Below are 283,938 nucleotides of genomic sequence, written 5' to 3'. Positions count from 1 at the left end.
CGTAATGGTGCTGGATGAGGGAAGTATTTGTGGGGTCAGGAGGGGTTTACAGGATGGATGTAGCTGTGTGTGTGTGCGAGGTGTACGAGGCAGAGCTGCGAATGTGCGAGGTGTATGGAGTGGAGCCGTGTTTGTACAAGGTGTATGGAGCGGAGCTTCGAATGTGCGAAGTGTACAGAGCGGAGCCGTGAATGTGCGAGGTGTACGGAGCGGAGCCGTGTGTGTATGAGGTGTACAGAGCAGAGTCGCGCGCGGTGTATGGAGCGGAGCCGTGCATGCGAGAGGTGTACGGAGCGGAGCCGCATGCGCGAGGTTTACGAGTTGTACGGAGCAGAGCCCTGTGTGTACAGAGCTGAGCTGTGCGTGTGCGAGGTGTACGGAGCGGAGCCGCGTGTGTGTACGAGGTATACAGAGTGGAGCTGCATGTGTGTACGGAGCGAAGCTGCTTGTGTGTATGAGGTGTACGGAATGGAGCCCTGTGTGTACAGAGCTGAGCTGCACGTGTGCTAGGTGTACGGAGCGTGGCTGCACGTGTACGAGGTGTATGGAGCGGAGCCGCGTGTGTGTACGAGGTGTAAGGAGTGGAGCCGCGCGTGTACGAGGTGTACGGAGCAGAGCCGCATGTGTGTACGGAGCAAAGCCGCATGTGTGTACGAGGTGTACAGAATGGAGCACTGTGTATACAGAGCAGAGCTGCACGTGTGCGAGGTGTATGGAGCGGAGCCGCATGTGTGTACGGAGCGGAGCCGCATGTGTGTACGGAGAGAAGCCGCGTGTGTGTACGAGGTGTACGGAATGGAGCCCTGTGTGTACAGAGCTGAACTGCATGTGTGCAAGGTGTATGGAGCGTTGCTGCGCGTGTGCGAGGTGGACGGAGCGGAGCTACGTGTGTGTACGAGGTGTACGGAGCAGAGCCGCGTGTGTACGAGGTGTACGGAGCGGAGCCACATTTGTACGGAGCGGAGCCGCGTGTGTGTACGAGGGGTACGGAGCGAAGCCGCGTGTGTGTACGGAGCGGAGCCGCATGTGTACGAGGTGTACGGAACAGAGCCCTGTGTGTACAAAGTGTACAAAGCTGAGCCATGTGTTTACGGAGCGGAGCCGTGTGTGTACGAGGTGTATGGAGCAAAGCTGCATGTGTACAAGGTTTACAGAGCAGAGCCATGTGTGTAGAAATGTGTACAGAGCATGGCCGCGTGTGTATAAGGTGTACGGAGCAGAGCCGCATGTGTACGAGGTTTACGGATTGGAGCCATGTGTGTACTGAGTGGAGACGTGTGTGTGCGAGGTGTACGGAGCGAAACCGTGTGTACGAGGCATACAAAGCGGAACAGTGTGTGAATGAGGTGTGCGGAGCCATGCGTGTACAAGGTGTATGATGGGAAGTATTCATACCTCCCAACCGTCCCAGATTTTGAGTGTCTGCCCCACTGCCCCGACCGGGAGTTTACTTCTCCCGAGGAGCCCCGAGGAGCACTAGAAAACTCACATGTGAAATTCCATCGGAAGTGACGTGCTGGAAGCTGACCAGAGGAGATTGTTATGGAACCAAGGAGGCACTTCAGGGAATGCTTCAGATCATCACCATATCCTCCTCCGACAGCGCGGACAGCGGGATTGCCTTGGACTCGGGGATGTCTGCCATGTGAGTGGATCATAATATGTCCTGCACCAGGAGGCTCAGGTGGGCACTACAATGTGAGCCGGGCTGGTATAGTATCTTTATAGAATCTTTCTTTCCCCTCTTTCCTTGTCTTTCTTTCTTTCTTTCCTTCTGTTTTTTCTTTCCTCTCTTTGTTTCTCTCTCCCTTTCTGTTCTTTCTTTCCCATTTCTTTCTTTTTTTCTCTCTTTGTTCTTTCTTTCACCTCTTTCTTTCTCTTTGTTCCTTCTTTCCCCTCTTTCTTTCTCTCTCCCTCGCTGTTTTCTTTCTTTCCCCTTTCTTTCTTTCTTTCTTTCTTTCTTTCTTTCTTTCTCTCTCTATCTCTGTTCTTTCTTTCCCTTTCTTTCTTTCTCTCTGCTCTTTCTTTCCCCTCTTTCTTTCTCTCTCCCTCTCTGTTCTTCTTTCTTTCTTCTCTTTCTTTTTTCTCTCTGTTCTTTTTTTCTGTCCCCTCTTTCTTGCTCTCTGTTCTTTTTTCCTTTCTCTCTGTTTCTTCTTTCTCTGTTCTTTCTTTCTCTCTCCTTTTTTTCTCTCTCTTTTTCTTTTTTCTCTCTCTCTGTTGTTTCTTTCTTTTCCTCAGTACCAGTCAATGTGCCCACAGTACCAGCCACTGTGCCCATAATGCCAGCCACTGTGCCCTCAGTACCAGTCAGTGTGATCAGCAGTGCTAAATGGGTGTGGTTGGGGTATGGACATGGGTGTGGCTAGTTGTGAAATGGGTGTGGTCGGGCGGCCGGTAACCAATCTTCATAGTGGCTGTCATCTGTTTCCATCAACTTTGTTATATGTGGGCAGTGGGCACCTCTAGTAAGGTGGGCACGAGATGGCGGGTCTTGTCGCCTCTGCCTCACACATAAGTTACTATGAGGTGTACTTTATTCCTGCCACATTTCTTTCTTGGCCTATTGAGAGAAATGTTTTGACCAGTTGAAAGTTATACAACCTGAGGATTGTGCATGTGTATGCTGCCCGCATGTAGTAATATGTGTCTGTATATATATATATATATATATATATATATATATATATATATTCTTACTCCGATCCCTATATAAACCCTGCCCCTCCGACCGCCATCCACTTTCCCATGCTCCTGTTCCAATCCTGGGGTCTTTTTTGTCCCCCCTTGGTCCTCCACATGCTGAACATCTGGGACATGACTAACATTGCGCATTGTGCGCTTGTTTGTCGCCAGATGCAGCGTCGTGTCCAGTGTGTGAGGAGACGGCGACTTGTCTGTGGCGTTAACCTCTCTGCTGCCATGTTGGGCACAGCCTGGGACGAGGAGTGTCTCTTCCTGTGTATCTGGCCACAGTTTGCACATTGGAGGCTGCTTCTTCTATCTGGGGAAGTTCATGAAGCAGAAGCCTCTGTGTGACTCATGTGAAGTAACTTGTCTGACAGGTCATGGGTCCAGGTCAGCAGGTGATTGCAGACTATTAGTTGGTTTCGATGTTAGGTACAGGTGAGTCAGGACTAGATGTTGGGTGGAAGCCTTCCATTATTTGTAAGGCCTCGTGCACACGCTGAGTATTTGGTGAGTTTTTACCTCAGTATTTATAAGGCCTCGTGCACACGCTGAGTATTTGGTGAGTTTTTACTTCAGTATTTATAAGGCCTTGTGCACATGCTGAGTATTTGGTGACGTTTTACCTCAGTATTTATAAGGCCTCGTGCACATGCTGAGTATTTGGTGAGTTTTTACCTCAGTGTTTATAAGGCCTCGTGCACACGCTGAGTATTTGTTGAGTTTTCACTCAGCTCCTGTAAGGCATATTGTTCCAGTTCAGGCCAGGCATACAGTTTCGAGGCCCAATAGTCAAAGGGGAATGACCTGTGAGGGAGAACATTAATATGGGAGGAAAAGTAGTTTGTAACCATAGTTGACAAATGCTGCCTCCTGTCACTTTTAATCGATGCTGTATTAGCAGTCGTGTGAGCGGTACTTGAGAAATCACTCCACAACATGGTCATTAAACCCCTGTCTCCAACGCCTCTTCTGCTGTGTGTGCACCACGAACACCTCTTCCATTGTGCCCTCTACGGCTCGTGGGAGAACCAGCACCACTGCTGTGTGCTGGGAAAGCCTCAAACAAACTGTTTACCAGAGTTGCTTATTTGTTTGCCAATATTATCTCTAGGTTCTCCTGTGGCATGATGTTGTGTAATTTGCCTTTGTAGCGTGGATCGAGGATGCTGGCCAGCCAGTAGTCGTCATCTCTCATCATTTTGGCAATGCGGGGGACCCTTTTTAGGATCCGCAAGGCATAATTGCACATGTGGGCCAATGTTCCAGGTGTCAATGATGCACTGCCCGTGGTGGGTGGAGGAGCAGTTTCTGGCAAATCCATAACCCTACAGTCACGCACAAACACTGTCCCTGACCTTCGAACACCAACATTTACTCTTGCCCCCTGAGAAACATCCTCCTGCCCAAAATAATCATCCCCCTCATCCTCATCCTCTTCTTCCTCCACCTCATCCAGGACAGTTCCCTGACCAGACAATGGCTGACTGTCATCAAGGCTTCCCTCCTCCTCCGCTGCAGACGCCTGATCCTTAATGTGTGTCAAACTTTGCATGAGCAGACGCATAAGTGGGATGCTCATGCTTATGATGGCGTCGTCTACGCTTACCAGCCATGTGCATTCCTCAAAACACTGAAGGACTTTACAGAGGTCTTTCAGCTTTGACCACTGCACACCCGACAATTCCATGTCTTCCCTCAAACTGCCTGCCCGTGTATCCTCCACAAATGCATTACAGCCTACCTCTGTTCGCACAGCCTCTCAACCATGTGCAGGGTGGAGTTCCGCCTTGTTGCAACGTCTATGATTAGGTGGTGCTTGGGGAGGTGGAGCAATCGCTGCAGCATCTGCGTACGACTGGAGAGTACGGCCGAGCGACGGATGTGCGAGCACAGTCTTCACACCTTATGGAGCAGGGATGTTAACTCCGGATAATTATTAAGGAAGCACTGCACCACCAGGTTCAAAGTTTGAGCCAGGCAAGGTATGTGTGTGAGTTTTGCACGGGCTATGGCTGCCACAAAATTACGGCCGTTATCACGGACTACCTTGCCTGCCTCAAGATGTAGACTGCCCAGCCATGACTCTGTTTGTCGCTGCAAGTAGTCGGCCAGTACCTCCACGGTGTGTCTGCTGTCGCCCAAAGACATCATCTTTAACACAGCCTGCTGAGCTTACCACTAGCTGTTCGATAATGGGACACATCGTGTGCAACACTGCCAGCTGCGGATGTAGTGCTCGTGCGACTGCGCTCTGTGGACGAGCTTTCGCTGATAGATGAGGAGGAGGAGCGAAAACCTACAGCCAACTGTTTCCTATACCATGGGCTAGGCAGCACTGTTCCACCACCGCTGTCCCCAGTGGAGCTTGCATCCACCACATTAACCCAGTGCGCAGTGATTGACACGTAACAGCCCTGGCCATGCCTACTGGTCCATGCATCCGTTGTGAGGTGCACCTTTCCACTCACTGACTGTTTTAGTGCATGGACAATGCGGTCTTTCACATGCCGGTGGAGGGCAGGGATGGCTTTTCGAGAAAAGAAGTGGTGACTGGGTAGGTCATAGCATGGGACAGCGTAGACCATGAGGTCGCGGGAAGCTTCGCTTTCAACCAAACGGTAGGGCATCATCTCTAATGAGATTAGTTTGGCAATGTAGGCATTCAAACAGATGATACGCGGATGAGAGGATGAGTACTTTCTTGTTCTACTCAGAGTGTCTGGTAGGGTGAGCTGGACTGGAGAGCTGCATATCGGGGAAGTAGCGGTGGACCGGATAGAGTGAGAGGGGGTTGGTGATGGTATTGGTGGTGATGGCCTAGATTCAGTGTTGTGTTGCAAAACCATTGTGATTCCGAGTGCTTTTGCCTTGCGGCGACACCTCCACATTTAGTGCTGGTGGTGTGCTTAATGGTGGCGGTGGTCTTACAGTGGGGGTAGCGATGGAGCGTTGTTGACTACCTTCAGTCGGAGCAGGTGCATATGTGCTACCTGAGATTTTGTAGTCCGTCGACGCTTGCAAGTGCATGTTGGTTAAATGTCTAAGCATGCAACTGGTATTCAAATTTCTGAGTTGTTTACCTCAGCTAAAGGTCCTTCCATACTTCTTACAGGTAACCTTTGCTTCATCAGTAGGATTTTGGACAAAGAAGTGCCACACTGCACTCTTCCTACTATGATAAACATTTTCTGGCCTTGCACCCTGTGCTAAGTTGACCGTCTGGTCAAGCTGTCCTGCAACTCTTTTAGTTTTTGATCCACGTTTTAGGACAGCTACGGGCCTGCTAGATAACCGCTGCTGCCATGTCAATGCCTGCTGCGGATCCTTCTCCTTATCTGAACTATTGTCAGCGCCACCCTCCTCCCCCAATGGATGCCAATCCGGGTCCAGAACTGGGTCATCCTTCACCTCCTCTTCAAAGTCATCTGCACCTTCCTCTTTACCTTCCTCTGTGTCACCGTGTAAGGTGGTATAGTAAGCGGGAAGGGGCACCTGGGTTTCATCAGGGTCAGATTCTGGCTCAATAGACTGCGAGGGCAATGTACCAGCAGAATCATCTAGCAGTGGCTGTGCATCAGTGCACTCCATGTAAGATTCATCTTGGACTGGGGAATTCAGGATTTGACTGGATAACCCAGGCATGGTATGTGAAAAGAGCTCCATAGAGTAATCTGAAGTGTGGGCTGCCGCATCCGTAACTTTTGGTGGGGGCGAAGGACACAAGGAAAGGGTTTTTTTATGACCAGAACCCTACACTGACGACTCCGTGCTTGCAGTTTTCGACCGTTCAGAAGAGGAGGCAATAGAGCTGGTGGCTGTTTCAGCAATGTACGCCAAAACCTGTTCCTGATGCTCTGGCTTTTAAAGCAGTTTTCCGTCTCCAAGAATAGGCAACCTTACAGGCCTTCTTGGCTTCTATTTGTCCGTGATACCAGCCGGAATACACGGTAGTGTGTGAGGAGCGTACACCGCTGTACAGTGTGTATGTAAAATTGTCAAGCTCCGTATATTTGTATACGGACTGACACACGCTGTCTCTGTCTAGTTTTGACTGTAATGAAACAGCAGATATACGAAACTGTTTGAAAAATGGACATGACTCTAAGGTGTAGGTCTGGAAAAGCGGACAAACGCCTCGTTTTTTTTTGCCAGAGTCACACACAGGTAGCTTCTATTTGTCCGTGCTAGAAGGCGGTACACGGTAGTGTGTGAGGAGCGTACACCGCTGTACAGTGTGTGTTTGTAAAATTGTCAAGCTCCGTGTATTTGTATACGGACTGACACACGCTGTCTCTGTCTAATTTTGACTGTAATCAAACAGCAGATATACTAAACTGTTTGAAAAACGGACACGACTCTAAGGTGTGCGTCTGGAAAAACGGACAAACTCCTCGGCTTTTTCTTCCAGAGTCACACCCAGATAGCTTCTATTTGTCCGTGATACCAGCAAAATACACGGTAGTGTGTGAGGAGCGTACACCGCTAGACGATGTGTGAAAAAATGAACACTCAGTAACTCACCAGGACAAAATAATAAAATTTGGAGTGCTTTGAAAAAAGCAGTTTGAACAGCAGTGTGCACACAGCAATGCAGCTAGCAGGTAGCCTTAAAAGGCAGCCTAATCACCACCAGCGCTGCTGCACACAACAAAAATCCTCCCCTTTCACTGCACACTAACTGTACAGTGAAAAGCGCTATCAGCAGAAGCAGTTTTTCTTTCTTCTTCCCTGCCTAACGCTCTCCCTGTTTAGAATCAGCAGCAGCACCTCTCCATATTGTAAGATCAGCAGAAGTAAGATAGTGGTCGGCGTTCACAGCCTTTTATACCCCCTGTGACGCCACACAAAGCCAGCCAATCACTTCCATGCCCTTCTCTAAGATGGTGCTGGCCGCTGCCTATGTCATCGCGTTGCCCACAGTGTGCCTCCTCCATCATTGGCTGAAAAAAGGCGCTGGAAGCATCATTTGAAACGCGACTTTGGCGCTCAGGTCGCCGACATTATGGCCGACCTCACGCTATGGTCGGGTTTCCTTTCATGAAACCCGACTTTGGCGAAAGTCGGCGATTTTTGAAATTGACAGACCGGTTTCGCTCACCTCTACTAGAAACCCTAATGGAAAATACATTGTGAGTGTAAGCAATACTTAAATCTCTACTGTTCTTCATAGTGGTCACACTGATTTTTATATACTGTTGTTCCAATCATTGATTTACTCATGGGCGTAAGGGGGGCAATCAGACAGCCGTGTAAATCGGACAAAAATCGGAATGCAATTAACCGATTGGCCGATGGCTTTCCCAACCCGAGCATAGAAATAAATGAATCGGTCATGCTTGGGTCAGGAGAGCCGCCGACCAGTCCATGTACTGCATTCCGATCTTGGTCCAATTTGTAAGGCCGTCTGATTGCCTGAAGAGCGGTCTACCTGCATAAACAGACTGTTAAACAACCACCGATAAGCAGAGAAGACACTTAGCAGTCATTTACTGAAACAGATCAGACGTTTTTGGGGAGGAACCAGGGTTGTAGCTACAAGGATTGCAGAGGTAGCAGTCATACCTAATCCAGGCCATTTAACACTTAGTTTGGTGGGGCGTGGGGGTTGGACTTAAGATTTTAACATATGAATGTCATCTGGAGAAAAAAAACAGAGCAAGGGGGAAAGAACTGAGAATACAGGAAAGTAACAAAAGATACAATGAGCATATACAAGATGGTAGACATTACCACAAATGCTATTAGATGTGTACACCTATTCAGATTTTGATAGATTTCTAGTATTCGCCTGGTTTTTAAGCTCCGTCATTGACCTTGTTTTCAGAAGAAATTTCCTGCTCTGTGCTAACCAGCTTATTAAGGTTACCCTATCAACCTTGCACCAAATTCATTACAATTTGCCCTTGTATAATAGCTAAACACCTAAAAATGCAATATTCAGAGCTGAACAAATTGTTCCAGGTATCAGTTAGAAATATCCAGTCTCAAAAGTATACACTAAAAACTCATAACATTACATTGACGGCGATCATTGATGTGCATGGTGACTGAAGACTGGTTCGGTCCTATGGAACAAAAAATACTGTAGTATCAATTATGGAAAAGACTATGGAAGAAAAGTATCAGATGGTTGCTGGGTATAGGACTGTGTAGCCACAGACCAAGCAGAGTGCTCATGATGACCCCTGTCCACTGCCATCATGTGTCTGCATTGGGAGAGTGAGCATCACTTCTAGTCCATGGTGGCTCCAGGACGCATTATTGGAAGAATGCAGTGTGATGTTCTGGACGATGCTCTCCCGGTAAACAATGAGGCCTGGCATTGTGTGGACGTTGCACTTATCACCTACATATACATTACTCAGACCAAGTACAGTCACCTTGATACTGCAATGTTCTTCCCTAATGTCAATGGCCTCTTCTAGCAAGATAATGGGAACATGACAAAGTTCAAGGTGGTGATTTGGCCTCCAAAATCTCCTAGATCTCAATCTGTGCATCTGTGTGCTGGAAAAATAAGTCAGATCCTTCCAGGTCGGGTCTGCCCCAACAGTCTAGAAATTCCAGGAAAGACACCCGGGGTTGCCCCAACAGTCTAGAAATTCCAGGAAAATAGGGCATGGAAAAAAAATTGATGAGTCAGTGATTTATTGTTAAGCTGGAGGAAGTAGCGTATATTATTTTGATTGCAATTTTCATCATTTTACCTTTACCTGTAATTGCTGCTAATATGTCCATATCAGAACTTTAAAAGGCAAACCTGCAATAGTTATCATCTCAATGATTCAATATAAATTTTAATGCGTCTATAAAGTAACGATGGCTGTGTTAAATAAAAAAAAAAACCCTCATCACGCTCGCAACCTTTCTGCAAGCCTCATCTTGCAGTTTACAGGACTTAAAAGTGTGGTTCCCTTTCAGACAATGTTGATCTCTGCGCCAAAAAGCACTTTACTCACTGTCCCCGGGCCCAGCGTGGAGTCTCTGGTGCCAGGTATTGACCATGATGTCACATTGACAATGCATCAGCCAATCAGTGAGCTCAGCGGTTCTGAGAGGGCATTCCGCCTGCACGAGCAGGGCTGCAGAGCTCAATGATTGGTTACCACGCTGTTGACGTGACGTCAGCAATACTTGGACACTAGGAGACTTGGCAATGAACCTGGGAACAGTGAGTAAAAATTTAATCCAGAGTGTAAGATTATCTGAAAAGGGGGAACCACTATACAAAATATGCTTCCATCATTTGGTGGCAGATACCACAGGAAACCTTCAGATGTGGATTCCATGCTTTGACAGGCTAGAATATATTGGCGGTTAGGCACACACCTTTCCGATGCCGAAGGGCTACTTCTGGAAGACGATCTTTACATTTTCCCATTACGATTATGTCCCCATTACGGTAAAGAGAATCACCAGCTGTGGTTTATAGTATGAAAAATAGTGAGCTTTATTATAAATATTGCTATAATTTACAGAAGGGGGCTATATTATGCCATACATGCATCTAAGTCCTGCAGAGATTACATTAGGGTGGGTTTTTAATAAAGAAAAGTTCATATAAGCAATATCTTAAGATAATATTCTGTAATGCTGTAGATAAGCCCCCGATGTTACCTGAAAGATAAGAAAAACGAGTTAAATTATACTCACCCGGGGGTCCGGTCCGATGGGTGTCGCGGTCCGGTGCCTCCCATCTTATAGCAATGATGTCCTCCTTCTTACTTCTGCAGCGGCTCCTGCGCAGGCGTACTATATCTGCCCTGTTGAGGGCAGAGCAGAGTACTGCAGTGTGCAGGCGCCGGGAAAGGTCAGAGAAGTCCGGCGCCTGCGCACTGCAGTACTTTACTCTGCCCTCAACAGGGCAGATAAAGTATGCCTGCGCAGGAGCCGCTGCAGAAGTAAGAAGGAGGACGTCATCGCTAGAAGATGGGACCGGACCGGACTGCGACACCCATCGGACTGGACCCCCTGGGGGAGTATAATCTAACTCTTTTTTCTTATCTTTCAGGTTACATCGGGGACTTATCTACAGCATTACAGAATGCTGTAGATAAGCCCCTGATGGCGGTGGCCGCATCTCATAGGCCAAAAATGAGGTGACAGATTCTCTTTAATTTGTTTCCTAATTAAGTAATTTTTTTTAATGTCTTTTTACTTGGGAGGGATGAGGGTCCACCAGACTTTTAAAGAGCTACTGATCTGCAGGGGAACTCATTTCTAAGCTCTGACATCCAATGTCATCTGACACTTGTCCATAATGATCGGGTCATGTGTTGTGATAACGGGCTGCAGCCAGAAATGAATGTTGGATGCAAAATCTACAGTGAATCAGGTCACAGATATGAATGTTGAAGCAGGAAATCCCAGCTGTTAATAAGTATCAAGGAAGAGTTAAGTCTTTTTGCAGAACTTCCTCATATTGCACTGAACAGGAAGGTGGAAACATTGAATCTACTATTGCTTTAAACCCACATAACCTGTAATAGTAACGTGGGAAATTCCCGATCTAACAGTCCCATCCCACAGCTGTCATGTGACACAAGCAGTGAAACTGCACAATAGGTTCAGCTGTAGAAAAGTAACTAAGAAACTGGACTTCATTAAGCCAAGTGCTGCAAAATAAGTACAACTCGTCCTGCAAAAAACAAGCCCTCATGTGGCTATATTGAATGAAAAATTAAAAGTTATAAGTTCTGAAGGGGTTAAGCGCTGCAATATGTGAGCTCAGCTAAGCACACCATTTTACTGTGTTCAATAGACTGTTTTGACCCAGGGTTAAACCCCACACACATTACCTCTGCCCCCCAAAACTGTAATAAATCAAACTCAGAAACCAAATGATGGGTGAAGGTCGGTCACAGCTTTATTGAATGCTTTGTTAAACAACCATTTTAGAGGCACATAACTTCCCTTAAAACGCGCTCGCCGCCAAATGCCCTGCTCTGTATCCGCAGGCAAGTCAGCAAGCAAGCCGTAACTTCATGCCATTCCTTCTTTCACCGCTGTGACTTGTAAACTACAATAAACAGAACAAAATGAACATTAGTAATACACATAACAGGGAGGGAGGGTGGGACAAGCACTTCCAGGATGTGATCGCAGGAGGAAAGAGGCGGCTTCGGACCCATTGATATATAACCACAGGAAGGGGCTGTACTAACCCCTTCCTGATCCCATTGGTCCCATAATCTTAACCCCCACCCCACCAAGATGTAGGGTGGGCAACTCCATTCACTATGAGGGAAGGGGAGGGGAGGGGAAGAGAGGCCAAACAGTCAGTGGCACTCTCCTTACTCAGTACAGTGCCCGCCAGACTGTTGCGACCCAGGGTTAAACCCCACACACATTACCTCTGGCCCCCCATAACTGTAATAAATCAAACTCAGAAACCAAATGATGGGTGAAGGTCGGTCACAGCTTTATTGAATGCTTTGTTAAACAACCATTTTAGAGGCACATAACCTCTTAAAACGCGCTCGCCGCCAAATGCCCTGCTCTGTATCCGCAGGCAAGTCAGCCAGCAAGCCGTAACTTCGTGCCATTCCTTCTTTCACCGCCACGGAGGATCCTGTTTTTAAACAGGACTCCGACCCCCACCCATCAATAACAAAGCCTACTCCACACCATCTTGCAAACCGGATAAGAAGATATCGAGCCCAATATCGTTCAAATGCACCCCATCAGGCCTTAACAGGGCACAATAATCCCCTTCCAATTGTCTGTGTCGAACGACCACACCAAACCTGTCACGCACAAACGTAGAGATGCGGGCATTGATCGACCTCCTTGTGCGTTCAACTGCCATACCATCACGAGCCCCTTGCCACACCGCCCTTGGGACAATCTCAGACCAAACCAGAACGAGTTCCTGGAAAAAACTATGGAAGCTTTCCATATCAGCCCGCATCATAGTTAACAACTCCGCCACCTTGTACGAGCACAGATCGTTTCCCCCCGCATGCAGGACCAAAATAACCGGCCCCCGCGCTCCTCTTGCAACTGAAATAACCTCAGGTAACACTTGCGGCCATTGCAAGCCCCTAACACCTCTCCACATGAAATCCACATCCCGAAATCCAAGGTGACGTCCACCTGGGCGACACTCAGCCCGTTGCGCAGCCCAGAAAATATAAGAATGTCCCAGCAACCAGACAGTCGGTCTGACGGAACCTGCAGGAAAAAGAAAACGTTAATATAACAAATCCGGACGAATATAACGGGCAAAGCATGCTGATCGCCACCTCCTAATCCTTTGAACTTCCGCATCCGGAAGAACCTCCCTAGCCGCTTCCGTAGCGGCCCCAATGCGAAATGAATGAGTGCCATACTCACCAGCTGGAACTCCTAACCCCTTCAAACATTTATTAAACACAGCCTGAAATTGGTACCTGGTTAAAGGTGAAAAATCAAAATGCGTGAAGAAAAAACTACCTCCTTGTCTCATAGCCCCATATTCCTTAAGCAAAGCGACCGGACACATCGAGGATTTTGCAGCATGTAGCAAAACCCAGAAACCCAGACCCAACGGATCAGTCTTTGATTTACGGATTCTCACGCGAACCGTCCCTTCCGAAAAAACCTCGTCCTCGAACCGCAAACCGCACCCCAAATCGAGCTTCGAACGCGGAACCAATTCCCCAACCCTTAGGGCCCCAAAAAAAGCTAAATCAAAAGCAGTTATAGCTATGAGTCGGCTGAGAAGAGCTAGAGACACCGGGCGCCGACACTCATTACTAGGTTGAACCCTCCTCCAACCCTTCATAGCCTGCCTAACAATGAAAGATTTCGTAAAATCAGACCATCCTAATAGCTGAAAATGAAAAGCAACCCCCGACAAGCTCTGCTGCGCTGACGTACCCAATAAACCCTTATTAGTCAGCTGACACAAGTACTCAACCGTAACTTTCAATCTGGAATTCTCACACCTCTGAACCAGCCTGTGGCCCGCCAACTGGCACCATTCCATCCATGCCTTACCATACGCTCGTCACTTCGATTGGGACACAGAGGAACGAACAAGGGACATCAACGGTTCCCGACAACATCCCACAGGACCGACGGGCAACTGAAATCCTCCGGAAGGGCATTGGGGCCATGAACCGTGAAAACCTGAAAGGCAGAGAAATCAGAAAGGTTAGAAGAAAAACCATAATGCACCTGTACAAGTTGAACCCGAAGCCAAATGTTGAACTTCAAACACAGTAGAGCCAGTCTACGCAGAAGGCCCAAAACTGGCGAAGCCTTGGACGACATGTGATTGATACAGCGAGACACCCCTGGGTTAACAGCCCTAAACTGAATTTCCTGATTGCACAGTAACTCACCCTACAACTCAATCAAGACGACGATTGGAAAAATCTCACATAGGGTCCTGTCATGACAAAGGCCCGTCTTAAACCAAAACTCCGGCCAATCCTCCCGGCACCGCCGATTCCCAAAACCTGCCATGAAACCCCCCAACTCTGTCCCCTGCTGCAAACACACGGGTATTACATACCTGGTAATGTGTTTTTCCAGGGGACATGACGGCACCACGAGAGAGGGGATCCGCCCTACGAGGACAGGAAACCTTCAAGATAAAAGGGGGCGGCTCCTCTCTCCGCATCAGTTGTTTTACAGAGCACAAGAGGAACTCCACCAGTTAGTGCACACATAAATAATACCTATTTTACACTGCTAAATTTCCCACACCAAGGGAGTGTATAATACTAACAAAAAACACCCAACTAATGACGTGATCAAATAGGGCGGGAATATAAGGGTGCCGTCATGTCCCCTGGAAAAACACATTACCAGGTATGTAATACCCGTGTTTTCCCATGGTACATGACGGCACCACGAGAGAGTTACAGAGATTTGTATTCTCTTTTAGGGGGGGATCACTGCCTGCAACACTCTTCTCCCAAATGTGAGATCAGAGGTAGCAGATAGGTCTAATCTGTAATGTCTGAAAAAGGTAGATGGGGAGGACCAAGTGGCCGCCTTACATATTTGGTCGATGGAGGCGTCCGCTCTCTCCGCCCAGGATGTTGCCATGGCTCTCGTGGAGTGGGCTTTTAGGCCCTCTGGAACAGCCCTGCCTGCACTACTATATGCTAGTATGATGGCCTCTCTCACCCATCTAGCTATAGTTTGCTTAGAGGCTTTAAGGCCTTTCCTTGCCCCCTGGTATGAGATAAACAAGGCCCTCTGTTTCCTCCATGGTTTTGTCACCTCTAAATACTGTAGGATACATCTCCTAACGTCTAGACAATGTAACCTCTCTTCCTTTTTGTTACCAGGGTTAGGACAGAAGGATGGCAAGATTATTTCCTGAGCTCTGTGGAATTTCGACACTACCTTAGGGAGGTATGCTGGATCTAATCTTAACACGACTCTATCGTCCATAACCTGAGTGTATGGCGGGTCTGCTGATAGTGCGTGTAAGTCCCCAACCCTACGTGCCGATGTGAGTGCCACTAATAAGGCTGTTTTTAAGGTTGACACTTTGTCTGATATTGCGTCTATTGGTTCAAATGGACTTTCCGTTAGGGATGATAGGACTAAATTTAGATCCCAGGGAGGAGGTTTAAGCGATGGGACAGAGTCAGCTCTAGTACAGGCCCGGATAAATCTGGCGACCCATCTATCACTTGCCAGGTCATAGTTGAATAATGCTGCCAGGGCTGAAACGTGTACTTTCAGGGTGCTGACCGCTAAGCCCAAGTCTAAGCCCCTTTGCAGAAACTCTAGCACTGCCCTTACCGGTACTTCCCCTTCCTGTATTGGGCCTGAGGTGGATAAGAACTTCCTCCATATCCTCCCATATATTTTTGTAGTCACTGGTTTTCTGCTGCTGGTTAAGGTGGAAATCAATCTCGCTGAAAACCCTTTCTTTTCTAATAGTGACCTTTCAAATTCCAGGCTGTCAAATGCAGCCTGGAATTCAGAGGATGATTGAAGGGACCCTGTGTTAGGAGGTCGTGATCATCTGGGAGCACCCATGGGTCTGTCACTGACATTACTCTCAGCCAATAGAACCACGGCCTTTTTGGCCAAAAGGGAGCTATCATAATTACTCTGGCTTGGTCCTCCCTGATCTTTTTCAGGACTAATGGAATGAGGCATATCGGAGGGAATGCGTACAGGAGACCTGATGTCCATTTTATTCTGAAGGCGTCTACCGCCAGTGGCATGTCTGCTGGTCTTAGGGAGCAGAATTTTTGAACTTTTCTGTTGGTTTTTGAGGCGAAGAGATCTATTATGGGTTTTCCCCACCTTTGCACAATTTGCTGAAAAATGGACTCTTTTAGGCACCATTCTCCTTGCTTTAAGTGGTCCTGCTCAGAAAGTCCGCCCTCAGGTTGTCCGCGCCTCGGATATGCAGGGCCGATAATGAAAGGAACTGATGTTCCGCCAGAGTCAGGATTCTTTTTGCTATTTCCATCAATGACCGAGAACGAGTGCCCCCTTGATGGTTCACGTATGCAACCGCTGTACGATTGTCTGATAGGACTTTCACATGATGTCCTCTCAGGTGTGTCAGTAATCCTTCCAGCGCTCTTTCGATGGCTAGCAGTTCCCACTCGTTTGAGGATAGATCTTTTTCCCCCTGAGCCCAAGTATCTTGGAGCCATAGGGTGTCTAGATGGGCTCCCCAGCCCCAGGGACTGGCATCTGTCGTGACTACTCTGGAGGCTGCATATGTCCAGGGTACTCCCCTCGGAGCGGCCTCTATCTGTAACCACCATTTTAGCGACTGGAGTACAGGATCCGGGATGGTGAGCTTCTGTTCTAACTGCCCCTGAAGCGTCAGATCGCTTTGTAACACACACCACTGAAGTTCCCTTGCGTGAAATTGTGCCCATTTTATCGCTGGTATGCAGGAGGTTAGGGACCCCAGCACTGACATGGCTTTTCTCAGAGTCACTGTTGGCTTTCCTAATGTTGTTCTGATTAGGTTTTTGATTTTCTCTTCTTTTTCCTTTGGGAGGCGACACTCCTGTATTACCGAGTCTATTGTTAGGCCCAAAAAATTCTGGACCATCGTTGGCTCCAACCTGGATTTTTTGAAGTTCAGTTGCCAACCCAGAGTCTGAAGAGTCTCTATCACTGTTTTGACTTGTTCCTGACAGTGAGCGAAATCTTTCCCCACTATCAAGAAGTCGTCCAGATATGGTATTACTAGAGCATCTTTTTCTCTGAGATGTGCCGTGACCTCCGCAATTAACTTCGTAAAGACCCGGGGGGCTGTTGCTACCCCAAAGGGCAGAGCCTTGTATTGAAAATGATGCCACTGAGAGTTTATCTGGACTGCCACCCTGAGATATTTGCGGTCTTGCTGCCGAATCGGGACATGATAGTAAGCGTCCTTGAGATCCAGGACCGCCAAGTAACACCGAGGGAAGAGGAGTTTTACTGTAGATCTTATTGTCTCCATCTTGAATGATGGGACTACTAGATATTTGTTGAGGCCTTTCACGTTTACAATCGTCCTCCAGGAATCGTCTGGTTTCTTTATCAGAAACAGGGGGGAGTAAAAGCCTTTCTTCTTTTCTTTTTCTGGAACTTCTTCCAGTACGAGTTTTTGTACAAGCGATAATACCTCCTCTTCCAAACTCTTTTGTCTTTCCTGAGATGATTGTACAGGAGTTTGAATGAATTTTTGTGGTGGCCAATGGTGGAATTTTAACTCCAGACCTGACCCTACTATCTGTCGGATCCAGGTGCTGGATGAGATCCTTTCCCAGGCTGGGAGGAAGTGAGAGAGCCTTCCCCCCACCTGAGAAGGACCGTCACTGGGTGGGTTTTTTGGCTTCTCTCGGGGGCTTACTGAAATAGAAGCCTCTCCCTCCTCTGTATCGTCTGTCGGAATTGCTCCTGTCACGATCTTTAAATTGTTGTCTCCTGAACTTTCGGCCCCTCTGAAAGGAGCGCCGAAAGGCCTGAAATGGTTGTTTCGGAAAATTCTTTTTGGTATCACTCGCTTTCTCCAGCACTTCATCCAATGCCGGGCCGAACAAGAAATTTCCTTCACATGGTAGAGAGCAAAGTTTCATTTTCGCCTGGGTGTCCCCCGGCCAGCATTTGAGCCATACCGCCCGCCGTCCTACATTGGTTAAGGCTGCTGATTTTGAGGCTAGTCTGGCCGAATCTGCTGATGCCTCTGCGAGAAAGTTCGCCGCTGCCCTAATAGCCGGCAATGATTCCAGAATCGTCTCTCTGGGAACCCCTTGTTCCAATTGATCCTCCAAGTTGTCTGTCCATATCTTTAAGGACCTAGCCACACAAGTGGCTGCGATGGCGGGTCTTAGTGTGCCAGCCGAGGTTTCCCAGGCTGCCTTAAGGCAACTATCCGCCTTTCGGTCCAGTGGCTCTTTTAGAAACCCCAAGTCTTCAAAGGGTAGGGAGGATTTTCTGGCGACCTTTGATATCGCCACATCAATTTTGGGGGCCCTATCCCAGGATGAGGATGCCTCTTCCTCAAATGGGTATCTCCTCTTCAGGGAATTTGTATTCTGGGACTTCCTTTCTGGTTTTTCCCACTCGCGATTTATGAGTGCTTTCAGTTGCTCATTAACAGGGAAGGTTCTACGTTTTCTCTTTTGCAGTCCACTAAACATGAGATCTTGGGCTGTCTTTTGTCCGCTCTTCTACTAGCCCCATGGTAGATCTAACTGCTTTAATGAGTTCATCCGTAGCTTCTACTGGAAACGTATCTTCCCCGTCCGAGCTACTTCCTGAATACTGCGACTTATTTGAGTCGTCCTCTGACCCTGTAGAGTCCTGTTGAGAGACCCCTGAGGGGCTTAATCTCCTAGCTTTTCTTTCCGTATCTACCGTTTGTAATGCTCTTACTGACTTGGAAACTTCTGTCTGAATTATGGCCCTCAAACTATCCGAAAATGAGGGTGTCTCCTCCGCTATGGTCTTGTTAATGCACTCCTGGCATAATTTTTTGTTCCAGGCTGTTTCTACGGGACTTTTACATAAAGCACATTCTTTATTTTTTTACTTTCCTCTATATTTCTTAGGGACCTCCTATACTCCACCCCGTCCATATATATAAGAGGAGGAGGAGGAGAGGAAAAAGAGAGGCAAAAAAGAGAAAGAGAACAGACATTAGATTACTGGACTTTCTCGAGGTTCACTCACCACTCGGACGCTTCATAGAACGGGTACCGGATCTGGAGGTTGGCTGGTCCTCTCACTGTCTCCCAACGAGACTACGGACCCCTCTTTTTTGCGGTGACGATCCGCCCGTGCGCTGCCCGAGTGGCTCACACTACTGCTGCGGCGTGCTTTTGCTTTTTCGTCTGAGCACGACCGCCTCTCCTTCGCTTCCTGGCGCGGTTGTATATGCTCTGGCGAAGGGCTCTCCATTATGCTGCATATGGCTGCAAGCAGTCACCCCACTCAGAATTGGTGCTGTGATGCCCGCTCGCCTTTCCTGGCGATTTAAATAGTACCTCCTTTTTTTTTTTTTTTCTGGACCAGCTGGTCTCGCACCTGTGTGCGGACGCGCGCGCCCCCGTGCGCGCCCGTGCCCCCCCCCGGGACCGCGCACTCTTCCTGTCTCTCCCAGGCCCCGCGGTGCTGTGCGCCCCCTCCACTTCCGGGTCGCACGCAACCGCTTCCGGTTCGGCGGCCATCATGCGCGCTCCGAGTGCGCGCTGCCCCCGGTGCGGCCAGACCACCTGCTGTGCGGGCCGGGTGAGCGCTTGGGCCCCCTATTTCAGGGCCCCCAGACACCCCTTACCCCCGATGGACCTGGACCACGGATCAGCCACACCTGCCGCACTCCGCTGATGTCATCCATGGTGGGCCTGGACTCCCATGCTGCAGAGCACCTTCTGACTGCAGGTACGCTGCGGGGTCCGGTGTCTGGCCTTCGACAGGGAGGGTCACTGTCCGTGGCCTCCGAGGAGCTCTTCTGCCCGGGCACCGATGTGTCTCCTGGGCTGCATGGCCACTATATGTCGACAGGGAGGGAGCACGGAAAGTGGCCTCCGTGGACTTCTATGGGGCAAGTTTTGGTCATCTTGGAGGGTACACGAACTATGGTCTCCGAGGCATCATTACTTCACCCGGGCAACTGCCTCACGGGCTGTGGCCATGCACTCGCTCAGGGGGGACATAGGAATATATGGCCCCCGAGGTGACTACCGGTACCTGGTGACGGGTGTAGCAGACCAGTGCCTGCCACTAATCACCCGACCCAGGCCCAGGCATCCTCTTCGGAATCTTCAAAGAGGCTTTCATCTTGAGGGTTCCCCGTCGAGGACAGGAAACCAACTGATGCGGAGAGAAGAGCCACCCCCTTTTATCTTGAAGGTTTCCTGTCCTCGTAGGGCGGATCCCCTCTCTCGTGGTGCCGTCATGTACCATGGGAAAAAATTCAATTCCTGAGGCGTCCGGCACGGTAACATGAAACAAGTGTGACCGTTAAATGTTTGCAAAAAGGAAAGCCACACCTCCAAATCCGCCTTCATGGCCCTTGTGACCCGCACCCTGTGGTGCGGGCTAGAGGCTCCTTTCGTAGCCAGCGACAGACGTCACGAGAACACCCTGCCTACCGGCATGATTCTACTCGCAAAAACCAACAAACCTAGCAATGATTGTATCTGCAAAAGGGTGACCTTCCGAACTGACATGAAACCCTCAATCAGTGAAACCAATTTTTGAATCTTTTCGACGGGTAAGTGATAAGCCATTGCTACCGTATCAATTAAAATGCCAAGGAACAACAGAATTTTAACCGGGCCAATGGTCTTCTCCGGAGACAGAGGAACATCAAATTTCTGCGCGACTGACGTGAACGTGGAAAGCAACCTGTTACACACATCCGAGTCATTTGGGCCTACAAAAAGGAAATCATCCAGATAGTGAGTAACGGACCTGTCTCCTTCTTCCCATCTCACCACCCACTCCAGAAAAGAACTAAAAAGTTCAAAATAATAGCACGAAATAGAACACCCCATGGGAAGACACATGTCAAAATAAAACTCTCCTTCAACTTGACAACCCAACAAATGAAAACAATCCGGATGCACCGGCAACAGACGAAAAGCCGAATCGATATCCGACTTTGCTAACCATGCTCCTTCCCCGGCGCTCCTAATCAAAGCCACAGCCCTGTCGAAAGATGCATACTATACTGACGCATCATCGGGAGAAATTCTATCGTTCACGGAAAAACCCTTTGGGTGCGACAAATGGTGAATTAAACGAAAGGAACCCGGATCTTTCTTTGGGACCACTCCCAGAGGCGATACTCTAAAATCCTGAAAAGGCGGGGACAAAAACGGACCGGCCATCCTACCCAGTGCTACCTCCTTCTGCACTTTTGACAATAGAACATCCAGATATTCTCACGCAGACTTCAATTTTGACGAAAAACCGGGGGACCTATGCAATTTAAACGGAATGAAAAAGCCTTCCGAGAACCCAAAATGCAGCTGACCTGCAGCCTCCTTGTTAGGATACCGGTCTAACCACGGCTCCATCGTGACTACGTTCACCAGTGTCCTTCCTCTCGTTTTGCTGCGGCTTGACTGGCAAGTTTCCCGCAGGGCGGGAACACCTAGCCGCCGGGTGGGAACCTCCACATGAGGAACACTCATGCCTGAATTTGCAGAGACCGTAAAATCGACAGTGTCCCTCATTAAACAACCAACAGGTACCGGGTCTCCACACGACCACTGAACTGGGACCTGTTGAACCCTGTCCAGCGGCCACTGATGGAAAGGGGTGTTGTTTCTGCGTCATCATAAGGCGCAACCAGACCTCAGTCGCCTTTACCCCCCCAACCAATTTCCGGGTGGAGAGCTAACAGTCTCCTAAATTCCTCATCATAACTCCACCACGCTGACCCACCGTGAGCCTTGTATGAGTTGTAAACCATGTCCTGATAGATGAACAACTCTGAGCAACGACCCGGGTGCTTCTGAGCCATAATACAACCCAATACCGCAAAAGCTTGCAACCAATTATTCATAGTTTTCGCAACCTTCTGGCGCACTCTCTCCAAAAACCTCTCCACCGGCCTCCTTTCCTTGTCTACAGTGTGTTGCTCCACTGCAATCAACGACCAAATATCTACATAATCATTGCTTCAAATCTTCTTTTTAGTATCGTCATCTATGTGCGAACCCAGAGCACTGACCCCACAGAACATGGTATCTTTGTACACCCCGGCAAGTGGGGAATCAACCTTATTGCACTCCTTTCCCGTACTAGCTGTGGAGGGCAATTGCCTGATCAACGCTCTCAACTCAGATATCACAGCTGCATTTTCCACACTTGGAGAACCCAACAGGGAAAACTCACCCAGATTCACCATTGGAGGAGGGACTCCCATAGATGGAGGAACTCTGGCTCCTGGATAACCCGCCTGGATGCTGATGCGATGACTTGTAGCCTCGGGAGGTGCGCTCATCGCAACCAGGCTGGAAGTCCTTGACAGAACCCTCGACTCCCGACGCGCGGGAGGAGGATTGAGGGCAAGTTCGGGACTCTCAGACGTGCTTGACACCTCAGACGCTGAAGATGGAGAGCCACGTCTTGGGGACCGGGTGCGGTGGCGACCCCGAGAGGACGCACTGCGGCCTCAGTACCTTGATCTCTTTTGCCTCCGTGAGGCATGCCACCCGTAATGACGCGACTGCGGGGATGAGGAATAAAGGGAAGAGGAGGAGGCTCTCTGGCGTCTACGCCTGTCCCGCCTCCCCCTCAGAGGGTACGTGCCCACAGCCCCCGCCAAGAGAGCCTCCCCGCTACCACCGGCAACGGCAGGAGCCGAAGCCATACTCTGATCCAAATCTCCCTGTATGCTTCCAACATGTGGGGCAGGGCCGGGCACGGTAGTGCTTGGCAGAACCATACCCGTGGGGGGTGATTGTGGCTGTGTGACCCCTGAGACTGCTGCCTGCCCTCCATGGCCAAAATCTGCTCCCCCCTTGGCACAGAGGGCTGACCACTACCTTGCTCCTCTGCAGAAGCAGAAGACGATGCACTGTGCCTCCCTCCCATCCTAAACCCCTGTGCACTGACAGAATTCACCCCCCTTTGTGGCAAACCCAACCCACTCCCCACTACCGCCGCTATTGTGGGCACCTGCTCCCAACCCCTGGTCAGCGTCAGGCAATGCAGCGGCTCTGCAGCGGTCCGGCGCGCTCTGCTGCCACGTGTAGACGCCGCCGCCTGCTCCGGGACACAGGGCCGGAAGTTGAGGGGCGGGGACTTCCGCCTCGCCACACGCCGCCGAGACACAGCAGCCGACACCGGCGAGGCATCTCTCAGCTGCAATGGAGGGCGGGCGCACCGCGTGGACCGCCTACCTCCCTGCAGCCCCGCCGCCTGCTCTGAAGGAACCACCGCAGCTGCGGCCAGACCAGCCCGCGGGGAAGCGGTGACTGGGCCAGGCACCCCTACAGAGTCAGGGGCCTGAGAAGTTGCCAGGTGAGCACCGATCCCCGCCAATGCGCTGTGCAGCCATGACTCCCCCCTCCTGCTGAACTTGCAAACGCAGAGCCTCGATAAGAGGATCTGCCATAATACTACCAGACAGTGCTTGTCACACAAGCACTTCCAGCATGTGATCGCAGGAGGAAAGAGGGAGGGCGGCTTCGGACCCATTGATATATACCCACAGGAAGGGCTGTACTAACCCCTTCCTGATCTCATTGGTCCCATAATCTTAACCCCCGCCCCACCAAAACGTAGGGTGGGCAACTCCATTCACTATGAGGGAAGGGGAGGGGAAGAGAGGCACAACAGTCAGTGGCACTCTCCTTACTCAGTACAGTGTCCGCCATCAAACAGCAGAATTGTGAATGCTGCTCTGAACTATAATGCATACAATGAACCAGTAAAAGATGTAGAAAAAAAGTTATGCAAAGTGTTGCACACATAAATCTTTAAAAAACTACCAAATGTTAAGAAAACTTGCAAAAGCAGCAGCCAATCAAATCATATGAAAAACTTATCAGAAAAGACTCAAAATAATGAATATCTGCATGTCTATGTTAATATGACCTTCTGTTCTTATGTCCAGGCTTTTCAGAGTTTTTCAAATGCTGAAAGTTTCTAAAAACATCAGCCAGATAAAAGAAGTGACATGTCCATTCTTCTGGTGTTTTTTTTAAATCATTTATGAATAGGGGCATAACGCCTGCGGTCACAGAGGTCGCGAACAGGGCTCGTGCGGGTGGGGGTCCGCTGACGCCAACACAATCTTCAACTGGTTGTGCGTCCTTGGACACACATTCAGCTGAAGTGTATTGCAGTGCAGGGGACCCACCGGGCCGGTGCGTGACAATGCACACTGCTGGCAAATCAGAGGTTAAACGTCAGTGTGCACATGACTGGGGGCACATGACAGTGACGTCATTAGTTCCAGTTGCTTGTACGCTGAAGGCAGCTGCCGGCTTCAGAAGAGGACGCTGTGCAGCGGGGGAGCAGAGAGAAGGTGAGTATAATTGTTTATTTCTCTATCGCTTCATTGGGGGACATAGGAAACCATGGGTGTATGCTATGCTGCCACTAGGAGGCTGACACTATGCAGAAAAAAGTTAGCTCCTCCTCCGTAGTATACACTCCACCGACCAGCTCCAAGATATTCAGTTTAGATTAGTGTCAGTAGGAGGTGGACATGGGTCTTTCACTAGACCCATATCTACCTCAGTGTACGTCGTTCCTTTTCAGGTACCCGGAGGGATACAGCGTGAACAGTCACTGCTGTACTCCCACGAAGAGACTATGAGTACGGCATGTACTGCCACCCCGTATCCTCATACATCTACTCGGACACACCCCAGCCCCTAACACAGAAGTGTGTTCAGGTGAGCAGAGCATTGGTCCTGCCTCCGTCCCCCTACCTACTCACCCACCCATCAACCAGAGTCTGTCGGTTGGAGGAGACCCGGAACGCAGCATATTCGGATATCCTATCTATGGGGAGGTACTTTTCTCTCTCTCCCCCCAGGTGCCAGCGAAGGAGTACAGAAAGAAGAGAAACCAAGATGATAAGATCGAAGGGAAAAAAAGCAAAAAAAATTTTCTTTAATAAAGGGCTTTAGGGGTCTATCACCTTTAATTCACGTATACCTTTGCAACATTTTTAGGGCCCTCCACTCCGATCCCCATGCTCCGGCGGTTACCAGCTGTACTCTAGGTCCCGGCTTCACTTGGGCCTAGTTGTGGCGTTGGCTCCGCCCTCTTTCCTTCCCTGCACTTCGGGTGGGCTTCTCTCCTGCCCTTCGATAGAGGCTTCCGGAGTGTGGCTAGCCCCGCCCCCCTCAGCGGCTCTCTGCCTGGAGCCGGCACCATGTTTCTCCTCCTGGGCCCGGCGCTTGGCTCCGCCCCCCTCCAGCCTCAAAGCGGGCTCTTTCAGCGTGTATCCCCGCAGTGCACGCTTTTACCCTCTCGGTCACTATTATTGTCCTTGCGGTTGCCATTTTTCCGACTTGTGCATCCGGATGGTGGCCCTCTCCAGTGGCGTAACTACAAGGTTATGGGCCTCGGTGCAAACTTTCAAGTGGGGGTCCCCCAATGCCAAAATATACGCACATCTCCGCTCTGCACACTGTTATGATGAGTCACCGAAGGAGGAAAAAAACAAAATACCAGCTAAGTCCAGAAAAACCAGAGAGGTTGGCAGCTATCGGATTGAAGACCCCTGAACCTATCCACAACAACTAGCAGTAGCCGTTGGGGGTTCCTACGGTGCCCTAGACCCCTCGATCACAGCCGGAGAACTATATAGCCTAAAGACAGAAAGGGGAAAAAACTAAACTGCCCCAGAGCAGACCCAAAGCAATAGGCAGCCCCCAACATATAATGACGGTGAAGCAAGATGAAAGCACTAACACAGATAGAAAGATAGGTTGAGCAAATGATGGGGCCCAAGCTAACTACATAGGACAGGATAGGAAAGCTGCTGTCTGCCATCCGCAAAACCCCTATCAAAATGAGCCAACCGACTGATAGGAAAAACAGGCCCTGAAGTCGCTAGGCTTCAAAAGACTTTATCAGCACTCAGGTATATTCTGAAGACAGAGCAAAATATCAACAGATCAGAGACAAAAATGGAGTTCAGCTCACCCCCGGCCGGGGATGGCAGAACTCCCAAAAAACAAGGCAAAACAAAAACAAAACTGAAGAGTACAAAGAAGAGCAGAAAACTTAGCTTTGAGAAGCAGGAAACAGACTGGTCTCCAAGAATCCAGCAGGAAAATCACCAGCCAGGAAGAAGGGCGTCGGCAGCCTTATATCCAGTCCTCAATTCCAGCCACCCAGTCATCATCTAGCTGCCCATGTGTTTGGTAATCAGCCTCACTACCTTACTTCACCAGAGGAGAGAGTTCATCAGACCTCAATGGTGAAGGGAAAAATGAACTCACAACAGTACCTCCCCCTTGAGGAGGGGTCACCGAACCCTCATCCATGCCACCAGGGTGATCCGGGTGAGCCCGATGAAAGGCACGCTCCAATCTTTCGGCATGAATATCAGAGGCAGAGACCCAGGAATTATCCTCCTGACCATAACCCTTCCACTTAACCAAATACTGGAGTCTCCGTCTAGCCAGACGGGAATCCAGTATCTTCTCTACCATGTTACCATGTTACCTTCAACCAATATAGGGTCAGGAGGTGCCACCACAGGAACTACTGGTTCAACAAACCTCTTCAACAAGGACTTATGAAACACATTATGAATTTTAAATGTGACAGGAAGAGCCAACCGAAAAGAGACCGGATTAATAATCTCCAAAATCTTGTAAGGTCCAATAAATCTAGGCTTAAACTTAGGAGAAGCCACCTTCATAGCGATATTTTTTGATGACAACCAAACCATATCACCCACCTTAAACTGGGGACCAACAGTCCTATGCCGGTTGGAAAACCGCTGGGCCTTTTCCTGGGAGAAACTACTTATCCACTACTTGGTCCCAGATCTGGTGCATTCTCTCCACCACAGTGTCAACACCTGGGCAGGCAGAAGGCTCCACCTGCCCTGAAGAAAATAGAGGGTGAAACCCAAAGTTACAAAAAAAAGGTGACATCAAAGTGGCAGAACTAGCTCTATTATTTAAAGCAAATTCGGCCAAGGGCAAAAATGAAACCCAATCATCCTGATCGGCAGAAATAAAACATCTCAAATACGACTCCAAAGTCTGGTTTGTTCTCTCCGTCTGCCCATTGGTCTGAGGGTGAAACGCAGAGGAGAAGGACAACTGAATTCCCAGCTTGGAACAGAAAGTCCTCCAAAATCTAGACACAAACTGAACTCCTCTGTCAGATACAATGTTCTCAGGAATCCCGTGCAAGCGAACCACCTGTTGCAAAAACAAGGGCACCAACTCAGAGGAAGATGGCAACTTAGGGAGTGGTACAAGATGGACCATCTTAGAGAATCTATCACAAATCACCCAAATAACAGTCATTCTCTGAGAGACAGGCATATCAGAGATAAAATCCATTGAAATATGGGTCCATGGCCTCCTGGGCACCGGCAAAGGCATCAACAAGCCACTAGAGCGAGAACAAGATTTAGACCGGGAGCAAGTCCCACAGGACTGCACAAAATTCCTGACATCATGAGACAAGGCGGGCCACCAAAATGACCGACTCACCAGATCTCTAGTACCAAAAATACCTGGATGACCAGCCAATGCAGAGCAATGAACTTCAGACATCACTCTCTTCCTCCACTGGTCAGGAACATACAACTTTCCACTGGGACAACGCTCAGGTTTGTCCTCCTGAAACTCTTCCAGAGCACGTCTCAAATCGGGCGAGATGGCAGAAAGAACTACCCCCTCGCCTAAGATGGTAGCAGGCTTAGTCACAACAGGAGAATCAGCAAGGAAACTCCTAGAGAGGCCATCTGCCTTGACATTCTTAGTGCCCGGAAGAAAAGAGACCACAAAATCAAAACGTGTGAAAAACAAGGCCCACCTAGCCTGTCTAGGATTCAAGCGCTTGGCCGACTCCAGGTAAATCAAATTCTTGTGGTCAGTAAGGACCACGACTTGGTGTTTGGCTCCCTCCAACCAATGTATCCACTCCTCAAATGCCCATTTCATGGCCAACAGTTCCCGATTCCCCACATCATAGTTACGTTCGGATGGAGAGAACTTTCGGGAAAAGAAAGCACAAAGATTCATTTTAGATGTCACAGGATCTTTTTGGGACAACACCGCTCCTGCACCAATCTCAGAAGCGTCCACCTCCACCTGAAACGGGAATGAGACATCAGGTTGCCGCAAAACCGGAGCAGAAGTGAATCTTCGCTTCAGCTCCTGAAAGGAAGAAACAGCCTCCGGAGACTAATTCAGCACATCAGCACCCTTCCTAGTCAAATTCGTCAATGGCTTGGCAATACCAGAAAAATTAGCTATAAATTTCCGATAAAAATTAGCAAAACCCAAAAACTTCTGGAGGGCCTTCAAAGAAGTGGGCTGAACCCAATCATAAATGGCCTGTACCTTGGCCGGGTCCATTTCAATAGTTGACGGAGACAAAATAAATCCCAAAAATGAAATCCTCTGTGCCCCAAAAAGGCATTTAGATCCCTTGACATACAGGGAATTCTCCCTCAAAATCTGGAACACAGTCCGAACATGTTCCACATGAGAGTCCCAATTCTTGGAGAAGATCAAAATATCATCCAGATAGATAATCAAAAATTTATCCACAAAGTCTCGGAATATATCGTTCATGAAGCACTGGAAGACAGAAGGGGCATTAGTGAGCCCAAAAGGCATCACCAGGTACTCAAAATGTCCCTCCGGAGTATTAAACGCCGTCTTCCATTCATCCCCATGCTTAATGCGAATAAGATTATACGCCCCCCTGAGGTCAAGCTCGGTAAACCAGCAAGCACCTTTAACTCTGGAGAATAGATCAGAAATCAGGGGTAACGGATACTGATATTTAACAGTAATTTTGTTGAGGGCACGATAGTCAATACAAGGCCTTAATGAACCATCCTTCTTGGCCACGAAAAAAAACCCAGCACCTAAGGGTGAAGAGGATGGTCTAATATGACCCTTCTCCAATGCCTCCTTAATATAGGATCGCATAGCCTCGTGCTCGGGTACAGATAAATTGAAAAGCCGACCCTTGGGGAATTTACACCCCGGGTTCAGCTCAATTGCACAGTCATAACTCCTATGAGGAGGCAAAGACGCAGACTCATTCTCACTAAATACATCATAAAAGTCAGCCAAATAGTCAGGAACATCATGCGACTGGGGAGAGGTGAAGAAAACAGGAGCATCACTAAGGGCACACCGACAACCCCAACTCACCACAGACAAAGATTTCCAATCCAGAACTGGATTATGGATTTGCAACCAGGGAAACCCCAGAACAATGGTATCATGCAAATTATGCAACACCAAAAATCTGCAATTTTCTTGATGGTCTGGGGCGACCCGCATTACCACCTGGGTCCAAAACTGAGGTTTATTCTTCGCCAAAGGAGTAGCATCAATACCCCTCAAAGGGATAGGCGTCCGCAGAGGTGTCATAGGAAATCCACAACGTTTAGCAAAATCCAAGTCCATCAGGTTCAGAGCTGCTCCTGAATCCACAAAAGCCTTGGCGGAAAATGTGGACAGGGAGCAGATCAGAGTAATTGCCAGAAGAAACTTAGGTTGAACACCACCCACAGAAAACGTGTGTGCACAACGTTTCTCTCGTTTAGGGCAGACAGAAATAATATGCGAGGCATCTCCACAAAAAAAACACAGCTTATTACGCCTTCTGAACTCCTGACGTTGCGCCCTAGACAAAACTCTATCACATTGCATAGGTTCAGACATTTGTTCAACAGGTGGCAACATCTCTCGTTTAGTTTTGCGCTCACGTAAACGCCGATCCACCTGAACGGCTAATGACATAGAATCGTCAAGACCAGAGGGAACAGGAAATACCACCATAGTATCTTTTACAGTTTCTGACAAACCCTTCCGAAAGAGGGCTGCCAAGGCACCATCATTCCAGGTAGTAAGGACCGCCCACTTTCGGAATTTTTGACAGTACAACTCTGCCGAATCCCGACCCTGGCTTAATGCCAACAGGGTCTTTTCAGCCTGATCAATAGCATTAGGTTCATCATACAACAACCCCAAGGCTTGAAAAAATGCATTCACATTAGTCAGACTAGGATCATCTGGTTTCAAAGAAAACGCCCAATCCTGGGGATCGCCGCGCAGCAAAGAGATGATAATTTTAACCTCCTGCGCAGAGTTCCCCGACGAGTTAGGCTTCAAGGCAAAAAATAATTTTACAATTATTCTTGAAATTCAAGAATTTAGACCGATCCCCCAAAAATACATCAGGAGTAGGAATCTTTGGTTCAGCAGCATGTGAATGAGCAAGATAGGCGGAAATTCCCCGCACTTCAACAGCGAGCTGCTCCACACAAACAGACAATTGCTTCATCTCCATTGAGAGAAAAATTCCCCCTACGGCCTCAGAGATATAGAGGAAAAAATATGCACACAAAAAAAAAAAAATTCTGACTTTTTTTTTTTTTTACAATTCTCTCCTGCTATTGAGTACCCTAGGATCTGCGGTATGGCTGGTGATTCTGTTATGATGAGTCACCGAAGGAGGAAAAAACAAAATACCAGCTAAGTCCAGAAAAACCAGAGAGGTTGGCAGCTATCGGATTGTAGACCCCTGAACCTATCCACAACAACCTACAGTAGCCGTGGGGGGTTCCTACGGTGCCCTAGACCCCTCGATCACAGCCGGAGAACTATATAGCCTAACAACAGAAAGGGGAAAAACTAAACTGCCCCAGAGCAGACCCCAAAGCAATAGGCAGCCCCCAACATATAATGATGGTGAAGCAAGATGAAAGCACTAACACAGATAGAAAGATAGGTTGAGCAAATGATGGGGCCCAAGCTAACTACATAGGACAGGAAAGCTGCTGTCTGCCATCCGCAAAACCCCTATCAAAATGAGCCAACCGACTGATAGGAAAAACAGGCCCTGAAGTCACTAGGCTTCAAAAGACTATATCAGCAATCAGGTATATTCTGAAGACAGAGCAAAATATCAACAGATCAGAGACAAAAATGGAGTTCAGCTCACCCCTGGCCGGGGATGGCAGAACTCCCAAAAAACAAGTCAAAACAAAACAAAACTGAAGAGTACAAAGAAGAGCAGAACACTTAGCTTTGAGAAGCAGGAAACAGACTGGTCTCCAAGAATCCAGCAGGAAAATCACCAGCCAGGAAGAAGGGCGTCGGCAGCCTTATATCCAGTCCTCAATTCCAGCCACCCAGTCATCATCTAGCTGCCCATGTGTTTGGTAATCAGCCTCACTACCTTCCTTCACCAGAGGAGAGTTCATCAGACCTCAATGGTGAAGGGAAAAATGAACTCACAACAGCACACCTCGTACACGCGCAGCGCGGCTCTGCTCCAAACACCTCATACACGCGCGACCTCATATATACACACGGCTCTGCTCACCTTGTACACATACGGCTGTGCTTCATACACTTTGTACACATGCGACTCCGCTTCGTGCACACACGGCTGCGCTCCATACACACATGGCTCCGTTCCGTACACCTTGTACACACATGGCTCTGCTACATGCACCCTGTAAAACTCTCCTGACCCCACAAAGAAACTTACCCTCATCCAGCACCATGACGACCAGCACAGCAGTGTCCTGCATACACGGAGGCTCTTGATCATGTGACCCCTGACTCCTCCCCTCCTGTGACCTTATCACAGGTTCTGTGCGCACAGCCATCGTGTTGGGCTAATCAAAGCACGGAGCTGCACAGCCAATGAGTGGCTGCAGCTCCGCGATCGGGCCCCTGAGCACTTCGGGTCCCATCGCAGCTGCAGCCGCGGTAGTCCCCCTGGCCCTCTCCCTGTGGGCCCTACACCTTCAGCGCTAGTGGCCATACAGCCTGACAGCAGAGCCTCTCCCTGCACCTAGACCCAGAAAGCAGCACCTGATCCAGGTAACAGGCGGGGTGTGAAATATAAGCCAGGCACAGCAAACAGTTCAGATGGGCTACACTATCTGCAGGCTCAGTGATTGCTGAGTCTCCATCATTCCTTGAGGCTGGTGTATTAAATGCTCTAGAGCAGTGCAGTCACGGGGTAATAAGTGATCTAGAGCAGAGCAGTGACTGGTGTAATAAGTGCTCTAGAGTCATACAGTCACTGGTGTATTAAATGCTCTAGAACAGTGAAATCACTGGTGTAATAAGTGCTCTAGTGCCGAGAAGTCAACAGCAAAGGGTATTGCAGTACTCCCCATGCTCTGCACCCTCCACAGTGAGAGGGCCTTTATAAGTCCTTCTGTACACCGTTTGCTCTGTTGCAGTCCCCTCTCAGAGATTTCCGTTACTTCACACTGCTGTTGTGATTTCTGCTATTACACATCTGTACCTTGATTTTGGCGGAGCATGGCACGGCCATTACTCTACACATAAAGATGCTAGTGCCCTGGCATATCATATGCTTTTATGCTCACAGGCACTCTCCCTGCAGCCCCTCTCTTGATGCTAGCATTAGTCTGCAAGCAGAGAACAGAGCTGCTTCTACCCCTTCATGACTGCAGTGTTGGGGGACCAACTTCCAGCTGTGTAAAAGACTGCATTCTCCATCATGTCTGCAGTGGCTCAGTGGACAAAGAAGCTGACCACAAATCGCAGGCCCAAGGGTTTTAACCCAGGTGCACAACAGAGAGTAGAGTTTAGTCTACCTCTGATTCCAAGCCTACTGTTCTACCATCAGGAGAGATGACAGGTTAGGACAGACTTCGTGGTGCAGCTTACTACACGTGAGCCTGTTATTCTGCCTAATGCTGTCAGGTATCCAGACCTAGACCGCAACACAGAATTGGCTCTCTCCCATACTCTTCTCCAGGGTTCTCTCCACGCTAATGCATAGCTCACAACTCCCAATTCCCGCGGGACAGTCCCGTTTTTGACACCCCCCCTCCCGCCCGGGACGCTATTTTTCCCGCATTGCACTGAGCCGCCACGACCCCCCCATCCACAGACGCCATCCTCGCCGTCCCAGATAGACCCACCGCAGCCTGCAATGATGTGGCTGGGCTGTGTTCTGTGCGCACAGGACCTGTGAGAGGGGAGGAGTCAGGGGTCACATGATCAGGGGCCTCCATGTCTGTCTGCACTCTGCAGGACTCTGCTGTGCTGATTGTCATGGTGCTGGATGAGGTAGTTTCTGTGTGGGGTCAGGAGGGGTTCAGTGTGGATGTAGCAGAGCCGCGCGTGGTGTGCGAGGTGCACAGAGCCGAGCAGCGCGTGGTGTACGTGGTGTGCAGAGCCGCGCGTGGTGTACGAGGTGTACAGAGAGGAGCCGCGCGTGGTGTACGGAGCGGAGCCGCGCGTGGTGAACCAGGTGTACAGAGCGGAGCTGTGCATGGTGTACGAGGTGCACAGAGCAGAGCCACACGAGATGTACGGAGCGGAGCCGTGTGTAGTGTATGAGGTGTACAGAGCCACGTGTGTATGAGGGGTGTACGGAGTGTAGCCGCGTGTGTATGGGGCGTACGAAGCGGAGCCGCGCGTGTACGAGGTGTACGGAGCGGAGCCGCGCGTGTATGGGGTATGCAGAGCCGTGTGTGTATAGAGTGGAGCATATGTGTACTGGATGTACGGAGCGGAGGAAAGTGTGTACGAGGCATACAAAGTGGGCTTTTCTCTCGGACACAGGAGTACACGGCGTTAAAACTCGCACATGACGTTCCACCGGAATTGATGTGCTGGAAGCTGACCGGAAATTAGGTAAATTTCATGAGGTGATTGTAACGGAACCAGGAATGCTTCAGATCCATCACCATGTCCTCCTCTGACAGCGCGGACAGCAGGATCGCCTTGGAATCAGGGATGCCAGCCATGTGAGTGGATCATGATATGTCCTGCACCGGGAGGCTCAGGTGGGCATTACAATGGGAGCCGGGCTGCTATAGTATCTTTATAGAATCTTTCTTTATTTCTCTCTGTTCTCTCTCTAATCTGTTTTTTCCTTTCTCTCTGTTTTCTTTCCCCTCTTTATTTCTATCTCTCTGTTCTTTCTTCCCCTCTTTCCCTGTTCTTTCTTTCCCCTTTTTTCTCTTTCTGTTCTTTCTTTCCCCTCTATTTCTTTTTCTCTCTTCTTTCCCCTCTTTCTTTCTCTCTCTGTTCTTTCTTCTTTCCCTCTCTGTTCTTTCTCTCGCTCTCCTTTCTTTCTCTATTTTCTTTTCCTTTCTTTTCCTTAGTACCAGTCAGTGTGCCCACAGTACCAGCCACTGTGCCCATAATGCCAGCCACTATGCCCCCAGTACCAGTCAGTGTGATCAGCAGTGCTAAATGGGTGTGGTTGGCCATGGGTGTGACTAGTCATTAAATGGGTATGGTCGGGAAGTGACCTGAATGCGCTGCAGCCTTTGTCTTTCTTTCCCTTCTTCAGAAGTTGGGAGGTATGTCTTATGGGGCAGCGTTAACCCTTGTGCAGCAGCATATGGGGGTATTTATGGAGAATCTTACAGGGCATTAACCCTTGTGCAGCAGCATATTATGGGGGGTATTTACAGAGCATATTATGGGGCAGCATTAATCCTTGTGCAGCAGCATATGGGGGGTATTTATGGAGCATCTTATGGGGGGGATTTATGGAGCATCTTCTTGAGCCAGCATTAACCCTTGTGCAGCAGCATATGGGGGGTTTATCTATGGAGCATCTTCTTGGACCACCATTAACCCTAGGCTTATACGCGAGTCAATAAGTTTTCCCAGTTTTTTGTGGCAAAATTAGGGGGTCGGCTTATACACGAGTATATACGGTATTTAGTTTACTAACTTTTATACAGCAATAATTCCCAAACTCTTTAGGATATGTTCCCACAGTCAGAAAATGCTACGGTAAAGTAGACCCCTTAAGGAACTTATTTAGATGTGTAGTGAGCACTTTGAACCCCCAAGTGCTTGACAGAAGGTAAATGTGGAGCCACAAAAATACAAAATCTTATTTTTTTCACAAAAATGATCTTTTCACCCCCAATTTTTTATTTTCCCAAGTGTAATATGAGAAATTGGACCCTAACAGTTGTTGTGCAATTTGTCCCGAGTAGGCCGATACCCCCATATGTGGGGGTAAACCACTGTTTGGGTGCATGGCAGAGCTCGGAAGAGAGGGATCACCGTTTGACTTTTTCAACGCAGAATTGGCTGGAATTGAGATCAGACGCCATGTTGCGTTTGGAGAGCCCCTGATGTGCCTAAACAGTGAAAACCACTAATTTTAATTCCAACCCTAACCCCAACACAGTCAGCAGCGTGCTGGTGTAGGTAGGAGGAAAAAGTTTAACCAACAGGGATGGGGGGTGACCCACTTCTGGCTGCAGACAGACACGAGACTGAGACAGAGTTTGTATTCAACAGGTCCATTTTATTGGCCGCCCTTTTGACGACCACCGCAGCTCATCACAGCAGTTTACATTTCTTTGTGTACAGGCCCGGGTACCTTCACTTCCTTTGTTATAATCGTGGCATCCTCTGTTGCTGTTTTCACTGTTGCTGTCCTAGGCCCATCCACCACAGCGCTTCACCAATCTGCGTACACCGTCCGTCCAATACCCACATACCGTCTTCGTCTGCGGCTACGTCCTCTGGGTCACCCCCCGTGACCGCCTCAACTGTCAGTCCTCTCTGGAGCCTTTCTACTGTCTATCTCTGCAGCAGAACCTCCTCTCAAGTGTGCTCCCCTCACTGACTGGACTTTCCAGAACCTTCCCTCAGCCTTTTATACTCCCAGTCCTGGTAGCTCCGCCCACTATCACCTGACCGTTTCTCTGACCAATGGCAGTTATTCAGTCCCACTCTTACACTCTCCACTGCCCTCTAATGGTCAAACTATAATGCGGCACCCTTTCTCTTTATCTCAGCGCTTTCACACCTACATTGCGCTACCCCTCTGCCTCTCACTACAGGCAGATCTGTCCGTCAGTCGAACTTCCCTACACTGGTACTGTGCAGCACAGTCTGTGCTGACTAAAAGGATAGGAGAACAGCTGAGCTGCAGGTGGAGACAGTCAACAGCATGCTGGTACTGTGCAGCACAGTCTGTGCTGACTAAAAGGATAGGACAATGGCTGAGCTGCAGGTGGAGACAGTCAACATGCCGGTACTGGTCAGCACAGTCTGTGCTAACTAAAAGGATAGAACTATGGGCTGAGCTGCAGGTGGAGACAGTCAACAATGTGCCTACTAATCATGGATGCTGGAGATTTGTCCCACTGGGCCCTAGCTCACCCCATCATCAGCCGGGCCCCCTGGCTCCCTGTCATGTCGGACACTGTTCACACCAGGGTGTCCGGCAGACAGCGGTAATACCCTGTTGGGTATTCTGTTCCAGTCGGGATAGGGTTAACCAGGTTGTCATGCTGGCTGAGGGCTGGGCCACGCCCTTGGTCTTTAAATAGTTCGTCCTGACTATGGGTGTCGCCGACTATAGCTTTAGCCTAGTGCTAGCAATACCGGTCAGCTGTGGTGGTGTTGGAGCGTCTGATATCTGGTGCAGTATATCCCTCAGTGGTTCTTTCTCCAATCTGTTATATATATATTTGGTTGCCCTTGCACATTATTGTATTCCCTTGTGTATTAACTGTGTGGTGTTTCTTTTACCCCTGTCCATACGTATTTGTGGGGTCTGGTGTCTGGTCCCCTCACTGGGTGGAGGGTGGTGGGTTCAGCTTAGGGCTGGACAGGAGACAGGGACAGGGTGGAGGCTCAGGCAGGCACACCTTCAGTGTAAACCCTGGGTAGAGGGACAGACAGGGTTCCCCTAGTCTGAGGGACATCGCAGGGGTCCCGGGGTTTTTGCCTAAAGTAACCTAGGCATACCATGACATAGTCGGCCCAAATAATAAAGTGAGAGGAAAAAAAAAAAAGAAAAAGGTATAGATAGGGAATATAGGGGCAACTTACTATGGATCCTATACTTTCCCTAACCAAGCAGCTGGAGGCTCTATCCATACAGGTCACTGAACTCAGGGGGGCGGTCCAGCAACAAGGCCTGTCAGCTCCTGCAGTACCTGCTGAGGCTGCAGCCAGGGCAGCTGAGCCCAAGTTTCCCCTTCCTGAACGATTTGCTGGTGATCGTGGTAAGTTCACGGTGTTTCGTGAATCATGCAAATTGTATTTCCGTATGCGTCCACATTCCTCAGGTAATGAGACTCAACGCGTGGGCTTGGTGATTTCTTTGCTGAGTGGTGACCCACAGGCCTGGGCCTTTTCACTCCCTTCAGACTCACCGGCATTTGAATCTGTAGATTTTTTTTTCTCTGCTCTGGGTTTGATCTATGACGATCCGGATAGATTAAACTTAGAGTCTAAGATACGCTCACTGCTACAGGGTGATCGATCAGCTGAGGATTACTGCACGGAATTCCGGCGCTGGGCGGTGGACACGCAGTGGAATGACCCTGCGCTTAGAAGTCAATTTTTGCATGGGGTTTCTGGAAGGGTTAAACAGACTCTCCTAATGTACGAGACTCCCGCCTCTCTGGAGGCTGCGATGGCACTTGTAGTACGCATAGACCGACGTCTCCGTCAGGGGCGCTGGTTTCGTTGCCTCCGGGAGGTGGGGGAGTGGTCGGTGAGGTTGCCGCGGGTGAATCCGTGGAACCCATGCAGATCGCTGGTATAGCACAGTCACCGAGTAACAAGCCTAAATGTCCTTGGCACAGAAGGCATGGGCTCTGTTTTTTTTGTGGCAAAGGAGGACATTTTATTAACGCTTGCCCCCTGGTACCTAAGAAGGGCGCGCCGGCAGAAAACTGATAGGCTCAGAGGGTTTGGAGGAGTCTAGTCTGAGCCTTTGTGTATCCTCCGTCATGGTTTCCCAGTGTATGCTCCCTGCTAGGGTGGTACTTGGGGGGCAAATGCTCTCTATTACAGTATTTATTGATAGTGGCTCAGCTGCCAATCTCATTGATGAGAGGTTCGCGCATACAGTGGGATTTCCGGTGGAGAAATTGCCGAACCCCATCCGGGTGGTTACCATCAATGCTTCCCCGTTGTCTCAAGGGGAGATCACAGAGTGTGTGTTGGATATACAACTCCACATCGGAGTATTACACTCAGAGCGGGTAACTTGTAAGGTGCTTAGTAACTTACCGGCTCAGATGGTTCTGGGCTTTCCATGGTTGTCAATGCATAATCCTGTTATTGATTGGAAGACCCAGGACATAATTCAGTGGAGCAGGGAGTGTCAGGAGAGGTGCCTGGCTACATGTATTTCCACTTTGACCCCCAGTATCCCGGAGCCGTTGCTGGATTATGCGGATGTATTTTCTGAGGGTTGTTCGGAACTACCACCGCATCGCCCCTATGACTGTGCTATTAGGTTGAAACCAGGGGCCAAGTTACCTAAAGCTAGAATGTTTAATATCTCAGGTCCCGAGGGGCTAGCTCTCAAGGAATACATTGCGGATAGCCTGAGCAAGGGTCATATTAGACCTTCCTCTTCTCCTCTGGCTGCTGGCTTCTTCTTTGTTAAAAAGAAGGATGGCGGTTTACGCCCGTGTCTGGATTTCAGAGAACTCAACCAGATTACGGTCCGTGATCCTTACCCTATGCCACTTATACCCGATTTATTCAACCAAGTGGTTGGTGCCAGGTGGTTCTCCAAACTGGACCTCAGGGGGGCGTACAATCTTATAAGAGTCCGTCAGGGGGATGAGTGGAAGACAGCGTTCAATACCCCTGAGGGTCACTTTGAGAGTTTGGTAATGCAGTTTGGGTTGACTATGGCACTGGCGGTCTTTCAACACTTCATTAATGATGTCTTCTCTCAGTTGTTGGGGAGGTTCGTTATAATTTATCTTGACGACATCCTCATTTTCTCTCGCGACCATGATACACATATAGAGCATGTTAGACAGGTTCTGCAGTTGCTCAGAGAGAACAGGCTCTATGTCAAGCTTGAAAAATGTGTGTTTTTCGTACAGGAGCTACCGTTCTTGGGTTATATAATCTCCGCCTCAGGTTTTAAGATGGACACCGCAAAGGTGCAGGCGGTACTACATTGGGATCGGCCTGATAATCTTAAGGCGCTTCAGCGATTTCTTGGCTTCTCCAATTACTATAGGAAATTTATTAAGAACTTCTCTATGATTGCCAAACCACTGACTGACATGACTAAGAAGGGTACCGACTTTTCTGACTGGTCTGAGCCTGCGGTACAGGCGTTTGAATTCCTCAAGAATAGTTTTGCCTCAGCGCCCATTCTGGTGCAGCCCGATGTCTCCTTACCATTTGTCGTGGAGGTGGATGCGTCGGAGGTTGGAGTGGGGGCTGTACTGTCTCAGGGCCCTTCTTGGGCCAAGTTGCATCCGTGTGTCTTCTTCTCCAAGAAGCTGTCGCCTGCGGAGCGTAATTATGATATTGGCAACAGGGAACTATTGGCCATCAAATTGGCATTTGAGGAGTGGCAACACTTCTTGGAGGGGGCTGTTCATCAGATTACTGTGATAACCGACCATAAGAATTTGCTTTATTTAGAATCTGCTAAGCGCCTGTCCTCCAGACAGGCTCGCTGGGCATTATTCTTCACCCGGTTCAACTTCATTGTTACCTATCGACCTGGGTCGAAGAATGTTAAGGCAGACGCTTTATCCAGGTGTTTTCCTGGTGGAGAGTTATGTGAAGAGCCGGTGCCTATTCTCCAAAAGGGTGTGGTGGTATCTGCCATCACGACAGAGATTGAGGCAGAGATTGCGGAGGCTCAGGAGGTGGTACCGCCGGGGTTGCCTGCTAATAAATCTTTTGTGCCGCTACATCTACGCTCTAGAGTGTTGGGCGAACATCACGACACGGTACTGGCAGGTCATCCAGGGGTTAAGAGCACTCTGGAACTGGTATCGCGTCGTTTTTGGTGGCCTAAAATCCGGCAGGATGTGGCCTCATATGTGGCTGCCTGTACCATGTGCGCACGGGCCAAGACTCCTCGTTCCCGTCCCGCTGGTAGCTTGCAGCCTCTCGGGGTGCCCAGTAAGCCATGGACTGAGATTTCCATGGATTTTATTACAGACTTGCCCGCCTCGGCAGGGAACTCGGTCATTTTGGTAATTGTTGATAGGTTCTCCAAAATGTCACATTTCGTTGCTTTACCGTCTTTGCCCAATGCTAAGACTCTTGCTCAGATATTTATTCGCGAGGTGGTCAGACTTCATGGTGTCCCATCTGACATTGTGTCTGATCGAGGTACGCAGTTTGTGGCAAAGTTTTGGAGAGCTTTTTGTTCTCGCCTTGGAATCAAATTATCTCATTCATCGGCTTTCCACCCTCAGTCGAATGGACAGACTGAGCGGATGAACCAAAACCTGGAGCAATACTTGCGCTGCTTTATTTCCGACAATCAGGAAGAGTGGTCAGCGTTTCTTCCTCTGGCAGAATTCGCAATAAACAACCATTGCCAGGAATCGTCTGGGGAATCTCCTTTTTTTGTGTGTATGGTCAACATCCTCAATTTTGCACCTTGCGTCAGGGGTGCTCAGTTGGCGTCCCTGAGGAGGACCAGTTGGGAGCTCAATTGTCGTCTGTTTGGAGGAGAGTCAAGCAGCGCTTGTTGAAGGTGGGTTCCAGGTACAAACGGGTGGCTGACTGCAGACGTGTGCCAGGTCCGGACCTGTGTGTGGGTGATTGGGTGTGGTTATCTACTAGGAACATTAAGCTCAAGATACCGTCACTTAAGTTGGGTCCCAGGTTCATTGGCCCATTTAGAATCTCCGCAGTGATCAACCCCGTGGCATTTCGTTTGGAGTTGCCGGCTGTGTATAAGATTCATAATGTATTTCACAAAGCATTGCTAAAGAAGGTCGTGGGTTTGGTGGATGGTTCCCCCGGGCCACCACCTCCCGTCTTGGTGGATGGCGCGTTGGAATTTGAGGTGTCCAAAGTGGTGGACTCTAGGGTTGTGCGTCGCACTCTACAGTACCTGGTCCACTGGCGTGGCTATGGTCCTGAGGAGAGGACATGGGTGCCGGCCTCTGACATTCATGCTGATCGACTGGTTACTATGTTCCATCGTCGCCATCCGGACAAGCCAGGTCCTCGACATGGTGAGGTTCCGGAGGTCCCTCGTAGAAGGCGGGGTACTGTCATGTCGGACACTGTTCACACCAGGGTGTCCGGCAGACAGCGGTAATACCCTGTTGGGTATTCTGTTCCAGTCGGGATAGGGTTAACCAGGTTGTCATGCTGGCTGAGGGCTGGGCCACGCCCTTGGTCTTTAAATAGTTCGTCCTGACTATGGGCGTCGCCGACTATAGCTTTAGCCTAGTGCTAGCAATACCGGTCAGCTGTGGTGGTGTTGGAGCGTCTGATATCTGGTGCAGTATATCCCTCAGTGGTTCTTTCTCCAATCTGTTATATATATATTTGGTTGCCCTTGCACATTATTGTATTCCCTTGTGTATTAACTGTGTGGTGTTTCTTTTACCCCTGTCCATACGTATTTGTGGGGTCTGGTGTCTGGTCCCCTCACTGGGTGGAGGGTGGTGGGTTCAGCTTAGGGCTGGACAGGAGACAGGGACAGGGTGGAGGCTCAGGCAGGCACACCTTCAGTGTAAACCCTGGGTAGAGGGACAGACAGGGTTCCCCTAGTCTGAGGGACATCGCAGGGGTCCCGGGGTTTTTGCCTAAAGTAACCTAGGCATACCATGACACTCCCCCATCATCTGCTCCCTGGCTCACCCCATCATCAGCTGGGCCCCCTGGCTCCCCCATCATCAGCTGGGCCCCCTGGCTCAATCATAATCAGCCCCTTGGCTCAACCCATCAGCAGCCCCCTGGCTCACCCCATTAGCGGCCCCTGGCCCACCCCATCAGCCCCTGGCCCCCCCATCAGCCCCTGGTTCCCCCATCATTAGCCCCCTGGCTCATCCCATCAGCAGCCCCCTCGCTCCCCCATTATTAGCCCCCTGGCTCAGCCCATCAGCAGACCCCTGGCCCCCCCCATCATCAGCCCCTGGCCCCCCCATCATCAGCCCCTGGCCCCCTGGCTACCCCATCATCAGCCCCTGGCTCACCCCATCATCAGCCCCTGGCCCTGGCTCATACTCACCCCATCATCAGTGCGGCTGCCACGCAGAGAGAGCAAGAGACATACAAGACAAAGACAGACTACTTACCTTACCCTGCTCGCTCACCGCTGCCTCGTGACTCTGCCTGCCGTCTGCGTCTCGCCACCGTCCACCGCCCCCAGTGCCACATGGCGCTCACACACCGCTCTGCTCCAGAATGAGGAAGTGGAGCAGAGCAGCGTGTGACGTCACATGAGGGGGTGGCGCTGGTGCTGGACCATGGTGCATGGGAGGGGACCTGCAGGCACTGGAAAAGCAGAAGCGCCTGTGGCCTGAGCGCGGACTGGGCTGCCAGTGTGCTCGGGCGCCGGCTGGGCCCCCCTAATCCCCAGGCCCCATACACTTGTAAGGGCTGTCATGCCCAGATGGCGACGTTGACTGGTGGCGCCTGGGAGTCGGCTTCTGCGCGGGCCACATAGCACATCGTAGGAGCAGAGAAAGGTAAGAAGAATCATTTGAGCAGCAGAACGGACATTACTGGAAGGAAACCAGGATGGAAGACATTATCATGGGAATGAGCTCAGGATGGCGGACATTACACCAGGAAGGGGCCCATGATGGGGGACATTATATCAGGGAGGGGCCCAGGATGGAGGACATCATTACAGGAAGGAGCTCAGGATGTGGATATTATTACAAAAGAGGGCCTTGATTACAGGATCAGCACCAGAGAATTCTGACTACATGCTGCGTGCGCAGTGAGGATTTACAAGTCTACAGTGACAGAGTGACTGCAAACATTTATGATAAACATAGACAACCTATTTAAGCTACAAAGCGTTAGTTTCTGCATTGGTAGCTCATCAGTCGAGAGATTAGTGGTGGTGACAACTGACAGACGGGTCAAGCCAGAAGCAGGGGCATAACGATTGAAGTCGCTCAGGATGTGACTACGACCGGGCCTATTCCTGAACAGGGGACCCTTGACGCCTGCCACTTTTCAACTGAATGTGCGTCCTCCAGCCAAACAGAAGTGTATTGTGGTGAAGAGATCCACCATCTCCCTGGGCCACAATAGTTCAGTGACCGTCAGTCTATAATAGGCCGTCAGCTGTCGTCAGCGTGCGAGTCACAGGCATCCCATGACATCACTTCCATGTACCGGCTATGGAGGAGGAAGAGAATAATGCACACTATAGGAGCACAGAAAAAGAAGAAAAGTTTACTTTTTATGTTTAAACGTGTTTGAGGAGAGTGCCAGGTGGGGAATCAATATTACATTATTATGGTGGCCATTATTAAAAAAGGCCCAGGACAGGGGACATTATTACAGGATGGTGGCCAGAAATGGGGACATTATTGCTAAATAGGGTCCATTATTAAAGGTTCTAGGCCAGGATGACAGACATTATACAATAAAGGACCCAGGACGAGGTCATTATTATAATATGGGTCCAGTACAAGGGTCAATTTTATATGATGGGTGACACAACAGAAAGGGGGCCATTATTACAGTATGGGGAACATTACTAGAGAATGGGGGCTTTACAGCATAGGTGCCAGAATGAGGAACATTATTATTACAGGATAGGTGCCAATATGGGGGACATTATTATTGAATGGGGGTCATTACTACAGAATAGGGGCAATGACACATGATATTATTACAGGGGCCCATCGATCTGACCAAAGTTGTGGTGGGGTCCCCGTTTACATTTTGCATCATGGCCCACAGGACTCATTACGCCACTGGCCAAAAGTATAGTGTGACAGTAAGCATAGACAGAACTACACAGAAACCAAGCAAAGGGCAGTCCGCGAATGTCCAGAGGAGCAAGGGCCTGAGTAGTTATACATGTCTGTATCTGGGAGAAGAGGGGATTTTTGTGAATGGTGAACAGAGCAATGACAAGTGCAGGGGTTGTCATGAGTCCTGTTGTACATCATACGTCATCTCACTATGAAGCCAACTGAGAGACATTTTCTGTTTGAGCCATGCAACAATACCAAGGTAATAGCGCCCACATTAAAATTGAAAATAAAGTTCAAGATTTTCAAGAGGTGTCAGTGTTATGTCAAGTGTCTTGTCGGAATGCCAGTTTACACTGTAGCCACAAGGGGGTACTAGAGTTCTGGTTTGCCCTTCTGTAGTCTGATGACTCATTGAAGACGTGCCCTATGCAACAGAAATTTGCTTTCATGGTTGCCATTATCCAGATACACACCAAAAATGTGCCAGCTGTTTTCATTTTTTTTTTTCAACAAATACTCAACATTACAGATTGAAGATTACATCAATATTCAGCACAATGGTGGGTCAGTTTCTCAATATTGCAGAAATGGAAACAAGCAGGCAAAATTTCATGTAACTACATCCACAAGTGACCTGACTTTTAGAACGCACCTTTCCCTGTGGAGTGGCTACCATGGGCCCTATGTTGTATGTTTAATAAAGAGTACACATGAGAATAAGAAACTTTGAATTATATCTTATCAGAGAAATCTGTTTCTTCCTGCTCCTTGATTAAACTTTCAATTTAAATTCATGGGTAAAACCTATTCAGTCAAGACAGATTTTCACATTTCAGTGATAGGAGACATCAGTTGGTGCCATTAAAATGCTATGTACAGGGGAGGGAAGTTCTTTTGAATAGCTTAGTTACTCACCGATAACGGTGTTTCTCGGAACCCATGACAGCACCACAGAGAGAGGGGATCCGCCCATCAAGGACAGGAACCTACAGGTAAAAAGGCGGCACCTCTCCTCCGCCCCCAGTTGGTTACAGAGCATCAGAGGGTCTCCAGGTTAGTTAACAACAAAAGTATATACATAACATTATAATATTGCATATTATCAAGAAGCATCGTTATTGAACGAAAACACTCTACACACAATAAACCGTGCTCACCGCACACGTGAAGGGGGGAATAAGCAGGTGCTGTCATGGGTTCCGAGAAACACCGTTATCGGTGAGTAACTAAGCTATTCTCTTTCACCCATGACAGCACCACGGAGAGACTTTCAGAGATTGGTACCTTAGGGAGGGACCACCGCCTGAAGGACCCTTCTCCCGAAGGTCAGATCAGACGTAGAGGCTAGATCTAAACGATAGTGTCTGAAAAAGGTAGAAGGTGTTGACCAGGTGGCCGCCTTACAGATCTGTTCTATCGATACATCTGATCTTTCTGCCCATGAGGTTGCCATTGCCCCTGTAGAGTGAGCTTTTAAACCCTCCGGGATGGTATTCCCACTGGATGAATATGCCAGGGCAATCGCATCCCTTATCCACCTTGCTAGGGTACTCTTGGATGCATTGAGTCCCTTCCGAGGTCCCTGGAAACACAACTGGGGGCGGAGGAGAGGTGCCACCTTTTTATCTGTAGGTTCCTGTCCTTGATGGGCAGATCCCCTCTCTCCGTGGTGCTGTCATGGGTGAGAGAGAAATGATGATCACAGTTTTAGGGCTCACACTCATCAACATTAAAAAAAAAGTTGGTCCAATGTTGTTCCTGAAAAGTAGGAAGAGTGTCATGCAAGTACAATGCGATTTTTCTCATCCAGCATCCATATTACACACGTATGCAATCCATATGCAATGCGTTTTTAACCTTAGCTTTTACATACAGGAATGCTATGTCATTTCAAGCTAGTTTAGTAACTAATGAAAAAAATCATAGCTACAGATATACAGTAGATAGATGTGATTGAGATATATAATCAGTGCAGTGCAGCTTACTGTACATGTATTTAGCTCATAATTACGTAAAAGAAAAATATGACATAAGGTTCCCCTAATTTTTAATAACCAGCTGAAGGAAAAGCAACAGTTGGGGACAGATGTTTATAGCCTGGGAAGGGGGTAATAAACATTGAGCCTCCCAGGCTATTAATATAATCTCACAGCTGTCTACTTAGCCTTTACTGGTTATTAAAATGGGGAACCCCCCCAAAAAATGATGTAGGATCCCCCTATAATTAATAACCAGCAAAAGCTAGGCAGATAGCTGCAGGTTGATATTAATAGACTAGGAAAGTGGCATGAATATTGGCCTTCTCCCACACGAAGTACATCAGCCCTCAGCCGCCCCATAAGATGTGCCAATTCTGGCACTTAGCCTTGCTCTTCCCACTTGCCTTGGTGCGTGTGATGCTAGTCACTTCTCACGGCCAAGCCGTGAGTCAGAGTGGTCAAGGAGTCCAAGGTCAGAAGCCAGGAGGGTACATCATAAACAGAAGGAAGAGACAAACTCAAGGCACAGGAAAGCACAAACCTCAGAAGATGAATGTATGTCTGGCGGTATTCTGGGAAACTCAGCTCAGTTAAGAAGCATGGCCATTAAGTGGAATAATGAACACATGGGACAGTCAACACCCCATAGTCATAGATTGGCTAGCTGAGCTGTCAAACACACCAACAGCTCAGCACGACCCTGAATCAGACTGGATGACCATGCTGTCAATCACAGTACTAACAGCTTCAGCACGCCCCTGTACCAGATTGGATGGCCGAGCTGTCAGTAACTGCATCCCAGACACCCTGAGGAGTGGAACTTTTGACAGTGCGGTGGCAAGTGGGATGATAAGGTTTGAGTTGATGTTAGCTGTTTTGTTGCCACTGACATCAAGCCCAGGCATTAGTAATGGAGTGGCGTCTAGAAGACACTCCCATTACTAACCCCATAGTCATATTGTAAAAAAGACACACCCAAAATAAAGTCCTTTAATTGAAAGTCACAGACTCCTTTACTTGAAATAAACACTTACAAACCCTATTTTACCCATTACGTTAAAATAAAAAAATAATAAACTACCATATTCCTCATCTGTCTGCCAATAATCCCTATGAGGCTATCCCACGCATTATAATCCCAAACCTCGTGATGTGACTGCTCAGCAAGCCAGCCAGAACACACAGACAGGAGAGTGATTACGCTGCTGCAGTGTCTAGCGCTGATGTGAGAATGGTCACCGGAGTTCATAGTTGATGAACCCCGGTCACCTCACTGAAGTCACTGCTCGCTACGTGAGAAAGTCTGTATCTTGCTTTCAGTTAAAGGACTTTATTATGGCTGTGTATTTTTTTCAATATTTTTTACAATATGACTATGGGGTTAGTAATAGGGGTGTCGTATAGCCTCCAACAGCTTTTTTGTCAGCTGTTAGATGCAGTCATCAAGTGCAGGGAAAGATCCAGACTCAGCGCCAGAGCCAGCAGAAAAGTCAGTTACATGGCCAATTACGTAAATATATGCCATTAGTTAGGAAGAGGTTAATATTACCTAATGTGAGACAGACCTTTAATTGCTTAGAGGTTACTTATACTTTGCTCTCTCAGTGATTTTTCTTTGTTGACCACTACTGGGGAGGGTGATAAAGGTCTTGAATGTTCTCTATTTGTACACAATCTGTCTGCCTGCGGTTTGGTAAAGTCCAAAGTTTTTAGAGTTGGCTAGGTAAACTTTTCCATTGATCTTGCCATGATACACTTCCACAAACATGCGTTCTAAAGATCAGACTTTGATAAATAAAACACGTAGTCCACTCACACCAGATTGTCATCCGATTGATTGAAAACAACCAACTCCAGTTTCACCTTCAATTTATCTGCATCCTAGGGGTTCATATATTTTTGCCATTCATATTATATATATACATATACACACACACTGTGCCTTGCGAAAGTATTCAGCCCCCTGGAACATTTCAACCTTTTCCAACATATCATGCTTCAAACATAAAGATACCAAATGTGAAATTTTGGTGAAGAATGAACAATAAGTGGGACAGTATTCGGCTGTTCACAAACGATCCCCATCAAACCTCACTGAGCTAGATCTGTTTGCCAAGGAAGAATGGGCAAGAATTTCAATCTCTTGATGTACAAAACTGATAGAGACATACCCAAAGAGACTTGCAGCTGTAATCGCAGCAAAAGGTGGCGCAACAAAGTAATAAGTTAAAGGGGCCGAATAATATTGCACGCCCCACTATTCAGTTTTTGAATTTCCACAAAAATTTAAACTAACCAATACATTTCGTTCAACTTCACAATTGTGTCCCACTTGTTGTTGATTCTTCACCAAAAATTTACATTTGGTATCTTTATGTTTGAAGCATATGTGGGAAAAGGTTGAAAAGTTCCAGGGTGCCGAATACTTTCGCAAGGCACTGTATATATCACGAGGATATTTATCCAAGTCTCATATTTATGACTCATTTTAATTACTTGGTCCTCTATCTACATTTAGTATCATGGGGATAACTGCAACAGAGGGCCAGAAGATCACAGCATCTGGTTACCCAAACTTCTGCACTGGTTAGAACTGCTTCACCATCATACTAAACAGTGCAGAATATCTTTACTCTGGCATTGTTAGGATTAATCAGTTCAGTTGATCTCTTGGAGCTCTCCATCATGAATTACCTCAGCTGTTGTGTTGGACACTCCCCTCTGGTATATATGCTTGCCACTGGCATTTGGTAGTTGCCAAGGATAGTTCATTTGTTTGATCTTAGAGTTGAGCGACTTTGGTCAGATCGGGTTTCATGAAACAAAATTTGAGTCGGATGAAACTGGTCCGACTAGGGCAAAAAAAGTCGAAGTTTCGTCTGAAACCCGACCCCAATGCAAGTCAATAGGGACTAAAAGTCGGCATTGAGTGGATGAATGTCATCCGCTCAATGCCGACTTTTAGTCCCCATTGACTTGCATTGGGGTCGGGTTTCGGACGAAACTTCGACTTTTTTTTTGCCCTAGTCGGACCAGTTTCATCCGACTCAAATTTTGTTTCATGAAACCCAATCCGACCAAAGTCGCTCAACTCTATTTGATTTGGAATTGGAGGATTTGTTTGGTGTTTGAAGTTGACATTTGGAAAGTTGTTCGGGCGATTTCTAAGTGGATTTTGTTTGTAGGTTCAACCTCATCATCCTCTCCTATTTGGTTTTGCCTACCTTACTCTCCCCTGTATTCCCCTCTGTTGGGTGAGTGTATTGTGTATGACTGCAGTTTTTATTTATCTCCGTCTTCCCTTGTCTGTCTGGTTAGTGTAATCCTATATACTTCGACCTCACACCATCCTTAGTGGGGGAGGAAACAGATAAGGGTAAGTTAGGAGTACAGCAAGGCACTTGACACCAGCATCTCCACCTTCCACGGGACAGTCTAGGGCACCCCCTGATGTGAGTGCATGAAAATAATACAGGTTGCTTAGGCTAGTTTCACATTAGCGTTTTTTTGCGCAGCGCATCGTGCGCATAAAAAACGCAAAGAAAAACGCAAAACAAATGTGCGTTTTTTTTTCTTCATGCGCACGCTGATGCGTCAAAATAACGCAGTGTTACTTGCGTTTTACATGCGTTTTTGCATGCGGTTGCGTTTTTTATGCGCATGCGTTTTTAGGTGTGACATTTCACAATAGCAAAATCTTTGACCACCAATGGGTCACCAGTGGGCGTGTTTCATTGGAATGTTTTATAGACCCTGTACTGCTGAATTCATCAGATTTTGCTGCTGTTTCCGGTGTCAAGATGGACTTGCGTCTGGATAATTTCCGCTTCAAGCTGGATCTTGACATTGCGCTGTCTCAGGCGTATGTCTTTTGTTGCCAGCAAGAAAGGGAGAGGGAGAGACAGCAGAGACGGCAGCGGCGTAGGTTTTGGAGGCATCCAATCATCGAACTCCGGCCAAGCCGTGGAGCATATCACACGCTGTACAGCGAGCTACAGGAAAACCCGGAGAAATTTGCTGACTATACACGGATGTCCCAGGAAAGCTTCCTTGACTTGCTGGGTATGGTTGAAGGAAACATCCGGAGAAGGGACACTCAGCTCCGGCGTGCCATTCCTCCCGAAGAAAGGCTCCTTGTCACCTTACGGTATGTATGTTGTTATGTTTGCATAATTTTTTTGGCTTTTTATTTTTTTTTTGGTCCAAAAAATTAGGTTTTTTTTGGCTATTGATTTTTAACATTATTTTTGTGAAATTGCTTTTTTGCATAATGGTTTTTCTTCTGGCATGTACTAATCCCAAGCCTTTATAAAATGTTTTTTTGCTATGTTGTATTAAAAAAACATGCAAAATAGTTAGGCCATGTACTTTTTTATTTTCAGTGTTTTTAGTAATACCCAAGACAGAAATATAATTATTTTTTCTTTTTATGTTTGGCAGGTTCCTGGCAACTGGAGAGAGTCTTTCATCCCTGCATTTCCAGTACCGGCTGGGAATCTCAACTTTATCTGGGATTGTTGCCGACACCTGCAGGGCTCTGTGGGATGTTCTGTGTCCGGAGTTTCTGCCATTGCCCACTGCCGAAAAGTGGCTTCAAATATCGGAGAAATTCTGGGCAGTCTGCAATTTCCCGAACTGCCTAGGAGCGGTGGACGGGAAGCACATCCGCATCACAAAACCCGCAAGAAGTGGCTCCGAGTACTACAACTACAAGAAGTACTTTTCCACAGTCCTAATGGCCATTGCGGATGCAGACTGCCGGTTTGTGGCGGTGGACATAGGGGCATTCGGACGGGGCAACGATTCACAGACTTTTAAGAACTCTGATATGGGCTGGAGGTTGTACGGCAACCATTTCAATTTTCCACTGGCACGGCCTCTTCCCCAAACCCAAACTCCACCACTGCCATTTGTAGTGGTTGGGGATGAGGCATTTCAGATGTGCCCAAACCTGCTGAAGCCGTACTCCAGCCGTGACTTGGACCACCGCAAGAAAATTTTCAACTACAGGCTTACGAGGGCTCGCAGGACTTTAGAGTGCGCCTTTGGCATTCTAGTGTCCAGATGGCGAATTCTCAGCACCGCCATCAATCTCAAAATGGAAACAGTTGATGAGGTCGTGAAGGCATGCGTGGTTCTCCACAATTTTGTTATGGCAAAGGAGCGGCCGAACTTTGACATGGATGAGCCTGCTGCCAACCCTTTGCCAGATTTTACTCAGCACCCTCTTCGGTCCTCAGTCGAAGTTGCCCAAATGAGGGACCAATTTGCGGACTACTTTTTATCCGATGTTGGTCGTGTAGCATGGCAGGATCAAATGGTTTAATAGTTTTGTTGTTTGTTAAAAATAAAATACATGGTTTTTTATACCTGTACCCAGTGTACTGTGTCTTAATAAACTCCACTACTCATCTGCCCAGGTTAAATTGAAGAAAGGGAAACCACCATAAAAAATATATATATATATATATATATATATATATATATATATATATATATATATATATATATATATATATATATAAATTTTTTTTTTTTTTTGGTGGTTTCCCTTTCTTTACTTTCTACCGGATGGTCAGCCATCCAACCCTGAAAGGGATACTATATTTCATTTTTGTTTTATATATATATATATATATATATATATATATATATATATATATATATATATATATATATATAAAAAAAAAAAAAGAAATATAGTATCCCTTTCAGAGTTGGATGGCTGACCATCCGGTATAAAGTAAAGAAAAACAAACCATAGTGTAGGGCGCAGTGTGTGCAGGCGGCGAAAGACACAATAACCAAACATTATTTTGAAAAAAAAAATATAACATTTATTTAAATTATTTTTTAGTTGCTGGAAACTGGGGGGTGTGGAGGGATGAGGAACGGCTTTGGGTGGAGTAAGGGGTTCTAGGGGAAGGAGGAACCAAAGAAGTGGGGGAAGGGAGCTGAGGCAAGGAAAGTTGTGAAGTGGGAGGTGAGGGAGGAGGGAGGGTAAGAGTCCTCCTCTTTGTTTTTTTAGGACGGTGGCCCGTCGTCTTCCTGCTGTCCTCGCTTGAGCCTGAGGACTGGCTAGACCCCGGGGACCGCCTTGAGCCTCTGGACCGCCTTGAGCCTCTGGACTGCCTTGAGCCTCTGGAACGCCTGGAGGCTGGGGACTGGCTGGAGCTGGGGGACCGCCTGGCACTTGTTGACCGCCTGCCAGGATCTTGTTCCAGCTGTGGCATGCTGGAGGTGGTGGATGTCCTGGCAGAGGCCGTAAATATTGAATGCGGGTCCCCCAGCTGATGCTGCTCCGAGGTGGTGGTGGTGGTGGTGGTGGCGGTCCATGCAGGCGTGGTGGCTGTGGCGGTCCATACCGGGGTGGTCCTCCCGCTGGTGGTGGTGGTTGCGGCGCTCAAGGCAGGGGTGGTGACGACGGGCCATCCAGTGGTGGTGGCGGCAGCAGTGGTGGGCCAGGCAGGAGCAGCGCTTGGCATGGTGTTGGCGGGTAAGTGTCCAGCTGCACTCGGACTTGGGGCGGTATATTGGTGTCCGGCGAGGCTTGGAAGTGTGGTGGCTGTGCAGTGATATGCAGCAGAAGTAGGTAATGCTGTAAAACGAGTCAGTGGTGGCACCGGTGGAAATGCCACCACTGACTGCTGCATAATCCTACTCTGCTGCATAGCCTGCATAAAAGCATTGTTGCAGGCCTGCATGACAGTCAACTGGAGGTCAGGGGTAAGGTGTTCCGCCGTGTCCCGAGCTATTTGGGTATAAAAATGATGCGCTGGTCTGGCGAGGTCGACTTCCAGGCGCTCAAGGCGACCCTCGATAGACTTGTAGCGTTGGTCCAAAAGGAGGAAACCACTCTCAAGTCTATCGGAGAGTGCCTTGAGGCTACTCTGAAAGACCGAGCTCAATTCAACGAACTCGGGCATGAGAGGCCTGTCCAAGGTCCTCTGCCGCTGCTGGCGGGAAGTGCCCGCAAAACCAGTGGCAGAGACCTGGGACAGGGGAACACCTGAGCGACCAGCTTCCTGGTCTCCAGATGACTGTGGTGCAGACCTGCAAGGTGCTTCCTCGCTGATGGATGGCTGGGAGGGGTCCGGGGCAGCTTGATGAAGGACCGCTTCGGGACCAGGTTGCAGGGTGCTGCTCCAGGTGCTGTGAAAAGAAAAGAAAGAAATTACTACCATAAATTAACAATCGCCAACTCCTGTGGAATAGAAAAGCACAGAATAAAACACAATACAACTAGAAAATACTTACGTTCGGGAGGCAAGGACCGGTCTTAAAAATGCCAAGGCACGATGGTATCGGTACTTCGTGCCGGTCCTTGCCGCAGCACCACTGCGAACCTTATTCTCCTGACGGATATCCCTGTTGAAGCGGTCCTTCATCGAGCGCCAACGGGTTCTGACTTTGTTCACTGTGATGGAAAAAAAAAAAAAAAAGAAAAAAAGTAAGACTATGCACTGGAGGCTGTGATCATCCAACTGTGTGTGATGATAGAAACTCCATGGAGTTAATAGCATCACACACAGTTGGGTGATCCCGGCCAAGATCACTGCTGCATCACACTGCATTTAAATACTTACGAAAATCCTTGCGGACCCGGGGAGAGGCGTTGTCCCAGCCATCCATCAGCGATGCGGCCACCTCGTTCCAGAGCTGCCGGATCACCACGTTGTCCGAGTGCAGTTGGTGACGGGTGTCCCACAACGGGACTCGCTCCTGGACTAGACGGATGAGCTCGTCGTTGTCCAGGGCGAGGTCCTCCTCCCGCTGTGGAGCCTAGAAAAGAAAGACAAACATTAATCTTTGAAAGATTTAAAAAAAAAAAATATCGATAACTAGCTGAAGAGCCCGGCGCTGCCCGGGCATAGTAACTACTGTGGTTAGTTATATAAATTTAAAATTATCCTCCATCCCATAGTCCCGTGCCCATATTCCATCATACATATCCTCCATCCCATAGTCCTGTGCCCATATACCATCATACATATCCTCCATCCCATGCCCATATACCCATCATATATATCCTCCATCCCATAGTCCCGTGCCCATATTCCATCATACATATCCTCCATCCCATAGTCCTGTGCCCATATACCCATCATACATATTCGCCATCTCATATGCCTGTGCCCATATACACATGATACATGTTCGCCATCCCATAGTCCCGTGCCCATATACCATCATACATATCCTCCATCCCATGCCCATATACCCATCATATATATCCTCCATCCCATAGTCCCGTGCCCATATTCCATCATACATATCCTCCATCCCATAGTCCTGTGCCCATATACCCATCATACATATTCGCCATCTCATATGCCTGTGCCCATATACACATGATACATGTTCGCCATCCCATAGTCCCGTGCCCATATACCATCATACATATCCTCTATCCCATGCCCATATACCCATCATATATATCCTCCATCCCATAGTCCCGTGCCCATATACCCAAACAAACATACACACACACACAAACACACACACACACACACACACATACACACTTTGAGCCCTAGATATTGATAAACAATCCATGAAAAAATTATTTGTTTTAAATGGAAATAAATGGAAAAAAAACAACAAACATCGAAAAAAACAACCATGAAAATTTAAAAAAAAAACAACTAAAAAATACCAAAAAAAAAAAAAAAAAAAAAAAAAACCAGACTAGAAAATAAGTAAAAAAAAAAAAAAAAACAGTCCGTCTGTACTTACATCACGTCTACCCGCCCGCACTTGGCCTTGCTGCTCCTGCCGTTCCTCCGGTGGTGGTGGCGTGTTGGAGGATGAGCTCTGAAAATTAAACCAAAAAAATTAATCACATGTGTTTATTTTTTCAAATCCATACGGAAGCATAGTACTCACTTCTGCTGCAATAAAAAAAAAAAGAGACATAAGTACATAGAAATGTATTGAAATTTCAGCCAGACATTAGGTTTTTCATACTTACATTGGTGCAGCTTGTGCTGTGTGTCCACTAGTGAGCAATCCTTAAAGTATTGTGGAATCCCAGTGCCCACACCATTTTATCACCTTGGTTCAATTTTTTTTTTTTACTGTCTAGACCAAATTTCAGTCATGTTTATGTAAAAAACGCATGCGCATAAAAACGCAAGACCATGCGCAAGTATTGCGCTCCCATAGGCTCCAATGTGGTGTTTTTGCGCATTCCGTGCGCATTCCGTGCGCATGCGTTGTTTTAACGAGACAGGGCGGAACCAAAAATGCAACATGTTGCGTCTGACGCGCCTGGCGCAAAAGACAAAAAAACGCATGCGCACGAAAGCGCAAATATGCGCAAGACCATGCGCACATCATGTAAAATATAGGTGCGCAGTGCGCATGCGCACTGGTGCGCCCGATGCGCTGCGCACAAAAGCGCTAATGTGAAACCAGCCTTAGTTAACATAATTTTGATGAAAAAAAGTATAAAAACAAAAAAAGTCATCATATCACATCACAGCGACCCTATTTGAGATGGTCCTAAATTCTAGTATTAAAACTTTACCATATGTCAAATTACGTAAATGTGAAATAGCCTGCTCAGCCTGGAGGTTAGGACCATCCCGAATAAGGTCACTGTGACATGGTGGAATGGCTTTTACGCTTTTTGATCAAAATTATGTTAACCAAGTACCCTGTATTATTTTCATCACTATTGTTATTTACTTACTTAATGCAGTATATTTGTTCACTTTGATTTTTTTAGGTTTTGTCTGTTTAGTGGCCAATGTGATAATGCACCTACACATTACATACAGTGCTGTGCCAATTAATTGGGACAAAGCATTTTTTTAAGTAAAATCGTAACTTGGTTACCAGTCACTGATTCAAACCAGTTTAACTGCTTTGAACGGGCACTCACACCTGTTCAAAGCAGTTAAAACTAGTTTGAATCACCGACTGGTAACCAACTTATGATTTTACTTAAAAAAAAAAAAAAAATGCTTTGTCCCAGTTAATTTGCATAGCACTGTACATACCACCTTATATTCAAGTCAATTTCTCTAGGTTTTTGTTTGCAGTCACTAAGCTCAGTGATTGGCTGTAGCAATGATGCGCGCTGAGGTCATGACACCGCAGCGGCTAAAACACAGACCAGAGCAGCGACGGAGAGCGGACTCTAGACCCAGTGAGTAGAGTTGAGCGGCTTTGGTCGGATCGGGTTTCATGAAACAAAATTTGTTTCAGATGAAACTGGTCTGACTAGGGCAAAAAAAAGTCTGAGTTTCGTCCGAAACCCGACCCCAATGCAAGTCAATGGGAAATAAAAGTCGGCATTGAGTGGATGAATGTCTCGAAGTCTGCCATATAGCAATTTGCATACGGGGGTGCTACGTTAGAGCCCATCGCGGTACCACGGATCTGTAGGTAAAAGGTGTCCTGAAATAAAAAGTGATTAGTGGTAAGGACAAGTGTTAGTAATTCAATACAAAGATTAATTTGGTCAGGATCCATGTTGGAATTAGTGAGTAAACGATGGACTGAGTTAATGCCTTCAACATGTGGAATCGATGTGTAAAAGGTCTTTCACATCTAGTGATACCAGAATTGCATCTGACGGGATGGTACCCAAATCCCTTAGAACGTTGAGAAAAGATCCTGTGTCCAATATAAAGGATTTGGATTCACGAATTAATGAGGTCAGAATTTTTTCGAGGAAGATGGCAATGGAGGAACGGATAGAATCACTTGAGGCGACTATCGGTCTACCAGGAGGATGTTGTAAGTTTTTGTGAATTTTTGGTAGAGTATAGAAGACAGGTATCACTGGGTTAACGTTGTTTAGAAAGTCACATGTCTTAGTGTCGAGGACCTCTAAGGTAGAAAATTTGCTAAGTATCTCAGAAATCCTAGTTCTTATGGAGCTTGTGGGGTCTTTGATAAGTGGCTGGTAGATGGTGTTATCATTAAGTTGGCGTAATATCTCGGAGACGTAATCAGACTTATTCATTACTACAATAGCGCCACCTTTATCAGCTGGCTTGATAATTAAATTCTTATCATCCTGTAGGGATTGCAGAGCTTGGCGTTCAGTAGTGGATAAGTTAGGTAACATAGTAACATAGTTATTAAGGTTGAAGGGAGACTTTAAGTCCATCTAGTTCAACCCATATCCTATCCTAACTTGCCCTAACATGTTGATCCAGAGGAAGGCAAAAAAAACCCATGTGGCAACAGTAAGCTTCACATTGGGGAAAAAAAATTCCTTCCCGACTCCACATACGGCAATCAGACTAGCTCCCTGGATCAACGCAATATTAAGGAGACTAGTGTATATACCCTGTAATATTATACTTTTCAAGAAAGGCATCCAGTCCCTTCTTAAATTTTAGTAGTGAATCACTCATTACAACATCATATGGCAGAGAGTTCCATAGTCTCACTGCTCTTACAGTAAAGAATCCGCGTCTGTGAGTATGCTTAAACCTTCTTTCCTCCAGACGTAGAGGATGCCCCCTTGTCCCCGTCACAGGTCTAAGAGTAAAAAGATCATTAGAAAGGTCTTTGTATTGTCCCCACATATATTTATACATTGTAATAAGATCACCCCTAAGCCTTCGATTCTCCAAACTAAATAACCCCAAGTGTAATAACCTGTCTTGGTATTGCAGACCCCCTAGTTCCCTAATAACCTTGGTCGCTCTTCTCTGCACCCGCTCCAGTTCAGCTATGTCTTTCTTATACACCGGAGACCAGAACTGTACACAGTATTCTAAGTGTGGTCGCACTAGTGACTTATATAGAGGTAAAATTATGTTCTCCTCATGAGCATCTATGCCTCTTTTAATGCATCCCATTATTTTATTTGCCTTTGCAGCAGCTGCTTGACTCTGGCCACTAAATGTGAGTTTGTCGTCCACCCATACACCCAGGTCTTTTTCAGTGACTGTGTTGCCCAGTGTTTTACAATTAAGCACATAATTATACAACTTGTTCGTTCTACCCAAGTGTATGACCTTACATTTATCCCCATTAAAGCTCATTTGCCATTTATCAGCCCAAGCTTCTAGTTTACATAAATCCTCCTGTAATATAAAATTGTCCTCCTCTGTATTAATTACCCTGCAGAGTTTAGTGTCATCTGCAAATATTGAAATTCTACTCTCTATGCCCCCTACAAGGTCATTAATAAATATGTTAAAAAGAAGCGGGCCCAAAACTGACCCCTGTGGTACCCCACTGCTAACCGTGACCCAGTCCGAGTGTGCTCCATTAATAACCACCCTTTGTTTCCTATCCCTGAGCCAGCTCTTAACCCACCTACACATATTTTCCCCTATCCCCATTGTTCTCATTTTATGTATCAACCTTTTGTGTGGCACCGTATCAAAAGCTTTTGAAAAGTCCATGTACACCACGTCCACTGCATTCCCTTGGCCCAGTCCGGAACTTACCTCTTCATAAAAGCTTATCAGATTAGTATGACAGGAACGGTCCCTTGTAAACCCATGTTGATATTGGGTCATGAGGTTATTCTTCAGATACTCCAGTATAGTATCTCTTAGAAAACCCTCCAGGATTTTACCCACAGTTGAGGTTAAACTTACTGGCCTATAATTTCCAAGTTCAGTTTTTGTCCCCTTTTTGAATATTGGCACCACATTTGCTATACGCCAGTCCTGTGGTACAGACCCTGTTATTATGGAATCTTTAAAGATTAAAAATAGTGGTCTATGACTGTGCTTAATTCCTGCAGTACTCGGGGGTGTATCCCATCTGGGCCCGGGGATTTGTCAATTTTAGTGATTTGTAGATGCCGCCGTACTTCCTGCTGGGTTAAGCAGGTGACATTTAATGGAGGATTTTTATCCCTGATCATGTTATCCGTCATGGGATTTTCTTGTGTAAATACTGTTGAAAAAGTGTCATTTAGCATATTGGCTTTTTCCTCATCCTCATCCACCCAGACTATTTTTAAGGGGACCAACATTATCATTTTTCAGCTTCTTACTATTTATGTAGTTAAAGAATATTTTGGGATTATTTTTACTTTCTCTGGCAAGGAGTCTCTCTGTCTCAATCTTTGCTGTCTTGATTTGCTTTTTACAGAATTTTTAATCTTCTGTATTTATTTAATGCCTCATCACTACCTACTTGCTTTAATTCTCTAAATGCTTTATTTTTATCTCTTATTGCGCCCCTAACAGCTCTATTTAGCCATAGTGGTTTCCTCCTATTTCTCGCATGTTTATTCCCATACGGTATATATTGTGCACAGGTCCTATTCAGGATGCTAATAAACGTCTCCCATTTTCTTTGTGTATTTTTATGTCTCAGGATATCGTCCCAGTTAATTGCACCAAGATCATCTCTCATCCGTTGGAAATTTGCCTTCCTGAAGTTTAGTGTCCTTGTAACCCCTCTACTACACATCTTATTAAAGGATACATGAAAACTTATTAATTTGTGATCACTATTACCCAAGTGACCCTCAACCCTTACATTTGATATGCGGTCTGGCCTGTTGGTTAATATTAGGTCTAGCAGTGCCCCCCCTCTTGTTGGGTCCTGAACCAGTTGTGAAAGGTAATTGTCTCTCATCGTTGTCAGAAACCTATTACCTTTGCTGGAACTGCAGGTTTCGGTTCCCCAATGTATTTCAGGGTAGTTGAAGTCCCCCATAATAATGACTTCTCCTTGAGTCGCTACTTCATCTATTTGCTTTATGAGGATATTCTCTGTAGCTTCCATTATTTTTGGAGATTTATAACAAACCCCTATCAGTAATTTATTATTTTTCCCCCCTCCCCTTATCTCTACCCACAGGGACTCTACATTTTCATTAGATTCATATATATTATCACGAAGGATGGGTTTTAAGGATGATTTTACATATAAACACACGCCTCCCCCTCGCTTATTTGTACGGTCATTTCTGAACAGACTATAGCCCTGTAAATTAACCGCCCAGTCATGGCTCTCATCCAGCCATGTCTCAGATATCCCCACCATGTCATAATTATGTTCCAACAACATTAACTCCAATTCCTCCATTTTGTTGGCGAGACTTCTGGCATTAGTATACATGCACTTTATGTATCTCTCTGTACCTCTATTCTTTCTTAAATTATTAACTGTTCTAACCCCACCCCCCATGCCACCTTCACCCCCAATGTCATTATTTGTGCCCAGGTCTCTATCTGCACTGTCTTCCCCTCCTATAAAAGGAATACCCTCCACCCCGTCCCTAGTTTAAACACTCCTCCAACCTTCTAGCCATTTTCTCCCCCAGCACAGCTGCACCCTCCCCATTGAGGTGCAGCCCGTCCCTAGCGTAGAACCTGTAGCCAACTGAGAAGTCGGCCCAGTTCTGCAGGAACCCAAACCCCTCCTTCCTACACCAATTCCTGAGCCACTTATTAACCTCCCTAATCTCCCGTTGCCTCTCTGGCGTGGCACGTGGTACAGGAAGTATTTCCGAAAATACCACCTTGGAGGTCCTTGCTTTAAGCTTACAGCCTAATTCCCTGAAATCATCTTTAAGGACCTTCCACCTACCTCTAAATTTGTCATTTGTGCCAATGGGCACCATGACCGCTGGATCCTCTCCAGCCCCTCCCAGTAATCTGTCAACCCGATCAGCGATGTGTCGGACTCGAGCACCAGGTAGGCAGCACACCGTTCGACGATCCCTGTCTTTGTGACAGATTGCCCTATCTGTTCCCCTAATAATTGAGTCTCCCACTACCAGAACCTGTCTGGCCTGCCCTGCTCTCCTATTTCCCCCCTTACTGGAGCAGACACTCCTCCGGCTTTCAGAGGACATGCCTTGCTGCAGCAGTGCTACTCCTGCACTAACACTCCCCTCATCTGCCAACTTAGCAAACTTATTGGGGTGTGTCAGATCAGGACTAGCCTCCCTGGTGCTCTTCCCTCTACCCCGCCTTCTAACTGTCACCCAGCTAGCTGCTTTATTGTCCTGCAGCTCCAACCTAGCATCCCCCCCCTCATCTATCCCATTGAGCGTCTGCTCAGTGAGCAGAAGACTCCTTTCCATATTGTCTATGGATCTCAGTGTTGCCAGCTGCACATTTAGATCCAGTATCTGGGCTTCCAAATGCACAACGTGCTCACATCTCGCACAGCAGAATGCACCCTCGACCGGCTGTTCAAGGATTTCATACATGCGGCATGATGTGCACTGGATGGCATTGGCAATAGTGGAGCACATCCTAATGGGGATTGCACCAGACAATAAGATAAGCAAAAATAAATAAAAAAAAAAAAAAAAAAAAAAAAAAAGTATTAATATAACAACAATTCAGTAAGACCTCCCTTGGAAACTCCCTGAATCTAAAGTCACTGAATTTCAAGTCACACACTTACCACAGTTCGCACTTACGCTCAGGTCACACTCAGCTCGTTCACACTCGCTCAGGAAGATTTAAGAGTTTTTTTTATTTTTTTTTTCCCCTTTTACCAGCACACCACCTTGCTGCTCAATGCACTTCCAAAGGTAGGTAGTATAGTTTGCCTTTATCAATGTTGGTGCTTAGTGACTGAAAAGAGTCCTGTACGAACTCTATGAATGTTTCAACAGCGTGTGACGCTTGAGGCGGCCGAAAGTGGCTTTTGGTGCGTAGGCCTAGGCTCTGAGATGACAATAATTTATGCTGTTCGTTATTCGGTGGGTTCGACGGTACTGGAGAGGGGATCTTAGAGAAGTGTACTTTTAGGGTACCGTTACACCTAGCGATGCACCAGTGATCCCGACTAGCGATATGACGCGGTCAGGATCGCTGGTGCATCGCTAGGTGGTCGCTAGTGAGTTGCCACACAGGCAGATCTCACCAGCGACATCGCTGGGGACGGGGGTCGCTACTTACCTGTCAGACGCGGCGATTCTGCGTCCTCCCGCCCGGCTCCACGCGTCGCTCGTCGGCGCCACAGGAAGCGCCGCAGGAAGTGACCGACGAGGAATGGTCCAGGAGCTTCTCGCGCAATCAGCCATAACCAGCGGGGGAGCCGATCGGAGGTAAGTATCACATGCAGCGATATCGCTAGCAATATCGCTGCAACATCACAAAATCGGTGACTTTACAGCGATATTGCTAGCGATATCGCAGTGTGTAACGGGGGCTTTAATCTTAAAGAGCGAAAAAAACGTAAATCCATTTCGAGATCAAATGTGCGACATCTATAAGTAGGACAAAAAGAAAGTCCTTTTTGAAGTACATGGTATTCAGAGATACCCAGTGCTCTAGAGGAAATGTTGATCACCAATGGGTAGGTACCTGTGATCTCGTCACTCTCGTTGGGTCTCGATTTTTTTGTGGTTCGCCCCTTCCCCCGTCTGGTCTTCTTCGAGGAAAGCGGTGTCTCTGTCCTAAAAAATTCGTTGAACTGGATGGGAAAGGTCATTGGTCCTGATCGGACCCTGAAGTAGAATAATCTGTAGAGGTACGTGTGGTCTGACGACTGGTAGCGCGGCAGGAGAAGGAGTCTTGCCATCTATACTCTATTGGATTGATAGTCCTCAGCATCCCTGGTAAATTTGATGCGTTTTCTGTTCTCCGTTTCCTTACGATGTTGATCCACGTGGGTCTTGATCTGGGCCAAAAAAAACTTAGCCTTAACCTCCTATATATTCAGACCTAGCTAGGGGGAGCATTTATGCAGGGGTGGCATTTATGCACATGTAATCTAAGTACATGTATCAAAGTACTTCTGGCAGTTATAACATGGCAGTTAGACAGGGCAGGAGACAGGTAAGACATTTATATACATCTACACCCTGTACATTTGGAGTACAACAAATATATACCATATGCATTTGTGTAATTTTTATCCTGGCCGCTGCATTCACACACATCCACCGCCCTGGCATTAACTCTCTACACTCCATCCACATTGGCCCCTCGCTTCTTTCCTCTCCTATGTATAGCACTCATGCTCTTTTCACATTGTTAAATTGCACAGATCCAGCCAGTCCCACCATTCAACACCAGAGACGCTCTCACAAATCACTTAACCATCTGCTCACTCTTTCTATCCTCCTCCTAGTTGCAGGAGACATTGCTCCCAACCCTGGTCCCCCATGTTATAGAAAGTCAAACCCCCCCACTGCTACACTCAGAAACCCCTCTAATCTTATTAATATTCCCTGCATGCCATCTGTCTCTCTTAATTGTGCACTTTGGAATTCTCGCTCAGTGTGTAACAAACTCTCCTTCATTCATGACTTCTTCCTTTCTAATTCTCTTAACCTCCTGGCTCTTACTGAAACCTGGATCCAGCAGTCAGATACTACCGCTGCTGCTGCTCTTTCATACGGGGGGCTACACTTCTCTCATACCCCAAGATCAGACAATAGAGCTGGTGGAGGCGTTGGTCTGCTCCTATCACCAAAATGTACCTTTCAGGTTATCCCTCAAGTACCCTCACTTGTCTTCCCTTCTTTTGAGGTCCATGCCGTCAGACTCTACACCCCCTTCTCCATGCGAGTGGCGGTGGTGTATCGTCCTCCCGGCCCCTCCCATCAGTTCCTGGATCATTTTGCCACTTGGCTTCCACATTTTCTCTCCTGTGACATCCCTACCCTCATCATGGGAGATTTCAACATCCCCATTGCTCTTCCCCTCTCCCCATCTGCTACTCACCTTTTATCTCTAACCTCCTCATTTGGCCTTTCGCAGCTTACTAATTCTCCAACGCATGAAGACGGAAACTCCCTCGACTTGGTCTTCTCTCGGCTTTGTGCAGTGGATGATTTTGCAAACTCCCCTCTCCCGCTCTCTGACCACAATCTTCTTTCATTCTCTATAAAGAACTGCCAGGCTGCTCAGGTCACCCCCACTGTCCAGACTTATAGAAACATACAGGCCATGAACACCGAGAAACTTCTGAAGAACTTGCAGTCTTCATTGGCCCCTATCTCCTCCCTCTCATGTCCTGATTCTGCATTGAAGCATTACAATGAAACACTTCAAAGTGCCCTGGATGAATTTGCACCCCCTATAAATAGAACACCACAACGCAGACGGCGACAACCCTGGCACACGGTGCAAACACGTTTCCTGCAGCGGTGCTCCAGGTGCGCCGAACGTCTGTGGAGAAAATCCAATCTACACGAAGATTTCATCCATTTTAAATTTATGCTTAGAACATACAACACTGCCCTTCACCTCTCCAAACAAACCTATTTCAACACCCTCATCATCTCACTGTCCAATAACCCGAAACGTCTCTTTGACACTTTTCATTCTCTACTCAATCCAAGAGTACAGGCCCCAACCACGGAGCTCCGAGCTGACGATCTGGCCAATTACTTCAAAGAAAAAAATTGACCAGATCCGACAGGAAACAGCTAAATCAAATGGTCATTACTCCATGCTAATTCTCTTGGATCTCTCTGCAGCATTCGACACTGTGGATCATCAGCTCCTCCTCACTATGCTCCATTCCATTGGCCTCAAGGACACCGTTCTCTCCTGGTTCTCCTCCTATCTCTCCGACCGCTCCTGTACTGTTTCTTTTGCCGGTTCCTCCTCCTCTCACCTTCCCCTTACTGTTGGGGTTCCTCAAGGATCGGTTCTAGGCCCCCTCCTCTTCTCCTTGTACACTGCCCCTATTGGTCAAACAATCAGTAGATTTGGTTTCCAGTACCATCTCTATGCTGATGACACCCAATTATACGCTTCTTCTCCTGACATCACGCCAGCCTTTCTAGAAAACACTGGCGATTGTCTAAACGCTGTGTCTAATATCATGTCCTCACTATATCTGAAACTGAACCTGTCAAAGACTGAACTCCTTGTGTTTCCTCCCGCTACTAATGTACCTACACCCGACATTGCCATTTCCGTGTGTGGTTCCACTATTACTCCCCAGCAACATGCCCGCTGTCTGGGGGTCATACTTGATTCCGAGCTTTCCTTTGCCCCCCACATTCGATCACTGGCTCGCTCTTGTCATCTGCACCTCAAAAACATTTCTAGAATTCGACCTTTTCTTACTTTTGACTCTGCAAAAACTCTTACTGTTTCTCTTATTCATTCTCGTCTCGACTATTGTAACTCTCTTCTAATCGGTCTCCCTCTTACCAAACTCTCCCCTCTCCAATCTGTCTTGAATGCTGCAGCCAGGATCATATTCCTCACCAATCGTTACACCGATGCCTCTACCTTGTGCCAGTTATTACACTGGCTACCCATCCACTCCAGAATTCAGTATAAACTTATTACCCTCACCCACAAAGCCCTCCATGGCTCAGCACCACCCTATATCTCCTTCCTTGTTTCAGTATACCACCCTACCCGCGCCCTCCGTTCTGCTGATGACCTGAGGTTAGTATCCTCAATAGTCAGAACCTCCCACTCCCGTCTCCAAGACTTTACACGTGCCGCGCCAATTCTTTGGAATGCACTTCCCAGGTCAATACGATTAGTCCCCAATCCCCACAATTTTAAGCGTGTCCTGAAAACGCATTTATTCAGACTGGCCTATCGCCTCAACACATTAACCTAACCTATCCCTGTGTGGCAGAGCCAAAAGTTTTACCATAACCAGGTTCCCAGCATCATGTTCCCACATGCTTTATGCATCCATTAGCCCTCTGTGTCTGTACTGTTACACACTTAACATTATGGCTGGTCCATACAATCAGGGCAACTGTTACCACCCACCTTTCGTGTCTACCTCTTTCCTCATAGACTGTAAGCTTGCGAGCAGGGCCCTCACTCCTCTTGGTATTTGTTATAATCTACTGTATGTGATTATTGTTATGCTGTAATGTCTATTGTCTGTACAAATCCCCTCTGAAATGTAAAGTGCTGCGGAATATGTCGGCGCTATAAAAATAAAATTTATTATTATTATTATTATTACTACTCAGTTCATCTGGGGTACCGAGGGTAGATCGTTGTGATTCAATACTCTTGATCTTCTCTGTGCTAGTTTCAGTGGCCTTCTGTAGGTGTTCTATGGTGAGGGTCATTAAATCAAATTAACATTTATTAAGAATTTGTTCATATCTAGTGCAATATTCCGGGGTGTCACGGAAGAGTGTTGAATGGAGTGAGACTCGAAGGCCCCGTGGAATTCTTTGTACCCGAAGGTACTCAGAGAAAGTGGCGCAGTGCAACTCGAGATTGGTGTGGTGACGAAGTTCTCGCTCAAGGTCTCTGCCCCGTGTTTCGCGGGGTGGTACCTTTAGGAATTCACTGGAGAATTTTGATTGAGCCAAAATATTTGAGGTCTCATGTATGTTGTAGGAGAAAGTAGAGGAGGAGGAGGTCATGACCAGACAGTGTGCAGACACGTAAGGGAGATACGGCTAGGAAAAAACACCGTGTGCACAACTGTGGTGGTGCCGAGGTAGGTTCCCAAACCATATATAGTATAATGAAAACCTGGCACTCAACTTAAATGCTTAAATGGAACAGGTTAGTTGTAGTACCAAACAAAACGTTTCGGTCAGTGCAGACCTTCATCAGTTACTACAAGGTGAAGAAAAAAAAAATAGAACAAAATAAAACAAATGAACAAACAAAGTGTAACCATAAATAAAGTATATACAAAAATAAATTAATAAGTAGATTCTGGTCATAATAATATAAATGGAACATCCAACACCACACAGATATCCCCTTTGTCTCATTTTATTGCCCTCACACTGCAGTGATAAGCATTCTTCAGAGAGGTGAAGCACATGGCCATTCTCTTCCTCTGATGTCACAACCTAGCTCTCGCCCATTGGCCCAACCTCCGTGCCTGTCAAGGGCTCTGTCCCGCCTCTTCTTCTCTTATCTCAGCACAACGCTGTCCTCTCTGACAAGTTGTGGAACACAGTGTCCAGGAGGACCAGGCTTGCGCTTTCCCTGCCAGGCAGATAAGGTAAAACTTCATTTACTACTACACTATGACATTTTTACTACTGGCAGCACTTAACACTTTACCGCCAGCTAACGGCAGTCTATATTATATTTGCTCTACAGACTTAACTGCGCCCCAGCAGCACACTGACATTTGGTATGTATCAGGCTGCAGTGTTACCTTATTTACTACTGAATATAGATTCATTTAACACTATCACACATCTTCCTTAACCCTCCGTCAGGAACAATATTCGCACTAACTCGTAATGGAACAATGTGCCTGTCAAGCGCAGGCTAGAAAAATGCCTAGAATATCTAATTTTCTCAATTTCAGTGATCTAAAAGTGATCAGAGACCTTCATGGGGATGTAATAAAAGAGACTACACATTATCAGGTGCAAAACAAACCCATTTACTCAACATAAAAGTAATAACTTTGATATACACAAATTTCAAAACTCCCACCAAATAGCCCCCAATGATATCAAGTAACGGTTATTAAAAAGAGAAAATTTTGGCACAAAAACATTTTCTAGGCACCTAGAATAATATTACACACAGAATTAATCTGAATTAGATCCTGAAGGTTCCCCAGAAAAAACACATTTGCAAAGCAAAGAGCAAGAATTGCAATACATTTTTGCATGTGTCAGGCAGATTGCATGATGACATTTGAGACATTCAGAATTAGAAAGCCTTCTGTTCCCGCTTTCCATGGTGCAGGTGGTGCATCTCCTTCTTTTGGGAGGTGGTACAGGTGTTGGATTTTCAGTATCAATATCTTGGCAGAATCTTTTGAGCCTAGCTTGAAGGCCAGAGGGGATATCGATGGTTTTCATACTTCTCCTGCGTAGCTCTCCAAGAATTAGTTCATGGGCCAATTTTTTCAGGTACAATCGTCTACCGAGTGGTTCAAGCTGGTTTTCAAGGTAAATGATTTGTGAATTTATACCACCCAAATTTAGCATAGCGAAAAATATGCCCATTGGCCAGCGCTTGGTGTTTCTGCTGACGCTGAAAGTTGAGCACATCTGATCAGCTGTATCAACACCCCCTTTGGTTTCATGATAAAATGTAATAATCTCTGGTTTTTGTTGTGCTTCAGATTTAGGATCGATGGCATCATCATTATGAAGCGTTGAGAGAAGAAGTACATTTTTTTTTCGCGTGGTACATAGGAAACCAAAACCTTTCCATCATGGAATGCAAACATACTGCTGTACTGTTTTCTCCCTGTCACAGTAACAAGCTGTGGCGGCAATTCTTTTTTATTTTTTCTTACAGTTCTGACATATGAAAGCTTCTGCGTTTTTAGATAATCAATAAGATCACAATTTGAAAACCAATTATCAGCAGTTATATTGCGACCTGATCCAAATAAGGGCTCATACCATTCTTTTCACAACATCAGTGGGTTTGTTGCTGACACAGTAAGGACCATCTGGCTGTTTTCCAGCATAAATTTCATGGTTGTATGTGTAGGTCTTACTGGCATCAACAAGGGCATACATTTTTATTCCGTATTTGCTAGGTTTTGATGGTATGTATTGACGAAATGCGCATCTGCCACGAAAACCAGGGAGCATTTCGTCAATTGTGACATTTGCCCCAGTTAGTTTATCTTACAGTTTTCCACAAATTTTTGGAATACATCGCGAATTGGAGCAAGCCGGTCATATGTTTTACGTTCAGTTCGGGTAGTTCTGTCATCAAACCGAAGGCAACAAATTAGAATCTTGAATCTTTTTAGAGACATAACAAGGCTAAATTTTTCAATTCCATCACTTTCTATTCCCTAAAGTTCCTCCAAACTTTGCCGATTTGCCCTATAAGCTCCTGCAAGGTAGGGCTGTGGAGTCGGAGTCGTGGAGTCGGTGCTCATTTTGGTGGAGTCGGAGTCGGAGTTGGTGTCGGTATAAAATGGACCGACTCAGACTCCTAAAATATATAATAAATTGGGTACAGTAGTTCAATGCAGGATGTGCTGAATATTTTTTCATAGGAGTTTGGGAAAGTTATGAAATGTCCTATAAATGGCTGTTATATTCCTGATCTAAGGCTACATTCACACACAGCATTTTTCCTGTGTTTTTTGAGGATACGTTTTTCAGCTGCAAAAGCTGATCATCTTTTTAAAAAAAACTGCATCACCTGAAAGGTTTTTGAGCTCATAGATAATGTTTTCAATAGCAAAAGCAGATTAGAAATCTGCTCTATCTATCCATTTATCCATATCTGTCTATCCATATCGTATCTGTACCAAAAAGAATGAAAACCGGGTAGTACACCAATATATATTCTGTTCTATCTAAATATCTTGATTATTGGATCATAAAAATGATTAAATGTCTGAGGTTCACATTGTACTACAATAAATTTTTCACTTAAATATAAGCAATATGTGTGGGAGTCGGAGTCGGAGTCGGTGTAAGGGAAATTGAGGAGTCGGAGTCGCAGGTTTGGCTTACCGACTCCACAGCCCTGCTGCAAGGTATAATAATCCAAAAAATGCACGCAGTTCGATTTCATCCGTGGGCTTCAGGATTCTGTCACAGATGAACTTGTGCTTTATATTGTCTATATATTGATTAGTGTATATGACAACAGAGTCCAGAATGTCATCTGTGAAAAAAGTATTCCAGCATTCAGCTGCATTTTTTGCATTACGTGCTGTTCCCATAACTGCAGGAAGGTGAGTGATAATGTTATGAGGTTCCATACGTTTTTTTATGGGTGGATTCTTGTTCCATTTGGTTTTTTTTTATCTTTTCCCATATAATAAGATTCTATATCTTCTTCCTCCTCATCACTGTCACCATATTGCTCTGTTTCAGAATTTAGTTCAGACTTCCACCTCATCATAAGAATCAATCTCACTTTCTTCAAAATCCTCATTCATTGTGGGGTCTGCATCATCATCATCATCTAACAGCATGTTTCACACTTCCTCAACATGATGGGGTTTTGAAAGATCATACATTTTCTTCTCCATTTCAGAAGATAATCTGAAGCAAGAGAGAATATGCATTAGGGAACAATGTGCTTGAGAAGCACACTTTCATTTGTAAGAAAATCTGCCTTATTTATATGAAATATCCACAAACCTTTCTCTATCCATTCATAAAACAAGCTAAATAAACAATAGTAATGACTAAAAACATTACATACCAACCTTATAAAGTGTGATGTGTTCGGGACCAATGAGCCTGAGATGCCAGCACAGCTATATCTTCCTTCCTGAAGCTCTGCAGACCAACTGTGGTATCAGGTTTCACACAGCAGCTAGAGCCAGGAGACTATCTAGAGGGAGGGGGTTTCCTGAAAATCTTGTGAGAAGGGAGAAATGAAAGTAGAAGAGCTGCGCCCGTCAGATCCATTGTTCCTGACGGAGGGTTAAGGCTTTACAGGGACATACAAAAAGCACCCTCCAGTCTAAGTACAGACAATCTTTGAGCACGGTATGTTCTAATCTTCAGCTATTCCTTCAAATCTGACCACTGAATATATTTTTGGTCCCTGAGTTGGATATTCCATTTATATTATGACCAGAATCTATTTATTAATGTATTTTTGTATATACTTTATTTATGGTTACACTTTGTTTGTTCATTTGTTTTATTTTGTTCTATTTTTTTTCTTCACCTTGTAGTAACTGATGAAGGTCTGCACTGATCGAAACGTTTTGTTTGGTACTACAAATAAACTGTTCCATTTAAGCATTTAAGTTGAGTGCCAGGTTTTCATTATACTATCTCTTGTGGGAGTGACCCTCCCAGTAATATAGGCTGGATGTAAGGCCTGTTTCTATCTTGGGCACTGCTGTCTTTACTTGCAGTCATGTATTAGCACATTTCCAATTCTGTACCTTACTCTCCATGTGCTTTCCACATTGTCTACAGTCAGTTTTTCTGTTTTCCTGGAGATAACTCCCATCTAAACTGGAGATCTGTACACAACCACCTACACCTCCCTTCTGCTGTTTTTAACAGTGAAAGAAGGGAGATGGGTACAATGAGCCATCAGGACCAGATCTGATTTACAGTGGTTCTGTAGCAGCATAGCAGCAGACAATTTTTAACGAAAACTATATACAAAGTTGCTTACCATTACATTTAGGAAATAAACAAGAAAAATTCTGTGCAAAGTTCTACATCACCTTTAAAGGACTGGTCCATCTGCACAGAGATGGTGTCTGTAATAACAGTTCAGCCACATTCACTTGAATTGAGCTGAATTGCAATATAAGGCAGTGCCTATAGACAGAAGCCACAGTTTCTGTAAGAAAAGAAAAATCATTTAAAGGCTTCCTTATGGCTGATATCTGCTCATTAGCTTGTATGTCCAATAGTGATCATCTCCATGTCTATTTGCCAATGGAAAGACAAACAGAATCTAAAGATGTTACTGAACATACAGTCATGGCTAAAAGTGTTGGCACCCTTGAATTTTTTCCAGAAAATGAAGTATTTCTCCCAGAAAATTATTGCAATTACCCATGTTTTCTTATACACATTTATTCCCTTTGTGGGTATTGAAAAACAAAAAAAAAAAAAAATAATGGAGAAAAAAAAAGAAAATACAAACTAGATAAAATTTCACATACAATGCCAAAAATGTGCCGGACAAAATTGTTGGCATCCGCAACTTAATATTTGGTTGCACATCCTTTGGAATAAATAACTGCAATCGCTTCTTATAACCATCAGCAAACTTCTTATATCTCTCAACAGCAATTTTGGACCACTCTTCTTTTGTAAACTACTCCAGGTCTCTCATATTTGAAGAGTGACTTCTCCCAACAACAAATTTAAGATTTCTCCACAGGTGTTCAAAGGGATTTAGATCCAGACTCATTACTGGCCACTCTACAGCTCTTTGTTTTCTTTAATTTCTAGGTGCTTCTTGAAGTATGGATGCAAACTTAGCTTTCTGACTCTGATCACTACTTTGCGACCCAAGTATCTTTGATAATCTTCAGATTTCATGATGCCCTGTACACAGTTAATGCATCCAATGGCAGAGGCAGCAGAACCACAAGAATTTTTGAACTTCCACCATATTTGACTGCATGTACATTCTTCTATTCTTTGTAGAATGATATGCTTTTCCACAAAGCTCTATCCTGGTCTCATCTGTCCACGAGATGCTTTCCCAGAGGGATTTTAACTTACTTTTACATTTTTGCAAACTGCAGTCTAGCTTTTTTAGGTCTCTGCTTCAGCAGCGAAGTCCTCCTGGGTCTCCTAACATAGCATTTTATTTCATACAAATGTCGAAGGATAATTTGGGCCGACACTGATGCACCCTGAGCCTACAGGACAGCTTGTATTTCTTTGAGACTTGGGGCTGCTTATCCACCACCCAGACTATCCTGGGTGGCAACCTTTTATCAATTTTTTTCCCTGCTGTCCACTTCCAGGGAGATTATGTTGCTCACCGTGGTCAAAAGGAACATCAACATCTCTGTAGATGGACTTTAACCTTGAGATTTTGGTTTTCAAGTCCTCTGACAGTTTTCTTTTCCTCTTTCTGTTCTCTATCTAGCATTAGTGTGGCACACACAGGCACACAATGCAAAGATTCAGTCAACTTATCCTGCTTTAATATGGTTTCAGGTGTGATTTTCATATTGCCCACACCTGTTATTTGCCACAGGTGAGTTTGAATGAGCATTACCATACATTCTTGAAACAAAGTTGTTTACCCACATTTTTGTAAAGGTGCCAACAATTCTGTTTGGCCCATTTTGGATGTTTTGTGTAAAATAATGCCAAATTTGGCTTTTTTTCTCTGTTTTTTTGTATTGTTCCAAAGTTGTTGTTTTACATGCATTTTAATCACATATTTGATAGCGCTGTTCTTGTTTCTTTCTAGTATGTCATGCTTTAAAATAAAGCGGCTTTGCTATTTTATACTTCCTGGTATTTGGGTTGAACAAAAATTGTTGGTATAGTCACATGTGCATTAAATGCTCTTTAGTACATTTCCACAGCATAAACACACTAAAAAGGCATATATGAATTTTTAACTCTGGATTATTCGCATGTTATGCAATTCTACGTGGAAAATCTGCACAGTATATTTCAATGTACCGGCAATAGAATGCATATTTCATATACACTGCAGGTAAGTTTACACAGCGTAAAAAAGATGTACATTGGGCATGAGATTTCTATAAATCTCATCCACATTGCTAGAACTTAAAACGATGCATTTTTCGGACAGCGTGAGATCTTAAACCTTACAAAACAGTTTAAAAATGCTTCTAAAGGAAATGAAAAACTCTTCCAAAAACTCCCAAGAAGGAGCGTTTGCAGAAGCTGTTTCCACTAAACTCATTTTAGACCACCTCCTAAAAAAAAACTCAGTGTGCACCTATATCCTTTTAGTCTGCACATTTGCCAGGCCAATAATCCATATAACTGGTTGACACAAAGTATTACAAATCAACTCAATGAGGCTTCATTATTACAAAAAAAAATCCCAAAAAGGAGTTGTCCTTGTGCATTACTAGAATCCATCATAATGGGGTACCATGTGAAGGAGAACCCAACACACCTGCTATTTAAAAACACAATTTATTGAGGAGTCCCACATTAATTTCTCCTCCCTCCTTCTGGGATTTTGGAGAATACAAAGCACAAAAAATGAACATACATTATTCCAGTTGTGAAAATGCTGCTTATTTTTTTTTGTTTTCTCTAAAACATGTAGTTCAAAGGACAAAGAGACCACTTTTAATGACATTTTATACACGTGGTGTTACATATGTGATGTGTACTTTCGTCTAGACAGCATGAATATAACTGACACGGCTCCCAGAGAAACACTGTCCATAAACATATATTCTAGTATCAGTGGTCAAAGTGCCATAACGGAAAAACAAAACAAAAAAAAAACAAAAAAAAAAAAACAGTTGTACAGTGCCGGCTTATTGCAAGTGAGCACTGAATCAGGTCCGTGCTCAGTTCTCCTAAATGCACACACACACATACATATGCTGGTCTGATCTCCTTTACTGGCGGCACCATGGTAGAGCGTCATTTTGGCAACACCACCAGCTGCAACAAGAACAAGTGAGACTGCATTACACAGGAGAAGGATTTGCAACCCGTAAGTAATAAAAAGGAGATATTTTCTCTCTGGAAGAAGATAGGGATAGCACACACTCCGTCTTGCTACAATGAAAGGTCCATTCTAGGACTTCAAAAGTTCACCAGGATCCTCACCACACTTCATCTTCTTGGTAATGTAAAGACTTAAATGAGATACAAAAAGGCTACTGAATATGCCACAGGCATAAAAATTATCCCCCGGGATAAAACATTAATAAGTCCATGACGACACTTCACACAGATGAACTGCATGTTCTTGTATTGCTGCAAAATGCTCTGCTTCTTATGCCAATCGCAGACCTTGCCCCCGCTCTTTGGGCGCTACCCAGCAGGAATCGCATGCTTTGTACCATGCATGAAGGTAGATTAAATACTGTCAAGTTTCAGGTCAGCTGAAGCTCGCGCAGTCATTGCACGTTGAGAAGAAAGGCCTTGCTGCTCCAGTTGGCCCCAATTTTTCTTTGTAACAGGTTTTACTTATTGATGGATCCATTATTTGCTATACATTATTATTACCAGATCCTTACGATCTATGAAGACTATAAAAAATTATTAAGTACTAAAGCTGAAGATCAGCTACCCTTCTGTAGCTAGACCTTTGACAAGTTTCCGACGCAATTATTTTTTTTTTTTACTTTGGTCTTCAAAAAAACTCATTAACCAAGGATTTCCAAATGTTACATGATCTGGGCCTGTTGGCGCAGCAGTCATGGGATAGCTAACTGGAAGAAGTGATCATAGGGTATGTGCTCATAGATGGAAAAACCCACTGTGTATGACATGGTGGATGAGACTATGCAAAACCTTAGCCACTGGCTATACAGAGGATCCACAGCCTAAATTCATTACAGCTTCTGATTTAACCCTTTACAATGCAATGGGAGACATATCTAACTAATCCACAATGAAACATGTAATAAATCCACAATGGTTGTAGCCCTGGGAAAACATACCCTTATATAGTGTTTTATTAATCAATAAATACGGATTATCACGTTATTAGGGATAAATACTGAGCAGGTTATTGCCCATAGTTAATCAAAGGGACTTCATCTATTTTTTTTGTAAAATTACCATATACGAGATGGTACTAGTGTTGCACCACTCCATTGCTTTTTCCCAAGTCTTTAGTTTTCACTTGCCAGTTAGATAGCCTGGCACTATAGATTACTTGGCTGCATGATTATGTCAGCACTTTGGTTTTACATTATACAGACAGGTAGCTGGATTGGGTGTTCCTTACAGGAGGTCCATCGGCACAAATTGACTGTTCAAACGAAGCACATGCAACTGGTGCACCCTGTGTGTAGCCAAATGGTTGAGTGTACCTGTCAGGTTTCTATCTATCGATCTCCACCCTTTTCGGGCTCTGGTAAAGCCACAGATAACAATAAAGTAAGAGGAGGCAGAGATAAAACAACTAGTTGGGAAGGTACATTGAGCCATTTGACAACGCCAACGGTATTGTGAGTTCCTGTGCTGGGTTTGGTCATTTTGTGCTGACAAATTCCAAGTAATGAAACCTAGGGCACCAATTACTCAAATTCATATTAAGATCTCTCAATTTTAGATTACAATGGAATGTAAAAATGAAAAAAAAAAAAAAATTCTATAATTCTCCAAAAAAAAGGGAACACAAAATAACCAACCACCCATTCTACCATTATTCCTCTAATGGACACTTCTCTCTCCAAGTGCAAAGAAGACTAAGAATCAATATGAATAATCAGTGACATACTCCATATGCCATCCTTTCTTTACCAATGGTGCAGATTTATTATAACTGGGGTAAAGAACCACTTTCTAACCTACGGTACACAAAAAATAAAAGACTATTTACGATATATTTGGAAAAAAAAAAATCATAGATTCATTAATAACTTAATCAGAATTGCCATGGGAATGTCTTTTAAAATTGAAGCATTTCCCCTATACCAATGAATAATAAATTTGTATATTATGTACCCTCCAGAAGCACCTGTAACCCCTTCTTTTCTTACTGTGCCAATTTTGCTCTTCTCATGCAGGTACATGAAGAGCTTTTTGCTGCAAGCTTCCTAGATATGTGCCATGATGTATGCAACTTACACAATACTGCTAGTTACTAAGGGAATACATTAATCTCAAAGCATTCCATTGTTAAGACGGGATTTAGTGTTCAGTTTTAGTAACTCGTGAAATGCTTGTTTAGACATACAGTAGCCCTTTGTGAAAAAAGGAAGAACAACCAACCCGATCGACGTTGACAGAAGTGGATATTTCATTGAGACAGCTTAGAGTTCCCAGTAAATGAGCCACTAATTGTCAAGACTGGAACATATTGATCCCACATGAGACCAATGGAAATCAACAGACAAACAAAAGAAATTCCTGTTCCCGTTTGGTCCTGGACCCATTCATAGATTTCCTTTTTCAGCCTTTAGTTTAGGGATCTTACTTCCATCAGCTTGCACATTTTTCTCAAGAGAAGTCCCTATGTACACATTGTAGATTTCTAGAAGAATTCACAGTGGTGGCCCCAAGTCACCGGAATCACACCGGACAGGACTTGTCAGGGGGCTGTTGACCAGATGTTGATCCCACACCACCAGGGGCAGGGGGATTTGATTTGGGGAACAAAGCTGGTTTGGGACGTGTAGCAGGAGGCCTTGATGGGGGTAGACGTACGGATTTAGCTGTACGGAACGAACAAGGGATGTCACTGGCGGAACTAGAACTTCGCTGAAAACCTGGCTCTTGGTCCCTCAGGGCCTGGGCATGAAGAGGGCTAGAAGGCTCAGAATTAGGAGCAGCCACAGGTGAAGTCTTTAGGGGCTCTAGGGTGTCCAGCACCACATCCGGGGCATGTTTTGCACTGCTTTGGCGCTCAAGCTCCCGTAGCTCATTGAGCGCAGAGTTCATTGTTGCTTCAATGTCCTGAGAATAAAAAAAAAAAAAAAAAAAAGATTAAAATAATGAAATTAAACACATTCACATATGTTTATAGGAATATTAGATTTTACTTTTTATTTTGAGATTTTTTTTTAATTATTAAAAAAAAACTCAAAAACATTGAATTGATAAATTATTAGTACTTATTTTGTGAACCACAATGGTTCTAATCAACAAGCAGAACCACATGAGAATCTGTGGTAGAAGTCAGAGTTTCTTTAAATCGCACATCCACAATCTCTCAGATTAGGGAGACCTATCACCAAGTCTGTCGGTGCTCTTTTTATTTTGGGAAAAAAATGGGAAACCACAGACTGGTGATTTTACGAAATAACACTTAGCAAAAATGACAACACTCCATAAAGTTAGAATAAACCACCTGACTGTCTAGTAGAAATGGGGTCTGGTCTTCCAGGGTTATGTGATCTCAACCTGAAGAGCATCCTCCACAGCAAGTGATCACAACGTCTGGCAGTTTTAACTGAACAAGGGCTACCACATCATTCACCGAAGTGGTTACCGAACAGTAACATCATTAGTGATGTTTCCGATCGGTAACTGCTAATTAAAAGATGTGGCAGAGATGGTTTAGTGCAAAGAAACCTCGTGATACCACGTAATCTAATGCTTTGACAGTATCAAAGGGCTTCAGAGAGTTGTTGTATCACTCTCTACATGCCGGGATTTCACAACCCGTAGGGTCAAACCTGACTTTTGCTAAAAATTCAGGTCCCAGTGCCCTGCATATATGGAGTGTTCTGGGCAATTATTGCTAAGTGTTATTTATTAAAATCATCTGTCTGCACCCACCGTTTCTTATTATGAAAAGGGCAGCCATAGACCAGCGATAGGTACTCTCTAACCGTGTAGATTGAGCAGTCATTAGGGACATCCTCTAAGCAGTCAGACAGAAGAGTTGATATCACCTCTGTTGAGCCATCATTCACTCCCCCATAGTACGATCATAGGGTGCCAATGTGTTGTCATGGCAACCTGGGACTTAAAGGGTTTTTTCCACTAACAAATGACATTATATTTAATAGATCTTTAATGAAAAAGTAAGTTCTACGATTGGATGTGTTAAAAAATGTTCCTGTGCTGAGATAATCTTGCAAATGTGCCCCTGTTCTGTATAATGGCTGTGTTTGACAGTGCAGGAACATGGTCTGATCGTACTACAGCTCCTGGGCCGGGGAGGACGAATAAAAGAGTATACAGACACTACAGAACGGGATTGGAAATGCTGATTACCATGAGGTTACACATGTTTGAAACAAGCTGCAAATGCTTTACCTCATATAAAGGATCAGCTGTGATGCCTGGCGGTCCTGTCTGTATACTGTTTTGTTTCCACCCCTGCCCAGGAGCTGGGTCACATTTATAAGATTATGTCAGCACAGGAACATTTTTTTTTTAATACATCCAATTGTGGAACTAATTTTTATGCCAAGATCTCATAATTAAAATGTATTTGGTTAGTGGGAAAACTCCTTAAATGAAGGCCTTCTTGCAGAGTTACCAGCTTGACTTTTTATTTTTTCTGGAGAGCTTATACAAAAATCACGGACATACAATATTTTCAATGCACATTTTACAAAACCACAATATATTATTATGAGTAATACATGTCTACAGTCCATAATTCTTCTAAGAGGACATTAGCTGCATTCAGTGAAAAATGTGAAATGGTGATAGTTAGTCAAAAATCCTTACATAAAGACCCTCACATTTTTTTTTTTATGGACAGGTCAAAAAATTGCCCCATTATTTTTAAGGACTGTCCAGGAATTTCTGGAAGGTTGTCAAACCTGCCCCCTTGTCTTCCATGTAAGCACTGTTGTGCCGTAATTGTACTGGACCCCAGAATGAAGTCAACATGTCATTTTTACCACACAGTAAATGTTGCGACACAAAAAACAAACAAAAAAAAACAATGGTGAAGTTGCGGTTTTTCTCCATTCCAGCCTAGAATTTTTTATCCATACATATATGTATGCACATATTTATATACACAGACACATTCATATTTTTTAATTATATATTGCACATACATATGTATGTATTTTCTATTGTATGTATGTATGCATGTGTTTTCTGTTGTATGTATGCATTTTCTGTTGTATGTATTTTCTATTGTATATATGGAAAAAAATGCATAGCTCTTAGAAGATGCGTTAAAATTGAGATCACATTCCATTACAAATCCTAATATTTTAATAAGAATTTCCTACATTATGGGTCGAGCTCCGGCATAAAAAAAAAAAAAATGAATGGATGAAAAAAATTAATTAATCTGTGTGCAAGTGATAAAACTATGGACTAAGACTATTTATCGTAATTTAGTCAAGCACAAAATGGGTTTTAAGAACTGGTTAGGTCACCGTATGTTGTGCAACCAGCCTGCATTCTTCATTCTGGATTACCATTACTGGGAACAAAGAGTGGAGATGGAACAATGATAGTAACCTGAGCAATAACTTCAGGGTCCAGCGGGCGGTGATTATTGAAGCTTTTAGACCTGCCGGCGGCCATTGCTTTGCGTATTTGAGGACTGTCCATCCTGTTCTTAAGAGATGAGTGTCGGCTGATGCTGCTGACTGTGCCGTGTCCACTGATAGAGCAGCGGTCTGGAGCTTCTCTGGAGAACGTCTGGCTCATGACAGGCTGAGATGTTGGCCGGACATTCACTCCCGGCGATGCTGGTTCTGAAGTGTCAGAGCTGGAGACACTGTCACTCTGTCTAAACGGTCTCCGGATACTGCCAGATTCTGGCCTTTTTCGCTGCCTGAAAAGAAGGAACATTTTTTTTTTAGTAAAACCCATAACAGAACACTGTCTATAACCCATGTAGAACCTGCTCCAATGTCACTGTTCTGATACGGAGCCACATTATGTGATATATTCCGGAAATATATTAGCAGCAGCAATCCCAAATATACCATTCCATTGGCACCGCACCCTTTACAAGTGGTGGCGATCACAACACTGTAGGGCATGATCAGAAAAAGGGAACAGATTACGATAGCCTATTTAGTAAAGGGGAATGTGACATGAAAAAACTGACTTTTTGTTTAAATTAGGTTTCATTAAATGTTTTTTTTTCAATGTAATTTTTTCATTGGTCACTAAGCCTAATAGTAGACTCATACTTCTTGTTCTGCACACAAGACTTTTCAGCAGTCTCATTATCATCACAAGCAAGATGACAATGAAAGGTCACATCCTTATATTCAGGCAACAAAATGTTCACCACTCCCTTTACAAGTAGGAATCCAATATTAGACCTGATGCTCAGTGTGCAGAGTATAGAAGCCCCCCATTTGACTTTTGAACACTACATAGGTAGACTTACTGCACCCAACAACTTACTTGCCTCTTCCCCAATTACTAATTACTCCTCTTTTCTATTTTTGGAAATCGATTTTGGTGATCCTGCTATAGATGTATACTTCTTTTCCCCATGTTACATTTCCTTTTACTCTGTAACCATTTCACCTACCAATTTCCTACAGTTTCACTGATGTTCTTGTCTCCATAAGTGCCCCAGTAGTTTGATCGACAGCTGCCTCTGCACACATGCACTGCAGAACCGGCCGTCCCGGGATGTGCTTACAGCCGTGGTTCACAGCGTTTTGTACGGTGACTAATTGTTCCGACCATGCCTGTTTGACCGAAAGATGGCATCTCCCTGGAGGCATAAAATTCATATTCTCCCAGGAGCCGGGCTTTCAGAACGGCGGCCGGGCACCTTTCCAATGCTATTAACCTGCACATTTACTCTGTATGTGCAGGCAAAGTGCATTTACCAACTTGACATGTTGCCTTTAATATGTGTTTTAGACACTTTTTGCTTCTTTGTTGACGTTTCTGTAAAGTGCACCTTGTTTGAGATATGTCAATTTTAGCACTAGGTAACCTAAACAATAGGTGGTGTAAAATTAGACAAAAGGATCTAAAGATGCGCTGTTACACAATTTTAGCCAATGTGATATATTTGATGCATTTTAAAACAGTCTAGTCTAAATTTAAACTAAATATTAGACAGGGTTTGTAAATCTCCAAGTTGTCATCTCTACTAAACTACACGGAAGTGCACAAATAACAGAACCATACAGTGCTCAAATAATTACAGGGCAATACAATGCCCACATAATATCGTCACACAGTGCCCTAATACTGTCACCATACACTGCCTACATAGCAGTGCTAAATACTGTTCAGGCAACATGGCTCAGGCTCTGGGAGGTACAGTAGGTAGACTGGAAGGTCCTGAGGAAGGTGGTGGAGGCCATTGGGGAGTTTACCCCCTTCAACCACCTCCCATGAAAGATTCATTTACAAAATAAAATGTACTGTAAACTGCGCCAATGTTCTGCTCAATCAGATTTTCCCCAGGTCCATATTATTCTTAGACGATCCTCATTTGTAAATGGAGCCGTGGAGATCTTTCTATATACCAATGTGTCTCCAGATTAGTAGGTCGCTGTAAAGTGTGCCTTTCTCGGTGTGTGTAGAAATGCGATTCTAGCCAATAAACATTTATTATTTTATGACCAGCTGTATGTAAGAAATATGGATTCCTCACGCAAGTTACAAATGTGAAGCATTTCAAACATCTAAAACAAATCAAAGTGTCTGGGTATGGTGGCTGAAAAGAATTTTCTGCATATTTGGAAAGTTTGCTGGAATGCAATGAATACGTACATTACAAAGATACAGATATCACCCGAAATTAAAGATATTATGTGATAGCTGGGACTACCTCAATGTCTTCTACAGCCAGCGATTGGCCACAGAGGTCACATATTCATGATGACATATCATCACTAAAAGCCAAAATACGCAGACCACCGGGGACCCGTGAAACCATCACACTTTACCAGTAGGAGATCATAGTCCCATAGTAGTTACATAGTTAACACGGTTAACAAAAAGAAAACGGCCATCAAGTGATGGGAAAGGATAAATGGCAGGGGCACATGCACACCAACAATGCATGATCGGATCTGCCCCAGAACAGCTAACCTTTCCCTGCTAATCCCAATTGTCGATTCATTGGCCTAAATATTCAGAAAATAACTTTAGATCGGAGATTATTACTCAAGTTTTTCATTTTATACAGTCTAAACATTGGTGGGGGGGGGGGGGGGGGGAATCTGGACAACTCCTTTAAAAATCAAAATATGATTGCATAAAGCTTCCATGTTCCCTCTAGTAATCAGACATCAATGCGAAATCATAAGCAAAGACCATAACAGTAAGATCCCAGAATAAAAAGACATTTCTCCAGCTATATACCATTTACTACTATTATAATGACATCAATGGTTCAAGGATATTAATGCTCTTATTATCAGCCCTTACTTGTTTATATTCGCCAGGTAAATGTCAGCCACGTGGCTCCCTGTGGGGCAACTGAGACTTGCTCTAGCTGTGACCTTTTCCTCCACCAATGGCTCCGAACTCTGCTCTGGGTCTGATCGGGGACTGGATCTCTCACTAGGGGGGTCATCACTGTGGAGAGTAATTACAGAGGTGTTTTTAAATGGCAGCATTAATTAGCAATAAATATGTAGTTCTTAGGAAACATGCAGCACAGGACAGCTCAATACATTTCATGTCAGTGAATGAGTTCATATCGATATAATATAATATTTTTGGGGATTATAATCTAAATTGAATGGTTTTAATGTGTGTGTGTGTGTGTGTGTGTGTGTGTGTGTGTGTGTGTGTGTGTGTGTGTGTGTATACATACACACACACACATACTTATCGGTAATTCGGCTTCTAGGAACCTTCCACGACAGCTACATCGGAGGATGTCTCCCCGCCCTAATAGGGGACAGGAACAGGAATAGGTTAAATACCCCTCCCTTTCCTGCAACCACCAGTGTTTTCCTGGACGCCAGTATGAATAGTTACCACCAAAGTGCAGGAATCATCCAATAAGAATATCAGATAGGGAGAGAAATTAGTGCTGTCGTGTAAGGTTTCTAGAAACCGAATTACCGGTAAGTCTAATTCTATTTTCTTTAGTCACCTTCCACGACAGCTACATCGGAGTAATACCAACAGCTAATTTCTCTAGGGGGGGAATCTCGGCCTGCAGCACTCCACTGCCAAATGTTAAATCCCCATTGAAATTTAGCCTGTAACGCCTGGTGAACGTGTGGATGGACGACCAGGGGCAGTTCTGCATATCCGCTCTGACGAAGCATTCCCCTTTTTTGCTCATGATGTTGCTATCGCATGGGTAGAATGTGCCCTCAGTGAGGCGGGTGGAGCCAGCTTCTGTGATGCGCAAGTCAGGCAGATTGTGTGATCCAATTCGCGATCGGGTTCTTTGACGCCTTCTTGCCTTATTTCGTCCTGAGAACTGGATGAACAAACTCTGGTGAATCCGCTAGGCTTCACTCTATTGTCGGTAGACAGGACCACTCTGCAAATGTCAAGAGTGTGGAAGGTCTCTTCCTTAGGGTTGGAAGAGCTTGGGCCGAATGAGGACAGTACAATGTCCTGATCCCTATGAAATTTTGAGTAGAAAGGCGTGATCTAATCTCAAGATAATCTGTAATGATTGCAAGGTAAGCTTCTTGAATTGACAGGGCCTGCAATTTTCCTATACATCTAGCCGCAGTAATTGCGACTAAGTGGACGGTTATAGGGTTAGGTTTCCATGGTCAAGGAATCTCAGGTTTGAGCATGGTGTTGAGATCCCAAGGAGGCCCCTGACTGCGGAGTATAGGACGAATCCCGGCTGCCGAGGCCATAAACCGTAGGATCCAGCAATGGCTGGCCAGGTGAAGATTAAAAAAAAAAAAAAGGTGCTAAGAGCTGATATTTATACCATTAGTGTGCTGGGGATAAGGCTCTGTTCCAGACCTTCTGTAAACGTCTAGGGTCTGTGCTGCACTGAGATGGAAGGGATCAGTGGTGCCTGGAGAGCCTTTCCCAGACCTTGGCATAGATGGCCTTGGTTATTGGTTTTTGGCATTCCTGAAGGGTTTGGATTACCCTATCCGACAGCCATTTGGCTCTTAGGAATTCGGCCTCAATAACCATGCTGCCAGGTTCTCTTTGCCTACATCCGGGTGTAGCAGAGGACCTTGGTGAAGGAGGTCGCCCTTTTTGGGGCAGAAGCCAGGACCTTCCTGGGCCATGGCAGGTAGGGCACTGTACCACTTCTTCCAGGCCACAGCGGGGCGATTAGTATTTTGGGAACTCTGTCCGTCTGGATTTCCTGAGATGTTTTCTTTTTTTTTTTTTCCCGCATCGGTATGGGTGGGCAGGTATATGAGAGGTTGGAATCCCACCATTGGGTGAAGGGCACCTATTCCTTGTACTCCGTCCATGTGATTGAGGGAGACGAATACCCCTGTCTTCGCATTTTACCTGTTGACGACTAGGTCCACCTCCGCCCCATCTTGAGGCTAGGGACACGAATACCGTCTGGTCCAGGCGCCACTCCTCCGGATGAATGTCTTCTCGACTGAGGAAATCTGCCTGGGTGTTGTCTGATCCTTTCAGACGCCCTGACCAGGAGAAGATCCTTGCTGCTATTGCCTTCAGGCCGGCGTACTTCGTACCCCCTTGGCTGGAGATAGGCCACTGTGGTCATGTCGTCCGAGTAGATGCAGATGTGGCAATTTTGGATTAGCGATGATGACGTCTTTTAGCGCTTTCCCTACCGCCTTCAGTTCTCTCAGATTTGAGGAACTGGTGCTGATGCTCGGCAGCCATCGCCTCTGAAAATAGAATCTCTCTACTACTGCGCCCCAGCCTCGTTGGCTGGCATCTGAGCGGAGTGTTTTCAGGGGAAGCTGAATCCGGCTGACTCCCTTCTGAAGATTTCGGTAGTTCAACCACCACCTCAGGGCCGGTTTAACCAACCAGGGAGGGGGAATCCTTCAGGACAATGGAATTTGTAGCCACATAGGCCAGGCGGATCCTGGAATGTAAAAGCATGTGGCTTTGTGGGCCTGAGTCCAAGAAACCGCCTGGGTGCATGTGGTCCGAGATCCTAGAGCATACATTCACTCTGAGGGTCAGTCGCTAGTCCTGAACTAGGTCGACCTGACAAACCATAGATATGAAGGATGTATTTCCCCTTGAGTCCGAGAGAACTCCCAGAAGCTTCCTTCTCGTGGAGGGATAGACCAGGTTCGGTATCCAACCCAGGGATCTTAATATCCCGAGGTCTTTCCTACGTCCATCTTCTGACATGAGATAGATTGTATAGAGAAGAGGAAGTTGTCCAGATATGGGATAAGGCCTATCCCCTGGCGCCGGATGAAAATCACTGCTTCCGCCATGATCTTCGAGAGATACGTGGTCGGATGGATTGGCACATGGTAATATGCACCCTTCAGCTCTACCGTTGCCATTACCTAGCTCTGTCCGATGAGCGGGACTGCCCCTGATTGACTCCATTTTGAATTGCCTGTACCGGACCGATTCGTTTAATGGCTTCAGGTTTATGATGATTCGGTTCTCTGATGGCTTCCTCAGCAGGAAGGGACGTGCGTAATGGCCGAATCCTTCTCCCGCTTTGGCGCCCACGCGTTCTACCGGAGCAGATCTTTGGTAAGGAGCCCTGAAGGTGTGTAGGCTGTAGGGAGGTTACCCATAAGCATTACGGGGAAGGACTCTCGAACCCAATTTTTAGTCCATCTCATATGGTACGATGGACCCACTGATTTGTGAAGATGGACTGCCAGCGGGTGAAAAAGAGCGAGAGACTACCTCCAACTGGGCGTCATTGCTTATCTGGGGTCTGTTGATGTTAGGGACAAGGATGTTCCTGCCCTTGCCCCCCTATACTCCTCCTGAGTATGTTAACAGGACCAGGGATTCCCAGGCAGTCTCTCATACCGGTACTGGCCCAGCCTCAAGCTGCTTAGTGGCTGTGATCTGATGAGGGCATGCAAATTCAGCTTAGATTAGCTGTTGACAGAGGTTTGGTCACGGGAGGGACGAAAAATCTGTCTCCTAGGATTTCTATGTTTCGGAAGAGAGCCTTTTGTCTGAAGCTGTGTCCAGGATGTTATCCAGGACAGGCTTGAACCCATAGTGGCCCTGGAAGGGGATGGCGCACCATTTGGAGATAAGTCGCCTCCCTTAGGATTTTAACCAGGGCACTTCTCTATAGGAGTTAGAAAGGACAGCCGCTTTTGCGGCTACCTGGACCTGGTGAGAGCAGTCACGCTCAGCCTAGAAGAGTCGGAGCATTAAAGAATTACCCGAGACCTGTTCCTGGTCCCCGCCTGGTCTCAAGTTGTTTAGCGACCGCCAGCGGAAGCATCGGCTAGGAACCTTGTTGCTTTCCTCAGTAGGGGTAGGGCGTCGGGTATCTTTCCCCCTAAGGTGTCCTGAGTCTGTGCGTAATCACAGAGACAGGGCATGTGAAAGCCATATTAGCTTCTATCAGATTTGTAGAGGTGTCCCAGGACTTCCTTGATAAGCTCTCAAATATATATATATTTTTCCTCGATCCATTGGATCTTTGAGCTGGGAGGAGCCCTCAAAGGGACAGGCTTTTTATACAGTCATATGTTAAAGTTTGGGCACCCCTATTAATGTTAACCTTTTTTCTTTATAACAATTTTGGATTTTGCAACAGCTATTTCAGTTTCATATATCTAATAACTGATGGACTCAGTTATATTTCTGGATTCAAATGAGGTTTATTGTACTAACAGAAAATGTGCAATCTGCATTTTAACAAAATTTGACAGGTGCAAAAGTATGGGCACCCTTATCATTTTCTTGATTTGAACACTCCTAACTACTTTTTACTGACTTCCTGAAGCACTAAATTGGTTTTGTAACCTCATTGAGCTTTGAACTTCATAGCCAGGTGTATCAAATCATGAGAAAAGGTATTTAAGGTGGCCACTTGCAAGTAGTTCTCCTATTTGATTCTCCTATGAAGAGTGGCATCATGGGCTCCTCAAAACAACTCTCAAATGATCTGAAAACAAAGATTATTCAACATAGCTTTTCAGGGGAAGGATACAAAAAGTTGTCTCAGAGATTTAACCTGTCAGTTTCCACTGTGAGGAACACAGGTACAGTTCTTGTTAAGCCCAGAAGTGGCAGGCCAAGAAAAATATCAGAAAGGCAGAGAAGAAGAATGGTGAGAACAGTCAAGGACAATCCACAGACCACCTCCAAAGACCTGCAGCATCATCTTGTTGCAGATGGTGTCACTGTGAATCGGTCAACAATACAGCGCACTTTGCACAAGGAGAAGCTGCATGGGAGAGTGATGCGAAAGAAGCCGTTTCTGCAAGCACACCAAAAACAGAGTCGCCTGAGGTATGCAAAAGCACATTTGGACAAGCCAGTTACATTTTGGAAGAAGGTCCTGTGGACTGATGAAACAAAGATTGAGTTGTTTGGTCATACAAAAAGGCGTTATGCATGGAGGCTAAAAAACACAGCATTCCAAGAAAAACACTTGCTACCCACAGTAAAATTTGGTGGAGGTTCCATCATGCTTTGGGGCTGTGTGGCCAATGCCGGCACCGGGAATCTTGTTAAAGTTGAGGGTCGCATGGATTCAACTCAGTATCAGCAGATTCTTGACAATAATGTGCAAGAATCAGTGACGAAGTTGAAGTTACGCAGGGGATGGATATTTCAGCAAGACAATGATCCAAAACACCGCTCCAAATCTACTCAGGCATTCATGCAGAGGAACAATTACAATGTTCTGGAATGGCCATCCCAGTCCCCAGACCTGAATATCATTGAACATCTGTGGGATGATTTGAAGCGGGCTGTCCATGCTCGGCGACCATCAAACTTAACTGAACTGGAATTGTTTTGTAAACAGGAATGGTCACAAATACCTTCATCCAGGATCCAGGAACTCATTAATAGCTACAGGAAGTGACTAGAGGCTGTTATTTTTGCAAAAGGAGGATCTACGAAATATTAGTCACTTTTATGTTGAGGTGCCCATACTTTTGCACCGGTCAAATTTTGTTAAAATGCAGATTGCACATTTTCTGTTAGTACAATAAACCTCATTTGAATCCAGAAATATAACTGAGTCCATCAGTTATTAGATATATGAAACTGAAATAGCTGTTGCAAAAAACAAAATTGTTATAAAGAAAAAAGGTTAACATTAATAGGGGTGCCCAAACTTTAACATATGACTGTATATGGAGGCATCCTTTTATGGAGGATCAGATTCTGTACATTCCTGTGCACAGGACACCTTCCTCGTCCTGTACCATGTATTTAACTTCTTCCTCCTCCACCCCTATGGTGCTCTTAACCAGACTGATTAGCTCACCCACATTCTCGGAACCAAGTGATATTTCTTGTTCCCTGGTTTTAGGGGTGGACGTGGAAGAGGAACCCTCAATCTCCCGAGCGTCCTCTGAATCCGAGGACTGAATTTCGTCTGAGTCTGATTCTATTAGAGCTTTCTTCCTCCTCCTAGAGGGAGGCGGTCTGGGAGAAGGGAGCCATGGAGGAGTGAACCTCCTGTATTATGAGGGATTTGATGCTATCCGGGAGAGGCGCGAAGGACCTCTCCGTACAGGACGGGCAGAGCTTTCCCCGTATGTCGAGGCAGTCTGGCAGCACACACTTTACACTTGTGGCTGGTTCTCATAGGGTCAGAGACCTTTTATCCCCATATTAGAGTTAATGAGAGATATGCTACGCCATTTTAGTAAATAATGCTGGATAGTCAGAGCCGACGCCTGCTACTTACAGTAGGAGGGGGTACGCTGGGCTCTACCGACACAGAGAGAGAGGGCTTGTCACCGTCCATGCCGTCTACAGTCAGTGTCAGACAGGTGTCTTACCTGGTGATCTCCTCACCCGGACCTTGAAAGATCGAGGGTCCAGCGTTGTTTGTGCACTTCCTCCTCCCTTTGGCCCAATGGGGGGAACCACATGAGGACGCCCCAGAATGTGACCGCCGGTCCCAGGAGCAACGCGCCCCCGGCGCGCGCTCCACCGTGGAACGCATAGGGACAGACCGGAAGTGACGCGTGCCCCTAAGCGACGCGCACCCCAGTGGAAAGCCCAGTAACGCACGAAGTGGAAGAACGCCACCCCCGGCTAGCGTGAGCCCCCGGGAACTGGCAGCACGGAGGAGGAGGAAGCCGGGGAGCTATCTGGAGGACCCCGGCGCGCACATCACCGCCTCGCTTTACCCCGTAGGAGGCGCAGGAGAGGCGGGAGAGACCCAAGTCCCACCATGCAGGCGGAGACGGGAGCAGCCACCGGAGGAGAGCAAGGCCCCCGACCTCGGCTGCCCGGCATCTGACAGGTATCCCAGCTGATACTGGGAGTGGGGTGCTCCCGATTGCCGGCCACGGCAGCACCATCGTAGACCTCTTCATGCCCCATAGGGGACAGGAAAACACTGGTGGTTGCAGGAAGGGGAGGGGTATTTAACCTCTTCCAGTTCCTGTCCCCTATTAGGGCGGGGAAGACATCCTCCAATGTAGCTGTCGTGGAAGGCGACTAGAGATATATATATATATATATATATATATATATATATATATATATATATATACACATACATATACACACACACACATACATACATACACATCTATATAACATACTGTATATCTATCTATCCATCTATACACACATACATACACACATATTATACAGACACACACACACGTACATGGAAATCACACACATCAATATAGACAGGAGCACATACCTTCCACTTGCTGGTATCCGCCTGCTGTATGCAATGCTGTTTGGATGTGATCCTGTATGAAGGACAAGACACGCTAAATTATTTATAATAATGAATAATTAGGGTGTAAAAGGCACGCACGTCTAAGCAAGGCTGGCAAACACCGTATCAGACTGGGCATTGCCAGATCTGATTATTAACGGACATTATTATATCTGGTAAAGTAAGAAACAAAATTAAATAAAAATGTAACATGGCTTTCTCACAGATTCAGATGTGGCTGATTACTTCTTGGTGTAGGATAAATTATGCTACCAACTTTTACTACTCTGAGAAAACAGGTTTGATTTTAGTTTTAACCTCCACACCCTTTCCATTGCCAATTCCTCCCAAACCAGTTTCTTCACAGATGCCGCACTTCTGAAGAAGGGAGTTTTGCAGAGGTTATCAGCACCCAGAGATATTTGGGAAGAAAACAACCAACCAAGACTGGGTCCCCTGTCTAGAAGGGTCCCAAAGGAGTCAGATGAGCTCTCTAGGTTATGTGTGCCCATGTACTTACCATCTTCTGTGCTGTGCATCTCCGATGTCATATCCAAACCGGAGTCTTCAGTGGAGATAGGTTCACTGTGCGAACTCTCACTAAAGATAAAAAGCAGGCACATGCCATTACTAGAAGGACCTGACGATTGCGCCCCTCTATTCCTGAGATATGGCCTTGTCTACCCTCATGTAAATTTAGGCCCCTAGTCATCAAGATTAGATTCTTTTTAGCCAACTAGGAGTTATCATCGAGAAGACTAATACAGAACAGTTGAAGACCACACCCCCTTGGCTAGAGATAAAAATAGATTTATATGCAGAGAATAAAAGGCCATATCTCAGGAATGGAGAGTCACATGAGCAATAGAAAACATTCAGAAAACAGCAGCATTTATAACATGTAAAAAGAAGATATTTATGGGAAGTGATGGGTCCTTATTTCACCCCTTCCAGATATCGCAATTTTCCATTTTTTTACACTTTCAAATTTTCCTCCCCTTCGTCAAAGAGGTAGAACTTTTTTTATTGATCCGTTGTCATAGACATATAAAGTCTTGTTTTTTTTAAGGAACAAGGTGTCGTTTTGAATTACACAGTTCATTTTAACATGCAACAGACTGGAAAATGGGAAAAAATAAAAAAAATAAATGCAATTCAGAAAGTGTGTTTTTGGGGTTCCATTTGTACAGCAATCATTGTGTTGAAAACAAATGACCTGGCAATAGGATTCTCCATGTTAGTACAATTACTGCAATACACACTTGTGGAATAGCATTTCTGGGAAATTTGTATAGGAAAAAAAATAAAACAATGTGTGCCATCATTGACCCACAATGTTTTTATTTTTCGTCGATGGAGCTCAGAGAGCTTGTCTTTTGCGTGACACACTGACATTGAGGCTTTCATATATTTTTACCGCATTTGTTTGCGAAATTGTGGTGACTGAAAAATCATAATACTGAAGTTTCATTTTTTTTCCTCGTTATGGGGTCTACCATATTGTTCAATTAATTTTATATTTTGATAGACTGTACTTTTACGGACACAGCGTTACCACATGTATTTTTTTTTTTTTTTTATTAATGGGAGAAAGGGAATAGGGTTCAAATTCTTACTTTTTAAATTTTTTTCATATTTCAAAAACTTTTTTTTTGTTATTAATATTATTTTACTTTTTAGCCCCATCAGTGGACTTGAATGTGTGATTGTTTATACTACATACTGCAATTTTACAGTATTGCAGTATATAGTGAAATCTTGGTTCTACTATGAAACCCAGCTTGTGACTGAACTTCAAATGAGGACTCAAGTCACAGATATGGGGGCATTCAGTAGGCCCCCCGACTGCCATGGTAATACATTGGTTCTCAGCAATTGCGTTGTGCGGGGGGAGCTAGATCAAGAGCTCCCTACCGATCAATGGCAACTCGACAATGACAACCTTACACCGTACAGGAAATAATAGTCTAAAAACTATAAAAATGACAATTTTGATATCGTACCAGTCTTCACCACTGCCGGCCATATAAACTGGTCCATCCAGCTCACGTTGGCCAGGGAAGATACTCTCATGATGCATGATGATGGTCTTGATAAATTCATTGACATGCGACTGGCAAGAAACTTGGTCCACATTGTCAGGTACACATACCAGTGTAGGACCGAAGCAGATGGCAAGATTATAGGGGTCCATCATGTTATCATCACTGAACTGAGAAAGACTGGGTGCAAAAGACAAAACAGAAGAAACAGATCAATGAATGAAAATAGGACAATAATAAACCACAAGTATATGGTGAAACACTGGTTAGTGTAATGTTAGGTCTTGTCTGAGGAGGACAATCCCATTCCCTAGCCCGCATTAATGCATATGGACAAACCCCTATTGGTCAGAGAATAAAGCCAGTGCAAATCGTGGACTTCCTTGTTGGCGTCATTGCAAAGCAGCCAGCCAGCTTACACGACATAAAAATACCAGATATGTCGCAGGAAACTCAACTAAATTACTACAATTCTATTCACCCTGCCCAGATTAAAAGCCAGGGTATACATTGGAAGGAGTGAAATATTTTATCTTCCCTTGTCTCATTCTGTTTACATTGTAGAGGGATGTGAATTGCCTATAGCCGGCTGTCTTTGCTACTAGAGGTAGAGGAGGTCATACAGTTACACAAACAACGAAACAATGTGAAGAACGTTAACATCCCAAGTTTTTCTTATCATCATTTTTCCAGGAGCCCTCTTTTAGAGTTGCGAAAATTTTAATTTAGCCATTTCTTAGAGACATGCAGTTTCTAAGGAATTTGGATGAGAACCATTAATGTCAAAATTGAAATTATTTCTTTTTTATAGGTACCGATATTATAAAAGAATTGTAAAGTCTGTGAAAAATTAGGAAACTTTGTAATTTACTTTCTACTTAAATCCTGAGCGTTCACATTTGGTGATGTGACCTTTAGCTCAGCAGTTCTCGCTAAAGTCAGTCCAAAGCACAGAGGTTTCCTATTTGTGTTTTGAATGGAATGTAGTGGGAATCAGGTATGAGCTCTGCGGAGTGCGCTGAATGGTGATGTTATGTAGGTGTGGTCATCTCAACCTGTGAGTGACTGGGGATGTGCACGCAGGGCAAGGCCAAGTTCACACGACTGTATAAAAACTCAGATGATTTTGCTCTCACTTTCCATCCGTGTGCAGTCTGTATGTAATCAGCTCTTAACAGCAGTAGTTATTAATAATTTACAAGACCATTTACTGTGTCTTATGTTAAAGAATTGCAATATATCTGTATAAAATGTACGCTATATGTCTGGCATCCACTTTTTTGTGCCCAGAGTCCTTGTGTTGTCCATTTTTTAAGGATAGCGCTTGAACTAAAAATACGGTTGCGTGAGTGAGACTTTAGGGTGAGGCGAGAACATAGATGCAGTGCAGGCTCTACACAGAATAAGTAATCTTATCAAATAATGACTTTGGTCAAAGAGGATGATGAGAGCGACCCAGAGTACTAGATTAAATTAGAATAAATTACCACTTTATATGACTCATTGCTTCTCTACCATACACTGAGCTGCTGTTGTGCTAGTAGCACATGTATCATTATTAACAGCAAAAGAGTGTCAGGATAGAACATGCTAGGTGAAGTCAGAGGAACGTTAGGAACTATTTATTCATCTTCAGATTGTATAGCCAGATTTTTTTTGCACCCGGATAATTCCTTTAAAAATCCATTAAAGGACTGTCACCCAGCTACCCTGGATTCCAGAATACAAATGTGATACATATAGCTTGTTAGGAAGGGCGTATCAGTACTGATATGGATAGACTTGCCATTAAAGGAATTGTTCAAACCCCCCAACACCTTCTTTTATTTTTAAGACAACACTAGTGATCTATTTAATTAGTATTACAGGAGTTTGGGCGACTTCTTGAATGACAATCATCATAAGAGGTGTAATGTAATTTGGGTATCTACTTCAATATTGGTGGTGTGTATTCTGATTCTACCATAAAAGCTCGTATATATGCTAAATAGTTGTTGACCTAACAATCGAGAGCCATCACTCCAGATTTCCCATATACAAGGCTAGCAGTGGTTTATCTTTACACAGATCAACAGGATGGAGTGTTGAAATTCAACAAGCTGGTTCCCTGTCTCCTTGGTCCTCAGCCAAGAAAGTGACGGGAGGCTCATAGATAGATGGATAGATAAAGATCTTTACAAAGCAGTAAATTTAGGCAAACGATAGAAATCTCAGTGTAAAACCATGTCCTTTTTCTATAAATAGGAAACGCCACTTTTCCCACACTTCCATGACATCATTAGCCAACGTACCGTGGTTAATATACGCGCTGGTCATGAAACACTTACTGATTGAGGAAGGCAAAAAGGTATCTCATAAGGACAAGCGTGGGAGAATGGAGGCAGAGTAGAACTTTGCGTATGTGAGAGGCTCGCTCCTGCATGTTGTCCAGAGCTGCAAAGCATAAACCCATCATTAAGTCACTGTATTTTCTATGGGATTATGAACAATGATTACTGAAAAGGTTAACTGCACCCAGAAACAGATAGGTTGTCACATGGGAGAAACATGGTGATGCATCTCCACATCAAGGGACTTCCTCTATTATAAAGCAAGATGACGATACGCTCCCACTTCAATAAGCTTCCTGGCTCAGAGAGTCATCACTTGGCATGCTTTCTTCCCAGCGTCCCTCCCCCATCCGCAAATACATCATTCCTATTAGGTCATTTTAGTTCTCGAGGGAAATGACCTGTAGAACCCATTAATAGAAAAATGTATATTAACTCTTTTACTATATTTCATTGTTTCCTTTTCTTAATAGCCAAGTGGATTAAAAAATAAAAAAGCTGTGTGCGTTTACAAGCATCTTCCAGCCTGAAGTGAAAAACATTTTATCCACTATATAATAAAAAGTTCCACAAACTTTATTAAAAAAAAAATAAAAATAGTACAATACATATATTTTAGGCAGGTGTGGAAAAAATGCTGCAGAGTAAGAATATTTAAAAAAAAAATAAAAATAAAAAAAGTGTTAATAGTTTTATAAATTTGCAAAATGCAAAAGGAATGAACAAAAGAGAAATGTACATCAAGTTAATATTTGATGTGACCACTCTTTCCCTTCAAATCAACATCATAGCACCAATTCTCCTATCACACTTGTAACAGTTTTTGAAAGAACTCGGCAGGAAGCCTTTTCCAAACATCTTGGGAGAACTAACCATAGATCTGGATATAGGCTTGCGCAAATCCTTCTGTCCCTTCATGTAATCCCAGACAGACTTGATGATGTTGAGAGGTCAGGGCTCTGTGGGGGCCACATCATCACTTCCAGGATTCCCTTTTCTGGCTTATGGTGAAGACAGTTCTTAATAACATGATCTGCAAGTTTGGGGTTGCTGTCCTGCTGCAGAATAAATGAGGAACCAATCAGATGCCTCCGTGATGAATTGCATGATGGATAAGTATCTGTATTTCACAGCATTAAAAACAGGAAATGGGCAACATTTAGGACCACAGACACAGTGATCCACCAAGGAAACTTTGTGCAGCAGAGGAAAGACGCATCATGCCTACTTCATTTGAAATTGGAAGATGGTGTCCAGCAGTGCCATCAGTTCAGGCCTGGCTGCAACCAGTGAGACCCAGCTACACCCATTTATTGTTCAAGAAAGTCTGGCCAGAAGCGGTCTTCATGGAAAAAAGGCTAAGTCACTCAACTATGCACAAAAACATAGGAACTAGCGTGCAGAAAAAAATTCAGCAGGTGCTCTGGACTGACGATTCAAAATGTGTGTTAGTAGAAGGAGATTCTTTTGTCGAAGGGTTGGAGAGTGGTACAACAGGTAAACGTGAAGCATGGAGGAGAGGTACCTGGCAATTTTGAGGCTGAATTTCATCAAATGAAGTAGGGGATTTGGTCAGTATTAATGATGTCCACAATACTAAGAAATACAGGCAGATAGTTATCCATCACCCAATACCATCAGAGAGGTGTTTGATTGCCTCCAAATTTATTCTGCTGCAAGACAGCACCCAAACATACATCAAATGTCATTAAGAACGATCTGCAATGTAAAAAAAGAACAAGGAGTCCTGGAAGTGATGATATGATCCCCACAGAACCCTGATATCAAGAACATTGAGTCTGTGTAGGATTACATGAAGAGACATTACATGAATGATTTGCCAGAGTCTACATCAACAGAAGACCTGAGGTTAGTTCTCCAAGATGTTTGAAACAAGCTTCCTGCCGAGCTCCTTCAAAAACTGTGTGCAAGTGTATCAAACAGAACTGATGTTTTGATGCTGCTTTGAAGGCAAGGTGGTCACATTAAGGTGAATCTGTCAGTAGGATCAATCCTCCTAAGGCCGTTTATATGGGCATGTAGGTCATAGAAAGTTGATTAAAATGATACCTTGATATCTCCGATCTGATGTGTTATACCAGAGTAATCCACACTTTTCTTAGGGCTTATTCACATGTCATTATTTGATCAGAATTTGTATGCCAAACAGGTGTGGAATTTACAGACAAAACTTATAATTGAAGCATTTACACCTGTTCTAGATTTTGGAGACACTTCTGGTTTTGACATACATATACTGATTGTCCAGACACAGAGCTGCATGTGAATTAGTCACCAGAGCTTATTTTAAATGAAAGGTGGCGTTACCAGTGTGAAACATGTAATGACTGACAGCTTGCTCTCATGACCTACATGTCTCACGCAATATAAGATATATAAGAAAAAATAGCGAACAAAAAGTCCAATACAAAAATTTACAAAAATAATTTTATTGAAAAAGATCGAAGGTACAGGACACAGTAAGATCAGAGTCAGTAATGACCATAAAAAGTACATGGGCAAAAAATAGGGCACACCAAAGGTCTATGGACACCGGGATATATAATTATAACAATACATTACAAATTTTCAAAGTCCTACATATATCCTATAGAACAGCCAGTCATGGTATGTACATAAGGTGTATAGGTATCGCTACCCCTAATAGACCCCACCATTACACACAATATGTGCAAAATATATTACAAAAAGCACAAAATAAATTGCTGCATAATATTACCTCTCTGACTGGTCAGTAATAGGGGTCTGCCCGGGTATACCCTCCCCAACGCACGTTTCGGCCGAAACCCAGACCCCTATTACTGACCAGTCAGAGAGGTAATATTATGCAGCAATTCATTTTGTGCTTTTTGTAATATATTTTGCACATATTGTGTGTAGTGGTGGGGTCTATTATTAAGGGTAGCGATACCTATACACCTTATGTATATACCATGACTGGCTGTTCTATAGGATATATGTAGGACTTTGAAAATTTGTAATGTATTGTTATAATTATATATCCCGGTGTCCATACACCTTTGGTGTACCCTATTTTTTGCCCATGTACTTTTTATGGTCATTACTGACTCTAATCTTACTGTGTCCTGTGCCTTCGATCTTTTTCAATAAAATTACTTTTGTATTTTTGTTCGCTATTTTTTCTTATATTTAAGTATTGCGATAGTCCTATTATGTCCACTTACACACCCATTTTTTTAGTACTATGTAGTTACATATTTATTATACTGGTATAAATGGGGTTTTCTTCTATGAAACTATTATGCTGTATGTCTCACGCAAGTAATGTCCTCTTTAATTTAAAATAAGCTCTGGAGGATTCTCATGCAGATCTGTTTCCGGCTCATAGATCTTAACAAAAACATGAATTTCTCTGGAATAAAACAAGGGACTGCAGATATCAAGGTATCATTTTATTCAACTTTCTATGATCTACATGCCCACATAGATGGCTTAGGAGGGGTAATCCTACAGACACTTTCTCTTTAAATAGCTATTTGGTTTAGTATTCTCTTTTGTTAATTCATTTTGTATTTTGTTAATTGATAAAAATAAACCAATCAACACTTCTATTTTTGAAAGTATTCCAATTTTTCCAATGCTCAGGAAGTGCTTTTATACACCTGGATCACTTAAAATTGCTGTTTAATTCAGATGCAAACAAGGTTTAAATCAGGTAGCAACATGTTGCATTAGTAAAAGTGTGGCTGACAATCTTTCAGAAAACAGCATGACCATATAAACAGTTTAGAGAGTGGATCGTTTTGATAAATTAACTTTAATGCCATACACAGTAGATAAAAGTACACTGATGGCGGAACAACTCAAATATGAACAAACCATATGGTGATCGAGCATTCCACCGGTAATGGGGCATTTCATATGTTCAAACTGGCCACACGTGTGCAAGTGATACCAGCGGAATAGGTTGAACATACACTTTGTGTGACCTCAGTCTTAGGGTCCCGTTTCACATAGCGACGCACCAGCAATCCCGACAACGATGCAACCTGGTAAGTATCGCTGGTGTGTTGTCACACAGCAGCTATTCTGAACGATTCCTGCCTGCATCCCTGAGTTCTGCGTCGCCAACGAGGTCGCTCGTCGGCGTCAAACACAGCGATGCATGCTGGCCAGCGGGACGCTGACGATGAAAAAATGGCCCAAGACATTTTAGCACGATCAGCGATATCCAGCGGAGGGGGCCGGTTGCTGCTATGTGTCACATGTAACGATCTCGCTATGTGAGATGGGGCCTTTACATCCTGAGTTGAGATAACTACTTTATTAGAAAAATTAGAGAAATTCAATGAAACAAACAAGATATGTGGGTCCTTACAAACACAGCTTAAGAGGTCATGGAAGATTTCTTTAGGAAAAAGAGGTGTTGACAGTCCACGAAAGTAAAGTTTGAGAACCCCGGCCACAGAGTCCAGATCATGGTCATTTTGATCTTCTTCTAGAGGATCCTCTCCTGTCATAAAATATTAAGAGATTAGAGGAACGGCAGGTAGGTTCCTCATACAGCAAACATGTACAATATGACCTACTGCAATTTGAGTAAGTTCTGCCCCTTCAGTTGGGCAGATTAATAATTTTAGAATCAAACTCTGCTTCTCTGTTACCTAGACAAAACATAAAGGAAAGGAATGCAACAACTGAAAATATCAACACTCATGTCCTGCAGCTACAAAAGGGTTCAGAGTAAATTACTAGGAAAACTCAAACCAACAAGATTATCTATTGCTTTTTTAATTTTGTTTTGTTTGCCTAATCTAGTTAAAAAGGATTTTCTGCTACAGTTCACTTCCGCATCAGGAAGTGAGCGGCGCTGATCGCCTTCACTTCCGCGTCAGGAAGTGAGCGGCGCTGATCGCCTTCACTTCCGCGTCAGGAAGTGAGCGGCGCTGATCGCCTTCACTTCCGCGTCAGGAAGTGAGCGGCGCTGATCCCCTTTACTTCCGCGTCAGGAAGTGAGCGGCGCTGATCCCCTTCACTTCCGCGTCAGGAAGTGAGCGGCGCTGATCACCTTCACTTCCGCGTCAGGAAGTGAGCGGCGCTGATCACCTTCACTTCCGCGTCAGGAAGTGAGCGGCGCTGATCACCTTCACTTCCGCGTCAGGAAGTGAGCGGCGCTGATCACCTTCACTTCCGCGTCAGGAAGTGAGCGGCGCTGATCACCTTCACTTCCGCGTCAGGAAGTGAGCGGCGCTGATCACCTTCACTTCCGCGTCAGGAAGTGAGCGGCGCTGATCACCTTCACTTCCGCATCAGGAAGTGAGCGGCGCTGATCACCTTCACTTCCGCATCAGGAAGTGAGCAGCGCTGATCACCTTCACTTCCGCATCAGGAAGTGAGCAGCGCTGATCACCTTCACTTCCGCATCAGGAAGTGAGCAGCGCTGATCACCTTCACTTCCGCATCAGGAAGTGAGCAGCGCTTATCACCTTCACTTCCGCATCAGGAAGTGAGCAGCGCTGATCACCTTCACTTCCGCATCAGGAAGTGAGCAGCGCTGATCACCTTCACTTCCGCATCAGGAAGTGAGCAGCGCTGATAACGTTCACTTCCGCATCAGGAAGTGAGCAGCGCTGATCACGTTCACTTCCGCATCAGGAAGTGAGCAGCGCTGATCACGTTCACTTCCACATCAGGTGATGAGCGGCACGGAGGACGTTCACTTCCGAATCAGGAGGTGTGCAGCGCTGATCACCTTCACTTCCGCATCAGGAGGTGAGTGGCACGGATCACATACACTTCCGCATCAGGAGAACAATTCATAACTTATTCTGAAATAAAATTTAGATGCAGAGAATCAATATTGTGACCCAAAAAATGTGTGCATTTTTTTTCTCCTACAAATACTCCTTGCTTGCTTACACAAACTCTGCTGCCACAGCCCACAAGTTTTAATTTACTTAAACTACCGTATTTAATACAATACAAAATGAAAAACGTTAATTTGAATAGTTCATTTGTCTGGAATGTGTGACAGATTAACAAAAATTGAGCAATTTAAGGAATTTGGGTGCTGTATAGTTTTGCAACATCATTTCACAATACACATTACTCAATTTAAAATATAGATGTGACTCCGGTAAAACTGTCATTTTTTTTTTCCTATATACGGTGTTGATCAATTTATTAATGTTGTTATCACAACTGGCGCCCTATTTTATGTTCCTTTACAACGACATGTCTGCAGCCTCCCGCATAAAAAGATTAGGTACTTAATTACTGCATGCATTTATACAGTGAACTCAGTAGTTCAAGTGTATTTTTTGGGCGGCTGCAGTCAGTTTGTGAACCAGTAAAAATTTTCCAAATTTCTACATAAATTTGACCAAAAATTAAATCAGATTTTTTACACAATTTATATAAGCAGATAAAAAGAACAAAATAAAAAATCAAGTCAAATATTATATCATGTCTGTGAGCAATAAAAGTATGTGATCCTTTGCTTTAAGTACCTGGCGTGATCACCTTTTGTAGAGATAACTGAATATCTCCAGTAATTGTTGATTAGTCCTGCACATTGGCTTGGAGGATTTTAGCCCATTCTTAAAAAACAGCTTGATCTCTGTTATGTTAGTTGGTTCTCTCCAATGAACAGGTTCTTCCACAACATTTATATAGGATTAAGGTCGGGACTTTGACTCAACATTCCAAAAGTTTAACTTTATTCTTATTTAACCTTTTCATAGAACGACTTGTGTTCTTTGGGTCACAGTCTTGCTGCATGACTCATGTTCTTATGAGATTCAACTCATGCACAGATGTCCTGACATTTTCCTTTTAGAATTTGCTGATAAAATTCACATTTCATTTTTCCATCAATTATTGAAAGCCGTCTTCCTAGCTGGCCCAGATCATGACACTAACATCACAGTATTTCACAGATGGTATGAAATTTTATACTGTAATTCAAAGTTTTTCTTTTCTTCAGCAAGAAAGCTTCTCATTTTAACAAAAAAAAACTCTCTATATTGGTCTCATACTGGTCTTGATGAGGGGGCATGCTGGAGTCAGATGATCCCGATTCATGAAGAGGTACGTGCTTCTTCATGAATCTGGACCGCCAGCCAACGAGCATGCATCTGGATATGCGCTACACCAGAAATCTTGCTTCAGTTGGGTACTGGAGTGAGATATCTGATGTTGGTAATGTCACAGCTCGTCATGAATTAAGACGGGCAGTGGTGTTATGTCCCCATCGCGATCTTGTCTCAGCTCCCCCTATTTCGTAGAAGCTGGAAGTATGTGGCATGAAGAAGCCAAAAGTCCCAAAATTTTAGTCAAGTCTGAGTTGCTCCGATTTTTGGAACTTTTCAATTCTTTTGTGTCAGAATTCTGGGGTGAAAGCTTTGATGAATTGTGCTCATAATTACCTGACTTGTCCAGGTGATCTTTAGTAAACTGCAGATGGGCAACAATGTTCTTTTTGAGAGCAGTGGCTTTCTCCTTGCAATCCTGTCATGCACACACTATTGTTTGGTGTCCTCCTGATGGTGAACTTATGAACATTAGCTAATATGAGAGAGGGCTTTATTTGCTTAGAGGTTACTTTGGGTTCCTCAGTAATATTTATTGTACAGATTTATATACAATCTGTCAGACTGTAGATTGATGGAGTCAAGAAGCTGAGAGAATTATTTCTTCTTTTCTGGTACATCACCACTATGTGTATTTACAATACGGCTTCAGGAGGTGTGTTTCTTCAAACTGCAGTCAGACACAGGTAGGTCGGGCTGCAGTTTAGATTACTTAACAAGGCCATATCTTGGAAAATCCCTTAACCGCTTCCCGACCGCCAACGGTAGATAAACGTCGGCGCTTGTTGGGCTTTGTGCAACGCCGACGTTTATCTACTGTCGGCGGTTTTGTGCCCCCCGGGACCCCCACATACCTTATAATGCACGGATCCCGGCGCACAATGCTTGCTGCGACCCCCGACCTCATCGAGACCTGATTGGTTCAGGTCCTGATGACGTCAGTGTCACAGCAGCCAATGAGAGAGCTCGCTGCTTGTTTCCCGGCGATCTGACTCATTGTAACGCGACTTCTCCTTTGATCTCGCACTGACAGATGATCAGAGGAGAAGCAGCGTTATTGTGTGACTAGATCGCTGCCTGGCACAGCTGTGCCAGGCACCGATTTTGTCACACAGTAACGCTGCTTCTCCTCTGATCATCTGTCAGTGCGAGATCAGAGGAGAAGTGGCGTTACTATGTGCCAGGCAGCAATCTTGTCACATAGTAACGCTGCTTCTCGTCTGATCGCCTGTCAGTGCGAGATCAGAGGAGAAGTGGCGTTGCTATGAGTCAGATCGCCGGAAAGCGATCTTGTCACAACAACAAAAAAAAAAAAAGTAAAGAAAAAAAAAAGCAGGTACGCAGGGCTAGGGTTAGGGTTGGGATTAGGGTTAGGGGTGTGTTGAGGTTAGGGTTATGGTTGGGATTAGGGTTATGGGTGTGTTAGTGCTAGGTTTGTGGTTAGGGTTGGGATTAGGGGTGTGTTGGGGTTAGGGTTGGAATTAGAATTGGGGGTTTCCACTGTTTAGGCAAATCAGGGGCTCTGCAAACGCAATATGACGCCAGCAGACCATTCCATCAATGTCTGCATTCCAGAACGTCACTACTTCCCTTCCGAGCCCCACCGTGTGCCCAAACAGTAATTTTCTCCGACATATGGGGTACCAGCGTACTCAGGACAAATTGGACAACAACTAAGCTTCACTTTTTCTTGTTACCCTAGTGAAAATAAAAAATTGGGGGCTAAAAGATCATTTTTTATGGAAAAAATATGATTTTTTTATTTTCACAGCCCTACATTACAAACTTTAGTGAAACACTTGGAGGTTCAAAGTGCTCACCACACATCTAGATAAGCTCCTTGGGGGTGTCTAGTTTCCAAAATGGGGTCACTTGTGGGGGGTTTCTACTGTTCAGGCACATTAGGGGCTCTGCAAACGCAACATGACGCTCGCGGACCATTCCATCAAAGTCTGCATTCCAGAAAGTCACTACTTCCCTTCCGAGCCCCACCGTGTGCCCAAACAGTGCCCCCCCCCCCACATATGGGGTACCAGCATACTCAGGACAATCTGGACAACATTTGGGGTCCAATTTCTCTTGTTACCCTAGTGAACATAAAAAACTGGGGGTTAAAAGATCATTTTTGTGGAAACAAAATGATTTTTTATTTTCATGGCTCTATGTTATAAACTTCTGTGAAGCACTTGGGGGTTCAAAGTGCTCACCACACATCTAGATTAGACCCCTTAAGGAATTTATCTAGATGTGTGGTGAGCACTTTGAACCCCCAAGTGCTTCACAGAAGTTTATAACATAGAGCTGTGAAAATAAAAAAAATCATATTTTTTCCACAAAAATGATCTTTTAGCCCCCAATTTTTTATTTTCACAAGGGTAACAGGAAAAAGTGAACCCCAAGAGTTGCTGTCCAATTAGTCCTGAGTATGCTGGTACACCATATGTGGGAGAAAACTACTGTTTGGGCACACAGTGGGGATCGGAAGGGAAGTAGTGACATTCTGGAATGCAGACTTTGATGGAATGGTCTGATGGCGTCATGTTGCGTTTGCAGAGCCCCTGATGTGCTTAAACAGTGGAAACCCCCAATTCTAATACCAACCCTAACCCCAACACACCCCTAACCATAACCCTAACCACAAACCTAACACCAACACACCCATAACCCTAGTCCCAACCATAACCCTAACAACCACCCTAACCTCAACACACCCCTAACCCTAATCCCAACCATAACCCTAACCTGCTTTTTTTTTTTTTTTTTACTTTTTTTTTTTGAGACAAGATCATCGCTTCCCGGCGATCTGACTCATAGCAACGCCACTTCTCCTCTGATCTCGCACTGACAGGAGATCAGAGGAGAAACAGCATTACTATGTGACAAGATCGCTGCCTGGCACATAGTAACGCCACTTCTCCTTTGATCTCGCACTGACAGATGATCAGAGGAGAAGCAGCGTTACTGTGTGACAAGATCGCTGCCTGGTGCCAGGCAGCGATCTAGTCACACAGTAACGCTGCTTCTCCTCTGATCATCTGTCAGTGCGAGATCAAAGGAGAAGTCGCGTTACAATGAGTCAGATCGCTGGGAAACAAGCAGCGAGCTCTCTCATTGGCTGCTGTGACGCTGACGTCATCAGGACCTGAACCAATCAGGTCTCGATGAGGTCGGGGGTCGCAGCAAGCATTGTGCGCCGGGATCCGTGCATTATAAGGTATGTGGGGGTCCCGGGGGGCACAAAACCGCCGACAGTAGATAAACGTCGGCGTTGCACAAAGCACAGCTGTGCCAGGCAGCGATCTTGTCACACAGTAACGCTGCTTCTCCTCTGATCATCTGTCAGTGCGAGATCAGAGGAGAAGTGGCGTTGCTATGAGTCAGATCGCTGGGAAGCGATCTTGTCACAACAACAAAAAAAAGGTAAAGAAAAAAAAGCAGGTACGCAGGTTAGGGCTAGGGTTATGGTTGGGATTAGGGTTAGGGGTGTGTTGAGGTTAGGGTTGTAGTTAGGGTTATGGTTGGGATTAGGATTATGGGTGTGTTGGTGTTAGGTTTGTGGTTAGGGTTATGGTTGGGATTAGGGTTAGGGGTGTGTTGAGGTTAGGGTTGGAATTAGAATTGGGAGTTTCCACTGTTTAGGCAAATCAGGGGCTCTGCAAATGCAACATGACGCCCGCAGACCATTCCATCAAAGTCTGCATTCCAGAACGTCACTACTTCTCTTCCGAGCCCCACCGTGTGCCCAAACAGAAGTTTTCTCCCACATATGGGGTACCAGCATACTCAGGACAAATTGGACAACAACTCTTAGGGTCCACTTTTTCCTGTTACCCTTGTGAAAATAAAAAATTGGGGGCTAAAAGATCATTTTTGTGGAAAAAATATGATTTTTTTATTTTCACAGCTCTACACTATAAACTGTAGTGAAACACTTGGGGATTCAAAGTGCTCACCACACATCTAGATAAGTTTCTTGGGGGGGGGTCTAGTTTCCAAAATGGGGTCACTTGTGGGGGGGTTTCTACTGTTTAGGCACATTAGGGGCTCTGCAAACGCAACATGACACTCGCAGACCATTCCATCAAAGTCTGCATTCCAGAAAGTCACTACTTCCCTTCCGAGACCCACCGTGTGCCCACATATGGGGTACCAGCGTACTCAGGACAATCTGGACAACAACTTTTGGGGTCCAATTTCTCTTGTTACCCTTGTGAAAATAAAAAATTGGGGGTTAAAAGATCATTTTTGTGGAAAAAAAAATGATTTTTTATTTTCATGGCTCTATGTTATAAAATTCTGTGAAGCACTTGGGGGTTCAAAGTGCTCACCACACATCTAGATAAGTTCCTTACGGGGTCTAGTTTCCAAAATGGGGTCACTTGTGGGTAGTTTCCACTGTTTAGGTACATCAGGGCCTCTCCAAATGCGACATGGCGTCCAATCTCAATTCCAGCCAATTCTGCATTGAAAAAGTCAAACGGTGCTCCTTCCTTTCTGAGCTCTGCCGTGCGCCCAAACAGTGGTTTAGCCCCACATACAGGGCATCGGCGTATTCGGGAGAAATTGCACAAAAAATTTTGTGGTTCATTTTCTCTTTTTTCACTTGTGAAAATAAAAAAAATGGTTCTGAAGTAAAATGTTTGTGAAAAAAGAAATGTTTATTTTTTCCTTCCACATTCCATTCTTTCATGTGAAGCACCTGAAGGTTTAATAAACTTCTTGAATGTGGTTTTGAGTACATTGAGGGGTGCAGTTTTTATAATGGTGTCACTTTTGTGCATTTTCTGTCATATTGACCCCACAAACTCACTTCAAATGTGAGGTGGTTCCTAAAAAAAATGGTTTTGTAAATTTTGTTGTAAAAATGAGAAATCGCTGGTCAACTTTTTACCCTTATAACTTCCTAACAAAAACAATTATGTTTCCAAAATTGCGCTGATGTAAAGTAGAAATGTTGGTAATGTTATGTATTAACTATTTTGTGCGATATGACTCTTTGATTTAAGGGCATAAAAATTAAAAGTTTGAAAATTGCTAAATTTTCTAAATTTTCGCCAAATTTCTATATTTTTAACAAATAAGCGCAAGTCATATCTAAGAAATTTTACCACTATCGTGAAGTACAATATGTCACAAGAAAAAAAATGTCAGAATCGGCAGGATCCATTGAAGTGTTCTAGAGTTATGACCTCAAAGTAACACTGGTCAGAATTGAAAAAATTGGCCCGGTCACGAAGGCAAAAACAGGCTCTGGCGCGAAAGGCCAATTCTTGACTGGTCAAAAAGGGGTGAAATTAAACAGGTCAACAACTTACACCTGATTGTTACCCCACTGATTGAAAATACCAGACTCCAATTTCACTTTCAAATTATCGGCTAATCTTAAAATTTTCACATTCTTTTAACATTCACAGACATGTGATATTGGATCATTTTCCTCATTAAAAAAATATCAGTCTAATATTTTATACTCTTTTGATTGATTTGGTTCTTTATCTACTTTTAAGACTTGTGTGAAAATCTGATATACTTTTAGGTGAAATTTATGTCGAAATATTGAAAATACTAAAGGGTTCACAAACTTTCAAGCACAGCTGTAGAACATTTGAAGCACCGTACTAGAAAAAAAAAAAAGACATCCGACTGCTATAAAGATATGTTAAGAAATTAAGGCACAAAGGTTGTTCACCTTAAAAAAAAAGTTATGATAAAAGATGGCAATTTACATAAAACAAAATTTAGATTTAGGTGGAACATATTTCAAGAAAAAGGCACAAACCTCTCTCAAACGCATTCTTAATATCATTTACTTCCACCTGGGAACCAGACACTCGAAATATCCCCTCATGTTGAAGACCTGTGGAATGTATAGAAGAGTCAAAGTGATATATGAGCAAGAGAATGCTGTAATAAAAGATCTGTAGACTTCTGACAAAAATTCATACCATGCCGACTGAGGAATCTTATACAGCTTTCAACCACTAGGGGAATGGGTTGTTTGGCGTCCTAAAACCAAAGTGGAAAAAAAAAAATTGTGATGAATTATAAAAACCTAAAACATACAAAAAAACCCAAAACAAATAAAAGATATGGGAGCTATGGCGGGCCCTTCATGGAGAATTTTACCATACGTGTAATTGCCAAGTACACAGATACTACAGCAATCATACTCCTTCCAACACAAATTGGATTTACTAGAGCTTATTGCCACATAATCATGTGTTAGAAGTTCTGTCCTATTAAAACAAGATTACGAGCTGATCTGGTTACAGGTATAAAGCTCAGGGATTAGTCTTAAATGAGAAATGCCAGATATCTACACCCTAGTATAAAGTTCTTGTAACTTTAATTCTGCTCACATTTGAGATCCAAATCATCCTTACAACTATGTGGCAAATGTTTAAAACACATCTCGCTGTTCAGCACTGATTCTGACTATTAAAAGGGATGTCGTTTTTCAGGAAAATAGGCCCAAAATTGTGTAATACAAAAAACACTTCAGCGGGTACTCCCCCGTCCCTGGGTCCAGGACCAGCTCCCTGCCACAGTCCCGGTGGTTTGACATCATGTCAACAGTGCATGTCACAGAGCCACAGAGATTAGTGCCCGATCACTGAGGTTGACGGCACAAAATGCTGAGCTCAGTGACTGGCTAGTGCATGACGTCACCGCTAAAGTCAAAACAACGGGACCGGAGCAGCGACGGCGAGCAGGCGTTAGACCTAGTGAGGGTGAGTAACTACTGAGTTTGTGATACTATATATTTTACTCAGTTAGGGGCCCACCGTCTTCACTGTGGACAATCCCTCTAAAGCTACCATAAAAGTTAAAATGCTGCCAGCCAAACAATCGTTCAGTATAGCTCGAGTCCCCCCAACACAAGAACCCTTAGCTTAAAGTTCCTGTGCTTTATGAAAGAGACACTGCCAGACTTCTCTCCAGTGAGAAAAAAAAATTGGCCATGGAAATCTAATACACAGCATCCTTCTCTTTATTAACATCATTTGTCAGAGGAGGACGAGTCAGACAACTGGGAGGACTCGAACAGAGACTGTTGGTTGATCATACCAAAAAATGGTCGGTTTAGCTGACATTAGTCTAATGGGAGTGAGGGCTATTAGGTTGGGCTCACATTTAAAAGGTAGCAGTGCAGCAAATAGCTGAAACTCTCTCTTTAGAAATGAAGGGGGGGGGAAACAAAACAAAAACATGAAACCACTAAAAATCCCAGACAATGAACCATAACACTATAGGCAGGCTTTGTAAAAATGGGAAAAAATCTATGGTTCCCAACTCCAACACAAACGATGCAACATTAAGGCTATGTGCCCACGTAGCGTTTTTTTAAACGCTCAGGAAATGGGTTCTCCTTCCCAGAAAACGTGCGTTTTTTCCCACGCATTTTGCCACGATTTTTGCGCTTTATTTTGGCAAAAACGCGCGGTTTTGATGCGTTTTTTTCCGCGCGTCTATTGGACTATAGGAAATAGCCAAAAACGTGAACCTAAGCGGAAATTAATGAACATGCTACTTTTTTTTTTACCGCTAAGCGTTTCCTTAGCGGTAAAAAACGCATCCATTGGCACAAAAAGGCCAAAATGCATTTAAATGAATGGGATGCTTCTTTTAAGTGTTTTTGATGCAGTTTGACCCCGAAAACCGCATCAAAAACGCTTAAAAAAACGCTACGTGGGTACACAGCCTAACACACATATTTACTTTTTTGTAATAACTCCTTTAATGGATGGGAGGCCATAGATCCATACCATACGTGACCTCACCTGCTTCCGTAGAGTAGACATTCTTCGACCACTGAAAGACAAATAACATGTTCTAAGATATTAGGCAATTTAATATGGCCATCTATACTAAGAAATTCCATTTACATATATAAGCACTGACCTGGCGAGGGAGCAGTCTGTACGTTGACCTGACAAAACAAAATAATGTAAAAAACCTATATTTACTACAGAACTTTACAAAGCGCATCATTATTCATTATGTCTCATTGAAAGAACTATGCAAAGGGATGGATTTTGAGTCAGATCTGGGTAATGATGTCATAAATAACCCAAGACAACCATTTTTCAAATATTTAGGATCTCATCAAGTGCGCAAGACCCTAAAATATTTAGCCATGCTGCTTCCCAGCTTGTGTCTAAATTGGGCCTCTAAAGAGGTAAAATTATTAACCCTTAATAGGCCCCTCATCCAACTGTGTAACCACAAGTCGCATTAACAAGGTCCTAAAAAACTGGAAATTGTCAAGTATTGTAAGCTACAGGACACAAAGTCAGAAGTATAGGTAGAGGCAGAGAAGATAAACTAGTTCATTGGAAATTCCAGACACCAATTTCGAGGTGGACTCTGACAAACCTTTTATTAATCACGGACTAGGTGACACCCAGAGATTGTCACTATAGATTACCATTGACCTTGTCAATGTGACTGATGGGTGGGGAGGTGGACCTAATTCCCAGATGAACATAAGAAATTGCTTCTGCCACACTCACACTCTCCCAGGGTCTTCTGTAGCATGTCATGCTTGGCTTTCAGTTTTGTAATCAAATTTCGTCCCTCCAGGAATTCCTTCATCTTCTACAGAGAACAAAGAAGCAATAATTCATCAGCAACTTCCAATCAGATCCTCAGTGCAGCCCACAGCTATTACACTTGTCCCAGAAATTTCTAATTAATTTTCAAAGCTTTGATATACTCACATGGACTGCTCTTAAGGCAACACATTCGTTTTTTTTTATTTGGGGGGGGGTAAATAGTAGGTGAGAAAATGAGGAGATAACGGCAGAAGTCCTTTAAAGAAAGTATGGCAGACTCTTTAAATAGACTCCCTGCTGGAGGGGAAGGGCAGAGACTAATTTGATAAGGGAATAGGAAAAAACACTTTCACCTTCAAAATGAAAAGTGTTCTCACTTATCCAGCACTAAAATGAATCTGACAAAGGCCTGGCGGCTAAGACATCTATAAGATAGCCAATTAATGCCTTTTTTACCCTGATAACATATATTAAAGTTCAGATTTAGAGTAAGTACCAACATTTACCACCACACCAGGAAACATTCCTGTCCTCTACATTAAACTATTTCACCATTGATGATGTACAGTGGGTATGGAAAGTATTCAACCCCTTTAAATTTTTTCACTCTTTGTTGTTTCATTGCAGCCATTTGGTAAAATCAAAAAGGTTCTTTTTTTCTCATTAATGTACACTCTGCACCCCATCTTGACTGAAAAAAAAACAGAAATGTAGAAATTTTTGTACTAAATGTACTAAAAAAGAAAAACTGAAATATCACATGGTCATAAGAATTCAGACCCTTTGCTCAGACACTCATATTTAGGTCACATGCTGTGCATTTCCTTGTGATCCTCCTTGATATGGTTCTACTCCTTCATTGGAGTCCAGCTGTTTAAGTTAAACTGACAGGACTTAATTTGTGAAGGCACACACCCGTCTATATAAGACCTCAAAGCAAATGTCAGACCAAATGAGAATCATGAGGTCAAAGGAATCGGCCAAGGAGCTCAGAGACAGAATTGTGGCAAGGCACAGATCTGGCCAAGGTTACTAAAGAATTTCTGCTGTACTCAAGGTTCCAAAGAGCACAGTGGCCTCCATATTCTTTAAATGGAATAAGTTTGGGACCACCAGAAGTCTTCCTAGACCTGGCAGTGCAGTCAAACTGAGCAATTGTGGGAGAAGAGCCTTGGTGAGAGAGGTAAAGAAGAACCCCAAGATCACTGTGGCTGAGCTCCACAGATGCAGTAAGGGAGATGAGAGAAAGTTCCACAAAGTCATCTATCACTGCAGCCCTCCACCAGTCGGGCCTTTATGGCAGAATGGCCCGACGGAAACCTCTCCTCAGTGCCAGACATATTAAAGCCCACATAGAGTTTGCTAAAAAACACATGAAGGACTCCCAGACTATGAGAAATAAGATTCTCTTGGTCTGATGAGACGAAGATAGAACTTTTTTGGTGATAATTCTAAGCGGTATGTGTAAAGAAAACCAGGCACTGCTCATCACCTGCCTAATGCAATCCCAACAGTGAAACATGGTGGTGGCAGCATCATGTTATGGGGGGTGTTTTTCAGCTGCAGGGACAGGACGATTGGTTGCAATTGAAGGAAACATGAATGCGGCCAAGTACAGAGATGTCCTGGTTAAAAACCTCTTCCAGAGTGCTCTGGACCTCAGACTTGGCCGAAGGTTCACCTTCCAACAAGACAATGACTCTAAGCACACAGCTAAAATAACAAAGAAGTGGCTTCAGAACAACTCTGTGACCATTCTTGACTGGCTCAGTGAGAGGCCTGATCTAGACCCAATTGAGCATCTCTGGAGAGACCTGAAAATAGCTGTTCACCATCCAACCTGACGGAACTGGAGAGGATCTGCAAGGAAGAATGGCAGATGATCCCCGAATCAAGGTGTGAAAAACTTGATGCATCATTCCCAAGAAGACTCATGGCTGTACTAGCTCAAAAGGGTGCTTCTACTCAATACTGAGCAAAGGGTCTGAATACTTATGACCATGTGATATTTCAGTTTTTCTTTTTTTAACAAATTTGACAAAAAAAAAACAGAAATGTAGAAATTTTTGCAGTCAAGATGGCTTGCAGAGTGTACATTAATGAGAAAAAAAAAAGAACTTTTTTGAATTTACCAAATGAATGCAACAAAACAGAGTGAAAAATGTAAAGGGGTCAGAATACTTTCTTGTACCCACTGTACGCAATACAGCTTGACTTTAAAATACTAAAAAAAACATATCTTTTTAGTAATCATTAACTCCTAAACCTTAGCTTTCAAATTGACCTTCACAATGAAATTGAATGAATAGGAGAAAATGTTTGCTTCCTGGTTCTGTATCTGTGTAGGAGTGAGAGCTGCAAATGAGAGTAGGAAGAAGCATTATAACCTGTTATGGTCATCGCTTCCACTGTACATTCTTTTAATGACTCTATAGATGAGATACATGACCCTTTCCTCATGCTTTCACCCTCCTTTACCTCAATCAGAAAGGGTTGAGAATACGCGTACTTACACATCTAATCACACCTTGTTGTCTTTGTGACTGAAATGTTGTCTGACATGTGAAATGTTTACTGGTATCATAATGCTGACTACTTCTGCATTTGTTTCAATAGTACATTGAGAGATGCAGAAGAGAATGTAGTCAGCACGCAACTTCAACTAAGTAAATCACATAGCTGCTGTCCCGTGATCGCTCACTCACACTAATACAGGGGAATCGTGACAGTGCGCACATTACACACTGTCACAATTCAGCAATCTGCAGTCACATAGTAATTGCAAACATTTCTATAGAGACACGACTACCCCTTTAATACGTCATAGTATGTTTACATAAATAATATCGCCACTATTTATATTAATATAGCTCCACCATTTAGCGACAAACAGGCATTTTTGTTTACAAAGAACTATTTCTTTGACAAAAAATTGTGTGTGCCCATGAGTGTAAAGAGCTATGAAGAACAATACAGTGTGGATAGTAAAGATATACAGTGCCTTGCCAAAGTATTCGGCCCCCTGGAAATTTTCAATCTTTTCCCACATATCATGCTTCAAACAAAGATACCAAATGTAAATTTTTGGTGAAGAATCAACAACAAGTGGGACACAATTGTAAAGTTGAACGAAATTTATGGGTTATTTTTAATTTTTGTGGAAAGTCAAAAATTAAAATGTGGGGCATGCAATATTATTCAGCCCCTTTACTTTCAGTGCAGCAAACTCACTCCAGAAGTTCATTGTGGATCTCTGAATGATCCAATGTTGTCTTAAATGACCAATGATGTTAAATATAATCCACCTGTGTGTAATCAAGTCTCCGTATAAATGCACCTGCTCTGTGATAGTCTCAGGGTTCTGTTTGAAGCACAGAGAGCATCATGAAGACCAAGGAACACAACAGGCAGGTCCGTGATACTGTTGTGGAGAAGCTTAAAGCCGGATTTGGATACAAAATTATTTCCAAAACTTTAAACATCCCAAGGAGCACTGTGCAAGCGATCTTATTGAAATGGAAGGAGTATCATACCACTGCAAATCTACCAAGACCCGGCCGTCTCTCTAAACTTTCATCTCAAACAAGAAGACTGATCAGAGATGTAGCCATGAGGCCCATGATCACTCTGGATGAACTGCAGAGATCTACAGCTGAGGTGGGACAGTCTGTGCATAGGACAACAATCAGTCGTACACTGCACAAATCTGGTCTTTATGGAAGAGTGGCAAGAAGAAAGCCATTTCTCAAAGATATTCATAAAAGTGTCGTTTAAAGTTTGCAACAAGCCACCTTGGAGACACACCAAACATGTGGAAGAAGGTGCTCTGGTCAGTTGAAACCAAAATCGAACTTTTTGGCAACAATGCCAAACGATATGTTTGGCGTTAAGGCAACACAGCTCATCACCCTGAACACACTGTCAAACATGGTGGTGGCAGCATCATGGTTTGGGCCTGCTTTTCTTCAGCAGAGACAGGGAAGATGGTTAAAATTGATGGGAAAATGGATGCAGCCAAATACAGGACCATTCTTCAAGAAAACCTGTTGGAGTCTGCAAAAGACCTGAGACTGGGATGGAGATTTGTCTTCCAACAAGACAATGATCCCAAACAAAGTAAAATCTACAATGGAATGGTTCACAAATAAACGTATCCAGGTGTTAGAATGGCCAAGTCAAAGTCCAGACCTGAATCCAAACGAGAATCTGTGAAACGAGCAGAAAACTGCTGTTCACAAACGATCTCCATCAAACTTCACTGAGCTCGAGCTGTTTGCCAAGCAAGAATGGGCAAGAATTTCAGTCTCTCGATGTAGAAAACTGATAGAGACATACCCCAAGCGACTTGCAGCTGTAATCGCAGCAAAAGGTGCCACAACAAAGTATTAAGTTAAAGGGGCCGAATAATATTGCAAGCCCCACTTTTCAGTTTTTGAATGTCCACAAAAATTTAAAAATAACCAATATATATATATATATATATATATATATATATATATATATATATATATATATATATATATATATATATATATATATATATATATATATTGTGGTGTAGTGACCACCGTGTCCTCTAGGGGGCGCTGTCTGGGTGACCCAGGAGAGAGAATGAGTGGCAGGATGCTGAATGATCGTTATGTATCCCAAGGTAGGTGGCCTTGGGATGGAAGCTTGAATATGTGTGTTGATCAGCAGAGGTACTGCTGAATTTTCGTTACACTGTGTCAGGGAGAGCTTTCCGGGTAGCTGGTGAGACGGCAGCTACCTAAAAACCCACCTAGGGGCGGTGTCTAGAACCCCATAGTAAAGTGTATGTGTGAGTGCTTGTAGGACCTGTGATGAGGTCATAGCCATGTGATCTGGTGGGCGTGGCTACGGACCATATAAGGTGGCCAGGGTAGGTCACATGAGTGAATGCTTGGACCCGGTTGGTCCGTTTGAAAGGTCTCGCTGGAGGATGGGTCTACCTTCCTGAGTGCCTGTGTGTATAATGGCTGCACGTATCTGAGAGTTCCCAGGGGAGGGAATGAACGTCTGAAGTATGAAGCAGCCATGAGGTAACCCTGACGGGGTGAGATAACTGTGAGGCTACAGAGCCTGCGTATTGGACATTGCATAACCTGTATGACTACAGGGTTAACAGAGTGGAGCTCTGTCATGGATGCTATGATGTTTGATATGAACTTTCTATTGCTGTGGTTTTATGATGCCTGAATAAAATGCATGGACTGTTATTGTTTTATGGAAAACCCGTGCCGGATCTGATTATTTGAAGCAAAAAAAAAAAAAAAAAAGCGGTCTGTAGGAGCGTTTCTACGGTCACAGCCGTCTTCCACTTTCCACGCGTTGTGGGTATTGGAGGAAGATTAAAACTTGTTTTTACCCTTTTTTTCTGCTTTCTGCCTCTCCTTTAGCGCTCCTACAGACCGCTTTTTTTTTTTTTTTTGCTTCACATTGTCTTTTCCTCCCTGAGGATTAGCGGCAGGAGCAGCTTGGAGGGCAGTTGTTTGTGGGAGAACCTGAGTTTGCTGGACGGTGCTTGGAAGCTCCGGGACCCCTGGTGTACACTTACGGCTGGGATCGGTCTCAACACCACGACCGGAAGCCAGTGTGAGATGGATTGACCAGGAGAGCGGAGGTTGCTGACAGCCACGTGCAGTACCCTTCTGGGCTGCGAGGATACGCTCCCCTACTACCATTTACGTTCACACCGTGGTTGTGCAAGGGTGGCACAACCCTGTAACGTGAGCACCTTATTGATTTAGTTAGGGAAGCAACTTAATACAGGTACACTCATTGAGCCTCTCTTTGCATTTTATTTTTCAGGATCTGATTATTTGGCTGCAAAGCGAGTATCCCCTACCTTAAAGACAAGCGCTACCTTACTATATATATATATAAAGCTGAGTGTATTGCCCCGCCCACTCCGCATAGCCACATTCACTGTAATATCCCACATCGTCCTGTCAGCCAGAGCCACCGGACTACTACCCCTAACATCCCACATCATCCCGTCACAGCCGCCGGACTACTACCCCTAATAACTCACATCATCCCGTCAGCCTAAGCAACCGGACTACTACCCCTAATATCCCACATCACCCCGTCAGCCAGAGCCACCGGACTACTACCCCTAACATCCCACATCATCCCGTCACAGCCGCCGGACTACTACCCCTAATATCTCACATCATCCCGTCAGCCTAAGCCACCGGACTAGTACCCCTAATATCCCACATCACCCCGTCAGCCAGAGCCACCGGACTACTACCCCTAACATCCCACATCATCCCGTCACAGCCACCGGACTACTACCCCTAATATCCCACATCACCCTGTCAGCCAGAGCCACCGGACAACTACCACTAATATCCCACATCATCCTGTCAGAGCCACCGCACTACTACCCCTAATAACCCACATCATCCCGTCAGAGCCACCGGACTACTACCCCTAATATTCCACATCATCCTGTCAGAGCCACCAGACTACTAACCCCAATATCCCACATTATCCCGTCAGAGCCACCCGACTACTTCCCCTAATATTCCACATCATCCCGTCAGCCAAAGCCATCGGACTACTACCCCTAATATCCCACATCATCCCGTCAACCTAAGCCACCGGACTACTACCCCTAATATCCCACATCATCCCGTCAGAGCCACTGGACTACTTCCCCCAATATCCCACATCATCCCGTCAGCCAGAGCCATTGGACTACTACCCCTAATATCCCACATCCTAACTTCCATACCGGGGATCCCTTTAAGAGAGGCCTGGGGTTAAAACCAAAGCGCTAGATGGATTTGCCCTGACTTCCATACCAATGATCCCTTTAAGAGGGAAGATGTGCCTATGGAATGGAGGATGTGTGATGGGTATATGGGAAGGAGGGGGGGGATTTATTTCTGTCATGTGCTCTCTGCTCCTTTCTGGGGGCAGACAATGGCTGGGAGCTTATGTTCCTGGGAATGCTAGATGTCTCCCACCATGGCAGTGTCTGCTGAGGTGTTGTCGTGGAGTGAGAAAACTATTGCTCATAGCAACCAATCACAGCTCAGCTTCTTTTAAACAGCTCTGGTGAAATGAAAGATGCTTCGTGATTGTTGATACACATGCACACACACACACACACACACACGTGAATGTATATATATGTTTGAGAGGAAACACCCAATACTCCCGGCAACTAAAGGGTTCATTTAAAACTTTTTGCAGGTTTTTCACATTGTATTCAGATTCATTGATCATCTAATAAATTAATAAGCCCATTTTCCTTACAGTAAAGTAGAATTGCTCAGTCTCCTGCTGATTGGCACGGCGTTTAGCTATGCTTGGCTTGCTCATGTAGGTCTCTGACACTGTGGACTTCACAGATTCCATTGAATTACTATACTGGAAACAGTCGGATACATCAAAGTCCTCCACGCTCACCATTTCTTGAATGGTCTGTAATGTAGCTTCCATTGTCTTTTTAACCTTGCAGGAAAATAAATACATAAGAATGTAAATCTGCAATCTTGAAACCCTAAAGTTAGACATCTGTACATAACTACAGTTCAGTTTTTTTGTTCTTTCTTCAGCATTTTTGTATTCAGCACAAATAGGGTGTGGCCTCCTTTCTACTGAGCTGTGTAGTTCTCTTATAGTCCCTCTGAAGCTGGGTGTCCGTTTGGGACCCAGACACTCTGCCACTATTCACACTAGGTAGGTTTTAACCGTTAGTGTAGTTACTGTCACAAATGGGTACACCTTGCCGTGGTGGGACAGCTTTATACTTTTTTGATCAAAACAGTGTTTACCAAGTACCCCATGTTATTTAATGCACTTGCTTTTTTACTTATTTATTTGCATTGGGGTATATACACACATTGTTTTTTCCTTTGGTTTTGCTTATATGTACATAACTAGTAGTATGCTTCCCTGTATACAAGACTGAATCACCACATCAAGCACAATACATGTGATCCTTCAGTGCGGGTCTCTCCCCGCGCCTCGCGGGCAGCGCGCCCCTCTCCCCGTGGGCAGCGCGCCCCTCTCCCTATGGTGCGTTGTGCTTTACACTGCAAGATTATTGTGAATACGCATTACTAAGAACACTTGTTCAGGATAATCAAGGAGCTTAAGGCAGGACAGGAGGAGATTGGACACGACAATGACTGCAAATTCTTCATAAGTTGCTGGGTATTAGTGGAATGAAGATTTCAGTATGTCTGATATCAAGTGGTGACCTGTGACTGGTGACAAACCTTACACTGAGAAGGAAAGAAGATTGTGGTCAGAGAGTAGAAGAGAAAGCTTACTAACTCGTACACTAAGCATGGTTGGAGGAAGACCAGGTCCAGTGTGTTTTCGTCTACATGTGCAGAAGAGGTAGTGAGCTCTGAGAAGCCTACAAAGGTTAGAAATAGAAGCTGAGCGGAACATGGCGAGACTGCATTATCAATCAGGATATATCACCAGTGTTATGTTCCCTATGATGACAGTTGAAATATTACTGGATAGAAAGTGAAGAAGCCAGATTGCACGGTGATCCAGGAACTGGTGAGGTAGGCCAGGAGGACGATACACAACTGACAATCACAGGAAGAAGGAATGGAGAAATGACTGTGTGGACCTCAAAAGAGGGGAACAACCTCAGACGCACTCTGTGGGGAAAGAAGTCGGATAACACCTCCACTTAGATTCAAGGAAACTTGTCACATTAAAAATGCAGTTTGACCTGCACTCAGAGTATTACAGAAAAGGAGGCGCTAAGCAGGTTAATACGACATTTTGTGGAGGGAAAATAACAAGTGTAACCTGTATTCATTAAAATCCCTGACTAGTCTATGCATAAGAGTCCAATCGGCGGTCCTAATCACTGAGTGACAGCTATGTTTCAAGGCATCCAATACAGGAGAGGCTCTCAATCATTGAATGAGACCGCCCACTGGACTCCTCATTAAATAATGAGTTCTGGAAAAAAATGTGTAAAAAAGGTCGAATAGGTCACTCTTCTCATCTCTTCCTATTCTAGAATAAGACGCTGGTGAATTGGGCGGCTTCATTAGATTGGAAGATTAGTTACATTAGGACATAGGGCATTTGCGACATGCTTTGTACAAGTTTTAAAGTGTTCCAAGAAAGAATTCAGAAATCTGTTTGTGCGATTTACTGCCCATGTTGCTGCCACATGTCAAAAACATGGCATTTAGTACTTGTGGCTTCTATTACTGGGAAATCCTAATGAATCTGAGCAAAGTCAAATTCGACTTTGCTTACAAGATACCGCATCCATCATCACTGGAAATAAATCTGTTTCTGGGTGAGGTAGGGGTTGAATTATAGTATTGCCAATTAAATTATTGCACAAATCTGGGGCAGATTTGTGTTATGCCGTTCCTCTGTTATTCCTCCTGTACATGAATAGAAGAAATTGACAATTAGGCTTTTACCATTTCCGACGTTATCCCTAAACAATCCGTCACCGTCGGAGCCGATCGTTAACAAGCAGGGCCGGCCCGAACGTATAGGCGAACTAGGCGGCCGCCTAGGACGCCGACCCAAATGGGGCGCCAGAGAAAAAATGGAAAAAATTATAAAAAATCTTTTCAAAAGGCAAAAAGTTTTAGGGATGGAAAGAAAAGTGTACATATTTAAGGGCAAATATGACGCAAGAGAGGTTGGTTGGGTTGGCAACAATTTCGATAGAATCTGAAGTTGCTAAACAAATTAATCTCGGTGACTTAGTGTCATCCTTTTCAAAAAAAAAAGGCAAGGAAACAAAAATTTTAATTACCTATGGTCGTTTTTGTTTTGTGTTATTGATTACTTTGTATATATTTGTCCTATACAACTTCTCAGAAGATTAAAGAGTTAGGAGAGAGTTAATTAATCATTGTTGTTGTGGTTTATTTTGCTCCTAAATTTATATCCCAAGTTTTCATCTACTGCCAAGAATAGTAGGGGCGCAACAAAATAGTTTCATCTAGGGCGCCGTAATCTCTCGGGCCGGCCCTGTTAACAAGGGGAATAACACCACTCATCTGTCATTTTATTTCACGTGAAGTGCAAGTATTTACAAAGACGTGAGAATAGCGGACGTGTGCTCTTTAAGCCAATGCCCTCCACATGACAACGGGACGGTATTATTTACTCCACCTGACAGGTTTGATTAATCAGTAACGGACTGTGGATAACAACATTCCATCTCAGAGAGGTTTTAACAACCTGGATAATAAGAAAAAAACAAAAGTTTGTTCTAGCTGCAGTCCTGCTCCCGCACGAAGCTCTCCTATTAATGCTGCCTTTAAAGCCCAGGTTCACCTGTGAACAACATTTGACAGTTTGCACATAGAGAAAATCTAGTCCAGTAACTTTAAAAATACTTTACAAATATTTTGCTTTCTTTATCTTGTACTGATCTAGAATTACAGACCAACATATAGCTTAGAGCTGCAGTCACAGAGTGCAGGTTACCACTAGAGCCCTGCTGACAGACACGGCCATATAATCGCTTGGAGGGTTACTCCCTTCTTGATAGGTGAGTGCTCTTGGATACTCCTCCTAAAAACAAGCACTTTTGCAACTTACTGATTATTAAACTCTGCCTCCGTTCTTAACCCCTTAGTGACACAGCCAATTTGCAGCTTAATGACCAGGCCAATTTTTACAATTATCACCACTGTCAATTTATGAGGTTATAACTCTGGAACGCTTTAACGGATCCCGCTGATTCTGAGACTGTTTTTTCGTGACATATTTTACTTCATGTTAGTGGTAAAATTTATTCTATATGACTTGCGTTTATTTATAAAAAAAAACAAAAAACGGAAATATGGTGAGAATTTTTAAAATTTTGCAATTTTCAAACTTTTAATTTTTATTCCCTTAAACCAGAGAGGTATGTCACAAAAAATACTCAATAAATAACATTTGCCACATGTCTACTTTACATCAGCACAATTTTGGAACCAAAATTTTTTTTGTTAGGAAGATTTAAGGGTTAAAAGTTGACCAGCAATTTCTCACAGTTTTAAAACAAAATTTACAAAACCATTTTTTTTTTTTTTTAATTGACCACCTCACATTTGAAGTCACTTTGAGAGGTCAGTGTGACAGAAAATACCCAAAAGTGACACCATTCTAAAAACTGCACCCCTCAAGGTGTGCAAAACCACATTCATGAACCCTTTACATGCTTCACAGGAACTGAAGCAATGTGGAAGGAAAAAGTTAATTTAACATTTTTTTTTTTTACAAACATTTTACTTCAGAACCAATTTTTTATTATTTTCACAAGTGTAAAAAGAGAAAATGAACCACAAAATTTGTTGTGCAATTTCTCCTGAATATGCCGATACCCCATATGTGGGGGTAAACCACTGTTTGGGCGCACGAGCAGGGCTTGGAACAGAAGGAGCGCCATTTGACTTTTTCAATGCAGAATTGGCTGGACTTGAAATCAGTGCTTACAAGCTCAATGGAAAAGATCTTGTAAGCACTGTGCTTGTTTGAAAACCGCTGCTTGACAGTCACCTAGGTAATGAGCTGTATACAAAAAAAAAAAAGAAAAAAAAAAAAAAGGCCCCAGATCCTGCCCCACAGTGTGTGTTATGATGTATTCACACTGCGGGGCAGGATCTGGAGCCTCCACATCAAGCAGGCGTGATCGCCTGATGTCAGTTCACGGGCAGCAAGCACTGCGCATGCCCGAGAACTGTTTTCACAGAGCAGGCGCCGGCATAGGAGACAGAAGGAGGCGGGGCACAGACGGCAGAGCAGGGGCATGATGGACGGCTATGGGAGGCGGGGCACAGACGGCAGAGCAGGGGCATGATGGACGGCTATGGGAGGCGGGGCACACACACTGCAGAGCAGGGGCATGATGGACGGCTATGGGAGGAAGGGCACAGACAGCAGCACAAGGGGCATGATGGGAGGCGGGGCCCAGATGCTACAGAGACATGATGGACCGCGTGGAGGCGGCTGCTTCAGGGGGACACACCATACCTATAGGACGCATTACAGGTATGAAGACCTATTTATAAAAGTTAATATTTCGGCGTTAATGGGGGTCAGAAACAGAAGAGCCACCTTCACAGAATGCAGCCTTAGTGCTGCTGAAGGTGGCTCTTTTAGTTAAAAATGCCCAGGGGGGGGTGACAGGTTCCCTTTAAAGAGGCCTTTTCACTACTCCTGACAACTCCTTCTAAAATACTATATTCCTCTTGATAAATATAAATACCCTATACTCGCCTCCCCCATCGGCGCCGTTCCAGTGAGGTAATTGCCGAGTGTACCAAGACTTGCATGACACTGCTATGTTTCTTGCATGACACTGCTATGCAGCCAATCAGCAGCAGCTAATGGGTTACATTGCTCACACCTCCCCCAGATGTCCGAGGTTCATCCAAAGTAAGTGACAGCACAGTAGCTCAATAGTGGCCGCTGATTGTCACATGATCCCAGCAGCTACTCCCACAAGCATCAGGTGACCAGCGATGAACATGAGGGGAGTATAGGGCATTTATATTTTACAAGAGGGAATATAGAATTTTAGAATGGGTCCAAGTAGTGGACAACCCCTTTAATATCATAAGAACGGCTGCAAATTTTAATGAACAGTACATTGCAAAATACATGTTTTTACAGGCGTTAACCAACAATACCCATCTAAAAAGGGTTGTGCATTACTAGGACAACCCCTTCTGGATCAAAATGTTTGGCCTCCATAAAATAATAAAGCTTATACTCACCTCCCGTGTTGGCGCCGCTCCGGCAGTGTCGGCACTTGATCTCCCCGGGGCTTTTGTGCGGAGTTGTGACACCGGCGCCCATCCAGCACTGGCGTCACTGTCCCCGCCTTCGTACAAATTGATCATGAAGAGGAAGTCCAGGGTGCAGCTGATCCCCGACTTCCTCTTCAGGTTGGATTTTTACGAAGACGGGGACAGTGACACCAGCGCTGATTAGGCACCGGCGTCACGTGTCACAACTCCACACGAGAGCCCCAGGGACTGCTGACACCGTGGGAACAGCAGGTGAGTATAATCTTTATTATTTATTTCATTTATTTTATGGGGGCGAAGCTAGGGGTATGACAAGAAGATGGCCAAGTAGTGGATAACTTCTTTAATCATGATCATGTAATGCGATTCTGTTTTCTCCAATTTGTGCTGGCTATCTGATTGTTTGCATACAGACCTGTATGACCGGTCTAAGCATGGGATAAGCAGACTGTGATGGAAGATCAGTACAAGATCAGTAAATTATTTGCAAAGTTACTCATTATATTCAGAGTATACAAATATACGATTGAAAACCTCCTCATTCATATTGTGTTTAGGCACGATCCCAAAAATAGTACAAATAGGTAGAAATGATTACATACCTCTTCATTTTCTATGTGTAACGTGGACAACCGGCATTGCAGCTGCTGGCACCTTTGCGCCAGCTCACCCTGGAGAGGTTGCTGCCCACACAGCTGAGAGACCTGGGGACCGAGAAACTATTAGTCACTGACTAACAGCCAAAAGGCAATGTGTAAACATGTACTTGTGGCCCAACAACAGGGTATGTAGAATGTTTCAAAATGTATGTATTCATATGGTGGCGCACCATGGCGCCCTCACTGCCGATCCTTGAGGATCCCTGAGGATTTACATTGTAAAACCATTGGTATTCACATTTGCTTTCTGAAGGAATCAGAAATGGACAGACAGTAAGTTTCATTGGCTTTAAAAAAAAAAAAAAAAAAAAAAAAAAGGCATTTGGCTACCAACCTGGCATTTTAGGTAAGCTTCAAGAAATAGGTGTATTACTTTAGCTTCACATAACAAATGTAGTATGTAATACACAGCATGCCAATGTAACGATACTTACTGTATCTCCCATGTGCGGCTGGAACTCAAACCTCACAGGAGGGCAGAAGACACTGTTGGAGGACTCCATGAGACGCTGCTTGTCTGATGTTGCGTCTAGGTTTTCGGTGGCATTTTCCAAGGCTTCCAGTCCCTCTTGTTTGGAGTGTTGTAGGTTAAACTCAGCAGAGAGGAAGGTACGCAGAGCACGGTGCAAGCTCGAGTGGTAGCCCAGGTCACAGCACTAGAAAGGTGTAATAAATGTAGACATGACACTTAATAATTACTCCAGTTCTAATTATTAGTTTCTCATATTTCTAGTATTCCAAGGAAATCGACAAAGGTACAACTGGAAGAGGGGTGGAAATGTTTACTAAAGGCAGTTCTAAAATAAATGTGCCATTTGCAAATCTTCACTTTAAAAAGAGTCCTGAATACAAGAAATGGACATTTTTCACTGTTGGCTTCAGTGCAAAAAAAAAATCTGTTATTCTTAAAACCAGAAGACACCAAACCGTGCGTTTAATCTCCATGCACCCATTTTACTTAAAGGAACTCTGTCAGCAGGATTTCACCCCACAAACTATTTATATGTGCATTTAGCATTTTCAAAGACAAGTCCAGCAATATCTCTATCTACAAAGAAATCAACAACTGGATTAATGTGCAAATGGCTGTAACAGATCTGAAGCCTCTGTCACTCCAGCTCTAATAAGAGTTGGATTGACAGAGTCATCAGATCTACCATAGTCCTTCATTCTCATTTGTATATCAATTAAAATGTTCATTTCTCAGTAACAGAGAAATGGACTGACCATGTCAGTGCCATTGTACTACAGATATCAATAGCACATAAATTCCACTGACTTCAATGAGTCTGGTTGTGCTACAGTCATGGGTCCTGATTCATCAAAGGCTTTTTCCGAGAATTCTGGTATAAAAAAAACTTTGGGGAAAATAAAAAATCAAAGAAGAGAAAAAAAAAAAAAAAAAAAAATCACACATTTAACCCCTTCATGACCCAGGCTATTTTGACCTTAATGACCTGGCCATTTTTTGCAATTCTGACCAGTGTCCCTTTATGAGGTAATAACACAGGAACGCTTCAACGTATCCTAGCGATTCTGAGACTGTTTTTTCGTGACATATTGGGCTTCATGTTAGTGGTAAATTTAGGACGATAATTTTTGCGTTTATTTGTGGAAAAAACCCCGGAAATTTGGCGAAAATTTCGCAATTTTCAAATTTTGAATTTTTATTCTGTTAAACCAGAGAAGTATGTGACACAAAATAGTTACTAAATAACATTTCCCACATGTCTACTTCACATAAGCACAATTTTGTTAGGAAGTTATAAGGGTTAAAAGTTAACCAGCGATTTCTCATTTTTACAACAAAATTTACAAAACCATTTTTTTTTTTAGGGACCACCTCACATTTGAAGTCACTTTGAGGGGTCTATATGGCAGAAAATAATCAACAGTGACACCATTCTAAAAACTGCACCCCTCAAGCTACTCAAAACTACATTCAAGAAGATTATTAACCCTTCAGGTGCTTCACAGGAACTAAAGCAACGTGGAAGGAAAAAATGGACATTTTAATTTTTCCAACAAAAATTTTCTTTTAGCATCAATTTTTTCATTTTCACGTGGGTAACAGGATAAAATGGATCCTAAAATTTGTTGGGCAATTTCTCCTGAGTACAATGATACCTCATATGTGTACATAAACCACTGTTTGGGCGCACGGCAGGGCTCAGAAGGGAAAGAACGCCATTTGACTTTTTGAATGGAAAATATGCTGGAATACTTAGCGGTTGCCATGTCGTTTTGGAGAGCCCCTGTGTGCCTAAACATTGGAGCTCCCCCCACAAATGACCCCATTTTGGAAACTAGACCCTCCAAGGAACTTATTTAGATGCATAATGAGCAATTTGAACCCCCAGGTGGTTCACAAATTGATCCATAAAAAAAAAAAGGACTTTTTTCTCACAAAAATGTTCTTTTAGCCTCAGTTTTTTCATTTTCACATGGGCAACAGGACAAACTGGATCCTAAAATTTGTTGGGCAATTTCTCCTGAGTACACCGATACCTCATAAGTGGTCATAAACCACTGTTTGGGCGCACGGCAGGGCCTGTAAGGGAAGGAGCGCCATTTGACTTTTTGAATGGATAATTAGCTCCAATCGTTAGCGGACACCATGTCATGTTTGGAGAGCCCCTGTGTGCCTAAACTTTGGAGCTCCCCCACAAATGACCACATTTTGGAAACTAGACCCCCTAAGGAGCTTATCTAGATGTGTGGTGAGCACTCTGAACCCCCAAGTGCTTCACAGAAGTTTATAACGCTGAACCGTGAAAATAAAAAATATTTTTTTTCCCCTCAAAAAATGATATTTAGTCCTCTATTTTTTATTTTCACAAGGCTAATAAGAGAAATTGGACCCCAAAAGTTGTTGTTCAGTTTGTTCTGAGTACGCTGGTACCCCATATGTGGGGGGCGACCACTGTTTGGGCACACGTTGGGGCTCAGAAGGGAAGTAGTGACGTTTTGTAATGTCGACTTGATGGAATGGTCTGCGGGCGTCATGTTACGTTTGCAGAGCCCCTGATGTACCTAAACAGTGTAAACCCCCCACAAGTGACCCCATTTTGGAAACTAGACCACCCAAGGAACTAATCTAGATGTGTGGTGAGCACGTTGAACCCCCAAGGGCTTCACAGAAGTTTATAACGTAGAGCCGTGAAAATAAAAAGTAACTTTTTCTCCACAAAAATTATTATATAGCTCCCAATTTTTAATTTTCCCAAGGGTAACAGGAGAAATTAGGACCAGAAAGTTGTTGTGCAATTTTTCCCGAGTACACTGATACCCCGTATGTGGGGGTAAACCACTGTTTGGGCACACGTCGGGGTTCGGAATGGAGGCAGCACTGTTCGACTTTTTGAACGCAAAATTGGCTGGAATAAATGGTGGCGCCATGTCGCGTTTGGAGACCCCCTGATATGCCTAAACAGTGGAAACCCCTCAATTCTAACTCCAATCCTAACCCCAACACACCCCTAACCGCAACCCTAACCACAACCCTAACCCCAACACACCCCTAACCTCAACTCTAACCCTAATCACAAACTTAACCCTAATCCCAACCCTAACCCATCCCTAACCCTAATCTTAGCCCTAACCCTAGCCCTAACCCTATTTCTAACCCTAATTGAAAAATAAAAATATTTTATTATTTGTCCCTATGGGGGGTGATAAGGGGGGGGCGGTGATTTACTTTTTTTTTTATTTTGATCACTGAGAGAGTTTATCACAGTGATCAAAATAAAAAAAAAATGAATCTGCTGCCGGGAAATGCCGGCGGACGCACTGCGCATGCGCCCGCCATTTTCCAAGATGGCGGCGCCCATGGACCGGGACGGCAGGACACCGGGACGGCCATGGGGGGGGTTAGTGAGTATCGTGGGGGGGGGGGGAGCAGAGGGAAGGGGGGCAAATTGTGACAGCGGCAGCCGATCGCCGCCGTCAGTCGGTGGCGGCGGCCGACCTGCGCCGTCAGTCGGCGGGGGGGGGGGGGTGTTTAACTTAGTGACTCCAGCCATGTCCGATGCTATTTCAGCATCGGCCATGGCCGGATTGTAATAGTTCATCAAATTTCATTGATGAAATATTACTATCGCTCTAATAGGCTGTTTCACTTTCAACAGCCATTCAGAGCGATCGTAGCCACGGGGGTGGGGCTAAGCCACCCCCCCCTGTGGTGAAGCACAAAGGGTCCTGTCACTGCGGGTCGGGTGACCTTTCCGTGACCCCGGTCAACCGACCCGCAGGGGGGCTTTGAAGTCATGAAACAGCATATGCGTCATGGGTCGGATTGGCGCCGACTTTCATGACGCATACTCTGTCACAGGTCGGGAAGGGGTTAAGCAAAACGAGATTTACGCAATTTTTGCACACTTCTGGCATTTTTACCCAGCTCCAACAAAGTGGACAGAGTGGAGTGTAAGGTCCCTATCCCGTTAAATTCATGACGAGCGGCATTGCCACAAATCTTAATCCAGTTCCCAATTGGAGCAAGATCATAGCGAGGTGCACGCCACTTTGCCCCTTACCTGATTTATTAAGAGGCAGGCGTCTCCTAATGAATAAGGAGCCTCGCACTCCACTCATCCGCATATAAAGACCGGCGTGATTGAGTCCATGGTGAATGTTTGAACAACGCACATAACTGGTTGTGTCCTTCAGATTGACATGTACCTTGTTGAGGAAAGTTGATATTGGCAAAACAACAAGTTCCTAGCTTCAGAGGAATTTTATAAGGTCATGGTTCTAAAGCTATTGGATTTCGCTCACATTATGCCCTGTACTTCACGATGTCCATAATTACCATGCATATGCATTACATAGCCACTGCAAGGATCATTAACATTTTGGTTTTACTGCATATTTCAGGACAAAGTGACCGTGATCTTTTTATTGCCGTACCAGCAGAAAGTGATTAACCGCTTTCCTACACGAACACATAAATCATTGACCTGTGGGTGTAATTTGGAGCGGGATTGTGGATTCCACAGAAATACTACAGCTATGCATTGGCTCAGTGTATATTGTTATAGATATTAGTAGAATGCCTTGTATGTTATTCATTGATATGTAAGGTGTCAAACACAACAGTTTGTTTTCACACAAAAAAATCCCATAAACTTAAACCTTGCCAAACAAATACGTAACATGCAAAATACCAGCATGTGTTGTTCAAATCAATGATACCTGTTGTTATACAATAGGGATCAAATTTTTTTCCTTTACCTTGTATAGAAAGACCAGTAATACTTACATCAATGAGGTCAGACAAGTCATGGATGTAGTATTTGAAGACCGATGCATTAGTGGCTTCCAGTGCCAGTACATACTCATTACGAGCCTTGATGGCCTTCACCTTGTTCTCTGTGTATTTGGCTTGACGCTGGAATAACAAGGCAAAAAATACTCAGAGGTTACATATATAGAATGACAATGGTGTTTGCAGTGGCCCAAAAAAATCTGGCAAAGCAAATAACGATCATTTTTACCTTCTCTTTCATTTTTTCAATTTTGCGTACCGAGCTGCGTCTAATGTGTTTTTCATCTAAGCGAACACTGGTGGCAGTGTCTGGGGAGCGGGGAGTTTGGCGATCTTCCTGTCTCACTGATCGGCTCATTTGCTTCTCCTCTTGTTTCTCTGCCTCTTTTAGCTTACACTGTGCTGAGATGCTATCTGCGTTATACATGTGATAGGTTTTCATTACCTAAAAAAATATATAAAGTAAATAAAAATCAAAAATGTTACCAAGGTGAGTGTGGCCAAGTTTACATTGGGTGACAGTGGGGCACTCAAGCACACAAATTCGCCCATACACATTAGTTGGCTGAACGATACTTTGACCGACAGCCATCATGGCAGTCTCTCCCATACATGGGAGAGCTCATTCAGCTATTCTTCCAGATGTCCCGAACATTCTGAAGAGGGCTTCAACGGCAAAAATAACTTTGCAAGACGTACAAGGATTGGACTAAGGTAAAGTTACTTTCTCTACTGAAACCCCCTTCAGACTGTTGGGGACATCTGGAAAAAGAACTGTATGGAGAAGAAAAGGACAGCATCACCATGAATCCTGTGGCATGCCAACAGTAGAGACTCCTAAGACAATTCATGTGTGGGGGTTGCTTTTCATGCAAGGGAGTGGGCTCACTCACAATATTGCCGAAGAACACTAGCATGGATCAAGACTGGGATCTAAACATCCACCAAGAGAAACGTCTCCCAATGATTCATGAGCAATTTAGTAACTAACAATCCTTTTTTTACCCAGCAAGATGGAGATCATGACACAAGTGATAACTAAATGGACATGTGAACAAAACATTGAAAATTTAGGTTTGTGATCAAGAAACTCCTCAGACTTCAATCCTATTGAGAACCAGGAAGTCAATCCTCAAAAAGTGGTAGGACAAACAAAATCACAGAAATTCTGATACACTCCAAACACTGATTAGACACGAATGGGTTATCATCAGTCAGGATTCGGCCCAGAAGGTTCAACACTGTAATTATTGAGACTTTGCATAAACTCAATGCATCAATAATAGTGTAAAAACCTATGAACTGTTTATAATCGTACTTCAGGAACCAGACAAACATCCGACTTAAAAATCTAAATTCACTGAAGCAACAAACTTTTTAAAAGGCAACATTTGCGTCAGTCATTTGGTCACCACTCTACATCATGTGTCACTACAACACAGCTGTACTAACTACATAAATTAGATTACTGTATAAAAAATACAGACTTTCCTGAAACAGGACAATATATAGTCAAACACATTCCCTATGATGGGGTACAAATGAGCGCTAACACGAATGCCAGCCATACTACCTTTTCCCATGCGAGTCTGGAGTTAATGTTCTAATCCTGTTATTCCATCTTTTGAATAATTAAACAATAATTAAATAATTGATGTTTAAAAAAAAAAAAAAAAAAAAATCAACAAAAAAATGTAACAGACTACACCATAACGATCGCCACACATAGGAAACAATGGCAGCTAGGAATTCGAAAGCCTTTCTCCAGCACGGTTAGCCAAGAACTGCAGTTTAATATATGCACATGTCAGTGCTGGAAGCTCAGGCACTGTTTAATAGAGAATAAGATTCCTTGATTATTATTAATGATGTTTCTCGGCGCTGCTTTTATCTGATTAAGTGGAGCAAGATCAAACCGAATTCTCCACAACCACAATCATCTCAGCAACTGGTGTAAAATGGACTCAATAAATAATCGGGCAGGCACGGGAGAGGAGCGAGTCGGCATTGTTCTTCAGGCTAATTTCAGAGATACATAAGTCCCCAGTAGGAGTTAAATAACCATGATGCAAATCCCCACGACTTACCGTGTAGAGCTCATTTAACACTTTCATGAGATCCTCCTGCAGCTGCAGACCAATCTCCTTACTCTGCAAAGGCACAATATGGTGAAGATTTTAATAATGCATTTTAGGACATACAAACATATGGCAAGATACAAGAATGAATAGCTTGTCTGGGGTCAGCAACATCATCAAAAAGTGTTCCAGCAATAGCATATAAAGTCAATAATAAATGTACATTTAATAGACAATTAATGCATCTTAAAACGAAGAGCTGATGGGCTCCACTTTCATCTAGGGGCCAAATACTACATGGTGGTTCAGATGTTCTGCATCATTTATGTAGATTGTTAGTTTATGGGCTACAATTTGGCCTTAAAGAAGCAATCCAGAGATTCATTTTGTCCATCACTGCTCCCACTACCTGATCTTCTACTCTTTTTTTTGTTAATATTTAGATATGGCGCACTTACTCCCTTGTAATTCAGGCTCCTTTTCTTTCATCTTTGTTCTCATTTCCAAATTTCACTCTGCATCAGTCCAACGATAGATCAGTACAGCATCCCACTGGCAGATATAGCCAGTGAAATCTCTGGGAGGACACTGAATATCCTTTTATCTGTATTTTCCAACATTAGTGAGGGAACCTGAGCGGTGATCTACAACATTTGAACTTTGTAACAGGAGCTGTCTAGTCATCATTAGTAACTGTGAATGGTGCTTCTGTCCCTGTCCACCCATCCATGGAGAACTTCAATACAATAGTACAGTCTATGCAATCATATCATAGTGGAAATTCTACAGATTTAGATCGTGACCCTCTACAGAGAACATGAAGACATACAATTCCCAGGTCGGCAGGGGGCTTAACTCCATTTGATCAAATATAAATCATATGAATTTCCTGGTAGAAAAGGAGCAACAACCAGTATGATTGGGTGTGATATATGAGATTGTATGTATTGAGTGCATGGATATACACTGCTCAAAAAAAATAAAGGGAACACTTAAACACAATGTAACGCAAAGTCAAATCACACTTCTGTGAAATCAACCTATCCAGTTATTAAGCAACAATGATTGTGAATCAATTTCTCCTACTGTTGTACAAATGGAACAAAAAACACATAGAAATAATAGACAATTAGCAAGACAACCCCTATAAAATGAGTCGTTCTGCAGGTGGTAACCACAGACCATTTCTCTGTTCTCATCCTTTTTGGCTGTTTTGGTCAAAAGTCACTTTTGCATTTTGTCATTGCTCTCACCCTTAGAGGTACTGTACAGTAGCATGAGGCGGTGTCTACAACCAACAGAAGTTGCTCAGGTAGTGCAGCTCATCCCGGATGGCAAATCAGTGCGAGCTGTGGCAAGAAGGGTAGCTGTGTCTGTCAGCGTAGTGTCCAGAGCATGGAGCAGATACTAGGAGGCAGGCCAGTACACCAGGAAATGGGAAGGGGGCCACAGGAGGGAAAAAAACCTGCAACAGGACCGCTACCTCCTCCTTTGTGTGAGGAGGAGCAGCGCCAGAGCCCTGCAAAATGACCTCCAGCAGGCCAGTAATATCCATGTGTCTGCTCAAACTGTCAGAAACAGACTCCATGTGTATGATAGGAGGGCCCAATGTCCACAGATGGGGGTTGTTCTTACAGCCCAACACCATGCAGGGCGATTGGCATTTGCCAGAGAACAGCAAAATTGACAGATTCGACATCCGTGCCCAGTGCTCGTCACAAATGAAAGGAAGTTTACACTGAGCACATGTGACAGTCGTGACAGAGTCTGAAGGCGCCATGGAGAACGCTCTGCCTGCCTGCAACATTCTCCAGAATTACCAGTTTGACAGTGGGTCAGTAATAGAATGGGAAGGCATTCCTTTGGAGGGCCGCACAGCCCTCCATGAGCTAGCCAGAGGTACCTTGACTGCCATTAGGTACCGGGATGAGAGCCTCAGACCCATTGTTAGACCATATGCAGGTGCACTAGGCACTAGGTTCCTTCTGATACAGGACAATGCTAGGCCTCTTGTGGCTGAAGTGAGTCAGCAGTACCTGCATGATGAAGGCATTGATGTCTGTTCCTCAGACCTGAATCCAATCGAGCACATCTGTGACATGTCTCGTTCCATCCACCAATGCCACGTTGTACCAGAGACTGTCCAGGAGTTGGCTGATGCGTTAACCCTTTTCTGACATTGGGCGTAATAGTACACCAATGTCAGATTCCCTCCCTTTAATGAGGGTTCCAGTCCTAAGCCCACATCTTTTCCGGCACATGTCAGCTGTTTTGATCAGCTGACACGTGCCTCTAACAGTTGCAGATGGAATCGCGATCCATCCACGGCTGTTAACTAGTTAATGGTCGCTGTCAATCTCTGACAGCGGCATTTAACGCGTGCTTCCGGCAACGTTAAAACTAATGGTGTCGTTCAAAAATACCACTCGTCGCGCAAAATACAAGCCCTCACATGGCCAAAAAAATTTTAAAAAAATGTTATGGCTCTGGGAAGAAGGGGAGCAAAAAATGAAAATGCAAAACCAAAAATACCTCTGGTCGATAAGGGGTTAATCCAGGCCTGGGAGGAGATCCCTTTGGAGAACATCCGCTGCCTCACCAGGACCATGTCCAGGCGTTGTGGAGAGGTCACCCAAGCATGTCGAGGCCACACACACACAATACGGAACATCATTTCCTTGTCTTGAGGAATTTCCACTAAAGTTGGATCAGCCTGTAATTTGATTTTCCACTTTGATTTTAAGTATCATTCCAAATCCAGACCTCCATGGGATATTAATTTTTATTTGCATTGATCATTTTTATGTTTCGTTGTTCTTGACACATTCCACTATGTAATGAATAAAGATTTGCAACAGGAATATTTCATTCAGTGATATCTTGGATATGGTATTTTAGTGTTCCCTTTATTTTTTTGAGCAGTGTACACACACACACACACACTTTTTATGAAGGATTGATGCATTTAAAATGGCAGCTTATTTGTCTAAAATAATGATTAATGCTACACAGAACATGTTGCATATGCATGAACAAAGAATGTGCATACAATCAGTCTCTTATAGGTTAAACAATCCCAAACTTGCTCTGCACAACATGATTTGCTTTCACAGCACAGAACAATCATGAGATATTCTTGAATATCGCACTTCAGCTTTTAGTCATACATTGAAAGTTTTAAATGTATCTCCGTGGAGATCCGAAAAATTTGGATCTGATATAAAGGGCACGGCATGTATTACATGTCAAAAGTTAATAAAATGACAGGTATACTTTAAGTCTATAAATGCGAGAGGAGAAAGGGGGATTTGTATAAAAAAAAAAAAAATCTCTGCCCCCTATAAACTTACAGTATAAAATTAATCAGAAAAGAATTTTGGATTTATTATGGATAGCCAGAAGGAAAAAAAACAAACATGTAGCTCATTTGGGGTCTTTTTATTGTACAGGGTGGGCCATTTATATGGATACACCTAAATAAAATGGGAATGGTTGGTGATATCCGAATTCCTGTTTGTGGCATATTAGTATATGGGAGGGGGAAAACTTTTCAAGATGGGTGGTGACCATGGTGGCCATTTTGAAGTCGGCCATTTTGGATCCGTTATTTTTTTCAATGAGAAGAGGGTCATGTGACACATCAAACTTATTGAGCATATCACAAGAAAAACAATGGTGTGCTTGGTTTTAACGTAACTTTATTGCTTCATGAGTAATTTACAAGTTTATGACAACTTATAAAATGTGTTCAAAGTGCTGCCCATTGTGTTGGATTGTCAATGCAACCCTCTTCTCCCACTCTTGACACACTGATAGCAACACCGCAGAAGAAATGCTAGCACAGGCTTCCAGTATCCGTTGTTTTAGATGCTGCACATCTCGGATCTTCACAGCATAGACAATTGCCTTCAGATGACCCCAAAGATAAAAGTCTAAGGGGGTCAGATCGGGAGACCTTGGTGGCCATTCAACAGGCCCACGATGACCAATCCACTTTCCAGGAAACTGTTCATGTAGGAATGTTCAGACCTCACACCCATAGTTGATGGTATGGTGTGGTATATGAGGTTGAAAGACAGTGGGGCCATTCTTCATCAGTGAAAACCTCAATGCCACTGGATATCTGAAATTGCTACATGATGATGTGTTGCTCTCTTTATGCACTGAAGATGGCACGTTCCCTGAGTTTTTCCAGCAAGATGGTGCACCACCACATTATGGGTGTCAGGTCCGAGAATTCCTACAAGGAATCTGACCCTTTTAGACTAGCATTTCTTCTGCAGTGTTGTTATCAGTGTGTCAAGAGTGGGAGAAAAGGGATGCATTGACAATCCAACACAATGGTCAGCACTTTGAACACATTTTATAAGTGGTCATAAACTTGTAAATAAATCATGAAAGAATAAAAATAAAGTTGGATCTAATATGGCTGACTTCAAAATGGCCGCCATGGTCACCACCCATCTTGAAAAGTTTCCCCCCTCCCATATACTAATGTGCCACAAACAGGAAGTTGATATCACCAACCATTCCCATTTTATTTAGGTGTATCCATATAAATGTCCCACCCTGTGTATTAGATATACTATATGCATCTATACCCATAACCGACTATCTACTGACTATCTAGAGCAGAGGTCTAAAAACACAAAGCTCCTGAAGCTTTGGAAGTCACCTTGCTACACTCATCAGGAGAGCTTTAAACTAGAACAATGTGGGAAAGGAAGCAAAAGGCCAGAAAAAGCCATACACCTGACAAATGCTATTGAGAACTCTGCTATTAGAAGTGGAAAGAAAGAACAAAGACAAAAGAATCTAAATAATAAAAATATTGGAGAAAGAGAAACCAATCACAAACTAAAATGTTTCTATACTAATGCACAAAGCATGGGCAACAAACAAGGAGAATTGGAACTACTAACGCAGGAAAAGAAACAGGGATTTTGTGATAAACTCACAGTAAAATCCTTTTCTCCGAGACGCTCATTGGGGGACACAGATACTGTGGGTGTATGCTTCTGCCGCTAGGAGGCTGACACTAAGTGAAAAAAAGAGGTTAGCTCCTCCTCCGCCGTATACACACTCACCCCTATTGCGGGCGGAAATCAGTTTGGTGCCAAAGCAGTAGGAGGACAACAAAATCAGCCTTAATACACGTACAACATGTCCAAAACACCACCCTTATATCAGATTCGTAAATGCATATAAATTTAAACAAAACCAGAGCCAACTGGCTAATAGGGTGGGTGCTGTGTCCCCCAATGAGTGTCTCGGAGAAAAGGATTTTACAGTGAGTTTATCACAAAAATCCTTGTTTCTCCTTCGCCTCATTGGGGGGACACAGATACTATGGGACGTCCTAAAGCAGTCCCTGGGTGGGAGATTGACTCAACGATCCAAGCTACATGCACCTCTTGTTTAAAGGTGCGCCACCGCTGCTTGGAGAATCCTTCTACCCAGGCTCGCATCCGCCGAGGCCTGAGCATGGATATTATAATGTTTGGCAAATGTGTGCAGGCTGGACCAGGTTGCTGCCTTGCAAACCTGTTCCGTCGAAGCCTGGTGCCAAAGCGCCCAAGAGGCGCCCACTGCCCGAGTAGAGTGCGCTCTGATCCCTGCTGGAATCGGCGTGCCTCTAATGCGGTAGGACTCCTGAATAGTCAAACGAATCCATCTGGCTATGGTCGATTTTGAGGCAGCGAGTCCCTTCCTGAGCCCTTCGGGGAGCACGAACAGCTTGTCCGTCTGACAAAAGGTTGCCGTCCTCGACACGTACCTCCGGAGGGCTCTTACCAAGTCTAACGTGTGAAGAGCCTTTTCCACACGGTGCACCGGTGCTGGACAAAATGAAGGCAAGACAACGTCTTCATTAATGTGAAAAGAGGACACGACTTTCGGCGGAAAAGGAGGGGCTGGTCTGATTACCACCTTATCCTTATGGAAAGTGAGGAATGGGGCTTGGCAGGATAGGGCTGCCAGTTCTGAAACCTGCCTGATAGAAATGATGGCCACTAGGAACACCACTTGGAAAGGTACCTCAAGGAGATATCCTGAAGTGGTTCAAATGGAGCTTCCTGCAGAACACTTAGGACCAGGTTAAAGGGGTTGTCCGGGCTTTTCACATAATCTCAGTACATATCTGGCCTGAAGAATTATGACAATAAGTAATTTACTTTCTGTCACTAGTTTGCACGGTTTTCTAGATATTCTGAACAGAACGTCCAAGGGGGGGGGGGGTGTTATGGCATTGAAATGAGAACTAGTCGTAACCTCCTACTCTACTCCAAACATGCCCTCTATAGCAACAACCCCGCCCTCCATAGCTACAGGCCCTCCCCGTCCACATGAAGCAGCCCTCATCACACAGTAAGGGTATGTGCACACGGTGCGGATTCTGCTGTGGTTCCGCAGCGTTTCTGCAGCTGCGGGTCCGCAGCAGATTTTGCTGTGTTGTACAGTAACTTTATTTCCTATGGAAATAAAAAAAACGCAGTGCACATGCTGCGGATTTTTCCGCGCGGTTTTGCTGCGGTTTACAATCCGCAGCATGTCAATTGCTTGGTGCAGAAACGCTGCAGTTTTACACCTCATCCATTATGAGGTGCAAAACCGCAGGACTTTTTATCTGCGATTTTCAAAACAAAATCCGCAGAGGCAAAAAAACTACGTGTGCACAAAGCCTAACGAATTCTTCCCCTCCAGCAGCCTCAGTGCAGAGAGCTGCTCCTCCCACAGACACACACTGAAAAGTTATCTATGGAAAGTGAAAGTAGTGAGGAGGAGGGAAAATCGTCCTGTATTCTGGGCCACTCCATGATTACAATACATAACTTATTATCAGTAATTCCTTCCCTCACTGTCCCAGGCTGATGGCAGCAGTGAGAACAGACAGTGATGGCCAGTGTTGGGGGTCTGCAGCTTCTAATCTGCACAGAGGATGGCAGTCACTGATGTAATCTGTTGTGTGACAAAGCCTCTGCTGTGTGAATGAGACAGCTCTGTGTCACTGATGTCTTCACACAGCAGCAGATTTGGTGCAGTGTATGTGTGAGCACTGTGTCGCTAATAACACAAATACTGATGGGAGCAGCCTGTCCAATCAGCAGCTATAATAGTGTGAAGTGTTGGGTGTGTGTGTGTGTATGTACGTACGTACGTACGTACAGATTACATCAGTGACTGCCATCCCCTGCGCAGATTAGAAGCTGCAGACTCCCATCACTGACCATCACACAGTCTGTTCTCACTGCTGCCAGCAGCATGGGGCAGTGAGGGAAGGAATTACTGATGAGTTATGTATTGTAATCATGGAGTGGCCCAGAATACAGGATGATTTTTACTCCTCACTGGTTTCACTTTCCATAGATAACTGTTCAACGTGTGTCTGGGGGAGGAGCAGCTCTCTGCACTGAGGCTGCTGGAGGGGAAGAATTCCTTACTGTGTGATGAGGGCTGCTTCATGTGGACGGGGAGGGCCTGTAGCTATGGAGGGTGGGGTTGTTGCTATAGAGGGCATGTTTGGAATAGAGTCGGAGGTTACGACTAGTTCTCATTTCAATGCCATAACACCCCCCCTTGGACGTTCTGTTCAGAATATCTAGAAAACCGTGCAAACTAGTGACAGAAAGTAAATTACTTATTGTCATAATTCTGCAGGCCAGATATGTACTGAGATTATGTGAAAAGCCCGGACAACCCCTTTAAGGTCCCAAGCATCCATAGACGCCTTATAGGGAGGTACCAAATGGGAGACTCCCTGGATGAAAGTCTTCACCTGAAGATTGGTAGCAATTCTGCGTTGGAACAGGACGGATAAGGCCGATATTTGTCTCCTGAGGGAACTTGGGGCTAAACCTGAATCTAGGCCCGACTGGAGAAAAGCCAAGATGTTGGGGATCGAGAATCTCAACGAAGAAACACAGCGGCCTCGAAACCAAGCAACGAACACCTTCCAGGTGTGGTGGTAAATTCGTGCTGAAGCAGGCTTCCGGGTGCTAATCATTGTAGCGACCACCTTGCTCCCGAACCCTGCCTGCGTTAGAATCCAAGATTCAACGGCCATGCCGTCAAACACAGGGTCCCTGAGTTCGGGTGGCAAATTAGCCCTTGAGAAAGTAGATCTGGGCGCTCTGGCAGGCGCCAAGGAACGTCGTCGAGCAGCTGCATTAGATCTGCGTACCACGCTCGACGGGGCCAGTCTGGGGCCAGCAGAATCGCCGGAACCCCTTCCATCTTGATCTTCTTGATGACCCTCGGAAGTAGTGGCAGCGGGGAAAATAGATATGGGAGGCGAAACTGGTTCCATGGCAGAACCAACGCGTCCACAGCGATTGCCTGCGGGTCCCTGGCCCGAGCGACATATGTGGGTACCTTGACGTTCACTCTGGACGCCATCAGGTCCACATCCGGAGTTCCCCACAGCTGACAAATCTGCCGGAAGACTTCGGGATGTAGAGACCACTCTCCGGACGCAAGACCCTGCCGGCTGAGAAAGTCTGCCGCCCAATTTTCCATGCCCGGGATGTGGACAGACGAAATCACCGAGTGGTTTGCTTCGGCCCACTGCAGAACGTGCCCCACCTCGCTCATGGTTGCTCTGCTGCGGGTGCCCCCTTGGCGATTTATGTAAGCCACCGCTGTGGCGTTGTCCGGTTGAATCCGGACAGGGCGGCCTGCTAGAAAGTAATGAAAATTTTGCAGAGCCAGCCGAATTGCTCGTATCTCCAATAAGTTGATCAGGAGGCGTGCCTACTGTGGGTCATGTGGTGGCGAAACACCGCTCCCCAGCCGAGGAGATTGGCGTCGGTTGTCATCACCAACCAATGGTCTGGGGGGAAAAGGTTTCCCCTGGGTCAGAGGAACTGGTTAACCATCCGAGCGACTGCCTGACTTGAAAGGACAGTCGGCACTGCCTATCGAGCGTGAAGGGATTCTTGTCCCAAGCTGACCAAAGGGTGTGCTGCAGGGGGCGAAGATGGAACTGGGCGAATGGTACCGCCTCCATTGCTGCCACTATTTTCCCTAGACTCATCATCCCGGATCAGATGGTATGAGGGACTGGTTGACGAAGTGTCCGGACTCCCTGCCGGAGCGCTAGCACCTTTTCCTGAGGGAGAATTAACAACCCTCGGCAAGTGTCGAGAATCATTTCTAGGAAGGAGATCTTTTGACCTGGCAAAAGGGATGACTTCTTCGCATTGACCAACCACCCTAAGCGGGCAAGAGTATCTAGCGTGATGTTGACATTTTCCTCGCATGCCCGTATTGAAGGGCCTTTGACCAAGAGGTCGTCCAGATAAGGCAAGACGACTATGCCTCGAGAATGCAGTATGGCCATGACAACTGCCATAACCTTTGTGAACACTCTGGGAGCCGTGGCTAGCCCGAAGGGTAGTGCTACGAACTGAAAATATAGATCGCTAATGGCGAAGCGTAAAAACCTCTGATGAGGAGGAAAAATGGGAATATGCAGATATGCGTCCTGGATATCTATTGAGGCCAAGTATTCTCCCTGCTCCATGGCCGATTTGACTGACCGGAGAGACTCCATCCGGAAAGGTCTGATCCTGATGAATTTGTTCAGAAGCTTCAGGTACAAAACAGGCCTGACAGACCCGTCCTTTTTGGGAACCGCAAAAAGGTTGGAATAGAACCCCTGATTTTTTTCGTGTTCCGGCATTGGAACAATGACTCCGTTGTGCTGGAGCGATTTGATGGCTCCCAATAGAGCCCTTGCCTGGGCATCCACCAAGGGAAGCCAGGAAAGAACAAAACGTCTTGGAGGGTATCTGACAAATTCTATTTTGTAACCTGAGGTCACCAATTCCTTTACCCATGCGTCGTGAGCGGCATTGACCCAGACGTGGAAAAACCAGAGTAGGCGGCCGCCCACCTTGCTGGTGTTGTCTGGTAAAGGCCTCGAGTCATTTGGCCGACGATCTTTGGGATCTGGATCCCCTCGATCTGGGCTGCTGAGTACGCATTCTCCCCAATGGGTTGGCTCTACATGAGACCTGCCGCTCCCTATCCTGGTTGGGGCGGCCTGAGGCGGTGGAATTGGCCGCTTTAGTCCACCCGGTGTTGCGAAAGGCCCTTAAACGTGCCTGAAATGGGTGATGAAAAAGCGGTTTGACCTTTTGTTGAGGGAGAAACCAAGTCTTTCCTCCTGTGGAGTCGGAGATAAGTTGATCCAACTTCTCCCAAAATAGGCGGCCGCACTGATAAGGCAGGAAAGTCAAGGACTTCTTAGAAGAAGAATCGGCTCACCATGTCCTTAACCATAGGGCTCTTCTGATAGAAATTGCATTAGCGGCAGCAAGTGCAGATCAATTGGCTGCATCCAAAGACGCATTGATTACATAGTCTCCAGCCATCGCCATCTGACCTGTGACCTCCGAAATCTCTGCAGGTAGATCCTGCTCCTGCGCGACCTTGTTTAAGGTTTCTGACCATGATATCATAGCCTTGGCTACCCAAGTTGCTGCGAACGAGGGAGCGAGTGCTGACCCTGACACCTCATAAACTGAGCGACCTAAGCTCTCTATAAGGCGATCCGTGGGATCCTTAATCGAGGAAACACTAGGGACGGAAGCAAGGTCTTAGTGGCTAGGCGCGAAACCGGAGGATCCACCATCGAGGATTCCATCCATCTTTAACGGAGGTCCGGAGCAAACGGATACCTTGTTTAGAATGCCTTTTGACCCAAGGAACGCCTGTCTGTACGTTCTCTGTGCCGCTGCACTATGTCCTCAAACTCCGGGTGAGAGGAAAAAATTCTGTGCGGGCGCTTCACTTGCTTAAATGCCACTTTATGCCCCGTAGCCGCTTCGGGATCATCCTCAATCCCCACGGTCTGATTGATGGCTTCTATGAGGCTGTCCACTGTTTCACGTGACCCTGGTCAAGGGGCTCGTCTGAGTCACAATCTGAAGTCTGCTCGCTGTCAACCACTGGTGACGGTACACAAAAAACATGGCGCCACTATCTGCGCGGCGCCGCCTGACGGATCCAGCCACCCTCAGCCTTGCATGGCCGCCGGCTGGGGGCTCCAGCCCTGAGATCGTTGCAGGAGCCCTCCCAGACCCTCTCTTCATCGATGATCCTCTTCAGCCTGAGCGTAGGTATGTGAGGGGGCCTTGATAAAATAGGACGGTGCAGGCACCCTAGCTCCATCTAACCCCTTCAGGGGGGGGAGGAGAGGGACCGTCCGCCACCTTGCAGCACCGCAGTCTAAGCATTGGTGGAGCAGTGGGGGTCGCACGGACTAGTCTTGTGCCTCTGTACAGCCCATGATTTCAATACCTAGGGGTGGTCAGAGCTAAATCCGGCATTGTGTCCCACGACGCAGGAAAGGATATGTGGAGGGACACTCGCACATGCTCGCCCGTTGTTGGTTTGGGGAAATCGGACCCTTTCAATAGGACCCGTTGCCCCTGTCACATCTTCATGGAAACAGACGAAAAAAGCCTGGAGAAAAAAAAAAAAACAGACGTGTGCCTCCATGGACACTAAGCAAAAAACTGTTTTCCGCCTGCAATAGGAGCGAGGGTGTATACGGCAGAGGAGGAGCTAACCTCTTTTTTTTCACTTAGTGTCAACCTCCTAGCGGCAGAAGCATACACCCACAGTATCTGTGTCTCCCAATGAGGTGAAGGAGAAATATGATGTCATTGGAATCACTGAAACGTGGTGGGACAATACACATGATTGGAATACAAGGCTAGAAGGATACAACTTATTTTCTACAAACAGACTTGATAAACGAGGACGAGGTGTCGCATTGTATGTTAGAAACGCGTATATCTGCACAGAGATTGAAGTTTCAGAGACTGGGAGTTCTGTGGAAATTGTTTGGGTAAGAATACAAGGACAGAACAATGGAAAGGACACCATTGTAGGCATTTACCACAGGCCGCCTGTGCAAGCTGAAAATATGGATGAACTCTTTATGCATCAAATGGCCAAGTTCTCCAAAAAATAAGACATAGTTGTCATGGGAGATTTCAACTATCCTGACATTTGTTGGGAATCTCTCTCAGGAAAACCTAACAGGTCAAGGAAATTCTTATCCTCTCTTGCTGACAACTTTATCTTCCAAAAGGTAGGGGAGAAAACAAGGAGAACTGCTACCTTGGATCTATTCCTTATAAACAGGGAGGAAATGGTTGAGGCTGGGACCCTAGGAGGTAGCGACCATGCTATTTTAGAATTTTGGATAACTAGAGGAGGAAGACCCATGAAGACTCAGACGTCAAGGTTAGATTTCAGAAAGGCAGATTTTAAGGGATTCAGAAAGAGAATTGGAGGGATCCAATGGCTGGATATCCTTAAGGACAAAAATGTTCAGGAAGGATGGGAAATCTTGAAAAAATGAAATTCTCAAAGCACAATTGTTAACACTTCTGAAAAGAGGGAAGAATATGAAGCATTTAAGGAAACCAGGATGGATGAACACAGAACTTAAGCACATGCTAAAAAGGAAGAAAGAAATGTTTATGAAATGGAAAGAGGGAGACATATCTAAAGAAGAATATAATGCTGTCTGCAGAACTTGCAGGGCACAAATCAGATTATCTAAAGCTGACAATGAATTGAGACTTGCAAGAGACGTCAAAAGCAATAATAAAGGATTTTGGGGATATGTCAACAGTAAAAGAAAAGTCAAAGATGCTATAGGATTTTTACAGGATGAAAATGATGAAATGGTAAGACAGGATGTTGAGAAGGCTGAACTTTTAAATTCCTATTTTGCATCTGTTTACTCTCAGAAAGGAAATGTAACATCAACTGTTCTTCACTGTCCTATTAAGGGAATAGAAGAATCCAGGATATCTATAAACAGAAATATAGTGAGGAAACACTTAGCTAACCTAAATGAATTCAAGTCTCCAGGTCCAGATGAATTACACCCCAGAGTACTGAAGGAGATAGCAGAAGAAATTTTTGAACCCCTCTCCATAATCTTTGAAAATTCTTGGAGAACAGGAGAAGTCCCAGAAGACTGGAGAAGAGTAAATGTTGTTCCTATCTTCAAAAAGGGGAAGAAGGTGGACCCAGGCAACTATAGGCCAGTGAGTCTGACTTCTATACCAGAAAAGATCTTTGAACAAATTATTAAACAACATGTATGTAAGTACCTGGATAAGAATGAAGTGATTAAACAGAGTCAGCATGGGTTTTTAACCAATAAGTCATGTCAGACTAACTTAATTTCCTTCTATGACAGAATCACTGATTGGGTGGATCAGGGAAATGCTGTAGATATAGTATATCTTGACTTCAGCAAAGCATTTGACAAAGTATCTCAAACAATCCTGGCTAAGTATGGAATGGACAAGGCAACTGTTAGGTGGATTCATAACTGGCTCAGTGATAAGACCCAAAGAGTGGTCGTAAATGGCTGCACATCCAGTTGGAAGAATGTCTCAAGTGTGGTACCTCAGGGCTCTGTCCTGGGCTCTGTATTGTTCAACATGTTTATCAATGATTTAGATGAAGGAATTGAGGGTAGACTGATTAAATTTGCTGATGACACAAAGCTAGGAGGGATAGCTAATACTAGAGAAAAGATATAAATAAACTGGAGCAGTGGGCAGCAACTAACAGAATGGTTTTTAACAGTGAAAAATGCAAAGTAATACATCTGGGCAATAAAAATGAAAAAGCATATACAGAATGGGAGGAATAGGGCTAAGCAACAGCACATGTGAAAAAGACTTGGGTATACTAATAGATCACAGACTGAATATGAGTCAACAGTGTGATGCAGCAGCAAAAAAGGCAAATGCAATTCTAGGATGTATTAACAGAAGCATACAATCTAGATCACGTTAAGTCATTATTGCCCTCTACTCCTTTGGTCAGACCTCATCTGGAATACTGTGTCCAGGTTTGGGTGCCACATTTTAAAAAAGACATCAACAAACTGGAGCAAGTTCAGAAAAGAGCAACCAGAATGGTGACCGATCTGCAAACCCTGTCTTATGAGGAACGGTTACAGGATTTGGGAATGTTTAGCTTGCAGAAGAGAAGACTGAGAGGAGACTTAATAGTTGTCTACAAATATTTCAAGGGCTGTCACATTGTAGAAGGATCATCTTTATTTTCATTTGCACAAGGAAAGACTAGAAGCAATGGGATGAAACTGAATGGAGGAGACACAGATTAGATATTAGAAAAAACTTTTTGACAGTTAGAGTGATCAATGATTGGAACAGGCTGCCACGAGAGGTGGTGAGTTCTCCTTCAATAGAAGTCTTCAAACAGAGGCTGGACAGACATCTGTCTGGGATGATTTAGCGAATCCTGATTTTGAGCAGGGGGTTGAACTAGATGGCCCAGGAGGTCCCTTCCAACTCTACGATTCTATAAAGCAATTGCGGCCCACAACCCAGAGGCGGGCTTGGCCCAGTGGCAGAGGGGCCAACACTGTTTTTAATTGCACCTGAGGCTGCCTGTACCTGTCGGAGAGGATCTCTAAGCAACAGGGCCTAATGGGAGATGAGCCGCAAAGCTGGAGTTAAGCACAATGGGTGCTATTAGGCCATCACACTTGTTTGTAGGCAAACCACTTCTTGAGAGTGAGTGGGGCCATCATACTGTATGTAGGGAGGCCATGGGGCCATCATACTGTATGTAGGGAGGCCGTGGGGCCATCATACTGTATGTAGGGAGGCCGTGGGGCCATCATACTGTATGTAGGGAGGCCGTGGGGCCATCATACTGTATGTATAGAGGCCGTGGAGCCATCATACTGTATGGAAGCCGTGGTGGGGCCATCATACTGTATGTATGGAAGCAGTGGGGCCATCATACTGTATGTATAGAGGGCGTAGGGGCCATCATACTGTATGTATAGAGGCTCTGGGGCCATCATACCTGCATGTGGGGGAGCTTTGGGGCCATCATACTGTATGTAGTAAAGTTGTAGGGCAATCATACTGTATGTAAGGTAGATGTTGGGCCAACAAACTGTATGTAAAGGGCTAAGGGGTCGCTGCACAATGGGCATTCACAATGCGACACCATTTACAAACATGACATCTCAATGTGGCAGCTACACAAAACAAACTTTGGACAATTTCTGTTGTGCCATGTAGCACCAGCCTAAAAACTTAATGCTGCCCACACCCTACCTGGATTTTATTTTAGGGCCCCAGAAGTTTGAGACCCCTGATCCAGAAGAAGGAATTGGCAAAGGCAGCACCTCATACACTTCTGATAGGTATATCTTCTACTGGCACTTTAAGGGGCAGTTGAGTGAGCAGCCTACAGTCTAGGAATATCAGGGTATCAAACACATCTAATATATAAAGCTCAAGTGTGTGTATGTCCGGGATTGGCATCCGCACCGTCGCAGCTACAGCCACAAGATTTGGCACAGTCACACGTCTGGACCCCGAGAGCGTCCTAGGCTATGTTGTGAGGCGAAATTTTAACACCGCGTGTTCCAATTCACCAAACAATTTTGTCCCTATCTACATAATGGGGAAAAAGTGTGTGTGTATCAAGCACTGCCCCTCATTATGATGTCATAATGATTGCCATGGCGACGCTGATGTCATCATAGGTTGCAAGCTCCGCCGCTCATTACGATATCATAATGGTGGACTATGGGATGGAGGATGTGTGATGGGTATATGGGCACTGGACTATGGGATGGAGGATATGTATGACGGGTATATGGGCACGGGACTATGGTATGGAGGATGTGTGATGGGTATATGGGCACTGGACTATGGGATGGAGAATATGTATGACGGGTATATGGGCACGGGACTATGGGATGGCGAATATGTATGATGGGTATATGGGCACGGGACTATGGGATGGAGGATATGTATGATGGGTATATGGGCATGGGACTATGAGATGAAGGATGTGTGATGGGTATATGGGCACTCGACTATGGAATGGCAAATATGTATGATGGGTATATGGGCATGGGACTATGGGATGGAGGATGTGTGATGGGTATATGGGCACTCGACTATGGGATGGCGAATATGTATGATGGGCATGGGACTATGGGATGGAGGATGTGTGATGGGTATATGGGCATGGGACTATGGGATGGAGGATGTGTGATGGGTATATGGGCACTCGACTATGGGATGGAGGATATGTATGATGGGTATATGGGCACGGGACTATGGGATGGAGGATAATTATAATTTGCTATAACTAACCACAGTTAGTTACTATGCCCGGGCAGCGCCGGGCTCTTCAGCTAGTTCTAATTAAAAGGAGTATCCTTGGATTTTGGAAAATGGTGTCAGACATAAATTTGTTCTAAAAAGATATTAAACAATTTGGAAAGAACATTTCCAGTATCCGGATTACACGTGAATGGGTAAAGATATACCAAGATCCAAGACTAAAACGAATATCGATTCCCTATGACAAATATAGTAAGCGGATAACAATGAGCCACATCACACAAAGAATTATTATTCCCCTCCCCCAACTACTACTGAAGTAGATATCCTGGCGTCGACAATGTTGTATAAGCAACGTTCTGGAAAATGCGAGCAGAAGACAAGGGACATTGGCACCAGGGGAAAGTGACAGACGGGAACAGAAGGGAAGATAGTTGGGGGGAGAGGAAGACTTTGGAGGTGATGTCAAATTAGTAAGAGAACATGAGGGGACCATGCCATGTACAGCTCTGACACCAGATGGGCGCAGGACAGGCTACGGCACACAGAATTTAGCTGGATTTCTGCCTATTCTTCAGACTATGAAAATCCTCCAAATACACATATATTGTATAACAAGAGTATTGGTGAAGCGCGTGTTGGGTTTCCTATATGTTATGTCACAGAAGGTAGAAACTTAGGGACAAATGCGTTTCATCCTTAACCCATTAGGCACTGTTCACCACAGTGTAAGACACGACTTATGTCTCTTATATGTAGGCAGACAAGAGGGGGGGACAGAAGTCAGACAGACATATGCCCTAATCCAGACCCTGCCACTGGCATCATTAATTCATGCAGTTATTTTTTCTCAAGGCTTCTATCACAGGGGGGGGGGGGCATTTAGAGCCATATTAATAGTTAATTCCGTCATCTCGCTGCCCTTTCCATTTGGGACTTTTTATGTAGCCCAGCCACAAAGCCAGGAAGGAGACCACACGCTGAGCTGTCTCTTTAACTCGACTGTCCCCATGGGAGACACCCAAGAGGGAGGGACAGAGCGGAGTTTAGAGATGAAGTCTCAGATATATTAGTTGGCTACACATCAACCTTTGTAAAATCAGCAATCCAACCGGCTCCACTATACAATGCAACCGAAGCAATCTCAACACACTCACATTATCTGGAAACAGAAAATTGTATTTTAACCTTAGCAGAGAACAGTACGGATTCTTGTATTTTGCTTAGCCGCTGATTACTCCGTTTGGCTGATAGGTGTTCAAGCTGCAAACAAAATTATTAGACCCCCGTTGCAAAATAGGTTTAATAGCAAACTTTCTGCTTTTAGCAATAAACAAAATGAAACAAGAATAATTTTAATACCTCAACACAACTAAAATAACAAGTGGTTTCTCTAAATTTAGCACAGAATGTCATTATTAACCCCTTGCCACATCAGGGTGTACAGCTATGTCCTACTGCGCATCACTGACTTTGAGATCCAGGCTCACAAGCTGAGCCTGCATCTTTCCTGGCAAATAATGGCTGTGATAATCAGCCATCATCTGATTGACTGCCGAGGGTAGAGCAGAGCTGTTAAACCTATTAATGCCACTGTCAATATCTGAAAGCAGCATTTACAGCTTGCCCATCTAGGGGGGCTGTTCTAACAACCCATTGGTTCCTCGTGATGTAATCACGGGGAGGTCGATGGGTTGCCACTACAGCCGGCTGTCTGCTGAAGATTCCCCATGCCCATCATGATGGTTCTCCTGTGTATGACAGATTCTGGTTGGTGTTCATATGAGACCATGGTATTTGCTATATAAAGCAATAATGTCCCCCGAGGAAGGAGTATTCCAAAACGTGGTTAGGGGTGGGCGCGCTGACCACGGGAGACTCTGCTGTCATACTCTGCCAGGTAAATAACAATCTGGGCATATGCAATAAATTTCCAAATTTCGGATTTAAAGGCATATTACATAATATTTAGTGTCTCTACTCAATATGCTCCACACCGTTGCCATGGTACCTTTGTGCAGGCTATATACTTTGATACTAGACAGTAGATCTCTGTTATGATGGCTGATATAGCTATACATTGGACAGTTTAATACAGCATGTATTTGGTCTCACTTGCCCTCCACACTGAATGTCTGCATGTTTGCCCACCATTTTAACCTTGCTTATCCACACCTGTTCATGTGACCAATAAAGTTATTTGTATTTATATATTTGGACTATGTGATTGTAATTTTTGGTTCCCCTCCCCCCCTTACAGCAATACTGTGGAATTGATGTGTATAGTATGAGTGATCAGCAGGTTCAAGTCCCCTAAAGGGATTAACAAATACAGTGATAAGTAAAAAAAAAAAATTTTAAATAGGTGGAAAAATAAAAAGGGATTAAATCAGCCCTTTTTCACCCCAGAATTTTTTTTTTTTTTAGAAATTTACAAAATCAGAGATCACAAGACCTGATGTAACTAATCAAGGACTTCATTGGTTGCTAACTGAGATAAAACAGCAAATACCTGAACTGGCTATGGGTTGATTGACTGACGTTTGGCTGCATGTGAGAAGTATGGCTTCTGGAACCCATACAGATTAAAGTAACGTCGGCTGAACCAGCCGATACCGATCGGTTCCTCAGACCGTACATGGAAGCCCCAAACAAATAATTGTCAGGGGACACAAAGATCCGGCATGTATGATTTTGGACCGCTACATGTTTTGTTCTCTAAAGACAACTATACGCTTTAAGGGCATGTCACACTAAGAGATATCGCTAGCAATATCGCTATAACTAGTGACGTTATAGCGATATTGCTAGCGATATCGCTGTGTCTGATACTTACCTACGACCCGCTCCCCCGCTGGTTATCGCTGATCGCGCGAGAACGTCCAGGACCGCTTCTTGTCGTCAGCTTCCTGCGGCGCTTCCTGCTGTGAAGGCGAGCGACGCGTGGAGCCGGGCGGGAGGATGCAGGATCGCCTGGTGTGACAGGTAAGTAGCGACCCCCGTCCCCAGCGATGTCGCTAGTGAGATCTGCCTGTGTGGCAGCTCACTAGCGACCACTTAGCGATGTACCAGCGATCCTGACCGCTTCATATCGCTGGTCGGGATCGCTGGTACATCGCTAAGTGTGACAGTACCTTAAGTAGTACCAAAGACGATTGTCATGAAGGGGTTGAATAATTCTGCAGTTGGAATTACAAGTGGCATTTAGCAATGAATTTGGAGATGCCACTTGTTATATTAGCTGTGTTGATCTATTTACTTTGTTCTTGTTGGAGTGCAATAAACCAAACCACCGAAAGTTTGGACATTTTTCTAATAAACCGAATTTGCATTGGGGAATGAATAAGTTTTATTGCAGTCATATTTGTGATTCCAAAATTCTCAAAGCAAAAATGTATGTTTTTGTTTATTGCACACACTTGGAGAATTCCCGTCATATTCCCAAACACTAGTAACTGGCAGGTTAATAGCGTTATACAGTGCCTTGTGAAAGTATTCGGCTCCCTGGAACTTTTCAACATTTTCCCACATATCATGCTTCAAACATAAAGATACCAACATTTAAATTTTTGGTGAAGAATCAACAAGTGGGACACAACTGTGAAGTTGGACGAAATTTATTGGTTATTTTACATTTTTGTGGAAATTCAAAAACTGAAAAGAGGGGCGTGCAGTATTATTCGGCCCCTTTACTTTGAGTGCAGCAAACTCACTCCAGAAGTTCATTGTGGATCTCTGAATGAACCAATGTTGTCCCAAATGACCAATGATGATAAATATAATCAAGTCTCCGTATAAATGCACCTGCTCTGTGATAGTCTCAGGGTTTGGTTTGAAACACAGAAAGCATCATGAAGATCAAGGAACACAACAGGCAGGTCCGTGATACTGTTGTGGAGAAGTTTAAAGCCGGATTTGGATAAAAAATGATTTCCAAAACTTTAAACATCCTAATGAACACTGTGCAAGCGATCATATTGAAATGGAAGGAGTATCATACCACTGCAAATCCACCAAGACCCGGCCGTCCCTCTAAACTTTCATCTCAAACAAGGAAAAGACTGATCAGAGATGTAGCCATGAGGCCCATGATCACTCTGGATGAACTGTAGAGATCTACAGCTGAGGTAGGACAGTCTGTCCATACGACAACAATCAGTCGTACACTGCACAAATCTGGCCTTTATGGAAGAGTGGCAAGAAGAAAGCCATTTCTCAAAGATATCCATAAAAAGTGTTGTTTAAAGCTTGCAACAAGCCACCTGGGAGACACCAAACATGTGGAAGAAGGTACTCTGGTCAGATGAAACCAAAATTGAACTTTTTGGCAACAATGCCAAACGATATGTTTGGCGTAAAGGCAATACAGCTAATCACCCTGAATACACCATCCACACTGTCAAACATGGTGGTGACAGCATCATGGTTTGGGCCTGCTTTTCTTCAGCAGGGACAGGGAAGATTGTTAAAATTGATGGGTGGAGCCAAATACAGGACCATTCTTGAAGAAAACCTGTTGGAGTCTGCAAAAGACCCGAGACTGGGACAGAGATTTGTCTTCCAACAAGACAATGATCCCAAACATAAAGCAAAATTTACAATGGAATGGTTCACAAATAAACATATCCAGGTGGTAGAATGGTCAAGTCCAAGTCCAGACCTGAATCCAATCGAGAATCTGTGGAGAAAGCTGAAAACTGCTGTTCACAAACGATCTCAATCAAACCTCACTGAGCTTGAGCTGTTTGCCAAGGAAAAATGGGCAAGAATTTCAGTCTCTCGAAGTACAAAACTGATAGAGACATACCCCAAGCAACTTGCAGCTGTAATCGCAGCAAAAGGTGGCGCAACAAAGTATTAAGTTAAAGGGGCCGAATAATATTGCACGCCCCACTTTCCAGTTTTTGAATTTCCACAAAAATTTAAAATAACCAATAAATTTCGTTCAACTTCACAATTGTGTCCCACTTGTTGATTGGTCACCAAAAATTTACATTTGGTATCTTTATGTTTGAAGCATGATATGTGGGAAAAGGTTGAAAAGGTCCAGGGAGCCAAATATTTTCGCAAGGCACTGTAAGTGACAGAAAGGAAAACTTTGAGCCATTTCTAAAGGGTTTAAAAACCATGACCCCCCCACTGAAGACTTTAAGAACCTTTTACAAGATACCCTTCTAATTGGGGCGATAGCGAGTGAAATGGCATTCAATTTTTGGCCTAGATATTTTTTTTTCTTTTCTTAGATCTCTGCACTATGCCATCTCTCGATTATTCCTCTTGGAAATGTATGAATCATTTGGCAAATTGGAAGTCACCATTATCAGCAGGACATGTTTGGGCTAACGACAAAAAAGAAAAATTAGCTCTTAGGCCTGTTTCACACATCAGTTTTTTTCGTCAGTCAAAATCCGCTAAAATGGCGTATAACGGATCCGTTCCTGTACTGACCACAACATTTGGCACCGGACCGTTATTTTAACGGATCCGTCAAAGGAAGAATTTTAAAGGAACCGCTGCCTGGGGAAAGAGAGAGAGAGAGACACACAGAGAGAGAGCGCGCAACGATCAGCGACGCTGCACGCTGGTTTCCAATGCAAACAGCGGGTATCTAGGAGCCGCGCGGCTCTTTGATACCCACTGTTTACATTGGATACCAGCTTGCTCGCTGGTCCTGATCGCTGGAGGGGCTGTCTATGTGACAGCTCACCAGCGATCAGCCTAACGATGTCCCAGCGATCCCATCCATGTTGGATCGTTGGTGGGATCGCTGGGACATCGTTATGTGTAACGGGGCCTTTGACGTAGCCTAAATTTGGCTATATAATGTTTTTTTTTTTTTACAAAGTTTTTTGTTGGAAAGAAAAAAAAAAAAAAAATTAAAAACCATGCTCTAAAGCTCTAACTACTCATCCCACTTGCAGACGTTTCAAGATACAAGCTAGCATAAATGTAAGATCTTGAAAAAAAAACAAAAAAAAAAAAACAATAGACTGAAATGCAAGCGAGGCAGATGCAGATGTAAATGTGGCTGCAATTACTGAAGCATTTGACTTCAAACAAACAAACTGCTATTGACTGAATATGTGATATGAATTTTAAATGTTCAAGTAAATGAGACAAGATGCCAAGAGCGATCAGCAAAATAAGCGAAAAATACAATAATCCAAAGGCCGGACTGCATTGTCAAGAGCAGAGAACAAAACGGCAGCAGACAGTGACCACATACTTCATCCAAAATTAAAGATATGTCAGTACAGAACCTCCAGGATTAATACACACAAGACTAACATTAATGAAACAAGGACAAAATGACAGCTGGCACAGCCCGCCATGCCACCCCTGGCATGGGTAATAACAGTCTGGTGGTGACAGTTGGCACAACAGATATGAAGGGGTAAAAGATCAAAAAAAGAATTTAGATGAGGGCTCGATACAATTAAGGAGAGCATAAAGCAAATAAAAATAAAGAAAAACTGGAAGGAAGAGTGGAGGGTGAAAAAGAAGTAGCACATTGATAACATAAAACAATGGTCCTCCTTTATGCTACATCTTGAGTTATTTTGCGCCAATTTCATAGGTGAACAATTCTGAAATCGGGCTATCACTTCTATAGTCGTCGATTGGCTGCAGCGCTCACATGTGGGTTGACATGGCATCACTGGACCCAGAAAAATAGAAATGGTCAGGGGAATGGACAAGTGATGGCACGTCAGAAGGGTGAGGATAATGCCTTGTGTTATTTTATAGAATTCAAAACCACTTAAAAAAACATTTTAGGTGGCTGAAAAAACACTTTACACGTTTGTATGAATCCAGTAGAGAACAGAATAGAAAGCTAGAGAAGTACAACCTAAATAGGACATGTTTTTGGTCACATTTACTGTTCTGTAGGAAATCTATACAAAGATAGTCTCACCTTCTTAAATAGCCGTCCAGAATCTTCACCAACTTGACCAAATCGAGGGATGATGTTATTCAAGTAGATATCACTTAATGTGGCATGATCGCGGCTCTCTCTTTTCACCTGCGTGAGAAGCAGGTTCCAACAAGTCACTGGAGACAGGACATTCTGATCCTTCCTGCATTCAAGAGGACAAAAGCATACGTATAATTCAAAGTAGAAAAGACCACGTCACTACAGAGAAGGTGTTAAATAGACCGAAGATTAGTAGTACATTTCTTCTCGGCCTCCAATGAGCAGTTTGGAGACCTCCAGGTAACAATGTGACCTCTTCCTATGATCAGCTGTTTGAAAAAGAAATTAAGCCTCCAAAAATATCTAACAACTAAAGTCAACAGCGCTGTAGTGAGCAATAATGCTGTTACTTCAGGTTCCTCAGACCAGCGGCCCAAAAATAGAATATAGAGCTATAACTTTTGAGGGCCTATCAAAATAAAGTTTGTGGTTTTGCAAAAAAAAAAAAAATTATGTAGTGTCAAAACTAATGGGGACAGGAAGGGGTTAATGTCACCTCTGGCAACTAAATGCAAACTTCACACTAAGCACTTTGAAGGGGGGGGGGATTAATGGATTTGAGTTACAGTGGGCTGTGACATTCTCCATCCCCCCACATGATGTCAAGAGTGAATTAAACTGCTTGGGATTTATTCTGCTGTTTGAGAAGAGATTTAAGGTCATTTGTAGGATGCAGATTAGAAAGGTCTATGAATGTGTATGGCCAAATGTACATTAAACAGAAATTATTCTAACGCAGCCAAAAAGCATTGCGAACAGAATATGAAGAGTCCTGGTCCTTCACGCCCCGGTTCTGGGTTGTTACAGAACATTGCATACGGTATATATGGGATCTGCGCCAAGCAGTAATGACATTATCTATGGAGCGCATCTACGCGGCATCCCCCCCATCCTCCTGATCAATGAATATTTTTTTCATTTCTAGCTTTTGCCCTATACCTTCAACAGCTGGTAGACTAAAGCTCTTTGGCCAAGGAGTTATTCCTCCTGATTCCCAATACACTGCACGCTCAGTTTGGCTGAGCATGCAAGTGCAGAGGGAGGCTTACCCTCCATAAACATAAATGGACTGAGTGTTAAAATTCAAAATGCCTGTCACTCTTCCTCCAACCCGACTTCATTTAAGGCAGGGTTCCCCAACCTCAGTCCTCAAGGCCCACCAACAGGTCATGTTTTCAGGATTTCCTTAGTATTGCACAGGTGAAGCAATTATCACCTGAGCAACACTAAGGAAATCCTGAAAACATGATCTGTTGGTGGGCCTTGAGGACTGGGGTTGGGGAACCCTGATTTGAGGGATTGCTGGGAGTGACCCCAGACATCTAAGATGGTCACATGGTCCCCCAAAACTGGGTTTGTTTGCACTCTCCAACATCATCTATAACCTGCATTTACACTGCAAAATAATCGGGAATGAGCTTTGTTAAAAACGCTCGTCTCACCATAATCTTGCATTGTAAACAGGATGTCAATCACCCGATGAATGAACAAAAAAATGGCTGAAATGATCTTTTGCGAAGTGAAAAAAAAAAAAAAAAAAAATCACAGTTCTTGGAAGTGGAACTGTGTAAACAGCACTCGTGCTGCCAAGAACCACGGCAGACTGTGCGCACTGAGCGATCTAGTATAGACTGCGCATCGTTTACTTTGGTCTGTTTCAATGACCATCGATTGGTAAAAGCTTACTGATCAGCAATCACATAGTGATGCCTGTCGAGCCATGCAAACGTCCCTTAGGCCCCGTTCACACGTTCAGTATTTGGTCATTTTTTACTTCAGTGTTTATAAGCCAAAGCCAGGAGTGGAACAGACAGAGGAAAAGTAGAAACACGTCAACACTTTTGTATTTATCACCCACCTCTGGTTTTGGTTTACAAATACTGAGGTAAAAAACTCACCAATTACTGAATGTGTGGCCGTGGCCTTAGGCTACTTTCACACTAGCGTCGTGTGACGTACGTTGCAATGCGCCATTTTGGAGAAAAAACGCATCCTGCAAAGTTGCCCGCAGGATGCGTTTTTTCTCCATAGACTTGCATTAGCGATGCATTGCGACGTATGGCCACACGTCGCATCCATCGTGCGACGGATGCGTCGTGTTTTGGCGGCCGTGAAGCACAAAAAAATGTTACATGTAACTTTTTTTGAGCGTCGTGTCCGCCATTTTCGACCGCTCATGCGCGGCCGAAACTCCGCCCCCTCCTCCCTGGACATTACAATGGGGCAGCAGATGCGTTGAAAAACTGCATCCGCTGCCCCCGTTGTGCAAATCTTTAACAACGTGCGTCGGTACGTCGGCCCGACGCATTGCAACGGGCCCGTACCGACGCAAGTGTGAAAGTAGCCTTAATCTTTACACATGCACACAGCTTTTCGCTGACCACTTTGACGAAAACCCCACAGAGTTATTCACTTCAATGAAGCAGACAGATTAGCTTTGGACACAATGTGGATTGCGCCCTGGCAGAATTCATCGGCTTCAGACATGAACAAAAACATCAGATAATTGCTGGGATTGACCACCTTTAATCAATACATATGGGGGGTGGGCGGAGAGACTGTAGCGTAACAATGGCACATTACGGAGCCGGTATAATGGACACACATCACGGTGCAGCCGCGGGTCTCCTAACCCAAATTCATAGCATCACTGGTCCCTCGGATATTAGCTCAGGCCACTGGATTTGTCAATGAGTGCAAGCCTAGGCCCAGAAATGTGCCATATTGATACTTGCAGACATGTATCTGCAGGCTCAGCGTCACTGCCTCGAAAGAGAATATTAATAACTGAGTTGACATCGTGACTTTAGCGCTTGAAAAAAAAAAAAAAAATGCTAATTTTCCAAATGGCCCCGTAGCACTTTAGGAAAAAAAAAAAAAAAGTACACTGTTGATAGGCCTTAGCCTAGAGCTGAGATAAGGCAGAGTATTTCATGTTTCCACCAGGTGTTTTGCTATAAAAGCTCAAAAATCCTGTAGTAATTACTTGTCGCCGCACAGTTTGATTCCCCAAAAATCTGGTCTGGAATATACCACGTCAAGTAAAAGTCAGGAAATCTGTGTTATTCCTCAGAGCTTGCTCTGGTTTTTACAAGTCGCACATTCTTCCCCTTTTTTGGTTTCATATACATCCAGGAAGTCCACAAGAAGCCATTTACACAATATTTAAGGAAGTCAAGCAGTAACTAAGCTAAAAGATCCCTTTTAACCCTTCAAAATGGGTCACCAACAGAAACGAAGCTCCAAGTGTATAGGACCTGTGTAGGTCTGTGAGATCATTGGGACAGCTCTTCTCTATATGTAGGCAGTTTTCGCTCATATTTCATTCCCGCTACTCCATTTTAATTATTTTTTTAAATTCGCCATACAGTTTCATAGCTATGGGCCTTTTAATTTAATGCCAATTTTTACAAGGGGGTGTAGCTGACACAGTGATCATGCACAGCAGCCTAAAGACCAGGGCTGTGGAGTCGGAGTCATGGAGTCGGAGCCCATTTTGGTGGAGTCGGTTCCATGGAAATTGAGGAGTCGGAGGTTTGGATTACTGACTCCACAGCCCTGCTAAAGACAAACCCTAGAGAATCCTACTATAAATGGCCCCTTATTAAGCCCATGAAAATCAGCACTAAGAGCCCATACCTGTAAAACGGCATGCTGGATTTATTAAAAGAAACTAAAGAAAACAAAAACTGAAATACTCCGGGAACAAAGCAAAATCTGGCCGCTTTTCTGTTTCAATAGATTTTTTTTAAAAAAATTTTTTGATTATAGCTTATCTTAATCTTTTACTATATTATTTATAGGGATGGGAGGGATAGGAAGGGAAAAGGCAGAGAGAACAGCAAAAAAAAAACAAAAAAAAAAAAAAAAAACTTTAGTAAGTGTGGGAGATAAGAGGGTGGTTTAGAAGGTTAAAATCTGGCCACATGTGACCTGGTGACAGGGAAATACAGATGTACTCCTGTACTTTGGCCCTGATTCATCAAAGTGTTTATGCCAGAAGTCTGATGTAAAACACTTTGAAAACTCGTAAAATTTTTGCACAAAGTAAGGTGGTGCAAAAATGTTTTCACGTCAGGGATGGAGCATGACGACGCCCACTTGTCTAACTCACAAGGAACTGCAGTATACAGTAAGTCTCAAATCTTACTCGAGCTTGTTGTGGCAAGGTGCACGGAGGCACATGCCACTTTTATGACGCACGCTTAAGTGGTGAGTGCCTCTTAATTAATCAGGTGTCTCAGACTAAAACATGCCCTCTAATCAAAACTGGTGAGAACACCACAAATTTTGATGAATCTCTAATTTGAGGTAATTTATTAGTAGCATGATTGACTTTGAGGAGGACTCCAGTCCATGATTGGACTGCACATTTTTGGGACCAGGTATATGTAACACTAAAGTTAAAACACAAAACCCTACCCGGAAGAGTAAACCGTGATCTTGCATCCTTCCATTTTACAGTGTCTGACTTCACACCGATGACAGAGGACTGTACTAGTATTTGCTCACCTCTCCACCAATGGAGAAAACATCCTGTCCACCTGGAGCAGCGGACACTTTCATCAAATCCATTTCAAGCAAAATTCACTGTCAAGTATATCAAATACAAAGTTAAATTCACATTTATCCTACTATCATGGACCCTCTATAAATTTAAAGGGAACACTAGAGGAATAAATTATATCAGTATTTAATTAATGCAATTAAGTTCCTTTAAAATTTTGCATTTTGGCATTTACAGGCTCTTCATTTCCCTGCACATTTGACTTTGTGTGGTCTGTGGTCAAAAGTCAGCTTGGAGCAGAGGTGGACAAACTGTGGCCCGCGGGCCACATCCGGCCCTGTGGCTGTTCCAAGTGTATGGGATGTTTGTATGTATATAAGAGGGTGTGTGGGGGTTCATACTGTATATATCAGGCTATGTGGGGATCATACTATATAGTAGGCTATATGGGGGCTCATACTGTATATAGGAGGATATGTGAGGGATCATACTCCATATAGTAGGCTATATGGGGGGAATCATACTGTATATAGGAGGCTATGTCAGGGGTCATAATATATGTAGTAGGCTATATGAGGGATCATAATGTACATAGGAAGCTACGTGAGGGATCATACTATATATAGAAGGCTATATGGGGGATCATGCTGTATATAGGGAGCTGTGTGTGGGCTCATACGGTATATAGGAGGCTATGTGAGGGATCATAATATATGTAGTAGGCTATATGGGGGGAATCATACTGTATATAGGAGGCTATGTCAGGGGTCATAATATATGTAGTAGGCTATATGAGGGATCATAATGTATATAGGAAGCTACGTGAGGGATCATACTATATATAGAAGGCTATATGGGGGATCATGCTGTATATAGGGAGCTGTGTGTGGGCTCATACGGTATATAGGAGGCTATGTGAGGGATCATACTCCATATAGTAGGCTATATGGGGGGAATCATACTGTATATAGGAGGCTATGTGAGGGGTCATAATATATGTAGTAGGCTATATGGGGGATCATGCTGTATATAGGGAGCTGTGTGTGGGCTCATACGGTATATAGGAGGATGTCAGCATACTTAATTCTACTCAATATAAATATTAATATATTCTAATTATTTGATATTAATATGTACTGTATGTTAATATTAACATTGAGCAGAATTAATTTCAATCTATTTGTTCGGCCCTCCACAACAGTCACTGTCTCTCATGTGGCCCATTGGGAAAATTGAATTCCCACCCTCTGCTAAAAGAATCCTAAAAAAGACTGATAAATAAAAAAAAAAGTTAGAAGCTCTCCAATGAGGATGTCAGAACAAGCTCACTGATGGATCCTTATTTAAAAAGGCATCTGTAAGTAGGATCAACCCTCCCAAGCAGTCCATAGGGGCATGCAAGTCATAGAAAGCTGAATAAAACGATACCTTTGATCCAATATCTTATTGCAGATAAATCCACACCTTTCTTATATGTACAAATTATCTCTATGGGCTGGACATTGATATCCCTGAGAATCTGCCTCCTGAGCTTATTTTAAATGAAAGGGGGCATTATCAGTATGAGACATGTAGATTAGGAAAGCAGACTGTCAGTCATTACATGTCTCACACTAGTAATGCCCCTTTCATTTATAATAAGCTCAGGAGGCAGATTCTCAGGGAGATCTATGTCCGGCCCATAGATCTTAACAGCTCATTTACATTTTAAGAAAAATGGAGATTTCTCTGGAACAAGACATCAGATTGCAAATACCAAGATGTCATTTTATTCAGCGTCCTATAACTTAACGCCCCGTCACACATAGCGATCTCGCTAGAGAGATCGCTGCTGAGTCACAAGTTTTGTGACACAACAGCGATCTCACCAGCGAGATCGCTGTGTGTGACAGCGATCAGCGACCGGCCCCCCTGCCAGTATCGCTGATCGCTGCAAGAAACCTCTGGACATTTCTTTCGTCGCTTATCTCCCGCTGGCCAGCACTCATTGCTGCGTGACAGGCGGGAGACCAGCGATCAGCTGGTAACTAACATACACATCGGGTATCCAAGGGACTTGCGTCCCTTAGAAACCCGATTTGTACATTAGTTACCAGTGCGCTGATGCAGGGAGCTGGTAACTGACGTACACATCGGGTATCTAAGGGACGCACGTTCCTTGGATACCCGATGTGTACCATAGTTACCAGCTCCCTGCATCAGCGCGCTGCGCTGGTAACTAACGAACACAGCGGTGCCGCGCGCTCGGCGTCGCTGTGCTGATCGCTGGTGAAGCTGTCTGTGTGACAGCTCACCAGCGATCACATAGCGACTCACCAGCGATCCTGACACGTTGATATCGATGTCGGGATCGCTGGTAAGTCGCTATGTGTGACTCCAGCTTTACTCATAAATGGGAGGGTTGATCCTAATGACAGACTCCCTTTAACTTATCCTGCAGCTGCAATAGACAGTGCAACACCGAGGCTGAAGTAAACAGTGCAACATCTTTAAAGAAATCCAAGTACAAATATGATTTTACTTAAAAAATGTATTAAAAAATTGTCCCCAAAAGGTGAATAAACCCTTTTAATGCACAGTTCAGTGAAACATTTGGAGGAGGGGTGTTTGATACAGAAAATCAAAAGACCACCGAAGAGAATTCTTGCACCATGAACCTCCCCCTCTGGCACTGCACAGGTCATTGCCGTGTATATGCAGTGTTTCTTTAAGTATTATTTAAAGGGGAGCGGATAAACCAAAGCAGCAATATGTAACACCCAGTTGATGAAAGCGCTTGCCACCGTGTGATGCAAGAACCTGATGAAGCAGAGACACAGGGGGATTTTCCGTCAGCAGCCGGCCTCGGGCTACAGAAGGCGGCCTAATCACTAGTGGGGCACGGTTTTTCTAACATTACATATGGTCTACATATATTGCTGGATTAATACCAAGGATTTTTTGGGGAAATGACTAACCAAGACCATCAGATCATAGCAATATTAGAGAAGCGTCTTCAGCCATTACTCACCCGCGTGGATCATCCGATAACCACAATTGTAATGATAGTTGCATGTTAATGGAATTCATACGGTAAACTCCATTATGGGGAACAGTAGGGACTTCTATTCCCAGCAAGATATTTCTGCATGTAAATGCCGACTTTAGGATGGAGGAGCTATTTATATAGATGGCACGCGGAGGGCTAAATTAATCTGCATTGGTCATTTTTCCTCAATTGTTTGTAAAGGGCCATCTCACAAATCATTTTCACATCAAAAAGTCTGATAATAGTAATTTTTAACGTTATGTTTTATTAGCATAAAAAAAAAAACATTGCCATCATTTTTGCTCCTCTCTTTGATGCTGTTGTTAATCTGTACTGCAGGGAGCAGGCTGCATACAGAATCAGTCTCCTTCCCCCACTGGCAGCCGACATGATTTTTGTTTCCTTATTACTTCATTATTAAGTCATCTCATTTATACTGCAAAGCTATTTTCAGGGACAGGTCCTTCGTTGACAAGCAAAAAATAAAACTATTTTGATTGGCTGCATTGGATCACTATTCAAAGAAATGGCCTGGGGAGATTGACTGACCATGGATGTCCACCAGAAATCAGCTTAGAAGGTGGATGTGCACATGGCTTAACACTGTGAACACCAGGTGGCGCCATACTATGTACTATGCAAGTCTTAACTTTGTTTATAGGGATTCTGTCAGCAGGTTTTGCTATCTAATCTAAGAGCAGCATGATGTATGAGGTGGGGAGCCCAATTCCAGTGATGTGACACTTACTGGGCTGTGTGTTACAGTTTCAATAAAATCAGTGTTTTGATCAGCAGATTGTCACTAGGAATAGCTGTCCTGTGCCTCTTTTAGTCAACTGCTCTGTGCAGCCCTGCCGCCACATTGATTAGTGACTGTCAATGTGCAGAGTACACAGAAAGCTGTTAACTAGTGGTATGGGCGGGGTTATACAGATCTGCAGAAGAGAAAACAATGATTATATTAATATGACAGCTTGTAAACCAGCAAGTGACATCACTGGAATCAGGGTCTCAACCTTTACATTATGCTGCTTTCAGATTACATCAGCAAAAAAATGGTGACAGATTGCATTTTAATTGAGCACATGAATGGAAAATATTGTAAATTCTTTATGATATATTAAGAGAATAGAATATTTATTGGTATGACAGACTCTTTACATACACTATGCGTATAGAGGAGTAGAAAAGGTCTCATCATATGCTTGTATACAATCACATTATTCAGGACTTCAATATGCCACTTCTATACCAGTCATGGAGCAGCCATGTATACTGTAACTGTGCAAAGAAGAAGGGGGAATTAGATCTCATTTAACAAATGTGTAGCCTTGCTATAAGTACTCCAAAGTTTATATACAGATCCTCCGAGCAACCTTACCCTCAAACTCATTGTCACGGGGTTACCGTGACGGAAATGAGCCAGATGACCGCAGCGTCTGGTTGCTCCTACTCCGGCGCTGAGAAGAAGCACTTCTCCGGCTTATTAAACGTGTTTATTTCTTCGAGCAGAAGAGGGGTTAATCGGCCATGTTGGAGATTCCTGTGTTCAGCTGTGCTCAGTTAGGCTAGGTTCACATTTGCGTATGGAGGAGCTGCAGCCATCTGCGGACTTCCTCTATGAAGCTCCATCCACGGCCACACCTCCTCCGGTCAGCTCCGCCTACATCATCATACTTCTGCATGCAGCCTGCGTACCCTATCTTTAACATTGGGTACGCAGGTCGTGCGGATGTATGCAGATGCATCCACATGCGTCGTTTTTATGATGCGGTGTCTGCATAAAATTCCAACATGACGATGCAGCGACCCGCGTCAAACGCATCAAAACAATTCACGTGGAGGCATCCACATACATCCACACGACCTGCGTACCCAATGTTAAAGATAGGATACGCAGGTCGCATGCAGAAGTTTGGGGACGTAGGCGGAGCTGACCGGAGGAGTTGCGGCCGTGGGCGGAGCTTCACAGAGGAAGTCCGCAGACAACCGCAGCTCCTCCATACGCAAATGTGAAACTAGCCTTGGCCACTCCTTTTCCCTATATAATCTGGGCTCTATTACTAATCCTCGTCATAGATAGCCTTTTGCTGCATGACTAAAGGAGGGAGAGAAGTTGGTATGAGGAGGAGAGCTGGAGGAGTTATAAGCAACTGTTTGGTTTGTACGCTTGGCAATTTCTTATCATTTCCTATTTTTGCTTTTTTCCCCTTCCTGCACACCCTGGTGGATTCCTCTGTTATATGTGAGTGAATATTTTGTGTGTGTGTGTGTGTGTGTGTGTGTGTGTGTGTGTGTGTGTGTGTGTGTGTGTGTGTGTGTGTGTGTGTGTGTGTGTGTGTGTGTGTGTAGTTTTCAGTTTCCCCTTGTCTTTGTCCAAGTTTGTCGGGTTGGTGTACTGCGGTGCACAGTAGCGCCCCCTTCTGCCTGGGTGGGGCTAATTTAGGAGACAGAGCAAGGGCGGAGGCCCGGACATCTTCACCATCTGAAGTATCCCAGGGAACAGGGTGAGCTAAAGCACCCCCTAGTGTTAGGGCCAGAAAAGGAGCCCCTGGTCCCAGGTCACCCGACAGTTGTGTCGGGACACTAACATTTGGACTAAATACCAGGGAATATGTATGACCAGCTTGTGTTGTGTCCAGGATCACCCTACAAAAATCTCAGAAACTCCTATTTTTAAACTAATTTGTAGAAACGTTGGCCTTTTCATAGTCTAGCAAGTATAAAAGTCATTAAAAAAAAAATATAACTGTTGGCGTGTATGAATCTTAGGGCTTGTTCACACCAGCGTATAACTCGGCTGAGTGCTCTCTCATGTTTTATGGCATAGCACTCAGCCCAATGTTATACTATGGGGCAGCGCAGATTTGCGATTATTTTCTCATGCCAATTCACAATGAGGGGCAAAAAATAAAAAAATAAATTGCAGCACCCATTCAAGTCTATGGGAGAGTGTATAATATCCAAGTGCAATCTGATGTACGTGCAGAGGGACGATGGAGAAATTAAGTTCCCTTTCTTTTCCACACCTGTGCAAGAGAATGGGGTCACAGTAAGAAGACACTTGGATCAAACTCAGAATTTGAGCCGGGAGTCATTAGCATACTTGGCCCAATTCTCTCGCATGAGAGAACACACAGAAGTCAATGTATACTGTGTATATACACATGCTATTAAATTCAGATTAGATTAATGTCAGCCAAACCCATCAATATTGGCGGGCTCGGCCAACTGTCCAATATGTATGGCGCCGGCTCCTCGGCAGGTGAAGTAGAGGGAGAAAAAGATCCAGCCTGTCTGATTTTGAACTACTGATCCTTTTGTTCTTGGGGCGATAAGCCGCCACCATAGATGTCTGACAGTGGTTCTATCATAGGGAACACAGGAGTGCTGGGCAGAATAAATACTCCTGAGTATGGAGGAGTCGGGGAGAGAGAGATGGTGGCCGAATCATCAGTCATCTATTGTGCACGAGGCCCCTTAGACACTGGGTAAGCTTTTTGTTACCCAAGCATTTTTTGAGCACTTATTTGGTCCTACCCTCTGATACTCCTGAAAATGTGCTCAATTCATATATTTTTTTTTTAGGAAAGTGCAAACATAAAATTTTAGTTAAAACTAACCAATATTTGGAGCTACGTCAAGCATGATAAATAGCACCAACATTGTAAAAATGTCCCGTTCCAAGTCCTTTCCTTCTCTCCATGACAAAACTGACCTACATCCATATTGTTCTGTGAAAAACAGCCTGACCCTCTGGATGTCTAAACTACAACTGGAATGTGAGGAATGCCATCAGCCTCTGCACAGAACATCTGCTGTTTACTAGAATGGTCAGGAAGAGACATATGCCAGATACCGGCACAGCAGAGTGCAGCGCTGGCCCCTCCTGAAGTGCACGGCCTGCCTTGTATTAAACAGGACAAAAAATGGCACATTTGTCATTTTTAAATCATGTGTCCCTGGCGTCTATGAGAAAATAAATCTGGATTAGACGACACCAACATGCACATTGGGATAGGTAACTGGCGTAGGGAAACTCTGGCCCAAAAGGTTTCATTAAAAGGGAACATGTCAGCAGGATTTCACCCCCTAAAATTTATATGCATATGTAGTTCTTGCAAAGACAAGTCCAGCAATACCTTTACATGGCCAGTCTGTTCCTCCATTACTGAGAAATCGATGTTTTAATTGAAATGCGAATTTGACTTAAAGTGGTTTTCCCATTTTAAATCGATAGATCTTGGAATAATAATAATTTCCACAATTTGATGTGTTTAAATAAAATGTTCCTGTGCCGAGATAATCTTATACATGTGCCCCTGCTGTGTACTGTGTAATGGCTGTGTCTGACCGTACAGGAACATGGTCTGATCATACCACAGCTCTTGGCAGGGGAGGATGTAAAAAAAGAGTATACAGACAGAACAGCACAGGATCACAGCTAATCCTTTCTTTGTTTAAAAATAGGCAGGAAATGCTTTACCTCACAAAAAGAATCAGCTGTGATCCCATGTTCTGTCTGTCTACTCTCTTTCATTCCCCCCTTCCCAGCAGCTGTGGTATGATCAGACCATGTCCCTGCACGGTCAGACACAGCCATTACACAGGACACAGCAGCACATTTATAAGATTATCTCGGCACAGGAACATTTTATTTAAAGGCAACCTGTCAGCACGATTGCGCACAGTAACCTACAGACACTGTCAGGTCGGCGCAGTTATACTGATTACAATGATACCTTGGTTGATGAAATTCGTCTTGAGGTTTTTGTTTAATTTTTATTTTCAGTTTTGAGTTAATGATCTGCTCGTGCTCCAGGGCGGCCTGTGGGAGGCTACATGTGGTGCTCTGATTAGGTATTTATGTGTATGGCTCCTGACAGGTTACTGATCTCTTATTGACCTGCCCCCTATTTTACATACTGTATATCATATTGTATGGAAAAAAAGCAAATTATATTCATGCTGGCACCGGCGCTGTAGCACGATACATAAAATGAATATATGCATATTACCGTATACATTGTAGGCATTTAGCTATGTTGGAAAAAAAAAAAAAATTCTTAATCAAAATGGGATTGGCGGCCGCGCCTGCGCGGTAGCATCCATTGCATTTTGATAAATGTTACTGTGGAAATGCTGCTACCATTTTGCTAGAGAAAAGAAATTAGGCTCCATCAAGATGGCTGCGCCTGCACAGTAACATCTATCAGAACGTGGTCGATGCTACTGCAAAGGCGAGGCCACCGACACGATTTTGATTAAGATAATTTTTTCAACATAACTAAATGCCTACATAAACTGCATATATAAATCCTACAAATAAGCCATGGAGTCGAAAGTCCAAAAATATATAAAAAAAATTTATTATTAATATCCTATTTACTGACACATAATATACAGACTCAGACAAACAGCATAAACCAGAGCTCATGTATGACCACAAGACACTGTTGTAGCAGTGGGGGTTCGGCTAGCATACCTCAATAACAAATTGCACATAAGGAATGGCCAGTAAAAAATACATGCCAGAAAAAAGTGCATAGTACAAAGAAAGTCAAAGTGGCCCCCAAGTCTATTCAGTAAATGAAGCACAAGTGTGTATAACATAAAAGGGGTCACTAATATAGGAATGCACATCTTACCCATCAATCACTGCCAGTGAGTGTGTCCTACAGCAACCCCGACGCGCGTTTCGCGTGTGCTTCCTCGGGGGGCTGTGACTGTGTGTGTTCCCTGAGTGTCTTTATACCATTCAGGGAACACACAGGTGGAACAGTTCCCCTGAGGAAGTCCACGCAAAACGCGCGTCTGGGCTGCTGTAGGACACACTCACTGGCAGTCATTGATGGGTAAGATGTGCATTCCTGTATTAGGCTGGTTTCACACTAGCGTTTGATCGCGCAGCGCATCGTGTGCTATCGGGCGCACGCGCAATGTTCCCCTATCTTTAACATGGTGATCGCAGGGTCTTGCGAATGTACGCGCTCATCAGCGTTTAGCGTGCGCTGCGCATTTTACAGGTGTGCGCCCAGACACGCCGAAAGCTACATGTGGCACTTTTTGTTCCGCCTACATACTTAAAAAAATTGTGTGCGCACGTGTGCACCCAAAAATAGCATTACAGGATGTGATCGCTGACGAGCGCTTAGCACCGCGCACGTCAGCGCCTTGTGCGCGCACGTGCTTTGAGTAAACAATGTCTAGACACTTGTCTAAAAGTCCCCCTAAACAAGCAACATTGTTTGGGAGGAGTGTAGATAAAAGAAGGTGTCTTCAGGGTCAGACAATTACTCTACAGACAGCCTTGCAGAGAGACCAGACAAAAAAAGCCCAGAAGAGCCTTCCAAGTGTGGATTCAAGCTTCAGGAGCCAAAATGTGAGTATTCTTCAACATAATGTCTGTGTGTCCTGTACAATTTTATTATGTACTAATGTATTTTTTGTTTTCATTTCAGCATGTCTTCTTCTGGATCGGTCTATTCACCATCTCGGCAAGAAGTGGCCCAAGCTGATCGTGAGGTGACAATCTTGCTGCCCTTGGGTAAGTATAGCTGCCTCTAGAAATGTGTCTTAATTTTTGATTTCTTTACAGACATCGGACAAGGGCAGTGAAGATGGAGTGCGGGAGCGGTCTGAGCGGGAGCAGCGTAGTCAAGTCGTGGCGAGGAGACGCAATGTGAGTATATAATGTGCCTTTTTTTCTGTCTTTATTTTCATCTTGCTTCTTCTCTGTTTCTTTTTCTATCTTTTTCATTCTCCAAAATTACAAACATTCTAATATATTTCTTTTTTTTTAGGTTCCACAACAGGATGACGAAGTCTACATCGACAACGAGCACCTGATCCGCCTCGTTGAGGAGCGTATCCCGTTGTGGGACAGCCGTGACCAGCAGTACAAAGACACAGTGGTGACCCGGCAGCTCTGGAATGACGTGGCCACAGCGATGATGGATGGCTGGGACAGCGCCTCTGCAGCTTCCAAAAGGGCGTTCAGTAAGTATAAAGATGCTCTGTGATACTGCATTGATTTTTTGTCCTGATGGTGCTGGTGTTTTTTTGGCAAGATATATTCTTGCATTGAAAGCACCAATGCCATGTGGCACACTGTGATTGATTTTGGTCTTCAACTGCTGCATTGATTTCTGGTCCTGATGCTTTTATGGCAAGATATATTGTATTGAAAAGTTCAATCTGTTGTGTGTGCTGATATTTAAGTTGCCTTAAGTGCATTTTATAATTTTCTTTTATTTTTTTTTTCCCCAACAGTGAACAAAATACGCACACGTTGGCGCTCGATGAAAGACCGCCAGCACTCCTCAGCAACAGAGCATCGCCATCCACATACGCCGCTGCTGCCGTCTTCGCTGCCTCTCTCTTCCTCTGTTCATGGCAAGCAACTGCATAAGCCTGAGCCGTCCTCATGTCCAGATCCAAGTCAAAGTAAAAGCTCTTCCAGCGCAGATCCATGATTCTCAAGTCAAATGCAAGCAAATGTGAAGAATTCAGCTGTAAAAAGGGGCTATAGAAAGCAGTGTCCCATTGCTTGAGTGTGTTGCAAGAATTTTCCAAGGATTTTTTCTCTAGTTTATTGCGCATAAAAAATGCAAACGCATGAAAAACGCTGCGATTTTTGGTCGTTATGCGCACAATAATGCTACAAAATAACGAGTTTACCAGCGCTTTTCACATGCGTTTCATGTGCGCTCCTAACGCAGCGCAAAAAAACGCTAGTGTGAAACTAGCCTTAGTGACCTCTTTTATGTTATACACACTTGTGCTTAATTTACTGAATAGACTTGGGGACCACTTAGACTTTCTTTGCACTTTACTTGCACTACGCACTTTTTTCTGGCATGTATTTTTACTGGCCATTCCTTATGTGCAATTTGTTATTGAGGTATGCTAGCTGGACCCACACTGCTACAACAGTGTCTTGTGTCCTTCATACATGAGCTCTGGTTTATGCTTTTAGTCTGAGTCTGTATATTATGTGTCAGTAATTTGGATATTAATACATTTTTGGCCTTTTTATATATTTTTGGACTTTTGACTACGCGGCTTATTTGTAGGATATGTTTGTTGGAGTGTCCATAGTGATTTATTTTGTCCAAGAGAGAGGCATTTGGCCGGTTAAATGTATTGATATGCATCAGTGGAATCTGTTCTTATAAAATGAATATATGCATATTATACATCATATCGCAATACAGCGCCGGCATTATGAATGTTATTTATCTTTTTTCAAACAATATTCTCAGCACTATATAAAATAGGGGGCAGGTCAGTGAAGGATCAGTGACCTGTCAGAAGCCATACAGATGAATATGTAAGCAGAGGATCACATGAAGACCCCCCACAGGCCACCCCAGAGCACGAGAATCTCATTAACTGAAAATACAGAGTAAACAATAGTTGCACAGCAAAGTAGCTGTCAATCAAGCAGGAAAAGGCAGCGCTAGGCACAGAATAGGGACAGAGTGACACAAGCATGGGACATTGGGAAGTGCTTCCATGGTCCAAAGCACTTAATCCTAATTTGCATATCAAGTCAAATGCAGATTTTTCTGTAACAAAGTGTCTAGGCTCGTCTTACACTTGCCGTGTTTTTGCAGCCCCAATGCATTTCTATGGGGCAGCAAAAACGGGCCGCAAAAATTAGTAGGAGGGTGTGCTCTGTATGGCCGTGAGGGCCGTATTTGCGGCCGTGAAAATATATTGAGCTTGCTCGATACTTTTTACGTTTACGGACGCGGCCATAATGAATTTCAATGGTACCGCAAAAACAAGTTTAGCTTGTTTTTGCGGTACACCGTATTTGCGGATCGCCGTTTTTTCCCTGCTATTTGTTATAACAGTGAAAAACGTAAAAAGGTATTGATGACTTTCCTTTGCAAGAGCTACATCTGTATATACTGTAAATAGTTTAGGGTGGGAGGGATCCTTCTGACAAATTCCTTTTAAACAAGTTATTATTTTGAAATATCATATTGTGATCAACTACAAAGCTAAAATGTTCTCGTATAACAAACTTTTTTCTTAAACTAATTCAATATATGATTGTGTAGGTTCCATAAATTATAACCAACAGTAAAACAGATCTATTAGGAGCAAGGCTGTGGAGTCAGTAAGCCAAACCTCCGACTCATCAATTTCCGTGACTCTGACTCCCAGCACTGGTCACTAAGGTGCATGTACTGTGGTGTAATGACCACTGTGTCCGCTAGGGGGCACTGTGTGGATGTCCCGAGAGAGAGGATGAGTGGCAGAATATGGAAGGACCGTTATGTATCTCAAGGTGGGTGGCCTTGAGATGGAGACTGATGCAGGTGTTGAGCAGCAGTGATACTGCTGCGGTGCAGTACTATTGTGTCAGGGAGAAGTCTCCAGGTAACTAGGGAGACGGGCGGTCCTGGTTACCTACAAACCCACCCAGGGGGTGTGTTTAGTACACTATAGTAAAAGACTGAGTGTGTGAAAGACCTTTGATGAGGTCATAGCCATGTGACCCGGTGGGCGTGGCTACGGACCATATATGGTGGCCAGGGAAGGTCACAGGGGGTGAATGTAGGGACCTGGTTGGTCCAGTGTGGAAGGTCCCGCTAGGAGATGTGCCTCCTGACACACAGCACGAGAAGTGGCTGTGTGGAATGGCTGCCAGCGTCTGAGAGTTCCCAGAGGAAGGAAAGGAATGTCTGCAGTGAGCTGTAGCAGCCATGAGGTAAACCCTGACGGGGTGAGTAAGAGCCTGAGTACTGGACATTGAGACCCTGTGACACCACAGGCTTAACAGAGGGAAGCTCTGTAATGGACGCTATGCTAGTGATATGAACTGTAGATTATTGGTCACAGTTTATGCTGCATAATAAACCGCAGGGACTGATATGGTTTTATGGGAAACCTGTGCCGGATGTGATTATTGGGCTGCCAAGCGAGAATCCCGTACCCGAATGACAACGCTACCTCACAGTACATAAAGTGCAACACATATTCACCTCAGCTACGACACCCCAGCACTGGTCACTACTGAGCATGTACATAAAGTGCAGCACAGATTCATCTCATCTACGACTCCACAGCACTGGTCACTACTGAGCATGTACATAAAGTGCAGCACAGATTCATCTCAGCTACGACTCCACTGCACTGCCTCACTACTGAGCATGTACATAAAGTGCAGCACAGATTCATCTCATCTACGACTCCCCAGCACTGGTCACTTCTGAGCATGTACATAAAGGGCAGCACAGATTGATCTCAGCTACGACTCCCCAGCACTGGTCACTACTGAGCATGTACATAAAGTGCAGCACAGATTTATCTCAGCTACGACTCTCCAGCACTGGTCACTACTGAGCATGTACAGAAAGTGCAGCACAGATTCATCTCAGCTACGACTCTCCAGCACTTGTCACTACTGAGCATGTACATAAAGTGCAGCACAGATTCATCTCAGCTACGACTCCACAGCACTGGTCACTACTGAGCATGTACATAAAGTGCAGCACAGATTCATCTCATCTCTGACCCCACAGCACTGGTCACTACTGAGCATGTGCATAAAGGGCAGCACAGATTCATCTCAGCTACGACTCCACAGCACTGGTCACTACTGAGCATGTACATAAAGTGCAGCACAGATTCATCTCATCTCTGACCCCACAGCACTGGTCACTACTGAGCATGTGCATAAAGGGCAGCACAGATTCATCTCAGCTAAGACTCCCCAGCACTGGTCACTACTGAGCATGTACAGAAAGTGCAGTACAGATTCATCTCATCTCTGACCCCACAGCACTGGTCACTACTGAGCATGTGCATAAAGGGCAGCACAGATTCATCTCAGCTAAGACTCCCCAGCACTGGTCACTACTGAGCATGTACAGAAAGTGCAGCACAGATTCATCTCAGCTACGACTCCCCAGCACTGGTCACTACTGAGCATGTACATAAAGTGCAGCACAGATTCATCTCAGCTACGACTCCACTGCACTGCCTCACTACTGAGCATGTACATAAAGTGCAGCACAGATTCATCTCATCTACGACTCCCCAGCACTGGTCACTTCTGAGCATGTACATAAAGGGCAGCACAGATTGATCTCAGCTACGACTCCCCAGCACTGGTCACTACTGAGCATGTACATAAAGTGCAGCACAGATTTATCTCAGCTACGACTCTCCAGCACTGGTCACTACTGAGCATGTACAGAAAGTGCAGCACAGATTCATCTCAGCTATGACTCCTCAGCACTGGTCACTACTGAGCATGTACATAAAGTGCAGTACAGATTCATCTCATCTCTGACCCCACAGCACTGGTCACTACTGAGCATGTGCATAAAGGGCAGCACAGATTCATCTCAGCTACGACTCCACAGCACTGGTCACTACTGAGCATGTACATAAAGTGCAGCACAGATTCATCTCAGCTACGACTCCACTGCACTGCCTCACTACTGAGCATGTACATAAAGTGCAGCACAGATTCATCTCATCTACGACTCCCCAGCACTGGTCACTTCTGAGCATGTACATAAAGGGCAGCACAGATTGATCTCAGCTACGACTCCCCAGCACTGGTCACTACTGAGCATGTACAGAAAGTGCAGCACAGATTCATCTCAGCTATGACTCCTCAGCACTGGTCACTACTGAGCATGTACATAAAGTGCAGTACAGATTCATCTCATCTCTGACCCCACAGCACTGGTCACTACTGAGCATGTGCATAAAGGGCAGCACAGATTCATCTCAGCTACGACTCCACAGCACTGGTCACTACTGAGCATGTACATAAAGTGCAGCACAGATTCATCTCATCTCTGACCCCACAGCACTGGTCACTACTGAGCATGTGCATAAAGGGCAGCACAGATTCATCTCAGCTAAGACTCCCCAGCACTGGTCACTACTGAGCATGTACAGAAAGTGCAGCACAGATTCATCTCAGCTACGACTCCACTGCACTGGTCACTACTGAGCATGTACATAAAGTGCAGCACAGATTCATCTCAGCTACGACTCCTCAGCACTGGTCACTACTGAGCATGTACATAAAGTGCAGTACAGATTCATCTCATCTCTGACCCCACAGCACTGGTCACTACTGAACATGTGCATAAAGGGCAGCACAGATTCATCTCAGCTAAGACTCCCCAGCACTGGTCACTACTGAGCATGTACAGAAAGTGCAGCACAGATTCATCTCAGCTACGACTCCACTGCACTGGTCACTACTGAGCATGTACATAAAGTGCAGCACAGATTCATCTCAGCTACGACTCCCCAGCACTGCCTCACTACTGAGCATGTACATAAAGTGCAGCACAGATTCATCTCATCTACGACTCCCCAGCACTGGTCACTTCTGAGCATGTACATAAAGTGCAGCACAGATTCATCTCAGCTACGACCTCCCCAGCACTGGTCACTTCTGAGCATGTACATAAAGTGCAGCACAGATTCATCTCAGCTATAACCCCACAGAACTGGTCACTACTGAGCATGTACATAAAGTGCAGCACAGATTCATCTCAGCTATGACTCCTCAGCACTGGTCACTACTGAGCATGTACATAAAGTGCAGTACAGATTCATCTCATCTCTGACCCCACAGCACTGGTCACTACTGAGCATGTGCATAAAGGGCAGCACAGATTCATCTCAGCTACGACTCCACAGCACTGGTCACTACTGAGCATGTACATAAAGTGCAGCACAGATTCATCTCATCTCTGACCCCACAGCACTGGTCACTACTGAGCATGTGCATAAAGGGCAGCACAGATTCATCTCAGCTAAGACTCCCCAGCACTGGTCACTACTGAGCATGTACAGAAAGTGCAGCACAGATTCATCTCAGCTACGACTCCACTGCACTGGTCACTACTGAGCATGTACATAAAGTGCAGCACAGATTCATCTCAGCTACGACTCCTCAGCACTGGTCACTACTGAGCATGTACATAAAGTGCAGTACAGATTCATCTCATCTCTGACCCCACAGCACTGGTCACTACTGAGCATGTGCATAAAGGGCAGCACAGATTCATCTCAGCTAAGACTCCCCAGCACTGGTCACTACTGAGCATGTACAGAAAGTGCAGCACAGATTCATCTCAGCTACGACTCCACTGCACTGGTCACTACTGAGCATGTACATAAAGTGCAGCACAGATTCATCTCAGCTACGACTCCCCAGCACTGCCTCACTACTGAGCATGTACATAAAGTGCAGCACAGATTCATCTCATCTACGACTCCCCAGCACTGGTCACTTCTGAGCATGTACATAAAGTGCAGCACAGATTCATCTCAGCTACGACTCCCCAGCACTGGTCACTACTAAGCATGTACATAAAGCGCAGCACAGATTCATCTCAGCTACGACCTCCCCAGCACTGGTCACTTCTGAGCATGTACATAAAGTGCAGCACAGATTCATCTCAGCTATAACCCCACAGAACTGGTCACTACTGAGCATGTACATAAAGTGCAGCACAGATTCATCTCATCTACGACTCCCCAGCACTGGTCACTACTGAGCAAGTACATAAAGTGCAGCACAGATTCATCTGAGCTACGACTCCACAGCACTGGTCACTACTGAGCATGTACATAAAGTGCAGCACAGAGTCATCTCAGCTACGACTCCCCATCACTGGTCACTACTGAGCATGTACATAAAGTGCAGCACAGATTCATCTCAGCTACGACACCCCAGCACTGGTCACTACTGAGCATGTACATAAAGTGCAGCACAGATTCATCTCAGCTACGACTCCCCAGCACTGGTCACTACTGAGCATGTACATAAAGTGCAGCACAGATTCATCTCAGCTACGACTCCCCAGCACTGGTCACTACTGAGTATGTACATAAAGTGCAGCACAGATTCATCTCAGCTATGACACCGCAGCACTGGTCACTACTGAGCATGTACATAAAGTGCAGCACAGATTCATCTCAACTAAAAGCCAAGATTCTTAGATCAAGAACAGAATGGACATTTATAGGATATGTCACAGACCTGATTAGAAGTACCATAATCAGTTGTGGAAAACATAAAATATCACGATCTATTCTCAGAGAAGGAGCGATGCTGTCCCGGCCTGCCAGGATGGGGAAGGTGACATCACTATGTACTTGCTGTGACATCACTTTGCTTTTGATACCAAACTGGTTGATCACCTGTAAGTGGGAATCTACCTAAAGTCTCAGGCGCCCCTTTAGGGTAGATGTGGTGGCCATCACATTTTCTCAACTCTGGCACTGTTAGGAGGCCAAATTCTGCCTGGTATTGAGCTGTGCAAGAGTCCGATGTATATGGAAAGGGATTTTTCTACAGGTTACTAATTTATCCTCCATCCAAAGGATGGATGTGCACAAGGGCCAAAATGTATTATCGCCCTGACCCCACTCATCAACATGAGCTGAGTTTTTGTTTCTTGTAGTATCAGGTATTCACAGTGCTGATCACATACAGAACATCCAAGGAGACCTGTAAGAAGGTAAGCAGATTCTAGAATCCTATTTCTTATGTCCGTACCTGGAATTACTAGTACTGTACATGGTAGCTTTCTTATGGACCTCAATGACGCTCTATGGCACAGCTGCGATTGTGGAAATTAGCATTCTGTTCTAAATAGGAGATTATGGGTTAGCGATAGTGTATAATTACAGTCCTAGAAAGTGTGGTGACAGATCACCAGCCATGTCAGTAGGGTGCCTGTGCCAAGAGAAGCCCCCAAGAAGCTTAACCAATTCTACTATAGTATTCATTGAGCACGGCAGGATCCATTACCCATCGTCGGAAGAATTCACACTTAAGGTTCTTTTTTAATCTTACTTGAACTGTTGATCTTTCGCTCCACGGGTTTTGGACAGGAACCGCTCGCTGAGTTTTTCCAAGTTACGAGAATAATCCATTTCAATTTCAGCTTTCTTACGGAAGAAGTCCTGCAGGTCTTGAAGAAGCTGGGTGCGCAGATCACATTGCTGATCCAGACATTTTAGCTGCTCCAACAATTGGGCTCGGATCTCTGCGGGAGAGAAAACAACAATGTTACACTACGGCACAACCCAGCAAAATGATGTACCCCTGGATCGGAGTATAACACCCAAATTATTGGGATGTTTTCTACAAAGATTTTATGTATTACAGTTCTCATACTGGGATTAGTTAAAGGGAATCTGTCACCAGGTTTTTGCTATGCTATTTGATGTAGGGGCAGAGATCCAGATTCCAGAGATGTATGACTTACTGGGCTGCTTGCTGTTATTTTGAGGAAATCACGGTTTTATCTGCTGCCGATCTACCAGTTCTCCGAATGCTGAGCTCTGTATGACCCGCCCACATCACTGATTGACAGCTGTGTACACTGTGCATAGGCAGAAAGCTGCCAATCAGTGGTGGGGTGGAGTTATACAGATCTTATGAATATGATTGACCATGTGGCAGCAAGTTTACCCTAATGAAAATCTCCCGCTGATAAAAAAAAAATATAGTGATTTAATCAAAACTACAGCAAGCGGCTCAATAAGTGGAATCAATGGAATCAGGGTCTCTAGCTCTACATTCTGCTGTATTTTAAGGAATGTGTCTACCATAGAAAGTGATGGAACTTTGCAGAACACTTTATTAGGAGCTTTGTCTTTATTCCTGTAAGACAATTACATGTCGGTGGCTTCCAAACCCCAGCTTTTTCCCAGTCTATTTGGCTGCACTGATATCAGAACATACCGGTACTCATTCAGGGTACAGATAATGGCAGTGAAAGGGGAAACGCAGGCACGGACTTCTCTTGAGTAATCTGCTCACATACAATTTTTTTATTTTAGCCGGGTATGATAACAAATACCCTAATAAAGCGATTTGCAACAATTTCTGAGAACAATGATCTTTTAAGAAACCCAATAGATAATTTCACCCAATGAAAATAACGTTCTTAGGATCGCTCGTTCCCTATAGTTGTGCACCTTTGCTACTATGTACTCCTTCAGATGAGAATTTTTTGATAAATACCATTTCTACAAAGCTAGTCCAAAGCATACAAATTCCTTTAAAGGGAGTCAGTCACCAGATTTTTGCTTTGCCATCTGAAAACAGCAGATGCAGGAATAGAGACACTGATTCCAGCAGTTTGCTGAAGTTTTTGATAAAATCACTGTTTTATCTGTTGCAGTTGTGCAAGTTCTCTGAATGCGGAGTTCTGTATAACCCCGCCCATGCCACTGATTGGCAGCTTTCTGTGTACACTGTGCATAGGCAGAAAGCTGCCAATCAGAAGTGGGAGCGGGTTTATACAGAGCTCATGAATATGGAACACTACATTGCAGCAGGTTTACAAGTCCTGCTGATGAGAGTGATTTTATCAAATCTACAGCAAGCAGCCCAATAAGTGACAACACTGGAATCAGGAGCCTGATCTCTACATTATCCTGCGCTCCAATTAGGTGACCCCCGATCAGCTGTTATTACCAGGAGAACCAACTCATGCAGCCAGCACACAGACCGGGGTCGCCATAGTGATCTATTTTCTTAATACATTACAGCAGTTTTTGGAAAGATGAGTAGTTATCAATATGGGCATCAGCACACCGCCTGCTATTTTTAATATAGGAAAGAGGTTTTTGATCATAGAATGCCATACTGCTTCTGTTCACCTTATAGTAATAACTATATTGTATACAAGTATGAGAACATCAAAGTAGTCGCTTTAGTTTTTACATTTTCTAAATGAACACTACATATGAAAATAAGCAACTTTGTAAAATATCTTAGAGAAATCTTGTTTCTCCTCCTGGACTGAGTTTTCAATTTCAACTTAAAGAGGTTAACTCTGTATTCACTGACCACAGATTTCCCCATTACCGAGAGAGATGGCAATGCTTATAAAATCATTTGGAGACGGGAGGAGGCAGAGGCCGACACAGACATTCTGCTGCAAGATCACCTGAAACAGTCCTCCATAGAACTTTATGAGAACCAACTGTCATCTATCTCTGTAATGGAAAATCTGTATTCACTAAAGGTACATTACTTACGATTGAGAATTTTGAGAATAAATGAGAAGAAGCGGATTTCTCTAATAAGGTATATTATTTTCACATGTACTATTGATTTGCGAAAAATAAAATGAAACAGACGGTTACTCTGTAAGACAAAAGCAGCAGATGAAAAGCAGATGCATGTATAAATGCTTTTCTCGCTTTTGCATCCAAGTAAAAAGAAATCCATCCAAATTCGTTTTTCTTCGGCTTCTTTGTGTAAGGTGTGAAGCCTAAATATATCCTCTATTTGATGACCTAGAAAGAGAGTAATCATTTTTGACATGCAGCTAAAGGTACGGTCACACTTAGCGATGCACCAGCGATCCCGACCAGCGATATGACGCGGTCAGGATTGCTGGTGCATCGCTAAGTGGTCACTAGTGAGCTGCCACACAGGCAGATCTCACCAGCGACATCGCAGGGGTCGGGGGTCGCTACTTACCTGTCTGACGAGGCGATGAAGACGTCCTCCTGCCCGCGTCCACGCGTCACTCGTTGGCGCCACAGGAAGCCCAGCAGGAAGCTGACGACGAGAAACGGTCCAGGACGTTCTCGCGCGATCAGCGATAACCAGCGGGGGAGCGGTCGTAGGTAAGTATTAGACATAGCGATATCGCTAGCAATATGACTGCTACGTCACAAAACCAGTGACATTATAGCGATATTGCTAGCGATATCGCTTAGTGTGACAGGACCTTTACTGTTGGTGGTTATCTGCAGTTCTCTTTCCGACACCCTAAAGCATCATACTTCTTGCACTCACTGCAGTACCTGATCTTCCCGAGCCTTACTCGGCTCCCCGAGCCTTATTCGGCTCCCCGAGCTTCTGGTCCAAGTAGTGATGAGCTAACAGGTTAGTAGGACCTGGTCCAGCAGCCACATCGGTATTCTGAGGCCATAAAAATTCTTCTAATTTGTAGGCCTGGCTCGACGTCATGCGTGTCACACGGTATCAAAGATGTAGCGCTGGGGCTATAAATCAGCAGAGGCGCTAAGGATGTCAGAAGAAGGCAGTGCACAAGACTACTGTCCGGGGCCAAAAAATACTGATGTGGTCGCTGGACCAGAGTCTTTGAAATTGATTCGCTCAATTCATTTCTAGTAGCAAGTTGGCACAAAGAAACTGTAAAGAATGTTGACAGCATTTAAGGTGAAGACTAATGATCAAAACGTTTCGAAAAGAGCAAAAAAAAAAAGTAAAAAAAAAAATTAATCAGATCTCTCAGAAAAAAAGGAGAGAACAATTCTTAGCATCAGGTTACAACTTCATGCGATCATAAATATCAGAAAATGACCTATTGATTAAATCAGGTTTTTGTGTGAAATGTATTTTTTTAACCAATTCACAACATATGACCAACATTTGTGTCATATGTGTGTCCCTGCCTTTGATGCGAGTTTGTACACCGAGCCCGCATCTGCCCCCTACACATGGTGGCTGATTTAATCAGACATCATATGCCTTTAAACAGCCACGGGTGGAATCGAGTTCCACCCGTGGTTGTTGAATCTTGCTGTCAATCTGTGAAAGCAGCATGGGGCACGTGTCATTCCACGCTCACATTGGTGCGCCTGCGACGTGATCACGGGGTGGTGATGGGTTGTCATGACAGCAAAGGGATACTCCTGAGAAAGCCAGCATTTAGCTGGCTTTCCTAGGAGATTGTGATTTTCTCCATACATACATGCTGGGGCTTTTTTAGACTTCACTTCCTGTTTTTGTGAAATCCACTCCACCATTAGCCATGGTGAACAGACTCTGACCCTATCGATTGTAGTGAAGTATCTTATGAGTGAGTGCAAAAGTCACTGTGAAGGGAGGGGGAGCAGGGTCAGTAGTGACGTCTCCTATTGTGAATGGTGGATTTTTTATTTTTATTTTTTTTTTTTATCAGCTGTGTATAGGTGTTACCTGTCAGTGTAATCCTGCCTCTGATGATAAGAAGCCTGCTGAAAACTCTTCCTGAAAAGACAGGAAGTAGGGGTCTAAAAATGCCTTTATGGGTTCGGACAAAAAAAAGCAAGATTACTACCATAATTTTTTTTTAAACAATATTTTAAATAATATTTAAATAAATTGGTCAATTTCTGAGCTTAGAATGGAAGTTTACTTCTGCTGCCGTGAGACATACTGAACCTGACCAAACGGGTCAGGAACAAGATTTATTTCAAGTACGGCTTGTTTGTAAGATCAACTCGAGAACATTTTTAGATGCATACAATTAGAACACTGATCCACACAATTTTTGGCCAGGTAAACCAGTGATTTAGAACAGGACATGATCCATAACAGAAATTTTGGCACCAAGACTACCAATGGATCACTGAAGCTCAACTGTGTATTATTTTAGGGCTAAAATTCAGCCATGGTGACACAACGGTCGGCGTCTGACATTGCCCTGGGTGGAAAGCTTTAGTGTGAAGCCCCTTTTTTCATTTTTCTAGGTGGGTTGGCGGTATATTGTCTACGGCACACTCACTGGAGCAGTTGCAGAGGGTCTCCAAGTGTTCCCGCAGCAATGCCAGGAATTTCCTGACCCACTCAGATTTCAATGCAGCAGAGCATAGTGGGGCTCAATGCCGCTTTGTTCGGCTGTGCCGAGCCCACAATGCCTGGATTCCTGACAGCCCACAATACTCCGGGCAACAGACAGTCATCCCATGTGCCCTCAAAAGTCAGGGCACAGACATTAACTCCTACTGGTCTGAGGACACTACCGACAAGTACAGTCAACCCATCATTAAATATATATTAGCATAGTAGAAAACGGAAAACACATGTTCAGGCCACGACAGGCCCATCCACTACGGTACTGTCATTCAGGTTTGTATAGAATAAACAAACAATGTGTCCGGCGACATATACATAAAGAAAGGAAGTCCTGTGACCAGAGCCCTAAAGTAATCAGTCCTACATCATCATTTATATAACTTGCCTCTACTGTGACCCACCCCATCAAACAATCGAGCTGTAGAAGTACATTTATCAAGTCTGCAGAACAAACACCCGGCCTTGCGGTATGGTTGAAGTCACATTTTTGATCTTGTGTCATTTGTTGAGGTTTTTTTGGTGCCAAATTAATCAAAATATGGCGCACGGTTCACGAATGTCACGCAAAGTCAAAAAAGGTCTTTTTGACCCCCCTCACATTAACCATTTTTTTCTACTAATTTGCATATTTTTAAAAATGTAGAAAAAAAAAAAAGTGCCGATATACAGGAAATCGCTCCAGGAAGAGGGGGACTGGAGTAAATGTAACATATTTTGCAACTTTCTAAAAAGTCGCAAATGATGATTCATGCAAAAACTGTAGTGAAACCCTACAATGTTTTATCTGCTGCAGATCTAGCAGTTCTCTGAGTGCACAGATCTGCATAATCCCGCCCACACCACTGATTGGCTGCTTTCTGTGTACACTGTGCAGGGCATGGCTGGACTACCTGGCAGCAGGTCAAGTAGTCCTCTCGTGATAATAATCCCTTGTTGATAAAAACATCCATTTTATAAAAACTATACTAAGCAGCAAAGTAAGTGGCACATCACTGGAATCAGGATAACTGTCTCTATATTATCCTGCTCTCATATGAGGTAGCTTAGACCTGGTTAAAAAAAAAAAAAAAAAATTAAAAGGAATTTTTCAAGTGCAAAAACACCAGAAACTCCGGCACAAATGCAATAATGAATCATCCCTAGACATCTCAACCCACAACCAATTTTGTGTTAATTTTATCCAGGTCACGTTGAAGAAATAGAAACGAAGAAGGCAATTTAAAAAAAAAAAAAAAAAGTAAAAAAAAAACAGGACCTCTATAAGGCAGACAATGATAAAGTGATGTGTTTTTTTTTTTTCTGGTATATGTCCATCATTATGGGATACATTTTTCCTTTTTATTTGATGTTGCTTATATAGCACCAGCATATTCTGCCACAATGTACAGAGAGGATTACTTACACATTGTCAAAACTGCACACAGTATACTCACTGAAGCCCAAGCCCGATGCTGCAGGGCAGTGCCCACTGTCACCCGTACTATAGAGAAGTCTCAACTTGAAAATTTGTGGCATATCCACATGATCCGTCAAATATCTTATAGAAGCAACATGCCTCTGTCTTGCCATCATGAAGACAAGAGCCGGCCATACATGCCATGGTCTCCAGATCACTGCAAGCAAAGTTCTGAGAATGGACAACCTCGCATGCCGGTTTACAAACTACCATAGAAGAAAGAAGAAAGGCCAAAAGTCATACATCTGTGAAATACATGATGTACGGCTCTGGGTCTTGACCCCAATCTGACAGCCCGATTATTCTGAGAGCGTTGTACAAGCTCAATAGTAAGTCTATGGGTCCGTATACTGCTCTGAGAGACAGAATGTACAGGCTCTGATAGGATACAGCTAGTACCATGCTCTGTGTGCATAGTTGCTGCATGAGAAGAGCACACAGAGCGTTTTACAAGCTCAATAGTAAGTCTATGGGTCCGTTCACTCTCAGGGAAAGGTGTATGTAGAGACCCATAGACGTAATATTCAGCTAGCACAATGCTCTTTGAGAGCAGCTCCTGAATGAATCCCTTGTAGGTTGTGAGCCCTCGCGGGCAGGGTCCTCTCTCCTCCTACTCCAGTCATGACTTGTATTGCTTAAGAATACTGTACTTGTTTTTTATTACGTATACCCCTCCTCACGTGTAAAGCGCCATGGAATAAATGGTGCTATATTAATAATAACTAGGCACACAGAGCATTGCACAAGCTCAATAATAAGTCTATCGGTCCATATACTGCATGTACAGACCCATAGACATACAATTCAGCTAGTGCCATGCTTTGCGTGCGCAGCTCCTGCATGAACCAGGCACACAGAGCATTATACAAGCTCAATAGTAAGTCTATGGGTCCGTTCACTCTCAGGGAAAGGTGTATGTAGAGACCCATAGACGTAATATTCAGCTAGCACAATGCTCTTTGAGAGCAGCTCCTGCATGAATCCCTTGTAGGTTGTGAGCCCTCACAGGCAGGGTCCTCTCTCCTCCCACACCAGTCATGACTTGTATTGCTTAAGAATACTGTACTTGTTTTTTATTACGTATACCCCTCCTCACGTGTAAAGCGCCATGGAATAAATGGTGCTATATTAATAATAACTAGGCACATAGAGCATTGCACAAGCTCAATAATAAGTCTATCGGTCCATATACTTCATGTACAGACCCATAGACATACAATTCAGCTAGTGCCATTCTCTGTGTGCGCAGCTCCTGCATAAACCAGGCACACAGAGCATTATACAAGCTCACTAGTAAGTCTATGGGTCCGTAAACTGCTCTGAAAGACTGAACGTACAGACTCTGATACGATACAGCTAGTACCATGCTCTGTGTGCATGGCTGCTGCATGAGAAGAGCACACAGAGCGTTGTACCAGCTCAATAGTAAGTCTATGGGGCTGTTCACTCTCAGAGTGATGTATGTAGAGACCTGTAGACGTACTATTCAGCTAGTACAATGCTCTGTGTGCAGCTCCTGCGTGAACCAGGCACAAGCTCAATACTAAGTCTATGGCTCCGTATACCAATATACGAGACTGTATCGTCCATCTATGGACCTGTACATTCGTGTTTTGACCAATCGATGGAGGTCCAAGGACCTGAACCCCCATTAATCAGGAATACTATGCAGAGCCTATAATATACAGTGGGTACGGAAAGTATTCAGACCCCTTTCAATTTTTCATGTTTTGTTTCATTTCAGCTATATGGTAAATTCAAAAAAGTTCATTTTTTTCTCATTAATGTACACTCTGCACCCCATCTTGACTGAAAAAAAACAAAAACAAAATGTAAAAATATTTGCAAATTTTTAAAAAAAGAAAAAACAAATATCACATGGTCATAAGTATTCAGACCCTTTGCTCAGTATTGAGTAGTAGCACTCTTTTGAGCTAGTACAGCCATGAGTCTTCTTGGGAATGATGCAACAAGTTCTTCACACCTGGATTTGGGGATCCTTTGCCATTCTTCCTTGCAGATCCTCTCCAGTTCCGTCAGGTTGGCTGGTGAACGATGGTGGACAGCTATTTTCAGGTCTCTCCAGAGATAGTCAATTGGGTTTAGGTCAGGGCTCTGGCTGGGCCAGTCAAGAATGGTCACAGAGTTGTTCTGAAGCCACTCCTTTGTTATTTTAGCTGTGTACTTAGGGTCATGGTCTTGTTGAAAGGTGAACCTTCGGCCAAGTCGGGGGTCCAGAGCACTCTGGAAAAGGTTTTCATCCAGGAAACCTCTGTACTTAGCGACATTCATGTTTCCTTCAATTGCAATCAGTCGTCCTGTCCCTGCAGCTGAAAAACATTCCCATAGCATGATGCTGCCACCACCATGTTTCACTGTTGGGATTGTATTGGGCAGGTGATGAGCAGTGCCTGGTTTTCTCCTTACATACCGCTTAGAATTATCACCAAAAAGTTTTATCTTCCTCTCATCAGACCAGAGGCTCTTATTTCTCATAGTCTGGGAGTCCTTCATGTGTGTTTTTTAAGCAAACTCTTTGTGGGCTTTCATATGTCTGGCACTGAGGAGAGGCTTCTGTTGGGCCATTCTGTCATAAAGGTCTGACTGGTGGAGGGCTGCAGTGATAGTTGACTTTGTGGAACTTTCTCCCATCTCCCGGCTGCATCTGTGGAGCTCAGCCACAGTGATCTTGGGGTTTTTCTTTACCTCTCTCACCAAGGCTCTTCTAAATAAATAAAAAACAAAACAAAAACACTTTTCCACCTTAAGCAAGGATTCGGATCTATTATTAGGACATTTAGTTGCAGGCATAGATCTCAGCTTGCAGGAGACAGAAAACCTTCATTTGTGGCATGATTTGGGTTCAGCAAGTAGCATGACTGACTAACCATCACTCCGGCAAAAGTGAGAACTGTAAGCCAAGCATACAATCCTACAGGAAGCGCCATGATGAGGGATTTTGTGGAGAGGTGATGGCTGACAGAATACAGAGAAGGTGCTGTTTCTGTGCGGAGTTCCTGCGGAGGTCACATAGAGCTAATAAAAACATCCATACATTTGGATGAATGCTACAAACCTGCTGCACGTTTGCTGTGAAACTTTCGTGGAGCCAAAATTAATGATATTCCACATATAACACTAGACAGAAAAAAAAAAAAGGATCCTACAATGGTAAGATTCGCCTGTCGGTGGCGCCGATTGTCATCTATATTAGCCGATTGTCAAGGGGCGTCACAATGATAAACGCTTCCTGCGCGGAGGCCAAGCACACCAGCCGCTTCCATGCCCCGCAACAATGATACGTCTCATGTGATAAATCGGATTTTCCCGAGGGCAGGAGTGTATGGAGGTGTACAGTCAGAGACTATTGTACTGCACGTTTTTCATAATTGGTTTAATGATAATTAAGATCTCGTGTCCTATTCTTTCCTGGACGGCCATTTATAAGTAACCTAGATTTGGGCACGGACACAATAGCGATGGAAAATACCCGCATGCATTGTCACAGATGGAATACAAGGGATATTCCAGCTAGAGAAAGTATATCAGTAGGATAGCGCTACAATCCATTTCTCCGTCTATTCACCACAACTCTGCATCAGACATTTTAAGGCTATGTGCACACGGTGCGTTTTTGTCACTTTCTTTTCTGAGCAGTTTTGTCACAAAACCTGAAGGGTTTCCCGATGCCAGCAAAGTAAACAAGAATCATGAAGGCTCATGCACACGCTGCTTATTTTGAACTTTAATAAGGTAATTAAATCTGCAGAACGTTAAGGTTACGTTCACACGTGGCTTTTTTTTCCGAGCCCCCCCCCCCCCCCCCCCCGGAGACAAAACCTACACTCTTGGCAGTAAAGAAGCTGCTTACAAAGAACAGGTTTTGCTGCGTTTTTGTTGTCTCTTATGCATGTTGATGAAGCTTAGCGCCCTCAAGAAATCACTGTGCAACCTCCTGAGGGGATGTGCACATGTTCAGGAATCAGTAGCGCTTTGGATGTAGCGCTGCCGGCTATTGAACACAGGTGATTCCTCTCTGTTCATTGAACCGTGCGGATTCATTGTGTCCAATACATTGTATGGGTGAAATTTTTCTTGCGGAGGCTCACATCTGCGCTAAATAGACATGCTGCGGTCTGGAAAGATGCGCCACATGTCTGTCTCCGCGGATGATCCGCGGGGGCATCTGTGCACTATGCTGTAACATCTAAACACTGCGGGTTGGTCACAACAAATGTGCGCAGCATCCAACCCACAGCTTTTACTGACTGTGTGCACCTACCCTTAAGGTTTTTTCACAGCCGGATACCTGTGTTTTTTACTAGGGCTTTTTTTAGACTAACTTCCTATTGTTTTAGGAAACAACACATGTACATAGCCACAATAGTTAGATCGAATCATAGAATGTTAGAGATGGAAGGGAAGATTTTAGATCCTGACCCTATATTTTGTATTGATCCATCTAATGAGCCTGTGTAAGGTAGGGGGAGCAGAGTCAGCGGTGACATCGCCTTTTGTGATTGGTGGATCCCGTGTTACCAGCTTGTTACATGTCATTGTAATCCTGCCTCTGCTGATAAGAAGCCTGCTGAAAACCCATGCCAAAAGGACAGGGAGTAGAAGACTAAAAAGACCACTGGGAGTGTGAAAAAAAAGCAAGATTCCTCATTTTGTTTTAATAAAGATCATAAAAATATAAAAAACAATACATTTGCTTTAAAAATACAAGTACCCCAAATACCTGATATAAACAATAGGTCATTTTCTGATGACAGCTTCCCTTTAAAAGCAGAGCTGCATACACAAGGCTGTACAGAGATCATGCTGGTCCAAATTAGGTAGCTGGCGGCACTTTGTGTGCTACTGTATGCTGCTCCATCTAAGGTTTCTACAAGAAATCAGTGGGGTCCCAAGAAGTCTATGCAGTGCCATAGACTTGAGGCCTTAATGTGGTTGTAAATGAAGAGGAGGATGAATGAACTCATGGAGATCAACATCCGACACTGCGGAGACACCATCACGTGTTTCTCAACGCAGTGATTCTAGAGCACTGCCCCCATCCCTTATGGGAAATATGCAAAACAGAAGCTGCGGAGACACCATCACGTGTTTCTCAACGCAAGCAATGACCAGCCAGGTCTTTGTCCGGGAAGGGCAGTCTCCAATGAAGGAAACCACCTATGCCAAAACATGGTATCCATCCACATACAGCTGTTTCGGGGTATTGCCCCTCATCAGTGTGGAGTAGGAAACTGGCTGGTAGGAGCAATGCCTAGTAAAAAGACTATGAAGAGGAGGATGAGTCTTTTTACTAGGCATTGCTCCTACCAGCCAGTTTCCTACTCCACACTGATGAGGGGCAATACCCCGAAACAGCTGTATGTGGATGGATACCATGTTTTGGCATAGGTGGTTTCCTTCATTGGAGACTGCCCTTCCCGTGGTTGTTCCTTCCCGGACAAAGACCTGGCTGGTCATTGCTTGCGTTGAGAAACACGTGATGGTGTCTCCGCAGCTTCTGTTTTGCATGTTTTGCATATTTCCCATAAGGGATGGGGGCAGTGCTCTAGAATCACTGCGTTGAGAAACACGTGATGGTGTCTCCGCAGTGTCGGATGTTGATCTCCATGAGTTCATTCATCCTCCTCTTCATAGTCTTTTTACTAGGCATTGCTCCTACCAGCCAGTTTCCTACTCCACACTGATGAGGGGCAATACCCCGAAACAGCTGTATGTGGATGGATACCATGTTTTGGCATAGGTGGTTTCCTTCATTGGAGACTGCCCTTCCCGTGGTTGTTCCTTCCCGGACAAAGACCTGGCTGGTCATTGCTTGCGTTGAGAAACACGTGATGGTGTCTCCGCAGCTTCTGTTTTGCATGTTTTGCATATTTCCCATAAGGGATGGGGGCAGTGCTCTAGAATCACTGCGTTGAGAAACACGTGATGGTGTCTCTGCAGTGTCGGATGTTGATCTCCATGAGTTCATTCATCCTCCTCTTCATAGTCTTTTTACTAGGCATTGCTCCTACCAGCCAGTTTCCTACTCCACACTGATGAGGGGCAATACCCCGAAACAGCTGTATGTGGATGGATACCATGTTTTGGCATAGGTGGTTTCCTTCATTGGAGACTGCCCTTCCCGTGGTTGTTCCTTCCCGGACAAAGACCTGGCTGGTCATTGCTTGCGTTGAGAAACACGTGATGGTGTCTCCGCAGCTTCTGTTTTGCATGTTTTGCATATTTCCCATAAGGGATGGGGGCAGTGCTCTAGAATCACTGCGTTGAGAAACACGTGATGGTGTCTCCGCAGTGTCGGATGTTGATCTCCATGAGTTCATTCATCCTCCTCTTCATAGTCTTTTTACTAGGCATTGCTCCTACCAGCCAGTTTCCTACTCCACACTGATGAGGGGCAATACCCCGAAACAGCTGTATGTGGATGGATACCATGTTTTGGCATAGGTGGTTTCCTTCATTGGAGACTGCCCTTCCCGTGGTTGTTCCTTCCCGGACAAAGACCTGGCTAGTCATTGCTTGCGTTGAGAAACACGTGATGGTGTCTCCGCAGCTTCTGTTTTGCATTAATGTGGTTGTAGACTTTAGACACTGGTGTACTCTTTACAGCCAGGTCTACCAACTCCCAAATATATGCATTGTATCTGGCAACAAAGAAGAGTCGGATCATCCCCATAAACAAATGGTCGGCTAATTCTACAGAAATTAATATATGTTTGGGCACCTTAAAAAAGGTTATTTCCAAGATAATAAGTTATCTCCTCTCCATAGGGCAAGGGATAACTCACTGGTGGGTCTGACAGTTGGAACCCCTGGTGATATTGAGAACAGGTCTCTGGAACCAGGATCTGCAGAGTCCAGTCTTGAGTGGAGCCAAGGTGCGAATGCTCAACCTCCTCTCCAATCATGGTCTACTGGACTGGCAGAGAAAGTCAAGCACAGTGCTTAGCGGATGCTGGGTAGTTACTTAGACAATGACTGGACGAGCATGCCTACACTACCTCCGCTCCATTCAAGATGGGACTTTGCACGACCCACAACCCAGGTTCCAAAACCCCATTCTCAGGATCACTGGGAGATAATTTACTATACTGGGAACAACCCTTTAAGGCCAATTTACAGGTAGACAACTTCTAACTTCAGGAATATAAAAAGGAGATTGACACTACTGCTATAACCAAATCATCGAACAGCTCAAAATAAAAGAAATAGAAGAAGCCAATTCAATGAAACAAAATGTTGGCATATCACCACAGCCATAAATCAGTGGTAATACATAACTGATGCCAACAGATCTTCACACATCGTAATACTACAAGACGTCTAGGCAGAGTTGTATGAGCTGCGACTTGCCGTTTTTATTCCTTACAGTTGTTAAAGCGGTTTTCACTAAACTTTCATTACATTACAATATAATTACATAGTAAATGAGCAGAGGGGTTTTCAGGGGAGGAATTCTTGTAATTTTCAACTTCACATTCTGGATCCAGAAACAAAATTCAGAGACTATTATTAACTACTCACTAAAATTAAAAATGACATTGCGCTAAGATTACATTCATTTATTTTAACATTTTCAGCTTACAGCGCCATTACAGTGTATTTTTAACACCACTGAAATATTTGGTTACACTGCACATATAATCTTTTATTACCATTTATTATAGCAATTTGACCACCATTACTGTTACATGGTCTATTCAATTTAACCTTGGATTAGAGGCATCTATAGACTCAAATGCATAGTCAGTCCTGGCGTTCCCTAGCGAAAACAGCTGATCTCCAATGGTTAGAGAAGTCAGAACTGCAGAAATCATTTCATCGCTGGATGAGGAAGGTTGACTTGATGGACCCAAGTCTTTTTTCAACCTATGTAACGGTGCCTTATTTGCAATGGGAATGTCTCCGGGACACAACCGTTTTAAAAAATAGATATGATTAAGTAAAAGATCCCCCCATTAGATGAATGTCGGAAAATCGAAAAGGACAAGCAAACTTCTGTTGTGAAATAAGCCTCCCAACCAACAAAAGTTGTGGGGTGAGAGAAGAATTGGGCAACTGGAATTACACAACAGCTGTTCGTTATAGCTTCAGGGTAGATAAGCCTCTGCCAGTGGAGTGTGGCAGTGGCTTTTTCCTGTCCTCATGGAAAACACGTAATCACTTGGTGAGGCTAAACATTCATGTGGGGGTGTCAGTAAAGATGGCCATTTCATGTATATGGCCAGATTATGGCTTTATTCATATTGCATTAAGAGCCCTGTATTGGAGGTGGAGCTGTCATATACTGCCTGCAATACGCTTGCTTTATTTACAGGAAGCAACAGATCCGATTTTTCAATTGATAACCTCACTGAAGGCACAATAGGATTAGTGGCCCAGATAGCCACTTATGACTCTATATACATTTATTAGGAAACACTGACCAGCATTACATAATCCATTAGGATTTTTATTGGAGCTTAAAAATCGCTTAGGACGCAACCAGTTATTCTATTGTGAAGGTGTCCATAGACTATGCTGCTTTAGGCCTCTACATACTTTGTGAACACATGGGTTGCACCTCCACTTCGATACTCCATAAATAATTCTGATGGCTCAAATTCTAATTAAAAAGAATGTTGAATGTAATTTGATATTTTATTCCTAAAAATTATAATTAACTGGGCTTTTTAATTATTGGTATTAAAAAAACAAATTCAAAGTACCCTTGGTGCCTCATCCAATGCTCCCTCCAATACAGATGTACATTTCTCATGGGGTGCTGACAGCCATGCTGGTCTTTTCACTACCCATCAGTAGCCACCCATCAGATAACCAAGGACAGGGCATTGACCCATATAGGATGCCAAGGGAAAGGATGCTGGACCATAAGAATTTGTTTCCAAAACTCAAGTGTGGATTCATCCAGTGACATTTGCCTGGTTACATAAAAGAGCTGAAATGTAAAATATGACACTACCTTGATTTTCTTAAATAGAACCTTCTGTGCTCCTGACATGGCTGTTTTATTATATACCGCACCTGCCTGAAACAATGCCTTGAACAACACACAGATACACATTGGAAGGCTGTGGGCCATATGATGCTTCAGTCGATTGTTTGGCGAACAATCATCTCGGCCAACTCCCCCATACACATGAGCTCTCATTCTACCAGGCACTCTGGTGTCCTCTACTAGAGAGCTAACAATAGACCGCAAAGCAATCAACAGTCCGAAATTGGACATGCCCCATCAATATCTCTCCCGACAATCAGGTGGAAAAGCCCCATGCTTCCTAATTAGTAGGAGAACCCGCCAATAATGGCCGATGCAGCAGACATTAGTCTAACATGTATGGGGTCCTTAAGACAAAACTCATGTCCATTCAATTTACCTTTCAGTCTCCTGTTGTAGAAAGACAAAATAGCCACAGATCTCATGTTCTTCTTAAGTAGTGAATCCCTGCTCTCTGGTCTCAGTAGGACTTCAGACTCACATCGAAATGGGAGGGATAAGAAAATGTATAATCGCTTTTCTCTCGAAAATAAGGAAGTATGGACTGGAGTTTCCAAATTTCGGGTCCACCCCATCAGCATAAATACATTTTAACCCAACTAAACTACTAAAAAGGAAAAATCCCTTACACACAAAAGTCCATATATTTATGGTCTGCACACCGTAGTTATCCGTACGGTGGCACGGCCATATTCTAAACCTAAGAGACACACATACCTTTCACTCACTTCAGCGAGACAGATCATTTCTAATTTTAGACAAAAGAAGCAGTTCCCACAACACTTTCCAGTCTAATTTCGCAAATCAGACATCAGAGCTCAGCACAGCCTGTAATTAGAAGGCGGCAGACTCGTTCCCCTTCCTACTGTCTCATACACCGAAAGAGGCAGTTCCTTTTTTTTCCACGTTAACCCTTTTTCCTTTTTCCCCATGAAGCCTTTATAAAAAAAAAAAAAAAAAAAAAAAGCCATTGTCCTGAGCAAAGTCATAAAATCTCTTGCCTCCGATATGGGTTTAGAAAGATTGTCAAAGATGTCAGATGTTTACTTGGGGTCTCTAACTTCTTTTCAACTTTTCTATACGTGAAATCTGTAAAGGGTTTAAAAAAAAAAAACTGTATAAAAACACCTGCTGTGCCATGGATTCTTTATTATACATGGAAAGAGAGGAAGTTAGTAGGATCTTCTCTTAGAAGATGAAAGTGAAAAAGCGCAACTGATCTCAAGTCATAAAACACCAGAAATTTTCATCAGCATGATGTGAGGAATGCAAAGTGGAACTAATCCAAAACAATTGTTGTTACTAAAGTGTCACTGTTGGACTACTCCACTTTACATCATTAACATACTGATCTCACTTTCTGTGATAGAATTTAGACAGTGGTTGGCCAAACCATCGTTCGGCCAACAGCCATCTCCCTCTTGAGTAGATAAGAGCACTCGCTCTGCCTGGAGCTCTTGCGTCATCCTGGAGAGCTGCTGCTAGGTATCTCTGGTGGCTTCTCTCTTGGAAATCAAGTGGATCAGCATTCCGAAACTGGACATGCCAAATGCTTCAATCCATAGATAGTCCCTCGAAAGAGGATATCAGCAGGCTCCCAAACGCAGACTGTCGACCAAACCTGCTGAGATCGGAGGTTTCGGCTAACATTAGTCTATGGTGTATGGGAGCCTTGAAGTTGGGCTTACACATGCTTACTTCACTCCATCATTCTGCTCTTACGGATGATAAAATTGGTCCGATTTGTCATTTTACGAACATAAACCTTATGTTAAGATAAAGTCAGCTTTCACGGTGATCATCAGTTAGGATTATGGTCCTTTAGATATCTTCTAGATGCTGCTTAAATGCTTCAGTCTTTGTGATTTCAGACAAAATAATCTATAAGCAGATGAGCCAGATTTCATTAAAATTTATACAATACTTTATATCGATATTGGCCCGATAGGTGGAGAATTTCTATCCAGTCTGTATATGATAGCACATGGTACCACGGCAGGGTTTTCAGAAGATGCCCCAAGCCTTGAAGACCATTCTGGCTACTGGACAAAGAACCCATCAATCCTAGATAACCGCCCTCATTCACCCTGTAACTCCCATGTTTATCGCCAATACATGGATGTTAGATCTGTTGGCTGCCTTCTTCTTGCTAGAAGTATCATCATTACATGGGTATTGTACCAAATAATAAAGTTAAAAATGAAAAAAAACATTGTACTATACTCAACGTACGGAGTGAAATGTTCAAAGTTAAGGACAAAACGTCAAATTTGCATTGTGTTAATCCCGATACTGGCCACTTATATTCTAGTCACGTATTCTTAGCGGCGGGAATCCTTTTTGTTCCTTGAGGGCAAGGACAACTTCCCATTTTTTTTTTTCCCCCATTTACACAGAATAATTGTTATTTCCATAATAATCAGTTTTATTGGTCACTAGAGAGTAATTAAACCAGAAAGATAGAAATTAACACTTGGGTGGGTAAAGCTAAATGGCATAACGCATATTGTCCATGTGCCCGAGATGATCGACGTGTCCGCCTACTCTGTGCATCTCCAGCCTTGTTCTCCACCACTTGTGAACAGTAGATTCTTGCTGCGAGGTGACAGCAGTGACCTCTCCCGTATTACCATGGGACTTTATGCCAGAAGGGAGGATTCCCTGGGTGTCCCTAGAGACTCATCAGCAGGAAATGACCCATAAAACAATTAGCCGGAGCTCTCCTAACTTCTCCAATTGATTCACTGAAAGAAGTCTTGTCTCATTAACCTTATTGTAGGAAATGGGCAAAACAGAAATGGTAAATGAATCATGGAAATCCGGATACTTGCAAACCGTGGTTAATATTTGCATTGGAATAAACCGGAGCAGCCAGAGCATAGTGCACACAAGATATACTGAAGGTTTAGGACACTCTCCGTAATGCAAAAGCAGCTGTCATTTCTTATGGCGCCTTAGAAAAATGATGTTTGGTTGTCTTGGTCAACAAAGACGGTTTTTCTTGAAGACACTTTTCAGAAATCTGTCCCATTGTTCCATCAGTAAGGTGACACAAGCCAGTACCAGAGACAGGAAGGACAACAATCTATTAACCTTGACACACACATTATGACAAATGTTACCCCTGGCAGGACAATCGGAATGTTTAATGTGTATGTGGGTATCGCAAATTCCCCCCACTCCTCCCCGACAACAGGGGAAAGAAGAATAGGACTGCTGAATTTCAAAAAGATCTGGAACGTTTGTGCTCACTGAAGATAACAGTGATGAGCGAACATGTTCGGATAAGGTGTTATCTAAGCATGCTCGGGTACTAACCAATTGATTTAGGCAAAGTCGATTAATATGCATGAGTCCCCACACTTGCTTGTCTCAAGGCTGTTTGACAGCAGCAACACATGCAGGAATTGCCTAACAAACAGGTTTGTGGCAGGGGCGGACACTGACAGCTTGGGGCCCCTGTGCAAGAAATATGTCTGGGTCCCCTTCCTTTCATGGTAACAAAGAGATATATATATATATATATATATATTTTTTTTTTTTTTTTTTTACATAGTCTCCTTTATTATGTATATTGTCATCCCTTATTATACAGTGCCCTCTCTTGTTATGTACGGTACCGTCCCTTACATGCTGGATTATATAGAGCCCTGTTTTTTATTACATACTGTCCTGTATTGTTAGCTGTATAATGCAGTGATGGCTGATGGAGCATGGGTAAGCTTCTTTTCTAATGGAGGAGCTTATGGACTGGTCGTCTGGTCACCGGCTCCTGCATCAGCAGTCATTTTATATCTAACAAGAGAGGGCGCTGTGAATAACAAAATTAACAAGAATACACTATGTAAGGCTAGGCTCACACTGCGTTAACGCCATAGCATAACGCGATCGCGTTATGCTATACCGCTAGCGCAGATGATTCATCTGTGCTAGCGGTGACGGATCCTCAGACGCTGCAGTCCGCAACCGAGGCTCCGTCACTGAATGACGGCACATCGCTAGCGCATGTCGATTATGGCATGCATTGGCGATGCGCCCGATAATGGGGGATAATGGGAGAGTTCACGGACAACGTTACACCGCTTTATGCCACGGTGTAACGCAGTCCCTCTAACGGACTGCCATAACGCAGTGTGACCCCAGCCTTAGAGACAGCAATGTATATAACAGCAGAGGACGCTACAGTTAGGTCCATATATATTTGGACAGAGACAACATTTTTCTAATTTTGGTTCTAGACATTACCACAATGAATTTTAAACAAAACAATTCAGATGCAGTTGAAGTTCAGGCTTTCAGCTTTCATTTGAGGGTATCCACATTAAAACTGGATGAAGGGTTTAGGAGTTTCAGCTTCTTAACATGTGCCACCCTATTTTTAAAAGGACCAATAGTAATTGGACAATTGACTCCAAGGCTATTTCATGGACAGGTGTGGGCAATCCCTTCGTTATGTCATTCTCAATTAAGCAGATAAAAGGCCTGGAGTTGATTTGAGGTGTGGTGCTTGCATTTGGAAGGTTTTGCTGTGAAGGAAACATGCGGTCAAAGGAGCTCTCCATGCAGGTGAAACAAGCCATCCTTAAGCTGCAAAAACAGAAAAAAACATCCGAGAAATTGCTACAACACTTGGCAAAATCTACAGTTTGGTACATCCTGAGAAAGAAAGAAAGCACTGGTGAACTCATCAATGCAAAAAGACCTGGGCGCCCACGGAAGACAACAGTGGTGGATGATCGCAGAATAAATCTCCAGGGTGAAGAGAAACCCCTTCACAACAGCCAGCCAACCAAGCGAACAACACTATCCAGGAGGTAGGCGTATCAATATCCAAATCTACCATAAAGAGAAGACTGCATGAAAGTAAATACAGAGGGTTCACTACACGGTGCAAGCAACTCATAAGCATCAAGAATCAAAAGGCTAGACTGGACTTTGCTAAAAAACATCTAAAAAAGCCAGCACAGTTCTGGAAGAACATTCTTTGGACAGATGAAACCAAGATCAACCTCTACAAGAATGATGGAAAGAGAAAAGTATGGCGAAGGCGTGGTACAGCTCATGATCCAAAGCATACCACATCATCTGTAAGACACGGCGGAGGCAGTGTGATGGCTTGGGCATGCATGGCTGCCAGTGGCACTGGGTCACTAGTGTTTATTGATGATGTGACACAGGACAGAAGCAGCCGAATGAATTCTGAGGTATTCAGAGCCATACTGTGTGCTCAGATCCAGCCAAATGCGGCCAAACTGATTGGTTGTCGTTTCATACTACAGATGGACAATGACCCAAAACATAAAGCCAAAGCAACCCAGGAGTTTATTAAAGCAAAGAAGTGGAATATTCTTGAATGGCCAAGTCAGTCACCTGATCTCAACCCAATTGAGCATGCATTTCACTTGTTAAAGACTAAACTTCAGACAGAAAGGCCCACAAACAAACAGCAACTGAAAACCACCGCAGTGAAGGCCTGGCAGAGCATCAGAAAGGAGGAAACACAGTGTCTGGCGATGTCCATGAGTTCAAGACTTCAGGCAGTCATTGCCAACAAAGGCTTTTCAACCAAGTACTAGAAATGAACATTTTATTTACAATTATTTAATCTGTCCAATTACTTTTGGTCCCTTTAAAAAACAGGGTGGCACATGTAAAGGAGCTGAAACTCCTAAACCCTTCATCCAATTTTAATGTGGATACCCTCAAATGAAAGCTGAAAATCTGGACTTCAACTGCATCTGAATTGTTTTGTTTAAAATTCATTGTGGTAATGTCTAGAACCAAAATTAGAAAAAATGTTGTCTGTCCAAATATATATGGACCCAACTGTATATAATATGGACGGCACCATATATAACTAGAGATGATGGTACTTAATAAGGGACGGTGTTATACATAATAAAAGAGGAAACTATGTAACTAAGGATGGTGTTATACATAATAAATACGTACACTATATAATAAGGGACTGTGTTACACATAATAAGCGATAATAATGTCTCCCTCCACCTTTCCCTGTTCCCAAGTCCATTATAAGTCCCCCTTCCTCCATCCCAATCCTCCACACCCCTCAATGTCCTCCTCCCCCCACATCCCATTATTATCCTCTCCCCCACCCCATCATTGCACTCTTCACCACCTCCATCATTGCCTTCTCCCCCACCACTCCATCATTGCCCATTCCACCACCTCCATCATTTTCCTCCTCCCCTACCACCCTCATCGTTGTTTTTGCCCCCACCACTCCCATCATTGCCCATTCCACCACCTCCATCATGTCCTCCTCCCCCACCACCACCATTGTTCTTTCCACCACCATCATTGTCCTTTCTACCACCACCATTGCATTCTCCCCCACCACCTCCATCACTGTTCTTTCCACCACCTCCATCCTTGCCCATTCCACCACCTCAATCATTTCCTCCTCCCCCATTGCACCACCTCCATCATTTCCTCCTCCCCATCCTTGCTCATTCCACCACCTCCATCATTGCCCTCTCTATCACCCCATCATTGCCTTCTCAACATCACCTCCACCCCCATCATTGCCCTCTCACACACACACAGCACCATTCACCTCTCTACACATTCCCCTGCAGCGCTATGCGCACACACACACACACACACACACACACACACACGCACCACCACTCATCTACACACACAGTCTAAAACGGAGGCCAAATGATCACTAAACTCTATACACACACAGTCCAGAACTGAGGCCAAATGATCACTAAACTCTATATACACACACGTTACACACGCACGCACACATTTAACACACATCACACACACCATCCAGAACTATGTAATCAATAATAGAGGTTCACCAACTTATGTTATGTGGGAACATTGCTACGGCTGCCATAAGATCTTGATGATTCAACATGAAATGTTTTTGTTTTTTCCTCTCGTCAGTCGTTAAACCTGGAGAGTTGGTATCATATGGTTCATTTCCTCAAACAGGATTTTCAAAGAGCTGCACACAAAATGTAATAAATGTTATTTCCAACAGTGTCACTTCCTTACAGGCGGCACAGGGAGAAGAAGGGGGTGTAGGATACGGCTGCAGCTCGCGCTGAGCAATATGACAGCGAGGAAGGGAACGGATTAAGAATGGAGAGAAAGGTGGGGTGCGGGCGCTGCGGTGTCTGGCACAGGGTCACTTCCCCATCACCATCTGCTGCCACTCTGGAAACGAAGGCAAGCAATCATGATCGAAAGCAAGCAGGCAGCAGGCAAAATAAGGAAAGAAAATGGAGACAAAAAGGTAAAAGACAGAGCGGAGAGGTGAAACAAAAACAGCGTGAGCAAGGCAAACATGGAGACGCAGACTGATCTCACCAGAAGAATATCAAGATTTGTGGTCAATATACACACTTGGACTGGAAATCACTGAAACAAAACTACTGTATATAAAACTGTACTCCAGGACTTTTCAAGGAAAAAGAATACAGTTATCCATCGTAATTAATACATTTACTGATATAGCTAAAGGTCACTATCCTCCTTTGCTTATGGTGTATACCACATCATCCGCCTAAAATCTAGGGTGCTTTTATCCTAATGTACAAACATAGGGCGGATCTAAAGCTGTAGAAAAACCAATACCTGGAGGAGAACCCTGCATGGGCTATATACGTACGACGACGTGCTGCACCTGTGCCATGCGTGTAGGTAGGGGGACGACAGGCTACTGGACAAGGATGGATAGACATACGAGGTATAGAGAGACAGAAAGAAAGGAAGAAACAGAGCGACAGAGAGAGCGCGCGCAACACAGACAGCGAGCGCGCAACACAGACAGCGAGCGCGCAACACAGACAGCGAGCGCGCAACACAGACAGCGAGCGCGCAACACAGACAGCGAGCGCGCAACACAGACAGCGAGCGCGCAACACAGACAGAGAGAGCGCAACACAGACAGCGAGCGCGCAACACAGACAGCGAGCGCGCAACACAGACAGAGAGAGCGCAACACAGACAGAGAGAGCGCAACACAGACAGAGAGAGCGCAACACAGACAGAGAGAGCGAGCAAGACAGAGAGCGCAACACAGACAGAGAGATAAAGAGAGCAAGACAGAGCGCAACACAGACAGAGAACGCAACAGACAGAGAGAAAGAGCGCAACACAGACAGAGAAAGAAAGAAAGAGCAAGACAGACCGAGATAGAGAGCGCGCAACACAGACAGAGAGAAAGAAAGAAAGAGCAAGACAGACCGAGATAGAGAGCGCGCAACACAGACAGAGAGAAAGAGAGACAGATTTTTCCAGGTCCAAGTTTGGGTAAAGTTCAGGTGCCCGAACCGACCTGTGGACAAATGTTTAGTCGGGTACCATAGCCTGAACTTCCACAGGTCCACTCATCCGCCATATTCCCTTCTCTGACATTTATGGCACAGCCACCTAGACTTTGGGGACTCGCAGCACAGACCCCACTCCAGGAACACAGGTGGGAATACTCTTTAATTAAAGACACAAGGTATTCTCTTCTCGGACATTTTTGGCCACATCCACAGCTTTGTTGTTAGTTTAACAGTGGGATGACATCCACTAAGGGTATGTGCACACGCTGCAGATTCTGCTGCGGATTTGGCCCTGCGGATCCACAGCAGTTTCTGCTGTGGTGTACAGTACCATTAAAATCAATGAAAAACAAAAAACGCAGTGCACATGCAGCAGATTTTTCCGCGCGGATTTGCTGCAGTTTCAAATCCACAGCATGTCAATTCTTTGTGCGGAATCCGCAGCAGTTTCATACCTTCACCATTGTAGAGGTGTGAAACCGCAGGGTTAAACCGCAGGCCAATCCGCAGCGTGTGCACACACCCTTAGACTGCGGCTATCTCTGCAGGGTCAGAGATGGGAATACCCTTTTAATCATCTTTGATTTTGCAGGAACACAATTATGAAGAAATTACGGACTTTTTTTTTTTTTTTTTTATAACTTTGTGAAAAACCCATTTAAAAATAAATACAAAATTTACAAAACTAGAAAAAAGGAACATACAGAAGAATGTTTACCCATTTAATTGCTAAGCCTTTTAATGAACACAATTAGTACAGAATGGAAAGATCCCATTGCACGCCATTTTAATGTCACCACTTGACGACAGCGAATAGAAACTTTCCTGTTTCCATCCAGCGACAGAGACCGTCCTAATGAGGACACACACAGCTGCCGCTGCCTCCTACAGCCCAGGTGACACACTGTCACAGAGCCCAGCAGCTGTGTAAGCAGGGCATCCTTCCTCACCCTCTGAATGCAAACAATAAAGTAGGGGGTCTTAAAAATGGATGCCATTAAAACAAAGTGAATTAGAGAGGTTTTTTTTTTGTTTTTTTTTTAGCAAAACTGATTTCTAAATACAATCTAACACATTAGGCCTCATTTACAGGCCCGATTTTCGCATATGAGCACTATCCGTGACCGTGGAGACATATCAGATTTTGTTCCGAGGGTTGGATCACGATTGTCAATGGGTACGTAAAAAAAAAAAAAACCAAAAAAAAAAAAACATAAAAATCAGACAGCACTCGAATGACATCTGAGTGCAGTCTGATTTTCATGAACTGGCAGAATAGAAAATGGAGACTTTTTTTACATTTCTCCACGTACATGAAAAAAAACATGACACCCTCATGACACACTGAACAAACTCTGATCAGAGTATTCAGAATAAATCGGTCCGTTTTTCTCATACATGGAAAAATTGGACATGTGGATGTCGCCTTATTAGAACGATTCTTCCTGACCCACCTCCCATACATCAGGCATGCTCAAGTCAGCTGAGCACGCATGTTGCCAATGTGGAGAAGAACTAAGCGACTTGTCAGAGCCATGGATGATTACTCTCAATGTGACTTATTGGATCCCCCCCATGATTCCAAGATCAGTGATTTGGAACCCAGCATCTGCAGAGCCCCTTTTTCAATAGAGCGAAGGTGCACACGCTGAATCACTGCTCCATTCATTGTCAATGGGACTGCAAGAAAAAAAAAATTGAGCGGTGCGCTCACCATTCTCTGGAAGCTCCGTACACAATGGATGGGGAATAAGAAGCAAACGCGTCTCCGCTCCATTCAGAGCTGCAATACCAGGTATAACCAGGTGTGGCGCTGTTTCTGTAGGATACCAGCCGTTTTTTGTTTTTTTTAAATCCCGGAAAACGCCCTTGTTAAAGCTAGCCACACTGAACATCCCACAGGAAAAAATCTGAGAAATCAACGGCAAAATCCGAATAAATTGCACAGGGTAAAATATGCTGTCAAAATCCGCAGCATAAAGTCGACATTCTACAAATTCAGAATCTGCACCGGATTCCATTGAGCGTATGGGTGAGAGTTTGTTCATTCTTTTTCACTGTTCTGTAATACACTGAGGATTTTCCCAACAGAAAATCCACTATGGGCACAATTAATTTGCGTTCGTTTTCCATCCTTTATTTTTTTATTTTTTATTTTTTTTTTAATCTTACGGTATGCATCGATGTTTTTGTGTACTAAATTCTTAAAAATGACGCACGTGGTTCCTGAATTTTGCGTGAAATAAATACTATTTTGTCCTTTACCTCTTTTGAACCTTTTTAAAAGCTAAAAAAAAAAAAAAAGTTACACAAACTTCACGCAAAAATCATACCAGTGATGAAACCGGGCACAAATTTTGAGGCTTTTTCTTCTTTTTAATTACAATTTTTTTTTTATTAATCTGGTAAGCAGAAACCATGCCAACATTGGCAAAAATAATAAAATAAAAACAAGAAAACTTGAATTTTTTTTTTTCTTTTTTTTATAGAGCACAAATTAAAAGAACAATATTAGGTGCAAATAAAAGACAGTCACAAGTGCAATAATGAGTCGGGCACTATGCGTTTATCTCCTGTGAACAGACCCTATACGGTAAAAAAAAAAAAAAGGTCTCATTTACAAACATTGTCCTTTTGAGTGTCTTTTTTTCCCTCCTGTGGGATACTGATGGGGGAGGGGAGAGAGAAGAGCACATCTTTTCGACTTCAGGCAAGTCGTGTTCACAGGGGAGGTGACTGCAGCATCGCAAATAGGTGTCTGTGCCGCCGTATGCTCCAGCCTCGGCTGACGAGCATCTCCAGAGCGGAAGAAGGTTGCCATGGAAACCTTTACACTTCCCGGGTACCAGAGCTGATAACAAGATTGCGGCATCTTTACTTCTTATTAAGCGGCAGGAAGGCTGGGAGTGACCCAGAATAAGCATTATTACACAGACGGAAATATGCAAAGTGGCCGACACTGTCACAAACACCCAGCTGACTGCAGATCCATGTGCCCATCATAGTAATACACTGACCTCATTATTCTAGAATACTAGCTAAGCTACAGCAGATCTAACTAAGCCATCGTCTTTATTGTGGCTCCAGCACATAGATTCAGGCTTAGGTCAGCAGAGAAGCTACATGGCGAATAACACAATGCAATAACCTAGGTAATAAGGAAAAAAAAAAAAAATGACTTGGCGAGCAAGTACTAATAAAAGACAGAATTAAATATATCATTGTTCTGCACATTTGGGTGCTATATTGGATTTATATGTCGTGTTCACAGTTTGGTATATGCAGAATTTGGTTTGAAGCATCGCATAGTTATGGTAGGTTTGGCTCTTGATATAGACCATCCTCTAACCTGTAGTTTATTCCTTTTTGCTATTTCGTGACATATTTTTTGTGTCTACTGCGTTATTTTTTTCCTGTCCATTTACTTCCTTGAGAGAAGAAGCTCTTCCAGGTAGGTGTATGTGCATTTGGGATTTGGTGTGGACCCGAAAATGACTGTGCGCATATTCTATTAGTCCTGATAACACAGTGGGGACCTGGGTTCAAATCCAAGTAAGGGGAACATATATAGGAAGTTTGTATGTTCTCCCCATGATATTTGAATGGGTTTCCTCCTACACAGTATAGCTCTACTGTCGTGTAACGATGGGCAGAATTACACTCAATCCGGGACATGGACTGATGTGAACATTTGCAATAGGAATTGAGCCATGACTGTCAACGTGGTGCATGTGACAACTCCACGTGTCTGTAATGCCAGTCCTCAAGACAAGAGAAGAAGTGAACTGATTTAGTCACTATTGCACCATCCCTTAGTTCAAGAAATTGAAGTTCAATGTAAAATAATGGCATTCTGCCTTCTGTCTCATTTATGATCACCTATGTTTTCTTCATGAATACACCAGCGTCAATGGTTTTGAAACCAATCGGCACTCCCTCAGTGACAAATGGTCGCTTTGCAATAAAAGACTTAGTGAAGATCCACCAACTTTCAGAGAAAAAGCAGAGTAGTTTTTTTCAATTTACTCAAACACAGTATATAAATGCTTTCATTAAATGCGCTTTCATTAAAAACCATGAATTTGAACATCCATAGACAAGCCAACCACCTCATAGTACGCAAATTATTGGTAGGCTTACTGATTAGGGTACCATGATGTCATCGACTAGAGATGTTTGGTGGGATAACTGATCAGCATACCATGAGGTGGTTAGCTATGGATATTGGTGGGATTACTGATCTGCATACTATGAGGTGGTTGGCTATGGATATTGGTGGGCTTACTGATTGGTGTACCAGAGGTCATCGGCTATGGATGTTTGGTGGGCTTACTGATCGGCGTACCATGAGGTGATCGGTTATGGATATTGGTGGGCTTTCTGATCGGTGTAGCAGAGGTCGTCGGCTATAGATGTTTGGTGGGCTTACTGATCGGCTTTCCAGGGGTGGTCGGCTATGGATGTTTGGTGGGCTTACTGATTGGCGTTCCAGAGGATGTCGGCTATGGATGTTTGGTGGGCTTACTGATTGGCGTTCCAGAGGTTGTCGGCTATGGATGTTTGGTGGGCTTACTGATTGGCGTTCCAGAGGTTGTCGGCTATGGATGTTTGGTGGGCTTACTGATCGGAGTTACAGAGGTCGTCGGCTATGGAGGTTTGGTGGGCTTATTGATCAGCGTACCATTAGGTGGTCAGCTATGGACGTTTGGTGGGCTTACTGATCAGTGTACTATGAGATGGTCGGCTATGGATGTTTGATTTCATGGTATTTAATGAAAGCGCATTTTAAACTGTGTTAGTGAGCCTTGTTTTTTGCCAAATATAAGTACGGTACATGCTTTTAGCGCAATTGGCCTAGTTCGATCACAGAAAAGCCTTAATCTATGGTAAAATCTCTTTTTTTTCACACTAGGTGCCAAAACTGCAACACAGTGCAAATACACCCTAATAAAGAAGTTTCAATGGGATAAGGTCTGTCTAAACGAAGCCAACTTTTCTAGAAATCCATATACAGCCAGCCATCACAGCGTCTGCACAGGCGAAGAAGCCTGGAATGGAGATATCTTAAATTACAAACGGTGTGTTTTGACTGCTCAGCTCCCTGCCAAAAATCAGTTCCCTGTTTCACTAGAAAAAGTGAGGAAATCTCAGCAGTAGAAACAGCTGTCATTTTTCAAGTGGTTTAATCTGTCTCTGAAATGGGAGAGGAAAAACATTAACATAAAGGTCTCCTTGTTCCACGTTTCCATGTAGCTGCGTGATTATTATTATTATTATTATTATTATTATTTATTGTTATAGCGCCATTTATTCCATGGCGCTTTACATGTGAGGAGGGGTATACATAAAAACAAGTACAATAATCTTAAACAATACAAGTCATAACTGGTACAGGAGGAGAGAGGACCCTGCCCGCGAGGGCTCACAATCTTCAAGGGATGGGTGATAATACAGTAGGCGAGGGTAGAGCTGGTCGTGCAGCGGTTTGGTCGATCGGTGGTTACTGCAGGTTATAGGCTTGTCGGAAGAGGTGGGTCTTCAGGCTCTTTTTGAAGGTTTCGATGGTAGGTGAGAGTCTGATATGTTGTGGTAGAGAGTTCCAGAGTAGGGGTGATGCGCGAGAGAAATCTTGTATGCGATTGTGGGAAGAGGAGATAAGAGGGGAGTAGAGAAGGAGATCTTGTGAGGATCGGAGGTTGCGTGCAGGAAAGTACCGGGAGACGAGGTCACAGATGTATGGAGGAGACAAGTTGTGGATGGCTTTGTATGTCATGGTTAGGGTTTTGTAATGGAGTCTCTGGGCAATTGGGAGCCAGTGAAGGGATTGACAGAGGGGAGAAGCTGGGGAATAGCGGGGGGACAGGTGGATTAGTCGGGCAGCAGAGTTTAGAATAGATTTGAGGGGTGCGAGAGTGTTTGAGCGGAGGCCACAGAGCATGAGGTTGCAGTAGTCAAGGCGAGAGATGATGAGGGCATGGACTAGGGTTTTTGCAGATTCTTGGGTGAGGAATGAACTGATGCGTGAAATATTTTTGAGTTGAAGTCGGCAGGAAGTGGAAAGGGTTTGGATATGTGGTTTGAAGGAGAGATCAGCGTCAAGGATTACTCCGAGGCAGCGAGCTTGTGGGACTGGGGAGAGTGGGCAGTCATTTACTGTAATTGATAGGTTCGTAGGGGGGGTCACGTGAGATGGGAGAAAGATGATGAATTCTGTTTTGTCCATGTTGAGTTTCAGATATCTAGTGGAGAAGAAGGATGAAATAGTGGACAGACATTGAGGGATTCTGGTTAGTAGGGAGGTGATATCTGGTCCAGAGATGTAGATCTGTGTGTCATCAGCATAAAGATGATACTGAAAGCCATGAGATTCTATGAGCTGTCCCAGGCCAAAGGTGTAAATAGAGAACAGCAGGGGCCCAAGGACTGAACCTTGTGGGACTCCGACAGATAGGGGGCGAGGTGAGGAGGTGGTGTGTGAGTGGGAGACGCTGAATGTCCGGTCTGTTAGGTATGATGAGATCCAGGAGAGGGCCAAGTCTGTGATGCCGAGGGATGAGAGGGTCTGTAATAATAGGGAATGGTCCACTGTGTCAAAGGCAGCCGACAGGTCCAGGAGGAGGAGGACAGAGTAGTGTCGCTTGCTCTTGGCAGTTAAGAGGTCATTGGTGACCTTAGTAAGGGCAGTTTCAGTGGAGTGGTGTGGCCGGAAGCCAGATTGTAAGCGGTCGAAGAGGGAGCAAGAAGAGAGATGGGAGGACAGTTCAAGGTAGACGTGTTGTTCCAGTAGCTTGGAGGCGTATGGGAGAAGTGATATAGGGCGATAGCTAGATACAGAGGATGGGTCAAGAGAGGGCTTTTTGAGGATAGGTGTGATGGAGGCATGTTTAAAGCTTGAGGGGAAAACACCAGTTGTTAGTGATAGGTTGAAGAGATGGGTTAGGGTTGGGATGAAGACTGTGGTGAGGTTTGGGATGAAGTGGGATGGGATCGGGTCGAGTGCACAGGTGGTGAGATGTGATCTTGAGAGTAGAGTGGAGAGTCGATCTTCTGTAATGGTGGAGAAGTTTGTTTTGAAGGTGGAGGGCTGGGAAGTCGGGAGGAAGGGCTCTGGGGGTTGTTGACCAAAACTGTCCCTGATGTTATCAATTTTCTGCTTGAAAAATGAGGCAAAGTCTTCAGCTGAGATGAGTGGGGAGGGAGGAGGTGCTGGGGGGCGGAGGAGAGAATTGAAGGTGTTGAATAACTGTTTAGGGTTGTGAGACAGGGAGGATATGAGAGATGAGAAGTAGGTTTGTTTAGCTGTGGCGAGTGTGGTCTTGAAAGTAGTGAGGGACTGTTTGAATGCGCTAAGTAACTCTGTTCTGCAAAATACGGCATTTAAGAGCCTGTTGGAGACATTTTACAAAGACAAATGGCGCTCGGCTCTATATAGACAGAAGGATTACTGTTAAAAATGATAAATGATCCAATATATGTTTTGAACCGTGTACCATAGTTCCAAAAGTAACAACCTAGACGGTGCAATGCTGAGCCACAATAACAAGCCACAAGCGGGATTGAAGAGGCTGCCTGGCGGTGGGACCGATCTTGAGATCTGACAAGTCGCGGATTATTTATTTTTTATTTCTGTATATAATATTAACTATTAATAATAATAAAATTTAATAAAAAATAAATAACAAAAACACAGAATGGAAAGGTTTCTATGGATGAATGAAAAGTCATTTGGGCAGATCTGTTACTTTTGGTACTATAGGCAGGTTATCATTAGGAGGGCTCACTATTGGACAGATCAGATTAAAAATCATTAGATCTGTGAAAAGCTTTGAGAATTGATCCGCAGTGACATGTTTTATCTTGCAGAGAGAACAATAGGCCTTGATGCTCCACAATACAACCAGCTGCAGGAGAATGGGGCTTCTTTCCATTACTGTCTTCACATAGGAGGGGGAGGGAAGGGCAGCGTGTAAAAAAAGAAGAATCGGACAGTAAGCGCTGGTCCACAATGCGCCTTTATCATCGTCCTGCATACATTGGGTAACCACCTGGTTCAGAGCAAATCCTTCTATGCTATGGGGTATATGGAGCCTTCTTGTGCCCCTCTGCCATGAAAAGTCTCTTCTCCAAAAAAATGGTTTTAGCGTTTGCCAATCCAAAAAAGATCCAAGGCAGAAGGGCAAAAAGTAATATTATTCCATACACACACAACATATTACATTTTGTCCCCAGACAGAAAAATCTTTCATAATAAAGCTTTGTAAAAAAAATTGCTAAAAAAAAATCAATAGAAGACTTAAAAGTTTGTATGTAATTAAAGGGAGTCTGTAACCTGGTAATCACAGTTATCTCCAGCAGATCTAACAGTTATTTGAATGCGGAGCTCTGCATATCTCTAAACCACACCCTGCACTGTGCATAGGCAGAAAGCTGTGAAATAATGGGGGCACAGTTACATAGAGCTCTCGAATACCGAGTACTACAAGGCAGCAGATTTAATAGTCTTCTAGTGATAATTTCCCGATGATAAAACTACAGAAAGCAGCCCACACACATTGCTGGAAGCAGGGTATCGGTCTCTCCATTAAACTGCTTAGGTGGAAAAAAAACGTGGTCACAACTTCTCTTTAAAAAAATAAATAAATAAAAGTTTATTCTTTTGTTAGAATAGGTGATAACTTATTGATCGCTGTTGGAAACCCAACAATGCCAAGAACTGGGATCTGAAGAGTCGCCTGTCTGAATGGAGAGATGGTCGAGTATGCTTACCTCTGCTCCATCCATACGCTATCGGACTAACTGATATAGTCGAGCACAGCTTTATGCCCCGCGTCATAAAAGGAGTACCAATGCCAATCAAAAAACAGGTGGAAAAAAAGGCATGAGAGAGAAATAATTAGAACACAGCTATGTATGGTCAGACAGACATGACACTGGATTTGATAACAATTTATAGCCTCTGAATGAACGATTTGTAATCACCAAGCTGTTATTACTTACTGCCACTCTTGATGCCAGCGTGGCTGAAATCTAGTTTATTACATGTGCTACTAAGCATTGGTGGATGTCCTAGGGTCCTTTCATCCATTCTGCAGAGGTGCTAGGGATCAGGTGAAAAATCCTTTAGAAAAATGTGTTAAGTTGTCAGCAAATTTTTACGACTCCAAACATTGTAGGGGATTCATGCAAGGATTTTGCTTGCCAGCTGACTATTACCCAACTTGCTATACAAACCTACAGAGATAGAAAATAGGACTTCTCCGGCAGGGTTCATACCACCAGGAGAAGGCTTTTGGCATTTGCGGTTATAGGCTTCCCTATAAGATCCCCTCGATCTGCTTCTTGGAGAAGTGCTATCCGGCTTTAGAGTTTCACACCTCCTGCAAGGTCATGCATCGATGTCGTCTGGATGACGAAGACGAGCAGGGAACTCTAGAGGTGCCTCCCCACCGAGGGCCTGAAATCGAGGCAGTGCCAGGTGTTGATTGCATCTACGCTTTGTACTGAGATTTTCCAGATGGTTTAAGTCTAAATTTATAGGAAAACAATGCTAATAACTCGGTTCTGCTCATATTAAAACATAATATGCCTTAAATAACTAAAGCCACCAACCCCAAGTGTTTAGAAAAAGGGTAAAATTACATAAAAACATGAACTTTGTACATAGCTTTGAGCTACATTTCCATTGCCAGAATCCTCGAAAAGTTTGGGTGGCTAAAGGAATCCTGGAGAGGTGTAGGCAGAAGGGTTTCCTAGGCTGAGCTCCAGTGGAGCGTCGTGCCAAGTCAAACATGCCAGAAGGCAATATGTTAGTACGAGACGGACACACAATATAGACTAAAATGGACACAGAGGGAATACGAGATGCCAAAGTGGAGAGGCAGATGCGGTGTTCAATAGCGTTCAGGAAGTAAGTGTGACAATTACAGCTTGTTTAGAAAAACGTGTAAGTGTATGACCAAGAAAGCGAGAGTGAATGGAGGTATGAAAGCTAAGACCACTTCTAATGAGTCAATGTAAAGCCCCAGATCTACCACTAGATTTTTGATGTGGAAGTCTCCTTCCTGTGTCACTAGGGCAGGATAGTACTCAAAAGCCTGGCCAGACCCACATCAGAGGAATGCAAAGTTTTATTAGAAGGTCGCTCCTTTCATCCTTTATCACTTTCTGCTGCAGTATTAAAATGTGCAGGACAGAGAACGGGCCGGGAGAATCGTTTTACCTCGCAGAGGTTTGTACAAAGAGACAAAGAACACATGCTGGGTCACTTATTGGACAGACCATTGATGGTCAGATATTATAACCTTGGGGCACAAACAAAATACCAACTGTCTTTGTATGAGGCGTCTGAGGGTGCATTTACCTTAGTTGGTAATCCTGAATGAGTGTTAATAGGTACGTTCATTTGCTGATACTCGGTGAGTGTAAGCATGCTGTCAAGCACAAGCTTTGCTCATTTATTGGGAGAAAAAAATGTTTAAGTTTGCTGGAAAATCAAAGTTCCAGGAAAGACAGTGCTGCTGAGAACAATGGCAGTGCACAGAACGATCACTGATTGTTCTGAGGGCACGGAAAAGTACGGTCAACCAGTTTAAATAGGCTATTAACGTAAACCAGCATCAATCAGTATCTATGCAAGAGATTGTTTAATGGCCATGATCAGGCTGGAATAATGACGCCTTAGGTCACACCACTGTTTTACAAAAGTATTAAAGGTGTTTTTTGTAAGACTCATTTTGTAAAGACGTGCACAAACTTAAGGCCTCCATACACACTGTCAGCCAAAGCTGCAGATATCGGTGGGCTCAGCCAACAGTCTGGCTAGGTTCACATTAGCGTTTGTGTGCGCAGCGTATCGTCTGCATGCGCAAACGCATGTTTACGCCGCGTTTTTTTATCTACATCATCTTACGCATAATGGCAAAAAAAACAAAAACGCTGCGTTTGCGTTTTTTCAGCGCATGCATTTGGAGAATTTCCTTGATACAAGCCACACCCAATAGGCGTGTCTCATTTCCCGGACATGATTATGTGAAAAACGCAAACAGACGCAAATGTGAAACCAGCCTTATATGTAAGGGGGCCTCCTGACTCTTTACTGAGACATTAGGTCATGGAAGATAAGGATTCGCTAAATTTGATTTTGAACTGCCCATGTATTTTTCCTCGGTGACATAAACCGCCACTTAAGGAGTCTGGCAGCATCTCTCGCACAGAGAACATAGGATGAGCTCAACAGAGAGAGCAATCCTGTGTTAAAAGAAATCGGGAGAGACGGCCATTGGCCAAGAGATGATTCGGCCAAGAGATGATTCGGCCAGCAGCTATCCAGAGACGGGACATATCACTGGTGCGAACTGTGCAGCCGAAAAGAGGGAAAAGAGTTAAGGGGGTGGGGCACTTGCAGCTGCAAAGCTGGTGGTGTTGTGCATTATGATGAGCTATTAGACTGTAAAGGGCCCATATACTATTAATGCACAGGGGCCCTCTTTTGTCTTTGTCCGCTTCTGCACTTATCGATTACATACAGGGAGGTTTATTGAGGTGCATAAACGTCCAGCAGAATGGAACACAAACAACCTTTCTCCGGCTATAAGTAATAAAATGAGCAGTTCATATTCAGGCACATGCGGGCTCACCCGTTCAGAAAAACGTCCATGTGTCTCAAGTTCTGTCAGAGAGACCAGCACCAAGAGGCTCAGTTTAGTCTGCAACAAATGGTACTAAAATCTACAAAACCAAGAGAACCTACTTCCTGCTTCTAGTATAAAGCTATGCAGGTGCCTCTAATCACACCCTACAGAGTTGTGATTTAAACGTCCTACCTGGCTTTGTTACAATATTATCTAAAAAGTTAAAAATAAGGGAAGCACATGCTATTTGGGTGCAAATGTCCATCATGTATTTACCAAACCTTCAGAATATGTCCAGAGATTGGTGTGCTGCCTCCATTCAACTTAGGAACCGAAACGTTGCCATGTTGGGCCATTAAGTAAGTGTCTTTTCACTTGAATAGTGTGCTGCCCCCAATTTCTTGATATATACAATATTATCGAGCTACATATAATAGATGCCGGTAGATGATATTGTAGCTCTAATTATATACACATACACACAAATATTAATGCAGCATACCATGGAGTTTGCATTTAGCATACATATTTGGTACACCATGTTTATAAGTTAGAAAGAAACAATGTGAATAGGACCATACTTGACATCCTTTCAGCCTCCATCAGGCCAGTGTATGGCGGTGTACCTTTTTTCGCGGTATATTATGGAGTAGTTGACTGTCGAGTCTATACAAATGAGTGAATGAGGTCCATCTGATCTGTTTCGCTGATATGCCAGCAACTTACTTGGTTTAAACACCAGAAGTATAGGGCAAAAATAGTGTGATTGCATCCGTAAGGAGCCCGACGGTGAGGGAGAATGTACAAGCGCAGGACTTTGAGTTCAGTACTGAAAGTCCAAATCTGTGCACCCTGGCCATTATCTGTTCAGGGAACCTGAGCTCTAAAGTCACAGCAGAGGTCCTTAATTATTCATCGATGCTCCCAGCCGCCATAAATCAGTCAATAATGTTCAAAAATAAGAAGAGTCAACTAAAAGTCAAGTAGAAAGTCATACGCAAGATAATAAGGATCGTCCCTCCATGTAACCTTTGCCTGATCTATGTACAAGAGTTAAGATGCCCCCCATTTAATAGTGGCCAGGTAACAGGTATATTCAGAGGGCCCAGTGGCAAGTTTGTGTGTGCAAGTATCCTGCTAGCACAAGGCACATTCCTGGCGGATCACGGGCACGCGGCCTTCTGTTTAATCACAGCCTTTTATTCATCAGGCAGCTGGGCAAAGGGCCCAAGATTTCCTTAACTCTTTCTCCACTGAAGGAGGCAGCGTGTCGCACTGCAGAACCACACAACCCCTGCAAGCCCAGAAATCGGTGCTGCGGATTGTCACTTTCACAGCAGCGGGCATCTGTAGAGCAGTGCCCGCACTAACCTGACCTTCTTCCACAGTAAGGAAGTCATTGACCTTCTGACTTTTATTCAGCAGAAGGTCAGCAGCTGCCACAATGACAAAGGCCAGGAAAAGCCCAAGCATGGGCAATCGCCATAGTAACCGCACTCCCTGCAGTCTACCGCTTCCCACTTGGCACTTTTTACTGGTTTGTAAGATCCCTGCCAGGATACAGAACAACATCCAACTAGCTCATCACAGGACTATTCAGCTGAATTCTGCTTGGCTGTGCAGAAAAGCAAGTCAGCACTATGGTAATAGGCGGCAGCCCAGAAAATGCGCATATAATCCAGTCCCAACAGGAAGAGGAGAGATCATGGCTAAAAATGAGTGTGAAGAGACCCCATGATTAGACTCATACATCAGTAACTGCCATAGACACGAGTGTAAGCATACGTGTAATAAAGACATAGGTATTAGCCTGGATAAAGTATACGGGCACCATTCCCACAGCAACCAATCACGTTTCTTGTTATATTTTTAACTCGGGTTTGCAGATGAAAGATGAGGCATGCAATTGGTTGCTGCTCCATATTTCTGTCCACATTAAGTTTTAAAAATGAGGCCTATTAAAACCTGATAAAAAAAAAAAAATAAAATCAGATAAAAAGAATGCAATATACCACATACAATAGGAGGCGGAAAAACACAGGTGTCAAATCAAGACAAATCGCCACTTAAAGTTCATTTCTTTCTCATAACGCTGACACTATAATGAGATTACTGAGGCCATGTCCATTAACCATATACACAAATAGCCCAAATTGGCATATTCAGGCAAATAAATATATGGCCAGAGGATTCTGGATATAATGACCAAGAAAATTGGTGGTGAAAAGCGATTTAGCTTTTTGACAAACACTGAAATAAAAACTAAACCACCACACTAAAAATATAGATGTGATGGGAAAGTAAGAAACTATTCAAGCTGGTTAATAATTTGCCATTTTTCCTTGTGCTCCATAACTAGGGGTTTCAATTCAGAACTGCTAATTACGTACATGCGCTCTACGCGTGTGCCACCACGCGCGCTCTACGCGTGTGCCACCACGCGCGCTCTATGTGTGTGCCATCACATAATCAAGATGTTTCAGGTCTTATTTAGGGTAGAACTACACTGAATTTGGTAGAATGACAAAGATTGAAATTAACCCATCACATTTTAAACATGCTGAAAAAGGCGCATGACCCATGGAAAGTTAGGTGGAAAAAAAATGCAGGACAATATATATCGTAATCCTGTGCATCAAAAATGCTCAGCAATTGGAGAACATAGTTACGTTATGTTTGGCACAGAGTACACCAACAAATAGTGTAAACTGAAGGACCAAGTACAAATTAAACCAACGCTGGGCCAACAAGCAATAGGATGGCATTCTAATCTGTATGGGGGCCTCAGACAGGTGATGTTGGGGGGATAGACGGATCCAGCAAGTCCGATATTGGGTGACGGAGCATTTGATTTTCCAGGAAATAGGCAACTATATGCATGCTCAGTTTGGTGGCATACAAGTGTTTGCTATGGGAAGAAGGGGGTTGTAGGGAAAAGTGGGGATTTAGGTGATTTGAAGGGAATGGGGGGGGGGTGTATGGGAAAAATGGCAGAGGGAGGGGTGAGACCAGCTTTCAGACACCTCTGGCACTATTCCCATGAGAATAAAAGGACTAGGTCTTTTAAAAGGGACTATCACCACAGAATGACGGTTCAAACTAAAGTCCCCCACTCTGTGCATCATGGCTTGGCCAATCTTTTACATACACCTTCCCACCTGCTTGTTTTCCCTTAATCTCCACCCGCGTCTTCTGTGATTGACAGGTCTGCCTTCACATAGGCAGAGAAGGGGGAAATAGAGGGAAACCAAGCAAGGTGGAAATGTGTATTTAAATGATTGGCCCCGCTATGAAGTACCCTGCGCCTGTACTTGGCTTGAACAGTCACTCTGTGCTGACAGCATCCCTTTAATTCAACACGTCTGATCATTCGCCTCCCAGATAGCACCTTTATGCAACAGATAAGAGAATTGGAGGATCCAGCCAACGAGCTGATGAATTGCCAGCAATGAGTGCCATTCGATGAGAATGTTTAGTTTAAGGCGTTTTCCTCTCCTTGTGCTACCACCCTATGAGGGAATATGGGTGTTATTGAGGAGGATCCCCATACAGGACAATTTTACCAACAAAAACCCACTGCAATCAAAAAATGTGTGCCGATTTCGAGGAAAACCGTATACTAAAGTAGTTTCCAGAAAACTGTGCCCAATATGTAGTCTTAATTTACTGCAATCCTGAAAAAGACCCACTTTTGGCCATGAGAAATAATGATCCAATATTGTTTTGAAGCAAATATTACACCATTTATGGCCAGAAATGAATACATTTTGTGGTTTGAAGCTTCACAGGAAAAAAAAAAAAAAAAAAAAAAAAAATCACCTTCTTCTAGATCAACCGATAACTTTTATTTTTCTAATTTTTGCAATGCTAATTAGTTAATATATACCGTATATATTATATTTTTTTCCCCAAATAATGTACTCCCCGGCATTTCATTCCTAAGGTTCTGTTCCCAATTCCCATACAGTGCACATGTGCGAACCAGGCCTGAAATCCAATTTAATCTCACAGCAGGAAGCGTTGCGACATATCTGACCTGTTTTGTAGGCAACATAAAAGTTGCAAGCACATAGCGGAGACTTTAAAAACATTGCTCCCCTGAGAATATGATGGGTCACGTGCACACTAATGCACAAAGCCTTGCGCGACATCTGTTCTTCAGAATGTTTATGACCGTGGAAGAAGTGGAATTCCACAGTTATCCAGGGTGGAATTTACATAATTGGGTCAAAGTTAAAGCTTAGTGATACAGCAAACTTTATTCATTTTCAACAATAATTTGTAAACGGAGAATCCTGCGAACTTCACAATGTCCGCTGAAACAAACCAATGGCAGGGGCAATATCCTGCCTGGAATCTGGGAAAGGTGATTACCTAAGGGGATAATGACCCTTCTGCGCTCCCCTGCAGAGCGCTCAACCTGCCTTTCATGGAGGGTCACTTTACAAACTCACTGATAGAGAATCCCGTGAAAATACAACTATAGCTTACATTACCCTTAAAAGCTATGCCCTACCAACAATGATTCATTTTTTAAACCGAGTGGATTCCTCTGTGCATAATGGAAATTCTCAAAAAAAGTCTGGTATTTGACAATCGCCATTGTTCTTTTAATGTATTAACATGACTTTTACCCCATTAAGAAATTGTGCAATAATAGAGGTGGTGTCCTCCTGTTTTGGACCTTTACGTGCAATATCTATGTATTGCACAACTAGGCTAATGATTTTTAATTGGAAAGGTGTAATGCTTTTTTCTCCCTTGTGGTGGCACTGCAGTAGAATTGATGGCTAGCTTCCAAGTTCCCCAGAGATTACAAATGACCACATGGTTCTTGCAGGGGAACACCCTGTGATAATCATATTGTTAATATGCATCTCTTAACAATATGGGACGACCTTTCAAAATTCCTGTCTTCTGGAAGTGTAGGGGACAAGAACCTCCATAACAATTAGATATTAGATGTAGGTCCGTAGAAGTATTCTCTGTTGATTGGAAACGTTTATTAAAGGGAAACCATCACTGTGTCATAATGTAGAAACAGAGACCCAGATTCCAGCGATGGGTGACTTACTGGGCTAGCTGCTGTAGTTTTGTATCACTAGAGGACTAGTAAAGCTGCTGCCAGGTAGTCCTCCATATTCATGAGCTCTGTACAACCCCCGCCCACACTACTGATTGCAAAAGGCAGAAAGTGGCCAATCAGTGGTGTGGGCGGGGTTATACAGAGCTCAGCATTCAGAAAACTGGTAGATCTGCAGCAGAGAAAACTGTGATTTTAGCAAATCTGCAGCAAGCAACCCAGTAGATGATATATGCAGGAAGCAAGGTCTCTGGCCCTTTATCATGTTGTGCTCAGATCTGGTAGCCAAAAATCTGGCGACAGAATCCCTTTAAAGAGAACCTGTCAGCAGGAACGTCCACATTAAGCTAAAGGTATGGGCAGAATGGCACCATCATACTGGTTTAATACATACCTTTAGTGTAAAAATATGCAGCCTGGTTTTCGCCAAATCGTCATGATCAGCACTGTCATCACGGTCTCTGCCTTTGGACAAACTGAACAGGAAAAGGAAGCCAGGGCTGCACTTTGTCCAAAAAGGCAGAGACAGTGACGCCAGCGCTGATTGGGCGTTGGGCATCACCTGTCATACAATCAGATCAAAGTCCAGGGAAGAGCGAGTGCCGACAACGCAGGCACGGAAGGAGAGTATAGGCTTCATTATATGGGGGCCGAACATTTAGTTTAAGGAGGCGTTGTCCTAGTAATGTGTATAGGGGAAAAGGTCCACTCAAGAGGGGTTTATGTTTATATCAGGACTAGGAAACACCCCTTTCCCCCACCCAAAAAAAAAATAAAAAATAAAAAATTGCCCAGTCAAACTCAGCCTCCAGTAAAACAACCATTTCCTATGAGGAAGTTCTCCATAATCAGATTTTGTTTTTACACACGACCTCTATTGATAGGCGCTAGGTGACAAGTAGCTCCAGACTTTCCAGCTTTCTAAGAAATTCAGCCAGTCTGTTTTTTACCCCAACGCCTTATAAATTTGACATTGGAACGTCTTTGCCTGCAGATCTTCAGGAGGCCATCTCCTTTTGTAACAGAGAACAAGTTATGGCTTCTCATATGTTCACACTTGCTATTACCATGTGCACCAAGTCACTGCTCTGCATGTATGGCCACTACTCGGATAACCCCTATGTTTCCCCCTGGTAAAGCCTCAGCGCTCCAGTGCTCCTCCGGTGTCTGTGCTAGAAGCATCGTAGAGCGCATTGTTCGGGATGCCGGCTCAAGCCATGCCGTTGGCAAAAATTGTCCATCAAGCAGTAAGCCAGAAGGCTGAGGAACAATGAGCTCCTGAAGACTTTATGCGAAACCACCTGATTTTCACTGAGTCCATAATAAAACTTGCACAATTAACTAAATGATCATAGATAAAATTGACAGAACACCATCAAAGTCCACACACAGTATTGAGTAACATCAATTCAACGTGGCGTCCAACAAAAAAGTTTTGGACCCTTACAATGTAGTAAAAACAATGTATAAAAATGGCATTGATTCACATGGGCTTATAGGAAAATAGCAAGACCGTATCTTGTACAAGTGACTGTGTTATAAATGATCCCAGTGGGACCGCTGCTTGAAACAAAAAAAAAAAAAAAAAAAAAAAAAAAAAAAAAAAAAGGAGCGGGGGGGGGGGGGGGGATTGGGGGGGGGCAGGCAATGAATGGATGCAGTCATTTGGGCAGACTGCCAGAAAAAATAAATCAAAGCCTCATTCGAAGGCTTTCAGTGGTAAGAGCTGTGCAGCTATGGGGAGAAGACAGAACATCGCAGAAAAAGGAACGGCGATGCATTGGTTGGTGCAATATGCCAGAAATGGGCCTTCAACATGGTCTGGCCATTACACCGATACTACATTACTGAAGACAAGAACGCAGACGAGAGACAGCGCTCCACAAATGAATGTTCTTATCACACCCCGGTACGCACCTCACCCTCCAGTCATCCTGAATGGGGTGCAGTGTTCAGGCTTATGGGTGCGGCCCTGCTCATCCCAACTAGGGTGTATTAGTATTATCCAAGCACATATGCTGCCAGGAGGACTCACCCAGTTTCTATACATTATTTTGGCAACAGAATTTAGAGGTTTTTCATTTTGATACGAGTCAAGAAAAGGTATACGGAACAAACTAAAAGCTATAACTTAAGAAATTCTATAAACTGAAAAAAAATAAAAACACACAAAAGTCTTTGGCTAACACATCTGTCAAATAGTAATATGCATAATTCTTAGAGGGCAAGAAGCCACCTAGACCAGCCTTCTATAGAGGAATACTCAATATCCCAACTTTATAGTATATACGGTAATCAATGGGGATAATGTGGACTCTAAGGTATAAGGCTCTGGCCACACAGCGACGTGTCGCGCAGCAGCAATTACCTAAAAATCTAATATGCAAAAACCCCCAAATAGCTTAAGTACAAGTTAAAAGCGGGATGTCTGGAATGAATTCTACCCAAATTAGTTTTAGGTGGAGTGAATAAGGCAAAGCTTTCACTTATTATGGGAGGAATAACCAAGATTATTTTTTCCTCTGGGAAATTTAGGACATCATCTGTACTACAAGCCTACATCATGTGCAGTTTTTAGATTAACTTTGTAGATATATGTAAATCAAAGTCTGGAAAAAGGGAATCTCTTTGATGTTGGCTTCCAATGGCTGAAGAGGATGGAGTAATTAAAAAGAATTTATATCTGCAGGATTTCACACCTCGAAACTATTTTATAGGTCCATGTAAGCTCTTTGAAAGACAAGTCCAAGCCTTTCCTTTGCTACTGAGAAATCAGTGTTTAAATTGTAATGCAAATGAGCAGAAAAAGCCATTTGTAGATCTGAAGCCTCTGTCACTCCAGCTCTATCCCACACCCCGTGCCGAAGCCTCTTGCTTGATTAACAACCTCTAAGCTGTGAAACTTCAGGCAAAGGAGTTGTCAGTAGTGATGAGCGCAAGTGCTCGTTACTCGTTTTTGTGGAGGGTGCTCCGGTATGCACTGAGTGAGATGTTCTCGTCCCCGTGGCCACATGTTTCGTGGCTGATAGACAGCTACAAAATATGTGGGGGATTGGCTGTGTTTCTCAGGCAATCCCCATGTTTTCTGGATGTCAAACAGTCGCAAAACATGCGGCAGCGGGGACGCAAACATCTCACTCGAGCACTCGTGGCAAACTCTACTAAGGTGCACTTGCGCTCATCACTAGTCGTCAGTCAGGTAGGAGGAGGTGGTGCTGGGGGGAGGATAGAGCTGGAGTGACCGAGGCTTCAGATCTACTAATAGTCCTTCAGTTTGATTTGCACATAAATTCAAGCACCGATTCCTCAGTATCAGAGTGAAGGTATTGCTGAACTTGTCCTACATGAGCACATGAACAGTTTGAGGGGGGAGGGTGAAATTCCGCTGACAGATTCCCTTTAATGAAGTAGTTATGGAGAAATGGGGGGTAACAGGAGCAAGTGGGCCCAAATCTCATCACAGGAGAACAGGAAAGACAACAATTACATAGAACGTTAAAAGAAATGTATTCGCATATTGGTGAAAACACAATATCAGATTATTACAATATTATAAACCTAAATTCTCCCTGCCAAGACCGGAAATATGGAAGCATTAGATCAGCAACACCCAATAGTGCTGTGTGTCTCCACGATGGCAACATAATTAACAACAACCAAGCGGAGGACATCACTAAAGCTCTCAGGACGCAAATTAGGCCGTGCCTTCACCTCTGCGTCCATGACAACAATGTCCGCATCTGCTGTTCTTGCAGGTTGGTGTCATTGGAGAGAAGGTTTACTATTCATAAAAATCATTAAAATGAGAACTAAAGTGAAAGGTCAGGTCTATAGTATTGACAGCAGGAGCCAGGGACTAAGGCTTGGGTCACAGGCCGTTTGTTTCTTTAGGGTTTTCCCTGAGAATTTTGGGGGATTTTTCCTGGCTGCTTTTCAGTTTGTGAAGAAACATCTTACAAGAGTTTTTTGCACAAAATCTCTTTTTAAATGGAATATCTATTTATATAACTGCCTTGTAATGTTTTCATTTCCTGTTCTGTCCAGATGTCACCGTATCCCAGAATTCCAAGCAGAGGACGTTCACCGACTGCCATATTAGGACACCCAAGTGATTGGTGTCTCAATATGGAAACTGCTGCTGGTACCAACCTATTACGCGGCACCACCAGCGTAACACCGCCGCACCACACACACACTCTATACGCCGTACGCACCACACACACTCTCATGCAGCCTCTTGCGCGGTACCACCAGAGGAACACAGTCGCACTGCGCCTGCACGAATTCTGCGCAAGCGCAGTGAATCATTCAGCTGATCCCGGTGGCAGATGCGCAACGTGTCTAAAGGCAGGAGGAAGCCGGTCACATTAAAGGGGTTTTCCCACAAACGAAAGTTTATTTTAAAAATTGTCTGTGTCTAACCGTATACGGAGTACACCACATCTACTGGGCAGGGGAGGAAGCAAAAGACAATACTGACATTACAGCAGAGGATCACAGAGGATTTATTTTGGAAGTAAAATATTTCACTGACTGTTTTTAAACAATATTTTACCTCAAAAAATGTATCCTCTGCGATCTCCTGCTGTAATGTCAGTATTGTCTTTTGCTTCCTCCCCTGCCCAGGAGCTGTGGTATAATCTGTACACGGTCAGACAGACAATTTTTGAAATGAACTTTCGTTCGTGGGAAAACCCCTTTAAATAGAAATTCCTCCTGGCATGCAGTGCACTGGCTGCTTAGTGATGGGGTACACAGGTCAAACAAGAGATGACACGATAGAAGACGGGGGGGGGGGGGAAGAGGCACAGGGGGGAGATAGCTCAAAGTGGACAGCACATGAGGGGATGAGGGGAGAACACAGCACAGGAAGGAGAGACAGCAGACAAGGGGGATAGCACATGGGGTAGACAGGTCAAAGAAGAGAGCACAGATGGGAGAAGTCAGTGTGGCGCCCCTGAGGCTCAGTCGCCACAGAGGTACTGCACCTCCTCCTGAGGTGTGGTGCCCCACCATCCAGGTAAGGTGGGAACTCCTGATCACGCTCCAACACTCGCATCACACACAACACAGTAGTTCAGCAAAGCCACATTGCGGCTCCCTGCTTGGAGTGTAGCAGAGCACCTTTGGTGGCTCTCTGCTTGGAACACTAAACGTGCTGGGAGGCGGGTGGAGTTAGAATACATAAAAGAGCGGGAAGGGATAGGATTTCAGGTCAGTCAGTCAGAGAGTCACTCAGAGAGGAGTGAGGAGAGAAGATCCCTGAGAGAGGGATGGAGGAAGGAGTGCTGCAGTTGCATCAGTGATCTGAGCCAGCTGGCACAGGAAAGGAAGGAAGGAGAAAGACATTGAACAGAAACCTGATCTTCCATAAGAAGGAAAGACAAATACGGAATGTAGGAGTAAAAGGGAACAGAGGATGTGGGTTATAGGAAGAACCCTGCCTAGAAGTTCTAAGCGCAAGGCCGGGGCCCGGTCCCCGAGGTTGTATGGACACTAATGGTTCTGCAGCAGACACCGCTGGAGTAGTGGGCTGTAAATGCACTACTCCCATCTAAGACTTGGGGCACAACAGCAACATTGACAGTGAGCCGGGACTCAGGAGTAAGGAGTCCCCGAAGCAGGCTACAGCTGTCTGCCGTACAAGTAGAATTCTTGGGAACATCTGTCAGGAGGCACTCCAGTGTAACTCAGTACTAGGAGTACTTCACACTTAAAGGCGCTATAAGAGGAGACGTTCAGAAAGGCACATGTTGGCAGGGAGCATCCTATCTTGCCTGGAGGTTGACTGGGTCCCTGACCCGGAGGACACAGCACGGAGGCGGGCACCTGTGTGTACTACAGACTGTGAGTAAAGCTTTGGAACCACAAGCCCTGGTGTCCTCCAATCATTCCTGCGCCAACACACCGGGTACCGCTATATCTGGGTACCAGCTTCTACACTGCCTGCGTCTCTCCTCCACCCCTACATCTACACTGCCCTGGGACTACAGCTCCACCTGTGGGGAGCTTCACCATCTTGGTTGCAACACACCATCAGTCCCAGAGGATCTGCATGCAGCGTCGGCCTAACACCTCACTTGCCGAACACCACAGGTGGCGTCACGAACTATTCATTTAACTACATTCCACTACTATTGCAATCCCCCTGTTTGCCATGGAGCCCCAGGGCCACGGACCGGGTCACAGCTTCCGTGACAACTCCCATTGAGATCAACGGGCCCGGTACCGAGTACCCCGCCGGCCGCTCCATCAGCACGTGGGGAAAGAGAGAGTGGATAGGTGGGTGAGCACATGGGGGGGGGGGGGGGGGGGATTCTCAACACTGCAAAGCCTGCCCCCATCATGACATTACTGCCCTCCTGATGCGATAGCATCGGGCCTCCATCTAGTCAGCTTATAAGAGATCTTATTACAAGAAAGGTCTTCACGTCGTCTTTGATAAAAATGGATACCACATGGGTACAACAACGGCATCCAATACGACCAAAGCAGAACATATCTACATTCTTTATAATGTTGTGACATGGACTATTATAGGGTATGCATAGCACACAGTCAAAAAAACAGACATCTGAAAACAGACCAAGTGTACATTTATAGACACATGCCGAAAAATATGGCCCAAGTGTTATGTACCTTCAGCTGAAACATACCTGATATCTAAAGGGGCCTTTACACATAGCGATATCGCTAAAGCGTCACCAATTTTGTGACGCAGCAGCGATATTGCTAGCGATATCGCTATGTGTGATACTTACCTCCGACCGGCTCCCCCCCGTCTGTCGCTGATCGCGCGAGAACGTCCAGTTCCATTTCTCCTTGGGCGCTTCCTGCTGGCGCCGACGAGCAATGCGTGAACGCGGGCGGGAGGACGTCAGGATCGTCGCGTCTGAAAGGTAAGTAACGACCGCTGCTGAGTCGCTACATCGCTGTGAGATCTACCTGTTTGGCAGCTCACTAGCGACCATTTAGCCATGCACCAGGGATCCTGACCGGGTCGTATCGTTGTCGGGATCACTGGTGCATCGCTAAATGTAAAGGGGCATTAAGGGTACATTTGGCTGATTATCAGGAGCAATCGCTCATAGGAATAATAATTGACTAAAATAAACAGGCTGCCAATCACCTGACGAATGGGCAAAACGCTCGTTCGTAAGGTGAAATGATTTTTCTGCCGACAACAGGGGCAGTCTATGAGCACAAAACCATCATATTACCGTTTGTAAAGCGCTGTGGAATTAATGGCGCTATATAAGTGAGTAAAATAAATAAAGTCCGTGCACCTGTGTAAACGAGTGCCAGCGTCTGCAATACAGTTGGTCGGCGATGGTTTAATGCTAAGGGTCATCTAGTCCAAATGCACCGTATACTAATGTAGCCTGGCCAGACATACATTTCAGGCCTCCGTCACATGTCTGTATTTAAACATGCAAGTGAAAAAAAGGGTACCGATCTCAGTGTATGGTCCGAGTGTCAGTTTCTTTTTTACAATTAATATTTTTCATGGAGAAAGGATAAAAAAAAAAAAATGAAAAGAAAAAAGGAAAAGGAAAGGAAGAAAGAAAGAAATAAATAAATAAAAATGGAAGAAGGAAAGGTACGTTTCCCATATACTTTGCAATGTTAAAGGGTATATCTGGGACTTTATGAAAAACAAAAAAATGTACCTGAGCACTAACAGGTAAATGCAGGTTCCCTGCCTGTAGCGTCTGGTGCCGTTCTTCCCCGGCACAGAGCGGTCACAGACCGCTCCTGCAGGGGATTCAGAAGCCTCTGCTGACGTCATGTCTACAGAGCGGAGGCTTCTTTTCCGCTTTGTTCTGGTGACAGGGCAGAACTTCCAAGGACATTCTGATAGCCTGTAGAATGTAAGCCCACAAGGGCAGGGTCATCTCCCCTCTGTATCAGTCTGTCATTGTTAGTTTACTGTAAGTGATAGCTGTAATTTGTATGTAACCCCTTCTTATGTACAGCACCATGGAATCAATGGTGCTATATAAATAATAATAATAATAATAATAATAATAATAATAATAATAAAATAGCCAGATCTCTGCTTCCTAATTGGTGGAGCCGGCTGTCAATCAGAATGACGTCGGAGGTCACGCCTCATCATGTCAATTATGCAGCTGAATCCTGGTCAGTAGCAGTCACAAACTGCTCTGTGCCGGGGAAGAATGGCGCCGTGCATAACAGGCAGGTAAGCTGAATTACCTGCCTGTTGGTGCTTAAGCACATTTTTTGCTTTTCCATAAAGTTCTAGCTATACCCTTTAAACACGGACACGTTTTCATGGACATATATGTACAGCATAGAGACTCTCTTAAAATATTACGTTTAATAAAATCAATAAAATCTCATACTATAACCCCAATCCAACCCAAGATTAAACACCAACCTCATTAGGTATCAATAAAAAACCATCCTACACGACAATTGCCCAATAGACACTTTTTACTGGTTATCGGGAGCAATTGGGCCTCATTTTGTTGGTGCCTCTCCCTCTTTGGCAAGAACACTCCCCTGATGACTTCTCCTCTCAGAGAAAGACATGTGTGGGGAGGGATTTTTTCTGGCGCAACAGCAAAAGAACCGCACTTGGGTACTGCCGGGAGTCAACACAAGGGGCACGACAGGGTACATAGATTGATCAAGTCAACCACTACGGACTTGAAGTCTGACATCCCTATGGCTCAAAAGGATGAGATCTACACGTCTCTGCTGTATATAATTTACGCACTATGCCACTTTATATGTGATTTGTCCTACAGTGTTTCTTGTAGAATTAATGAACCCAAGTTATGGGTTTTTGTGTTAATTATCCATGTTCGATTGGTTAATCTTTGGGTTAATGTGGCTCATCATGTATGCTCAACACATCATGGGGTCGATCCTGTACAGTATGGCTGATTGGGCTATTGTCATGGCTTATGACTGATACCTAATACAGTTGGCGATTAATCTTGGGTTGGATTGGGGTTATGTTATGAGATTGTATTAAATTTATTAAACGTTGTATTTTCATATATCCTCTATGCTGTATATAGAAGATTATTCTGAAGAGTAGACCTGCAAAAGTCAAGCAGTGTTTCCAGGTACCTGTTTTTCTTTGATCCATAGACTTGTATTGGCCCTTGTCCCGTTATTTTTCTGGTAGCACGGATGACATGTGCACAGCAGCGTAGATTATAATGGGTATGTGTGGTATCCATGGGAAAAAAAAAAAAAAAATGGACACCACATGTACTGGAGCCACAGACATGTGACGGAGGACTTAGTGGCAGTTTCACTAGCACCAGCCGGGGGTTACAGCTCACATACAGAATGGATAATAAAACTGTGACGTGCGAGCACTGCCTAAATCTGAAGCCATATACATTCTATGCAGCCAAAAATAAGGTTGAAAACGGTTTCTTTACAATTTGAAAATAAATAAAAATTTTATTGAAAAGTGTTGCTTGTGCGGCCAACTAAAAGTGGTCTATAGGTGCAATCAATGAAATATCTAAGTATCTCATGCACAAAAATCTCTTTGCAGTTTTCCAGTATACGGTTTGTATCAATTTCTCACCATTTGAAATATCTCTGCTTGCGGTCACTAAATGGAAGCTGTTTTTTATTTGGGAGGAGAATAATTTCCATCTAAGTAATGTGATGATCAGACAGAGGCAAGTCACCCAAGCTTTGTCTTGTACACTCGGGTATGACCAGGACGGCTTTCTACCCTCCAACATGAAGATAAGCAGAAAGGTTGCAAACCACAAATGGTAAAAGGGTAAATTGTAGAACTTTTCATTAGACAAAAAAAACAACATCAAAACCACTCGATCATGGGCCCACATACAACGACCAGAATGTTGCACCTCATAGTGGGAACCTGATAATGACCACAACAAATACATGTAATGATTGGAGAGGTGATGCCGCATACAGAAGACAATCAACGGAAGGGGAGCAAGGCATTTGGTGACACTCAGTGGTACAAGTCATAAGACAAGGAGATCAAGATCTGACCATTTGGTGACCAGGCCAAACCCTTCATTCATCATGGTGGTCTGTCAACTCACATGGAAGATGACCACACATGGAAAGCAGACTAGGGTTAGGTGAAAACCAGCTTCATCTACATGATCTAACAATCTTGATGGGGTTATTGCTGTACAAGAACATACACAGTGACATTGGGTCTGTACACACGACAGTATCTGTGGCCTGTATATACAGTCGTGTAAACCCATTATCAAAGACATCCTCTATATACACATATGCCACCATAATAACTAATACATAAAGATACAATCTGTCATTTTATAGTCATACAGTGCAATATTTATTCTTTAATTAGCTTCCGATCAAAATGCCACCCATTGTACCACTGGCTCATGACGCAAGACTCGTCCTCGAGGTAACCTTATGTGTTAGGTAATAAAAATTTAAGTAACAATATGACTCGAAAACTAAATAATGTCATCAGATTGGAAAGGGGGGCTTATTTAAAAAGAAATGCATTAAGAAAGTTTTACAAAATTTGGCAGCCATGGATGGAGTCACCGGGTCTCCCCTCGGGCGCACTGGTACGGGATGCGATGTTGGACCAGTTGCTGTTGTGCTTGCGATGAGGGGATGCTTGGGGGGTGAAAATAAAGTCTAGTGCCCTTTGTGGCGAAGTAGATTTTGAGTGGCGCGGTGGGAGGGAGCTGGGGTGGATTGGACCTGATATCCGTGGGGGGCGGGGGGGGGGGCGAAATATGATGCGGAGTGGCGCGGCTGGCGGGGATGGTTTTCCCGCTGAAATGAGGCACTGATGTATAATTTTGATTTTTGTTTATTTGTGGAGCCATGTTGTTTATAGGCTCAATTTTATGCAAATATCTGTGTTTTGAGATTTCTTCTTTTTATTTATTCTTACACAGGAAGAGTTTTACCCTTTAAATAATATTTGCTCTCAATGTAAATTTTACTAGCTATATAAGATGTCATATTCTTTCTGTATTGATTCCTGAATGTTTAATAAAAAAGATCTGATTCAAAAAAACAATATGACTCGAGAGTAATAGAATTCGCTCCGTAATCATTCTTCGAACAATAGTCGAAACCGAGAAAACACAACATTCTTCGCACCATCCAACCCATAATCCTGGATGACAGATGAAAAGGGGTTAACTTTCCAGCACAAAAGGCTGTACACCAAGCATTATGCAGAACGCTGTCAACATGGTCACAAGACGGATTGCAAAACAGATCCTCCTATGTTAAGCCTTGACGACGTGGGAAGGGGTTAACAGCTCCTAAAAATTACCGTACTTACTGCCTAAAAATGTACTGAAACATTTCAGACCCTGCTGACTAAGGTACCACAGCCCAGCCCTCTGAAAAAAAAAAAATAATAGCCAGAAATTCCCCATCCTACAGTTCTCTTTCAATCAGAAACACCAGATCCTCCCGGCTCAGGAGAAACACCATCGATGTCATACCTTTGACTTGGGTGTCGTACTCGGCAATGATCTCTTTATCCTTTTTGAATTTTGCTGGCGAGGTCATGTTGTCCGATTCAGCTGATACAATCCGGGCTTTGAAGAGCAGATCTTGCAGATTCCAATCGATGAGGTTTCTGTGGAGTCCGCTGGTGCGTCAGTCCATGGAGAGGTGGTGGGGCCGTAGGCTGGATCTGAAAGGGACAAGGGGAGCTCTGGGTCCTTCAGACAACATGCAGCTAACGTTTGATGCAGTAGCGTTGGCCTTATTCCCTGCGCCAATTCCCAAGCAGCAGCAGCCCCGGCTCCTGCAGTCCTCTCCTGATTGCAGACATTAACAGCACAGAGTGTTAAGTCCTTCCCCAAATCAACTGCATGGTTCTCTTCACCTCCACCAATGATCTCACGCAGACGGAGGCAGGAGGGTGGACCAGGGGGGCTTTTCAGGGCTGGAAAGGCAACAGGGCAATAGATTAAAAAGAGCAGTAAAAGTACATTTTGGAACAAAGTTCCAAAAGCTTCAACTTCCTAGGAACTATTGTTACGCTGACACATTGGGGACAAGATAAACATCTGGATTGAAAGGTGGATGGAATGTTTGTTATTTTCTAGATTCTGTTTCACAATTTGTATCCAGAGTTTACACAAAGCCACAGACTAGAATCAGAGGCCATTGCACGCACGCTCATTGCCATCTACGTGCATTCCCCTACCAGTAAGCCGATCCCAGCAAGGAAGAAATGCACGGCACCCCTACATGTACCAGATGTGCGCACAGGGAGGACACTCGGTGCACGCCTTGGTCTCACGGAGAACAATACATGAAAAAAACAACCCAGATTCCTATTTTTGTCAGATCTGGCACAAGGACGCAGGAAGGGAGATCTGCAGAGACAGCGATGGCGTGCAGAGCACTGCCAGCCAAGGAAAGCATTAAAAGCAGCAGGAGAAAAAAAAAAAAAGAGCACAAACTCTGAAAAGAGAAAGAAGAGCTGGCAGAAAGTAAAAGGAAAGGGGAGGAGAGGGTCAGCCAGGAAGGAAAAAGCCTCCATCCTTCACAGGGACCAGATAATGGCACAGGAAATTGGATTTTAGGATTTGTAACAAAGCAGAGAATTTGTTAGCGCACACCCAATTAGATAAGTGTGGAAACAGCAACTCTAACTAAAAAATACAGACGGCATCAAGAGAACCATTACCGGAGACACGGATAAAGGACCGATGGCCAATTGTCAGCGACGGCCAATCAGATCGCTTCCTGGATGGCACTAATGTTCAGGGACAACCTACAATAGATCCAAAGCTGGAAACGTGGCCGATCAATTCATTCAATGGTGGGATCAGCCAGTATGCCTACAAGGGGTTAATATTGTAGAGATCCACAGAATGTAAGGATCTGACGAAGGCAAAGGGGTGACTGCCCCTCACAAGCTTCCCTGGAAGGATGGGCTCTAATCTGCAATCCTCTCTCAGACGCCTGTACTCCCTGCCAAAGATTGGTGACCCAGATCTGTGATTTCACATAGAGGGGGTCCTCTCAGAGAGGGGGGGTCCTCCTCACACAGGGGAGGGGGGGGTCGCCTCACACAGGGGAGGGGGGGGTCGCCTCACACAGGGGAGGGGGGGGTCGCCTCACACAGGGGAGGGGGGGGGTCGCCTCACACAGGGGAGGGGGGGGGTCGCCTCACACAGGGGAGGGGGGGGGGGTCGCCTCACACAGGGGAGGGGGGGGGGGGTCGCCTCACACAGGGGAGGGGGGGGGGGGTCGCCTCACACAGGGGAGGGGGGGGGGGGTCGCCTCACACAGGGGAGGGGGGGGGGTCGCCTCACACAGGGGAGGGGGGGGGGGTCGCCTCACACAGGGGAGGGGGGGGGGTCGCCTCACACAGGGGAGGGGGGGGGGTCGCCTCACACAGGGGAGGGGGGGGGTCGCCTCACACAGGGGAGGGGGGGGGGTCGCCTCACACAGGGGAGGGGGGGGGGTCGCCTCACACAGGGGAGGGGGGGGGGTCGCCTCACACAGGGGAGGGGGGGGGGTCGCCTCACACAGGGGAGGGGGGGGGGTCGCCTCACACAGGGGAGAGAGGGGGGGTCGCCTCACACAGGGGAGAGAGGGGGGTCCTCACACAGGGGAGAGAGGGAGGTCCTCACACAGGGAAGAGGGGGGCTCCTCACATAGAGGAGAGGGGGGCTCCTCACATAGAGGAGAGGGGGGCTCCTCACATAGAGGAGAGGGGGGCTCCTCACATAGAGGAGAGGGGGGCTCCTCACATAGAGGAGAGGGGGGCTCCTCACATAGAGGAGAGGGGGGCTCCTCACATAGAGGAGAGGGGGGCTCCTCACACAGAGGAGAGGGGGGCTCCTCACACAGAGGAGAGGGGGGCTCCTCACACAGAGGAGAGGGGGGCTCCTCACACAGAGGAGAGGGGGGCTCCTCACACAGAGGAGAGGGGGGCTCCTCACACAGAGGAGAGGGGGGCTCCTCACACAGAGGAGAGGGGGGCTCCTCACATAGAGGAGAGGGGGGCTCCTCACACAGAGGAGAGGGGGGATCCTCACACAGAGGAGAGGGGGGCTCCTCACATAGAGGAGAGGGGGGCTCCTCACACAGAGGAGAGGGGGGCTCCTCACACAGAGGAGAGGGGGGCTCCTCACATAGAGGAGAGGGGGGCTCCTCACACTAGCTTGTCCAGCTCATGTCTATTGTTCTCCATCAGTGACCACTACTAGTCTGGAAGCATGGGAGTGAGATGCACAAGCAACAGGATCAGCGAGGCTACCCATGCTCCACTGTTCTCCCTTGTGAGCCCCCCACCCCCTGCTGAATTCCCACACATGATGTGTTGAGCTGCACACAAGGGCGCCTGACACACCCCAATAAATCCCTGCATTCCCTTTGTCTCCAGTGGATCAGGCTAAGTCTAGTCGATCCCTCCTTATTACCTCTGAGCTGCTGCTAATGGTGATCTCTTCTAGATCCAAGATCCGATCTCTTCATCCTCACTCACATCCCGTCAAGTCCATGAAAAGAGCAGACAGGGATCTCCTTTTGCAAGTACAATTCCCACAGGAATCCTTAAGCCCCGCCCACTCCACTCCTCTGGACGAATAGCAATGTGTCAATGTGCTGACAGACAGCCGCCAAACCCAATGAAACGTGTCTTGGAGGCGTTCCCAGAAAGCACGCGTTCTAACCAATCGGTGAGCACTTCAAAGTGAACAGGCGTGGAAAAGAGTTGTTGAAAAAAAGGCGTGTCACTCAAGAGACAGGGGCGGGCGCTCTTTGTTTGGAATGACAGTTGCAGCAACCAATGGCGAGACAAAGCTTACAATGGTAGGCGTGGTTTATGCAGCAGCCTATCATAGTGATTTGGGAAGGACTGAGGTTGGGGAACGAAGGTGCGGGTGTCGGAGAGGTTACGTGAGGGGGCGGGACAGTCGAATAAGTGGGCGGGGACATGAGCGGGAGATTCAAACAGCCGGAGGGCGGAAGTGGCGCCTGGTGCGAGGCTTCGGCTGAGGTACATTAACCCTTTCCTGCCCTGGAATGCGCTAGAACACAGTGGACGAGGAATCCCATCATTGAGCTTTGGGTAAAAGGCGTAAAGCGAAAGCTGCAAAATTGGAATTACTTGTGAGGCTGCGTTATCCGCCATGAACATGTGTGAACGCAGCCATAATAAGATAATGATTATGTTGTGCCTCGCATGTAGCTTTAATTTGGGTTTTTTTTGTTTGTTTATTTTGCATAAAAAGTGCAGATGGTCAGAAAATCACAGGGAAGTTACTGTATTTAATGCAATGTTGCTATTTTTTACATATATATTTTGCTGCTAACCCATTTTGATCCCTGTATGAAGCGGCACGCTGCGTTTCACCTCATTCACACAGCGCACTGCTTTTCTTTGTGTTTTATCTCGACTGCATTTTTTTTTAATAGCAGCGAGCTAATTCTTTCATCATTTTGCTGTTTTTCACCCATTCTACCACTGAATGCATAAAAAGCATGAAAAACAATCACAACACTGTTTTCCTGCAGTTTCCTTTTTTTTTCCATTTTTTTACAGGTTTAACGACAAAGATAAATAAATTGCAATAATAAAATACAACGCGGCGCCCCCTGATGTGAATACGCTTAAAAGCAGCTACAAAAGTTATAAAATTGGCATCAAAGTGCGCACCGGAGGGCGTTAATGGAAGGGTTAAATGACTTTGGGCCACTGATCTCACACCGCCATTGCTATGTTCACACACTGCGTTTTTTTTTTTTCCCCGCAGGCAAAACCTGCTCTCTAATTCTACTTCAACAGGTTTTGGCACCAAAAATGCAGCAAAAGCTGATACCTGAGGCCCTTCCAGTGTTTTTTCCACTACTCATCGCGCTGCAAAAACGCTGAAAGAAGGGACACACTGCATTTTGCAAAAACGCAGCTCTCTGACAAAACAGGAAAGAAATGTGTGCATGAGATTTCTGAAATCTCACAGACTTTGCTGGTACTGTGAAACACAGCTGAAAATTAGCATTAAAAATAACACCAAAAACACGCAATGTGAACTTCGCCTAACACTCATGATGCAATATCTCCCACACTTCCCAGCTGCCACCCTCCGTATTGTCATACGTGTGACTTTCCATACATTGTCAGGGGCAGCTGTAAGGTGATCACATCCCAGGAGACCCTTTTTATATGATAGTTTTAATTGTGTCCTTTTGTCTCGTTGTTTTTAACATTTTGGTTGGGTAATTGGGCAAAATATCTTTTCTGTTTTTAACATTTACACTTTTTGAACATTCATTTTTGGATAGTGGCCTTTTTTCGACTGGTTATTTGTTCATGTGGGTTTTTCTCTATCCTACGCCATAGATTTAAAGGAATTGTGTCATCAGGTTTTGCTAACTAATGAGAGATCAACATTATGTAGAGACAGAGACACTGATTCCCACAATGTGTCACTTACTGGGCTGCTTGCTGTAGTTTTGATAACATCACTGAATTATCACTAAAGAACTAGTAACCTGCTGCCATGTAGTCATGAGCCTTATGTATCCCTGCCCCGCATCTGTTTGACCGCTTTCTGCCCATTGTGACGCAGTAAGGGGTATGGTACTGGATGGGAGTTATATTCCTGCCAGCAAGAGCCTTTCACACTGGTAAACAGCCAGGAAGGAGGTCTAGACCTGGCCTGGACCTTTTCTGCTATTCCAGATTTTGGGGCAACACCAGATCTGAGGACAGCATACAGTTGCGTGAAAAAGTGTTTGCCCTCTTCCTGATTTCCTTTTCTTTTGCATGTTTGTCACACTTAAATGTTTCAGATCACCAAACAAATTAAAATATTAAACTAAGACGACACAAGTAAAGACAAAATGTAGTTTTTAAATGAAGGTCTTTATTATTAATGGAAAAAGAAATCCAAACCTACAGTGCCCTGTGTGAGAAAGTGATTAGTTGGGCCACTCTTAGCAGCAACAACTGCAATTTAGTGTTTGCAATAACTAGCAATGAGTCTTTTACAACGCTCTGGAGGAATTTTGACCCACTGATCTTTGCAGAATTGTTGTAATTCAGCCACATAGGAGGGTTTCCGAGCATGAACTGCCTTTTTAAGGTCATGCCACAGCATCTCAATCGGATTAAAGTCAGGACTTTGACTAGGCCACTCCAAAGTCTTAATTTTTTTCAAATGATCTATTTACATAATTAAAAAAACCAGTGAGGGGACCCCTCTATTCTTGATAACCAACCCTGCTGAAGCTGACAGCTAAGGATTGCAGCCCGCAGCAGTCAGTTTTGCCTGGCTGGTTATTAAAAATACAGGCGAACCCTTGCCATTTTTTAATTTTATTTATTGCGCAGGCGGTGACTGATGAATACTCCCATCAGCCAGTGCCTGGTCTCATTGTTATCAGCTGAAAACAACTCTCAACCTTGTCCCCTGCTAGCGCTGATCACAGCACAAGCAGGGTACAATGATAAAAGCTGTCTTCAGCATCCGGCATCGGGGAATAGCACTAAGAGTACCGCTGCTTCCCAGTCACCGGTATGTGTGGTACTAATGCGGCACACGGTTGACACACATATGCCACAAGTATTACACCCGAACACACGGACACTGATATTTCCGGGACTGTTTTTTACAGTCCTGGAAATATCAGGACATGTGAAACAGTGTCATTCTCCTGATAGTGGTAAGACAGGAAAATTAGTGGCATCTCAACATATTCCTCCTAAGTATTCTAGGGGTTCTCCTTTGATATCCCCCCCCTTTGTACTTGTCTTGCCATAGGTCTAAATGAGGAATATTTTGTGGGGTAATTCTATGGTGGATCTGACTTCAGCAGTGCTACTCAAGATTCATGGTGTGTAGACTGTGCTCAGGATGTGAAGCAGTCACTGTACATGTCAGCGGAGGACACCTGCTGTGCTATTGTCAGCTGTCACTTTCCTGTTTTGGAGTAGGGACGTTTCCTTTAATATAGGAAGTGTATGCTTCGTCTGTTACTTTACTATTATAGAAGTAGTATAGACTTCTAATCACAAAGGTGTATACTTTTTAACTGTGTTGGAAACAATACAATTGTCTTTAGGTCACATGTGACTTTTTTCCCCCATAAGCGTAATATCCGTTACATAAGACCACAATCTTTACACAACCTGCATGCAACTTCAAGTCACCTTATAGCCCCCAGGTTAGGAAATTAATATACAGCGTTTTTATATTTTGGGATGTCTGGATTAACGTGGCACTATCTTTCGCCCACCAAATTGCAACAAGATTGAAGAAAGGAGCACTCTTAAAGGGTGCTTCCACTTACCAGAAGTTTAAATCTGATGTTTAGCACTGTCTCCAAGGCAACCGTGCAATGCCCAAAACCTTTTGCTGAAACAGTTACTATATAGGCTTAATATGGTGATTGGCATCACATTGTCTGTAGTCTACTGCAAAGACCCCTCTACTTGGCCTTTGAAGAATGTACTCCTCAGGAGGGATTGCCAGGTTGTTGCTGGTGAAGGAGATGGCTCCTGGGAGTGTGAGTGAAGAACCGCAGGAAGACTTTAATACTCATTAGAAAGCCATGTTCCCAACTGAGATGGATGCGTAGAGCAAGCAAAGATTGTCCATTCAGATTGTTGTGTTCCTGCCAGACTTAGCTGGAAAGATGCCTGTACGAGCCTCGTGCTGATGACTGCTTCTCTCACAAAGGGGACTGGCCAGTGCTCCCAGCACAGCTAGTAAGGCAGACAGAAATCAGTGGACGAGAAGGGTATAGCAAAGTGTCCAGTCTGGGAAAGGAGTCCGAGACCAGTGCTGAGGAGATCCCCAATCACTTGGCTGTAACAACTAGAGAAGGATCCATTGTCTACACATTGCTGGTGCCATAGCTCTCGTGCGTTGGTCACTGTCAGACCACTACCCTACCCCAGTTCTGCCAGGATACAGTCTTGTGAGAGCAATGATGGGTTGTCTTTCTCACAACAGTGTTCTGGAAGTATCACAACATCTCAAAATACTTCTCTCAGAAAACTGGGTGACAATCCTGATAGCTGGTATTACAGCTCTCATTATGGGCTACATATGTGGGAATATAGTATCAAGTATTACACCAGTCTAACAGAAAAGTTTGCATTGGTTTGGGGGAAAAATTGTAGGTTTTTTTTTTTGGTAAGTGGATAAAATGCTAAAAACATATGACATGGTCAAAGCTCTTGTAATGATGATGCCCAGAGTCTGTGGGGTGAGAACGGATAAGTGTGTGGATTGTATACTATAATAAATCTGCAGACCCCACTATGTTCACTTCTAATTGTCAAGCTCTGCCTACAAAAGATGTCACGTTGTCACTACACATCTCTGGCATATTGATGGTATACGCTAATGCAGGACCCTGTTGTTGGCTGTATGCTGATGAAACATGGCAGGACTCACACGGTAACTTGCCATACAGAAACAGCTGGGAGCCCATGTCTGATACCCCACTTCACTCGTGGTCACATTGTACTGCCAAAACAACTATGCGATCCTAAGTCATAGTATAGCGAACCTGGCCTGCATCTATTACCTGAGCTTAAAGGGGTTGTCCCAGAATCTATTCCCCTCCCCCCTCCTCCGTGAACACTCTGTAGTTCATTAACCTCTTTAAAGTAATACAACCGAGTTTCAGACACTCATTGGCTATTTTCTTTTATCTTTTCTGCCTTCACTTTTGTCTCTGTACTCAGGGTCAAGTGGGTGGTCCTTCAGTGTTGCCGATGTGAACACCATAGACTACATTTCCCACAACACCCTGCTTCTCCTAGCTCCCTGCTCTCCACCATGCACAGGTAACATTACTCCTCCAACCTCTGTGATCTGTGGCCCCTGGGGAACAGCTGAGAAGAGGAGACATGGAGCTATGCATAGTTTCTAATATTGCATCAAATGTAATTCCTCTCTGTTCTTACCACCCTGTGTAAAGGTTTCTAACCTTCCATCCTACATTTCTGCATGTTTCAGACAGATTCCCCCTAGGTGACCTCTCGTAGCTCTAAAACCTGTCTTTGTTGCCCATAGAAAACCACAGTGCAGCTTTCATTTTCCCAAAGAAGATTACCTAAATAACGCTGAACGCTGACGGACTCTGACCGTCTTTTGACTATGGGCAACAAAGATGGTATTGGTTTAGACTAAAGTTAAAGGCCAGTTGTATCTCTAGGTAGGAGGTGTCAGGAACACCGCACTGCACTTGCTCACTGAGCCAGTGCGGGTGTCCTGAGTACAAAGACAGTACTCAAAGATACCTGTGGAGCAGGGCAGCAGCGGTGACGATGCGTGCTTCAGAGTATCAGGACCTGAAGCACATGACTGCTGGGGGCGTGGCCTAAGCTCCACAGATCTAGGAGCTGCAGGGAAACTCCTAGAAAGGTAACTACGGGACAATGTTACCAAGGGGCATAGACAGAGACAGAAACCAGATGAAGCCAGGGTCAAAGCACCAGATAGCAATACAGTACCATGGGGTTTAGACAGAAAGGATAGTCAGGACGTAGCAATAGGTCAGAAAACCAGAACGGGCAATAGACGGTACAATAGGGACAAACTGTAATGGAGTAATGATAGCCAAGCCAGGAGGTCAGAACCGGAGAAGACAGTAGTACCAAAGCGAGAGACGGAGTACAGAGTGAGGGAACAGGCCGGGGCATACACGGGAAGCAAACAAGCAACGCAGAATACACGCACACCAGGGGTCAGACACACCAGAACAACAGTATAGCTGACAGAGAACCCTGGTAAAGAGTGAGTATAAATACCCCTCCCAGATCCAGAAAGAGGCCACGAACACTTAACCCTGTGAGTGCAGGGCAAGAACCCTGTTCAAACCATGACAGGAGGTGTCCATTATAACAAATATGTTCAGAAATACCATTGGTTTTCGGGCTGATGCTCCTGCTCTCGCTCTGCTTCGTCTGTGACATAGCCCAGCGGCGTAGTCAGAAAGGAGGGCAGTGATTCATCTTTTGACAGTGCCCAAATCCACCCTTTGCAGTGATGACGATGCAATCTTGCATGCGCCTTCTCAATGCAAAGTGAGAAGAGGATACCCACAGTAGAGGAATATCTACTGAGCATGTGCGACTTATCATAGAAGAACTACAGGAGGTATCCATGGCAAATCACGAAGGCAGAAGTCTCTGATTTAGCTTTTCAGAGGGCGATATCCAGAGCAGTGGGCACTTTTGGAAATTGATTGCATTTGAAAAGTTTATTTATTTTAGAATTTTACGCCACTGAGTTTTAGTCGATATTGTGGGAATAACCCTTGTTGTTCCCTATCCTGACTCTGGCTTTATTTTCTGTATGATTCTGATTGTTTTGGGATCTGCGCCAGGCAGTTCTTAGTCCTGGCCATTTCTGTCGTCTGGCATCACTTGTCCTCTGGATATGAACCAGAGTTGTCTCTTGAATTGGTTTCTGTTCATCCTTTGGCTCTGATTCTGGTCTGTCTTCTGACCACAACTTCATTCCAGCACTCTGACTCTGCACCTGTCTGCTGATTCCCAGTCTGGTGGCACTCCACTTGGTTCGGACTATGCCCTGAGTTACACATTTTTCCTACGATTCCAATCAGTTGCCTTATATTGGAGACCATTAGGGGTGTTGTGTCCCCAAATACAGAATGTGAGTTGTAACTCATCATAGACTCTATGCAGTAGAGTAAAGGCCCAGGTGCTCGCTGCCTGCTGTATTACAGAACACCTTTTATGATACTTTACTTTCTTAGTCCTCTATTTTCTGGATATATGACTTCTTAGTTCAACCCTTGAAGTGCCATATTGCTGTGATCCCCAAGAAGAAAAGACCTCCTCACTCTGGAGTAGTTGGATTTTCTCCTTAAATTATGAATCTAAGATCCAGATCAAGACAATCTAAAAATAGCAGTGATGTTTTTATGTAGTCTGTCTTGATATTAAATTGATCTTTTATTTTGCACACTGGATAGAAATAATGGAGATATGCCATGTGTGTACAGGTGATATTTTCTTGGCACACATTACTGAATCAGAAGAATGTCAAGATTGTTATCTGCATAATGAAGTTTCTATTTAGATCAACATCTATCCAGTACTATTAGGGCTCACTCACACTTGCGATAAAATCGGACGAGTGCAATCCAATAAAAAGTCTGCACATAGGCATAGCAAGATGTTTTTGCATTGCTGTGCATTGGAGATGAATGGATTGATTCTCAAGACTCCGGTAGGGCATCCAGGTCAGCGGTACCTTACTGCTATATGGGAGGCCCACGAATCTCTTACCTGCTGGCATCTCCAGGGTGGTTGTTAATTAGCCAGGACTGTCACAATGTTAACTGTGCATCACGTCGCATAGATGGCATTGCGCAAGCCCTGACAAATCAAATGCTGTGCCGGAACGCCGTCTAGCCGCCACGTACCGCTGACCTGAACACTGGACCAGAGTCACGCGAATCTATCTGCTCATCTCTTCTGTGCATGTTCTTTTTTGTGCCACATTGTTAGCACTTTTTCAGAATGGTTCCAGGCAGAATCCCATCTGTTAAAGACATCATGTGCACATGCCCTTATGATGGTTAGTGCAGTCGGTCACATAATGACCAACCGTGCAATCCAAATACAAGGCAATTTCCACAGCACCATAGCAATCAGCCTTCTTTTAGAAACTCAGCCAAATAAACTGGAGCCTGGGGAGTTTACGGCTTTTATATTATTTACGTCAAGTGATTAATGTATGTGTTAATAAAGCATTCTTACACTTGCAGCATCATGTCTTTCGCGGCGTCCATCTTTAAGGAGAAGCAAGTGTGCATCTTGCACTGCAGGTTCTGTAGGCAGGTGCTGAGCACACGTGGAATGAAGGCAGAGCTGCTGGCAGGATCTGACCAGGAGATGTTCTCTACAGACATTCCTCCCACTGAGTAAGTGCTCACACCAGCGGTTTCATGCATTCCATCCAAAAAATGCTGCTATAATGACTAGTTTACTCCAGCTGCGGTAAATGCAGCGTAAATCTGAAATAATTATATGTCTGCCTCATAACGAAGGCAATGTTTCTCTGCTCTTAAAAAAGTATCCTGAGCTGGCAATATACAATTTATGTTTTCTATAAACAGCAGTTATGTTTTTGTCCAGACTGACTTTAGACTGCGGCAATATGGTCGCCCACGAGCTTTGTTACATTTACAACATTACAGCAAACCGACCTCTATCTTTCCTATGTAGGAAACAAGATCATAAATGACGTACCGTTCATTTAAAAAAAAAAAAGTCAGGCTATTTGCAAAAGTCTTAAGGGTGCTCTTGACCACATTTTAAAAAGGCGATGTTACAATAATTCCACAATTAGCCAATGCGTCTTTTGCTTCCAAACCCTATTCTCCATATCCATTAGTAATTCACATTGCTAGATACAATGATTCATCAGAAAAGACTTGTTCCAGAATCTAGCACATTCGCTAATACCAGTGGGGAGTTCTCTTTCTCTGTGAGCAATCATCAGGCTCGCTGTCTAATTTTTGTTAACCCAGACACACACAGCCCAAATTCATAGCAAGCCCCTCCATGCCTTCTCCCATCCTTTTATAGCTGTAGATATATGGCAGCCATCAATTACTGCTTACCGAGCCTGGGAAGCACTCCTCAGTCTGGTTGCCCCTAGAAATCAACACCATGGGCCTGATTCAAAATGACGACCCAAGGAAAATTTGACAAAAATTGTTCCATGTAGTTTTAGACCTATTTATTCTGTACTGTCACTGCGCACGAGGGCATGGCAAGGTTGCCAGTCTGAGTTTTTCATATTTTCCTGGACCGTTTATCAAAAAATCATAGACAGTCAATATGTTTTTGCAAACACATTGGAAAACCATGATAAATCATTAGGATTATCAGTGATAGATGTCTACAGCCCATAATTCTGATATGGAGACATCAGCTGCATTCACTGTGAACTATAAAATGATAATTATAGTCCATATTATCCACATCCACACGTGGTCAAAATTGTTGGTACCCCTTGTTTAATGACAGAAAACCCCACTATGGTGACAGAAATAACTTGAATCTGACAAAAGGAATAATAAATCCAAAATCTATGAAAATGAACAAATGAAAGTCAGACATTGCTTTTCAACCATGCTTCCACAGAATATAAAAAAAAAAAATCTCATGAAATAGGCCTGGACAGAAATGATGGTACCTCTGAAAATAATGTGATAAAAGCATCACAGGTGTCTCCAATCTTGGAATCAGTGAGTGGGCCTGTATAGAGGGCTACAGATACTCACTGTGCTGTTTGGTGACCTGGTGTGTATCAACATGGACCAGAGGAAGCGAAGGAAAGAGTTGTCTCAGGAGAGCAGAAAGAAAATTATAGAAAAACATGTTAAAGGTAAAAGTTATAAGACAATCTCCAAGCAGCTTGATGTTCCTGTGACTACAGTTGCACATATTATTCAGAAATTTAAGGTCCATGGGACTGTACCAACTTCCCTGGATGTGGCCAAAGAGACGGATGATACAAATGGAAATAAAAAAAAGCCCACAGAAACTTCTAAACAGATTAAGGCCTATTTCATATTTCAGTTTTTTGACGTCAGTCAAAATCCGCCACTCACGACAGCGGACGCCAAAATTATGACGGATCCGTCAAAAAACGGATGCAACGGATGACCATCCGTCAAAATCCGCCGCAATGCAAGTCAATGGGAAAAAAACGGATCCGCCCAAAAAAATGGCGGATCCGTTTTTTTTTTTGCAAAACGACGGATTTTGACTGACGTCAAAAAACTGAAGTGTGAAACAGGCCTAAAGGTGAACTGCAAGCTCAAGGAACATCAGTGTCAGATCGCACCATCCATCGTTGTATGAGTCAAAGTGGACTTCATGGGAGACGACCAAGGAGGACACCATTGTTGAAAAAAAAACATAAAAAAGCCAGACTGGAATTTGCCAAACTACATTTTGACAAGCCACAAAGCTTCTGGGAGAATGTCCTATGGACAGATGAGACAAAAAATGAATTTTTGGCAAGGCACATGAGCTCTATGTTCACAGACGGAAAAATGAAGCATATCAAGAAAAGAGCACTGTCCCTACTGTAAAACATGGAGGAGGCTCTGTTATGTTCTGTGGCTGCTTTGTTGCATCTGGCACAGGGTGTCTAGAATCTGCAGGGTACAATGAAATCTCAAGACTGTCAAGGGATTCTACAGAGAAATGTGCTGCTAAGTGTCAGAAAGCTTGGTCTCAGTTGCAGGTCATGGGTCTTGCAACAAGATAATGACCCAAAACACACAGTTAAAAACACCCAAGAATGGCTAAGAGGAAAACATTGGACTATTCTGAGGTGGCTTTCTATGAGCCCTGACCTAAATCCTATTGAGCATCTTTGGAAAGAGCTGAAACATGCCGTCTGGAAAAGACAACCTTCAAACATGAGACAAATGGAGCAGTTTGCTCTTGAGGAGTGGGCCAAAATACCTGTCGAGAGGTGCAGAAGTCTCATTGACAGTTACAGGAATCGTTTGATTGCAGTGATTGCCTCCAAATGTTGTGCAACAAAATATTAAGTTAAGGGTACCATCATTTCTGCCCAGGCCTATTTTGAGTTTTATTTTTTTTTTTAATTCTGTTGAAGCATGGTTGAAAAGCAATGTCTGACTTTCATTTGTTCATTTTTATAGATTTTTGATTTATTATTGCTTTTCTCAGATTCAAGTTGTTTCTGTGACCATTGTGGGTTTTTCTGTCATTAAACAAGGGGTACCAACAATTTTGACCACGTGTGTAAGTTTCTTCAGTTGTCTTCCAAACAATCACGGACGCCTGAAATGTTTTTTTTTACAGATAGGGCACTTTTTTGACCTGTTTTTATGGGCTGTCTTGGAATTTCTGCACAGTTGGCAACCCTATAACATGGCTTTATATTCACCTATGCTTTGCAAAATTTTGGTGCAAAAAATTGTCTATAAGTAAACAAACCAAAGGGAAGTGTGTAAGGTGCACCAAATTTATCATCTGGAGTGAGCTGCTGTGATATCTTTGGTAACAATATCTTCAAAACAGAAACCATGATCAAATAGTCTAAATGATTATGGAACCCATGTGCCTCCTTACCAAGGGCCACTTCAAAGAATATACATGGACATTCCTATACAGGAATCACTACCAAGAGACATAGAGCACATAGTCTAAAGGGGGTTTTACACTAAGCAATATCGCTAGCAATATCGCTAAAACGTCACTGGTTTTGTGACGTTATAGCGATATTGCTAGCGATATCGCTATGTGTGATACTTACCTCCGACCGGCTCCCCCGCTGTCCATCGCTGATCGCGCGAGAATGTCCGGCTCCATTTCTCGTCGGGCGCTTCCTGCTGAGACTTCCTGCTGTGACGTCCAGCGACGCGTGGAGGCGGGCGGGAGGACGTCTGGATCGCTGTGTGTGAATGGCAAGTATCGTGCGCTGCGTCGCTGCTGCATCGCTGTGAGATCTTTCTGTATGAAAGCTCACTAGCGATCATTTAGCGATGCACCAGCGATCCTGACCGGGTCGGATCGCTGGTTGGATCGCTGGTGCATCGCTAAATGTAAAAGGGCCTTAAGAGTAAAATACAAAAACTTTATTAATCATATTGAGGCAAACAATTATATGTAAAATGAAAGACATAAGTCAAAATAGAGCAGGGACTCAGATAAGCAAACGTGTACCACATATAGTATTAGGGTAGGGAGAGTAGAATCATTCATATATAAATGTATAAAGTGCCAGAGCTTTTATAATTGTAGACATCAGGTGTATACTCCCTGCATAATAGAAATCACTGGTACAAACAGTCTACCGTATATACTCGTGTGTAAGCTGAGTCTTTCAGCACATTTTTTTTGTGCTGAAAACGCCCCCCTCAGTTTATACACGAGTCAATTGTCCCAGAAAGCCGGTGGGGAAAGGGGAGTGGCGGAGGAGCGGGTCACAGAGGCAGGAGCTAGCGGGGAAGGGGAAGCAGCGGGTCACTGAGGCAGGAGCCGGCAGCTGTGGTTGAAGCCTGTGCTGCTTATAGCGCACACAGTTACAGCTGAAGCCACCAACTTCCAGCACAGTGGCACACATCCTACTCACCTTCCTGCGCGCCCTTGCTGCATCTCGTTCCTTCCGGCACCAGCAGCATTTCCAGCCGAACAATCACATGACGCCGCTCATTAAGGTAATGAATATGCACGCCTCTCCACTCCCATAGGCGGGGAGTGAATATTCATTACCTTAATAAGCGGGGCCACGTGATCGCTAGGCCGCAGGATCTGCCGTCGCCGGAACGAGATGCTGCGAGGGCACGCAGGAAGGTGAGTAGGATGTTTTTGGTTTTTTTTTAATAGGAACCATGCTTACAGGGACGAGAGGGGGGAGCCATTCATACAAGGACAGGGATGGGGGAGCCATCCATATAAGGACAGCAATGGGGGAGCCATGCATACAGGGACTGGGGAGCCATGCATACTAGGATAGGGATGAGGGGTCAATGCATACCCGGCTTATACTCGAGTCAATAAGTTTTACACAGTATTTTGTGGCAAAATTTTGTGCCTCTGCTTATACTCAGGTCGGCTTATACTCAAGTATACACGGGTATATAGATAATACATCAATACTCCAAGTGGATATAGGATCCAATAGCCCAAATGTAAAACCGCATTCATGAACACATAGATGCTCTCTTACCCATTGTTGCCCTGCATGTAGTGCACCCCTCGCAGTCCCAACGCGCGTTTCACATTAGCCTCCTCAGCCCCCTGTCAGTTCGATGTTCCTGTCAGGGCTTATATCTGAACCCACCGTAACACAGGATTCTGGTGTATGTGCTGATGGGGCCATAATCTTTTTTGTGCTGACAGAGTGAATATGCGCTCTGTAGTGCATCATGTGCGGGTGTGTACGCCTACTGTAGATGGACACTCAGGCATAGTAGAATGTGTCTGGGTGTCTGTCTCCAGTAGGCGTAAACGCCCTAAAATAATGCACAATAGAGCACACGTTCACCCGGTCAGCACCATTATAGTCTATGGCCCCATCTTCACATATACCCGAATCCTGTTTTGTGGGGGGTTCGGACGTAAGCTCCAACAAGACCAACCAACGGATGACAAAACGCTGACTGACGTCTGAACAAGCCCTTACGGTATCAGAGCCCCTTAAGAGGGACTAGTTTAAGGCCAATTTCTCATGCTCGACATCAGCGATCCAAGTGTGACCAGCAGCTTGTCTCCTGTTCCAATATCAACAGCCTCATATGCGCCTATGATGCTTTTGAGTTAGTCAAGAGACCCGCAGTTGGTCCGCAAATTGCGGTCCTTACTCGAGCTGTGAATGTCGGACATGTGAAACCAGCCCAATACCCGTGAAGATTACTAGAGGCGAACTTGCGTTTATTTGTCATGTAACCGATACAATTTTGCATATTCCCTCAGGGTTTCTAATTCTTGCCCATCTAGAAGAGGTACATCTAGTTTAATGGTATAAAATGCTCATATGTTCTGTAAAAAATAAAACAGGAATTTTCTTTCCATCTGCGCTATGACAGGTGTCCCCTATGTAGTAGCTGTAACGCTGTTGGCATATACTGTGACCATTCAATAGTCAATGTGAGATGGGAATATCTTCCAGTATGTGATGACTTTGATCTGCTTGGTTGCTAAATGTTATCTCGCATTTACATTACATCTGGTTATTAAAAGACTATTAAGCACATACACAAATGATTACACCACATGAACGCACAGAGGAATTTTCTCATTGACTTTTCATTTGATTTATACGTTTGTTTATCATTTTCATCCAGGCAAATGGCATGTAATCTGGATCTACACAAGTGAGCGTGATCTTTGATGTGTCATTTTTTCTCTAGGGATTGTTTTTCATCTGCATTGTTGCATTGGGTTTATATTTTCTGCTTGATGTAGTGCAACTGAACACGTCCCTAGCAGCATGCCCACACTTGCATCATTTCTTTATATGCTTTTAACCCCTTAATGACCGCCAATACGTCTTTTAACTGACCTGAGATATAAGAGAAAAGCATCCCCATACAAGTAACCATCCAGCAGCTGTCGGTTGTACCCTATAGCTGACAACTTGCTGCATCAGCCACGATCAGTGTTTGCACCATCCATATCTCTTTAACCCCTTAGATGCTGCTGACAATACTGACTACTTCATATAAATGTTTGAAAGAGTGTGGCTTCTCCCTCTTTATCCCTATTGGCACCCTGAGATCATGATTGTGTGGTCCTGATGTTTGCCATGGCAATTCATGGCAAATAGCGGCATTAGAGTCTTCCTGCAATAGTAGCATGTTCAAAAGTCAGTGACAATTAGGTGGTGAAAATCAACAATTTTAATTCCTAACATGCCACTTTGTATTAATTCCTGAAAAGCACCTGAAGGGTTAATAAACTGTCTGATAGCAGTTTTCAGTATGTCACAAGGTGTTGTTTTTAAAATGGTATAACTTTGGGGGGTTTCCCAATATATAGGACCCCTAAAGTCACTTCAAACCTAAATAGGTCCCTAAAAAAAAAAATTTTGTAAATTTCCTTGAAAAAATGAAAAATTGCTGCAACATTTTTAAACCTCCTAAAATGCTAACAAAATAAAACACAATTTTACAAATGGTGCTGATGTAGAGCAGACATGTGGGAATTATTATTTATTAATTTTTTGCTATGGTATGACTGTCTAAATTAAAGGGATAATCATTGAAAGTTTGAAAATTGCTATTTTTTTAACATTTTTGTCAAGTTTCTGATATTTTTTATAAATAAACACAAAACATATCAACCTAAATTTACCATTATCATATAGTATAATGTGTCACGAAAAAAACAATCTCAAAATCACTGGAATTTGTTGAAGCGTCCCAGAGTTATTACCACATAAAGTGACACTGGTCAGGTTTTTAAAATTTGGCTCTGTCACTAAGGGGTTAATATGCTCAGCTGCTTTTTGGAATCATACCATTTTTATTTTAAGTCTAATGTGTTTTCTGTGCAATTTATAAAGACAATTGCTGCAGCCAGAATTTAAAGGGGACCTGTCAGCTTGAAAATATTCTGTATAACCTGTATTTTATTCATTTTAATCTCTGTTTTTACAATGTGATCAGTCAAGAGGGTAGTGCTAACCAGTGATTGACAGCCACCCCTGTGTAAGTGCTCATACAGCCATAACTGTCAATCACTGGTTAGCACCACCCACTTGACTGTCAGCGTAGAAAGAGCAGAGAATGAAATGCATAAAATACAGATATTACTGAACTTTTCCCCAAAAAATGATATATCAAACTGTTCATAGATTGCACAGCATTTCTAAGATCACAGGTTCCCTAAAAAATCTTCTAAATAACACACAGAAAAATGCTGTGTGCTGAATCTGGAGTTTTTGCTATTCGAAAAATTAGGATATATTTTTGTCTCTAAATGTAATAATGTGTTTTCTCTTCCCCAGTTGTATAGACTTCGTGGGGTGCTGCTATTACTTTGAGGCATGCAGATGCAAACTGAAGAATATAGCCTGTCTCACATGGTAATTATGGGAATATAAGGGTTTCCCCCTGTGTGGTCATCCACTAATGTTATACAGTACATTATACTGTATACTGACATATACATGTCATTTTTTTTTATAATTGCAGTGGTAATGAAGTTGGCTACCTTGTAGTTACTCCATGTCGACCTTGTCTGTTGTCTTCTAATAATGGACACCTATGGATGTTTCATAGCCATTATGTTCTTGGCATCAACAGAATGGATGGATCTGGTAAGTATAATATACCACCTTGCTATAAGAGGGTGCTGCTGCTTTCTCTTTCATGATTATTGTTCTTATCAAATATTCTGATTTAAAGAGAACCTGTCACCAGATCAAAAGTGGCCAGTTTTTACTTTTATTTAATTTCCGCTGCTCCCCTTAGTATTGAGTTTTTTTTGTTTTTATTAATCAAGCATATGGTTCCAGAGATATGGATCTTTTCATTTTTTAAAGTAATAGGTATTAGGCAAGCATATAGGGAAAGCCAACATATGGGTGGGGCACCATATTGCATGCCTCTATTACGGTGTTAACCTCTATGATTAGGCAGGGTTATTTGATAGGGCAGAATATGGAAAGTATTTTTCTCATGTTTGTCCTCCCTAGCTTCATCTACTAGAGAGCGGATTGATTCACAAGACTTCGGTCCAGCATCCAGGTCAGTGGTACCTGGCGGGAGGCCAGCAAATCTCTTAACTTTCAGTGTCCCTGGCATGGGTTTTGATTAGCTGGGACGTGGCTCCAGCCCTGAAAAATCCAATGTCGCATCGAGGACGCCGGAAGGTAGGAGATTCGTGGGCTTCCCGTTTATCCACCCGATACCACTGACGTGGATACTGGACCGGAGTTCCGCGACTCAATCTGCTCATCTTTAACTGCCCAGTAAGGAGTAGACCGAATAGAGAAAAAAACTAATATAGGTCAGGGAAAATATAAAAATAAAGGATGAGTGAAACAAATGGACATTAAAACACCTTTATTTGAGACACATGGTGAAGTGGCATGACTAACGGCACACACGGCATCAAACTGAACTTGAAAGCATCACTGATAAGCCCATAACATGGAGTAGAGGCAATATTACCAGGTAAGCTGTGTAGGTGAGGCACATTGGGGTAATATTGCCTCTACTCCATGTTATGGGTTATCAGTGATGCTTTCAAGTTCAGTTTGACGCCATGTGTGTCATACTGCCATTTTAACTTATATATTTAGCTCTTTCACATGTACAACTGTCCCTAGCGTGGCTTCCCTGGCTTTTCACACATACTTACCTCTGTACCATTATTACCTTCTGTATACTTCAGCACTTTAGCACTTTTCCTTGGATACCCTGATAATATGCCCTTGACTTGTCCACTTGGACATTGTCACAGTATACTTCCCTTGTATAAATATTGCTTGGCTTTTTTTACCTTACTGTAAACCCCCCCTTTAAATAATGTAATTATATTATACATGATTTTTATGATCTGTTGCTGTTTGTACGTGTAGGCACCCCTGTTAGTTGTGCAACCACTTCACCATGTATCTCAAAGGTGTTTTAATGTCTATTCGTTTCAATCATCCTTTATTTTTATATTCTCCTTGACTTACATTCGTTTTTATTCTCTATTGGGTCTACCATTTACTCCAAATGGTCTGCCATTCCTCTATGTGAACATTTACATCACTATTTGATCTATATGTACAGCTCTGGTTCAGTATTTTGATCTATAACTGCCCAGTAAGGAGCAGCAATAATTTTTATTAGCATTTGTGAGACCTGACTAGTCTCGAAAGCTTGCAATGTGTTACCATCTTTTCAGTTAGCCATTAAAAGGTATCAACCACTGAGGACTCTCAATTCTAAATATTCTTCTATCTACTGGCTAACACGGTACAAAGATATTCTTTCCTGAATTAGCATTTGTACATTTCCCGACTTTTATGTCAGTGTAGATCTGACCTGTGATGCTATTTTCCGGGATTGGGATCGTGCACCTAATCAATTACAACTCTTGACCTTATTGCTCCTTCCTCTGTCCTATATACACTACACTGGGAGGTACAGTGCTGCTCACTATTATTGGCACCCCTTCATTTTTTTCATAGACTGTACAAACTCTTCAGAAATAAATGGAAATGTACCAAAGTTATATCTTCAGGATTTTTGAATTAGTGCTCCAAATAAATATAACAGTAAAACATTGTTTTTCAACTTACATGTAGCAATTTCAAAGAAGAATCAGAATAAGCAGAATGTGCAGCAATAAAGGCATACCCTAATTAATACTTGGTTGCAGACCCTTTGGCACTTTTGACAGCCTCCAACCGTTTCTTGTAGCCATCTATAAGCTTCTTGCACTTTTCAGCCTGTATTTTCTTCCACTCTTCCTTTGCAGTTTGTTCAAGCTCTTTGCAGAGTTCTTTTTGCCAATGGCAGATTTCAGCTCACCAAAGATTTTCAATGGGACTGAGGTCAGGACTCATTGCTGGCCATTTTAAAATGGTCCATTTATTCTTTTTCAACCATTCCTGTGTACTTTTGGATGTGTGCGTTGGGTCATTATCTTCCTGCACAACCCATGATCTTCGACTCAAACCATATTTTCTTACACTGGGTAGTACATTTCGCTCTAGAATCTCTTGGTAATTCTCTAATTTCATGATTCCTGTGATACGGTCAAGGCCTCCAGTACCAGATGCAGCAAATCAACCCCACAGCATTATGGATCCTCCACCAAGATTAACTGTTGGTAGGGTGTTTTTTTTCCTTATAAACTTCATTGTGTCGTCTGTAAACAAACTGTTGCTTTGCATTGCCAAAAAGCTCTATTTGTCACAACCACAACAGTCGGTCCAGCAGACGGCACAACAAGCACCAACAAGTGGATGGGAAAAGGGGGAAGAAGGCCCTAATAGTAGGGAACGAGGGATGGGGCACTACCTAACTCAGTCTGTGCCTATCTCTAAGCTCCCCTAACGCCCTAGGCGGGTCCTTCCCACCCACCCCGCCACCGTCACAAACCTGGTCCCTAGCTGTCACTTCACTTAACCCTGGCTAGTGCACTGGCCGGCAAGGACGCTAGCATCACCACTGCAGACTATGCAAACACAGGAGATAGTGAAAAGCACGAGACCGATAGGGAAAATGCATGAATAACTTAGCTCCAGACACCGCTGCCAAGCTCCACAACAGAGGACACGGAAACAGGACCCCGAACTCCACAGAAGTAGCCGAGTCAGCGCTTACGCTAGAGAGCTTCAACTCCACGGCTGGCATACATAGAAAACTCTATAACCAACTGAAAAGTCCCCATCCTGAGAACGGCCGACACCCGATACGGTCCGATCACCCGAGAACTTCAGGTCCCAGATGCGTACTTCCACTTGCTGCTTTTAGTGGGCACCCACACGTACTCATTCACTCACAGATCCGGACTTGAACGTTTATTTCCACGTGTACGTTTACCAACAGATTGTAATTTCCTTGAGGAACAAACAACAGAGGCGTGCCCCCATGTCACCAAACTCACACTCTCGCTACATTCAGGATGAGAGGACATCGAGACTCAGGGTTTACTTGTGGTGAGGGTTGAATCCTGCCCCTATTTCCCGGTAGCACCTTAGCTGCCTCCTCCAGAGAAGAAGGGGTAGGTTTGAGAAGAATGGCAGAGACAGCTTCCAGGCAAGAGTCTTTACAAGACTGGTCCCAACTCACCACTTCCCAATCTATGACCGGATTTTGTATCTTCAGCCAGGGAAGGCCTAAGATGATGGGAGTTGGCATACCCTCCAAGACGTAGCACAACAGGGACTCTTCATGAAGAGTCCCTATACGCAGGTTAATATTGTCTACGACTTGGGTCAGACTTCTCTGGCTGAGCGGGACATAGTCAATTGCATGAATGGAAATGGATCTCGCCAGCATCCTACCGATCAGACCGTGGGTATGAACAAAGCGAGAATCCACTAGATTGACCCCATCTCCACTATCCACAAGAACCGGTACCGTCTCATTCTACCCACCAACCGCCACTTCAACAGAAATGGAAAACTGAGACGTGAAAGTGGAGAAAATGTACACACCCTGGTCGCCTCCCTCCATACGACCAGGGGAACGTGGCTTTGGTGATGAAGTACCAACTTTGGCGTGAGATGGGCAGACATTAATGTAATGATCCGTAAGACCACAATAGAAACATCCCCCCATCCCACGGCAAACCTCAGGCAACCCAGTTTATGAAGAGACTCCTCCCACCTGCATAGGTTCGTCCATCTGCACCAGTGAGTCCTCCTCCCTAGAAAGAACAACATGGGGTAGATTCGGTGTATGTCTCTCCCTGAGGCGTCTATCCACCCGGATAGCAAAGGCCATGGCGGCTGCCAACGATCCAGGAGTAGCATACTGCACCAGAGTATTCTGAAGCCTAGCTGACAGACCCTGACAAAAATGGCTCCTAAGAGCAGGGTCATTCCATTGCGTGTCAGTAGCCCATCTCAGAAATTCTGAGCAGTGCTCCTCAGCCGGCCCCCCTACTTGATCTTACGGAGTCGAGACTCCGCCAAGGAGATGCCATTAGGATCCCCATACACCAGCGCCAATGCCGCAAAAAACTCATCCACCGACCACAAAGATGGTGAATCGGTCAGCAGGAGAAGGCCCAGGATTGGGGATCACCCTTGAGAAGGGAGACTATAATCCCCACACGCTGTTCCTCACTCTCTGAAGAACAAGTGCAAAGCCTGAAATATAACTTACAGGCCTCCTTAAAGACCAAAAATTTACCTCTCCCTCCAGAGAACCTGTCAGGAAGAGATCTCTTGGGTTCTGATTGAGCCAAGACATGAGCCGAGACCATGAACCCAGACACCTGCTGAAGCTGCTGTACCACCTGAGACTGCTGCTCCGTTAACTCATTCGTGAGGGTCTGGATTAGGTGAGCCAAAGCCTCTGCTTGCGCCATAGTTCACCGGAGGAATAGTACGGTTGGTGATAATGTCACGACCACAAGAGTCGGTCCAGTGAACGGCACAACAGACCCCAACAACGGGATGGGAAAAGGGGGAGGATGGCCCTAATTGTAGGGAATGAGGGATGGGGCACCTCCTAACTCCTTTGCCTATCCCTAAGCTCCCCTACCTTTCCCCCCCTGCCGCCGTCACAAACCTGGTCCCTAGCTGTCACTTCACTTAACCTTGGCTAGTGCACTGGCCAGCAAGGATGCTAGCATCACCACTGCAGATTATACAAACACAGAGGATAGTGACAAGCACGAGACAGACAGGGAAAATACACAAGTAACTTAGCTCCAGGCACCGCTGACAAGCTCCACACAACAGAGGACACGGAAACTCCACAGAAGTAACCGATTCAGTGCTGACACTAGAGAGCTGCAATTCCATGGCTGACATACATAGAAAAATCTATCACCAACAGTCAGCTGATGCATCATGTGACTATTTAAAGGATGATGGGAGTGGTCACCACCAACATCAGCTGACCTAGCAACTCCGCAGCTTGCAGCAAGGAAAACTGACATTAACCCTTGCTTGCATGAAAGCAAAAAACAATGTTTAAATTAAAGCAGAGCTGTCACGAATCCAAAAATGGATCATGACACTATTTTTACAAAATGAGGGAAAAGGAAAGCCAGCTCACCAGTATGCTGTGCACCTTGTTCGTGGAACTCTTCTGCTCGGAGTTGCCCCAGTCTAGGGTGTAGTCTTGCTATTGTGACAGTATTTTTGTTTTATCTGTCCACAGAACATTTTCCCAGAATAATTGTGGTTTGTTAAGGAACTCTTTGGCAAAGATCAATTGTTCCTTTTTATGTCTTTTCTTCAGAAATAGTTTCTTCCTTAGTCTTCGCCCATATTGCTCTGCTTGGTTTAGTGTGCAGCATATGGTACCGTACTTGTTGAAACCATGACCCCAGACTGTTCCTGGTTGGTATTCAGGTCTTTGGATGTTTGACGTGGTGTTTTATCCACCATTCACACCAACCTTCGAAGACATTTCTTGTCAGTTTTCTTCTTTCCCCCATGTCCAGGGAGGTTCTTGTTTCATGCTTGGCAATCTTCTTAATAACAATGCGCACTGTTGAAACTGGGATACCAAGGTCTTTGGAGATTGGCTTATACCCTTTGCAAGTCTTGTGTTTGCTAATTATAACAGTTCTAATGTTCTCAGACAGCTCCTTTGTCTTTACCATTGTGACAAAGGAACAGGGCCTACCATGTGGCATTTTAAAACACTGAAGTCATCATTCATTGGCTAATTCATGTCACATGGGCCTGACAATTAATCGGAGGTGGTTCTCATTTGTGATTTACCACAGGTGAGTCAAGATGTGCTTCCATACTAATTTAATGTAAAGGGTGCCAATACCATTGTCACAGCAAGCTTTAGGTTAGGTTTTCTAATTTTCCCTTCTATTTTATTTTGTTTTAAATTATTGTTTATCACTTGCTCTTTTGTATTTAACATGAGTGCTCTATACAAAAAAACTTTCACTTGATTCATTTTTTCCAGAAGATATTCCACATTATGTACTTAAACTTCATGGGTGCCAATAACGATGAGCAGGACTATGTATGTGTGTGTGTATATATATATATATATATATATATATACACAGTTAGGTCCATATATATTTGGACAGAGACAACATTTTTCTAATTTTGGTTCTAGACATTACCACAATGAATTTTAATCAAAACAATTCAGATGCAGTTGAAGTTCAGGCTTTCAGCTTTCATTTGAGGGTATCCAGATTAAAATTGGATGAAGGGTTTAGGAGTTTCAGCTCCTTAACATGTGCCACCCTGTTTTTAAAAGGACCAAAAGTAAATGGACAATTGACTCCAAGGCTATTTCATGGACAGGTGTGAGCAATCCCTTCGTTATGTCATTCTCAATTAAGCAGATAAAAGGCCTGGAGTTGATTTGAGGTGTGGTGCTTGTATTTGGAAGGTTTTGCTGTGATGGAAACATGCGGTCAAAGGAGCTCTCCATGCAGGTGAAACAAGCCATCCTTAAGCTGCAAAAACAGAAAAAACCCATCCGAGAAATTGCTACAACAATAGGCGTGGCAAAATCTACAGTTTGGTACATCCTGAGAAAGAAAGAAAGCACTGGTGAACTCATCAAGGCAAAAAGACCTGGGCGCCCACGGAAGACAACAGTGGTGGATGATCGCAGAATAGTCTCCATGGTGAAGAGAAACCCCTTCACAACAGCCAACCAAGTGACCAACACTCTCCAGGAGGTAGGAGGTAGGCGTATCAATATCCAAATCTACCATAAAGAGAAGACTGCATGAAAGTAAATACAGAGGGTTCACTGCACGGTTCAAGCCACTCATTAGCATCAAGAATAAAAAGGCTAGACTGGACTTTGCTAAAAAACATCTAAAAAAGCCAGCACAGTTCTGGAAGAACATTCTTTGGACAGATGAAACCAAGATCAACCTCTACCAGAATGATGGAAAGAGAAAAGTATGGCGAAGGCGTGTTACAGCTCATTATCCAAAGCATACCACATCATCTGTAAAATACGGCAGAGGCAGTGTGATGGCTTGGGCATGCATGCCTGCCAGTGGCACGGGGTCACTAGTGTTTATTGATGATGTGACACAGGACAGAAGCAGCCGAATGATTTCTAATGTATTCAGAGCCATACTGTGTGCTCAGATCCAGCCAAATGCAGCCAAACTGATTGGTCGTCGTTTCATACTACAGATGGACAATGACCCAAAACATAAAGCCAAAGCAACCCAGGAGTTTATTAAAGCAAAGAAGTGGAATATTCTTGAATGGCCAAGTCAGTCACCTGATCTCAACCCAATTTAATCTGTCCAATTACTTTTGGTCCCTTTAAAAACAGGGTGGCACATGTTAAGGAGCTGAAACTCCTAAACTCTTCTTCCAACTTTAATGTGGATACCCTCAAATGAAAGTCTGAACTTCAACTGCATCTGAATTGTTTTGTTTAAAATTCATTGTGGTAATGTCTAGAACCAAAATTAGAAAAATGTTGTCTCTGTCCAAATAAATATGGACCTAATTGTGTGTATATATATATATATATATATATATATATATATATATATATATATATTTGTGTGAAAAAGTGTTTGTCCCCTTCCTAATTTCCTTTTCTTTTGCATGTTTGTCACACTTAAGTGTTTCAGATCACGAAACAAGTGTAAATATTACACACAGATAACACAAGAAAACACTAAATGCAGTTTTTTTTAAATGAAGGTCTTTGTTATTATGGGAAAAAGAAATCCAAACCTACAGGGTACTGTGTGAAAAAGTAATTGCCCTCCCCCACTTAAAACATCACTATGGTTTATCACAATTGGAAAGCTGAGTTCAAATGCCTTAGCCACATGTAGGCCTGATTACTGCCGCACCTGTTCTCTATCAACCCATAGCATATGCTATAATTGTGAAACATCGAGGAGACTCGTTGGGCTTTGTTTTTGGAACTCACATAGAAACAAATAGAGAAAGCCATATATGCACGACCACCTCCCAATCCCACGGGGTATGGAGCACGATCAGTAATCTGTCCTGAGAGCAGCCCAGGTCACAGAAAGTCTCATCTCCTTTTGACATTTATGACCCTTTTCCCTGGATATGCCATAAAAATATATATACCTTACATACTCGAGTATAAGCCGACCCGAGTATAAGCCAAGGCTCTTAATTTTGCCACAAAAAACTGGGTAAGCTTATTGACTTCAGTATAAGCCGGGTATGCATTTTCCCCTCATCCCTGTCCTGTATGCATGGCTCCCCGTCCCTATCCTTGTATGCATGGCTCCCCGGTCCCTGTCCTTGTATGCATGGCTCCCCCATCGCTGTCCTTGTATGCATGTTTCCTATTAAAAAAAGCAAACATCCTACTTACCTTGCCTGCACACCCTCAATGCATCTCCTTCTGACGCCAGCAGCTCTTCCTGCCGAGTGATCACTTGGCCCCAGCTCATTAAGGTAATGAATATTCACTCTATGCCTATGGGAGTGGAGAGGCATGCATTTTCATTACCTTAATGGACGGGGCCACGTGATCGCTCAGCCGGAAATGCTGCTGGCGCCGGAACCAAAGAGGTGCAGCGAGGGCCCGCAGGAAGGTGAGTAGTCTTCTGGAATCCGGCGGCTGCAGGTGTCACTGTGCGCGCTATAAGAGAAATGAATATTCCTATCTCTTTAGCATCAAGCACAGTTACAGCCGCAGTCACCGGCTCCTGCCTCTGTAACCCACCCCTCCCCCGACGGCCCGCTGGGACAATTGACTCGTTTATAAGCCAAGGAGGGCGTTTTCAGCACAAAAAATGTGCTGAAAAACTTGGCTTATACACAGGTATATACGGTACTCCAATATTTTATTTGATGGACAATTGACTCCAGAAAACTTAAAAAACAAGAGCTGGCTCAGTGTCTAATATGCTTAGCTCAATAAAATGATATCCAGCTCATCAGATCATATCCGATTGATGTTCCACCAACAGTTATTTTATTCTGTTGCTGAGAACAATTAAAGTTTTTTTTTTCTTTAACTTGCTATCCTGGCACCAAACTTTCCTTTTTTCCTTTAAATGAAGGCTTTTGTAATACTTATTCATTATTGCATTGTGCTGCACACAAGCCTGCATGCTTAAATTATGTCACAGTGAGCCCCTTCTTAATGCCAGTCTACTGTCCCCACATTATTCTGGCTCATTACGCTGACTGCTGAAGACGCCATTGTTTTCTGCATAGTGATGTTCCATTACAGGTGTTTACTGACGATAACGCACGACTTGCATGGCTGTGATCAGTGCAGGGCAGCGCTGCCAAGTTACACATGTTTAGCATTCCCCGGGACACTATTTGGCAGATGTAACTGAAATTTGTGCAGAGAAACAAGGAATAAGTCAACATCACACAATGCCCTTTCATATTTAACTGTTTCTATTGCTGCTGTGGTTCTTTTGACTGTAGAAAAGATATGGCAAAAGAGTGCAAAGCCCATATCGCCTTTGTGACCTATACACAGAGGAGAACGTAGCAATGTAGGCTGAATGTGTACGTTACTGCAGCGCTAGTAAAATGCTGGCATGTTGACTGAATGATTTATGATCATATCGACAACAGAGCAGTGAGTATTCAGGAACCATTGGGGGATGCTGTGTACATTAAAATACCTTTTAAAATTGTGACTCTATCTATATCTGAACCCTTTAGGCCAGAATAGCCATTGTTGGGACACAATAAAATAGTTTTTGTTATTTTGTCATCGTTAGTCATTTGCATAGACATTCATAAATGTGGCGTTCTCTCGCACATGGGCCCTTTGTAGTCAGAATTTCACGTGCATGGTTTGTTTTCAGTTGAAAACAGTGCCACCTCCAGGATAGAAGACGTATTACAACATAGTGCAGTATAGAAAATTTGAATGTTCTTTATTTTTTTATTAGTTCTTTATATTTAAAAATTGCTGGATTTGTTACATTGATATAATCATATTCTGAGGCTTAAAGGGAACCTGTCCAAAACTTTTAACTACCCCTCCGCCAAACCACTAATATAATTGTGTAGCCCATTAAAAAAGTCAAGCAAGTTATTATTATTTATTATTATAGCGCCATTTATTCCATGGCGCTTTACATGTGAAAAGGGGTATACATAATAAAAAAGAGTAAAGGAGTAAAGTAATCTTAAACAATACAAGTCACGACTGGTACAGGAGAAGAGAGGATCCTGCCTGCGAGGGCTCCCAATCTACAAGGGATGGGTGAGGATACAGTGGCTTGGTCGATCTGTGATTACTGCAGGTTGTAGGCTTGTCAGAAGAGGTAGGTCTTTGGGCTCTTTTGAAGGTTTCAGTGGTAGCCGAGATTCTGATATGTTGTGGTAGAGAGTTCCAGAGTAGGGGTGATGCGCGGGAGAAACCTTGTAATGGGGAGCCAGTGCAGGGATTGACAAAGGAGAGAGACCGGGGAATAGCGGGGGGACAGGTGGATTAGTCAGGCAGCAGAGTTTAGAATAGATTGGAGGGGTGTGAGAGTGTTAGAGGGGAGGCCACAGAGCAGGAGGTTACAGTAGTCAAGGTGGGTGATGATGAGGGCATGGACTAGGGTTTTTGCATATTCTTGGTTGAGGAATGTACAGATCTGTGAAATGTTTTTGAGTTGAAGTCAGCAGGAAGTGGAAAGGGCTTGGATATGTGGTTTGGAAGAGAGAACAGTGTAAAGGATTACTCCGAGGCAGCGAGCTTGTGGGACTGGGGAAAGTGGGCAGCCATTTACTTTAATGGATAGGTCCGTTTGGGGGGGTCGAGTGAGATGGGGGAAAAATGATGAATTCTGTTTTGTCCATATTAAGTTTTAGAAATCTAGCGGAGAAGGATGAAATAGCAGACAGACATTGTGGGATTCTGGTTAGTAGGGAGATGATATCTGGTCCAGAGATGTAGATCTGTGTGTCATCAGCATAGAGGTGATACTGAAATCCATGAGATTCTATGAGCTGTCTAAGGCTGAAGGTGTAAATGGAGAAGACCAGGGGCCCTAGGACTGAACCTTGCAGGACAACGACAGGAGGAGAGGTGAGGAGGTGGTGTGCGAGTGGGAGACCCTGAATATCCAGTCTGTAAGGTATGACAGGATCCAAGATAGGGCCAAGTCTGTGATGCCAAGAGATGAGAGGGTCTGTAGGAATAGGGAATGGTCCACGGTGTCAAAGGCAGAGGACAGGTCCAAGAGGAGGAGGACATAGTAGTGTCGCTTGGCCTTGGCGGTTAATAGGTCATTGGTGACCTTAGGGCAGTTTCAGTGGAGTGGTGCAGCCGGAAGCCAGATTGTAAACGGTCGAAGAGGGAGCAAGAAGAGAGGTGGGCGGACAGTTCAAGATGGATGTGTTGTTCCAGTAGTTTTGAGGCATAGGGGAGAAGTGATATAGGGTGATAGCTAGATACAGAGTATGGATCAAGAGAGGGCTTTTTGAGGATAGGTGAGATTGAGGCATGTTTAAAGTTTGAGGGGAAAACACCACTTGTTAGTGATAGGTTGACGAGATGGGTTAGGGTTGAGATGAAGACTGTGGTGAGGTTTGGGATGAAGTGGGATGGGATTGGGTCAAGTTCACAGGCGGTGAGATGTGATCTTGAGATTAGAGTGGAGAGTCGATTTTCTGTAATGGTGGAGAAGTTTGTTTTGGAGGAGGAGGGCTGGGCAATTAGGAGGAAGGGCTCTGGGGGTTGTCAACCAAAACTGTCTCTGATATTAACAATCTTCTGCTTGAAAAATGAGGCAAAATCTTCAGCTGAGATGAGTGGAGAGGGAGGAGGTGCTGGGGGATGGAGGAGAGTATTGAAGGTGTTGAATAGCTGTTTAGGGTTGTGAGACAGGGAGGATATGAGAGATGAGAAGTAGGTTTGTTTTGCTGCAGTGAGTGTGGCCTTGAAGGTAGTGAGGGACACTTTGAATGCGATGAAGTGCTCGTTGGAGTGGGATCTTTTCCATCTCTGCTCAGCAACCCTGGAAGCCCGCCTCAGTTCTTTGGTCAGGCTGGTGTGCCAGGGCTGTCTCTTGATTATGCGCGCTTTGGTATGTGTGAGAGGGGCAACCGATTCCAGAGCTGCAGCTATTGTGGTGTTATATAGAGCGTCAGCGGCATCCGCATTGTGTAGGGAACTTATGTCTGTAAGAGGGAGAAGGGATTCAGAAAGTGAGTGTGGATTGAGATGTTTAAGATTTTTGCAAGGGTGTGCAAGTTTGTGGGGTGGGGATTGTGGATATGGAGAGGAGAGGGAAGAGAATGTAAGTAGGTTGTGGTCAGGAAGAGGTGAGTTAGAGAGGTTGGATAAGGAACAGAGGCGGGTGAAGATAAGGTCCAGTGTGTGGCCATCTTTGTGAGTGGCTGCAGAAGACCATTGATTGAGGCCGAAGGAGGAAGTGAGAGATTGAAGTTTAGTGAGAGTGAAGTGTCAAAGAGGATGTTGAAGTCGCCCAAGATGATAGTGGGGATGTCAGTGGATAGGAAATGAAGTAGCCAGGTGGTGAAGTGGTCGAAGAAGGTGGTGGCTCGCCCTGGAGGGCGGTAAATGACAGCCAGTTGGAGGGGGAGTAGATGCGCACAGAGTGGACCTCAAACGAAGGGAGAGTAACGGAGGGTGGCAGTGGGATTGGAGTGAAGGAGTAGTTACCTGACAGGAGAAAACCAACTCCTCCGCCATGCTTGCTGCTGGGGCGGGGTGTGGGAAAGTTGGAATCCACCATTCGAAAGTGCAGCAGGAGAGGGTGTGTCAGAGGGGGTGAGCCAGATTTCGGTGATGGTGAGGAAGGAAAGTTTGTTAGTAAAGAAGAGATCATGGATGTTGGAAAGTTTGTTGCAGAGTAAGCATAACATAGAGCTCCTGTTAGTGAGACTGGGGAAGCGGGGGGCTGGGCGAATGGTTATAAGGTTAGAGAGGTTACGGAAAGTTGTGATAGAGCGTGGATGGGAGGTACAGTAAAAATGACTGTGGGAATGTGGTGAGGAGGACCAGGATTTGGAGCAGAGAAAGTGATAGCAGGTGGGAGCAGGAGAGTGCATGAGAGGGCTGTCTATGTTTGGAGACAGAGGATTGTATGTTGAGGAACAGTTCTGTGGAGGAGGTGAGATGGATGGGTAGGATTGAGAAAGAGATGAACAGTTCCTTACTAGGTGTAGGGATTAGGGGGGTTATCAGAAAGTGAAGGATTATAGGGGTGAGAGTGAAAACAAACAGAAACATTGTTTACAGTGATTTTCCAGTTACCTTCAGTTTCCTTCTGAAGGTTGATTCCTTTATGACTTTAATGCACTTCCAGCAATTTGAAATAGCATTTTTGGTGCACTTCTAGGGCCTCTGCCTCGTGCTGTATTCCCTATCTAGTAGCACTCTCCCCTAGCTAATTGACAGGTCGTTTGCTCTGGTACACGGCCATTGGCCTGTCAATCAGCCCAAGGAGGGTGCAACTAGGTAGGGAGTACAGCATGATGCTGAGAAGCTAGAACTGCACCAACACAGCCCATTGCACTTCCATACATATCTTTACAGTTGGAACAACACTTTTGGGTCATATTAACTATCTTAACTTTGAAAGGGCTAAACAGTCATATACCATATTTTTCGCTATGTAAGACGCACTTTTTTCCCCCAGATTTGGGGGAAAAATGGGGGTGCTTCTTACAATGCGGATATACCTTATCTGTGCTGCTGCTGCGGGTGTCCGGTGCTTGCCGCCGTGATCTGTCCCTGATACTGCCGCCGCGCTCTGTCCCCCGGTGATTGCTGCCGCCGCACTCCGTCCCGTGCTGCGTGGGGGGCTCTGCCATTCCATCCATGCTTTCCTGTGCGTGTGCGGTGGATTCCTTCCGGGAAAATGGCGCAAATGGAGATCTCGGCACTGAAATCTCGGGTGCTTGGGCATGGAATACAGTGAATATTCATTTCTATTTAGCAGTGGGAACAGGAGTTAGCCGCAGCCATCGGCTCCAGCCTCCTGTGACCCGCTGCTCCGCCAATGCTGCTCCCCCACCTCCTCACCACTGCCAGAGCCGGTACATCCAGACTATAAGACGCACCCCCATTTTCCTCCACATTTTTGAAGGGAAAAAGTGTGTTTTATAGTCCAAAAAATACGGTAGTTATCGTCCAAACCTGGCAATATAGGTGGAACTGGCCAACTCTTCAACAGATAATGTCAGGGTAGATAAGCATTGGTCATTTAGAATGGGCATTTTCTTCTCTCTCTCGAGATATGCCGCTGCCAGAGGTGTTGGACAGTAGTTTACTTCTCTCTACTGAAAACACATGAACGCTGAGCATTTCTGTATATGGGGGAGTCTGAGAGATACCTGATGAGGACTGTTTGGACGAAAGTGATTGGAGTTTCCACTACCAGCAAAAATAGTGCAGTCTGCCTAGAAACCATGATGGACTTTTTGTGGCATCTTGGTCAGCCAAGATTCTCCTGTATCTGTTCATTAACAGAACCAGTTGTGCTCTCTTGGCAGCACTGAAAGGATAGACATCAGTTTGTAGTATTAAAGGAGCCAGATAAGGGATGTTGGCAGAGTTTGGCATAGTTTAGAGAAACATAGTCTTAACCTATATGTCAGAGGGTATTGACTTTCATAGTACTGTATAATACAATTAATATTTATATAGCTACAATTTATTCCATTACAATTTACAATACAGTGGGTGCATGTACAAAAAATATCAGACATTGGAGTAACACATAATTCACCCAATCAAACAAGATGAGTGAGGGTCCTGCTCACAAGAACTTACAATCTTTAAAGAAGTAGGGGAAACTTGACAGGTAAAAAGTGCTTGTATTTTATGACCCAACCATCTTTTATAAAAAAAAAAAAAAAAATGTTATGCTTGTAAAGTTGCATGAGGAGATCACTGGCTAGTATATCTGTATGTACAAATGTGTTATTAAGTGCAGGAAGGTTAGGAGAGGCTGTTGAAAGAAGGGACCAAGTTCTGTGGAGAAATGAAGGAAGGGGGAAAAAAAGGAAAAGTTAGATCTGTGATTTCATAAGTCTGCCTAAAAAAACATCTTTAGACAATGGGATTTAACATGTTTGTCTGGGATAGTGCATTCCAGAGAGCTGGTGCAGCGCGAGAAAAGTTTTAGAAAACTGAGATTGCAGTTTGGATTATGGAGAATGTTAGTGGTGGACAGATGAGAGATGTAGGTAGGTGGAACATTATAAAGAGCCTTGCAGACAAGAGTGATACATTTATATTTTCTTTTGTATTTACTAGACCTCATGGACAATATACTTTTGGGCCCCTACAGCTGTAAAATATCAGTATGCATAAATCCTAAGTAAAATATTTAAATAAAAAAATACTGGAAAATGTCAGAAATGTGCAAAACCTAATATTATGAGCTGAATTGTACATATACTTTTACTTAATGAGTTATAAGATTGTACTAATGGACGTTCTCTTCTGGTTTGCTTATATTTGCAGGAAAGCACGTACTGCTCTGGAAAGATCTACCAGACACTGATGAAAAACAGGAAGGCCTATTAAACCTGTATGAGAATGAGCATGAGGTTTATCTTAGATGAAGTTGGATTTCTCTACAGAAGACTGCGATACTCCATGTTTTTAATACCTTTTATTTATATAGAATTACCATATTTTGCAGCAGTTTACATTTCAACAATATTTGCAAAACAGAAAAAAACATAAGGAAGAAAAGGAAGTAATTTTATGCCAGTAGTGTGTTCTAAACACCAATATACTGGAATCTGAGTTATTTCTACAAAAACAAAACTATGACAAAAAAGTCAGGAGTCCTTTTACATATACCATTTATTTTTAATTAAAACAAACCTCTCTTGGACTAAAGTAATCTTTAAAAATTGCCTTTATGATGTTGCAGTACATGACTACTACAGACCTCTCTAGTGAAGAGTATGGATGTTGATTTCGGTGTTTTATATGTGGATATATTATATAAAATGATAATATATTTTCCAAAAATTTTTTGCAATTTTTTTATATTGTTTTATATGTCAGAAGTGTCCTGTATACATCAGTAATTTCTGTGAAAAACTACTAATCCTACAATTTAGTGAAATATTTGGTTGAATGGTATACAGCGATAGATTATTCTGGAAATGTAAGACTATGTTCACACGTTGCGTTTTTGCTGCATTTTTTTTTCTGCAAATGTTAAAGGGGTTGTCTGGGCTTTTCACATAATCTCAGTGCATATCTGGGCTGCAGAATGCTGACAATAAGTAATTTACCTTCTGTGGCCAGTTTGCAGGGTTTCCAAGATATCATCTCTTGCTTGTAAGAAAAACGTCCAGGGGAGGTGTGTTCTGGCATTGAAATGAGAACTGGTCATTTCCTCCTACTCTACTAAAAACATGCCCTCTATAGCAACAACCCCATCCTCCATAGCAACAGGCCCTCCCAGACCACATGAACAAGCCTATCCCTCCTTACACAGTAACAGATCCTCCCCCTCTAGCAGCCTCAGTGCAGAGAGCAGGACCACCCAGCTGCTCCTCCCCCAGACACACGCTGAACAGTGTTCTATGGAAAGTGAAACTATTGAGGAGGAAACTGCTGTATGATTGCAGTGGTTTTATTCTACGCGTTTCAGGGGTCTCATGCCCCCTTCATCAGGAAATACCACCGCAGTGGTTTTATTCTACGCGTTTCAGCGGTCTCATGCCCCCTTCATCAGGAAATACCACTGTGGTATTTCCTGATGAAGGGGGCATGAGACCCCTGAAACGCGTAGAATAAAACCACTGCAATCATACAGCATTCTCCTGGAATTTGTCTAAAGCGGCAGCGTGGAATATAGCTACGAACTCCCTTTGGATTTATCATGTGAGAAAACATTGCATAGCACTCGGACCAGTGTTAATCTATGGGGCAGATCACATCTGCGATTATTTTCTCATGCCGAATTGGCATGAGAGAACAATCGCAGCATGCTGCGATTGGCACCGAGACTCGGACGAGTCTCGGCTCACCCATATAAGTCTATGGGTGCGAGAGACACAACGCACATCACTCTGATATCATCTGAGTGCGGTGCGATATACGCCGGCAGCGGAGGAGATGGAGAAATTACTTTCTCCGCCTCCTCCACATATGTGCTCTGATTCTCTATGGGCGAGAGGATCCGAGCACAGTAGCATTAGTAGTAGCACTAGTAACCCTCGGTCATTAGCATTTCGCATCGGATGCCATACTCTAGTGTGACTCCAGCCTAAGTAGGAAGCTCTCCTCCTGTGAGAAAACTGTGCCATTGTAGAAAAAGAGTGCCTGGCCATCAAATGGGCAATTGAAACCCTGAGATACTACCTGCTAGGCCTTAAGTTCTGGCTAGTGTCAGATCATGCACCCCTGAGATAGATGAGGGAAAGGAAGGGAAAGAATGCCCGTGTGACTAGATGTTTTCTAGCGCTTCAGGGTTTTAATTTTCATGTCGAGCAAAGGCCAGGGAAGCTGCATGAGAATGCCCTGTCCAGACTGCCCTGTTTAGCGAGTGAAGGTGACAAAACCCCCTGCTTTGGGCAGAGGGGGGGGATATGTGATACTTTCACTGGTAAAGTTCTGGAGGGGAGATATGTTTCACTACCCTTAATGGCATTACTGATATAAAAACCAGAGTTTTTCCTCCAGCACACTAAGGGCAGTGAGGGGTTAAGCTAATTGTTATAACGGGCTGGCTTTTATGTGGACATCCATAGAGTGGATGGGAGGATGTCCACCTTATCTACACCCCAGGGTGTGGTCTGGGGCTTAAGTAGCTGGCCTCCAAAGGCAGCAGTGTTCAGTGTCTGCAGAGGAACAACACTCCAGGGAAGTGTTTGTGCCTGGACTAAAGGACCTGAACTGTGGACAATGTTAACCCTGAGCAGGCTGATCCCCACTAGGAGAAGGACTGTTTTGTTTTGTTTTGCTATTTTGCCCTGATGGCCACCTTTACTTTTTTCCCAGCTTGGTTTATGCTGCATTAAATAAACCAAGGACGTTCTTAAAATGTTCCATTTCTACCTCTGTGTACTGCTGGGAGAGCTGCTCTACCCACATCTACCACACTCTATAAGATGTATGGAAATACTGTGTCCTCAAATTTCTCCCGCTCCCCATATTTTTCCACACCCATCCCTTCCTTGTATCCCATCTGTCCTCAAATCTTTCCACTAAATCTTTGGTGTCTTCAGCTTCAACGAAGCACTCAACACCAATGCTGCTTACGCCTCTGCGGCATCGGTTTGTGACGTAAGCAGCTTGAACTGATCACGCTGCTGACGTCGCCCTGACCCAGTGGTCAGGGCTTCAATTGTACTCACGTCTGAAAGACACAAGTACAATTTATCACTGGAACCAATGCGCTGTCAGCTTGACAGCCGGCTCAGAGCACAACCGACTCCCATTCTGGGGGGCGGCAAAATGCAGTCACCGGAGAGACACCACAGACCGCCCAATCAGGTGGCCCGATGGAGCTCCCCCTGCCTGCTGCTCCCAGGGCAAATGCCCCCCTGCTTTCCCTGGATACAACTCTACTGGACCCAATACCACCAACCATAGTGGAGATTTTCGCCCTTTAGTGAAACCATGTGAATGCTGCAACGAATCACTGACCTTAGTGGTAATGTACTGTGCGTGCTTCAGTAAATTCAGGAGAGGACATATCAGTGATGCAATATGTGCAGCCGTACAGGGGCCCAATTGGTAGGGGGGCCTTTTACCTTCAAAGTAGCAAATAAGCTCTGTCCTAGGCAGAACTATTGAACTATAAAGGGCTTATATGCTGTTCTTGCAAATGGGCCTTTTTTTGCCTGTGTCCACCACTATGAGTATATGAACAGCTTCATTCCTGCAGGAAAAATAAAGAACAGCAGGAGCATTAGCGCTGGAGATGATTGATGGTTGGTTAGCAATTTTTATTTCTGCAGTCACTTTCATTTATTGTACGCTGTAGCAAAATCATATAGAATAGATGAATATAGGACTATACTGTAGTATAAAAAAGGTATTAATTAGTTGTTAAAAATATATATATTTGTCAAAGATCAATACATTTTAAAAATCAATGCACATAGAGATAAAATACACTCCAGAAAGGAAGAAAAAAATGGGGAAGCTACGTGCAAAACTATTCTGGAGTGAGGGTGACCACCTGGGTCCTCAGAGTTTTTATGTTATATATACTATTACTGCACACAACTTTATTTCCAGAAGTTGTATTTTATTGCACTTTGCATTCAGCATCTGTATTGTAGCCCCAGTACTCACATTTTTTTTGTAGTGCTCCTTATCCTTTAAAAAGGACTTTTTAATTATTTTTTCATGTTGAACTGGACACACGATGTAATATTGTTTACGTAGCAGAATAAAATTGTTTATTTTTTGTTTGTTTATTTCTCATCTACGTTACAGAGATATTAGCAGTCAAAGTACTTGGCACCTAATAAGTTAACCTTTGTTAAATGCAACTGGGTGTTGTCAGAGTTTTCACTGGGGGCATGTATTTTTTCTCCATGTATGATGCTGACCAATCATAAGAAGGCAGCAACATTCAAAGGAACACTCTCCCACAATAGCTTTGAGAAGGTTTTTCAGGGTATGACATGGAAATATACCGCCCTGATCTCCAGGTTTAACCTTCTGCGCTAGTCAGTGTAGGGGGAGGAGGAGTGCAGCTGAATTTAGCTGTGTCACATAATAAACCTCTCTATCAGCTCTCCTCCTCTCATAGCACTGTCACCTTTGCTGTACTGCCTCCTGCTACAGTACCTCCTGCTTCACATACTGCTTATCTAGAGCTGAGAGCTCAAAGTGTCAGTATCATTATGTCTGTTGTGCTCAACTTGTAATTGCTGTGCAGTCAGATCAGGGGTGTCAAAAATGGTCTCCCACAGGAGTAGCCCAGAACAGACAGGTTACTTCTGTGTGAGACATATTGACAGCTCTGATCTCGCTGCAAAGTGATTTCAATTTGAGCAAAGGAAACATAAGTGTAATACTGACACGTTGAAAGAAAAAAAAGGTTTGGTTCCGTGTTAGCCAGTTGAAAAAAGATTGTTCTGTGTTGACCTTTAAGGACACATTCTTACTGCTGCTGCAAAACAAAGCAATCTTTTGGCACTTTGAACTCTCATTCAGCGCGAGACAGGCAGTGTGTGTGTGTGATGGGGTGAGGGGGAATACAACAGAGGTGACAGTGCTATGAGAGGAGAGCTAATCAAAAACTGAGAAACCCGCTCTAAGGCTAAGTTCACACTTGCATACTAGGGCTCTGCGGATGGCTGCGTACTTCTCTGAAGCTCCGTCCACTTCCGCACTTCTTCTATTTAGGTCCGCCTACTTCTGCATGTGTCCTGCGTACATATCTTTAACATTGGATATGCAGGACATGCGAATGTATGAGGATGCGTCGTTTTGACGCGCCCACCGACTGCACGGGAACTCAACTTGTTCTGTTCCCGTGCAGTCGGCGGGCGCGTCAAAATAACCCATCCGCATTCATCTGCATGTCCTGCGAACCCAATGTAAAAGATAGGTACGCAGGACGCGTGCAGAAGTAGGCGGACCTAAACGGAAGTGCAGAAGTGGGCGGAGCTTCAAGGAGGAAGTACGCAGCCATCCACAGAGCCCCGATACGCAAGTGTGAACTTGGCCTAAGCTATGTGGAGACATATTCTTCGTTCCCTTGAGTCTTGCTGCCTGATTATGATTGTGGAATGTCATACAGGGCCCAGATAAAACTGTCTGATGAGACCCACTTGGACTTAACTAAAATTAACTCACTATGGGCCAAACACTTTGATTGCTAATAATATCTCTGCAAGCGAGAGGCACAATTAAAAAAATATATTCTTCTCGAGAACTATTACAATATGTGCCCAGCTCAACATGTAACATTTGGCGAAAGGTCCTCTTTAATTAGTTACTGTTTTTAGCTCAATGGTCTGCTGTGCACGTTCCATGACCAGGTTCCCATTTTTTATTTATGGAATATATTTTACTTCGATGTTCAATGATTTTAACCCCTTTCCTACATTAGACGTACTATTCCGTCCATGTGACCTGGGACCTAAGTCCCAAGGACGGAATAGTACGTATAGCGCGAACAGCTGCGCTCACGGGGGGGCTCAGCTGATCGCGGCCGGGTGTCAGCTGATTATCACAGCTGACACCTGGCACTGTCAGGGGTGGTCACGGTCCGCCCCCGACACATTAACCCCCCCGGCACACTGTGATCAAACACGATCGCCGTGTACCGGGGGTTTAGGGAAGCATCGGGAGGGAGGGGGCTCTCTCCGTGCTTCCCTGAGACCCCCGCAGCAGCGCAATGTGCTGCGCTGCTCCGGGATCCTCCTTCCCTGCAGGTCCCCGGATTCAATATGGCAGTGGGGACCTTCAGGGGCCTGCAGGGAGCCGGCTTCCTCATGCCTGCAAAGCGCCAGCATGAGGAAGCCTCCAGCGCTGCCTGTGTCAGATTGTTGATCTGTCACAGCGATCTGTGATGTGACAGATCAGCGATCTGTCACATAACAGTGATGTCCCCCCTGGGACAATGTAATAAAGTAAAAAAAAAAGTGTAAAAATAATTTATAAAAAAAAATCGCTGAATAAATTAAAAAAACAAAAAAAAATTCCCTAATAAATTAATTTTTTGAAAATAAAAATAAAACAAAACAATAAAAGTACACATATTTTGTATCGCTGCGTCCATAACGACCCGCCCTATAAAATTGTCCCACTAGTTAACCCCTTTATTGAATCCCTTAAAAAATAAAAATAAAAAACTAAGCAAAAAATAAAGCTTTATAATCATACCGCCGAACAAAAAGTGCAATAACGCACGATCAAAAAGGCGGATATAAATAACCATGATACCGCTGAAAACGTCATCTTGTCCCGCAAAAAACGAGCCACCACACAGTCATCAGTGAAAAAATAAAAAAGTTATAGCTCGCAGAATAAAGCGATGCAAAAATAATTATTTTTTATATATAATATTGTTTTCAGTGCATAAAAGTGGCAAAACATAAAAAACCGACCTAAATGAGGTATCACTGTAAATGTACTGACCCGAACAATAAAACCGCTTTATCAATTTTACCACACGCGGAATGGTGTAAACGCACCTCCCAAAAGAAATTCATGAAACGCTGGTTTTTAGTTCTTTCTGTGTCCCAAATATCGGAATAAAAAGCGATGAAAAAAAAAGTCACGTGCCCGAAAATGGTACCAATAAAAACGTCAACTAGTCCTGCAAAAAATAACTCGCATGACTCGGTGGGTCAAAATATCGAAAAATTATAGCTCTCAAATGCATGAACTATTTTTACAATAAAAAGCGTCTTTTAGCGTGCGACAGCTGCTAAAAATAAAAACCCACCATAAATAGTAAATCAAACCCCCCGTTATCACCCCCTTAGTTAGGGAAAAATAATAAAGTAATAAAAAAATGTATATATTTCCATTTTCCCATTAGGGTTAGGGCTAGGGTTAGGAGTGTGTTGGGGTAAGGGTTGGAGTTAGAATTGGGGGGTTTCCACTGTTTTGGCACATCAGGGGCTTTCCAAACGCGACATGGCATCCGATCTCAATTCCAGCCAAAAAAGTCAAATGGCGCTGCTTCCCTTACGAGCTCTGCCATGCGCCCAAATAGTGGTTTACCCCCACATATGGGGTATCAGCGTACTCAGGACAAATTGCACAATAACTTTTTGGGTCCTGTTACTCTTGGGAAAATAAAAATTGGGGTGAAAAGATCATTTTTGTGAAAAAAATATGATTTTTTAATTGTATGGCTGTACGTTATAAACTTCTGTGAAGCCCTTGGGGGTTCAAAGTGCTCACCACATATCTAGATAAGTTCCTTGGGGGCTCTAGTTTCCAAAATGGGGTCACTTGGGAGAGGTTTCCACTGTTTAGGCACATCAGGAGCTCTCCAAACGTGACATGGCATCCAATCTGAATTCCAGCCAATTTTGCAATGAAAAAGTCAAACGACGCTCCTTCCCTTCCGAGCTCTGCCATGCGCCGAAACAGTGGGTCCCCCCACATATCAGGTATCTGCGTACTCAGGACAAATTGCACAATAACTTTTCCAGTCCAATTTCTCCTGTTACCCTTGGTAAAATAAAAAAATTGAACCTGAAGTAATTTTTTTTGTGAAAAAAAAGTTAAATGCTGATTTTTTTTTTTAAACATTCAAAAAATTCCTGTGAAGCACCTGAAGGGTTAATAAACTTCTTGAATGTGGTTTTGAGCACCTTGAGGGGTGCAGTTTTTAGAATGGTGTCACTTTTGGGTATTTTCTATTATATAGACCCCTCAAAGTGACTTCAAAGGTGATGTGGTCCCTAAAAATATAATGGTGTCTCTCCTCGCTGTCTATTGTATCTAGTTTTAAATATTTGGGCATCCACATCTCTAATAATAGCACACTTGATCTACAACTTAATGTCCATCTGCTGCTGGAACTAGTTAAAGCTAAATTTGCATCCTGGAGTAGGCTCCCATTATCTGGCTGGACGCATTAACCTGATTAAAATGATATTATTCCCTAAATTTGGCTACTCGCTCCAGCAGAGTGCGGTAGCGGTACCCAAGTCCTTTTTTGTTAATCTTAATTCTCTGGTCACGTCCTTTATTTGGGGAAAAACTAGGCCCAAACTTAAATTGTCCACTTTACAAAGACCAAAGAAGGGAGGTGGGGCGGCGTTGCCAGACTTTTTCCTATACTACTTAGCTGGGCAGGCTAAAGCTTTAAATAAATGGATGCCGGGTAATTGCCTCCCTAATTCTGAAAGCCACCTGCTTCACGCTGCACAAGCGGATTGCCCATTAGGTTTCCTTGAGTTGGAAAAAACTAATGCTCCACGTCTGTTGCCCCTGCTCCGGCTGGCACGATTAATATGGAGACAAATCAAGAACGTAATAGGGTTTAAAGATGTTATAGCTGAAATGCCCCTGTGGAGTAATAACTATTTTCCGGAGATACTGAATCACCCCTCCACCGTTTTTTGGACTCAGTGTGGCGTTTCTTCAGTTTCTCCAGACTTGTATGACCACGGGACCTTAAAGTCTTTTGAACAATTGCAGACCACACATGATATTCCGAGATCTCAATTTTTTCGCTATCTGCAGCTGAGATCGGCTCTTCAATCACATATGAGGGATAGGGGTGTGTACCGTACTATTTCATCTTTACCTCTGATAAGAATTCTTAATTCGCAGCGTCCCCAGGGTCTCATATCCTCCTTGTACACATATATGCTGTCGGTAGGGGCAGAATCGGCCATAAGCTCTATTAAGATGAAGTAGGAGCGACTCATCCCTGATACGCAAAGAGAGGAGTGGGAGGAGATTCTGGAGTCTCCGATTGGAGCATCACCATCTATTAATAACAGAATGATACAATTGTATATAATAAATCAATCATATTTGACTCCGTTGCGACTTTTTAGGATGGGTCGGCTTCAATCGTCAGAATGTATGCGATGTCACTCGCCAGATGCTGATTTTATTCATATGGTGTGGCAATGTCCCACTATCCTACACTACTGGAAAGAGGTGACTACACTACTGACATCCCTGGTGCAGGCCCCTGTCCCTCTAGAGCCATTGGTCTGTTTGTTTGGGGTATGGGAGGAGATTTGGGATCGCTATGCTGGGGTCTTCTTGCAAGAGACGCTGTTTATGGTGCGGAAGGTGCTGGCACTGAGGTGGATGGGGGGCTCATATGGAGCGCCCTCACTCACCAGGGCTGTGGGGTACTCGGTACCGGGCCGATTGATCTTCTCACCGGGAGTTGTCACAGCAGCAGTGACCCGGTCCGTGGCCCTGGGGCTCCATTGCAAAAGGGGTTGTTTCAGTGTGCTTATGGTGGTGAAAGTTTATAAGTGATTCGTGACGCCACCTGTGGTGTTCGCAATTGTTAAGCCGACGCTGCAGACAGATCCTCTGGGACAGATGGTGTAGTGCAGCAATGATGTTGTAGCCCTCCACAGGCAGGGCTGTAGTCCCAGGGCAGTGTAGGTGAAGTGACACTTAGATGGTGTAGTGTCGGGCGCAGGAGGGATGTAGCGGTGTTGGGCAGGCTGGCGCAGGTATAAGTGGAGGACACCAGGGCATGTAGTTCCAAAGCTTTACTCACAGTCTGTGGTACAGGTGCCCGCATCCATGCCGTGTCCTCCGGGTCAGGAGCTTAGCTAACTTCCAGGCTAGATGAAGTACTCCTTTCCAACACTCCGCAAATATATGTGCCTTTTTTGAACGTCTCCCTCTTAGCGCCTTTGAGTGAAGTACTCACAGTACTGAGTTACACTGGAGTTCCTCCTTTCTGATGTTCCTATGAACTCTACTTGTACGGCAGACAGCTGTAGTCTACTTCGGGGACTCCTTCTACCTAGTCCCGGCTCACACATGTTGCTGTTGTGCCCCCAAGTCTGGTGTGGGAATAAAGTGGTCACTACTTGACCGGTGACTGCTGCAGGACCATTAGTATCCGTACAACCTCGGGGACCGGACCCCGGCCTTGCGCTTAGAACTTGAGAAAGGTTCTCCTCTAACCCTGGTCCTCGTTCTCTTATTCTCCTCTCGTTCCGTATCAATCCTTTCTTTCTTATGGAGAGTCAGGCTTTCTATCAATGTCTCTTTCCTGTGCCAGCGGACCCAGATCACTGAGGTAGACTGCAGCACTTCCTTCATCCATCCCACTCAGGGGATCTCCTTTCACAGACTGACCTCGTCAGACTCCTGTGACTAACTAACTCAATCCTATCCTCTTCCCGCTCTTTTAGTGCTAACTAACTCCACCCACCTCCCAGCACACTTCGTGTTCCAAGCAGGGAGCCACCAAAGGGTGCTTTGCTACACTACTATGTTGTGTGGGATGCAGGTGTTGGAGTGTGGTCAGGCGTCTCCACCTTACCTGGATAGTGGGGTACCACACCTCAGGAGGAGGTGCAGTACCTCTGTGGCGACTGAACCCTCAGGGGCGCCACACATATCCTTCCCTTAGATTTTGGATCAAGTTGGTGAATTCAATTGTTCCATATGAGCGCACGTTATACCAAAACAGGGGATGCCCGGGTAAATTTGAAAAGATTTGGGAGAGGTGGAATTCCTCTCACCTCACTTTGCAAGATTGAGACATCACATGCGACACAATACGATATTGGAAACAAGGCTGCGGAAATAGTAGATATTAGTTGATGGAGTGGTAGTTGTAGTTTAGGAGTTTTAGTTAGTTCTTACTGTTGCACGATATGACAAGGTTTGTGAAATTGTATTAAATACATGTGGGGAAATACATAAACAATTATCCTTTAGGCTAAGTTCACACGTACCGGAACTCTCGCGGAAATTACCCCTAGAATTCCGGAATTCCATTCCGCGGGAAAATCGCATTTTAAATTCCCGCGATTTTCCCGCGGAAAAACTAGCATTTTGCAAGCGTATTTAGCTTGCAAAATGCTAGCGTTTTCCAAGCGATCTGTAGCATCGCTTGGAGAACTGATTGACAGGTTGGTCACACTCGTCAAACACAGTGTTTGACGAGTGTGACCAACTTTTTACTACTGAGGCCGCCTATGCAGCATCAGTAGTAAAAGATAGAATGTAAAAAAAAATAAAAAATGGTGTTATTCTTACCTTCCGGCGTCCCACGCATCCGTTCCCAGTAATCCTTTGCGAAAATGCCCACGATGACGTCCGTTCTCGCGGGATCGCGATGTCTCGCGGTGATTCGCGTTGACGACACGCGAATGACCGCGAGACTTCGCGATCCCGCGAGAACGGACGTCATCGCGGGCATTTTCGCAAAGGCTTACTGGGAACGGGAGCATGGAGAGAGGCGGGAAGGCTGCGCGGGACGCCGGAAGGTAAGAATAACAATATTTTTTATTTTAAATTCTATTTTTTACAGGGATATGGTACCCAAAGCCCGGAGGACAGTCTCCTCTCCTCCGGACCGTGGGTACCATCCGCAATTGTTCTGCTTACTTTCCGCATGGTGTGCACAGCCACATGCGGGAAGTAAGCGGAACAATGCATTCCTATGGGTGCGGGATCGCCGCGATTCCGCAAATTAATGAGCATGCTGCGTTTTTTACCGCAAAGCGATTCCGCCGCGGTAAAAACCGCAGCATTAGCACAGCATTGCGGAATCCCATAGGAATGCATGGGATGCTTATTTTTCGCGTTTTCGCGGCAAAATCGCGCGGTTAAAACCGCCGCGGAAACGCGAAAAAAACGCCACGTGTGAACTCAGCCTTACATATGCTTGGAAGGAAATGTACATATTGCCTTGTTTATCTACAAGAGTGTGCAATTTCTTTGTATTATATTTTACTATGGATGGAGTCGTGTGTGCTTCGTACAATGCCTGTTATCATAAGCCATTGTGTATGTTGTATATTCTTTGTACCATGATGTTTAATAAACGAATTTAAAAAAATAAATAAAATGGTGTTGTAAAAATGAGAAATCGCTGGTCAACTTTTAACCCTTATAACTTCCTAACAAAAAAAAATTTTGGTTCCCAAATTGTGCTGATGTAAAGTAAACATGTGGAAAATGTTACTTATTAAGTTTTTTTAGTGCCATATCTCTGTGATTTAAGAGCATAAATATTCAAAGTTGGAAAATTGCGAAATTTTCACCAAATTTCGTTTTTTTCACAAATAAACGCAAGTTATATGAAAGAAACTTTACCACTAACATGAAGTACAATATGTCACGAGAAAACATTGTCAGAATCACCGGGATCCATGGAAGCGTTCCAGAGTTATTACCTCATAAAGGGACAGTGGTCAGAATTGTAAAAATTGGCCCGGGCATTAACATGCAAACCACCCTTGGGAGTAAAGGGGTTAATACTTCATTCTTGTTTGTCAAATATATATATACTGTATCAATTTTAGCCTCTAATAAAGTTTATATATTATAGTTTTATATTCATCTAGTCTCTGCATGACTTCTGATTTCGTTTATGTATTGATGTATATTGGGCCTGGTTGTGTAAGCAGGTTGCGGGATGCAGTGACATACAGAAGACAGAGCAAGATAATAACTTTAACAGGGCAATACTCCACACATGGAGGTAAACAGTTAAATGAGGGAATAAACCGTTCAATTTGTAAAGGATATGCAGAGTTCAGGAACAATGAATTAGTTATGGGCAGTTCTTGTGAAACACTTGACCGTGTCAGAAGTTCATCAGACTGTGACTCCTGCTGGGAAGTCAATAGTGCCAACAACGGCTGGCGCGGTGTTTATCAAGGAAGGTCCTGTAGGCAATGAGTATCTGTCTTCTGGTGGTAACGGTCGGACTCCGGTACCTTCCGCTGAACCCCTATTCCTTAAGCTGATGCGGCTGAGTCAATTGAGGCCACAGCGCTGTCTGGGTCCAACGTAGACCGGCAAGTATCAACTGGCAAATCAGGGTGCAACTGTCTGTCCCGTACCCCGTTCCTCTTATGTGGCGCGTGCGCTGTATTCACGGACACGGAGCGTACGACACCTTGCTCTCTGGTAGTCACCGGGCACCCTGCACCTCTCTGAAGCCCTGTGGTTGGCGGCGGGGGTTAACGGACGCAAGCCTGTGCAGCACCTGTGCTCTTGGGACAGAGCACTCCTCTCAGCCTGCTGCACGCCGTCTGCCTGCGCCAAAACTGTCTCTAGGCCACCAGGTATGTCTGCTTCAGTCCGTCACAGCGCCGGCGGTTAAGGTGCGGAGCGTGCTGCCTGCCCTGCTGCTCGAACGCTGACGGCGGGGGCCTCTGCAGCTTCGCGCGCTCTCTACCTCAGCTTCCGGACGGGTTTTCTCATTAAAGACGCCCCCTCTTCCTGGGTCATGGGGCATGCCCCCCTATTCCTTCCCCCAAGAAACAGGGAAGGCAGCCTCAAAAATTCAGGTCCCAGCAAGCAGGTACCCATAGCTCGGTCTTCTCCCTTAGGCCTGTTTCACACTTCCGTTTTTTTTTACGTCAGTCAAAATCCGCCAATTTTTGAAAAAACGGATCCTCAAAAAAGGGGCGGATCCATTTTTTTCCCCCATAGACTTACATTAGTGGCGGATCTTGACTGACGGTCGCCCGTCCCACCCGATTTTAGCATCTCCCGGGCGGATGAGACGGACCCTGCAATGTTTTTTTTCTTTGACGGTCCGCTATTTTGAAGTGTGCATGCCCGGAAGCTTTACTCCGGGAAGCATTTTAACCATGAAATGCCGTACCTGGAGCGGCGAAAAACTCTCTCTTTCTTTCTCTCTCTCCTCCAGACCGTGGTTCCTTTAACTTTTCCCTGCATGCCGACTCCAGCGGATCTGTCAAATACACGGATCCGGTGACATACGTTTGCCACACGACGGAGACGGATCCGTATTTAACGGCTCTGGCGGATTTAGCCGGCCGTCAAAATACGAAAATGTGAAACAGGCCTTACAGTTACATATGCAGTTCCTTTAAAGGGAGTCTGTCAGCACAGAATGACTGTTCAAACCAAGTACAGGCCCTTGAGGCATCATGGCGGGGCCAATCACTTATGTACACCTTCCCCCCTGGTTGGTTTCCATCTATCTTCTCCCTTCTCTGGCTCTATCAAGCCAGAGGTGTCAATCATAGAATACAAGGGTGGAAGGAAACAAGCCAGTGGGATGGTGGATATAAATGATGGACCCCACTGTGATCCACAAGCGCCTGTACTCGGTTTGAATAGTCATTCTGTGCTGACATAGTCCCTTTAAAGATGAGCTCTTACTGCTGCTGCTGAACAAAGAAAAAAATCATTTAGAATCTACAGCTAATTTAATAGGCATAAAACCTTCCATGCGATGACTGTTCATTGCCAGTAAACCCACATTAATTTAGCTAACAACCAATTATGAAAACCCATTTAATAAAAGTTTTGTGCTCCTTTCCATTTGGTCACAGGTAAGAAATCTCCCCTAAGCTCCTGGATGAAATTAAACACTTAGGGATTTAACATAAAGAAAGCATGATGCACCAGTGTCTGATTGAGGTTTACAAAGGACAAAGGAAGCAGGGATTAACTGCGCATCATCCAGAGCAACAGCAATATACACGGTGTACCTCTAATGTAAAATCTAATGCCAAAATGAGCTGTATTTCTATATCCAATGACATGGAGGCCTCACTATATGATCTTCACATGCATCTGCTTTGTACTAGAACAGAGCAACCATATAGTCCTTTCACAGGGTAAGTACAGCCATAGCAGACGGGTCAGCTGATACAGGGCTCAGAGACCTTAGGTAGATAAAGGAACATCATTCATGTTCAGTGAAAAACTGAGAGAAGCAGGAATAGAAACTCGTCACTTAACAGTGTAAGTATGAAAATCGCATACGAGTGAAGCGGCCATGTGATAACTGCTGGAACCTGCCAGCAAAGCTGAATGCTGACAGTATATTTCAGGAAGTTAGGATTGGCTGCAGGGCTTCATTTTATAACTAAAGTGTGCATCCAGGTTTGAGATGAAAATCTGCAGTCACTGTAGGTGGCTGCAGGCTTATGAATTCTCACAGTGCATGCACTTGCACAATTATGTGGTTTGTATACTTCTGGCCACATTCCTACTAGACGTTTCCATCCTCACTCAATTAATTTTCATTGAGTGAGGCCACTCATGTTTAGTCAGCACGTGACCGCACGTATGTAATTTGCCGTCACCATAGAATCCTGACAGTGTGCAGTGCGCACTGTGAGAATTCAGAAGTCTGCAGTCACATAGAATGACTGCAGACTCATCACAAACTTGGGCAACCTTTTTAATATTTCTAACATAAATAAAAATATGAGAATTAGTATTGCATTAAGAAAAAAACATTTACATCCAGGTACCTTATAGATGATGTTGTCTCTGGAGTCATTCTTTCTTTTCTTCTTATCCAGACTCCATGAATTTTCTCATCAACAGCTCATCTCTGCATACTTCCATCTTCTCCAGTCTTCTGCAGCATATCCCCACACGACGCCCTTAACCCCTTTCTGACATATGACGTACTATCCCGTCCAGGTGACCGGGGTCCATATGACTGTGCACGGGATAGCACGTCATACCAATCAGCGGCGCTCATGGGGAGAGCGTGGCTGATCGCGGCCGGGTGTCAGCTGATTATCACAGCTGACACCCGGCACGATGTACCAGGAGCGGTTACGGACCGCTCCCAGCACTTTAACCTCCGACACACTGCGATCAAATATGATTGCAGCGTTCCAGTTGCATAGGGAAGCACTGCACAGGGAGAGGGCTCCCTGCGTGCTTCCCTGAGACCCTCAGAACAACACAATGTGATCATATTGTTCCGAGGGCCTCCTCCCTGCATGCCCCCGGATCCAAGATGCCCGCGGGGTCCTTCCGGGTCCTGCAGGGAGGTGGCTTGTCAGTGCCTGCTGAGAGCAGGCACCCGCAAGCCTCCTACATGGCCTGTCAGATCGTTCACAACCAGATCAACCCCTGGAACATCTGAAGACTGCGGCTAGTAAGTATAATAATAGGGGCAGGGAAATTACATTAGTAGCACCACCGCAGCACTGCAATAAAAAAACAACCCTGCAGTGGTGCTTTATAAATTCAGAGGAGAACCAATATATACATGTAAGGCCCAAATCACACAAGTAGTTTTTGAAGCCAAAGTCAGCACATGGACAGAACACGGATGACAAGTAAGAAAAATATCGTCTCACTGTCCTGGATGAGACTGGGACAGATTTTCTTACACCAATGTGAGAGTACCCTGCTAATAACATACAGCTCTGTGGTGAGATCAGGAAAGCAGAGAGTGGCCATTACACATCACATTGGTAATTTCCCTTCAGAGGACTACCACAAGGAATTTCAGGGCCCCATACTGGCAAAATTTTCGGGCCCCCTTGAGACTCTAACCAGGCTCCAATCAAGCTCCGCCTCCACCCCGTGAACCTTGAACAGTCCCACCACCCACTCTTGGAAATACTCAACTTCTGCACCAGAAGTAGAGTATTTGTAAGGTGCCAGAGCGATCAGATGCACCAGCTTGCCCATGACTATCTCACTCAGGTACCTTACACACATTCCCGAATATTTATCCAACTTCTACCTAGTTAACCCTGGATACAACTAACAGGAGATCAGGCAAAATATGTTATATTAGTTATCTAGTGGCCATATCATAAATAACATTATATGATAAAACACAATTAAACAGTTCCAGAGGAACGTGCGAATCTTCGGCCACCCCCTCACAGGGGCACAGTCTGGCCGTCTGGGCCTCCCTCCCCACCGTTCCCCATACGCCTGTAAGGGCAGTAATGCCCTGATGGCGGCCCTGCCCCTTCATGTAAAATTATCTCTGGAGGCAGAGTTATCTCCAGGCACCATCCTCCCCATAGCCTGGAAGAGGTCATTTATATAAAATGATAAAAGATGATTTATCCACAACAAGGCATTTGAGATCAGACATTCAGGAATCACTCTCCTCAGCATTCTATTGCCTGTATGCCCATACTAATAGTTTAGATAGGTCAAATGTGGTGACAAATTCCCAATAACGCCTTTCAGATATCAGGCGTAATAATATTCCCTCCGTTTGATGTGGGCTCCGGCGGTGAGCCCACATCTTTCCCGGCACATGTCAGCTGTTTTGAACAGCTGACATAAGTCCGGAACAGCCGCGCGTGGAATCACGAGCTATTAACCCGTTAAATGCCGCTGTCAAAATCTGACAGCGGCATTTAAAACGCGCTTCCCGCCAGCTCGCCAGAAATCTGCCCTTCGGTAACCCCGTCACATGATCGAGAGTCATCGATGGGTTCACATGACAACCAGAGGTCTCCTGCAGACCTATATGGTTGTCATCGCCTGTATGCAGCAGAGCCGATCGGATTATGGCAGCTTCTAGTCTCCCATGGAGACTATTGAAGCATGCCAAAAGTAAAAAGAAAATGTTTTTAAAAATATAAAAAATAAAAAAAATATAAAAGTTTAAATCACCCCCCTTTCGCCCCATTCAAAATAAAACAATAAAAAGAAAAATCAAACATACACATGTTTATTATCGCCGCGTTCAAAATTGCACGATCTATCAATATAAAAAAAGAATTAATCTGTTTGCTAAACGGCGTAACGAGAAAAAAAGTCAAAACTCCAGAATTAAGTTTTTTTGGTCGCCACAACATTGCATTAAAATTCAATAACGAGCGATCAAAAGATCGTATCTGCACCTAACCCGAGATCACTAAAAAAGGAGATGCTATGGGTATCGGAGAATGGCGCAATTTTTTTCATAAACTTTGGATTTTTTTCACCATTTAAATAAAAAAGAACCTAGACATGTTTGGTGTCTATGAACTCGTAACGACCTGGAGAATCATAATGGCAGGTCAGTTTCAGCATTTAGTGAACATGGTAAAAAAGCAAAAGAAAAAACAATTGTGGAATTGCATTTTTTTTTGCAATGTCACCGCACTTGGAATTTTTGGAACAGCTAGCAGCAGGAGAGTTAAACAGGAATCTCTATAGAATTTTAATAGTTTAATATCGTGTTATAGTGAGAATGGGATTAAAAAATAAAAGAATAAATAATATTATGCTGTGTTCACATGATGCATTCCCAATGCAATTTTTTCAAATATGCAATGAAATTGCTTAGTTTTTACAACATTAAAAAAAAAAAATTGTTGAAAAAAACGCATCACAAACGCATCATGTGAACACGACCTTGCAGGATAAACAGTTTCACACTGTATCTATTGTTTTCTTTATTGTTAAAGAAAATAGATACTACAGTGAACTATAGTAAGTTTGCTTCCATAGTTAAGCTACTGACTGTAACATGAAATCTAAAATTCAGCCAACTATATTACGGCCATCTAAGAAGACTTGAAGATCTGGTATGTAATGAAATTTTAATAATGCTCCAGGGGCAGACATATTTTATTCACAGAAGACGAACATTAAACATTTTTACATTTCATTTGGAAAATTAACTAATTTAGAAATTGATGGCTACAACACACCTCAAAAAGTCGTCATCCCCTCTTCTTATTAGAAAAGTCTGCAAACATCTGGGAGGTGAGTAGACCATTTGCTGGAGTTTTGGGAAAGGAATATTGTCCCGTTCTTGTCTGTGTACTATGTGTACTTTTTAGATGTTTTTTTTGTTTGTCTTCACCATTTAAAAATGCTACAAAATACTGTAGAATTGAAATGCTGCAAATTTGAAATGACTTCAAATCTTCAAGGAAAAAATAAGAAACATGAGACCTTAGAAATCTCATTCACTTATCTGGTACAAGGAAACTCTATATTTTTTGTGACAAAACTGCTCAGAAAAAAAACATAAAAAAGCAGCAAATATTTAAAAGGGAACTTGTCACCAGGTTTCTACCATATGAGGTAAGGTCAGTAACTGAAAGCTCTCATATACAGCATTCTAATATACTGTATACTGTATATGCCACCAATGCTGCCTCCAAGACAAGAAAAATGTAAGGGTTAATTACAGTTTACTGTATTATTGGAGATTTGTGATGTAATATATGATCTGGCCAGTAGAGGGCAGCAGTGAGTAGGAGTAGTGAGTTGGAGCCCAGGCATTTTTGGTGGTTGGTGGGTGGTTGGGAGTAATCGAAGGAGAGTCTGGGTGGTAGTGAAGCTGCGGATCCTCGAAGAAAGTATGGAGAGGGTGACTGATCTGTTGGTGACTCTGGGATGTGTTGTTTGGCTTGACATGAGCCGACTCGGTGAGGACAACCAAGTACATAGCATTTTGGGCTAGGCCACGTGAGACCTTATCTCTAAGGATTTAAGGAAGCAAAGCAATGCGAAGATCGGCATTCCCTAAGAGCTTCAAGAAGGTGTTTTTGATTATTCAGGAATCCGCCCAGCAAGGACTCTTCTACTTCAGTGTCAGGACGTACTGGTAATAATAAAAATAATAATCTTTATTTTTATATAGCGCTAACATATTCCGCAGCGCTTTACAGTTTGCACACATTATCATCACTGTCCCCGATGGGGCTCACATTCTAAATTCCCTATCAGTATGTCTTTAGAATGTGGGAGGAAACCGGAGTACCCGGAGGAAACCCATGCAAACACGGGGAGAACATACAAACTCCTTGCAGATGTTGTCCTTGGTGGGATTTGACCAACCACTAACCACTGAGCCACCGTGCCGCCCAGTACCTGGTACCATCTTACATCTGAATATATATGCACGTATATAAATAGCCTTATAGAGGTCCAGTACGTTAGGAGAAAAGGCCTCTTCTATAAGTGACACTTCGAAAACTGCTCCAAGTAGGCAATTACTAAAGTATTGGCACAACACTGTCCTTTTAGTGATTTATGCATAGAGAGGGTTATTTCTTGCCCTCATATACAATAACTGTTAATTCTGTTTAAGTGTACCTGCGTATACTTTATCGGTGTTATTGAGAGTAATTGCTGTCATTCGCTTTGTTATCTATACACTGCTTACCTACCATCCTTTCCATTGTTTTTTAAAGTGGTTAGTAAATATTCATATTATATTATCTAATCTTTGTGTGTGTCTTCTGATTTTTGTTGCACCATCTCGTCCTGCGGCAGGCCCTCGTTGACTTTTCAAAAATACCTTTCATAATACTCACCTACTGGGCGGTTGGGACTGATAGGGGTTAGTGGTCTTGATCCAATGCCTACTCTCTTCTTGTAGTCTTTTTGCGCCTTGTGGATGACGCGTCCTATGTCATCCACACAGTATTCCGAGCATCATACTCTTGCGCAGGTGTACTTCTCTCAGCCCTGTCGAGGGAGGAGCAAAGTACTGAGTGTGCATTATCAGGAAAAGCCCAAAGAGCCCCGGCACAGAAGGAGGACGGCATCGCAAGAGGGGAGAGGAGGCATCGGACCAAAACAAGTGAGCAACCTTTATTGACCATGAGCCATTATACTCCATCCATATCAGCCCCTCTATCCTTTCTTCTCCTATGTATAACACTCACACTCTTTTCACATTGCTAAACAGCACAGATCCATTCAGTTGCACCATCCAACACATGAGACACTCTCACAAATCGCTAAACCATCTGCTCACTCTTTCTATCCTCCTTCTTCTAGTCACAGGAGATATCTCTCCCAACCCCGGCCCCCCATGTTATAACAAGTCAAACCCCCCAACTGCTACACTCAGAAACCCCTCTAATCTTATTAATTTTCCCTGCATGCCTTCAATCTCTTTTAATTGTGTCCTTTGGAATTCTCACTCAGTGTGTAATAAACTCCCCTTCATCCATGACTGCTTCATTTCTGATTGTCTTAACCTTCTGGCCCTTACTGAATTCTGGATCCAGCAGTCAGACACCACCGCAGCTGCTGCTCTCTTGTATGGTGGACTACACTTCTCTCATACCCCTAGATCGGGCAACAGAGCAAGTGGAGGCATTGGTCTGCTCCAATCACCCAAATGTACCTTTCAGGTTATCCCTCAAATACCTTCACTTGTCTTCCCTTCTTTTGAAGTCCATGCTGTCAGACTCTACACCCCCTTCTGCATGCGGGTGGTGGTGGTGTATCGTCCTCCTGGCTCCTCCCATCAGTTCCTAGATCAGTTTGCCACCTGGCTTCCACATTTTCTCTCCTGTGACATCCCCACCCTCATCACGGGTGATTTCAACATCCACATTGCTTTTCCCATCACCCCATCTGCTACTCACCTTTTATCTCTAACCTCCTCCTTTGGTCTTTCCCAGTTTACTAACTCTCCTACGCATGAAGACGGAAACTCCCTCGACTTGGTCTTCTCCCGACTCTGCTCAGTGGATGATTTCACAAACTCCCCTCTCCCGCTCTCTGACCACAACCTTCTTTCATTCTCTATCAAGAACTACCTTCCCTATCAGGTCACCCCACTTTCCACACTTATAGAAACATGCAGGCCATTAACACCCAGAAACTTATGAAGAACTGCAGTCATCACTGGCCCCTATCTCCTCCCTCTCATGTCCTGATTCTGCACTGAAGCATTACAATGAAACACTTCAAAATGCCCTGGATGAAGCTGCACCCGCTATACAAAGAACAACTAGGCACAGACTGCGACAACCGCAGCACACGCTGCAAAAACTTTTCCTGCAGTGGTGCTCCAGGTGCGACGAACGTCTGTGGAGAAAATCCAATTTTTCTGAGTATTTCATCCATTATAAGTTT

General features: G+C 44.3%; 2 protein-coding genes across 7 annotated transcripts; one reads left to right on the top strand and one right to left on the bottom strand.

The window, feature by feature from the left end:
- Positions 1-72,882: 72,882 nt before the first annotated feature.
- On the bottom strand, positions 72,883-230,223 carry SRGAP2 (SLIT-ROBO Rho GTPase activating protein 2). Of its 4 annotated transcripts, none has more exons than XM_073587243.1 (24): positions 230,067-230,223; positions 227,124-227,317; positions 175,395-175,587; positions 152,946-153,108; positions 129,882-129,944; positions 128,024-128,239; positions 127,789-127,917; positions 122,966-123,187; positions 122,475-122,576; positions 119,243-119,407; positions 116,381-116,578; positions 109,052-109,136; positions 108,441-108,468; positions 108,320-108,350; positions 106,484-106,544; positions 106,318-106,395; positions 97,826-97,960; positions 93,463-93,568; positions 91,097-91,315; positions 89,614-89,693; positions 89,073-89,124; positions 81,731-81,880; positions 78,833-79,151; positions 72,883-76,351 (listed from the first exon to the last, which is right to left on the bottom strand). In XM_073587243.1, exons 2-24 carry the CDS (start codon positions 227,188-227,190, stop codon positions 75,968-75,970), a joined length of 3,246 nt encoding a protein of 1,081 aa, XP_073443344.1. In that variant the 5' UTR covers positions 227,191-227,317; positions 230,067-230,223; the 3' UTR covers positions 72,883-75,967. The 4 variants fall into 4 exon arrangements, with proteins under 4 accessions (XP_073443344.1, XP_073443343.1, XP_073443345.1 ...); XM_073587242.1 differs by having other exon boundaries at positions 227,124-227,572; positions 230,067-230,210; XM_073587244.1 differs by having other exon boundaries at positions 119,243-119,311; positions 227,124-227,572; positions 230,067-230,210.
- Positions 230,224-230,587: 364 nt separating this feature from the next.
- Positions 230,588-263,415, top strand: FAM72A (family with sequence similarity 72 member A). Of its 3 annotated transcripts, none has more exons than XM_073587331.1 (5): positions 230,588-230,716; positions 238,402-238,557; positions 246,138-246,215; positions 246,325-246,449; positions 262,216-263,414. In XM_073587331.1, exons 2-5 carry the CDS (start codon positions 238,406-238,408, stop codon positions 262,314-262,316), a joined length of 456 nt encoding a protein of 151 aa, XP_073443432.1. In that variant the 5' UTR covers positions 230,588-230,716; positions 238,402-238,405; the 3' UTR covers positions 262,317-263,414. The 3 variants fall into 3 exon arrangements, with proteins under 3 accessions (XP_073443432.1, XP_073443433.1, XP_073443430.1); XM_073587332.1 differs by having other exon boundaries at positions 230,610-230,644; positions 262,216-263,415; XM_073587329.1 differs by lacking the exon at positions 230,588-230,716 and adding an exon at positions 235,373-235,447 and having other exon boundaries at positions 262,216-263,415.
- Positions 263,416-283,938: the final 20,523 nt, after the last annotated feature.

Source organism: Dendrobates tinctorius, unplaced genomic scaffold, assembly GCF_039654945.1.
Source record: "Dendrobates tinctorius isolate UK_male_01 unplaced genomic scaffold, ASM3965494v1 ptg000098l, whole genome shotgun sequence".
Classification (NCBI taxonomy): domain Eukaryota; kingdom Metazoa; phylum Chordata; class Amphibia; order Anura; family Dendrobatidae; genus Dendrobates; species Dendrobates tinctorius.
The sequence above is the reverse complement of the archived record's forward strand: the minus strand, read 5'-3'. Positions and strand labels throughout refer to the sequence as shown.

Bases quoted from the DNA above. Each gene is read 5' to 3' on its own strand.
- SRGAP2 (XM_073587243.1), bottom strand. From the start codon at position 227,190: ATGACCTCGCCAGCAAAATTCAAAAAGGATAAAGAGATCATTGCCGAG. The intron at 108,469-109,051 runs GTGAGTGTGGCA...TTGTTTTGTCAG, and splicing joins ACAGAAGACCCTGGGAGAGT to GTCAACGTACAGACTGCTCC. The intron at 108,351-108,440 runs GTCAGTGCTTAT...TTTGTCTTTCAG, and splicing joins ACAGACTGCTCCCTCGCCAG to TGGTCGAAGAATGTCTACTC.
- FAM72A (XM_073587329.1), top strand. The intron at 238,558-246,137 runs GTAAGTGCTCAC...TCTCTTCCCCAG, and splicing joins ACAGACATTCCTCCCACTGA to TTGTATAGACTTCGTGGGGT. The intron at 246,216-246,324 runs GTAATTATGGGA...TTATAATTGCAG, and splicing joins AATATAGCCTGTCTCACATG to TGGTAATGAAGTTGGCTACC.